At 44.8% G+C, this 229,636-nt stretch overlaps 6 protein-coding genes across 38 annotated transcripts; 3 read left to right on the top strand and 3 right to left on the bottom strand.

Annotated features, from left to right (window-relative positions):
• Window positions 1-2,277: 2,277 nt before the first annotated feature.
• LOC1279964 (HEAT repeat-containing protein 1 homolog) lies at window positions 2,278-9,233 on the bottom strand. Its single transcript, XM_319753.5, has 4 exons — window positions 7,923-9,233; window positions 7,585-7,847; window positions 2,740-7,513; window positions 2,278-2,622 (listed from the first exon to the last, which is right to left on the bottom strand). The coding sequence occupies exons 1-4, from the start codon at window positions 9,086-9,088 to the stop codon at window positions 2,430-2,432; spliced, it is 6,396 nt and encodes a 2,131-aa protein (XP_319753.5). The 5' UTR covers window positions 9,089-9,233; the 3' UTR covers window positions 2,278-2,429.
• Window positions 9,234-11,806: 2,573 nt separating this feature from the next.
• Window positions 11,807-14,536, top strand: LOC133393049 (uncharacterized). The gene is made up of 2 exons (XM_061656223.1): window positions 11,807-11,919; window positions 12,029-14,536. Exon 2 carries the CDS (start codon window positions 12,077-12,079, stop codon window positions 12,914-12,916), a length of 840 nt encoding a protein of 279 aa, XP_061512207.1. The 5' UTR covers window positions 11,807-11,919; window positions 12,029-12,076; the 3' UTR covers window positions 12,917-14,536.
• Window positions 12,570-36,459, bottom strand: LOC1279963 (uncharacterized). The gene is made up of 12 exons (XM_061656224.1): window positions 36,304-36,459; window positions 32,015-33,284; window positions 30,018-30,150; window positions 29,744-29,907; window positions 27,811-28,899; window positions 19,420-19,558; window positions 18,002-19,353; window positions 17,603-17,923; window positions 17,387-17,534; window positions 17,067-17,275; window positions 16,018-16,201; window positions 12,570-15,587 (listed from the first exon to the last, which is right to left on the bottom strand). The coding sequence occupies exons 2-12, from the start codon at window positions 32,133-32,135 to the stop codon at window positions 15,317-15,319; spliced, it is 4,131 nt and encodes a 1,376-aa protein (XP_061512208.1). The 5' UTR covers window positions 32,136-33,284; window positions 36,304-36,459; the 3' UTR covers window positions 12,570-15,316.
• A 4,458-nt stretch (window positions 36,460-40,917) lies between these two features.
• On the bottom strand, window positions 40,918-161,583 carry LOC1279961 (probable nuclear hormone receptor HR3). Of its 21 annotated transcripts, none has more exons than XM_061654010.1 (13): window positions 81,577-82,406; window positions 78,381-78,717; window positions 66,174-67,844; window positions 60,981-61,208; window positions 50,988-51,153; window positions 50,723-50,904; window positions 49,728-50,303; window positions 49,125-49,298; window positions 48,800-48,903; window positions 48,577-48,723; window positions 47,915-48,158; window positions 47,654-47,804; window positions 40,918-47,578 (listed from the first exon to the last, which is right to left on the bottom strand). In XM_061654010.1, exons 3-13 carry the CDS (start codon window positions 67,201-67,203, stop codon window positions 47,455-47,457), a joined length of 3,126 nt encoding a protein of 1,041 aa, XP_061509994.1. In that variant the 5' UTR covers window positions 67,204-67,844; window positions 78,381-78,717; window positions 81,577-82,406; the 3' UTR covers window positions 40,918-47,454. The 21 variants fall into 21 exon arrangements, with proteins under 21 accessions (XP_061509994.1, XP_061509995.1, XP_061509993.1 ...); XM_061654011.1 differs by having other exon boundaries at window positions 78,381-78,714; XM_061654009.1 differs by having other exon boundaries at window positions 78,381-78,714; window positions 81,581-82,406.
• A 5,610-nt stretch (window positions 161,584-167,193) lies between these two features.
• LOC1279960 (histidine decarboxylase) lies at window positions 167,194-177,804 on the top strand. Of its 8 annotated transcripts, none has more exons than XM_061657425.1 (11): window positions 167,195-167,428; window positions 167,517-167,730; window positions 169,703-169,815; window positions 170,850-171,136; window positions 171,220-171,621; window positions 173,256-173,485; window positions 173,578-173,668; window positions 173,757-174,189; window positions 175,686-175,831; window positions 175,914-176,085; window positions 176,401-176,495. In XM_061657425.1, the coding sequence occupies exons 3-11, from the start codon at window positions 169,788-169,790 to the stop codon at window positions 176,454-176,456; spliced, it is 1,845 nt and encodes a 614-aa protein (XP_061513409.1). In that variant the 5' UTR covers window positions 167,195-167,428; window positions 167,517-167,730; window positions 169,703-169,787; the 3' UTR covers window positions 176,457-176,495. The 8 variants fall into 8 exon arrangements, with proteins under 8 accessions (XP_061513411.1, XP_061513409.1, XP_061513407.1 ...); XM_061657423.1 differs by having other exon boundaries at window positions 167,196-167,428; window positions 169,690-169,815; XM_061657422.1 differs by having other exon boundaries at window positions 167,196-167,428; window positions 169,687-169,815.
• A 23,461-nt stretch (window positions 177,805-201,265) lies between these two features.
• LOC1279959 (uncharacterized) lies at window positions 201,266-227,944 on the top strand. Of its 6 annotated transcripts, none has more exons than XM_061657755.1 (9): window positions 201,266-201,384; window positions 208,450-210,015; window positions 210,083-210,189; window positions 219,137-219,385; window positions 221,512-221,623; window positions 225,344-225,612; window positions 226,409-226,547; window positions 227,452-227,606; window positions 227,673-227,944. In XM_061657755.1, exons 2-9 carry the CDS (start codon window positions 208,685-208,687, stop codon window positions 227,780-227,782), a joined length of 2,472 nt encoding a protein of 823 aa, XP_061513739.1. In that variant the 5' UTR covers window positions 201,266-201,384; window positions 208,450-208,684; the 3' UTR covers window positions 227,783-227,944. The 6 variants fall into 6 exon arrangements, with proteins under 6 accessions (XP_061513739.1, XP_061513738.1, XP_061513740.1 ...); XM_061657754.1 differs by lacking the exon at window positions 201,266-201,384 and adding an exon at window positions 201,821-201,999; XM_061657756.1 differs by lacking the exon at window positions 201,266-201,384 and adding an exon at window positions 201,821-202,005 and having other exon boundaries at window positions 225,359-225,612.
• The last annotated feature ends 1,692 nt before the right edge of the window (window positions 227,945-229,636 follow it).

The following is a 229,636-nucleotide window of genomic DNA, read 5'->3' as shown; positions in this document are numbered from 1 at the left end:
AAAACATTGGTACCGAGTGAAATTACACGCGTTCCTTCAAGCCGGGAGAATCGGTGGGGTAGACACATCGTAGATAGATGTGAGATTTATCTTATTGTGTTTCCGAGTGAGTAATGCGAGCAGGGTTTCCCGAGATTATATGCAATTGATTTGTACTACCTTTTATTAATTGGAAGATTCAGTTGTTTAGTGTTGATGATTGTTCAGTTGTTTCCATGAACTTTGTTTATTGGTTTGTTCATTGTTCGGTTTCTAATTCTTATTTGAATTTTAGTTCTCTTATGTTTACTTTTTCAGCGAAATTTAATACTTCAGTTTATCAGTTGTTTATTTCTTATTGGATTCTCCAGCCTTAAATTACTGCATTCTTCCATTATCCATTCCATTAAATCATTGTTTCTTTTCAACTTTATTTGGGTAGTTCTTTCGTTGTTCTTCGTAAGTTTTTTATCAGTTTTTTATGTTTCCAGTTCTTCATATTTTTAGATTTTTTTTGTCTCCTTTATTTCTTTCGGTTTTGTTTTCAGTTCTTCAGTCTTTCAGGTATTTTCGCTCTCTTTTCTAGCTCTATAATTAGCTGTTTTGTTTATTAGTTGCCTTGTTTTAGTTAGTTAGTGTATTAGTACAATAATAGCAGATATGGGATTCCTTTGTAATTTTGATCACAACTACAGCTCTTCTCAAACCATTCATTATTATTCCTCAATTCATGTTTTAATATTTTTAAACCTTAAATATCTTAATGAACACCTGTAGAAGTTTATACGATAGGGACCTGTAGAAGTAATTTAGTAAAACTGGGTTAAGTTTAGACGACTAAAAGACATTACAGACAAGAGTAAACTACGTAACTCAAGTATAATATTAAAAAGAATTGAACTAATACACTAACTAACTAAAACAAGGCAACTAATAAACAAAACAGCTAATTATAGAGCTAGAAAAGAGAGCGAAAATACCTGAAAGACTGAAGAACTGAAAACAAAACCGAAAGAAATAAAGGAGACAAAAAAAACTAGAAATATGAAGAACTGGAAACATAAAAAACTGATAAAAAACTTATGAAGAACAACGAAAGAACTACCCAAATAAAGTTGAAAAGAAACAATGATATCTGCTATATCTGCTCTCTATAACTAATTTCTAATGACAATTAAATCAAGAAATGAAATCACGCCCACTCCTGTTGGTATCAGCGCGGCTTTAAGCTACGAGATACGTAAGCTGTTCCCGGCACTCGTAGGAACTAAATTAGCAATGAAAAAGCTTTGCACAATTTCAGGAAAAAGCAGAACATTTAATAATTAATTTACAATGCAATGCAATTTAAGATACAGAAGCTGTAAATAGCTTTGCGCTGAAACGCTAACATAAATTACAATACAGTAGAATTGCAGTGTACGCGTGAAATGCAATTTTGTATCGCAGCTGGGGCTATATGTTAATCATTCAGATAACATTTTTAATTGTTCTGCCAAGCACCGGTACAGCGATATTCCGTACACAATGTGCTAATTTGAACACAACATATTAATGCACAGCAGCAATAATGTATTGAGACTTAAACTGCTCGCTTAAGCAGAATAAACCAATGAACTGCTAGAAAAAATAAATATTCTCCGTTTAAATAGTTCGATTAAATTAAAATTAAATAGATTCGAAAAATAGAGGAGTTGTTTGAAAGTGCATACAAGTATAATATTTATAAACTTTAAAACTAGCTTAAAACTAGGCATTTGTGAGCGAGTTCATGAAATGGCGCAGTGGTAAATATCTACCAATTAATTAGAGCAATACACTGTGGCTCAGTTTTCAATGAGAACAGCATGATTCAAATCTTTCAAGATGTTTTTCAACAGCTGTAATTATTTGTGACAGCTGGGCTGTTGAAAAAAACTTTAGGCGATTGTTGAATAATGCCGTTCACACTAGAAACTGACCCGGAAAACAGTGTGATGAGTACAGATAAAGTTTTAAGACAGTGTACAGATAAAGTTTTAAGATAAAGACAGTGTTAAGCTCGTTTTGTGCAAGAAAAAGGGAATTTCCGTGAAGGCATTGAATGTTTAACTTCCAAAAAAGATTTCAATCAGCTTTAATGTTTTATAAATCAGCAGATAATTAACACACCTGTCTCGACCCGAATGCAGGTTGAAAATTAAATACTTACTTACCGGCTGTCGTCCCGCTTCTTCATCCCGTTGCACTTCTTTACACTTTAATTTCTCATCCTTATCCGTGGACGCAAATCTTCTCAGCGTAGCAACAACTTCATGCTTTAGAATTTTAATCGATTCTTTATTATATCTTGACTGTTCTCGCACTGCAACGCAAAGTAAAACGTTTCGCCCTTTCGCACCAGAAGTGAAGGTACTTTTCCTCTGACCTCACCCTCCAGGTCCCCCCATCCATCCCAAATACATCTTTCTCTAGAAGTATTTCTGCAAATCTTCACCTGTCGCACGGCCAATTTCACGGCATGAATGGTGCACCGCTTTCTCAACGTCCTCATTATCGTCCTCCATCAGTTCCGCCAGGAATGGAATCGTTTCCGGCAGCAGCGGCGCGTAGCTTTCGCCCAGCTTGCGCGCTATTTCCGTGCACGCCTCGAGCGCGAATAATCTACCCGCGGGAAAGAAATTACACAGAAACGGAGAAAAGGAGATATAATAAAAGGCGGTAATGATTATTGCGCCCACACTAAAGCGTACCCCACCCCGGTCCGTGCTTCCTGCTTACCTCACTTGCGCGTCGTTGTTGCGCGTTTTCATCAGCACCTGATAGTTGAGCTGGCGCCACAGCGAATCATCCATCACGGCCACTGCCATCTGGGCGAGACAGTCGATCACCAGCGTGCGCACTTCCGGCACCCGCACTATCAGCCCGTTCTCCAGGTGGTCCGAAACCGGCCCGAGCAGCATATCGAACCGGACCGCGTTGATAAAGTTCTGATTGTCGTACAGCACGATGCTGTACAGCGTCTTCAGCACGTACCGCAGCAGGGTGACGTTTTTCGACTCCAGCTCAAAGTGCAGCTCGCTCACTGGGTCGTCGTCCCCCTCGCCAACCTTCGCACTGTTCGTTGCGTTCAGCAGCTTCACCGCGATCGCGACCAGATCGCTGGCGAACAGCACAAACAGCGACTTGAGCGCTTCCGCCACGTGGCAGCACAGATTGAAGAACGTGATCGCCCGATCGTTGCTGGACGATTCGCGGATCGACCACTCAAACACCTGGTAGAACAGGGGCCGGAACGTACTCTCCGACAGCTTCAGAATCAGCACCACGAACGCCTTGATAACGTGCGCCTCGGCCGCATCAATCGCGTCCAGCGTGTACGTATCGGTGGCCGAATTGTAGCACCGGAACTGTAGCGCCGTAAGGAACAGCTCCGTCACCTCGCTCCGGATCGCGTCGAAGCTGCTGGACTTCATCTTCCCGAACATGGTGGAAAGCAGCCCCATCAGGGGGCCGATCGCGCTCAGCTCCCCTTCGCCGATCAGCGTGTGGTAGCATTCCTCGATCGCCGGCAGCAGCACGCGCGGCGTTATCGTCGTCGTCAGACTGTCCCAGATCAGCACCAGCCGGGACAGCATGTTGCCCAACCGTGGGTCCTTCTTCTGCTCGATCATCGCGTACAGCCGGGCCAGCCCCACCAGCATCGAGCGCAGATAGGGCGATATGAAGCGGGCCAGCGTGTCGACAATCTTCACCGTCAGCAGCACGATGCTCGAGGTGAGTATGTCGAACGGTTCGCCCGACTGCAGCTGCGCGTGCAGAAACTTGCTCACCATCGGCATAAACCTGGGCAGGAAGTTGATCGAGTACGGGCCGAGGTGGCTGCACAGCTCGCCGATGCACAGGATCAGCGAGGACAGTATCTGCGTGTTCGGGTTGCGCTTGTAGCCGTGCAGCTCCTCCATCAGCGCGGCCAGCACCGACTGCACCTTCTTCGTGTCGTACTGCGTCAGTATCTTGGACAGGTGGCGCACCGCAATGTAGCTCAGCTGCACGATCACCATCCGCTCGAACGCGGTGCCGACCACGTGCTGCTCCTCGTACAGGCCCTGCACCAGCTCGACCAGTGGATCGAACAGCTTGAGCAGCCCTGGATAGTGGCTGTCGTTGAAGTAGTCCTGCTTGTACTGCAGCTTGTTGTTCAGCAGCTCGATCACCTTGCGCCGCACCATCAGAAAGCGATGCTTCAACAGCCCATGCACCACGATGATCAGCGTGTCGGCCGAAAGCAGCGAAATCGTGCTCTCCAGTATGTCGTAACAGTTGTTCAGCATCGCGCGCCAGTACAGCGGTATCTTCTCGTCCGAACCGTCCTCCTTCAGCTTGTCCAGCATCTTCGACACCGCATTCACGTACGTCAGTATGCCCACGATCAGGTTCTGGTAGTACTTCTTCATGCCGAGCGTTTCCTCCTCGTTCAGCTGGGCGATCTTGTTGATCACAAACACCGTCGACAGCAACCCACCGACGAACTGCACCAGCGAGTACTTAAAGTGCTTCAGCTGTCTGCCCGTGTGCGTTTTCACGTTAAAGATCGACCCATCCACCACGTCCAGCTCCATCGGGCCCAGGTCGCTCTTGCGCTTCTCAATCTCCATCGGCAGATCGCGCAGATAGTCGACCAGGTACGTGCACGTCTGTATGATGACCGTCGGTTCGAACTCGCGCGCAATCAGCAGCGCCACCTCCATGCGCTTGGACAGTTCGCTGCCCGCCAGCTCCGCATCCGCCCGCGATTTGGCCGGATTGCGCCGCTCCGCCTTCTGGCCGCCCTTCATCACGTCCGACTCGATCAGCACGCCCAGAAACACCCACAGATACTCGGCCGGGCCGAGCGTTTGCAACAGCTTCACGTACAGCAGGATGCGCCGATGCTCCGGCACGTCCAGTATGATGTCGGAGAAGATCTTCAGTATCGGCACCACCTGCTCCATCTGGGCGGCGGTGGGCGCAGCCGACGCGGCGGCAGCTCCCTCCCCACCACCACCACCGCCGAGCGCAATCGTCGGTATGATCGTTTCGATGATCTTCGAGATGATCTGGAAGCTGTACGCATCGTCCTGCCGCACGATCGACGACCCGACGAAGGTGAAGATTTCCATCATATTGTGCAGCACCTGGTCGGGCACGTAGCGAGCCACGTGCGCCAGCAGCAGCAGCGCGTGATGGTGCGTCTGCGGGTTCTGCGTCCCCCGGATGCACTGCACAATCTGCTCCACCTTGAACGTGCCGCTAGCGTTCGCAAACGGTGCCGGCCCGCCGGCCGGGCTCTCGTGCTCCACCTTCTGGATGCAGTGCAGCAGCAGCGCCAGGACGATCTGCTTCACGTACTCCACCGCCGACTGCTCCTCAAAGTCCAGACAGTACTTCAGGCACTCGAACAGCTTCGGCACGAGCAGCTGCGCGTTGGCGAGCTTGCGCTTGTTCTGCAAATGCTCCAGCAGCGTCACGCCACACTTCCACACGGTCGAGCCGAGCACGCGCTCGGACGGTGCGATCGCAATCGATTTGCGGCCCGGCTTGCCCGGCTGCTTCCCGGTCGCGTCGTCCCGCGCCCGCCCGTCGTACATGGCGCACAGCATGTCGACCACCACCTCCGCATCGATCGCGCTGCTCTTGAACAGCTTCCCGGTGGCGGCGTTCGTTTCCGGATGCTCGGACAGCGTCGTGGCCGCTACGACACACTGCAGCACCTCCTGGGCGTACGCTTTCGGCAGCGTTTCGAAAACTTCGCCCGCGAGCGCTTCGATCATTGCGATGGCGGGTGTGCAAAGTTTCCGCTCCGAAGCCAGGCAGAGCGGTTTGTCGCACCGAATGGCGAGCGTTACCAGCCGCTGGCAGATCGCACTGCCCGGCAGATGCGCCACTATGTCCAGATTGAAGCGCGTCAGCAGCAGCTGCACCACCCGCGACTCGTACGCATCGAACACGGGCTGGCTGGCGGCGGCGTTCACGCGCTCGATGATGCTGACACCCTTCGAGGCGCAGCTCAGCAGCACGTGCGGATCGTCCAGCAGCTTCAGCAGGTCCACGATGCCGCACACGATGTACGTCGGTGTGCTCGGGTCGACGATGCGCGCCACGAAGCTTTCCATCACCGGCTGCAGCGGGTGCCCGCCGCCTTCCTCTTCCTCCAGCGAAAAGATCGCAAACACTACCAGCGCCAGCTGCTCCCCGTCCATCGTGAGCTCTTCGCGCCGCTTGTACATTCGCTTCACGAAGCCGTTGAACGCTTTCGACAGCCCGTTGCGCTTGCGCAGCCCCACGATCAGCTGGAGCGTGCGCATGGTGCATTCGCGCACCACCGCCGAGCCGGACGTGAGTGACAGGAGCACGTTTATCAGTGCGCTTTCCGTGACCGTGCAGCCCGATTCCTCCTGGCTCACCTGCTCGAGCAGCGTGTTCAGCAAGCGCTGGCAACGGATCTGCAGCTTCGCGTTGATCAGAAAGTTGTCCGCATCGTCCTTCGAGCCCGGCTCGATCAGGTGGGCGGTGTAAAAGTGGGACAGAAACTCGATCCGATCCACCAGCTGCGGGTACAGCCGCGACAGGTAGCTTTTCAGCAGCTCGCCAAAGATGGACCGCACAGCCCCGTGCTGCGGATCGATCGTGCAGTACTGTTCGAGCAGTACGGCGAAAATGCGCAGCCGCAGCTTCAGCGACACACACTGCCGCCCGAAGTTCATCTCCCCGATCGGCGCGAACTGGACGCGCTCGAGGATGTACCGGATCGGCACGGTAAGCAGATCCTGCGGCAGCTGATTATCCTGCAGACACTGAATGTCCGACGTCGGTGCGTACCGGAAGCGATGGTTTTGCAGCTGCCGGACCGCATAGTCCAGCACACGGTCCGCCTGCCCGACGGTGCACGGGGTGGGCAGCGCGGACGACAGCAGCAATATGTTGAAGCACATCTGCACCGGATTGGTGCACTGGCCGGCCTCGAGCAGCGTGCTCAGCATCAGTTCGCAGTTCTCCTCATTGCCGTAGAACCGGGCGACCAGGTACTGCTTAGCAAAGGCGGTCGACAGCAGCGCTTTGGCGTTCCTCTGCCCGACGGGATCGTTTCCAATTGGAAAGAGCAGCGGATACAGTGCAATAATGATCTGATTTACATTCCCCCGCCCGTACACCACCCTATCGGTCAGCAGTTCGATTACGCGCGGCGTTACTTTCGCCCACCGTGTCTGATTGGCCGCACACTTGAGCACGAGCTGGCTCAGCCGGCCAATCAGCTCGTCCGTCCCAACCACCACGATCAGCTCTTGCGGATCGATCTTCAGCAGCTCCTCAATCACCTCGCAGCTACTGTCCGCCAGCCGCTCCCGCACACTGTCCCGCAGCAGATCGACCTGGCCCGTGCTTTTCAGCTTCATCGTGCGCAGGTTTTCCACCAGATACTGGACCGCGTGCGCCCGCCGGTCGGCATCGTAATGGAAGAGGCTTTCGAACACGTTCGTTTCGTTCTCGTCGTACGATGCCTGCAGCAGGAAGCCTAAAAAGGGGATGAGCAAGCAAGAATAGAAACAAATGGCAACGAAACACAAGAGCGTGTAACACACTTACCCAGCACGTTGCGCAGTGCGTTCCGCTTCTTGGGCGAGTACTGCTCCTGGCCCTTCATGATGCGCTTCACGACCTTGTCGAACGCTCCCGGGTACTGGCGCTCGAAGCTTTTCAGATACTCCGAGTACCACTGCGTCACGTGCTGGTCCCTGCTCACAAAATCGTCCTCCTCCTCGCTGTCCAGCTCGATCGTGTCGTCGCTGTTGGTGGCGACCGCTTTCTTCTCCGGCACGTCCTTGTGGAAGTATGAGTCCAGCACACATCTGCAACGAAACGATTCAAGCGAATTAAAACGCGCTTGCAATGAGAGCTGCTTACAAACGAATGCTTCCACTTACTGAACGATCACTTCCGCCTCCACCTCAGTGAGCTGAATTTCCAGCATCAGCTGCTCGCAGAACCCGCTGTACAGCTTGAGCGCACCCTTGGTGCAGCAGATTTCGTTCAGACACTTTTCCAGCAGCTTCCGGTACAGCACGAGCACATCGACACCGTCCGCCTTGACAGTGCACAGGGTCGGTGCGAGCCATTTGCAGCGCCGGATCTCGCCCATCAGCTCCCTCGACAGCGTAGCCAAGCGTTCGTGCTGCGTCTGGAAGATCAGCACCAGCAGCATGGTCGCTTCGGCCGTCAGGGCCGGCAGCTGCACCGCTATCACCCGCCGGGCCAGATAGTCGACCGTCAGCTGGGCCAGGCTCGCCTTCATCACCAGCTGCCCGACGATCATGAACGAACCGGCGGCGAAATCGATCGCCCGCGACGCCAGCCCCTTGCCGACGGTGTGCAGCACGGCAGTGACGTGGTTTTCCGACACCGTCTCCGCACTGTGCAGCATTCCCAGCGCGGTGGTGCAGTAAAACGCGAAGGTGGCCTGCAGCGCATTGGCCCTCCCGGCCAACTCCTCAACCGCACCGGTGAGGAAGCTTCCGTACTGCTGCAGAAACCCCGGATGGTTCACGCAGTGGTCGATGATGGTACGCTTGGCCGGTGGTACGCCAGATTTGCCCACCGCGGCCAGAAACGCTAGCCGGTCATTCACCTCCTCGATCTGCATCGTTTGCACGCAGCGCACGAAGATGCGCGTCTCGTGAAACGGCAGAATGAGATGCACGAACAGCTCCCGGTTGTACTTGTGGATCTCGAAGCGACGGATCAACCACTCCAGACACTTGTGCGCCGGCTGCAGCATAAAGTACGGCGAGAGATGGTAGAAAAACCGCCGAATGTTGCCATCGAGCTGCTCGTTCACCTCGCGGTTTTCGACGGATCGTTGCAGATCCATCGCACGCTTGTCGAACAGCGTGTCCTCGAACTGCGCGAACGCGCCATGCATTTGGGTAAGCTCCTCCAGGCCGCTCACACCGATATCGTAAATTACTTCCCGATCCTTGGAGGCGGCTTCCTTCGCGTCGAACAGAATCGAGGCCGTGCGGCGCGCGTCCACCGGGGCGGACGTTTGCGGTGCGGCCAAGCGTTTTAGTTGTGCTGCTAGCCCGGTAGCCATCGTTGCCGTACGGTTGAGACTAAATTACAATGAAAGACTGCCAATTACACCTTTCTTTTTTAATTGAACTACACTCACTGCCGGGTTACATGCGGCACATTCCAAACACGTGCAATTTGTTTATGTTGTGCTTTGACGTTTCCACCAGACGGCGCCGACAGTTTACGATATAACCCAAGAAACAAAATAAGCACAGTGGGAAAATGGCTGGTTAAAATTGAATTCATAAAATTTTAACTATTTCGACCAATTATTGGACTTAGCTGTGGCTTCCAAATTTTTTATATCGCAAGTCAACAACCAGATCGAAAGATTATTCACTTCATACCTTTTCAACTTCACAAAAAGTAACAAATCGTCTCGCGTGCGTCTCGAACGCGAAAATCACGAAAATGGCGAACAAAATCGTCAAACTTTTTAAAAAGTTTTTAATTATTTTATCAAATAAATAGAAGTGAATTAAAAGAAAACAGTTTGATCGCAGAAACATACTTAGAGTACAAAACACAAGCGTTTTTAAATGATCCCACCTAAGAATCGTAAAAAAAATATTAAATAAACAACTAACCTCAAAATAGCACCCGCATCATCACAGGTAAATTCTTAGAGATAAAAATAAATGATACAAGCTTTAACACGTTACAATATCAGTCGTCTCATATAAAAATGAGACGAACAACTTTGGGAAAACCGTGGGTCACTTACCGAGCCCAAATAAACGACAATGTTGTGAACTCGACAATCAAAATTGAATAAGTTATTCTATCGAACAGTTTTTTAAACCTTCAACCGCAGACAGTGGTATTGCAATTTAAATTTAAATGATTTTCTTATCAGAATCAAATTTAAATGACGTACAATGCTCAGAATCAGCATAAATGAAATTTTATTCTAAATCTGGGACGTTATATTTTAACGGACACAATTTTTGGATTTCAAATAACCAAACCGTTCAAAACCGCGTTGCCTTTTTGTAGAGTACAGCCCAGGCAAACAAAAAGTTTTGGCGCGATAAGCGAAAAACTATCCGTAAAACAGCATAAGTCTAGGAAATTAATCACGCATCTGCATAATGAGAAGTCTAGGAAATTAATTTCGCATCTGGTGAAGGTAAAAAACAAACATCGCATGCTAGGTATAAAAATTCTTAACGTCAATGTAGCTGAATAAACTTTGAGCAGGATAAGAATTCATTTTATAACACACTTCAACATATGAGATTTAAGACATCCTTGAAATGTAGCAATCTAAAATAAATTTTAGTGAAGGAAAACAAGATAAACACAAATGCGCGATCGCCTAACGTATCCCAAATAGCCAGCTCGTACTTTATAGCTGATTTAGGGCTGTTTAACGAAAAATCGTTCCAATGTCGTACTTTGTGGCTGATTAAGAGATAGACGGCACTTTGCGGAACTATGGAGCTTTTTAACAGGCACATGGTACTCTTTGGAACTTTGTGGCTGATTAACACTATGTGTAGGGTTCATGATGGAACTTTAAGGCTTGTTAAGAACGTGTACCGAACTTGGTGGAACTTCATAGCTTTTTAATGCATGACATCGGTACAAGGTGGGTCTTGTCAAAGTGTCAAAGACAGACGCCGCCAATCATCTCATTGCTGCTGTACAAGTTAGATTAGTTCTTTGAAGAAGGGATTTTGAAGGAAGTGATTGTGATTGTACAGTAAATTGTGATACGTTTCGTGTAATTTATGAATTTTAAGGATTGAAAAATATACACATGTACACAAACAAAACAAATCCTGTTGTTTATTTCATCGATGACGCTTGCTTGAAAATAAAACACAAAGAAAAATAATCCCCGGCACCGTAGCTTAAGGAAGCTGCTTAGGCGCTATTTAGAAGGACCGCCTGGAACTTTGATGCTGTTTATCTACTGCAAAAGGCGAATTAGAGTAGCGATCTTTAGCGTGCCAAAATGAGCTGCTTAAGCAATTCTGGTTAATTGGGATGTTTGCTGTGCAATAAACAGCATCCACTAAACATCCAAATGCAAAACCTTAATAAATAAAGAAAAAAAGCGTTTTACAGAATGATGCCATGAACGATTCGACATACACACGGCACAGCCAAATACCGGCCAAGCGAGTTAAAAAAAAGATAGAAGTAAAAACAAATCTATCCAACATTAAGGATAAACCGGGCAAACATTTACAACATCGGTTCTCGCGCAAAAAGAAGGAGACAAACGATATGAACGGCTACGAAGATAAGGAAAAAATTACCCGGGAAAATTGGGAGAGTATGCGAATAAAAATAGAATACAAGGAATTTTAGAATTGTTTTTAAACATTCACTATTAAGATCTCAAACCGTAAAGATCGCGTGTGTCTGTGTCGGAAAATCTTTCTTTAAAAATGTTTAAAAGGTGGTACTGCCAGTGCTTTGGCAATGGTCTTGTTCGGTCGTCAGGTCAGGTTACTATTCAGTTTTCAAACCATACAGTCACACTCGTCCAACTCGTATATGAATATTTCCTTGCGCATTGAAAATAATAGTGTCAGCCTGTAACGAAGCTGATGAGCTTAATAAGTAGAGTCCCAGCGGTGTTGTTAAATTCCATTTTATATAAAAACCTTCATTGCTTGAAACACAAACTCGAACTAACGTCAATTTTGAATTTCCCGTGACATTTGCACTTTGGGAAACACCGACAGTTTGTTTTGCACCGGGAAAACACCGACAGCTTCAGTTTGACAGGTGAAGTTGTTTACCAATCGCGTATGCGGGTCACTGCGTTCGCCATTGCTGTATCAGCAAGAACGCGAAGTTCAACCAATATTTCATCAACTCCCGTCGCCTTGCACGGTAACTATAGCTTATTTTACACTGTTCCCATTTAACTGTGTCTGCCCTGTTTGCTAACCTGCATAAACAATTTTGCTTTTATTTTGTTCCATCCCAAACTGCGCCACAGTTCCGTGCCGTTCATCTCGCCCGTCCGCATTCGACAGCCACCACCAAAATGATCGACCGTACCTCTGCAGAGGAAGAGATCAGTCGGGCGATCAACAGTGCGATGGGCTACACGATGAACGCGACCGAGTACTTCAACGGTTTGGACAATGGTTCGTTCACGTCAACCGTGGCGGGTGCCAGCGCCACGAAACCGATGGGCCGTGGACGTGGCGTTGTCGACGTATCGCACAGCCGGCTGGAGGAAATCCGTCTAGCCGCACGCATCAGTCGTCTCCAGGCGCAAAACTACCCGATGGGGCATCTGCCAACGACGCGTGAAATATTGGCCGGAGATCGGGCGGCCGAAATCACCGCCGGTCTGCGTACGCTCGGTATCCACAGCACGGACAGCCAGCTCAGCAGCCGTACCACCATACCGACCGTTGTCAAGGAAAAGATACGCGTCGACGGGAAGGTGCCTTTGATCCTGGACGGTGATTTGTTCCACCAGCGCTACTGCTCGGAAGAGGAGGATGAAGATGACGAGTCACAAAGTGCGTCACCGAAACCGTCGGAAAACATGAAATACGATCCATCGAAACCGCTCACCGTGCTGTTTCCGACGATTGTCGAATTTCGACAGCCGATACCCGACCCGGAATCAAGCGGAAGTGAGCTGAACACGAGCGTCACAAGTTCCGCCAGCTCCAGCTCCTCGAAAAACAGCTCAAGACGAGGTAAGAAAAAGAAGTGGACCAAAGTGCCGGTTGACATGGTACTGTCCTCCTCCAAGCATATCGGGCGTGAGGACGGGGATGTTGTTTGCGGTGGTCCTCCGCTGCCGCCCCACAGCACCTACCGAAGTCGCACCGTGTACAGTGCGGAAGGGATGCGAAACATCAAATGAGAAGGGCACGGTGGGTGAGCCTTTTTTAATGGAGCCTGTTCCAGTTTTTTTTACAGAAATACTAGAGTAATAGATTTTAGAGTAATGCCGATAGCAAGAGATAGCGCAGAGGAAACGGAATAGGATATGTTTAGCGATTTATTCGGCGATCGCGTTTGGGAAGAGGGTTTTATAAAACAACTGCGCAATATTATTAAACATTATGATGGTTCCTGGTACACAGTTGGGCAACATCCGAAGTGGTTTTCAAGGTGATTGTTCTTGAAAGCAAGCCCCAAAATAGCGTGTAAATGGGTAAAGAAGCGAATCGATGTCTTGTGATTAGAATTTTGGCATCGTTTGTCGATAAGAAGGTGGATTAGGTTGATATACAGGTTTACAGGTCGAAAAAATGAACTCCATAGAGAACTTTTGCATACAACTGAAGCAAACAGCAAGTATGAATTCGATTTTTGGATGTGTACATCGCAAGAATATAACATGCCTGATATATACCGGCTTTTTAGGGCCGTTTTCATACATCAGGAGCTATGAGGTCAATCAAATTCAGGCCTTATTGGACAATCAGGCACAATGCCAGGACGCTGTTATTAGTGAAGCCTATCAAATAACCATAAAAATTCACACCATTATAAGAATCCATGCAAAGAATGCCAACATTCAACCATATACAGGGAAAAGTCATCGTCAGTACAGAACAGTAACACTTAGTTGCAAATGAAATCGTGTAATAGGCCAACCAATAGGGGGATTTAAATTGTGACGGTCCCGTAGTACAATCGTCAACTCATACGACTTAACAACATACCCTTCATAGGCTCATTCCTCATATGGACCGTCTCCCCGTAGCAAGGACGAAACTAACTATAAAATTCGAACGCCTCTATAAAAGTCCGACAAGAAATTACTCCAAATAGAAGCAGAAGAGAGGAACCAGGGCACTGCTCTAAGCGAAACCGAGCAAAAGATTTAAAATTTCATATCATAACAAGAATTTGATGCAACCATTTAGCCATACACACAGTGCAGAATCACTAAAGCAATAGCACTTTGTTGGGAATTAAATAGGAGAATAGGCCATTTTCAGAATTGGATCAACAACACCCTTCTACAGGCTGAAAGGGGGCGGTCCCGTGGTACAGTCATCAACTCGCACAACTTAACAACATACCCATCTTAGGTTCTCAAGCCCAGAATGGACCTTCCTCCCCTTGTAGCAAGGACCCTGATTATCCGGCTGCGTAATACTGAATAAGTCTCGAAAGCGCCTGTGTAGGCCGGGCTTGTCCGCATGTGGCGTTACGCCCAAATAGAAGAGGAAGTTCATGTAAAAACCGAACCATTTTTTCATGTTCAATCAAACACTTTTTACAAATACGTCCAATAAGCCTGTGCGCACAAAAGCCCAGCCAAGACCGACATTACGACGCTACGTCAAGCAGTTAATCATGTAAAATCACAGAGAGTTTATATAAACGTTAAGCAACGAAAGAACCAAGTTCGGACTGTGATTCGATTCTTCCATGTAACGGTAGGCACTCTTCTAGTTGCTTTGAAACGGTCCCAAATGAATTATCTGAAAATATTTTTTTCTGAATTATATTATTATTGGCATGAAAATGTAAAGCGTCCAGCTTAATTCGTTCAAAAATGCATATCACAACTCCGGTGAGCGTTATACCCTCCTAAGAATTGATTTTGAAACCAGTTTGTAAGGTTTGCTGTTTGAAACTGTCCGACTAAATTTATTGTAAGAAATGTACGATCATCTACTAAAAACTACCATTTTTTCTTTTACGCGTTACAATAAATACGTTAAAATGTCCACTCATGCTTAATGCAATCGAATGCCGCGTTCGCTCCGTTCGTCTATCACAAGCCCAGCCCCAACGGAGCTGTTTGTAATGGAATCTGCTCATTTCGGTTTCCGTTTTAGTACCTCACACAAGCTGCTTTAAAAAAAATCCAATTCGAAGCACAATAAGAATGTTAGCTGTTGGACGAAACTGGTTGGATCTCTCCAAAATAGAATAGAGCTTTCAGACGAACGGGGTTTGACCGGGCGGTACGCTAAAAGATTAATAACTAACGCTTCTAAGACCTAACTCCTAACTGCCGCAGTACAGCAACGTGTACCGTGTGTTTTTGTGTCCTTCCCTGCGCCTGTCGCAAATGGGTCGCCTTACCGCCAAGCATCACCAGAAGACCCCATTTTGGACAGCTCTTACCCTAATAACCTAACGCTACCATTACTTTCCAAGTACTACTTCACTTTAGTCGCTCGTTCGCGGTGCCCCATGGAACACGGTTTGGCCGAAGGGGAATGGGGGTTGGGGAAGGGTTGAAGGTTCGTTCGAGTATGAGTATGTTTGCGGGTGTGTCGTCCTGCAGGGCGCACTCTCAGCACTTGTCCTTCTTGCAGTCGATCACGTGGTTGCTGATCTCGGTCGCGTTCGGCGGTCCCTTCTCGTACAGGTAGGTGACGGGCCACAGTTCGGCCGGTGCGGTCACCCCGTCCCCGTCCAGGTGTCTCAGTCCTCCCGGCTTCGGTGGTGGCTGATAGATTTCACCCTTTTTATTCGCGTCTTGATAACGCGTATCGTGCTGTTTCTTGGGGAAGTACTTATCGCTGCACTTGCGCCACTGATCTGGGGCATCACCCACGAAGCACCTGTGCGGGGTTTTAGGAGGGGGGTGGGGGGGAGGGCGAGATGGGAACAGAAAGAATAGTGTTTAGTGAGTTAGGCTGAAAGGAGGAACCACCTTTATGGAGCGGCGCAATGCAAACCAGATACAACAGGACAAGGTACACACTAAGAGACACGAGGTAGACTACGTGTATACTAAAGGTTTGTTTTTTTTTTGTTTTGTAGGGTACAACACATACACATAATGATTTGGAAAACAGAACATTGAGTAACAAATTAAGGTAAGTTACAATAAACACATGAAATTAACAATGATTCCGTAAACACACGTGCCCGTGTACCGAGAGCGGACGCTTGTCGTGGTGCGCTGTGTTACAATAACCCGCATCGGGCTGTTCCCGGGTTCTTTTGGAAGGAACAGTGGGTTTTGGTTGTTGTTGTTGTAGTCCTTACCAGGGATAGTCGAACCCATGCGAGTAGCCGCAAGGATGCTCGGTCTTACAGCAGTAATCCCACGAACCAATCTCACCACCCTCGATCTCGCAGGAGTAAAATCCTGTGATCTTGTTTCGCTCGCACTTGGTACCGAGGCGGCAGGGTTTCCCCGACACGGTATACTGGCGCCGACTTCCATCACCTTTATTGGAGCGAAGGGGTGGTAGGAGGAGGAGGAGGAGGAGGAGGAGGAGGATGGTTTGATAATAACAGACAATGAACACAGATATAACGTTATGTTTGCTTTTTGTGTTTGTGTGTGTTTAACAGAGGTACAACAATGTGAAACTTTTGCAGAAAATGAGTGTGCGTGTTTGGAGGTGTTGCTGAAGACAGAAGAGTCTGATGAGTGATGGTGATGGAGTACCACACACATACACATAGGACGACTCCAAGGTTGATGGCAAGGTTAAGCAGTACACACTACACTGGGATGGATGAAGAAGTATCGGAACATATGCAAGCATGAGCACGATCGTGATCGAGAGGAGCATCACGTCCACTAACGACTAATGCAGCTGGGTAAGCAACTAAGTAGCACTAAGCCTTGCTCTACTATTAGCTAGTAAATATCTGAAGCTGAGCCTAGCGATGAAGATGGTCTAGATGTGTTAGCATTAAAGCGTGACCCCATCATCTCATCCGGCTCTATCCGGTTGCGGTGGGCGCCACTTTCGGGGCGCTACTACCGCGTCTACTAAAAGCATGCGACGACGATCGTGCATCACTACCGTCTGCGGTGCCGCCTGCCGTCCGGTTGGCGGGATGAAGCAGTATGATGAAGCTGGAATTGGTGGAGTTAGTGGTCGGAGTGCGGTCGATGGTACGATTGGTGGCAGTGTTGGTAGTAGTGAGCATGATGTTGTCGGTGTTCTTGTCTCGTTCGTCCCGGTGACGGTCGACATTGGTGTTGGTGGTGGTAAGGGTGGTGGTATTGGTGCTGGTAGTGATGATGATGCCATTGGTGCGATTGCGAGCACCAGCCCGACCGTTACGGCCCCCATTACCCGGTTCGCGCAGGACGTCTATCCGGCGGTCGTGATTCGCCCGAGTGCCACCGCTAATCGTCGTTATCTTGTCCCGGCACGTGTAGTCGAACGGGTTCCACGCGAACAGCCAAAAGTCCCGATCGTTCGTGTGCGCATAGTGCACGCCCAGCTTCAGCTCGCTCTGGTCCAGGTCCGACATCTCGCAGTTGTACGTCGACGCTTGGGCGCTACAGGAACGAGTCAGCCAAAAGCGGTTTAGTTTTTTTTTATGCGGGGACTCAAAATTGATGCTAAGCAGAGTTTAATTGCCCTCAACCAGGGAAGAAAGTACTGCTTACCTGAAGCTAAACGAGAGGCACTTGAAATGGGTTCCCTCGCGCAAGCGGACACACTCGTTTTTGCAATCGAGCTCGGTGTTTACCGACGTGACCTTCTTAATTGCGGAGGAAAGCAGCTTAGCCGGAGATCCATACCCAAGGTAGCAGACTGGAATGAGCAAACAAAAGCAAACCGTGTAAAATCGTTCCTCCCGATCCCAAAGCTACCGCACTTACACTTCTTGCTGTGCTTATCGTCAATGATGGGCTGAATCTCGCAACCCTGCCCATAGCTGGCCCGCTCGAACACGTCGAAGCTTTCGTCCGGCACCAGATGCCGGTCCTTGTCCATATCCCGCACCGGCCAGTCGGAGAGCTGACAATTGTCAATCACCGCATTGACCGCGTTCGGTCCGAAGCTGTACGTAAAGGCACGGCACGTAAACTTGGCCGCCTTGATGCACTCCAGCTCGCACTCACCGATCGATCGGACGGTGAGCGAGTCACGCACGATCGATTTGAAGAATCGCGCCGAATCAATCACCCTTATAAAGCACTCTGGAAAAGAAAACGGAATAGAGTATAGATAAAGAGCTACAATAGCAAAAGATCTTCTTCCGGAAGGTCCCAACTTACGCGCATTATAGTCCCGCCTGGGATGGTTCAGCTCGGGATGGCAAGTTTTCGCATCATCGCTCATCGAGTAGATGTCATAGTCCCGGTCCGGTTCCAGGTCGGCGTAAAAGTCCAGCAAATTGAACGGCCGATCACACAGCAGACAGTTTTCACGCGACACTGCCGAATAGCGGTAGCTGAACGTGTGACACCGGAACCGCGTCTCCGAGTAGCACATCCGCTCGCACTCAATCACGGTCGGTGTGTTGAGGGCGTACTTCACCACACCCTTGTGCAGTCGGAAACCTTCACTCGACTTTACCGAACACTCTTCGTGGCTCGGCCGGCGTATCCACTGCTGTGGACCAAAGCCTGACGGTCGGTGATGCTCCACCGCGTACGGATGCTGCAGCAGATGATGATCTTCCTCGTAGCCATACTTGCTACCACCGTAGCTCCAGACATTGTTGTCATCAAAGTGATGATCGTTGCGCAGCTCGAAGTAGTTGAAAGATGGGCTGTCGTAGCGTTTGATTTCATTCCGTAGGCCCCAGTAGTCCGAGATGGATTTGTACGAGTCGACGTTAAACGACGGACCGTACGAACCACCGTAAATGCCACCGTTTTTGTGTATGTTCTGCCCGATCAGGTACGGTATGAAGGTGCTCGGCTTGCTACCATACTGTTGCACGGTAGCTACGTGCGACGGTGGGCCTGGTGGTGCCGGATGTCCTGCTGGTGGATCACGATCTTCGTACGGATGGCGTGGACGATGCGCCGGGCGGATGTCTTCATGATGAAGCGGTCTCGGGTAGTCGGGACGCGTTTCGTACGGTTTGAAGAAACCATGATCTAATGTTCCGTATCGATCGATGTCACTGCCACCGTACGATGGGGGTTTGTAGGGCGGTGGAGCTGGTCGGTAGGAGTCGAGCGGGGCTGATGCTGGCGGTGGTAGCGGTGGTGGTGGAGGATAGTAACTGGAAGATGGACTGTAACGCTCAAACTCCGGTCTGCTTGGGTACATCGGTGGTCGGTACTTGTCGAGCGCTGTGATGACGGACGGTTTGTACCGGTGGTCCTCCTCGTACGTATGATGCTCGGATGGGTAGGGTTTGTAGCTTTCTGGATGATGCGGCCGGTACGTCGTGGGCCGTACAAACTCCAACGTCGGTCGGAAGGGTTTCAGCATACAATCCTTACAGCTCGGCCGACAGTTGGAGCTGGCACTACGATCGCGCTCGTAGTAGTCGTAGTCGGCATCCCGAATTAGGTTGGAGTCGCGCTGATGCGGGCTAGAGTACAGATCGATCTGAGAAAGCGGTTGATCGATCAGCTCACAATCGCCCTGTCCACGGCCGGTAGGATCCAGCCTATTGTTGTTAGAAAACAAACCAATTTAATCTCTTATCACTGTGAACCTCTTGAAGATGACCTACCGATAGTTGAAGCCTTCGCACGAGAAGCGCCTCTCGTCACCGCATTCACGCTGGCAGTCCTCCACTCGCTCACAGATCAGCGTCCGCCTTACCCAGTGCGGGGCGACCCGTTTGCCGGCCAACACCCGACGATAGCACGCTGGTAGGGAAAGATAGAAGCAAAACGTCAAAATTGGCACGAATTATCTGCAAACTTCATCAACTTCCCGCGGAAGGTTAACTGAGGACGCTAGAAATACTCCCAAGAAGCTTGTACCAGATTTTTCTTTCCGATTTGCGACCGGTGATCATGTATGATCGCTTGGAAATCATCATTATGATCATTACTATCGCCATTACACCATCTAAATGTGTCTGACGGAAGATGTACACGGTCAGTCGATGGGGGAAGGCTTTAACGGGCCACCGAGTTTTAGGTCACACAGCTAGTGAGCTAGGCCCAGTAATTCATGGCCAAGATCACCAAGAAGAGCGTTTTGGGGCGTTCATAAAAAAAACGCATTGTATTCATAAGACATCCCCAAACAATGCATAACAAGAAATGTGAGAGCACACACACAGCTTGAGATAAACTTGAGGTAGTTATGATCGTTGATGTGACGGCTCTGCCCATACTGTGACCTCATCTCATGGAGCTCGGAGATTTGGTGTTTTTAATGCAGCCTGAATTGAAAAGAACCCGGAAACGACACAACCCTTCACGACGGGAAGTGACTGTATTTCCTCTTTTGGGTTTGTTTTATGTTCGACGCGAAGTGTTGGAGAATAGAATAATTCGTTGATGGCAGTTGGCACGCTTTTGTGCGATTTGAAGATGCTACCGGGAGAGATAAAGGTATGCCAACAGCAATACACATGTCTTGTAGTTTGTGGTTGCGAAAACACCCTCTTGTCATGCATCGTTGATGACCTCCTCTCTTGCAAGGTTCAACTTTGTTGCGTTTTTTGGCTATTCTTGCTACCTTTTGGATGCTGTTCCTATACGGGTGGCTAGAATTTATTGTCCACAATTTGGGAGGGAGTAACGCCTAGCGCCCGTACACGCGATGCCACGTATGAGCTGTCGTGCAATGTCGCAATAGTTGCACACTCGGTTCTGCAGGTTCGGTTGCAACAATGCAATTTCGTTGCATGCATCTCCGACCGATGGGGTGGTAGAGCGCACACAATGGGCGTATTGAATTCGCGCTCATGTTATTCATGTACGGGTACGCAAAACGGTATGGCAACGGTTTTGTTAGCCCGATTTTTGGACCACCGGCCGGTTTGAAGTTTCTGTTTGTTCTCGGGCGATGGCGGTGGGTCGGTACAAAAACACAAAAAGGGTTCTTGCGCGATCGATTGTTTTTGTGCATCTTGTCATGTTTGCTTTTCTTGCTTGTCACCGTAGCCATTCTTCTTTGGCCGGAGAAAAATGGTACTAGCTTACACCGCTCCCTGTGCGAAACAATTTGCGAATAATCAGCCAATCAATCAAAACACACGGTCTGCCACGTTTGTACAGATTTTTATGACGATTTCAACACCTTGCTTCGCCCTTTGCAGGAGGTTCAGAGCGTGTGTGTGAGCAGTGTTAAAGGCCAACATGAAATATACTTTTTATTGCATTAAGTCATGTTTTTGTCTAGTGTAAATCTTCTTTGGAGACCAATATGTTCTCCTTCTTTCAAAAAGGCCTCTTTAGAACATACAGACTTAAGGCAGTTTTTATCAAATACAGCTTAACAACGCAAAGTGTGAACGATTATAGCCAGGTTTGGAGGATTTACTATCATTACAGTAACTCCAAAATGTTGTACACCATAGATTTTGTGCTAGATAAGAATACGAAGCATAAGGAGCATGAAGGAGATACGTTTTACTTTGAATTTATCATATAAGATGCAACATTATAAAATGCATTACATTACAACATTATTCTTGAAACTTCATTTTTCGGTTTGAAATGAACCCGTAGAACCCAACCTTGGAAGATCCTATTTTCATACCCCGATTTTCGGCCTCAGGATTTATAGTCATATTTCGTAACAGTTATTTTAAACCTCAAACAGACATCTGGCTCTAAAAATATGAAAACATTGGGTCTGTTTTTGCCACTTATGACTTGGAATGTTTTACCATTCTGCTTATATTTTTCACGCGTTAAAATTCCGTTATTTTGTTTAGGTCTAAATTTATCAAATTGTGTCTAACCACTAACCAGGATACCAATTTGCTGATCGTCCAAAAGATTTCGAAGAAAATTGCTAAGATGGCAGGAAGTAATTTCGCTACAGTTTATTGTGGCAAAAATACCTTTACAGTTTGGTTTTATTAGATGGACTTTTACAGTTTGGTTTTATTAGATGGAAGACGAGAAGCATATTGAAATAAGACGAAAGACGAGAAAAGCAGATTTCAGACAAGAATTTTCAAATAAGAATGACATGCATCTTTCAGAGCTGATTACTACTGACCAAAGATAGTTACTCAAACATTTATTTTGAATTGAACATTTGCAACGTGTTTGATCAATTCCGAAAAAAATCGAAATTTTGGGAACCTCCAGCAGTTAATACTTTAACTAGCAATGGTTACTCTTTGGGTATATTGTGTAGTTTGGCTTTTTTTGCCAATATTCAAGGGGAATTCAATGGCTTAAAAGAACAAAAAAAACTTAAATCAAGAATATGTTGGTAGATCTAAAAAATTATGCCATATTCTGAGAGTTTATCGATTAATTGATATTAAAATTATCTTAGGAAAGTAACAATTGATCAAGTTATTCGAAGATATATATGTCACATCTTTAAGGAACTTGTTTGTGGGTTTCAAAGGATTTCAGGATGTACATATGAAGATTTTATCATCGATATCTGATTTCAACAAACAGGTTTTGAAGTTAGACAAGTTACTGATATTATTCCGTCAAAATTACAACTTTCCTTTTTAAATAAATTGAAAGTGTAAAATAGTTAGAATGTAATTGTTCGTAACGACCTTTAACTTCACCATTGTCCAGTTTAATTCTGTATTTTGACATCTGTTTAAGATAAAAAAATCTTGGTCTTTATTTTGCAAGCAAAGAAGAATAATTTTGAGCTTGAAAACGATGAAATTTTGTTCGACAGACTGTTTGTGCAAAGCATTATAAGATATTTCAATTATAAACCTCATTTACTAAGGTATGAGTTATGAAATGCTAATGATTTTGTATCGCACGCCACGCCGCTGTGAACAATGTAATGGAAAACGTCTGAGATTAATCCAAACGCAATAAATGAAGTATTGAAGGACATGAAAGCATTGAGCCATTAAACCAGGCCAATTTCGCTAACCTTTCGCATCTTCCACAATGATGATCGTCGATGTAATGTACTCCGGTATCAACCCCGATATGGTGAGACAGATTATCAGTGCCTTTGAAACGTCGAACACCATTATCACAGATCGAGACGGGGTGCGCGCACACAATTCGACACCTTACAGAAGCCGGCCGTTCGTTGTAACGATCACAGATCACGGATTCACTCTAGATCAGCACCAGCTGCACTTTACTGCACCACATTTGCATACGCACTACGGACCAGCATCCAGCAGCACAGTTACGGCACAATCCAACTATGATTCGTATTCTATGCACCAATCGAATAGAACGACCTGTGTGCGGTAGATGCAATTGCTTGGCGGGCGATAAGCTGGACAAACGGTTTTACCACACAACGAGGATGTCGATTGTCCACTGAGCTGATTTTTTAGTGTATAAATGCAGCACTTGGTACACTGTGCGATGGATGCATCACGTTTAATATCCGGTGCACAAAGTCCAATCACCACTATCTGCCTGGATCTGTAACTGACCACTACAAGCAGAGCTTCTACGCAGCTCCGTCCCTAGCAGGCTAACACAAACGCAAGAAGCTGCGCCAACCACAAACGGCTGCTATGTAGAGAAGCGATGCGAACGTCTCCACCGCTCATACGAAACTGTGCAACCACCTTTGCGGGCGTTGAGTGAAGTTTAGGATTTTCGCGAAGCAAATCTGGCGCAAAAAAGGGCCCCCTCTCCTCCCGGCTCCTCCAGTGCAATTTAGAATGGTGAAAATGGCGTGTGGTGGGGATCGAATCGTTCCGATCGTTCCGATCGTTTGGCGGGGTAGCACACAGCGTGCCACGGTAGCACGTCAGTTCCCACCCTGGGTTGGTGGAAAATTGGACGAACAAAAACAGCATCGCGGGGACGGGTGGAATTCAGCTTTCTGACAGCTTCAAAAGCTGCACAGGCGTGCGAAAGAGATGCCTAAGCAGCGGCGAGTTAGGTGCTTGGCGCGTTAATTAAATTTGTACCAAAAACCACACACATCAAGGTAAATTTTGTTGTGAATGTATGAATCTCTCTCGCTCTGTTTGGTCTAATACTGATCGTGCGTTAATCTCTTTAACATTTTTTTTGTTTCTACTTCTCTCTCTCTCTCTTGACGCCGAAAAGCCATTGAAGGTCTTTGCCGAATCGGTTCGGTTAACCGTAAATTTGAATTTTTTCCATGCTCCAAACGATCGAGTGGTTTGTTTTTCATGTGTTTTGTTTTCATACCAACCATGGAGACATTGAATAATTAATTTTCCTGCACTCGTTCATAGTGACGATCATCCCTACCCCTTTGTAGGCGTCAAACTGTGCGTTTCAAATTCAGCATGTCAGCATGACAGTTACGGTTGAGGAGGCTCAAGATGTGGCTTCGGAAATCGATTACCTTCTCGATGAGGCGTCAGGCGTCCATAGGCACTATAATTTGTCATTTGCTAATGACTGATTTGAGCAAAAGATTAGACATTGGACGCCTTAAAAAATGAGGATCTTATGTCTAAACATTAATAATGATCACACTACAAGTCGCGATTTTGTCTGCTTTTCGTACGCTCTGTGGATGATCTTCGGACATCTCCAATAGTTAAAATCTTTCAACTAATTTGGTAATAAATATTACAAAGCTTATATGTCAACACCCTTCACAGTGGCTCGCACCATCTACTCTGCCCCCAGGCAGTGGCCGGATGCCCTGTCGCCCTCACTAGTCACACCGAAAGCTCGCTGGCTAAGCGGGGCGAACCATTTGCGTGCGTGGTTTGCGTGTGCGTGGTAATGAAAACACGAGGAAGATACCCATCTGTATCGGAACTGTTAGAGGTTAATGATGGCGGGTAGGTATGTATGTATGCATGCTTTTTTTTTGTACGTGTACCACATCTCGATCATGCTCGGACGGGGCAGGGCAAACGAGGAGCTAAATTATGCTAATTTGTATTATTTTGGGTGAAGGTCCATTGTTTTGTCTCGCCAGCGTTGGTGTGCCTTTTTTTGTAAGTGCACATACATACAGCTAAAATGTGTTAGAACAGAGCCGGTCTTTGGTTTCAAATGTAACACAAAATGATAGAATTTCGTTTATTTTTAGCACACTTTAACCTAACAAAAATGTGCAGATCATTGTGCAGCAAAGGATCGTCAGTGCCGGGTGGCCATTGTTTCTCCTTGCTCACGGATGTAGAGTTTATCAACCTTGTTGTGTGTCTTTCAAGCAGATTCGCGGGCGAACAGAGTCTCTAATAGAGCCGCTTCAGTCGCCACCCAAAGTAATGACCCTTTGTGGCCGTAGGACGCACACTAGGACGCTAAGACAACAAAGAACATTGCACGCTTGATGCGTACCCCGTGCGTCTCCGGACATTGGCCACCGGTGAAGCAATCCGTGGAAAGCGCGAAAATCTCTAGAAGACGAAGCAGAAGCAGAAACACCAGCCAGGTTGACTTTTCCGGTTCACACCGCGCGTAGTGTAAGTGTCGTAAGCGAAAACCGGCATCACGCTGCACTGGCTGGCTGGCAATCGTTCGTTTGGTGCAGGCAAGATGCGAGACACGCTCGTGTGCCGCTGCTCGGGAGAGACTTCAAATTTATGTTTCATTGCGGCTCATAAACTCATCAAACAAAACACAAACACATATGAGCCCCGAACGGTCAGCTGTTGGGGAGAGGTCGAGAGCGATCAAACACTGTCGGCTGCATTTCTTACCAGATGCAAATGATGCACCGTTGAGAAGAAAGAAAGAGGAGCTAACAAGCTTCCCTTTAGTAACGTAATAGTATTATCTGACCGATGATGAAAGCATAAGAAAACGCTAGATGAAACTGTTGTCTCGCAATTCGCTCTGTGGCCGGTGTGACGTGATGCGGAAGTACAACGAGCCCTTCAATCCCTGAGTATGCATATTTTACTTTCGTTTGTAGAAGTGAAAAGTTTCTTTGTGCTAGTTATATACTAGCCTAGACCAAAAAGAGGTCTGCGATGTCTCTTTTCGTAAAAAAATCAAATTGAAATAGGAAATGACCCTTCATATACTCAAACATCCTCACGATCTCACAAATGATCACCATGTTTCACTCCAACACTCATTTTCCCTTCAATTCACATCTTCTCTCCTCTACGCCCTCCACTGAATGCTACCCAACTTCATAATTATGTCATAATTGAATAGATGTGTTCTTCCTGTCCCGAACTAGTGTACATCGCTCGGTCAGCCCTTCACTACGCCACTATGCAGGTGTTGGATGTGCACCGGTTTTCTTCGATCGTGCAGGGTGTGAACTCTAGCTAATACCGACCACCGGTAATGGTCGCAGCAATTACCCTGCTTAATGGCAATGAAATGTGTGTATTCTGGAGTGTTTGTGTGTGTATGGGAGTGTGGTGTGCTGCTCTGCATCGGCGTTGTGTCAAGCGTGATGCCCTTGCTCTGTTTTGCAGCCGACTGTGTACCGAGCTGCATTGTTGTAGAACTTTTCGTGTTTGGTGAGTGTCTAATAGGCATGGCGATGTTTTGGACAGTTTGAGTAAACATTGTGTTAATTTGATAGTGATCTACTAAAACTATAAATCATTCCAAACGTAGATAATTAAATTGATAAACCCGGTTACACTGAGCACAATGTCCAGGGGAAAAGATCCAGGGGAAAGATCTTCTAATTTTTAAGTAAATGTTTAATTGTAGTATATAGTTTTTATATATTTTAGCTTTGGACTTAATTTGAGTCAAATAATTATGCGACTATTCACAAAAAATACATCAGCCTAATGTCTCATAGTGATTATTTGCGATATTGATCGCTATCAGGACACTGAGAGCTCTCTCACTCGACTCCAAAGAGTTCCTTTACGTCTTCACAAAGTACCTCAATCATGATAAAAGTTGTAGTTGGAGACAAGGAGACTACGAAATAGATTATTGTGTTTTGATATTGTTGCCATTTTTGACCTCTACGATCTTGTTGTATCCGTAAGGAAATATAAATGAATAAATGAATAACTGATCTGTTAGCTAGACTTTTGAGATAAACATGCCTATTTTATTTTATTAAACAGGTTTCTCTCTATAAGAATCTACAAAATGAACCTCAAAGAAGACATTTCCGAACAGAAATTCAGCCAATTTTATGATCCAATAACATCTGTATAATATTGTATGAATGGCTCCTAGCTTTACAACTTAATAGGAATTTAGCAACCCCAGCTAAGCTCGTAAGCAATTGATCTAACACTTGTCAAATCCAATTTTTACTGAGTCATTCTAGCAAGTATAAATTATTTATATATCAACATTGAAGCTCTACTTATTTCGGCTTGATACATTTAGTAGTTACATCTTAAAGACTTCTTAATGTAGCCTTAAGGATGGAAAGCTCATCAACTTGTTTTATAATTGTCTTGAAAAGGCATCAGATTAAAACCACTTTTCTCTATCCAACGCTAAAGCTGGTAATGAACTCAAAAGCTCACCAGCGCTGCCCCATTCAAAGTTACTTCCGTTTGGTCCAATTCATCGTACCTCTGCGTGCAGATCTGTTTGTGGGTCACTTTGCACCTGATCGAGTATACGGCAAACCGATCGGCTATGCAGGATCGAACCTGCACACACTGTAATATCGCATGAGAAGCATACATTAATCAAACAACGAACCCCCTGAGCCCGTATACTCCACCATGCACCATCACACATGTGCAACATGGCGCGACAAATGTCACTTTATAGACAGATGGATGAGATTTTTCAAACCACGTGGTCCGGGTAGGTCTACTCCCGCGGTCGGTGGTGAGAATTGGGGGAACGAATGTCGCACCGGTACGGTCCAGTGCGCTTGAAGCGATGTTCAGCAGCACAGAACATCGGAACCCGGTGTGTGTGGTAATTATTCTACTCGTTGTATGCGCCCAACAAGTAGCATCATAATTGTGCAATCGGTGATCAGTGGTCGCGGTGTGTTTGTGTTGCTGTAGATTTAAATGTTTTTGTCTTCTTCTATAGAGCTACGATCTTTGTACACCTTGCATAAAAAAGAGGATAAAGCAGTAACTTACGGCGTTTGGAAATGGTGAGTGGATGTAGATCGAGCTTATCCTCGTGCACGTTGTATCCTGCTCCCGATGATGGACCAGACTGAGCTACTGGAGGGGCTGGAGCCGGACGTACCACACCGTACCCTGATGGGCCGGAACTAGGTCCTTGTGCCGAGGGTCGTACCGGTTGCCCACCGTACCCGCTAGTTCCCGGTGAAGATGGTCGATGTATTTGCCCTCCATCATTTCCATAGCCATTCGATGGACGATAGCCCGAAGGATTGTTAGCACCATTATTGGTGTAATCATTACTACCAGCAGCACCACCACCACCAGTGCTTGGCCTTTGCACAACTCCACCATATCCAGAGCCACCGGACGGTCCTGCCGGCGGTGTACTTCCGGCCGGTGCCGAAGGTCTCGTCCCAAAGCTCGTACCACCGTACTCTGGCCGCAAATAATTGTTGTCCAGCGTTGGAACATTCTGGGCGTAAATCTCCGGATAGCCATTCTTATCGTTTGGCAGTGGGTAGTGCGTTTCGTACAGCATTGGGAATTGATAAGGATAGTTGGCGGGCTTGGAAGGACCACTACCACCACCGTACGTGGGCCGATAGTCTGGCGGGTACTTGGTGGCACCTTCGCGATCGGGCATTGTTGCACCGGGTTGGGTTGGTGGTAGTCGTTCCCCAGTCACCAGGCTGTACTGTGGTCCGGCGGCTGTACTTGTTGGAAGGTATGGATTACCGCCATTGCCACCACCACCTCCGCTGGACGGATTCGAGTGATCTTTCGTGGTGTAGAACTCTTCGGCCGGTGCCGTTGTTTCGGGCAGTGTTTCACCGTTCGTTTGGCCGTATCCGGTCGTACCCGGTGCGGTTGTACCGTATTCGCTGGTAGGTCGTGAGGTGTCTACAAACCCACCGTTCGCAGTGGTTGGGGCGTCGATGCCAGCGGATGATACGGGTGGACCGAACACCGGTGGACCAGGACGTTCAATGATGCCTGGCGGAGGAAAACCACCACCGCTCGGTGGTTGTGGTGCAGATGGTGGTGGAGGCTGTCGCTGCGGACCACCGCCGGGTTCACCATTGGGGAAGATACCCAGGCCTAAAATCAAGGAACAAAGTTTTAGTATACTCTTTCAGAAGGATATTTACTTTTTTGTGTTATGAAAGAAACTTAGAAAAAGTCTAGTAAGTCAAACTATGATTGTTTGTTATAGAAGCATTCAAGATGATGCATGATATGCACCATCTAGTTTTCCAGGTTCTACATTTAGTACATCTTTGAGCGTACATTAAATCGATAGCTCTAAAAATGATCTTTGATTTTATCAAATTATAAATGGTCGTTAGTGGAATTGTATAGCTTTTCTTCAATAGTTTTAAGACTATTGGATGTCTCCGCTGACCAGATGCTTTGTAGTTTACAAAAGATGATGTAATAATTTAGTTTAGTTCTCACTGTCATTGCCGCCTAATTTTGTCCTCAAGTCTTTAATTATAATCTCTAAGACTTACAGGGTTTCCCACAATTTATTGGTTGGTTCTCATCAATTTTTGGTTGGTCCCCGTATTTCTTTGGTGCGTTCCGACGATTTTTTGACCATTTCCCAGAATTTGTTGGTCCAATTGTATTGATATCCAATCGAAAAAAACCAATAAATTATGGGAATTAACCAAAAATCTATGGGATATGATCAAAGAAACGGGGAAACGCACCAAAAAATCATGGGAATGGACCAATAAACCGTGGGAAACCCTGTAATTCTATAACATCGAGTATCAATGTCTTTCTCTAATACTTTAATTCTCTTAAGGCACCGATTGTTGATTTTGTCAGAATAAAGTCTATGTCTCTGATTTCTACATGAGAAATATGAGATATATCCTCTGTTGGCATACTATTCCTATTCGAATTTCTATACCAATAGATTATTATTACTTCTTACCTCCCGGTTTGGGTGGCGGGTTGGTGGGTCCATCTAAAAAACAGTTGTACTTGCGCGCGTACAGATCAAAGTCCGGATCGAAGATGGTACCGACCGGGCGCGATTTCGTCGCGTCAATTGTGTTCGCCGACAGCTGGCACGTACCATTGCCCCGACCGGAAATGCTGCAAAATTGAAAGCGGCACACGAGCAACCACACAAACCAGGTACAAAAATGGCACAATTAGACAAAGATTAGGCAGCGGCAAACGGTGCGCTTTTACACTTCACCTACCCGAAAGCGAACGTTTGACATTCCTTGTCGTTGAGGCAGAGCGTTTCGCAGATCTTCAGCGAGTTGGTGTCCGAGTTGCGGAACGTTTTCTCGAACGGCAGCATCGCACCGAGCGCTATCCGCTCGAAACAATCTACAATTTGACATGGTAGGGGAGAGAAGAAAACAAATGCAAAGAATGTAGAGAGTACGAAGGACGGAAATGATTGTAATTAGCTCGTTAAAGTGCATCATGCGTGCGCAATTAAAGCTCTTCAATAATCGATGGAAAACGTGGCGGGGTTTACAGAGGAAAAAAAAGGTATACAAGTAGAGTAATTATGGGTTAATCTATGCTCTTTCTAAGCACCGACAGGTAACAAGGTCCATAGAGGCACGAATATTTTGTCTCATCGCTATTAAGCTATACTCGAAACGTAAAAGTCTTCTCTTCTAAGCGAAGATACACACCCAAAAAAAAAAACCAAGTATAAACAAACTATTGACGCACATTCCGCGCGGAATCGAATTGAACCCTCCCCAGCTGGCGAATTATTATGCAATCGAATTGAATTCCCATTCCGATCATTGTTCACCTGCCACCGACGCTGCCACCGGATGTCCACCATTGTTAGGGCGCCCGCAGCAACGGGGCACAAGCCAAACGCACTACATAAGCAGACGGTGTTTTGTTGCCGTTTTGGGGTGTTGGTTGTAGTGCTCCGGACGGTACTAAATGCGTACCCTTATGGTAGTGATTGTGCCGGTAATACGGGTGCTTCTGCTGCTTCTACGCCACGTTAGTACGTACGTGGTGGGGCAAGAGTTAATGAATCAGAACGGTGGTGCTAAACGGTGCAGCGATAGGACGCGTGGAACCATCGAAAAGTGAAAGTGGCCCACCGAGCGGCGTTCTATGTTGTAATGGGCGCATTGTGTTTATGTTTACAGATGTCAATTACATGGAGCGCAGATGTAATGGATACAAATGTTTGCTTGCAGAATGGTAGTCGTGGGTAAGGAGGTTGATTTTAGTAGTATTAAAATTTTGGTAATGTGGCCCTTAAAATTTGGGATTTGAAATCTTATGATCCATTTTCTTAATCGTGCCTTTTAGGATACTATCATTATCTACTTTGTAGAAGACATTGATTTCTTTTACAATGAGATAATTTTAAGCATTTAAATGTTTTAAAAAATTTATGCTTTTTAAAATTTTTTAGAAGACTTTTATACTGATATTGAAATCTAAAAGCTACACAAAATATATTTATCATCATATTTTTGTTACATTTTAAGAGAAGAAATAGGGATCTACGCAACTGTTGGTGTAGACTGTAGATGAAAAAAACTATATTTTATGATTCTTCATCATTTAAAAAAGGAATACTAAGCTGCTTTAAGTGCATTTTATTTACTATTCTCAGAATTAATACTAGATCTAGGGATGGTTTAGTATGAAACGATGCTAATGTAAGTCGTTAGAAAATGTTAGAGAATAAGAATTTTATATCTTTTTATCTTTTTTAAGTGATTTTTATCAGAATCAAGCAATTTCTATAGCCAGAATACTAAGTTTTGATTTCGTCTTTTACTACTCTAATATAAGGAAGAGGTTATACTAAAATGGTTATATTAAGGTTAATCGTTTGATATGGATTTTTTTATTATTTATCCGAAAATGGAATCCTTAAATGGATGCAAACAACGATAACAAAATCTATGTTTTTGTTTCTTTATTTGATCGTTGATATCTGCTAATAGATGTGCCTTAAGAAGTTTGTTGTAAGTTAAAATTGTGGAATATTAAATATGTTTTTTTTTAATTAATACTCCATAATGTAAGTATAATTCTATGAAGCATAGACAAATAGTAGAATCAATTAGATTTGTTGTTTTCCCGATATAAATACTTAAACATTGATTTGCTTCTTTCCTTTATTACTGTGCGCATTTTTAATCCACCTTAGCAGTGCACTTGTTAGATGTATCCCGAAACGATGTCAAACCAAACTTACCGTGCTGTGGCTGTACGAGCCGATTATCGATCTGGATGGCTGTGGCGAAAGTCACCGCAAGCAGCAACAATCGCAGCTGATAGCCGACGATGACTGCCACTTTCCTTTCCATTTCCGTCATTGCCCAATTGTGCTCGATTCTTCTGCTGCGCTTCGATGATGATAATGAGGTAGGCCAAAAATGGATCAACCAGTCGGCAGGCACTGGGCTCCCGTGCCACCTGCACACACCTGCTCACATAGACAACCTCTCCCTGTCCGTTGATGCCCACGGTGGGATCCCAAGGAGGCTGTGCTGCAGGCTAGACGGCCGCCGCTAGGCGTTGTGTGTTGTTGTGCTATTTTAGATAGTTCTGTTTTGCTGATTTCCTTGCGATTTCACAACTTAGTCGTACGGGCACGCGCAAAAGTCGCGAACTTTCGGGACACGGGCTAGCAGGGCCCTTGGCTCAATACAAAAGACTCTTTTAATTGCTTCCTTTCGGCAATTCGAAACGGTTCCTCCCCTGCTGCGTGCCTGAAAACGGTTCCAGTCCCATTAATCTTGCTTCGGCACTGCTCACACGCACACGCGAAAACTGTCCACGAAAGTCTTTCTTTTTTTGGAGGTGGGTAACCTTTTTTCCCAAAAACCGGGTTGAGATTTTTTAATGTTTTTTTGCTAGCTGCCCTTGTTTATGTTTTCCGCACAGTCAAACCACTTTCGCACTCTGACCACCCTGGGCTCGGTACACGTGATCAAGGTCAGGTACGGTGCGGTAGCCGGAGCGAGCGTGTTCCGGATATTACTGTACGACGTTTGCGTCCGGTTATGGGGTCGTGATGGGTACGATTTTTACGATCAAACGTATCAGGCCCACAATATCTGCACGAAACAAAAAGCGGCACGCAGCGTTCTCTAAGACACACGGCAAATGGTCTTAACAACTGCCCAATTCCCGTTAGGCCTATGGGTGATCACATTTCCAGATTTCCAACTTGGCGCTCCTCTGCTTACCTTGTGCTGGCAAATCTCACCGTTGAGACATCGGGACGGATGGGTGGTAATTATGATTTTAATTTACTCACTATCTACGGCTCTATCTGTTTTTATCTCTCTTTTTGTTGTTGTTGCTGCTGTAGATGTTTGCTCGTAGCTAGCAAAACGTGGTCGCATTCAAACGATGTCACCGGGCGATAGACGACGAACCCGTTCCTGTCGTCGGCATTACGCCTGTCCCGGTCGCAGTTCGTTTGCTTCAATTTTGTTCGCAATACCGTTGCAAGAGTGCTGTGGATGAAGCGGGAAACAGAACGGGAGACTAAGTAATGGAAAATCTTGGGTGGTTTCAATTAACACGCTGCGCTTTGGGGGTGAAAGATGGGACAGCAGGAGGAAGGTGGAGTAGGAGAAAAAAGAGATTTAATTAAAACTAAAGTAAGGTAAAGGACCTTTTTGTTCCCTTCTGAGCTGGAAATTGCTTTGTAGTAACACATGTAATATGATGTTTTAATTTAGAAACTATTGTCCTTATTCTACATCAACGCTCTTCTTTTTTTCGGTTGTGGGAAACCCTTCCAAGTCAACGCTCTTACAGCAGCTTACGGGCTCGTAGCCCTACAGAATTGTTTGCAAATGGGATCGTGCGAACTCTTGTCGATCCTATCCCATGACGAATTGACGTGGTGGCGATGGTGATAGGTTGTAAATCAGCGCACTAAAATGAGGCCATCACGAGACGTTTCGACGTCACCGCGAACACCGGACTAGGGCTGAACTCCCCGCTTTGGTAGGATTTGGAAGGGTTTGGACAGAATCGACTTCCCTCATTTCAGCGTGATGCCTAAATTGTGATACGCGAAACAGTAATACAAAGAGAGAAAACCCAACAAAAAGAGACCGCCCGTAACTTGGAGTGCCATCGAACGAGGAAACATTTGGAGGTCAGACATCTCTTTTGATATGTTAAAATTTGATGGATTGTATTTGTTTTTATTCCTCCTCTGCGGCACTTCCACAAGCGCAGGCTACGATTTTCGTTGTTTTATGTGGCGATCGAAACATAGGGGGATATAGGATTACGAATTCATTATGACAGGTTTGCGGGCTGAACCGGGCAATTATGGCATGGATTTAGGGTACTGTTGAAGGGCATATACCGGGAGGCTTTGTTACGATCTGCGTACTGTCACATCCGTATTGAGGGATATAAACGAAGAATTGATGAGGTTGAACTCTTTGTTCCTTTGACATTTGTTTGTGAAATTGTTTCTCTTCCCTGTTTTGTTCAGAAGGATACTCTTGGGTTTAGAATCAATGGTAATCTATTACATTAGATCAACTATTCAACCTAATCAACTCCTACTGGTATTCTTGGTAGTCTTGATTTTGATTTCTAAAATATGTTAAGAACGATTTAGACTTGTTGTTTTATTCGATAAGCTCTCCATACACATTCTAATCGAAGAATATCCTGTATCAATATTATTTACGTAGCTCTCTTCATATTTGCTGCGAATCTCAAGAGTGATTCATGTACCTGTTAGAAATTCTACACATTTTTTCATTATTTCTTCTGATATTAAGATAGCTTTCAATAAAGCTAGTTTTAAAAATATATTTTGAATTAATAGTGTATGAACTAGAGTTATTTTTTTATCTCAATGTTATGCTTCATCATTTTCAATCAAATAACATTTCTTCAAGATTTCCCGTTATCGTACCGACAGTGAGATATAAAAAATAGATAATCCTGTCTTGATAATCACATGATTTGAACGTATGTATACTTTTATTTCTGCAAATTATTGCGCATCGATGGCAAAATGCCACCAACAACTTCTAGTTTATGCATAGAAAACGCTACAATTACCTGCCCATATTGAATCACTTGCACCTGACCTCCAACTTACGAATCTATTTCACTCGAATTGTCCCCATTCACACCCTGCTGATTTCTAATTTCTAGAATTTCCAAACTCTTTCCTAATCCTGTCAAGGTTATTCTACACGATTCCACACAACAGCAGATTCCACCGTCCAGCATTGACCCCAATGTGGAAGAGAAAATTTCTCAACACTTCCAAAAAATGCTGGGACGAGGCTCGAAATGTTTGAAAAATTTTCACTGCCAAACATTACGAAACGGTGTCTTAATTCTTCCGTTTCTCGTAAAAAATAGTACAGAAGCTAACAACGGTTCGTGTGCCCTCTGTCTGTGTGTGTGTGTGTGCACCATTGCGCTTGTGTTACGTGTGATGCGCTAGCAACAGAGATCCCTCCATCTCCGCTTCTCCACCCGAGGATTCGAACGGTTGCGGTTCTGGCCGGGTGAAACGAACGAGCTCGCGCTCGCTTGTTGTCGTCCAATGCTTCTAATTATCATGTGAATAATTGTCGTTAAATTCGAGCAGGGCGTTGCGGTGGCTTCTGTGTGTTGCCTCTCTGCAATCTCGCTCCATGCCTCCGTACGCAGAGGGGTGGCGCAAATGCAGAGGCAAGGTCAATAAAACCTTCCCATCTCGATCGAGCCCGTGCCCGGGTCGGTTGTACGGGAGCGGTTGGCGGATAAGCAAGCGAACGTACGGGCATTCTCATTTAAATCGGTTGTTCTGCTGGCGAATTGTTTTACATTTCAAAGCACATTTTCAGCTACTGCTGCTGATGCATCCCTGGGCGTTGTAGCACCCTAAAATGTCCGATCGAGTGGAGTTTTGCTAACCGTTTGCTGTTTTTATAGCTTTTGCGACACTTTGGCAAGAGGTTCTAGAACTTCAAATAATTTGTTTTACAATCTGATGTTATGGTTCAATACATGGAAATTGCATTAATTGTCTTAAAATATTCTACAAAATCAAATAAACTATTATATTTGTTCTAGTTTTGTATCCCTAAACTGTAAATTACCAGATACATACAAACTGTAGGACAAAAAGGACCTTTACAAACACTAAAACACTCAAATGTCCACTCACAACGCCTTCATCATTGCACATACAGCGATTTATAATAGACAAGTTTCGCAACATACGGAACTAGTGCACTCGTTCGGACAATCGCATAGCAACACATTCACTACAGTAACATACCAAGCCGCAAAGATTGTTATTCAAATGTGCACCCACATTTGGACGTGCTCTACCAAACTCCATAAATCTTGACCCACAGTGTTCCCGCGGGAGTTTGTCCGGTGTTTTTTTCGGGAACAATTTTTCCCACGCCCGTAACACGTATTAGATTAGTAGAGCGCTTCGTTCTTAGTCACCTGTTTTTTATTTCATCTATCCACAAAACACACACCAATGCTTACTCTGTTCACTGAACCGCACTGTGTACTGCACACCCGAACAGAAGCACCAGCAGCAAAACACAGATCTAATCCGCAATGCCAACTAAAACTCACGCGTCTCCGGTGCGTCCGCGCGCTAGCGAATGACGAAAACGACTGAATTATTCGGACGCCGTCCGGGGTGATTTTATTTTTATATTTTAACATAATTTCCACCCCAACGCCTGCCGCCTGCCGCCTGCGCGCACACGCCAATAGCAGAGCGCTTTCGGTCGATGCTTTCGGGTCGGTTCCGATTCGCGCGCGCGCGCAAAACTCGGTGTGGACTCGGTACTGTGCGCACCACGCTTGTCGTACCGGCAGGGGCGTGCGCACATTTTGTTCCCGTAGGCGAATGTGTTCTGCGGGGCAGGTGGAATGTGGGACCGTTTTTTTTGGTGAAGGAGGTGCAGGAGCTTTTGCTGGAGCATTTTTAAAACTTTTTGAATTTATATTTTGGTTCAGCTGATTTGTTAAAGAAACTAATATTTTTATTTTTTTTATATAAGAACTGGCAGTTTAACTTTAAATCACAAAATCTATTATTGAGTATCTATTATCTTTAAATTTGAATTTGTGTTAAGATAATATTAAGACAGCAAGGAGTATTTTGTAAACTATTGTTTTCTGTTAATTTCTAATTTAATTAAAATTTAATTCTAATTTAAATATTTTTGAGTTGCATTGAAATTATTTATTTGTATTATTTACATAAAATAAACAGATCGCCGCTAAAAAAAATAATTATTAATAATATTACAATAACACAAAGACGAATTTAAGTAAATGGCTAAAATTTATATCATTGAACCACGACCACAACAAACTGAAATAATTTATAACGATCTTACCCAGTTTTTGCACGATCCCAGCATGAACGTTCATTCTTCATGGTAATAAAACAAAATGGATACAGACACATTCCTTAAAAGAAAACGAAAATTGGCTTAATCTGTGGAACATCCTGCATTTACAAAAAAAAAGAAAAGCATAAAAAATCCTTTTCAACTCTGCTGCCTGTATTTCCTAAATGTGTGAAACCTCAACTTCTGCAGCAGTATGTGGCACATAAGCGGGTGGGGCAAGAAGCAGCACTCGCAAGCCAAATTCGACAACCCAAAAACTTGATAATTAATTAAGCTTCCAGTACGCCTCGTTCGTGAGCTTCATGTGAAGAGAGCATTACAAAGGCACAACACAGCAAAGAAAAGCTGCTGTCGTTTGTAGAGCTTGATATTGACTCCCTCCCGTGGGTGCGGACGTACGGAAGATCGAAACCAAAGGTACTTGCGTCCGTGCGATTGAATCGTTTCAAGAAATCATCACAAAACCTGTTCCGTTTGTTGCTGGGAGCTGGGAACATAGTATATGCAAAAAAAGGAAACAAAAGGATTAAAAAAAACATCACCCGAAATTCTTTTTAAGGGCCCACAAACGCGCCCAACCGCTCGCCGGACGGTGGATGTTGGGTTATCTTTCCTTCCGGTACGGGACTGGGGAACCGGGAACGAAAGAAAGACCGCGCAGTGAGGGGATTTAACTTTTGCGGAGCGATCGTGTTCACCGTCATGCTAATAAGCTTGTCGAAACTTGTGGGCTTCGCGCTGCTTCCGAAGGGTTGGCTGTAAAGTTCCTTTGCAGCGCAGGATTCTTATAACGAAGAAGAGCTATCTTTAAATCTATTGGAATGAAGTCGTAATTACACCCGCTTAATCGCTTTCATGCTATCAAGTTATTCAAATTATCGTATTTGCCTACGCTGCCCGTGCAGACTGACTGGGAATCGTGCACCATCATCACTTTTGTGCCAACCCTCATCAATAATTGTGCTCGCCCAATTAAGCATCATTCGGCGGCTAAAACCATGGTACGATCGTACCGACCCGTCTGCCCAGCATGTGCGATGTTTGCATCGTCCCTTTTGGGGTTCGGATTCTGAGCCGAGATGACTCAGCGGTCAACAAACCACACGACACATTGGGAACGATGGTGTTTGCGTGCCTGTAATTAAGCCATCGGTGGCTATATTATTGGACGTTTTCTTTCCTCCCCGGCACAGTGTAGTGTGCCCACTTAGGTATGAATTGTATCAATCGTACCAAAGTGTAGAAGAAGCAGATTACGCACGTCAGAGCGGAGTGCTGGACTGAGATCAGGTATCGAAAATAGATATGTTGTCATGTTTGGAACAGATTATTGATATGTTTACGGGTTCTAATGTACTGCTAGCCTCACTAACAGGTTTGTTGCTTGGTCGCTTATTCAAGTCTTTCAATCTAAAATTGGTCCTTTGTAATATTTTACTTCCAAATCGCAACGGACTTTTCAATGTTTTCAAACAATAATGCAAACAAATCGTTGTAGATTATTTTGAACGATTAAAAACACGTTGTCAACATGATCATAATTATGTTATTTAACACACCAAACGATGCGATCATCCGAGTGGCCGGAGAGCCACCATAAGCGAATGCCCTTTTAAACAATTACAAACCGTCCCCATCGGTGCCTAATTCAAATTCACTGCCTGAGCATTGCTAATCGTCTGCGTAAAAACAACAAAAACCATTTCGGTCGTCTAACGCTTCCTTCCGCTCCTCGGCCAGAACGGTTGACTATTGTTTTACGGAAGCGCACTCTGTTCTCAGCACTGCAGGTGTTTGCTACACTCAGATAGGTTCGTATTTTGGACGTGTTTTGCAGTGTTTGTCACCCGTGGCAATAGCAACTGGTGAACAAACCATCAGTAGAGTATCATAATGTTTTATGATGCTCTAAGCGCTTCGGGTCGAGTGTATGTCGTGTCAAGGTTACTAAACAGGTCGTTTCGGGAAAAAAATGAAAAGCCTCTCCCCCGGACGGTAGGGAGTGGCTTTTTCTTTTCCGGAAAACGGAAGCGTTAAATTTGATATTTATTGCAATGAAGTACGACCCCTATAATTATGCACATTTCCACCGTTTGCAATTAAATTCCTTGGAAAGTCTCAGGGCTACAGTTTCTGCAAAACGAATTTAAACTCCAAAAAGAGCCCAAACCTTTGAAAATCCCGGGCCGAGGTCTAAGAAAGTAGTCCATAATTATAGCGCGCTGGCCCAAAATAAGATCAGAGCATGAGTTGCCCCAAAAAGCAGCGCCCCCCCACCCAAAATAAGCATTCTTAACGGGACAAAACAAAGGTGGCGGTTCTTGGGGCTTGGGTTCGCACGGATGGATACGGATGACCATCCCTTTTGTTAGCGCCCGTCGGTTTTACGGTTTGCAGATTTGGATAATTGGTGGATCTGATAAAACACGGTGGCTTCTCTCGGTGTCTATCGGTAGGGCATGTTAATAAGATCGTTGAACTTGTTGTTCGTGCCTGTTTCATGTATGCTGTGCTTTGCCACTTTTTGCTTGGGACTGAAGATGACAATACAAAGACACAGCGCACTGCGCGCACTGCTTCCTTCCGTGCTTTTCCCGTGGTGGGAAAAGCAGCGACAGAATGAAGTCAGTAAACGTTCTTTACTTCGGTCGGCTTTGTGTCTTTGTGGCATTTAATTAGCATAATTTAGGCCCTTTTGAAGTGATTGTCGAATGTAATGAAGTTGCTGGGGTATGAGTTTCAACTGGCATAAGTAATTTAATAGTTAAGCTGGGTTTTTATTCTTCTTCGCCGTACTGAAAATTGAGAAGAAAATGAATGAAATTTTCAATAAAATTACAATAACCTGATAGAAGAGGAAACTAAAGTTGATTGGCTTTAGACACGTTAGCATTATGTTAACGGTGTCGATTATTATCCTTTGATTATTTCATCCGCTAACTCACGCTACTGTCATCATTCACGTTAATCAATCACGCGGCAAGAAATAACTGAAACCCAACAATTTGTATTGAATTTGACTAATTATGCATCTTTTTCTTTGTATTTTTACTAGGTTTCGATTTTACTTCTTCACTTGTTGTGGGCTAGTTGTCTTGATACAGAGTTCTGAATGTTTTGTAGATGGTGTGGTATTTTACCAGCTTGTTTTCTTTTTATAATCCATTTTTCAAAAATCCACTATGTTCCAAGTGATTTTTCAAGACCGCACACGATCTTTATTTTTTATAGTGCTTTTTGTTTGTTTGCTCGTCCTATATGACGTACAGTTCGCATTACGGTACACAGTCCATCCGGTGTTCAGGTCTTTAATTTATAGTGTTTTTTTGTATTGTTAGAAATTCAGTAGACAAAAAAGAAAGCATAAGTTAACAATGTACAGCACCGAGCTTGCAGTCTGTGTTGGACAGCTTTGGGACCAATTCAGAATGATTGTTGTTTCATCTCGCCAGCTCTCGTTTCTGTGTCTGTGTGTGTGTGTGGTTGTTTGCTCAAGTCTTTTAGCTTCTTCATTAATGTTTCATTGAATTAATTTAATTAATTTGGACCAACAATTTGCATTATTCAATGTACAGAATATTTGTTCTTGAATCGTTGAATTTGTTTTACATGAATGATTGTTACATCAAACTCCAAAAATGATACAAACACAAGATGTGTGCAAAATGGATTGAATTCTAATGGAATTTACTCTTGTTGTACACCAATCAGTTCATTCAATGTTTTCAGATTTTGTTTTGGTTCAAAATGCAACTGTCTGGTGCTGTAGTATAAATGTTTTCCAAAAGGATCAGTTCTTGGTTCAGTTTTTGAATTTTACGTTTTCCAATAGTGAACATCACTCTACCTCTCGCAGTATTCCATCCCGAGTCGGGGTCTTATGCTAACGTACAAATTTCTGAAATAAAAAAAGTACATAAAAACGAATCTTACCGACGAACGTATGAGTTTGTTTATTTTATATTGGAGCAATTTCACGTTCACTGCTATTTTATTTGAACTACTCTCTCGTTTATTCTCTGTTAGTTATGGTAATTCTCTTCTGTTTTTCATTGTTATTGATTTGTTTCTGTTTGTTTCTTACTGTTTTGTTAAACTTCTACAAACTTGAAAATGGAGAAGAGAAATAGTCTTTGCTGCTGATGAAACGGTTTACCTTACTGCTTGGTTGATGGGGTTTTGAATGTGTTTGTTCGGTTTTTGTTTATCTTAAGTAATTACCTGTATTGTACATGTACGTGGTATGATCGCATAAATTGTGCGCTAGAAATATGCTCCTATTTGAGATTGAGATATTGCAGCCTGTAGTAGTTCCGCACAATTGAGGGAAAATGTTCAACAACTTTTGTTATGCCTTACCGAAGATGTAAAGCAATCGCTTGCCTTTTCTCACAATTCGCTTTTTGATGTCAGAAAATAGACATAAATTAGTGCGCCTAGCTTCACGCGTAAAATTAAACTGTAAATAAATCAAACAATAAACCTTATCCGAATAGTTGTATACTTATCTTCGCAAATAATAATAACACATCACTCGTCACTCGTCAAAGACTGCTCGTACAGTACTGCTTTATTTCCGAAACTTCTACGATGTGAAACCACAGCACCGGTGCCTCACTCGATCCACACATCCTCCTTTGCAATCGTTTTACCAAACACCTCCACATCCACAACCGTATAAGCAGTGAAACAAAACGCAACACAACGTTTCATAATAAGGATTAATCAGTTTATTTCAAAAAGGCTTCGCTTCATTCGCTCAGTGAATCATTTATGCAATATTCTCATTAACCGTGTGTCCCTTCTGTGTATCTTAATGAGAGACAGAAGGATGTGTTTCTTCCGACGTTTTTGTGTGTTGTGTTTTTTTTTTATTTTTTAATTATTATTTTAACCTTGTTTTTTGCCTAACCGCCTTCCTCCTAACTTGATCTGGATGATTATAGAATAAATGTTTTCAGTGAACTTAAGAGCTACCCGAAATTTTGCTATTGTGAGTTTTGTTTTTGTTTTTGTTGTTGTTTATGTACTATCATGTATCAACTTGTAGTCGCGTTCGCATTCTTTCGCATTATCTTCGGTATGTTTTGTTGTATGTGTGTATGTGTTTATTTGTTGATTTTATATTAAACCTTCGCTTTCAGTCATCTTATCGCATTGTGAATGTGTTTTCTATGATCTTTTTGCTTTGCCTGTGTATACCTGAATTTACTTTCTTCTTCTTCAGTTGTATTCTTCTCTCTCTTTTTCTCTCCGAAGTGCGAAACAAAAATGCAAAACGCAAAACTCCGACCTGCCCATTTTCACTAGTCAAAAAATTATTCGTATCTAAAGTTTCTCTCACATCGCGTTTTAAATTAATTTAAATTATATTAGAGTTCATCAACTTTGCCTATGCCTATGTCACACCCGGACAACGTGCCCTCCCCATCTGAACCGTGCGCGTAAACCGTTGCCGCGTGGTTTTTTGTTTTGTTTTGTTTTGTTTGCTTGTTTGTCCAAACTGCTTCAAACCTCTCTTAACTCATCATTCTTGCGCTCTTGCTTACAACTATTGTTACCTTTTCTTTCCACTAACGTCATTATGTATATAGTCTATATGTATAGAATTATAGATAACCATTTAATCATCGCGCTTTTTTGCTTTGTTTTGCTTCCTTTTCTGCTTTCGTGTTTGTTTGTTTGCTTTGTTTGTTTTGTCTGCTACCGTACCCGTGTCGTACATGAGTGTTTCTGTCGGTCTAGTTTTTCCTTAACTTTGTGTCTCGTCGTCGCCGTAATGCACGGTTTTGCCTGTGCCATTTGCTCGCCGTTCGTGCCGTTCTTACAAAAACAAAAGACTGGAGTCCTTTACTAAAAACTAAATCATTATCTTAACACCCACCAGTGCAGCACGGTCGCGTAATGTAACTGCGCGAATTGCACCGCTGTCTAACGTTTTGTCTAACCGCTACTCAGCAACGGGAATCATGTCCTGCGGCTGCTGCTGCTATGATCTAGTTTGCTGTATTACTGCTTTGCATGTATGTACGTTGTGGTTTGTTTTGTGTGAGTGTGTGTATGTGTGTTTGTATTCAGTTTTCTGTCTCTGCTCTGACGTATGGATTTTCCCCTACCGATAACAGTTCTGCTCGTCCTGGGTTGCTTGGTTGTGCCCCCACGTTTTAAATATATTTTTATTGTATATTTTTATGCAATTTATATATGTTTTTTTTGTTGTTGTATATATCATTTAAGGCAATTAATTCATTACATTCATGAAAAAGTGAAGATGATCAGGCGAGTTAAGGAGTCTGATTTCAAAAAACTGTAACTGTGTGTGTTAGCTTCCGTGTACACCGCGTATGCTACAGTCATTTTTACTTTGTTTTACATTATCGTTCCACAGAGTCTTAAGTTTGTTGGATTCATACAACTTTCCCTCTCTCTCTCTCTCTCTCTCTCTCTCTCTCTCTCTCTCTCTCTCGCTATCTTTCCCTCCCTCTTTGCTCTATTTATATCCACAAAACGGTTGTATAACAGTTTCATTATCTCTCTATACGTGTAGGTGTGTCTATGTATGTGTTTTGTATGTGTGTCTATGGTTTTGTCTAGTGTTTGCTTTTTTTTTTACTTTTTACCATCATTCTTTTGCTAATCTTTACACTTTAACCAATTTGCTACCAACGGTCAGTCACAGTCAATCTTTGTGTGTTGTTATACTAGTTTTTTTTGTAATTCTTTTGTAACTTCCTTATTCTTTCTCTTATTTCTTCGTTCGCTTTAAGTTTTGTGTTTTTTTTTTGTTTTCTTTTTTAAATATAGATGTATATATATGTATATCATTCTGTATTTGTTTTCTTTCCTTTTACGCTCGTTACTATCTTTACCTTTTCTTTCTCTTTCTTTCTCTCTTTCTCTCTCTATATATATACCTATTTATATATATTTTTTTGTTTCATATAGAAGCACCCATACATTTATAAGTTCTCATTTCATTTTCGGTTCGAATTTTTGTAATTACCGTTTGTGTGTCTGTGTGTGTTTGCTTGTGTGTTTGGGAGTGAGAGAGTGTGTTCTGTGTCAAACAACAGTCTCCAGTTCGATTTACGTTGCTTTTGATCTATTCTGCACCTTGGTACATCTATGTCTTGTTAAGTTTGTAATCAGCATTCGACAGCCACACGTTGAAGAAATGTGTTTTCCTTATGTGTGTTTGTGTGTCTATATCCATGGTCAAAGGATACTTAATAATGGCATACCGGGGGCATACTGAATAATGCGATCCAAAGAGGACACCCTATTTACCAGCCTCCATTTTTGTTGTGCCAACAAAACAATCGTTAGAAATAACGCTCTAAAACGCTTCAATTAACTATTACTCATTTGGAAGTGTGCGATTTGTTTGTTCTTCTCGTCTGATTATAATTAAACAACAGTTAAACAATTTGCAGTAGAGTAGCAAACAGAAACATGAAGCCGATTTCGAAACAAATAAAGCCAACGGCAATGTATTGGTGGTTTAGTACATTCTACAACTGTATTTTCTGATAGTGTTTTTTCCTCTACTTTTTTCTGCTCAGCATCTGCTTGATGTATGTGTACGATTTAATAGCAGCCCTTTTGCCTCGACTGAAACCCCACTAACAGCGCTGTGCTCTCAAATATGCATCATAAAGTGTGCTAGAAGATGTGTACGGGTGTGTTTTGTTTTGTTTATGTGAGTAAGCTAAGAGAAAAATTGTTCTACAATACCTTATAAATATAACTTCAGTACGATTTTTTTGAATTTTCTCTCCTAGCATCCTTTCAGTCGCCGGTGTCGGATTTTGTTGCTGCTTTATTTATTTCCTACTATTTTTCCTCGCTATGGTTCAAGACAAGAAGCGTTCTTTTTTTGCAAATTATCCTCACTTGCTGATACACGCAACAACAACAGTAACAACACAAACATCGACACTGGTGACACATTATGACACAGAATAGCAAATAACGAACCAAACAACAGTAGAAAAGTTGCTTACGCCAAAAAAAAAAAAGAAACTATGCAAACAATTCCTCAACAATTTATAGATTTAAAAATCCTTCACAGGGTCTCCAATCGAATCTTTTCGGATGCCAAAAAGGGTCGATTATTTGACCAGCTTGAAGTTTGTGTTTGAGTGGGTTTCTTCTTTTTTATAAGATTCCTTTTTCGTTAGCGATCTAATACTGAACCGAAAAAGGGAACGTCCATCCTGAACCAACAAGGACTTTACTGGGCTAAGAATTTGGTGGTTGTTTTTTTCCCTAAAACGTGGAATCTATTTTTCGTTTGCTTGATTTCGTCACACGCACACACACACACACACTCACACGCAGTGTTTCAAAATGTTACTTCGGCCAGCAAGTACCGGATGAAGGAAAGGTATACTTAGTCACTTACTCTAAGGAAAGGACAGTTAGAAATAGAACGGAAAAGTAAAAAAACAAAAGGTAAAACACATACACGTTAAGCAACCCTAATCGAAAGAGAGAAACAAAGAGAAGAGATTCTGTTCTGTTCGTGTTTTGGTGGCCAAAAACAGCTTCGCGTATAACAAACACGCCACACGCTGCGTTTACTTCTGTTTCGTACCAAAAAAAAGGTTTCTCTCATTCTCTATTCGGACAGGCTATATTAACTAAAGAAATCAGACTATTCAGTTGCACAGGAGCCGGGGCGGGCGCAATAACGCACCCTCCGCGCGGGTTCCAAAATTTTCCTAACGCCCTACTAATCGCTTCGTCTTTCACCATCCGTAAAAAAAAACAAAAAACAAAAACAAACAAAAAAAGTAAAACAAATCATATTTGTACGTTAGCCGCGATTACGAAGAAATAAGAGAAGAGAACTGCTTACAACCCTCCGCCAGAGAAAAAAAAAACGGCCAAAAGACACAAAACAAACAAAAAAATCGTGCCACAAAACGCCTTAAGCCTAATCCAAAACTGCACCACGGTACCGTTGTGCAAAATCATACTAAAGCGCACTGCAGCGCCTGCTCCTTCTGATCGACTGATCATTGCACTTTTTTTTCAAATTGTTTGTGTGTGTCTATGTATGTGTTTGTGTGTCTGTGTCCTTGCCTCAACTTTCTTCTATCGGTACGATCCTTCTATGTGCTTAAACTTCACATCTTACACCTTGTGGAACGACAACGATACAGTCTACAGTCGCTTGGTTGAGTCCTCGTTTGTATATAGGGGTGTACTTCGTTTGTGTGTGTGTGAGTGTGTTTGTTAAAAAATAAAAGAAATAAATCTTGTTTAAAAATAGACAATAGAAAACAAACGATCAGTATTATGATCCATGATCGAGGCACAAATATACCATGTAAAAAAAAGTAAGCAGAAGGAAAAAGTAGAAAGGAAAATAATTTAAAATACATTTCCTTTCCCACCCCCTCCACATCCACTCCGGGGCGTCCTGTCTGCCCACACGCGGCACAACCTAGCCATGCCACCTCGCACTCCTAACCCCCGTTCCTTTCCTATGCTTAATCGTCAGTGTTTATCGACTTACGCGTTATTAAAATAATATAACAAATCTTGTAAATTCATTTACATCAACAATTGCTAAGGGTGCATAACTAGGCATTCCTCGTGTGTGTGTGTTTGTGTGTTTGTCTCACCAAACTGGACACTCGCGCGTTCCGTCCTCTTGCTTTCGCTGTGAGTGGATTTCCCTTCCTTATCTTTATGCTCTTACTATTTGCTCTCCTACATTTCATGGGCCTTGTTCCGCCAGTTTTGTGTTGTCTGTGTTTTGTCGTCTCGTGTTCGTCCTCGGCACGCCCCAGCCCCAGCGCGTCTTACTAGCTAACCGCGTCCCACCCGTCGTTTTGAGCAGTTCAGTTGAGAGTTGACGCCGCTAGACGGGTCCCTCGCCAACGCCGCCATCGTTCTGGATGATGATGATGAACGTGTTGTTGCCATTGCTCGTATTGCTATCCGTTACCGACGCGGGTCCTATTGCTTCGTCCAGCTCGCTCGCAACGAGTGTGTCCTCCCGGCGATCGCACGACGATAGCGAGGAGGCTGATGATGCCGACGAGGAATGTTGATACGGCGGCGGTGGCAGCGACAGCGGTGGCTGGGCAGAATCGTGCGATATTGTGCCGATTGCCGACTGCTGCTGATAATGTGTCTGCGACGACTGCTGATGGTGTAGCTGTTGTTGCTGCTGTTGATGGTGGTGATGGTGTTGCTGCTGCTGCTGCTGCTGCTGCTGTTGCTGTGCCGGCTGATGGTAGCCATGATCATCCTGTTATGTCATCAGGTCCTGCTGCGAGTCGATCGAGAACAGTTCCTTGTAGAGTGCCGGGAAAACGTACTGCGGGTGATCCTGTTTGAACTTCTGTAACGCCTCCATGTGCATGATCGAGAGCTCACTGTTGGAAATGCGGAGAAAGATAAGGCATTAGAAGAACCGTTTGAGCATTACAGAGGAGGCTCAGTCCACTTACCGGAAGGTGGGGATTTTGTTGAGCAACGTATCGAGCACCGTCACGTCGCCTTTGAGCGGTGCATGGTTCGCTTCAATCTCCTGCCGGATCGCGGACATGCTCATATTAAACAGCCGCTGGATTTCCGTGTTTCCTCGTACGCCATTTCGTTCTGCAAAGAAAAGCAGTCGGGGAAATTGGAAAGTGTATATTTAAATGCTTTTCAAAACATCTCTATCGCTATGGAACAACATAAAGCGAGACACAATTGGACGTTCTTACCAGGCCACAGTAGCACCAGACTTTGATAGAGCGCCAGCTCCGTTTCGGTCAGTTTCAGCTCCGTAATACTTTTCGCCGTCTCGAATATGCACGCGACCAGCTTCATCTCGAACGAGTCGGACGTGTAGAAGGCTTCCTGCGGCAGCATAATGTCACCGTACAGCACGGAGTTGGTTGAGAGATCCATCAGTCGAGACATGCGCACGATTGCCAGCTCGAACGAGCCCGTTTTGAGGAGTAAAATCTATCGAAAGGGACAAAAAATTGCATAAGTAAGTTGTGTGAAAGGAAAGAAGATGTACTATCCTGGTAAGAGATAGCTCTTGAATGGTAAGTCATTGAAGGTTTACCGCTCTACTAGGTAGCTTGTTGAGATTGATCTCTACTGCGAGCGCAATCTGAGATGAGTAAAGTCTAGTCTTATTCTTCAAACCAATATTAGTTTGCAGATGTTCCTTGAGATCGTTTACATCTCAACCTCCAATTCAAGTGATCTGAGGAATGCTTCCAGGGTATTTCTTTCCAATAATTGGACGTTAAAACTAGACCTTACCCACCCCGTGAATGTTAGTTGTACTTTCATGTTTGCCTACAGCTAGATCATTAACTTCTGCAAAATCCAGCACTAGCGCACCAGATGCAAAAAGATACGATCTACTTACCTGATCGTCTTGACTTAACCGCATGAAGCCCGGTATCAGCTTGGCGAACTCAATGATCTGTTGGATCATGGCCGTTAGCTTCTCCGCACAGTCCAACCATAGCTCCTCCTGGGTCATGTTCTTGTAGTAGAGTAAGCGGGAAACATCCTGAAAAAGATGTCAGAGATGCAGAGGCAGAGTTAGACAGTGATCCAAGAGATTGAAGAACGCGCTGTGGTCTTACCTGTGGTTTTCTGAACATTTCGTGCACTATCTCTAACTTGTGGTTGGTGTTTGCGTGCGCTTCTGCAAGGGTCTTTATCAGCACGTCGTTGATATCACCTTCGGCTGAAAGTAGTAAGAAGGAGCAGACTGGTTAAAACATCATGTTACACCCTTTGAATATTGTTTGCACGAAATGAGTTTCAGTCGAGTCGGATGTATAACAGTATGTTGATCTTCATCTTTTCTAGCAGCGGAGCATTCTGCAGGCAAAAGCTGTCTACAGGTTAGTGCTTGTTAGTGGATTACGGTCTAGTACATACTAAGTAAGGTTAGTGGCCCATTACCCCATCGTGTGTGCGAATCGCAGGAGCTGTCATCCTCGCCGAACGAGACCGGCGTGTTCTGGTGATGGTGATGGTGAGCCTGTGCGGAGTGCGCAATACCATCCGACCCGGTACCACCCGGTGCGACCGCAGTCTGGCAGCAGTCGTTCCGTCTAATGCTACTACCAGTGACATCTAGAGGGCGTTTGTTTTGTCCCGGTGATGGTAGAAGTAGGATCGTGCATACCAATCAGTGTGTTTACAGTGTGTAATACAGGAAGTACAGGTTAGTTTTGGGAAGGGTTCGTGTGTAGGTGTTAGCACACATTGCGGTGTAAGTGTTCGATGCACAAGTGTACAACAGGGAAAGAGAAAGAAAGAAGAAAAAAGAAAGACACAGTTCGGTTGTTGGTTAGTAACGCGGTGGTTTGGATTAGCAGTCTACAGGGAAAAGGGAGGCACGGACGGGGGGAGATTGCAAGCTAAAAATCGCAAGCAAGCCGGAAGGTTGGTTGTCTGCGTGATGACTTGAGGGGCTGATGAATTCAAAGGGGCAGTAATGGCTTAGCGGCAGAGCAAGTAAAAAGCATTTCTGTTTTTGTGTCCGTCCCAAAAAAACCGCACCTGATCCAGTGACGGGCGTTGGGACGGTGGTTGCGGCCACTGCCACCACGGCCGTCGCCGTCGGTACACCGGCCAGACCGCCGACCCCATTGGACGTCACCATCTGTGCCGCACTGCCCAGCTGTTGGTGCTGATGGTGTGGATGTTGCTGCTGCTGTTGGCTGGCCGGTGGCGATGGCAAGAAGGTTGTTGAATCGACAAAGCTACCAACAAGGCTATCAACGTTGGTAAGCTGCTCCTGCTTGATGGTGATAATTGTACTATTGCTGGTAGTGGTGTTGCCGTTGCCGGTGGTTTGATGGTTTGCCAGTGCCGCAGCCGGCTGCGGGTGTTGCTGTGGTGGGAGCGTATGCGTGGCCGTTTGTGCCGGTTGATGCGCTTGCTGCTGCTGCTGTTGCTGCTGGGGTGTCAAACCTCGGGGACCACCACCACCACCATCATTGACACCGTCGGCGATCACATCACTACCGCCCTGCCCGACACCGGTCGTTGTGGTGGCGGTCGTTTGCTGTACGCGCGCCAACCGGATATCGTTGAGCGTGATCGCTCGGTTCTGTTCCGGCGAGCCATCCTTGTCTGCAAGGTGAGGTGTTAGTAGCACACAGAGAAGAAGACAGAGTGGGAAGTACCGGTTATGGGTTATGTACAATTTTGACCCCGTCACACCGGGAAGGGGTTAGTGGTAGGCAGTCACTATGGGTGGGAAAGGGCAGGCAGGATCAATGAGAAGAAGATGCTGCTTTTTTGTTTTGCCAGCTAGTGCACTACGGTAATGACATGCAAAACCCATCACCCCTCTTTTTCACCAGTAATGTGGATGCGTTCGGTGTGTTAGTGAATGATTATTTTAACCTCAAACGTCATAAATGGTTTCTTTTGCTCCCACAAAAAAAACGAACGAACTAAATGACGAAACCAAAAACTCAAAACGTAGAAGCAGGACAGGTCGTATAAAACGGGAAGGCACGTAAAGTCACGCGGACTGCGATACTCACTGTGTCCACTTATGAAATCTGAGTCTATCATCGTACTTCTTGGTTCATAAGTTGTTGTACTATCCACGTAGTCGGCCGAGATGTCGTAGCCCATCGTTTGCTGCGGCGTCACCGAGGTCGAGTAGCCGTACGGGCTGCTGTAGCCGACCTCGTTCGAATATGTGTAGCTGTGGGAAGAGTTTCTAAAATTAATGGAAATGGTCATTTCGAACTTTGGAACTTTTGCAAAATGTGTGCCCCCGGGCTGTTTTTTCCGATACATTACCCATTGTAACCGTGATGCAACTGATCGCTGCTGGAAGGTGTCTGCGTGTCGAACACGGAGCTGTCCGGGGCGGCGTCATTTTGTGCGCGCATCTGAGCCCGGTGAAACCGTACCTCGTCCTCGACCTTCTCCCGTTGCTTCTTGGACATGCGTCCGAATTTGACAGCTGAAATGATAAGAAGCGAGAAGTTTGATATTGGAGCTTTTCAGAGTTTTTACATAAAAGATATGACTTTTATTGGAAATTCAATGTCAATTTATAGGAGCTACAACAATTTCCTGTGCTCATTTGTCTAATGAATGTGCCAGATGTAACTGTAATCGATCCTTTTCGTTAATTAAACTGAATGCAAGATAAACATCGGCAGAGAACCTACACGCCCTGCGGGTATTTGACCGAATCGATCCTGCTTTTGGCAAATGGTTTCGTTGCCAGCCGGGGAGGCTGGTTTTATCCTGCAATGGCGGAAACGTATCGATAATTTTCCTCACACACACATGATCACACACACACTCGTGCATCATGTCATATCTCCAGACAATTTGGCAGCCGTCCCGGTTCCGGCGCTCATACGGTGGGCACACAAATGTTGGCCCAGGTCCAGAGATTATCGATTAAAAAAGCATCCCAACGCTATGTGGGGAGTCGACGGGGGTTTGAAATCATGGTCGATGCTCTCGCCTTCCCCCAAATCCCTGCACGGTTCCGGAAAGGTACGTCTGGTGGCATCGAACGCGTAACTCACACACATACAACAGTCCCCATGAGATCCCCATCAGGAGGAAAAGGATACCAAGCAGCCAGTGCCAGGAAGTGCCTGCGATGAGCACGCTTGAAGCGGTTGCAGAGCCAAAAGGGAGAGGAAAGGATCGGTTCTCTTCACTTCCGTTCCACGTCGCAGCACGCTAGATTGTTGAGCTTTTTTTTGCGGACTCTTTCTCATCGCATCTTGTTCTTCTCGCTGCACAACGTCGTCTCCCGCAGCAACGCTGTTGCCAGACGGATTTCGCAAGATAGGCGAGATGGAAAAGGGAAATTGCAAGCCGCACTTGACGGCTTTCGCCTCGGCTTTCGTCCTGTTTCGCTATGGAGGTGCGGAAAAGCGCCAACCAAGTCTACATGTGTGTGAGTGCATGCATGGTTGGAAGCATTTTGGGATAGGTCAGGTACGTTCGATAAACATGCACACCCATTCATTAGAGCCCGGCTGCATCACGGGCATATTGCGAGGTCTCCCCTCCTCGGCACATATGCTTGTGTTCGTGGCTGAAGGGTTATTCTAGTGTGTGTGTGTGTGTGTACCGTTGATGAACTGTTTTTAATTTTGCGCTTTAGCTTTTGTCCCTTCTCCGCACGACATTCTCTGCACTATTCCCGCTCTCTGTCTGCGTTTGATTCGTTTTTGTGGGATGTCGTGCGAGGGTCGATGTGCATGCAAAAAAGTGCATCAGACGACGAAGGGGGAAGTGAAAACGGTTACGGTTTTATGCGCACGCGTTGCATAATCGGCTGCTCGGTGTACATTGACATCGGCATGATGAGCCCTTCGTGTGTGGCGGCGGGTGGTGGAGATGCCTGGAGCAGTCGTCGTACATCGACCCGCCGGCTCGTTCTCGATTGCTCTGGCATTTTCTGGCCAGCATGGAATGCTTTAGAAATTGGCATCCGTGGTGTGGCGTGTGCCGTCGATGCGAGCGACGGAAGCGATGCGATCTCGAGCGTCATTTAGCTTTTTGTGTTTTATGACTCTTTCTCTGCGCCGGCACTGGAGAGGCAATGTTTGCGCTAGACGGCGTGTGCTAACGCTGGGATTGAAAATGGAGAAAATGGTCCCAACAGTGAGGATGCTTTCAACGCTGGGCCAGCTTGCTTGGAGCAAATGTTTACAGCTGGAAATTCCAGCGCCGTGTTTCTTTTGATGTACAAAAACAAAACAAGCAAACTCTAGCAGATCACCATAACTGCTCTGGACCACCATTGCGTTGAGCAGAATATAGCAGGAAATTCACAAAAAAGACCAACACAATAATTACTATAATGAGCATTTTTGGAGACATTTTATGTATCTCTTGCTCCCATGCATTATGAATCATAACACACCACTTCAGCAGGATTTTTGTTTTTCGCCCTTTCTCTTGTTGCACACACGATCAATCGCTCCTAATTACGATCGATTATTTTGCTCTGCTTCGTACCACTGCACTTTCAAGATAATACACTTGGATGGGGAGGTTGCATTATGCCTGCTATCATTCCATCAACGCAACGATGTCTGCGCCCTTCGAAAAAGCGGGCCAGACGCATCAACAACACTTCGCCGACAGGGGTGTCGGTAACTTTCGCTTTCCATTAGGAAAGCGAGCGACACACAGTGCCGTGGGAACACAGGTCAGACAACAAGACGAAAAAAAAAACAACACAACAACTACCACACGAGGTGGAGGAGGACGGACCAAACAAATACGGACCGTGCGGTACGTATGCAAACTCGCCGCTGACCTAATTTTACCGGCCCGACCGGCCGGCGTTTATGCCCGTTGCACATTTGGTTCTTTTTTTTTTTGGGGGGAATGGAGGGGGGAGTGATACCGCCGGGTACTGGCGGGAGCAGGGTGTCCGTTATCAGAAGTGTTGCTTCTTCGCAGCAACCAATTTCGGCGTCGTTCGTACACCAATGTTCGAACCTACCCCAACGCGGAACCTCTAGCCACCCTGCCGGTGTCTGGAAGATAGGAAATTCAATCCCCCAATGTGTATGTGTGTGTGCTGAAATTGGGCCTGAATTTAGGTCAAAATGGTGCACCATGATAGCAGGGGCAGAGAGTTGGAGGGAGACAGAAAAAAAATGGATCGCAAAATAAACAATATTCTTCTGGCAATTCTCCGTGTGCAATTACGCACGCAAAACACCGACCCCGGCCGTCTCGAATCGCACCGAATTGATAGTCTACCGGTGTTTGTTTAGGTGATAAATTTTGCTTCTCTCTCTCTCTGTTCCTGCCCCAACGTCAATTGCCAAACCTGCCGTGCCGACCCCGGGGCTGTTGTTGCTTGGGACGGTATCAGACGATAACGATTGCAATGACGTGATGCCGCTGCCGTTGAATTTTTAAGGCAGTGTTTTTGTAAGATTAATGTTGGAATAGAAGTGAACAAAATAATGTATTTTCTTAGTGTATTTTACAACAAAATTTAAAAACTTTTTCAATGAAACTCGTAAAACTACTATTCTTTAGGAGTATAATTATTGAACGATAAAAAAATAATGATTTTGTTTTTAAGATTATTGCCATATGCTCACTACAAATTTAAATAAATTATTTGACTTGAAAATCACTTATAAAATGTAATAACATAGCTCCATTTAGACGAAATATCTTAGTAGAAGAGCTGAAGTAGAACGCCATGAAACGCTCAGTAAAACACAAACGCACAAACAAATAGCAACACTGCAAGATAATGTGGCCATTGCTTGCTTGCTTGCTGCTGCCGCCATTGCTACTGGCTGCGACTGATGCGCACTTCAATAAACGTTGACTTAGGTCAGGAATGGCGACCGATTCGCCCGCACTTCGTACGGCGATTGCGAAATTCGTACGGCGACTTGCAAATAGACGCCAAGCGGGCGGCCCGCACACGTCGCTGTGTTAATGCGCGCTAGCGTTGGTGCTGGTGCTGCATCAGTTTATCAGCTTTGGCATCGTGGCAAAGGGTGGTTTAGTGATGTCATAAATATGTAACAAAAATTAAGGAATTTGGATTTCGCATTATACAACAATGAAGGAAATCAAATTAGTTATAAAAAACAGCTGCCACAGACAGTCTTGTGCGAAGTTGAATGATGTTGTTGTAATAAGCGATTAGTTATACGCTCCAACGACATGGAAGACACTCCTCCACGCGTCTAAATGACTCCAACTAGTTCGTGTTAGTAATTCCATCACGAAATAAATCACCCAGAGGGAGTGTGTGTTTAGTGAGCTTGTTTGGGGATTCTTTTTTTTTTCTTCTCTCTCTTCCGTCTACTCCCGCGGAACATCAATCATATCGCATTGCGTCGGGAGCGTACCGTTACGGCAGCCAGGGTGGTCGACCAGCCCAAACATACGACCGTCGTTCGGTATTCTAAAAATACTGCACCCCTTTTTTTTCTAACCCCAGCCTTTGGAATGTCCAATCTGAGCGCAACAACTCGTCGGAAGTGCGTATGATGCCATTTCTGTGATGGCCATTCTCTCGTGCCCGGCCCTCTGAGGGCCATGACGTCATGGCAGGTGAACAATGGGTGTACCGGAGGAGTGAACGTGTCAAACGAGATGAAGCTGTAGCAGGAATGGATGATCACAGGTGAGCTGGGAGGCTGACTATAAAGGCTTATTTGTATTCGATTCGGGGTGTGTTTGTTGTTGGCGATACGATCGCCGCGCAGTTGATCGCGGTGTACTTAATCATGGAGTATTGCATGTAAATTTTGTTCCAAACATCTCGTTAACTTGTCTGTTGTTATAATTAAATTGATTATGTTGCAGTAACATACCATGGAGAAAAAAATCAGTTAGCAAGACCTCATAACACTATTCTTTAATTTCCAACCTACGATCCAATTCTTTCACGCAACTCACGGCCCAACCCAGCTCGCGCCACAGCACACCTGCGATTACAGCTGACGCGTATGCGTATGGTATACGTGGCACGATTTGTCACACGGCATTTGCAATGCAAAGTGCGAAAGTGTGACATTTCCGAAACCCCACAACTCCCCCTCTTGTATTGTCAACCGTCGACCCACGGACGGGCTGTGGTAAATCTCATTGCCGCCATTGCACCACTACCACACACTTCATTACGGTGTGCGCGAGAGAGAGTGTGTTGTATCCTCCCACGCTCCACGGTCCATGCTCGGTGGGTTGTGCACAGGCTGCCCGCCAGAGAAGGGACAGACGTTTGCCTTTTGCAGTTGCACACATACACTTGATACCCTGCTGGCAGCAGCCGCAAGGAGCAGCAGCGGCAGCAACAACAGTAAGGGCATCAGTTAACATTCACAAGCATTACGCCATCGTTTAGAGACGACGAATGACGATACCGCCGCCCCTCGCTTCCCAATGCCAGAGGTCACTCACCTTCGGCACCTTGAGGGGCGGGCGGGGTCTGTTATTGAAAGGAAGCCCCCTGGGGGGGGCGGGTAGGAGAAATGATTTGCAAATTAAAAGCGCAAATGCAACCAGTCGAGGGGTGTTGTGTGCGCGTGGGGGTGAAGCAGGCACTAACACATCCCATTTACATCCTCGGAAAAAGGGGGTGATTAGGGGGGGGGGGGGGAAAGGTTGTAAAACTTTACAGAATCCCCAGCCGAACGTCGCCTGGTTGCAGACGTGCGAAGCGAACATGAGCCAGTCCGGGAACATCCTGATGAACTAATGGACTGCCGGCACTGCCGGCCACCCACCGCGTGCCGGCGAAAGCGGGACCAGGAGGCTGGCGAATTAATTTATTGCTCTGTTATGCAAATAAATGCAATTTTCATAGTTTTAATTATAAAGATTCATCAAACGGAACGATGTTTACCGATTGTTTGGGGCGCGTTGCGCTGTGTGGCATCACTTGTGTCGCTTTCCATTGGCACGTCTGGGCTCGCCAGCTGGCTTACTAAACGAACCCCGTGACCAGTTGGGAAACCGCAGGGAATGGAGTGCGGAATTTGTAGCGCAATAAATCTAAGCGAAGCGTGTTTGCTATCCCGGGAGACAATCCAAACGCTGATTAACACTTCGGCTTTGAGGATTTCCATTTTTGTGTTTAATATTTTTCATGATTTTTAAGAAACTATTTTGCAGATGCAATAAGTGTACAAATTTGTATAAAACTATCCCGATCCACCCTGTCCTTCGTTTTGCGCTGCAAATCAATTAGCACACTGTGTACGGAGCAACCAAAACACATACACATACACATTTGCAGTCAGTGCATCCTTTGATCTGAGTGACATCACTACTGCACTACGGCCGCATGGCGGTGGTTGTAATTAAGTGCGTCTTCATTACGGCATCCCTGTGCCACTTGAGAATGGACAGAGCGACAACCTACCACCGACCCTAGGAACGTTCTACCGAAGCACCGGCCGAGCTGGGCACGTTGGCTAAATTGCGTTCACTTTTGCACGATACGATAGCGCTGTTGCATCTTCTACCACTGGTAGCTCTTCCGGACAGCAAGCCAACAAGCACTTTCGCATTCGTTAACGTGGCACGCTTTACAAAGTAGCCACTTGCCTTGCCACTTGCGCGAGAGGGTTTTGTGTGGAGCGTAAAACAGGAAGCTATTAAAGGAATGCAGAGGGAACGGGCCGGTGGCTTGGGAGCAAACACGGGATGTTAAGATGCAACGCTTCCCATCGCTTCCGGATGAACTGACCGTAAATCATTCGGCAAATCGTTCCCGCTTGTCCGGGAGGGTAATTTGTTTGGTAAATTGGCTCCACGCTTCGATAACTCGGGCATGAACTTTCATGCTGTAATGTTGCACAATTTTTTGGAATTTGTTGAAATGGGGAGAACATCTAATCATTGGTGGAGAAGGAAGTTTTAGATCTTACGCATGGCTTGGTAGTAAATATGAGAGTGTGTCTGAGGTTATACAATTGTTTTGTTAAATAATAGAAAGATATTATGGTTTACTGGAAGAAAATGATAATAATCCAATAGATGAAACGGTGCAATTCTCCTGAACTGATTCGTGCATTATCCGGCTGTTAGTGAAGTCGTTACATCTAGCACTAGACCAGCCGGCCACTTTCAAGATATCAAGGATTGAAAGTATTTTATAAATAACTAGCATATCAGTATGTTGTAACTTTTTAATATTATTCAATAATCCAGCTTATGTCTGAAGTATACACATAAATCTGATTTAATTGCTCAGAGCTACTCAGGAAGTTAATAAAACAGTGTTACAGTCTGTTCCCGAGATACGCTGGTAATGGTAATGCTTCGAAGACATCAGCGTAGATCAAATATCCCTTTTTGGTAGAATTTCGCTCAATTTTTACTCAAAATGAAATTGAATTGATTGTTTTACATTAAGTTCTTAACAGATCAAAAGAACAAATTCGTAAGTTAGATCGATACAATTTAATCGAAAATATCTCAAATTTACAACAATGCATAAGTCTAAATCCACGGAAGTCAAGAACCAAGCTGTCTACAATATCAATGGTAATTCAAGAATTCTGTCATTGGTTTTCTGGACAACCAGGTTGATACGCATTAGATGCTCAAGATTGGGTAATTTCCAATTCCACGAAAATTCTTGATTTGTTTGTCGAGTTTTCTGACCATTTCATGTGTTGAACATTACATTACTCTGGCATTTTAAATGGTAAAGGCTCTGTTTTAGGCCAAAATGTTCTTTTTAGTTTAGAAGCCGTGGGTTGTAATAAATAAACTACCATTTATTGCAAGCATACCCTAACTAGAAAACGTTTTTCCAACAGCACGAATGCGTAACGCATTGTAAACCAGTTTGGTTAGCTTCCTGTTTCCAGCACGGCAAACCATTTCCACTCATCCGATGAAGTAATGGTAGAATGAAACAATGACACAATCACGAATAGTTAATCTATGCCAATGCTAAATACACCATTCCCCGAAGCGCTTTATGCAAATTTTCCCACTACCTCATACACACACCACACACCTCATAAAGAAACGCTCCGTGACCATGGCGCAATGTGGAGTCTAAAAATCTAATATTTTGTCAGCACCCGACGCACCCGCTCTCGACCGCAACCCGCTCGCGACCATCACAAACCGTACCAACCACCCTCCTCTCGAATTACGCGCGAATACGTTCCGGTGCGTAGCGATCGCTCGCTCCGCACGCAAATCGTTCGGTGTGACGTGCGCATTCGCTTTTCACGTTCACGCGTGTGTCGCGGCTATCCCCCAAAAACAAAACTAGCCCGCTTCTCGCCGAACCCCTGAGGGTTTTGTGGTCCACCCGCATGCGGGGCTGGAAAGCATAAATGGTTTGGACGCCCTCCCGCGAAGCACTATCGCTATGCGCTGGCCCGTTGCTGTGTGTGTGTGTTTGTGCCCCTCAGTCACCAGGAACTACAGGGCCACCCCCTTGCCGCCTAGAACCGTGCGCGAACCCCGCTTGAAGGGCCTCCATTGCGCTTACCGTTCCACCGACCCGACCCGTACCACGTGTGCACAAACTATTCTAAGTGGCAATGTGCGTGTGCGCGCTGTGTGTACGTGTACGGGTAAGGTGAATAAACTCTGGCCGCGCCACTGTGCGCTCTCTATGCTGGCGACACGTGCGAGCGTGCGTGCTGCTGCTGCTGCCCCTCGTTATGCTGCTTCCAGTCACTCACGCTGTGCACTGCGAGTGAGCGCCTAGCATCGGAAAACTATCACCCAAAACTATCGCTCAGTGAGTGACGAACGGTTTTGGTTTGCTAAGAGCCGGACGAAGAGCCAACCGAAGAGGTGAACGATTGGCTCCAAGAAAAACTGCTCACTGCTTGCACAGTAACACTTCTTACAGCGTCTTTGAAGCGAATAGTAGTCCTTCCAGCAGAATGGTGGAACCATTAACCAATGGGCATTACTTTGGGGCGAAACTGTCAGCAGCCGCTAATGCTAATGCTGCCGGAAAATGAGAACTAATGATAAACCGTGGGCTTTTCAAAACGTATTGCAACCGTATCTGCCACGTGGGCCCTCAAGAAGTGTTAACGAACCCAAGCCGCCGGCAGCACTTACACTGGTAAGCGCTGGACAAAAGTGTCCCTTTTGCGCCCTGCACAAAAGGCGGCACACAAAAGCCACCCCCCACCCGGCCAAAAACGGCATTGTGGAGTGTTGCTGGAGCTGGATTGTTAAATATTTACACTCGCTCACTTCAAACCCTGACAAACATAATGGTTGTTTGTTCTATCAGGCCAAGTCCAAGTTTCGGGCACCAATGCCGGAACCGGACACACGCGTTCTTCTTTTTTTGTTCGTTCCTCTTGCTCTGGTGTATCGTCAGCTTTGGTGTGTTTCGGGGTGATGGCGGAGAACAGCAGGGGGGGGGGGTTTAGCTTTTGACGGGAAGCAAATATTTGATAAGCCACAAATGCACTTGCGTAGCAGATATGTTTCCATATTAATTGTACCACGCGAACAAAGAAGTGCGTCGAAGCGCGATTTAGAACGAAAACAACAACAAAAAAGCACAATACAAACAAAACAACATTGTTGTGGTGCAGTGTATGGGATATGCAATGGCACACATGGTAACACATTTGCATTAGAATGTTTTATCCTGTTACACATGCACTAATCCTCCTTTGTCTTCGTACTCTATTGTCCCCCTTAGAAAAAAACGGGGGGAAACAAAGTAGCTTCAAGCCAACAAAATAGTTTGTTTGATAGTGAACGTTTACGGCTCGATCTAGCCGCGTAAGTTTACAGCTTGGCTGTGACTATCACCGAAACAGCTTGAGCTACTCTCACGTTATCGATTATTTTCCGTTCCTTTACACGCTAGAAACGATAGCTTCCGTCTTCTTGACGAGCGCGCTACGGACGGACTCGGCCAGGCCGGTCACGGGGTGCCATTACCCTTATTATGTTTTTCCTCTTCCGGCACGGAACACGGACCCTTTTATTCGGTCGGCGGAAGTCAACCGACTTCCTTTCGCAGCAGCGGCAGCAAACATTCTTAATGTCCTTTTGTGTGAGTCGCCGCGAGTTCGCTGAGTCACGCTGTGGTAGGGGTTTTGAAGAATGGTGGAAGTGATTTAGAAGAATATTACGCGGATAGAACAGACAGAACCAGTCGGTATGCTAAAGCTGAGTTCAAATCCATAAAGGACTAACTATTCTCCTAACCTTTTTTTTTTAAATATTTTTGATATGTTATTAAACGACGCAAATTAAATTTCCAACTTAAGTAATTTTAACAGCTGTCACACGCGTCCTATTATTTTGACCGTCACTTACCGTCACGACTCATTCCCAGCTTTAGGCACTTTTGCAGTCGACAGTACTGGCATCGATTTCGGTTGACCCGATCCACCACGCACTGCTTGTTACGCGGGCACTGATAGTTGACGACGGAGCTCTGCGACCTTCGGAAGAAGCCCTTGCAGCCCTCGCAGGTGATCACACCGTAATGCACCCCGGACGACTTGTCGCCGCACACCTTGCACGGTATGATCTCTATTTGAGCTGTGGATTAGAGATTGGAAGGAATTGGAAAGGTATTAGTAAGCTTATATAACACAAAAATAGAAGAAATATAATTTTAAATGTTGCTTGAAACTCTATTCTTCACTTTATAATTATTTATATTTTTCTTAAAATAGTCTAAAAAAACACATAAAAGTAAGGATGAAAGAAAGCATAAATTCAGCGCTTTGTACCGTTTAACTTCAATATTTGTGGACCTCTTAACTGCTTCGTTATGCTCCCCAGTAAGCCAGTAATCCCAATTTATTCCGCAGACTTACAACAACCTCGACAGCAACGTAAAGAAGTCCCCGCCTCATGTGACATTCTCCATCAGCTACATCAATACAAGATGGGCACCCCAAAAAGGGAGAATTGACCGCTGTGAGTGATGAAAAATAAATCACACCCCAAGCAATACACTCCCACAAACCCGGCCTCCCACAGTACGTGATGTGTGTCCATCGTTTTCGGACAGCATTTGCTTTTAAGGCGTGCGAACCCCCCACCCCCCCGGCCACCCCGTCAACAGCGTAGGCCTCTCCCTTGCGTTCGGGTTCACATTCGCGTTCTGACGCGTGCCCACCAAACATCGGCCAGGGGGGGGAGGCCGTTCATCTTCCATGCATAAGAGAATCAAAATAAATATTTGCCAAACTGCCAAAGTCAATAACCTCGGCCACACATCAGCTGTAGCTGTGTGCGTGTGTATGTGTGCCTGTGTAGTTTGGGGTATATTGCTGGGGCATTGCTAATCAGCCCCCAAGTCGTCAGATGCTGTTCTGGGTGTGTGTGTACGCGTTTGAAATAACAAAAATGAGGAAGGAAAAAAACGTGAAGAAATATGACTTTCGCAGAATGTACAGCAAGGGAAGAAAGTTAATCGCGCTCGTGGAACGTACCAGATGAGGTTTGATTTATTTGTGAATTTCTTCGTTAAGAAAGTAATGGTTCACATGGTTTCAGTTTTACTGTTTTTTTAGGAAACGAACATTTGCTCATTGGTTCCATTTATGTTTTAAAAATAGTACATATATTAAAATATGTTGAATTTTGAAGAATTATCATTAACTAGATTATAGTTGAATTAGTTTAACCAGTTTCATAATTGTGTGTAACATCTAATGCTTCTAATTTCACTTATGAATGTATCCAACATGAAAAAAAACTGTAAATTTCCTTTAAATTTGTAAATTATTTCCCTTAATTTCAAACACTCATTACTCTAAACCCATAAAACATTCTTTATTTTGGAAACAAACTTCAAACAAAAGCTTGCTTATTGTAATGTAATGTTACATGACACTTCCCGGTTGATTGGCCGGTGACGGTGGCGTGCACGGACCGGTGGCACATTACCATTTCCATCAGGGCTGCCCTTTCCTGGTACGTCCTGGCAGCAGCGGGTGGCTTGCAGATGTACGACTAATGCACGCCCTGTCACATACACCAACACGCCAGCACGCGTGCCGTGTTGGCCTCCAACACCGATTGAAAATTGATTTATAATTCATAAAAAGTTTAAAATAAATATTTCTAGCTATTTTCTAAGCCACACCAAACTCGCTCGTTAAAGCGTTGAGAAAATATATAATTCAAAAATAAGCCTTCATAAAAGGCTCTACCGTACGCTCGGTTTACTCTCGCCACCGCTCCAGCCCCACCGCGTACGTCGGGGAGGGGTTTTGCGATGCAAATGCATGCTGATGGGACGTGTCGCTGCAAGCGAAATGCATTCATCCCGCTCTCGCACTCCAGTTGCACCCCTTTTGATGCTGCTGTGTTGTTTTTAAATTTACAAATTCACTTCACCGCGCTTTGTCAACCCCGTTTGGTGGGTATTGTTTTTCGTTCGCTTTTCGTCCGGACCCGGACGGCTCACAATCATCCATCAATTCACCTTGCAAACACGCGTCATCGTTGCAAGCATGATGTGACCACTTATGGTAATGGTGGTCCGCCATCACAGCCTAAACGGTAGCTCAATTAGGATCGAGTGCCTGGTTTGCCAGCTCAAACAATGAGACAGCACTGTCTTCGGGGCTTTTCAAACGTACCTTTCAAATGCTTTCAAGAGTTAAATATGCTGAAAGAACACTGTTCATATTTGTATGTATAAAGCTACCTGTATATATCCTACCTGTGTAGCTAATTTTTGTCACCTCCAATTGGAAGCTTACTCATGCAATTGTCTTATCGTTGTTGTTTACTTTAAATTTTAATCACCTACAAAAAAAAAACCAACAAAAAATCTGCCCTGTCCCATAGTCTGCCACACCTTGCAAACATTGGAAATGCTTTTGATTAAAGCTTGCACGTACGCGTTTGAATAAGTAAAAAGAAAAGCAAAGAAACGAAGAACAAAACAAAAAACACGGAAGAGAAATCACCCAAGCCAAAGAGTCGACGAACTCGAGTGCATTTATGACACACTTTGATGCGAAATATGCAAAATTGCAGTGCGTCATAGGTGTCGGTTTGGTATTCGGTTGTGTGGTAAAAACGGGCGAATGGAAGCAAACCGGGGACGCAGGAAGAAAATATGAAAATCGATACTTTATGGGCGTTCGATTCGAATTGTGTGACTGTAATGGTTATCGATATTTGCTGGCGTTTGTGCAATGTTTTAGTATTGTTTGGCAACAGTTTTGATGCGCCTTTTAAAAAAGCATTTGCAATAATTTGGAGTTTTAATATTCATTACCAATCAATGCAATATCGATTGCTAATAGATAAAAAGGCTGAGTCTCATGTAACTCGTTCTTGGAAGCGTCGGTAAGTCGATAGCTGGTTCGTAATATCATATTTTTAACCGTTTGCCGTTTCCCGGTACCATTCACCTACCCTTGCGTCATATTGCTGCCATCCAAACAGCGTCGTTGGCAGTGTATTTGTGCTGAATCAGCTGCAGACGGCTAAAACTCAGTATTGCAAACACCTTGCACGCTGTTTGAAAGGTTTTATTTTCAGTTTATATTTTAATGCTTTATCAAGCATAAAAATAGGTATTAAAAAAACATAAATACCGGCAAATCCCTCTTGCCAATGTGCAAGAAAAGAATACGAAACAGCACCAACACTCTCTCGCACACACTCACACCCAAACCAACCGCACACGAAATGCCATTGACCCCGATTTGTTGGTCGTTTTGTTGTTGTGGTTGTTGCTGCTGCTGTTCCGTCCGAACTACGCAGCAAATGCAATTCTTACCCCGTTTGCTCTTGCTGCTGCTTTGTCATTGCTGTTCTTTTGCACTCTGCGCCTTCCACCACCCTCCTCCGTGAGCGCGAAAAGCGAGCGAAACGATATCAACGGAAAACAACGTTGCATAGGTCATGTACCGGAATCATGGCAGCAGCAGTGGAGAGATCATGGCAATGACGCCAGCCAGAAAGGCACTTATGTAGTGTGCAATCTTTCCCGGGCCGGGTGGGCGGGATGATTGCGTGTGTGTGTGTGTGGGTAGTAAAAGGGGAGGAGTGTGCAATTTGCAAATTGTGTTCGATCGATAGAAGGAAGCTGATGCTAGCTGGTGGGAAGGGGTTAGATGAATTAGTTGGCGAGATATTTGGTGTAATTTGATTGCCTTTGATGGGAATAAATAACGCTTTGAAAGGATTGCAAAATAGATGTTCTATTACGCACGGAAAGGGGCTGTGCCGTTGGAGACTGTTTGTGTAATTGTGTACGTTTGTGATAATGTGTGCTTCTGAAATAGACTATTTGACTCGAAAGTCGGTAGTATTTTAATTGAAAATAATGTCTTAGTTTAATCGAGAAAATGCCAATAATGGGGTCCTTTCCGTTTTAAGTTCATAGGCTGTAATTTCAGCCTGTCAGCTGTTTGCATTGTATAGCAGTTTTCGAGCAGCTATCTAAGTGGGTATAATATACAGGTTGGCTTATCCCAAGGTGTATTAACTTAGAAGGCTAATTTTTATCGCTTCTGCTTCTGAATGAAGATTTCAAGAGTGTTTTGAGTATTCGTCAAGCCTCCAAAAGCTTGTTTGAACAGAAGTTTTCACCCATCCTGCCAAAAAGTGATATTCAAATTTGGTTATAAAAAACATGCTATGATACCACCTGGACTACATACACTTTGATTCCAGATTCGATCACCTGATCTCTTTAATGCACCTTGAGATAAATGTAAACACCACCTTGTTTTGCCAGTTTTCGAGTAGGTACTCGAATCTAATTCTAGCTTTGAGGCTAGAATAATCTAGACTGAAAATTGCAGGCTAGTTTTTTGTGTGGTTTTGTATGGAGTGTTTACATGATTTCAGCCTCCAACTGTCAAACTCCATACAAAAAACTGGCTAGAATCGTGAAGGGCCCCAATTTTGGTTTGTTTTACCAAGACATAAACAAAAAACATTGAAAAGGTTTGAAGAGCTTTTAGAGATTCTAAGATAATTTCTTACAGTACATAAACAGATTATAAAAATCTTCATGGAACGATTCTTTTTTCTGTGGTCACATGATGCTATGTTTCAACATTTGTTATAGTTTGTTTCCTTATCAAGATGAATGTCTCTCTATGTTTTAAATTCCTCTAAGATTCTCCAAGAGAGTTATCTGAATTCCGCAGAAAAATTCAAATAAAAATTAAAGGATCTTTTGAAGATCTATCGAGTTTATCGGTATCTAGAGAGGAAACATCCTTAATATTAGAATTCAACAACAAATCTCTGTAATGAGCATAAACGATGGAATAAACAAAGTAATATTTTTGTGAGTTTTTGCTATTATCCAGTGCACTAGAACTGGAAAACCGCTTCAAGCTTGTCAATCGATGTTATGTGACATAATGATTGGTTCCTACTTCTCCCATACATTATTCAAAGTCACGTCTGGTACCCATCGCACGAGCCAGCTTGTTAGGCAACCGACACTGTACCGCTGTGTTGTACTAATACTCCCAACAATAGGCATTTCCTTCGACAGCATCGCCACAAACTTACCTCTAATTGAATTGGGAGTCTTTTTCTCATGCTGATGACCGTTCAAACCCAACAGTTCCCCGTTCGGGCCGAGATCACCTTCCACACTGCCACCGTTCGCGTCACCGGCGCTGCCACCGCCGGTACCATTGCCTGCCAGCCCGGCCGCTAGCAAACCCCCCGAGGTGAACGGTTGCGGCGGTGGCGTCGTACTGTCCGCCAGGTCCTCATCCTCCATCGCCAGCGAGGCTGCCGCCATCGACGCGACCGCCGACAGCGTTGAGCAGAATGCGTTGTAGTCCTGTTCCTCCTGGCGTACCATCGCCGCGTGGCCGGAACCACCGGACCCGCCCTGGGCCGGACCCTGGTCGAGCGTGTGGTTTAGCGGCTGCAGCAACCGATGGCTCAGCTTGGGAAATTCGCGCGTCTCACGCGCAAAGCTACTGCCGCCGCCCAACAGATGCTGCGCACCGTTGGCGTGACTGTTGCTGGTATTGCTACTGCTGCCACCGCTGCCACTGCTGCTGTTGTTTGCCGCACTGGTGCTGGTGTTGGTTGTGTTGCTGCTGGTACTACTGCTAGTGGTATTTCTTAAAGGCCCTAGGTTTGTATCACGTAAATCAGTCGTTTGCGCACCGGCCGGGGGTACACTGAAGGGTGACGGTGCCGCGTGTCGGCTAGCACTGGCCGTCGATGCCGCCGCGCTCGTGGCGCTCGCAGCGCTCGGCTGCTGCTTGTGGTTCGGGGGCAGGTGCGCAAGGAAGTGTTTGGTGCTCGCGTACAGCCCCTGCGCTCCGCCCGCCGTCGAGCCGGGCTGGGGCTGCATAAGCCGCGTGGTGAGCTTGGGCGCGACGGCCATGGCGGCGGCGGTAGCGGCAGCGGTGGCGGCCGCTGCCACCGCCGCCGAGTTGGTGTAGCCGGCGGCGGCACCTGTCCCGCCACCCGCCGCCGCTCCGATGCCGGCCGGTTCGTCGCCTGCACGGTTGGCCGCCGCGTGGTATTTGCCATTCCAGGATTGACTGAACAGGTCCAAAAATTCTCCGTCATCCATTTGCCAGCAAATAGCGTCTGTTCGGGAGTGGGCGGGAGGTTGATGATGTGTGCAACACTGGTGAGGTAGGTTAGGTTTGCTGTTGGCGTTGCTTTACGCACTACAATTTCGGAGCGGTACAACCGCACGTGCCGCAAACCGAACGGTTCGGTCAAGGGCTGTAGGCCCTTTTTTTGCCCACAGCAAATCGTTTCGCACTAATTTGGTTTTGTTTTATTATTCTCTTCACTTTTTAATCGCATTCGTCTTCGCACAGTCACAGTCGCTCCACACTTTGCGCACAGTTAGTGGGTTTACCCTGTGCTGGTAGTACGCACCAACTGGACAGGGGGTGGGCTTAGGTGGGATACAAATCCTCAATACATTCGACAGTCATCCTTGCAGCGGGTTTGTTACTTCCCGGTCGACGAATTCTGAATGGAAGGAGGAGCTGCGACACACGAAACTGTTGACTGCTGCGAGCAACTCTTGGTATTGGTGCTCTTATGATGCAGAGCGTTTTATGAATCACTTTTTATAATTAAATCAATCCGCCGGACACTGACACGATGTTCTTTTCTTCTGTTTTTATTTTGTTGATTTATAATTGATTTATAATATTTATTCACATCACACACTCACTGAGAAGGGTTGTACGTTTTCTTCAAGATAAAAACAAAACAAACAAAACGAAACAAATTTACTCTAGAGCACCCTTTTTCATTGTGGAACTTTCACCTTCATTCTTCGCCGTTTGCAAATTCACGCATCGAATCGAATCACATTACCACCAACCGAACGCAAGCCTCGCGCGCAGTCTACCCAATCGACGCCGAAAACCGAACGATAAGAACGTGTATTTTCCCTGTTGGAATGGAAAAACGCACCCACCAGAAGGGGAGGGAAAAAAACAAACCCCGACGCTTCTACCGGAACCGTTGACCTTAATCAGCACAGACGGACTGACCTAAAAATGCGCATCCCATCCACAGGTATACCCGATATCGTGCGCCGTGTGTGTTTGCCGTTACCATTGGCGGACATTGGGGTGTAGGAGTATGTGTGTGTTTGGGGGATGTTTTTTTTCATATTTGTTTCATTTCTTTGTTATTAATACACCGGCTACACGCTGCAATCTAAAGTATAAAGGTGTATAGCTAGACCGCTCACACACCACCACACCAGGGCGAGCAGCGGTGTGTGAATGTGGTGTGGGAACAAAAATTCGTCATCCCGCCCCAAAACGGGTTGGAAATGGGTTTTTTTTTGTTGCTGTTTTCGATGCAGTTGCAATGGCAAGATAAGAGGAAATATGACATTTATTGATATGGGCGTGCGTGAACCGAATAAATCAATAAAGTGCACATGCATCAGATAAAGGCCAACTGGCCAGGCTGCTAGCATTTAATTTAATAGATTTTCTAGAGTAAAACATTTTGGAATATATCCTGACATCTTTCTGTCCTCCTTTTGAAAAAAATCCTATTGTTTTTGAAGTAGTGTATTTATGAAAAAAATGAAAAAAAAAAATTAATTCTAACAGGAATTCGTAACTTTTTAATTTTGAATAGTTTGGTGTATTTGGAACAATTCGCTTCTGACGCCCACAAAAAGTGACCAAAACATCGTAAAACAACATAAAAAAGAAAGCTCTATTAAGCAGCTTCAGCTATTTGCTAAAAAAAATAAAAAAATAAAAAGATACAAGTGCTGGCACAGCACATCATCAAAGCAAAACGGTACCATTTAGCAAAGACAAGCAACGAGACGACCGTTTAGAAGTGTAACACAACGTAAAGTGCTGAAAAACGAAGAAGCAGCAACTTCTGCGCTAAACCACACCGGTCACGATTTGTGCAGATGCAAGTAAGTGTACCGTTTGATGCAGTTAAGATGCAGAAGACAAGATACAACTTAAAAACAAACACACACACACACACGCCGTGATATTGCGTTCTATCCCCACGCTGCGAATCATCCATCGCTGCACCTTCCCCAGTATGTGTGTGTATGTGTGTGCGCCTGCTGCCATTGCTCTGCGTGCGTGAAAATGGCAGAGGCAATGGCCGCGTCGCACGCTGTGCAAAACTGCATCGAGCACAGTGGCAGAGCAGACCACAGCACAACAAAACAAAAACACAGAACAAAAACACAACGACAACAGCAACAGCAAAAAAAAAAACAAATGGCAACGCAACGCCATTACCGCACGCACACCACAGCGAACCGCAGTGGGATAGGTCAAGAAACGGAAATCTATTTAAAATGAGATTACGGCAGCAGAATCGGCACACATGGGCGAAGCGAAGTGGGAGAGCGAGAGAAAGAGAGGGCAATAGAATGAGTGAGCGAGAGAGAGAGAGACAGAGCGCATCGGTTGCGTTTGCAGAAGACAAAAAAACCGCGAAACGTGCCCAGTGTATGTGTGTGTCTGTTTGTGTGAATATGGGGATGGCGACCCGAGTGTGCGCCGTCGTCGTGCTGATCTACCCTTTTGACCCTACCGGCGCGCCACCTTTTCCACCTACTCAGCCCTTTCCCTCCCTGCTTCGCTGCAGCTCGCAGTTGGATAAAGTTTCGATCAAACGAAGTTTTTGTGATAAACAATACAATGTCCCCCTTCCGTCCCGTGCCGTCTTCTATTGCTTTCCGGCTGCACTCCGGGCTTGGAGGGGATGAGCAGGGCACTCGCACCGTTAATATTATAGTATAAAGTTGCAAAGCGAGCTTGAAACTCTTTGCTCAAAGAAGCGTCTTTTGGTTTCAGCATTTTAATCACTTTGCTATCGATTTCAATCGATTCTAATAGCTTCGTTACTCTTAATGGTCTCATTAAATACCTTGACAACAAGCACATAGTAAGATGTCAAATTGAATCACAATAGCTGAGCCATTGTTTAGGAATTATCTACAAAAACAGCCTTTAAATTAATAGCAAATTTAAAAAGTTCTCCCCTTAAAGTCCATTTTTAGTATCGTACAAAAACAAATAAAATTACGAAACCATCGCCAGTCGGCTATAAATGCATTAGGGAGCGAAACACACACATACAAACTCCCTTGAATCTATCACTCACTTGCCCACGCCTTTGCGCCGTCCCGTGCCACCCGTACAAACATTACGCATTCCTTCCCCGTTATCTGTCTCGGAAAGCGAAAGTGCAATTACACGACATCGTGCATCCTGATGCACCCTCGCCCACACTCCCCCTCGTTCCTTTTGACCCCGCACAGCTCCCTTCGACGCAGTATTGCATCTTGTTGCGTCCGCTGTGATGATGATGATGATGATGATTTGATTCTTAATGATGCACCGCGGTATGGGGGGGGAAAGCGGGTTCGCGCAGTGCGGAGAGTGATAGTTGCAGTATAAATAGAATCGCCACATCGCATCGCATCGGCAAGTAAAAACGAAACTCCTACTCGAGCGAAGCTTGTGTTGCGTCTCCGCTAAATAGCAAATAGCGTAAATTGGCTGAGCTCATGATTCCCACCCAGACATGCACACACACACGCACACATACGGAGGGCAAATGAACGTTATAATGATGGCGCTAATGTGCGATAAGAAAGGTGCATCGCACTGGATGGTGGTTGTCGCTCCTGCAGGAGTCGCAGAAACAGGCGCGAGCTCCTCGTGATGATGGTACAAAGTTACTTCTTTTGTGCTCAACTAGACAAGTTTTTCTCGTGCATGTACGAGCACAAAAAAGCACACGAAAGGAGTGATGAATACGTGACAATTATAAAATTGGGTTCTTTTGATGGGAAATCAATGTTTTTTTTTGTGAAAAATGAAATTTGTACCTTATCTAACATAAATCATTAAAACATGATTTTTAAGAACACAAAATTATTCAATTTTGTTCAAATTGTTGTTGTGAAAACAAACTCATAGATTTGAAGTATGAAACGATTGAATCGTCCAACGAAACCTTCATCGTGTAAAAGTTGTATCGAAATTACATTTTGCTCATTGCAGCTTCTTGAATCATTGCCACAACCCATGAACTCATCGTACGTGTGAGCCAACGTCTGTCTTTCGCTTGCCTGCGGGTACGTGACTTCAACCAACGAGGGGTTTAAAAACGCTCCCGGTCCAAACCATTTCTCCCCACGCCCCCCCCCCCCCCTCCCCTATTTACTGGCTTCCCGTGGGGAGCATTTGCATTTAATCGTAAATCTTCGCTCATCCCACCCCAAAACCATGGCCGCGGGGTGAAAACGGTGTATGCATTCCCGAGCAAACGCAATATTTTGCTGGAACGGTAGCGAAATTTGGTCCACCTCCCCACAACCCAATACCTCCGACAGAGGGTTGCTTATGCGGTGCAAAGTGCACCTGCTAAATTGAGACTCCCCCTTGGCTGACGTTTTCGGGAGAGAAGGACAGAAATAAACGCAATCCAACAATATTGCAGCAAAAAGAAAGAAAAAAAAAACACACTCATGCTAAAACAAACAGACGGTAGCAGCAAAGTGTGAAAAAAAAACGCACAAAAAGAAGAAGCAACGTATCGCCAGCAACTCTTTTAGAACCTTCGCGGCACACAATCAGCACGTACTGCTAACCGAGCGCGCTCAGCGAGCTTGGCCAAAAACATCGAAAAGTACAGACGTTGCAACTACTGTGTGCCTCGAAGCCCGTTGGTAATTGTTGTCTCCCGGGCTGTGTGTGTGTGTGCTCTGTATGTGCTTTTTTTACCACCCATAGACCATTAACCCCTCGCAAAAAGACGCGGCGGTGGTCGCTGTCGTCATCGGGCACCCGGGCCCGATCGTGTCGATGGTCACGCTTGAAGTTTGCTTCTTGTTGTCTTTTTTTCTTCCTTCTCTTCACCCTCCATTTTTTCTTAGTTTCGCAACAGTGCTCACATCACGTACACGCCCGATCGTATCGTTCGATCGTACATATCGATCGACGGGGGGAAGAAGTATGCCATCACATTTGCTTTCGATAATGAGTGGGTTTTTCTTTTCTACACACTGGATGTGTTTAATGTGAAGTAATATTGGCAACTAGAATGCCACTGTCACAATGCAGCACCGAAACCGAAGCGAGCGAAAGAAATGCGTCCGTGGCATGACCTTGGCCTTGGCCTCGGGCTGCTGCCGCAAAAGGTGGCTTGAATTTGTGTATCCCTTTTTCAAAGGACACAGTGCTGTATCGCTCTTTCTTTCTTCTCTCCCTCTCTCACTTGGTCTGTTGCTCACTTTCTTTTACACTCTCTCTCTCTCTCTCTCTCTCTCTCTCTCTCTCTCACTCTCCTTTGGTCTCACACGTAGGAACATAAAGTGAGCAGTGTCATTGAACCGGCAAGAATTGCATCATGATGCACCCATATTTACATATGTTTGTCGCAGCTGCTCCAGTGCCACCCTTATCAGCGCACCGTCGCTGTGTCTGGGCCTGGGAGGATGCTGGATGACTGGGACGTGTGAATCAGCATAGTTCATTCACCTTTCCTGTGGTGGTTTTGTTCGGTGGCTCATAATGAAACAAAAAAGCAACAACAACAAAAAACCCCTGGTAGAAGAATTGCTGTGCTGGAACTCATTTGGCGTGCTAAAGAACGTTCTGCTGGAACTGGAAGCCCTTTGCTGCCTGGGCTGAGAGGTGCGATGCGCATTGACAGTGTGAAATTATGCAAAGCAGCAGTTTTGTCTCGCAAAATGGTAATGTACCTTCGCCAGGACCGAGCAGCATCAGCAGCAGCAGGTTGAGTTTCCCTTGCCCTTTAGCATCGATGTAAATTATCTATTATTACAACAATTGTTATGTACAGTGCAGTGTCGCTATGCCCTATTTGCTGGGAGGCAAACAACAAACACACACACACACATACACATACGCACATTTTTGCATCTGCTTGTGTGTGCAAAGTTTATTAACCTCATCAACCATATGGAACACCTTGGTGCGCTTTTCCATGCATCGTTCTTGTAAACAACGGGAGGTGAAAAAGTTGAAGTTTGTAATGCATATTTTTCAATTCCAACCATTCTCTCTTTCTGCAATCTGTTCATTATGTGCTTTTTTCTTAAATGTGTGTGTGTTTAATCTTAGCTCAGCCATGCCTTCCCAACCACCCGTTCCGAAGAGGTTCTAACTAGACCGATCGTAGCGAGGAAGTAGCAGCGGGTCGAAAGAATGCACCCCCGAAGCCGTACTACCATCGCTGAAGGACGTACAGGCCACACAGAGGGAAAAAAGAGAAGATGCAAACAAAAAAAAAACAACTATTCGTGCAGCGGGAAAAACCTGCAGCAACAACAACAAAAAATCAACCTCCAAATGCACGCACAGAGAAGAGACACCGAAAATTACGTCACATTGGTGGCGTCGCTAAAGCAACGTACGTGGGAGAGGAATGGAAGTGGAGACGAAAGAGAGTGTGTGAGAGAGAGAGGAAGTGCACGGGCGCAACGTACCCAAGCAAAACGCCAAGCGCAAACTACGTCGTCGTCGGCCGGCCGGCTTCGAAAGAACGGGGCAAGAACTGGGGAACAATAAAAATAAAACCATCTGCGCGATTCCGACGACGACGACGACACCAGAAGGATCATTAACCTCAAGGTGCGCTGACTTGGTCGGTCTGTTTGTGTCGGGGCAGGGGTGGAAAAGGGTGGATTGGGTTCTAGCGAGGTGGTGCGTTTTAAAGGGAAGTGGCGGAAAGGGAGCCTCGAGTGACTGAGTGCTGAGCTCTTGCGTAGCGGTAAAATGCGGCTGCGAGTGCCGTACCGGTGGAGTTGAGTGCCCTGCACACACAGGTGCCGCTGGGGATGGGGAGTTGTGTCGGATCGAGAACCATCCATCGCGATCGACGCGTTTTAATCGATTTGTTAACCAAGTGTCACTTTTAACGCTCCAAAACCAACAAAAAAAAACAACAAAAAAAAACGTTACTCCGCAAACATCCTCTCCCCGCGTGTCGAACCTGTACAAACTAACACTTGTTTGCATAATGTAAAGACCATTCGGGAGAGGAATGCATCATCATCATCCCCTGACTTTACACGCATTGCGAACGGGAGCTCACAGCCGTCACTCACGGCGTGTGAACGAACCTCAACTAGCACTCACTCGGTGTGTGTGCTTTTTCCCCACCCTGCTGGTGTTTTGGAGCTCGCACTCGTTGCACTCACTCTCGCTCTTGCTTTCGCTCCCACTCTTTCGCGCTGTCTCTCACTGCTCTCTTTCGCAAAAGGGTCAGTTCTACGAACGCTCAGCGCTCAGCGCGTCACAATCTTTAGGTTATTGAACTAAAGCAAAACATACTGCCCGCAACATACGCGGAGGCGCAGCGCCAGGGAGCGCAATGTCTCGCGCGCTCTTAGACAATCCCATCCCCTTTTCCCTCGCACCGGTCGCACTCTCTCTCTCTCCCGCGGGTGGTTCCTGCGCTCCCACAACCACCCCGAGAATTGGTGTGTGCGCGCGTTAAAAGAGCGCGGCAAAACTCACAACAAACAGCCGCAAGCCCCGGTACCGATGTGCGGGTTCGATGATTTCAAACCCACCGCCGCCGCAGACCACAGCGCGGTCCCTAGATGGAGAGCGTTTTTTTTGTTTTCGATGAGAAGACGCCGACGCCAGGTTTGGTTTTACTCGAGAAGCAAGCATTTTGGTGGTGTTTGGAACGCTCTTTTTATAATGGTTGCTTAAACTGCCAAAATTTTGCAACCGGCACAACTTTGTTAATAATTTTTGACATGGCCTGTCCCTTTTCATACAGTTATTCCCTGGCTGCTCGTCAAAATGCGTCGCTTTTCAGCAAGGCAGTGGGTAAGGTTTGAGATTTTTATAGCATTTTTGGTAATGTTTTTGTGCTTCATTTTTGAAACGCTCCAGACAGGGGCATAAAACTGAGCTTTGATGATCATATCCAGGGAATAATGTCACCATGGTTCGTTGTCCCCCGGTGAAAAGGTAGAAAACAATAATGCTACCTTTGACAGCATTGTTTGTTTAGTACCAAATAGCAAGTAATAGAAATTAGGAATGTTGTGCAATATGCCATTCAAAATATTATTGAAGAGGTTTGTTACACTAAGAAAATGTCAGTAACATTGAAAATTATGCGATCAAAAATTCCGAATGTTCAGAATCAGAATGTCTTACAGTTGATTTCAAGATCGTAACATTATTTGTACAATTTCTATTCACAAATGCTTATTTAAAAATCAATGGAAATATATTTTTTTCATCAGTTGATTCTACTGTTTTGGTTGCAAGTTTAATTTCATTGAGTATTTATTTGGATATCATTTTTAGCTCAAACTCTTACTCACATGATACTCATCTCAATCCCAAGCAAAGCTTCATCTAAAAGCGATAGGAATGAAGCTGTCGAACCACTTCGCAGGGAATTAGCACCCGTAAATCGTGCGTATCAATTTGAACGGGTATAAAAACGCATCTCTCCACTCTCCGACACCCTCCCGCCAGTAGAGCCTATAGAGATTTGGAGTGACAGGACTGTACAGCACTGGAGAGTATACCTGAGTACACGCACCTGCCACACAATTGACACCATCAGAATGGCAGAATTTATCGCTTTCGGTGTGAAGTGTGAAATAAATAAGTCCCCTTCATGCCCACACACAGTGCTCCCCCTTCGTCAGGCACACGCGTGGTGTTAATATCGATTCACCATTAATTAAGTGCTGGCCGAACACTACCGGATTGTGGTACACACGGGTGCAGCCACCATTACCGGGCGGTTCAATGACCGCAAACCCGACACTCGCGTCTTATCAACGGTTTGTCTTCGTTCGCTGCCATCCCGCCCCATTCCGCTTCGAGTGTCTTGGCGCTAACGCTTGGACGAGGAGAAAAATGCGTGATAGTGTGCCCGCGTGAACGGTGCAAAAGGGGTATAAAGGGCAGCAGCAGGAGTCTAGGAAGGCGCCAGCGTGATCGGCACGATCAGACGGGTCATTGGTTTCCCTCCTTTCGGCCCAGTGTGTGTGCGGGCAGCCAACGGGACGGGAAGTTTTCTTGAGAAAGTCCGCTCTCCAAGGCGTAGAACGGAAGAGACATAATCAACCATCGATTTGCACTATTGTCACGCTAGGGCGGTTTTGTGTCGCTTAGCCGGCTTGAAGAAAGATCGTACTGTTTGCTGGGGGAGTGGGGAGGGATGCGCGGTAGCAAGGTTGAAAGAAAGGCAAATTTATGTGCGAAACTAGAAGATGAATCCGCACAAGGATGCAACCATTAATCATCGTTAGGTGCGTGCGGCTTTTTTGTTTCGCTCTTCCCTCTCCCTCTCTCTCTTTCTCTCTCTGTCTTGTTTGGCTTTGCGTGACGCAAAGACGCAATCACTGAAAAAATTTGGATTCAAGCAAAAGGCGACGACTGATGGGCGACGCGGGACGATCATGCTGCCGATGCTGTGCTGGCGTGAACGACTGTATTAGGGGAGTGTGCGAGAATGTTGAAAGTGGGGAAAAGGGCCCCTCGGGAGGGGAGATAAGCAGAGCGAGCAGAGGGAAGAACATGCCAGTTTTTGCCTCGATCTGATGCTATTAAGACACAGAACTCGATGCTGGGTCTTGTTTTTTCTCTTCATGTCGGATTTTTTCATTAATTTTCTCATCTACCACCTCGGTCGGTCGACCGGTCGAAAAAGTAATGTGCTACGACATCCGTTTATTTCCCCCCTCACCCTCTCTCGGGCCGTGTGATGACCTATCCACTTCTCCCTCGGTCGCGATCTGCTCCGCGATGTCAACGGCCTACGGGATGACACACCCGGCGTGAGATGGCGCAATTTGTCGCGGGAAAAGTTTTGTTCGCATATTTTTTATATCTGTTTTTTTTTTGCTGTTTCTTCTCGCCATTCCCTCATTTCTCCCACATTGACTCTTACTTCCGTTTCAAGTGCGCCCTGGTGGTAGGTGTAAAAACATAAAAATTAAGAGTGAAATAAACCATCTGCATGTCTGGTTGTCGTGGCCCTGCCCGGTATGGAAAAACACACACACACATACACACAAGTTTATTTTAAGATTTATGTTATTCTTGAGCCGGTACATTGCGGGAGTGGTACGGCAGTGGCCATTTGTAATTATGGTCCATTGACACGGGATTTTGGCGAAGAAAAGCCATGCCAACCCCCATTGTGTCGGGCGCCGGGGCCGGTAAAGGTAATTGCAAATAATTTATGGACGACAGTTTCGCATGAAAGAAAAAAGGGACTAAAAAGCTCTAGTTTAAAGTAAAAGAAATCTTTAAATTGAACAAATTTACAGCAAAAGTTATTAAACAGTGCTATTCATAATGCGTAAAAAGGTCATCATGCACCTTTGCACTCGAAATGTAGAGCGGACGCCTGGTACTTTATGCATTTATGAATCACCATGCGCACGCTTATTGCGCCCCAGTGCACAATGAAGCATTTAAAAGCGGTTTTTTTTAAAATCTCAATTCTTTCCTCTCCATTGAACACACATTTCTCATCCTGAGTTCAATTGCGTTCTGACATAAATGTAGCAGCGTATGAAAAATTCATCTATATTAATCGACACCTGCTCGATCGATATGGTATAATAATTTTTTTTCCTCATTTTCTCATTGCCATTTGTGCAGTGGAAATCATATCTAGATGATTGCCAAAAAAAAAAAACAATAACACATTTCATCGGAAGTAGTATGCGTTTGATGTGTGCAGTAGTGGTGGAGTAAAATATAAAGCAAATAAAACAACCAACGCCGCATGCCTAATGAAGTACAAACAAACAGAGACCGGTAATTATGTTGAAACTTCCCTCACATTCAAGGCCGCAAATGGCACAGTAGAGGAATTAATTATGAATTTGTGCATTGGATTGGTCACGTGCTGGATTCAATGGGTGAATAATGCAACATTGCATACTTAACGCAGCCACGAAGCAAAACAACAACCCAAAAAACACACACACGATGGTGCGCAACACAAATCAAAAGTAAATAACCTTTAAACACCTTTTTTCCCCTCCCACAAATCACCCAACGGTCGGTTACGGTCGATTGAATAATTCGTCAACGATTAACGGTTGGCGCTGCGTGAACTTTGCCATACCAGCGGTGGTGATGTTGGTGTTGGTAATTGGCTGCCGGGTCATTTCGGTGCTGATAATGTGATTCGATTGATGCGTTTCCTCCCCAAAAAAACTCTCTTTGAGCTGAAGAGGACTGTCGGGAGGGAAAATACCTGTGGAAATTATGCAATTCGGTAAATCAGTTCCGCAATCGCGAGCCGGTTAAAGCCCCAGCAAAGCTCATTTGCATCTCAATTTGAAGCCGCCGGTTGTTGACACAATTGTTTTCACGTTCGCTAGGCACTGGTCGCACACGGAGCGCGCCCTTCCGGCTTTTACTTTGGCCGGGGTTCGTTTCGGTGCACTTTTACCCTGTTTCTTTATCGCTCTTTCTCTCTCTGAGGGCCGTCACTGCACACGAATGGCCCCGCGTGGTTGTTCAGAATGTAGCGCGATGCGTTTCACTTAGCACTCTTAGCAGGACCGATGAACATCAGAGCTGGCAGGCTGCTAGGATCCAGGCCGCCGAGGATCACCCAAACCCAACAACGAAGGAACAACAGTAAAGAGAAGGCGAGAGCGAGAGAGAGAGAGAGAGAGAGGAAGAGAAAACAGAGAAACGGAGACAGTGCTTGACTCGATGCGAGACAGGAGGAACGGCGGTGGTGGTGGTTAGTGTAAAAAGTTGGGAGCAAATTTTTGGGTAAGGCGAGCGAAGGCGTACCGCGTGTTTGCGCGAACAACCCACCGGCGCGACATGCTGAGCGCGAGTTCATTGACACTGTGGCGAGAGCGCGCGCGATCGTGTGTGCATGTGTGTGTGTGTGTGTACATGTGAAACCGTATCCTGTGGTGGAGTGCGGAGGCAAAAATCCTGTAAAAATTCGGCAACGACTACAGAAGGACTCCCACTCGGGAGGGTTGGGGCTTGGGGAGCTTGGGGCAAGTGAATTTTCCCAAAAAGACTCTCATCAAACGGAAAATACCGAAACCAAAACAAACCCATCGGTCAAAACTGTGTGATTGACTGTCAAAATCAAAATGCGTTACGGTGCGTTACGATGCGTTAGGCACGCTTATAAAAAAGGGGATTTAAATCTTAAAAAAAAAACACCATGTGAGCAGGTTCCCTCTGGTATTGGGTCCAGTGTTTATGCGTGCCCACGGGCCAGACCAGCTGTGTTTCGATGTGTTGTAGTGTGCGGGTATTAACCCCCCCCCCCCCCCTCTTCACCCCACTATCTCTACCCTAATCGAACCAGCGATTCCGATATCAGCGACGATAAGCGAACAGGTACAGGCCGGCAAATCACAGACACCGACACAGCCCCGCTAGGTGATACGCTTCCTAGCTGAATGTTCCATTATCAACGCCCAGTGACAAACGCTCCCATTGGGGTGCTCCCCCCCCCCCCCCCCCCCCCCACCCAACTTTTCACTGTATGAGTGTAGCCTCTGCTCACTGCACTTATCAAACGCTGGGTCGGCCTGAGGTAAAGCCTACCACCACACAGACAAGTTTGTAGCGTGCCTTAAGGGGAGGGGAGTTGCTGGTGATAATTGTTCAAGCGAGTGTGGCCACGTTTGGTCAGCCCCGTCTGCTTCCCCGACTGACATCCCGAGCGTGTTAGAAGCTGTCCGAACCTGCGCCGCTCGGGGGATGAATATTTGGTTAGCGTTTAGCTCGGTTGATCTAGCAACCGATGGGTTAGAGCGGGTTTGGGAAAATCGGGGGGAGCGGATAAGGGATGCTAGTTTCTCGCGCGCTCTCTCTCCTTCTCTCTTTCTCTCGCGATTTGCCTATTTCTATTGCTCTCGATTGCTTGACGTTTGACGGTTTCACTATGGGAACGCATCGTCTGTCTGCGTGGAAGTGTGCATTGTTGGAGCTTGCTGGTCCATGCGACTGTGCTCTGCGTATGTGTGTGCTTCTTTCCTTTAATTCTCTCGCTCACGCATTCTGCTGCCTCTTCTCGCTTTCGCTCGCACTCACAGCCCGCCTGCTGGTCAATCGCGCGGGGGGGCTGTTCGTTCTCTTTCATTCGTTCTGCCACCCTTGGAAGGAAGATTTCAAAGGCTGATTCATACCACACAGACACACACATACGGCACACAGGGAGAAACAAAAAAAAACACGCACCCATCTCACACTACCACTCTGTTCTCTCTCTCTCACTCGTGTTCGCTCACTCACTCACTCGCTCGCTCGCCTGCTCGCTCACACCGCATGAGGGGCCGTGTCATTGAACCTATCCATTTTTCATGTAACAAGAAAGGGATCCACAAACAAACACACACACACGCACGCACACATACAGACGGGTAAAGCCGGGTCGTGGGAGGCTCAAGTGTCAAATCACGCCGCCCCGAATGGGTGGCGAGCGTTTCCGTGCATGGATTTTCCGCGTGCACTATTATCCCTCGCCTTTCAAAATACTAAACACACACACACGCGCGCGCACAACAAAAAAGGGAAAAATTTGTTTGCATTACATCTCTCTTCGCTCTCTCTCTTTTGCTTCACGTTCCTGTACGATTTACACCGCCTTTTCGCGCTCACCCGATTAGGCGGTGAATTTTTTTGACGTTCACGTATTTGTCACACGTTGCAGCGTGATTCGGCTGTAATCGATCATCAATCAGTGTGCTTGCACACACACACGTTCACTACCATGCTCACTCGCGCGCAAACAAACAAACACACTTACACACATACACTAGTGTGAAGATGGGGATGAAGCATGGAAATAGAGTGAGATAGGGGGGAAAAAACCATCCGTCAACAAATGCTTCACACATATGCTGGAAAAATTGGGCAAACGGGGCATTATTTTGCGTCGGTCATCATCGGTTTGCCGCGTATCATATCCATTGGCATTACCGGGAACAAATACATACACACACACACACACACGCACACGAACACAAACGAAAACGCGCATTCGACCAGCCGGTGACAAGTAAAACAAAAGAATTGATGAATTGAAACAAACAACGCCATCATTTCAAGGTGTAAAAAAATGATTTAAAAACACACACACACAATTCACACGCACACAACCACACAGCCTACACACACCCACACTCACACACACACACAACACGCACATGCACTGATAGGAGTTTCAAAAAAGGGGAATTGCATTGAAATGCAATTGACAAAAGTGCATCAGCCACCGTTCCACTCTCTCTCCCTCTCGCTCTCCCCCAGGTGTTGCACCTGTTCCTCGCTTGCGTATCGCAAATCTTTACTGCCTTTTTGCTCTACAACTTTGACCACCCAGCATTGATGTTTAGTGTAGTGATTGTTGGAAATTGGGGAAAACAAAAAAGCAATGGAAAAGCATGTGAATGCAAAATTTTCAATACAAACGTAGAACGACACGTTTCATTCTCGGGTGTGGTGACACACGCATTTGTAGACGACGGCGAAGCGCGAACCATAAACCGAACGGAATGAAAAAAAAACCCACAGAATCACACACACGCACAATCTGCCTCAGGGCAGAGAATTGAACTCGCGCGATCTCGATCTGCACGGACGAGAGGCGGTCACATGCCGAATGCAACCGAAATGTCGGGGAAGGGAAGCCGCCCTCCCCCAGGGGTAGCAACAATAACAGCACTAACACACGTCGTGGCGTTAAATTCTATGCTTTCTTCTTTGCTTGCTTGCGTATCACTCTTTCGTGGGCAATAACAACAACAACAAAAAGCCACACCACTTTACAGAAATATCATTCGCCAAACCGTCGACACCACTGCACGAGGGCGCAAAAAATCACGATCCCGTGAGGATCGGTGCCGAACATTTCTCTCCCACACAAACACACACACACAGAGCTTCTTTTTTTGCTTCCAAACTTTCGAGCTCTCTCTCCCTCTCTCTCTCTTTTTCTTTGCTTCTTTTGCCGTCGTTGATCACACGATCGTGTCACTAAATCGCACACAGGCTTGAACGCTCTGGACGCGCTGGACGCTGATCTTTGATGCACCACAGACCACAGCAGTGTCACAACGCACGGGCACACTACACTTTCCACGCAGAAAACACAGTGTGGTTCGTGCGAATCGAATCGAATCCCGCAAGTTTTTCCGCCGCCGCAGCACTGACGACTGGGGGGCGCCGACCGGGAAAAAACTCAACAGAACCGCTCCACACTAGCGCACGGAATGCGGGATGATGGGATCTCTCCGGTCGCCGTGTCCCCGGCGAACGGTATACTGGCCGTGCGTTTTTGCCTACGCGACACTCACGCGCCACGCGAGCGAGAGAGCGCTGAGCATCCCGCAGGAGCTCACCGGTGAGTGTAAGGTGTGGGAGCGCATGAGTGCGTGGACGCGCTGTCAATGAACGCTGTCGACCCGCGTGGTTGCGGCGTAATGGCAATAACATTGCGTATCAATTCCAATCCCTTCCCGAAACCCACCCCTGCGTGTGCCACTGTATGTGTGTGTGTCTGTTCTTTGACACGAAAGGGAAGCAAGCATCACAATCTCCCGATACAACGATCCCACCAGCTGACTGGGTTGGAATGTCATCTCCCGGTGTGTGTGTGTGTGTGTGGTGGAACGCGATTCGGTTGCCATACCGATTCCGCAATCCGCTCGCTTCCTTCTGTTCCCATTCCCCGATTCAAATCGCAACCATCGGGAGAACCGTGAACTTGATTTGTCCTGGGCGGGTTGGCTTTTTAAGGGCAACTAGGTGAGGGGGGGGGGGGGGGGCGAACCCTCTGCAAATGATGCAAAAGCCCTTTGAAATGAGTCTATCGAGCGAAATTGTCGTATTTTGCCCTGGTGGAAATCGAACGCTTGTGCCGTGGTACGCGAGAGCTCAACTGCAAGCACACAACGTCACCACACACACACACACACACACCCCGTGTGGTGGCTTGCGGTCATTGTCCTCCGGCGGAAGATGTCTAAAATATTTCGCACTTCTTGCTGGGGCTGGCGACGCAAAAGTACACGCGTCGTCGGCGGGAATGTGGACGAACATGACGGTTTGAGCGAATTCCCGCAGGATTTTGTTACATTTTTAAAACACAGTTGAGTTTCAAAGCTTAAACTAAATCTCAGCACGCTTTGTTGCTTTATAATTAATGTTTGAGGGAGGCTAAATGCAGGAATGGGATGGGTTTCCCGGTGAAATCTTGCTCAGACGCTCCGGATGTCTGGTACATACCGTTCATACATTGAACATGAAACGCTTACGCTTTTAAAATCAATGAAGACTTACAGCTAGCAGTACATCGTGACATCATCATACCTGGAAGAAGAATAAAAATGATAAATTTTATTAGAAACTTTTTAAAACAAATAATTGATCATTTGTTTAAAATGAAATCAATAAGTTGAAAGTTCAATTATTGATCCAAACAATTAATTTGGAAACAGTTTTTGGGAGCAATGTGAGATGTTATGATAAGCAACGAAGAATTTTATCAATTAAGAATGATGCGAGGCTTGTGTAGTATTTTAATGAATTGTGTAATATTATGAAATATTTAACAACGTAAAACAAATAATTAGCAGGACAATAGATCACTTCAAATAAAAATAAAGCAAGCAGCATTCTTTAATCACCGTACTTAAAACCGAAAGACACGTTTAATGATCTCAGAATTAACTAGCAATTAAAAAAAGTAGAATATATTAATTAGTAGCATAATTACTATACATGTAGCCTTTACTTTTACATCCTTGTAAAGTTTTTTTTATTATGTTATCCATGTTTGTGTTAAATACTTCTCGATTCATTTGACATCAATGATTTTTGTTTACAGATCAATCATAAGCGCCATATGCTTAAATGCAAGGATTGTTATCAAGGAAATTCGTAACAAGAGAGAACATTGGTTGGGAAACTGAGGAAACAATTGATCTCACTGCCTCTTTTAATTGATGATTTAAGTTCATAAAAAGGAACCACTTAATCATGAGGTCAAAAAATAAAGCTCAGAAAATACCAACAGAATCTGCAAGTAAACTGATGGTCTTGCAAATGCTTGTAGAAGATACACGAATAAAAATGGGGTCTGAATCAAATTGGCAACGTGGACAAAGTTGATTTTAATTTTATGAAATTAAAGGATTTTTTCCCTAAAATACTGAAGAAATCATTAAGGTTGTTATACAAGAGTGCCCATTTTAAAAGATAAATTACGGTATTTTAAATTATTGTTTGTTTGCATGGTCCATTGTAGATTTTATTGACCAAGTTGACTTGATTTTTGTGGAAATGCCAAAATGTATCTTTGACTCGTTGAAGTAATTGCACACATACACCCGTTTACTGCTTTCCAGCTGTCCAGTTGTCCAATCGTCAAAATGGAATGACTGCTGACAACCAAGTCCTTGGACATACATTTTGGAAGCAGTAGGTAATAAAGTTGTTTCGCACTTAAAAACGTGATTGCCTTTCATGAGAGGTACAAGCATGGATCAGAATGCGTTTTTCTCCCCCTTCTGGTTGGTATCAACCAGCGCTGTTGGTGTGAGGGAAAGGGATGGCCATTGCGAGAAGGGAGATAGAACGAAACGGGCAGGCGTCTGAGTGGGGTTAAGTAAAAGTCGATGTACCCGTAGCACCCACCGCACGGGCACCGAGACTGTTGCCTGATAAGACAACGGGCCTTTCGACTTTGACTTTGCGAGTGCTGAACGCTCAGGAAAGGCCCGACGGGGGAGGAGGGTTGAAGCGGGAAGCGGAAGAACCACAGTGTGTGGAGAGGGGGGGGGGGGGATGAGGGGAATGGACGAAGAGGAGGGGGAGGAGGAGGCATTTTGCTGCGGTTGGCGAGAAAAATCGCTGCCCGCGGAAGCAACAGGATAAGTAAACACGTCCAAATCAAACCCTTCGAGCGTGTGCATGCGCTATCGTGTATGGGGAGAGCCACCTTTGAATAATACCCACCATCCCACCACCCGGACAGCAACTACCACCCTCCGTATCTTCTCCGTATCGGTTGGGTGTGGGGTTTTTCAACTTTTGGGGGAGGTTTTTTTGTTCGTTCTTTTAAACTTTTGGATTGATTTCGACGCGAGGAACCTGTCTGTGTGTTCGTGTATCACCTGCCTAGGGGACGCGAGCGATGAGTGCGCGCATCTTTGGACGGATGTTTCGATGGACGTTCTGTCCGGCGGGTGGGAGGGAGGAAACAGAAAAATCGTACAAAAAAAGCGCGTCAGCAACCCCAGCCTGACGCGCGTACATGTTGCGTCTGTGGAGGTGCGCGACTTTTGGCGGATTCATCTTCAAACTGACATTTCCCTCCCCCGGTTGAGACACACGGTCACGTCTCTAACGAGATTCGTTTTGACGCGGGCGGAAGAAAACCAAAATACACACGCGTACGCGCACACATGGCGTTTGTGGTCGCGTACGTACGCAAACCATCCCGTAACCACACACACACATGTACACGCCAACCGAGCTGGCCGTTTGCGCTTGCCGGCGAGCGTTACGCGCACCCGAAAAGAACGGACCAGTTTACACATTGTAAAGGGGGAGGGTAAAGGGGAGTGTGTGAGTGTGTGTTACGAACGCAACGGGAGGGCAAATGAACGGATAGAACAGGAAAAGAAGCGCGCGCGCGCGCTCCCGAGTCCCACTGGGTCTTGGGCGGTGTGTACGCGCGCGTGTGTGTGTGTGCGAGAGAGGGGCAGAAAAAATTTGTTTGATAATAATTATATTGTTATCTTTGTCACGCGGTCGGTCGTTGACCCCTTTCGGTCAGCTGTGAGCGTAAGCGATGGCACGCGATGGCACTCACTCCGTTCGACCGTTCGAGAGGATGGGTGGTCGGGAACTCGCGAGCGGAGACACCTGCGCGCGCGCTCAGCAAGCTGATAAGGGGAAGGTGAGTGGCCTGAGTGTGTGAGTGACGCGTGTAGGGTATTGAGGCACTCAGCTCATTCTACGCCAGACTTCGGTGCGACAACATCGACCGATGGAGCTGTGTCTGCTGGGCGCACGAGCAATGAAGCAGTTCAATGAAGACGATAGGGCAAGTTGTAAGAATTTGATTCAAATTAGATGTTGATCGAACAGAAATCATTGCCAGAGAGAAATTAGATGCTTACAAAGTATTTAAATACACCAATGCCTAAGGTCTGTAATCACAATCTGAAAGCAGTATTTACAACTAAACTTAAAGTACGTTTGAATTCTAAAACACAAATTTGTTTATGTAACACAAATGAACGAGTGTAAATATTGTCGACAAGTTACCTTAAGTTTAAAGGGATTATAAAATATAGTTTCTCAGTACGGCTGAACACATAAATAAGCCATAAAAGAAATGCAGTCCGAGGTGCGGCTGCAGCACCGCATGATTGATGGCATGCCGCGTGAAATTGGCTTTCGGAACGACAGGCAGAACAAGCAAACGTTCGTCGAGACAAGCCAAAATCCAAATCGAAGGAAAGAGAAAAGAAAAAAACATTCACCCATTCAGACACAAAACCATCCCAAAATAAACTGTTTCCAGTAGCAACCGTCGTTGCTCGGGCGACACGTTTGGCTCTCGCCCCCCATCTCGCCAACGAGTATCCCCATGGAACATGGAAAAATACATTCCCAGTCCCCCCCACACAAATGCACGCTAAGCCTTGCTTCCCAATAAATCGTCCGTAATTAATCGACTGCCTTCCTCGGTTACTGCGTTTGCCTACGAGGCAAAGGATCAACCATGGGGTTCCTGCCGGGCAAGAGCACATCACTCAAACCTCGTGTTTGCGACGCACCGGATTTCGGATACAATGATTTAATTTAGATAAAAGCGTCAAGCTGTCTTGTGGCAAGAATGGAAGGAAGGAAGGAAGGAAAAAAACATCGCAAGCAAGACACACTCGAAATGTCCTCCGTTGTGGTCCGCTTTGACGACGAAAGGGAATTATGGAGGGAAATTGTTCAACACCCCATGGTACAGTGGGTTTTCGTATGCTTTCCCACTACGGTTATGAATTTTGGTTTGTGACAGCCCTGTGTTTCACTTTCACTTTTGATTGTTTTTGGAGGTGGAGAGGTGACTGTTTTGTTTTTTCGACAGCTGTTTCAGCTCTTTCTTTCCAGAGGTTTAACCCGGGTTGGGTGGTCTGAACATAGACAGCCCTTCATTGATTACAAACACAATCCGCTCTTATGTAAGACAATTGATAAGTGGCCACAAAAGTGATTTGTCAAGTATCGTAACTCGAAAAATGGTTTCGCGTAGTTTTAAAAATGACTTACAAAAAACATATAAAAGAGGGGACTATGATTGTGTATTTTTATGAGTTCCCATCCCTTGGCACACGTATCCGATAAGAGCGCATTAAAATATCTCCCATCGTTCTATCGTCCCCAGTACCACCCGTAAAAAGAATCCTTCGCGTGACAAAAACCAATTCACGGTAGCGTTTGCTACCCCATCTTGTGTAGGCATTCTTCCACATGGCATGCGCCGGTAAGGAGCCGATTGAACGACCGCGCTAGTTCCCCGCGGAAGTAGGCTAATTGTATGCATTTTCACGTGCTACCGTACAGCGAGAGCTAGGAATGTAAATCTTAATAATGAAATTTATTGACGATACGCGGCAAACGTGCAATAAATCACCGAAAGTTGTCGAGCGTTGGCTCAAAAAGCCTCGGGAGCTTAATGGTGCGGTAACGCGGCATTGCGGAACAGCCACGCGTAAGTTCATATAGGTTGATATCATACCGCCAGCGTGAACCAGCGTACCAAAAGTTCTGTAAAATAGAGGTCAATACTGGTCACGCTTGAGCTGGTGTCCTCCGCTTCGGGCCCCGGGGGGGCAGGGGAGCATAGGACACCGACCCGGCCGATGACATGGTTCTAAAAGTTTCGAAAGTGAAACTTCACCCTTTGATAGCCCTTTGATCTGTTCGGCCACCGACACCGCCACAACGGTGCACGGCTGGTGCGCGATGCAGTTCGGTACACCCTACGGCATCTAGCCGGCCCAGCTGTTTGTTCAAGGATAGGAAGCATTTCATGGTCAGATTGAATGAGCCAGCGAAAACCGTACCTACAGAACGGAAACGCACTCAGAGGTGGGGGCGGCGAGTGTGTATGAAGGAATGAAGAGAAAACGTGTAGTAAAGCAAAGAATTGGCTGTTTTTTTGTTTGGTGTCTCCTCTGACGCCTCCAATCGACGACTCCGGCTAAGTGAAACCGTCGGCAATGCACGTGCGCAAACAAAACCCAAAAAAGAAACATAAAACGGATATTAAAGAACGGATACCATGGTGCATGCACGCGTACGTGCATCCGTGGAAACACACAAAAAAGGGAAAACCGCGTGCAAGCAGACCGTTGCAGTTAAGAACAAAGTTTCCAATTTGTAGCATATTTCAGTCGGTTGCACTCTGGCGGGTGGGTAGTTAATGCTATTTTCTTTAGTTTGCTCAGTGACAACGGGGCAACGAGGCGGTTCGTGACATTGGGCGAGTGCACTTGCTTGAAGGTCGTTTTTGACGATCCGTCGCTCGGTATTGAATTTCTCCCGCTGCAGGCAAGCGATCATGGAGGTTGCATAGAACGCGCTCGATTGCAATACGGAGGATCTTTGTTAGCAGATAGCAAATAAATTGGGATTGTTTTCGGTCAAACTCACTGTTTATGATGAATTTTGATATTTTGATTATGCGTTTTGAACTAAAATTTAATAAACCATATAACGTCAAGAGTAGTTAGATAGAGTTTTTTTTTTTTTTCAAAATACTTCTGAGAAATGAGATAAGTTCAATGTAATACATGCAAGCATGATTAATAAACTCCAAAAATTATTTAAATTAGTCGTAATTCGTCGATTGTTTTTTTCCAACATTTTTGTAGGCTTCAACTTTTCATTTCAATGATCTTAATCCGATCGTTGTATTTCGCACCTTAGTAACAACTTTTTTGCTTCATCATTTTTTTCTTTAATTTTTTTATATTTTATGAATGAATGCAATTGTTTGACCTCTACTTAATATTAACTATTTCAAAGTATGTTATAAACTTAAGTTAATAGAACTATGCCCTGAACTGCTTCTGGTCTTCAACTACTGCCATGAGCATACTAAGAAGAAATACATGCTGTGGTGTATGTTGCTCATTCAAGAAGCAATAAATTGATTGTAAAAACTATTTAAAAGACAGTTTGAAAAATGATTTCACGAGTTTTTAGCGTCACATCACACATCCGTTTGCATCAAAGTTTAGGCTGGTGGTTCAAGTAATCAATCATTTATAAATTAACCTTAATATTTATCTTTTCGCTAGCTTGCTTTATTGCATTTATAAATCCATTAACAACTCAGCTAAGCACTTTTTTATCTTGTCGCGAACCACCACCCTCCGGGTGGGCGGGATAAAAGCGAACTTCATTTTCGCCATGCCAATTACAAGCGGCGTTCAATTTTATCATATACTCATAATTTTCTAGCCACCGGCCCCTGACAACCGCACACAACCGCCCAAGGACACTGCTCGAAGGCTTGTTGCGTGCATCGTGATGCACCGGAATCATTGGGGTTGGGGAGGGTTGGGTAGTACGACCATAGGGGCCGGCTAGAACAGACTAGGCACGCTTTCCATAGCGCGTGTTCCACCGGTACATTGACACTTTTGTAGTTCAAGGTGTTGCGGTACACCGTACCCATGTAGCGCCCCTATAGAATCCACCGCTACCGCTGCTGGCTGATTAGAAGTTGCAAAAACAACAACACCATAAGAGAAGTTCTAGCTTCTCTCGCACAACCCTTACCCTTTATGACTTCTACGTTCTGGCACCGGGGCTGTAGTGGGGACGCACCGGGGGTCTGAGGGCACCCAGCATTTAGACAACTTTAGAAACTTGCATCGCATACTTGCAGGCACACTGCACAGGGTCTGCGTTACGCAATGGTGCGAAAACAAGCAACAACAACATAGCAGCGGCCGCAGCATGCAGTCGTGGTTTGGGGCCAGCAGCATGGCTAGAAAACGGATAATTAGTATCAATTTAGTTTCCCATCGCGAGACCCTTTGCCTCGACTGCCGTCGCCCAACCGCACGGGTCATGATGGCGATGACCGGGGGGCCATTTTGATGGTTAGCTGTCGATTAGATGTCTCGATGGTGGTTAGTAGCGTGTTTTATTGTGTGCTAAAGATGCAGAAAAAAACCACGATACGATGCGGTACAATGGGGGAAGATGGAAAAGGGAAGGCAAATGTGTGAGTGTGTGTCGGGATGAAAGAGAGGATTTTATTCAAATTAATTAGGCAGGCGTTCGGTAAACTTTGCGCAATGAGTCGCGGTTATTTAGCACTTTATTATTGAATTAATTGCTTCATTTGTTTATTAAATTTCATGCAGCAAATACTGTATTTGTAAAGTCCCATTCTCATCACTGCTGTCCTATATTGATCATTACATGATTCTTAAACACAAGCTAAGAAAGATGTACTGCGTTCGATCTACGACCGACGATGGTATTCTGTAGAGCAAAAAAAGCTAATTCTTCCTACGCAAGGAATGTGTACCTTCGCCGATCGCGCCCGCTGACCATCTATTGCGTCCATTACGCAATACAGCTCACCGTATGTGTGTGTGTTAGATTTTTTTCTACACCCCTTGCTAGCCGGCGGACGCAATAGGTTGCCTTCGCCAAAGATGTGCCACGCAACCACGCACGACAACGACAATTTCCTTTTTCCCACACTTTTTCGTCCGTCGAGTGGCCGTCTTCTGCCCGATCGTCCGATGCCGGATGCCTCTGCCGGTGGAGCGGTGTATGATTTTGTCGAAACTCACGATTTAGCGTGATGATCGTTCGATTGCACCGCGGCCGTCGTCGATCGATCCCCCGTAACGTGGCGAAGCTACACGCAAGCCGCACATAGAGCCATTGCCGCCGCCGCAATAATCATTAGGTTAAGCTTAGATTCGATTTTTGCGTTCGATTAGTGGTCCGCTCTTTTTTGCGGAAGACAATACGAGGTGGCTTTGAAGGGTATTAGATCGCTTTGGGCCGTTAATTACGTGCAGATTGCTGTGATGCAAACAGAATACGTTCTGTAAGGTCAGCGCGGTTTCATTTGGTGGGATCGATTGCATCACTAATGGATCTGATAGGGGACAACTAATGGCTAAGCTTCTTGCATTCTTATCGGAGGTTTGAGGAAACTTTTGATAGGGGGAGATTTTCTATATTTCTCCCTATGTTTTTACGTGCACGATACGCATTTGCGTGCTTCTCAATTCTAACGGATTGCTCACATTAAACGGCCGTTTGGAGCGTTGACACATGGTAAATGGTGAGATGTGCAGGAAAGAGCACACAGCACTTGGGGGAAGCAGCTGAGAAAGCAGCGCTACATCGCGGGAGAAGTATGCTCGCAGCATAAGCATAGAATGTTGCGTTGCTTCTCGCTAACCAGAGAGAGAGAGAGAGCCGCGAAGAACATGCCGAAGACGTTGCACTCTCATGCCGTGAGCCGTTCTTGCTGGGCGTGCGAGTGAGACGGGACAGGGGAGCGCGTGTTGTGTGAGCGGGAGAAAAGAACAACACCGAGCAGCGGGTTCATTCGCACCTACAGTCGTTCTCGAAAGTTGTGATGCGTTGTGGATTATTTTTATGTAAAATGTTCAATATGTTGAAAGTAGTTAAGTTTGGGAAACAAAATTGAACTTAAAAACTGCATTGAAAGTGACATGATTATTACATTTTCATGTAATTTAAAAAGTAATGTAAGATTGAAAAAGACTATAGTATTTATTTAAATTGCACAAAAAAAACTTAATTCAACTTTTTAAAACAATAAACAATATTTACAATATATCATAAAGTTACAAAAACAAATGTTCAAATGATTTTCATAAAATTGTTCATAAAAGAAAGTAAAAAAACAAAACGTTCTATTCAACACCATATGTCAGCGACTGTAAGTGCATTGACCCAGCTTGACGATGACCCACTTACGAAGCGAAACGCGGTATGCATCTTCGTTCTTTTTCGCGTTTCGCTCTCGCACTCACCCCTCCCAGGGGGGGAGTTGCTGTCGTGATGGTGGTAGTGTTTTTATGACTCTGAATGTGTGTGAGTGTGTGCGGGCGCGTTGCTCCGATGGGGTGGAAGCATCGTCATCGAATCGATTGAAACCGTAATGGTGACGCTGTGTGTGTGTGCTTCGTGCTGTGTGTATTATTTTTTTTTGCTGGGAAGTTGAGAGACGGGGCGCACGCTTCACGACGTCAGCTATATATCGGCTGTCGCCATAGAACCTCCGGTACCCACCTTCCACGCCCGCCTTGAAGCTGTTGTTTTGAGAATAGGAATGGGCTTACAGCAACCAATGAGGGAATTAATTTCAAATGCTGCACCATTGAAAGCTTTGCAAACGCTCCCTTACAACCCGTGCTTGGTGCGGCTTGGACGGTGGCGAAGGAATCACGAACAATCACGTGCCAACGTAATTCGATTCGCAGTTTGCAACAGAAGGAAGTACAGGAAAGGAAGCAAAGCAGAAGGTACGGTGACGTTGTTGCTCGTGATGTAGAAAGGAGTTGTAAGGACGTTTGTGAGTGCTCACAAGAATGTAGTTTATTCGTTTTACTATTATTTATTATTTATTATTATGTTTATCATTATCATTTTTATTATTATAGGTTATATTTTATTATTATTTCTTGTATTATTATTTTTATAATTACATTTTTTTGTATTGTTTATAATTGTCGTTAGTACCTTTATTTATTTTATTATTTTTCTTGATCTTTATCATTATTGTTATTGTTATTATTACTATTATTTTTTATTATCATTATTTTTTTAAATTATAATACAAATATTTAGTTTGAATAGTATTTACTACAGAGATCATAGTTTATTACTTCTTTGTCTCAATTTACTTAAAAGTGTATTTAAAGATTAAAATATGCTTAAAAGGCATTATTAGATAATACATAAATAATCTGAAGAAAAAATGAGGCATATAATCGAAACAATAATAATATATTTAAAAAAGCTACAAATCTTGAAAGTTTCAAAGAAAAAGTAAAAACAGCTAGGGATAAACGAAATAAACCATGACAAATCCCCAAAGTAAAATATCACACATTGTGTTCAGCAACACACTGACCATATTTTATCATCATTCATGTGCCTTTCCGATGAAATTTGCGCAATCGCTGACCTTTTGAAAGGAACAATAAATGCGATTCAAGCACACACACACACACACACACAAACTCAACTCCATGATTCCAATCCTTTTACGTACAAGAAATTGCCAAATTTCCTGGAAGCGAATTACCATACAGTGCCCATCGTTTGCGCACTACCTTTACGCACGCGTAAACAAATGCCATGCCATCGGTTCGATTGCACCGCGCTACAGGAAATGCGACTATTTATTGCATCTGATTGCGCCCCAAAGTCCCAGTCCCTTCTTTGGTGGTGAAAGAATGTCGTTCTCCACTACGGGCACGGGGTTCAGTCAAGCGCAGGCACAGAAACATATCTCATCCCAGTTATCCTTGAGCACCACCCCAAAAGGGGGGAGGGGGGGGAGTGTGGCACGCGAATAAAGGTGGTATGCAAATTATTTACGAATTCCACCACCCCAGGGGCCAAATTTTTGGGGGGCGAGAGGCGAAGCCTGACAGTCAGTTTGAGATGAAATGTGTCAAAATTTGACAGCTGCTTTCCGAAATCGATTCAAGCGGGAGAATGTTGCCGCTGGATGATGTGATGGAAGTGCTTTTGTGGTAGTATGACGATACATATACACTGCTGACTGGTGCAAAACACATTAATCGATAAATGATTGTATCTTCAACGTGAAGTCACCATTTACTATTGTTTTTTGAAAGCGATTTCAAGGAGGGTAATACAATCCCAACGGCTTTAAATCCACACTTCTTAAACAACCATTCCATCCCTCAGTCAGCCACAACAATGCCAGATAACAAGGTGCAAATGGAGTAACTTTAGCGCGTACTGCACTCCACAGACGCAGTGATTGCACTTGATGGTGCAGTGTCGCACAAAGGCGCGTCGAACGGTGCAAATGAAGCGCACACACTTTTCATGCGAGCATCATCAACCGACAGTCGCGCTGCGCTCCCAGCGCTTTGGCTGCCTTTCTTTACAGAAAGGGGGCTTTTCCAATGGCACGCTGTAGGGCACTTTTCCCTTTTTCCACCCCTTATGCTGCTCCCTGCCGTCCTAACCGTTTCGTTTCCTCCGCCTCTTAGTGTTGGGTATTGTGTGTGTGTGTGTGGTGCGCTGCGTATAAAACACAAATCATAACACAAACATATGGCGCGTTATGAGCGGGCGCGAAACTGGAGCTGGATGATATAACACATGTTACAAAAGCCAATTAAAAGTCGAGCCAAGCACGCGCACGAACGGCTTCATTACACTCTTAGCACGACCCACAGTGCGTACCCAGTGCAGTGCGGAATCGAAATCGAAAGGGGGAAGACGCGTGGGGCGGTCAGGTGGTATCTTGAAATGCACTTTTTATTCACCACGCCACGCCAAAGAGTCGGAAGCAAGGCGTGTCCCTCTCTGTCTCTCTCGCTCTTCGTCACTGAGCTAATGTTGTTGTTCGCGTAAAGTGCCACTCCTGCCAAAGGGTTTGGATGGTGTTGGGGCGGCAGTGAAAGTGATTTATTTATTTGTTTGCGCCCTTTTTTTATATGCGACAGCATCCTTGTGCAAGTGTCGGACTACCAGGGCCGACTGCACGTGTGCTGCACTTGTACGCTGATGGTGGGGCGCTTCGGAGCAAACGGATGATTTAGCGTCGTAACCTAAATATGTTTATTGATGAGATCAGTTTGTGAGTTTAAATCATCAACTTCGATTGGGAAATCAAAAACGAAACAGTTAATGTTTTTCCCAAAATTTCAGTGCTTATGACGTCATACGTATTACTTATTATGACAAAGATGACATTTCGTAGCTGCCTTCGGTTATAATGTTCAATCATCATAAGTAATAAATTAATTAGTTTGTTGATCGTATCGTATCTAGAATAAATATGACCTTTTAAAAGCTGCTCGCATGCGAGTTTCATCCCCATCAAGCTCTAGAAGCTCACAAAAAAACAACTCTATTAGCACAAGAAGCCCTCAAACATGAATGCGCAAACATTGTGTGCATAATTGCAAGGAAAACACCACCACCGTGGTTAGCCTTGTCATCGGGCGTAACGATGTCACCGTTGCCATTAATCTGTGTAGAGTCTGTAGAGTGCAGCGCGAGTGCAGCAGCACGGCAAACTGGGCAGCAAATCGCTACCGTGCCGTGGTGTGGCGAATTTCGAATTAAATAGCTCAATGGACGGATTCGTCCGCCGGCATTCACCGGAAGCAGTGGACAGCGCCGGGACATCGGAGCAATCGATCGGAGGGAAGGGAAATGATTTTCCTCGCACCAACTGCACCGAACAAAACGGCACCGTTGACGGCAAGGGGTTTTTCGCAGCCGTTTTGTCGTCGATGGAAAGTGGTAGCCCTTGCAATGCAAGGGAAGTACGGGCGGGTAGGAAAGGGATACAAATGCAAACCGTGGCTAGAGTGACAAACAGAAAAAAAACTTCACCAACTAACCCACAGCTCACATGTATGGGGGAGCTCAGGAGGAGGGAGGCAGGCTGCTAGTACCACGGCTAGTCAATCCATCAGCGCACGATCGGCTACTAAGTCAACTTTTCATGTGTGACCAAGGTTGCGTTGCGCAAGAAAAACACTGTCTTAGCTCAAGAGCTCGATAGATGGAGGGAGAAGAAGAAGAAGAAGAAGAAGAAGCAAAACAACAACAACAACAACCGAAAACCAAGCCACCAACCTACACCGGTATGGACAGTATCTCGCTCTCTGTGTGTGTGTCTACAAATGGGCAGGTTGCAGGAGGCAATTGCAGCTCGATCGAGCCGTATGCCGAGGGAGGTGGTGACAAGACGACGACCGGTGGAGGAGCGTGTGCTACCCGTGTTTGGTGACGACCGTTTGCCAAACGATTGCGCTTGAATTCGATTAGCATCGGGGTGGTTGATGGTTTATAATGGAGAGAAGAAGGAAAAAAACGCATAAAAGCGCTCTTGGACGCTTGAAGGGTTCGTGTCTTGTGCACGTTGTACGGATGAAACAAAACAAAAAAAAACCCAACCCGTGTGTTCACGCCATGGGTAGAAAATTTGCGTACGAAGGTTAACGGTTGTCGCCTGTTCGTGTCCCGCAGCATGCCTCACTGCTCGTCCATTGTTAAGGACAATTGGAAAGATCTTTTGCAGCAACGAAAAACGCGCCGTTTGAAGAATGACACTACTTGGCGGTGTTGCAGTTTGCTGCAGCCGTTGTGCCACCCCTTGGCCCTAAGGTTTTCGGGGTGGCCGTATGCAAGCCCAAAGGTACAGCCAGCCAGCCGTTCCGTGACCTCCGCACTAGCAGAAACTGCACACAGAAAAGTGCATTTGAGAAAGGGCGCATGCACTGCGCTGCTGCTGCTGCACACACATCCAGCGCGTATCGTAATGAAACCGGCCGCTGGCCTTGATTGCTGAGAATGGAGGGAGCTTGATTTTCTCTTGCCCTCCACGCTTCTAAGCGTGGTTGAAAGTTGCCATTCGGGGGGGTTTTTGTTTGGTCTGACCGCTTAGGCTGTCTCTAAACCGCTCGGTTCGTTCTGTGGGTGCACGTGAGCCTGGCGCATGATCGACGATCGTATGCATGCATGCATGCAAGCACAAATGTACCCTACCACTCTCTGTTGCTATTCACCTGGAGAAGGGGTAGTTCTTTTGGGGTGGGTTTTTGCCAAAGAAACGCCACCAGCAAGACCTTGAATTGAACGCTCGAGGGTAAAATAGATGCAGAAGTTGCAGCATAAGCAACATAAAGTATGAGATGCAAAACAATCACTCACAGCACAGTAAGTGACAGGGGCAAGGGCTGGCGTTTATCGGGGGTCTTTTTTTTCAAATAGAATACACGGACACAGGGTGGAGGCGCTTGGTGGTTTGTAGTAATCTTGATGATTAATGGGCGGTTTCTTTGTTTGCATTCTATCCAGCTAGCGGTTGTCAAAACATCGAAAACCAAACGAAACAAAGCAATTTTTGTTGCTTTGTTATGGTGGATTGATGTGTGTTTGTGATTGATTTTAAGACATTCAATACATTGATTTGTACTTAAACTGAAAGTGTAGAAGCTCTAGTACAAGACAATATTTTGCATTGTTTATTGACGTAAAATGCTATAGAATGATACAATAGAGTTTGTCACTTATACATTTACGCATTTGGCATCGAAACGCAGCAACCAAACATGCAATTATTCATTCATTTTGCAACAAGCTCACCGGCACTGTCACACTGTTTCAATTGTCAGTAAGCAAATAGCTCAAAGCCCATTTGCTGTCCAGCTGGCATGACCGGCGCTTTCGCCACTTGGACCACCTGCGTTGTGTGTGCAGCGTCACACTGTCCCTTTTTGAATTCTTAATTGTTTTCTGCGCAAAAAGCCCATTTGTTAAAGCGCTTGTGTTTCGACCGGTCGACAGAACGTGTACTACAATGTGCTTTTGCGCACTTATGCTTACATGCATGCGGTGCGCCACGCAGCATGACATATTTTGGTCGCGCGATCTACAATCCCTTACTAAAAAAAAGGTACACGCTCACACATAGCCATTATATATGCGTGTGTGTGTGTATAACCATAACATAAACACCATTTGGCACATCGTGTTCGCGCGCGAGAGAGCAGCACGATTTTCGGCAGTATGTGATCACCGCGACGCGCATACCTTCGTTAAGCCTGATTGACGTATTTTAATTTTAGACATCTCACCCCGCTCACACACTCTCCCCCGGGCGATTCGGTACACCTCCCCCGCTTTGCCCATCGTTTGTGCTTTTCACGTGTTGGGTTTTAGCTTTACTTTTACTGCCTTTCAGTCGGTGTGTGTGTGTCCATCTCACCTTCGCTCCATCTATGGTTGACATCTTCAGGGAGAAGACATCCCTCGAAGAGGGGGTGGTGAGAGCGGCAAGGGGGCAAGCTTTTTTAACGAGCCGCGCCAACGATACTTGCGCACCGGGGCAGGAAATGTGAAAGCATTGACGCCTCGCCTGGTGCCGTGCGGACAGAAGGGACGACGGACCCGTCGGACACGGAAAGCGAAAGTGAACCGTGTGTGCGTGCGTGTGTGTGTATGTGACCGTTGTCTGTTTTTGGCAAATGGTGCGCGTTGGCAAAAATAAAATAAAAACAAATTTTGTTTCATTTGCCTCTTTGCTCGTTACTTTGCTGCTATTTTCACCCGGGGAGGGTCGTCGTCGGGTTGGTACGGTGTTTTGCCGGTACGACATGATTAACGATGTCATAAATTGGTGGATCGGAGTAGATTAGAGAGAGAGAGAGAGAGAGAGAGTGTGCGGGGTGGCATTTTGGCCGCAGGATAAACACGCGCCTTCCTTGAGTTGCGTGGGCTGGCCGGGAATGGTAAGCACCCTGTTTCGAACCATGTTAGATTGGTTGTTCACTGCGGCAATGATGGTGTAGTACATTATTCATGGATTGTAAGAAAAAAAAGCGACAATAAAACAATTGCTGTTGAAATTGAAAACACAAAATTAATCATTGAGCTGCATGTTACTGAAATTGGTAATGAACATGTTGGTTTGAATGCCAATTGGTAAGAACATTTTTTAAAAATCAAAGCTTCAATGAGACTATTAAGCATTTAAAGTTAACGCTTTAAACATAACGCTTAGGAAAAAATTAAAATGCAACAAAATATTAATAAAAATATCTTGATTCAAAACCATTACTTAGCAATGTATCTTGTAAAACGTTGATAATTGACATGTATATAAAAAATCTTAATTCGTAAATCTTAATCAAAGCTTAGTTAAGAAATATTTAGCTGTACAAAAGATAGATGGCATGCATAAAAGCCAACAAAAGTTGGTTTAGTCTAACGATAAAATGATCAAATAGTTAAGAAAAAGTCATCAATCATTGCAAATGAGTCGAACAAATAGGATAATGTTTGAAAAAGTATATTTTTCATTTTGATATTAACTTCAAAATAGATTGCAATCTCTATTGGTCGCTTCAAGATGCATTGAAGATGAACATTTTGATGGTCCCGTAATATTCAAACATTGTATGTCTCTTCAAGATGAATGTCTCCCTAGGGCAAATATTCTTTACGCCGCATATGCGCTTACGGTAGCCTAAATTTTTAAGGATGAATGTTTGGATGGTTTTTCAACATGAATATCTCTCTTAACTGACGGTCCCTTGAAGAATCCATCATTTCAAAATGAATAAAGGTAAAATGCATCATACATAACATATTATCATATTGGAACTCTGTTTATTGTACTCTGTTTGATAAGTTCTCTTTGAATAATCATTTCAAGACATATTTGATGGTAATTTATGAAGATTTGTGTGCTACGAGCAATACATCCCGATCATTTAGTCTCTTCTTCTTTCAAATAAAACATTCTTTATTACAATCCTTCTAGCCCTTCGAGAGAACTATAAAATGCAACTAGTAAAGGAAATTCGTCCTCAATAAATGGCCAAATAAGTGTACGCAACACCAGAAGACCATCTGCATCCACGGGTGTAATTGTGTCTGCGAGGAGCAAAGTGTTAGTGTGTACCTATCGCTTTGTTGCAGAACTGAGCAGAGAAACACGCTCCAACTACTAACAAAAAGTAGCAAACACAGAAAGAGAGAGAGAGAGAGATGGAAAGAAAAAACGAGAGATATAAAAAGGGAGAGAGAGAGGGAATGCGAGAAAAGCTCCCTCAACAAGGGAATACGAGTGTGAGCGGAGGCCTACCAAACCGGTACTACTAACATAGTTTTGCGAAAAGACGTCTCCGCCTGGCGCCTGCTTCTTGTCCCGCTTCGCCCCCGTCTCCCTCACCCCTCGCAATGGCTTTGAAAGACAGGGCAACTCCACCGGGCGCTATGGCAATGGGTCTACGGGAAGGGGTGGTTTATTAGGGGTGGAGGAAAAACTTGAGCGTCATCATCGTCAGCGAAGAGCCGCCATCGCCAAATGCACTACACAAATGAGGGGGGGGGGGAGGGGAGGAGCATGGCACGGAAGGAAACATCACCCAATCGCGGAGGGAGTTGAAATAGGAATGGAAGGGCCTGGGCCTGGTTAGAGCGGGTTGATGGTGAGCACCGTTGTGATGGTGCGGCACGAACCCTGCTGCCAGCGAAGAGCCAGCGATTTGCGAATGGAAGTGGAACAAAGTTGAATAGACCGTACCAAGGACGGTGGGTCTGTGTTGGTGTGCCATGTCCGACTGCACGTTCTGCAGGCCCGGGCTCTTCCCGCCGCACCAAACCCGCACCATCGGTGACTTCTGAGCGGAGGTCGCTACTAAGCCCACTGCTGCCACTACTGCTTGTTGTCATCGGAGTAGAGTTTTATTTATTTTTCTCTTCTCCTTCTCTCTGTGTGTGTTTGTGTTGGTTTGTTGTGAGCTTTGTGCGCCCAGGTTCAAACCCTTGCTTGCAGCACAATCCCTTCCTTCTTTCGCAGGGCTGCAGGGCATAGAAGATGGCCATCTTCCCATCTGCGTGCGATAAATCTCCCGCCGGGGTCATCTAACGTGCCCAAACCCCGTCTGGCCAGTGACGTGGGGAAGACATTTTTGCATAATTTTCTGCAAATGAGCACGCGATCACTGCCCAATGGGGGATGTAGGTTGGGAAGATGATCATGATCACGTTTAGTGGGGAAAGGTAACGGGCTGCGCAAAACGCAAATGAGCGTTCCATTGATCCTGCGCTTGAGGAGAAATATTTCTGCTGGAATAACTTTACCCTTAAGCAAATTCATACAACCGATGAAAGGGAAGCGAAAACGATTCAACTAGCAATGGTACATTCTTCATTCATGGATGGATTCTGTTTTCCATCTTTTAAAAGATGCCGTTTGTCGTTTCGTTTCTAGTTTGGCGTTATCCCTAACGGCACGTGATCGAGGCAGTTGCCTCGAGCCCTTTTCGGGCTTCGCTTTAACCAGTTTCGTCTGTCTGTGGGCATGACCCGGCCAACCACCGTTCCCCATGCAAAGATGAATGTTGTCCGCAGTTTGCCTCAGGGGTTGCGATGGTTGCGCAACAATCAGATAGCTGATCGCGTGATGCAGCTCATCCTAGCCAACAAGCAACAAAAAAGCAGGGATTCAATAGATTCTAGCTAGAGGTTAGCAAACTGTGCGCCCGTCATTCACACAAGGACTGGCAGCGTCTGCCGATCTAATCTGAGCGATGGTCGTACCTTCCAAAAGGGCCCATTGTGTGTGTGTGTGTTTCCCGGGACAGCGAGACGTCTTTCCGGCGCGATCGCACCCGATCAGTATCGCGGAATGGTTAATGGGTGTATTGTGTCGTTCGATCACCGCCCTTTTCGGTTCATAATTCATCGCCCTCGGGCAAATGGTTTAGCTTCGAGCATTGGTGGTGCTTGTTCGAGCTAGAGGATTGTTTGGAAGGGTTTTGTTTTTGAGTTGATATAATGAGTGTTAATAGATGAATGCAACACGCTTGTCAAATGTGCGATCTCGTGCAGACTGAACTCAAGTGAAGGTTTTTAGGTTTTGATTTTTTAACATTTTTTCTAACTCTTGATCATGAAGATATTTTCATTTTGCGGAATTGAGTAGTATGTATCAATTTGATATCCTTGAGGATAGAGTCTAATACTGCATTTCAATCTTATTAATACAATCAGTGCAAAATCTTCAGCGAAAAGATGTGGTAATAAATTCGAATTTCCCATTTGTCACATTCAATCATATTGCTCACCCAACTTCCCCGTCTCTGAACGGTTAATTAGTTTAGTTTTCCTCTTATGTTGCACAACGAAGTGGACGATTCTTTCATCGTTAGAATGCCAATTAAATTATGCAACGCGTCGTTTAGCTAACAAGCTTTGCGGCGCCGTGCCAGTTGCATCGCACGGCGCTCATCAACACGGAATAGAAGGAATGGAAACTGCACGAACTCCTTTTCCGCTGGTGCAGCTCGTGCCAACACCTACACTCTTTATCAACAACAAAGCAAACAGAATTTACCCCTTCCGGAAGGAGAGCAAACAGAACCGAGCGAATCATAATCGAATCGGTCGATTGCACCAAAGCAAACCAGTCACAGGGACCGGGGGCTATTACGACCGGTGGTGGAAGCTAATTGCACCCGCCCGTTATGAAATTGATTAGCAGCCCGTTCGGTGAACGGTAAAATCTAACGCCGCTGACCACTCGCCCGTAAAGCTGCGTGGCCGGAACGGGATGCAAGTCACAGCGAACAGACACGCTGCGTACGGACGCAAATGAACGGGCAAAGAACGGAGCTTCATGCTCGGCGTTAATTGTTTCGTCGGAAAAAACGTTTCCAGTGGCTCTAAGATCTTTTCCGATTCGACCTTTTTGGAGCAGCCCGAAAGTGCATTGCCATTATCGCTTTGAGTTTTGCCACGGTGGGAGCCATTTGCGCACTTTTTGCCCACTAGCAGGCATTGCACGGATGGTGACGGCATGCGACCGGAAGCTCGGAAGCAGAATGTGGGTCATTCTTTGCCCGTCTTGCAGTTTGGTGCAAAAGAACAAAGCAAAAACCAAAGCTGCTGCTAATGCTAACGGGTATTTTACTTCCTGCGCGATTCCGATCGATCGACCGGTGGTGGGTTGGTTCAGGTTTTTCGTGTTTTGTGCTTCTTCTTGCACTGCTCACTTGGTTGGTGTCGCTCTGGCTTAGGGATGCTGTGAGCTGACTGTGACTGATTAACTCATCGAACGGGCACCGAAGAACTGGTTTAGCCTGCCGTTATGATGGTGCCAATGGGTTAGTAAGTGAGCAAGGGCGAACCTGGTCAGCGTGTCTTGTGGCTGGGCCCCGGAACTCTCTTTGCCCGCAAGCAGAAGGTACGATGCTCACCGCCTCAGAGCCGCTGAGTTTGTATTCACTCGCGCAAGCTTGCGTAACTGCTTCGCTGGGTACGCCTCCGTGCGTAGTTGATCCCTTCACCGCTCCCTTTGCCACTCTTTCCTCTCTTTCCCCCCAGCAATAGGCCACCAATAGGGGCACGGAACTTGTTGTCAACGTTGTCGTTGGCACAGTCACAACAAGCAACAGCATTTCTCTTGCGTGACAAAAACCAAAAAAAAAAACAAGCCTCAGACTATTAATTGCACACTGCGCGAGGCAAGGCGAAGAAAGGGCCCCCGAGGTGGAGGCGAACGGAGAGAAATGAAATAAAATGAAACAAAACCCGTCGATCGAGTGCTTACTGATAGTTGCTCAGTAAATCCATAAGGCGGCAACAGCACCACCACCAGCTGGTTTGTGGCTTTCTCCCGTGCGTGGCAAGGGCTTAGAAATGACAATTTGCATAAGTAGACAGTGATGCGTGCGGGGAATCGTCAAGTCGATGGCGCACTTAACGCTAGCCGCGTTTGGCGCACAGGTTGGTGGTGGTGGTGATGCCGCGCGCCTATGATAGAAATTGTATAATCAAGGTGTTGCATAAAAATCCTCTGATTAGCAGCGTTTGATAAGGTATGAGTGATTCGATCGTTTACGCATGGGCGGTCGGTAGGTCGGTAAGGAACAGGGCGAGATTTATTGCAACAGGTTTTGGGGTTAGCCTTTTGGTACAGTGCAGTTGCGAGCAGGAAGCGAGCAATCACCGTGCGGAGGGAAAAATTAGATTTCTACTGCATGCAAATAAATGCACGCGTGGTTCGGCAGCGGTACGATAAAGGTAATTTTCCCCTTGCGAAAGCATGCAATGATGTTTAACGCAATAAAATAAATTCAACATTATTTTGTTTGCCTTTGAAACACTATATGAAGGACTGGTATTTCATATGCCTTTCTTCTTTAATTGTAAAATTTGTTTAGCATTTTGGGGAAGTTTAAATGTTATAAAATGATGATTTACCTAACTTTATGATGGACTTGTTGCACTAAAAGCTTGTAGATCTTATGAGTTTTACGAAGCCGTCATAATCACTAAGCGAAGAATTGCAAACATCATCTGACATCCCAATCCAGTACATTGCATGAGAATCTGAGTGAAATATTATTGGAATCTTGTCCAAAACCTCAAAACAGTTTTACTGTAATCTAGTAACTCCACAGTGATATTCTATAGACGATATTAGTGACAAATATTAGTGACATGCCAAAACCGCAAAGCGGTTGTAGCGCCGGATATGTAAGTAAGGAAGGTTTTAGTGACGAAACGTGATCTATCATCGAATCTGTAAATTTTTTTCCAAATATTTGTTATTGTCTTTTAATGACAATGATTTGGTTTAAAGGTTCTTCTCTCAAGGAATTAATTAGTTCGATCAGCTTTGAATCTACATGATATACAAATTACAGTGAATTTGAACGATCGACATCACAATAACCCCAATTTACTATCAACAACTTGTAACTATTAACAAAGTCTAGGCATTCAATGTTTTGCAACAACTAATGTACCAAAAGGGGAAAGTCATCCAACGAACGCTTATTTAACAAAAACAATCACTTCAACGATTGAAGCACACATTTATTGGTACCGTTTCCGTTCTCATTAGATAACGCTTCCGATCGTGTTGAACAAATAGGCGTACTGTTGTGGCCAATAAAATTGCTGCGGCGAAAAAAAAAGTGCGTCTTCGAGAATCCCGCACACTGTCGTGTGTTTGTCCAGTGCGGCTAGGTGCCTATTTTGGCTGCCAAATGTGTCACCGATGCGTAGTTACCTTTTATTTCCCCGCCGTCCCGTTAGTACGACCCAACTCGTATAGGTTGGGCCAATAAATGAAAAAAAAAGACAAAACATCACCACGCTGATTTTGTATAAACCATTGCCGTAAAACAGTTTGGTGATTGTGTGTCTTACTTTCGATTTTGCGGGCGCAAGAAAGCGACGCCCGACGCGTGGGCAGATTGGGGACAAGCGAGCTAGGCGAGTCCCGTTCTCGCGAATTTGTTTCGTCATTAGGTGAAGCTTTTCGCAGGTGTTGCAGCAGGCGGTACACGCGGGTAAACAAATCGTACACTGCGCTGCCCCCGGTAACCGAAAATTGTACGTAAAATTAGAGGCAAGAAAAAAAAACGGTTCCCGCGTGGGCTCTCTGTCTCTCTCTCTCTGTACTTCTGTGTTTGCGTTGTCGACTTTGGCAGCTTTGACGACGCGCTAGTCGATATGGTGACGATGGTAACATTCGCAAAGTAGGTCAAACCGGTGCGAAGAGTGCGAAAGAAGTTGAAAAAAAACGCGCACACACAAACCGTACGAGAACCGGGCAGGCGTATGATTCCGGTTTCGATCCGCGACAAATCGCGACGAGCCGGATCCGACCGACGATCGAGTGATGTTTGCAAAACAGGGGGAAAAAAATCGTAGCTGTGTCCGACGCTGAGCCCTGACTCTTGGACAATTATTTCGTTTGTTTTCTGACCGGCTCAGACTGAGATTGTAATCTATGGTTGGTTTCTTTCTGCCCGCTTTTCCCCGTCTTGGTGGGAGTAGTAGGAAATTGGGAATTATTAATATTTCGTAGATTTACTTTCAGACTGAGTATGGAGCTGGAGGGATAAAGTGTGGAAGAGAGTGTCGTGGTACTCGCAAAGGAAAGGTCGATTGACATGAGACGTTCAGGAGTGTGTTTCGTACGATGAATATTACCTATATAACTTATTCGTTCATTGAAATGACTCAAATAAGGCTCAAAAACATGGCAATAAATTTGTGTCTTTGAAACAGATGACACCCAATAATTGGTATTTTTCAAATTAATAAATTAATATTTATTTATTTAAAATTATCAGCAATTGTTTTGTGCTCAAAATAATGATTTAGCCTTATTCAATAGCGTAGCAAGATGCAAGCATTGTATATAATACCAAATCATTAATATTTCCCAAGACTATCATGCGTTAGTTTCAATTAACATACTAATCAAACGGTAGCTGCGAACAACAAAATAAATGCGCCACCTGATGACGTCTGAGCGTATGAGCTAATTGTCGGGAAAACAGACAACCAAAGAAAACCACACACACACTTAGACAGGCCCGGTTCAGTGCGGCCAAAAGCCCACTAAACTATAAATGAGGCAGAGGCGAATTAATGAATCGTGGTTGATGATGGTTGGTGGCGCACGGTGTGGAAAAGAAACCGTAGGAAGTTTGCAGGTGAAACACCAATCTATGGACGGGAGAGGTGGGAGAAGAGGAGGGTCCGTGGGTAGCAAGGTAAGCTACTAATACAACGCGGCTTATGGAACCTGGCTCGCCAGCTTACACGCGTTTTGCTGCATATTACAGCAGAAAGAGAGGAAGCGCAGCCAGCGAAAGAAAGTGTACGCAAGAACTGAGCAGCACTGCTGGGAGTGAATGTGTGTGTGCGTTGCCGCGAGACGAGGAAAACAGTTAGGTAACTGTACATAACTTATGATGTACGCGGATCGACGGAATCACTCGATCGAGCGCGAGCGGGGTTTTTATTCCTTCTTCTTCGGTGGATCTAAGCGTGCGAGCTGCGTTACACGAGGGAAGTGCTGTTTGAATGGGTTTGATTTATGGGAAAATGGTAGAATTGGTCGATTCTGAGCAGCAGCCATAGTTAGGACAGGGTTTTAATGATGGGTCTATAAAGGAGTTGTTTAAACATTTCAAGCATACTGGAGCATTCGGTTTGGGCAGAAGAGCTCAAATTAATCTTCACCAAACCCTTCAAAAAAGCTCGCTGCAAGTCTATCAAGCATCGATCGAGATCGAGAACAGTTCTTTTCCAGACATTTATAAAGAGTTCTTTGCTGCGTCTGCAATATTAAACTTAAGAAAACAAAAGGTGTTCCTTTTCAAGAGCTTCTCAAATCTTTTTTAATTAATCTCTCTTATTGTCAATCAAAGACGGCATCTTTAAGCTATACATCTCAAATAACGAATTACGTTTTAAAGCACTCTCTAAATAAATTGTCTATTAATTTTCGATGGCTCATCATTGCTGCTCCATCATCCCTCACGGGCTCATTGCGCAGTACTTTTAGCGATACGAAAAGGTTCATCACCGATGCACCCTGCAGCGTCAATCGATAGTGCCCGAACAAATTGCTGTCTGACACGGTACTGATGGATTACTCACGATAACCGTTCGGGTGGCTTTAAATGCGAAGTCTTCAAGAACAATACTTTGCTCGCTGCAACAAGATTGGGACGTACCTGAAAATGAAAGAAAATGAGGAAAAAATCATTAGAAAAATCTTCAATTGCAGTAGGACAAGAGCTACGTTTCTTTAAACTAGCGGACGATTAGGTTCTGCTGCAATAATTCATCGTTACTGAAGAAGCAAACCAGCAATCTCGTTTGCCGTCGATCATAATTGTCTTGCGTTGGGCAAACTTCGATTGGACAATTAAATATTGAACAACTTCTTCCAACGTCCAGCATGATTGGCTAAGAATGATACAACTCTAATTCGTTGCTGTAACATCGATCAGTAGTAGCTGCAAAAAGAACTATTTGCATTCAGACTTTTCTCAGCTCGTCTTATCCTTTCCCAAAAGGTTTGTAGCTTGCAGGCAGAGTGGTGTCACTCCCTGCCACAAAGAAAGCGGATCGGTTTTTCGACACATTTTTGTGTTTGCTCCGTACCGCGGGGCGTTCGTTTTTAGCGACTTTGATGAACAACATAATCATCTCCCACACCGCACCGCGGTTGCCTTTTCCAATGCAATGCAAATGAGAAGCAAATTTTCATTCATTACCACACGAAATAGATCGTTGCAATAGCAAATATGCACCACGCTCGCGGCCCCTGGCGTGGACGATGTAGGCCGGGACTGATAGACAAAAGCCTGCCCGGGCGTGCTATCCGGTAAGCCCTTCATCCCTCTGATGCCGTGCTGATTTATTGAGAATGAAGTTCGTGACAGACGATCGCTTGCAGGCTTCGTTGGAAAACGGGTCTAGTTTTGAATTTGATTGGATTAGCAAGAGTTGATTTTCGCTAACGATCGCTAGAGTTGGTTCGCTTGTTTGTGCGGCTGGGCATGATTTGGCTCAGGCAATCGCGTAGCGTAATATTCTGGAAAACCAAAGAACGACCGATCTGGCAGTGTTGCCTCCGGAAGGGTGGGAGAACCCGCCCCAATATCATGATCTTGAGGTCGTGATTTTTTCCCCTCCTGCACAGCACTGGCGGCATTCTTTAAGGTATTCGGGCAAGAGCAAAGCCGAAACGAATGACTAATTTTGCGAAATTGATTCGCCCGCCAATGCCCGGGTGGACCGATTCTGCTAGGGTAAGTTGGGCTAGAACTGAAGCGGCCCGAGCGTGGTTAATGCCGTATCAGCTATGGCGTGGTCAGTCAGGAGGGGATACTGGCGAATGAGTCATAGAATAGAACATTAGTTGTTGCGGTCCGAGAGGAGAATTGCTGTAAGGAGCGCGTGGCACATGTGTTCTTTGGTCTAGTTGGCCGATTGGGCTATTCGTCAAGGGAGGACAATTAGAGCGTTTGTCAGTTTGGGTAACATTGATTGGAATTGTAGATCGAGCAATTTAGCTGTCGGTAGAGGTAATTTATTTTATCGATGAAATGATGAATGGACTTAAGGAGAGATTGGAGTAGAGTGGAATACAATGCGCACTGTTACTTACGAAAGAGTTTGACAAATGTGCATTTGTTCTGTTTGCGGCGTTGGCTACGAATGTCCATGAGAATAAGAGACGTTTGTTGTATTGAGCAGTTCGTGCAAACTAAAGAATACATAACTAATATATGTTTTCGTTGTTTTAGGACTCAGATTTACATCTCTAAGACACTATTTTGATAATTTTTAAATTTATCCTACTCCAAAAACCTCTGAGATATGTTTATCATACAACCAAAGGTGAAATATTCATAATGGCAATCGTTTGCACTCAACACCGACGCTTTGCCGTGTTGCATTTCAAAGCAGCAGTAAATGTTTGTCCCTTTTCCCTTTACCCTTACCATTTTAAACGCTATCGCTTCCCACACACCATGAAGCGAAGAGGAGTAAAAACCATTTGAAAAAAACATACTCTGTTTTTTCATCACTCACCCATCATGCCATTGTTCAAGAACCCGTAGTTCATTAAGATTTTACGCGACTTTTATTCAAATTTCAGCCAAAACGACGACAACGGCAAGAGCCCTCAACAATCTCTCGCAGGTTGGACGTTGGCAAGGAAAAGCATAAGAATGGGCGCAAAAAAAGGTTTATCCAGTTTTAATTGCCACCTCGACAACGCTTTGCATGGGCGCTTTTCTCGGCACGGGCGTACCTTTTCATAACGACCGTAGAAGAATAGGTGGCAATTAGTTGCTTTTCCAGCACTGGCGCATTTGCTTGGCTGGCTGTTGGCAGCGGAAACGGTTAAAGAATTTTGGGAGCCGTAGCAAAAAAAGTACTGCAACGAGAAGTAGTTTTTCGGTGAAGAAGCTTTCGAGTTTTCCGTTTAGGGTCAGTTTAATTATTATCGTTTTATTTCCGGCAAATTGGCTTCAAAGCAGCCATTACGAGCAAAGCTTTGGCGAAAAATGTTTTAAAAGCATTTTGAAATTTTTCTTATTAAAAATAAGTGAAATTTTAAAGAATTAATATCATCTTTTTATGTTTTTTTATCTTTTATTGCCTCAAAAGTCTGCTGTAACAGATATAGATCAATTAATAATAAAAGCTTTTAAAGTTAAAATTCTAATGCGTCCAGTTTTTTGTCGTTTACTTTAAAATCTACTGTCAGGTAAATGACCGTTGTCTCAATTCAATGTACTTGTTATTTACTCAGCCTGAACATGAGAAATGCAAACAACACGGAGTTCATCTGTCTCCAAAGTATAGTACGTTACGTTGCTAGAAAACACGCATCCACACGGAGTAAACTGTTCGTTTTTAATCCACGCCCCACGGAACGGCCCCAAAACAACATTGGGTTTAAAAATGCATTCCAATGTACCTATATTTGTGTTTGGTTTGATGTACCTAGTTGCTTTCGAAAACTTACGCCAGCCCAAAGTCAATGCCCTCCCGCGCACTAGTGACAGGCGGAGGCGCCAGTGCACGAAACTCGAAAACACGTCCCAAACCCAAAATCATCTGTTTAAACTGTATCGCAAGCTTTTCCACGTGCAACCGAACAGAAGGGTTGAGGTTTAAAAACAAAAGAAAGAAAGTAAAAAAAAACTTCAAAATAATACACAAAACCCTCGACTTGGGTCAATAAAAAAGAAGGAATGAGAAACAATAAACCTGCGTCTGGATATATAGAGCTAGAACAAAATCGAATCAAATCCGCTTTGGATTTCCCAATTCGTCGGCTCGTCGCAAAACCATTTGCTGACTGGGACTTCGCTGGATAGACAGGTGAAATATGGTTCGTCAGCCATCTTTCGCAATGCTGGCAGAATGAGGTAGCACAGTAGGTGTGTGTGTATGTTCGAAGGGAAAAGAAGGGTGACGGCAGCGGCGGCGTTGGTAACAAAAATAACAAAATGCCAATTGGCAAACTTATTTCCAGCGATGCCGATCCGCCGTGCGACGAAGGACCGAGGAACGGAAATGGGAAGTGAAGGGGAAAAAGCTGCAGCGCAAAACAAACGCGAAACGAGACCGACAAACGCCATTTGATTACACATGGCAACCGGTACTTGGGCTTGCTGCCGGTGGGGTGGGTGGCCGATGGGTGGGTGGCTTGTGCCCGAGAGCCAGGCGGGCTTTGCACTTTTTCCCGACTGACCTATATTCCGCGCCACGGGCATGTGTTTGAACAGCGCACGAACCGTGCGTCTCCATTTCCTCGGCGTTTCGTTCGGTTGCGTTACGTTTTCCCGCCACGCCATGTTTGTCGTGCGGCTTGTGCGGGTGCTCACACACACAGACACAGAGGCACACAACCAACCGAGGCATCGAGCAATCATTCTCTCGTCTATCGTCACACGAACCCACCCGGAGGGGCTGTAGCAGAACGGTCGGGGTGGTGAAGAATGGTTCCGGAATGGGAGTTCTTTTCATATTTCCATTTAGAATATTCATGTGCCTATGAGCGCACTGTCGCACCCGCTCACGACCCTACCGTCCCAGTGTTCTTTGACACCTTTCCACGAGGTGGAGCTTTTCTCTTTCCCATCCATCAATCCTACATACACACACATACAGGCTGTGAGCACACTGGGTGCATGCCAGCACATTCGTGCACATTAATGCCCGATGACGAATGCCAAACCATCCGACAGAGGGTGGTGTGAAGGTGTGAGAAGAAGCAGGCAGCAACAAAAAACTCATCATGCTCTGCAACCCGCCCCATTCGGCAAATGATTTTTCTTTCGCCATTTTCATTCCCTGTCCTTTTCACTCTTTGCTCTTCCTATATTTAAATTGATGCTTTTGCATTAACAACATAGCAGCAGCAGGGCAGGGAAAAATCATCGACACCCTGCGACTTGGGAAATGCAAAAGTGCTCCTCACCCACGAGAACGGCAAGCATAGGGAAATAATTTATTTATTTTTTCACTGCGTTTGTTTACTGTTTTGTAGAGCTTCTTTTTTTTACGCCCGCTACGAGATAGTGCCGTGGGTTGGCGCGAGGCATCAGCATTACAGAACCGGGGCCGGTTGTGGCCAGCGAAGCACAAACTGCCTCCGGTCTACCTGCGCTTTGGCTGGGCGCTTTGAGAATCGGGTGTATGGAATTAAAAAGGCTAAGCATAATTATGACCGACCCAGACTGTAATGTATACACACTGCTGCTGCTACTGCTGCGGTGCATATCGCGGGAAAGATTCGCGCGAAATGTTCTTCTGTCGTGGGGAGGGATAAGAATTAAACTCAACCACGAACAGTATGAAACGGGATGCCGCTGCTCCCGTAATTGCGTTTCATAAGATAATTGCTTCAATCTGGGTTCTGGTAAGGGATGAAGCAAACTGGCTAGGGGTAGGAAAACACTTTAATGAAAACGGTGGCTTAACGCTACTTAAGCCTGTGCTGCAGGGAGTGTGATGGTGATGGTACTTTAGTTTAGCAAAAGGCGAGTTGTGTCTGGATGGTTTGATACTGTTTGGAAGAGTTTTTGTATGCTAAAACAAGAATGGTTAATTTGAATCATTAAATAGATCGTTAAGGAGCTTCATTTTGATTTAAATACTACATCGTTGGTTCAATCAATCTTGTAGATTTTTTTTTTTAAATTAATTCGTCTATTGCGTAGTACCTTAAATCATCAAAGATGTTATAGTGGTAGTATGAAGCAGGCTTGGTTTTAGTAACTCATTTAAAAACACTTGAGCCTCAACTATTTTTTAAACCACAAAATGTGAATTTATTAAAGTAAAGGAGCTTTTTTGTATTACCTTACTTTAATGCTAAATTAAACAAAGTTACTTGTTTGCTTTCGGCATTAGCGTTTCATTACAATTTTAGCAAGGCAATAACATGATGTCAGCGTGGTTTGAATTAAAATTACACAACAGTGCCTTTAAAATAAAATTTCAAAATAATATAAAACCCTTCTACTAACTCCACTTTACGGAGAAAATCTGGTCATTTCAATGAACTTTGTTCCGTAATTAAAAAGATAGTAATTTTTCATCGCTCAGCTCCGGATTTGCATCAGAATGCAAATGAAACCAGCAGCAGAGCCAGGTTTGAAAGACAACAGGAAAAAAGAACCACCGAGCAGGAGGTAAGGCGGGGGAAAACAAAACAGGCGGACACTAAAAATGTCTGCAAACAGTCGAGCGCAGGCATAGGCAAATGCTAACGCAACGGTACATTTCTATTCACCAACACAGAAGCGTGAAACGGGAAGAAGCGAAGCAAAAAACAACAACAAAAAGTAGAAATAGAATAAGAGGGTTAAAGGAAGAAAAGGGTGGAAGAACATAAAAGTAGTTAGATAAAGCCGCGGCTTGGAAACGAAAAGCGTCGAGCGCGAAGAAAGCTGGTGGTTGTGTAAAAAAAAAACAACAACAACACAGTGAGCAAGAACCGGGTAAAGTGCAGCAGAATGATGTTGGGAAAAACGCTAGCTAACGGATCGTGCGTAAAAGAGAGGGAAGTAAAACATAGTAGATAAAAAAGAAGGAGAAAAAAAACAAAACCAAGTGTTAAAGAAGCAGACAGAGAGAAAGAGCTTAAAGAAAACGGGAAAACTAGAAAATACAATCGGAAATCAAGCAAACGAAGCGGACGAATGAAAACGCGCGAACGAATAGAAGAACAAGAACAAGTTCTCAGGTGTAACATATTTGTTAATAGCCACCAGACAACCGCTATGTGGCGCGGTTCAGTTTGTTCGTTTCTTGTTCTCTGTTTCTTGCTCTTCCTGTTTTCCCCTTCCCTTCCGCTAAGCCCCATTGCGTTGGGAGGGAGAATGTAACGGTGCTGTGGCAAGCTGAAAGCCTGTCCCGAAACCGTCCCGGAACGGGACTGTAGCTGCCCGTTACTATTTCGCGTTTTGTTTCGCGCGCACGCCCGCGGCCGGAGAGAATGTCCGATTGGGGCAGAGAAAGCAGCGGGAAGGTCGTCCCGACCGAAACGGCTTGGCAAAGGCAGGGGGGAAAAGCTCGGCCCGGCTTGAGCTTAGGCGAACGCACACGCACAATCACAGAACCGCACAGAAGGTCGAGAATTCTGCGCCCGAGACTACCGTTAGCTACTTTTGATTTCAATTATTTCATTACACCCGCCATCGTCATCACGATGACTGTGCGTGGTTTTTTGGGGTGCGAGTGCGGGGAGGTGGAGTTTTTGTTGCGTTGCCTTTCGTACCCATCAGCCGGATACACTCCCACCCTTCCAAACCAGCAAACCTTCGAGCGGGTTTCGTACTTAGTTCCCAAAGCAATCAGAGTGCTTCCCGGGGTACGATCGGTTTAACAGAGAGGCGCCTTTAATTGCCGCTTAAAATGCCGGACCTACGCGGCTACGGGAGACTTGAATGCCGGTGATGAAACGGTGGACAACAGATGTAGTGGGCGCTGGGTTTTTGCGCGAATTGAGTCGTTCCGAACTACACATAAAACGTTTCTTCCACACTGAAGAACATGTGACATGCTTACCTTTTATCGATCCGCTGGACGAGTTCTGTACGGTCGACGCTTGCACATTCGTTTGCATGGGTATGTGCGCTTCCAGCTTGGACGTAACATTGCTCCACATCTCAAACATCCTCGGTGTAAACATTGGTCCGCGTGTCCCGTACGCGGCACTACACTGTTGCCTCGGTTCCCTGGTCCGAGGTGGTCTTTACGAATCAAACTGATCTGTTCACCACTGTTCAAGTCACTTGGCTTTAAGTTTTCGTGTACTCCTTCAAACAACGTTCCTACTGTGCGGGGGCTTAGTGTCACTATTATTTTACTTAGAATTGGGCGTTTTATAACCTCCAAAAACTGTTAGGCACTGCTAAAACGTTACGGCTGGTATAACACAATCGGTCAGAAATTTCCCGACTCTCGCAACGACCCATCGAACGCCATTTTTAAGTAACTGCTTTATGAAACCTTTATCGCCCGCAAAGCGAATGCTATCTCGGTGGCCCCACAATCAGTCCATCAGTGTCTTTACCATGCGAGGTGGCAAAAAAGGCACACAAAATCCGTTTCAGTTCCGAATTTGGTTCTCCCCCTCCGAGTCAGCGGGATTGTAGTGACGATGCGTCCGGGTTAAGGCGTGTGGTGGGTTTGATTTATCATACGTTGCGTCCGGTTTTGTGTTTCTCTGCTGCTGTTATCGCAGTCTCAGTCTCCAATAAATGTCATCTAAGCAGATGCTCTTTAGCGTTACCTTCTTATGCATACGTGAGCATTTTTTGTTTTTCTTTGTAATCTTAAACGTGAGTTTTTATTTCCTTGTTGAGCGATTTTTTTTACTCCAAAAAAACAACAAAAAAGTTCGAATGATCAGCACCGGAGTGGTGGGGCGAAACGGGAAAGAAACAAATCTCCGTACTGCTTCCCGTACGCGTAAAAGGAAACGGCGTCGGTCCACTCGAAGAAAGCTTTCTTACGTAAATCGCAAGCTTCCTCTACGCACACACACACACAAACCCGCTTGCGTTACCAAATTTTGAACCGCGAGCTTGGGCAGACTTTCACGAATTTCGGTACTTTGCCGACGCTTGGCGGTGGCCGGTCGGAATCCAAACCGAAAACGCGTTTTTTTGTTGAGCTTCGTTGTTGCCGTTGCTGCTGCCACGGGACTGGTGATGGAGTTGAGCAGTCACTTTGGTGGTTTTGGTGGAGGGAGGGAACGCGTTTTTGTTGTTGTTGGTTGGTGCTCTTTCACTTCATTAGCAAATGAAAGGTTGCTATTATGATAGGTCTGTTTTCGGGTGGAATTATGCAACGCGACGCTCGATCGCCGCGACCGCTACACACGAACACTATTTTAGGGGGAGCAGGGGAGGGGGCGGAACACCAACTCTTTCTTTTTCTCTACACACACAGACACGCACGCACACACAAACGAAGATCGAACGCACACTTGGATAGATCACTTCAAACTTTAATCGTGGCGAAAGATTTTGATGTTTTGAGGTAGGAATCACTCACAGGCACGGGGGAAAACGGCACCGAATAACAAATACACACACTTTTTAAAGCAAATGCCTACGCCGATGATGTATCCTTTTTTTTTTGGGGAGGGGGGGGGGGGAGGCAGTCTACTTACTGCCTGCAAGAACACAACGCACTGGTGGTAGAAATAAAACTTCGCGATAAAGCTTGCTGCCCTTTTGTCACATTCGGCGCAATAAATCCTGCCCAAAAACAACACACACGCACACTACTCTCTCTCGTTCACATTCACACACACACACGCTGGGGTTGGGTGAGGGTAGGAGAAGGGGGTGTTACTTTATCACCACACTCCACCGCACTCCGATGCACTTGGGTTCACTGGCGGTCCACGGGTGCAGCATTCCCACCGGCGGCATTTACACGACGACGAGCCCTGCACTCGCGAGCGGGTTTTTTTTCTCTTCTGTTGGCACGGCACCAGCACGAATGAAGAAGGGAAAGGGAGGAGGGGATTTAAGTAAAACAGCGGTTGGAGAGATATAAATAATTTTACAGCCCTGTTATGCGGGAGGATCGCAGTCGTTCGTTTGTTGGTTCAGGGAAAGGACGATTGCAGCGGAATCGATGCGTACGTGCGGCGTGGCGAAAGGATTTCCGCGGAAATTGTATCTGTTCATTTGATATCAGCGTGATTGTGATGTGAGTTGTGCGTTGCGTTGCGGGAGACGGTATCTGATACATGGGCTGTTAAAGTGTGATTTTAAATTGCTTTTACTTTTACCTCATATCGAAACAGTTACATGAGACACTTTACCGGTTTATCAGTTTGATCGAATACATAATGACAGCAAACAACATTCATAAATATTTCTTGTAGTGGAATGAAAGCCATTATCGCTTTATTGCAAGTCCAGGACACTGTTTCCACTTGGAAATACGTTCGTTTTAAGCGCCAGTTAATGTTGAGGTATAAAAGAACATCTTAAAAAAACAACAACCAAACAAGCTGTTTCCTTTATTTCCTATAATTGCTGAGAATTGCCCTTTACATAGATATGATCAAAATTCTACATAAATACGATACATATTTTGTCACATAATTCCTTTGCATAGTCGTTCATTAACATTTACCACAGCCCAAATCGATATCAATCTGTCTATTTTTGGGGGTTGCTAAACAGCACTCGTTACCCATATCACATTGTAGCACAATTCTTTAAATCGTTTCATTTGCTTAAAGCACTTTCCTGCTCTTCTGAAAACAAATCTCCCAACCCACAGCCACGCACGATACATCGCGGTGGCAAATCGGGGCAACAATCTCCGTCGCCACAGCGGGATAGATATAATTTTCCATCAACCTACGCCCCATATCGGCAGCATTGTTGGCTGTGCGCATTTCCGCCCTGCGGTCTAATGCAATTTTCTTTCATTGCTTCGGTTTGTTACCTCCCCCCCCCCTCCGGACGGAACGGCGTCTAAGCAGGAGGCGGGCAAGCGGTACGATGCAAGCTATCATATTCTATCACATTCCCCGCTCTTCGCTTCAAACTATCGGTCTTCGTATCGAAGCGAAGACATTTTGCTCCTTAATATGTTCGACAAGTCGCGAATGGGAAAGGAAAACTTGTTCCAGCGAAGTGTAAGCTACTTGGAAGCGAGGAAAAGTTCTCGTAGGAGGCAAAACATCGCCCAGAGGATGTACGGTGGCGGAGTGTGTTTTGTGAGTGAGCTTGCATTTCCTGCTGTTGTTTCATTCACTCCTGCACCCGCGTCCGCGGTTATCGGAGAAGGAAATGTTTTCCCGCCTTTTCTGGCACTGATTTGTTGCTGCAAGCGTAAAGAGGCAGGCTTTACTGTACGTTCTCATCCAGCACATGTAGGGTAGGATTTTATTCCACCATCATCACTGCCACCACCACTACAACCTAGCAATCCTGCTAGCTGAACCTCGGAGCATAGGGTTTCTCCAGCGGCAGTGGCAGCGGAACCAAAAAGCCAACGACCAGCAGCGACCGGAGTTGCATGTTTCAAAGTCTCGCTACAAGTCAGCAGCATGTGTGTGTGTGTGTTTGTGCACGGTGCTATGGAATGGAAGATAGTACATAAAAATGAATCGATTATTGCCAAGGGGATGGCTTCCACGGGAGCCATGGGGGAGAAAAATAGACATTTCCTCCGCTGCAGTTTTCCTCGCTCGGGGAGGTTGCCCATTGAAGAGACAGAAACAGAGGGCGGCGTTGGCAAGACAGCAATGCTAGTGATGGAGCGTGTACGGTGGCGGGGTGGCGGTTCTTGCAAGGCGCGGACAGCGTGGAGCCAAGCAGACGAGCCATTTTGGCGGTCTTTTGTACGAACACTGATAGCGACCGAGCACGTTGAAGGAGTGTTGTGTTGGTAAGAAAGGACCGTAAGGATTTGGTTGCAGCGACTTTAAAGGGAGTAGTACTCTTAAAGATGTTAGAAGCAAGTAGAACTATTCTTAATGGGATATTTGGATGTTTTTAAAGGGATACAATTAGAATTTGATTTAAAAAAGCAAATTAGAGAACGTGAAGTTGATGGACGTTATATTCAAAACGTGCCATGTCAGAAAGAATTATGAAGCAAAGGTCAAAAAAGATTTCCAAATTTAATTTTGTTCATTTTACTTTCGCAAACCACCGTGGGATGGCTCGATCTGCCTTCCCGCTATTTTATTTACCCAAAATGCTTTATGCACTTCGCTTTTACTACTCCCCTGCGGGGGGAACAGCAAAAAAGAAGAAGCGGAAAAAGGACCTGCCAGAACCGACGACCGCTATCGTGACGGCCCCGCCAAAACCCCTCGTGTAGTATAGTATAGTAGCGCACACGAAATATCGTAATTCATTCATCACGCAAACGCGTGTCTCGTGTGGTATTTTCGGACGGTTGGGCGGGAAATTGTGTGTTATTTGACTTCCGGCTTTATTCCTTTTTTGTTTTTTGTTTTGCAAAGGTGGAAAGAGAGAGAGAGGGCAGTTTGCCACCGTGGATTCCCTGGAGGGGAGGATTCTAACAACCGCGCCAACCCTTAGCACGCTGTCTCGCTGCGCCACCAATGAACGAGCGGTTGATGGTTGCCTGTAGATTTGATTTGTAGAAGTTTTTGCTCCAAGGGGCGAAGGGTTTTGGTTTTCGGTCACGTGATAGTGTGGTTTGTGTGTGTGTTTTTGTTCTTCCCTTTCTCCCTTTATGACAAATGGAATCTCGCCCCTAATGCATTCTGATGGGTTATGGTGGAATCGTGAGCACTCAAACAATACCCCGCAGCAAAGGGACAGGGAGCGTGAAGGAAAGGTGCAGAAACAAAAGAAAATTGGATTCCACCAGTGTGCGGCAGGAGTCGGAATATCGTCAATCAACATATTTGCAGTTATTGAATGCAAAATATTTCCATATTTGAGGGAGCAAATAAAGTCATATCCAAACAACGGCAACGGGATAAAGAGAAGGCAAAGATCGTCGCTAGCGTTATAATGTAAAGAAATACTGGTTTGGTGCCAGTTCGGCACCATGCAGGTACACACCGACACTGGCCATTCACCGGACCTTTAGGCTGCAGCTAAACTGGAATGCAGTAAAGCAATACGGGAGAAATACGTATAAATACCACTCGGCACGATGGGCGATACTAATTTTAGCGTGCTCCCGTACCATGCAGATGGCTGAGATGATTGAGGTTGCACCGTTTTTTGCACACGAGGTCACTGGGACACCGGCACACACAGCGCTGGGATGGAAACGAGGAATAAATCCAATCAGAGACGTCTGGGACGTTGCAATTGCAAGCGTGCATCTGCATTCATTCTGTGCTCTGCGTGGCTGGCGATGGAAGGACGGATCCAAAAGAAGCAGCACCGAGACGGCACTGCAGTTCGAATGCTGCATGTTTGCTTTACTATAAAACGTTCGCCAGCGGCACAGGCAATAGAATAACGCGAAGAAAGCCTCGATGGAAGCGTGATCGAGCGCCCGGTTTGCCAAGTGTGAAGATGCCAAGTTACATAAATACAAAACTAACGCTCGCAGCTTAAAGCGCACAGCGGTACCCGAAATAGTGGTGTGACTTTCGCTTTTTGTTTTCCTGACGGGGGCCACCCAACCCAATTCGTACGCAATTGCAATAAAGCGCAAAGCAAAGTGCAGCGGAAGGAAGAAGATGCAAACAACAAATGAAAGAAATCACTTTCAGAATAAAACAACCATTTGGTGTCAAAGGACGGCAGCCGAAGGCAATCAGATGTGCATGTGACGGTGTGAATTAAGACCGGTCGGGTTTGCTTTTATTTTTAGTCAATTCAATCAAGAGTGATAGTGTGTGATCGTGTACTTCGATTGGATGGTGGATTTAAATAAAAACGATCGTTTTGGAATGATGTCTTAAGTTACTTTCAATCACATAAATGTCTTTTAAAAAAATAATATATATTTAAATTGAAGCATCTCATGGTTGTGCAACACTCATTGTTGTGCTCGTCATACTCAACCTAACGGCGAATGAATTCTAATCAATAAACGGTTGCACACTGCTTGCTTGGGATGCGGCACCGTACCGCCAACCCAACCTAGCCCAACGCAGAAAGGGCCGCTTCGCTTTTTTCTTATTCCCTGTGCGTACATGCATGCGTACACCATCGCCACGCAATTGCACTACGTGCACGGTGAGTGCAGCGGTGGCAACCCTTTCCACCGAATACCGAAATCAAAACAACATACCCACTGACACACTAACGGCGAAACAGTGCACGCACATATGTTGCACACTGGTGCACCGTCCCCGGATGCAAACGGTGCGCGCACCGGCAAAACAGGAGCGAGAAAGAGAGGAGGAGAGCAAAATTGCATTGCAAAAAAACATACACAGCATGATGGAAGCTGATGATATAATACCGTTTCTGCCTACTCTTTCGTACGGTGGAACATCGGGGGGGTGGGAAGCAAGTGCAACGGAATGAGCCTCACCGGGAACAGGTTTCAATGACGCTGCTCGCTGATCGCTCAGACAAAAGGATGCACATGCACAGAGAGATGCCCGGCTCGTGTGTTGGTGAGGAATTAGAGATGGAAGAAATTGCAATGCTACAGTTAAGTTCGGGAGAGTCTTTGCAGTCGGCAAGAGAGGCTCTTGAGTTTTAACACGCTCGTCGAGGATGAGAGTATCATCAGTTCGGAGCTGTTGGAGATTATTACCTCATCGTCGTGTGCAGTTGCATCCGTAGGCTGAACATTGAGAAAGAGAAAGAGAGAGAGAGTGAAATGCTCTCTTTACAACAAATGCACAATAAAGAGAGTGCAGCAGGGCAACGACATCGTCTCGGTGCAGTGAGTTGCGGGTTTCTGCCTTTTTTGTTTTTGCTTCCTTTCCTGCTTGTGTTCGTGATGCCCCACCATGGATGGGGTAGTTCCCCAAACGTGGAGAAGGGCGCATAGAAGGGGGAAAGCGTCGTATACACAAGAGCGCTGCACCAACACCAGCACACAAGGGACACGGGAGCAACTCTGTGTGTCAGTAGGTTTTGTGTGAGGAAGCATCGTTAAGTCGACATATGGTGCTGGTACCGTTGTGCAATTTGCGTTCTGAAGCAGCCCAAGGCGTTGGGGAGTGGGAAGGTTGTTGGAATCCAACTGTGGAATAGAAGGGTTAATCGATCGAAATGCATTTCTAAAGGTTGTTGAATTGAAAAGAACGTTTACGATGGTAATAGACTGAATCTATGAAGCATCTATCTTTTATGGTCTTCATTAAATTGGAACTAAGTCTTTTCGCGTCTTCACCAGCTACGATATCAATCGAAACATCTTGCTAGCAGGTGCTACAGCATAGCACTCCTACATGAGCATTTGAAGAAAAGTGGTTGCTCTTGTACTCTCCCCGTCATACCCAATTAAACCTTCCAGCTCGGACAGGATTTCCTCCACGCACACACGACAACAACAAAAAAGAACTCCACATCTTGTTGCTATTTGGCTGGTGCTCACATGCCCACCTCTTTTACGCCATCGCCCATTGAAGATGTCTTAAATTTAGAACAACCACCTTTTTTCTTGCCATGTTACGATGTCGCGCCAGCTGCCCAAAATAGTCCCCGCCGCATCATCACTGGGGGGACTGTCGATCTCGCTCTTTACTGGAGGTCCCGTGTCATCGGGATGAATGTGCCTGTGTCTGATGTTGGTCGTCTTCGGCACAACGCCACAGCTCAATAGCTCCCCACCAGTTGCATGTAAGGGTGTTTGGTTGTTTGGTTCCAGCAACTGCAACGCTCTGTCCTGTATTTATAGAACGTCGACAACATGCTTCTTGCTGTCCGTGCAGCATAAGAAGCAGGAAAAAATCCCCTCCAACACTAGCACGATGCACGAGTGGAGCATTAAAGATGGAGCTGATGTGCGTGAGAGTGAGAGAAACGGGAAACAATCTGGCCAAATTTGGTACTAAACCCGACCGGGCTTGGGCAAGATGTGTTGCCTGGACGTCGTGTGAAAGACTTGGAGTATTGCATTTCTAGCTGGGAACGTCGGGGAGAACGGCATGTTTTGGAAAACAGACATGTAAGTCTCATCACAGCCTCTGTTGCTGCTGATTCCATGGTACATCAATCCCGTTGCGATGTGAACATGCAGCATACCATTAACGGGGGGAGCGAAGCCTCTGACCGAGTGGAGCTCCCATCGCCGCATTCTAGCCGCACCATGAGTCGGAACATGCCCGCGTAGAACATCTTCCCATTGGGGAGAAAAGTTGGGGGAGGCGGTTGCTGTGGCTGCGGAAAAGCCAGATGGAAATGCCCTCCCGATCATCATGATCCGATGATGAGCTGTACCGTAAGCCGTCACGGTTGGCTGGGGCCACACATAAACAGAGTGTGCGCCCAGTGGAAAGGAAAGCATGCAGCACTTACGCGTGGTGGGGCAGTAGTGGGAAGCGTTGTTAAGATAAGTTTTTCTCGCTGCTTTGTGTGTGCATGTGTGTCTGTGTGTAAGTGTGCAGAGAGCCCGACGGTGCGCGACGGGTGGTAAAGTTATGTGTGTTATATCACCGTTCCAACCTCCACCTCGTTTCGTACATCTTTCTATGGTCTACTACCAAAGAGACGACCGACAGCTCCCCAACGTACGCATCGTAAGGCTTTTCACTTAGACACGGTTCGGGGAGGGGACCTCACAAATGGAAAGACACACACACACTCACACAAATGGAAAGGGACAATGAAACAAAACGTGAAATGCATTTCCCTTTATTGTTTGCGTGATACCGAAACCGAAACGGACCCGGCTACCGTTGTGGAATGAAAAGCTTGCCAGGAGCGCGTCGTTTGGTGCCTTTTTTGAGAGGTGGTTGTGTGAGGACTTTGTTTTGTTGTTGCTGTAATCTTGTAATCGATGGAAGCTTTTAACAACCATCAACGGCAATCAGGCTTGTTAATGAAGATTGAAAAATTGGTTACATGACTGTTGGGCAGAGCGTTTGGTAGATAACATCTTGCATTTTATCGTTTGTTTATATCTTATTTTTCAACTCAATAAGGCTTTATTTAGCCCCTTAAATGAATTTTGCTTTATTATGTAAAATAAAAATTATTAAAATACACCAATTTATGGAAGCTTAAATCACTCGATTGATAAATAAATGGAAATAATGAAGGATTTTCCTATTTTGATTGTAAACCGGTGGTTCAAACACAAGATTCAAATTGTTTAGCCAAACTGTTATTAAAATTACCTTGAATTATCCTGAAATATTTTCGATGATAATAAATCTTGACGAATACAAAAGATTTAAGGCTCCTCTTTATCATCTCCAAATTATCAATGAGCAAATTGTCTTCATCTGTCAACGGAGCAATTACAACTGAAATTAAGTAACATACGTGATGAATGGTACTCCTCACTCGCTGACACTTATCATTAGCAGCATGACACGAGCGTATTGCTGAAAATATGCTTCATCCTGCATTCAGTACTAATACCTTTCAACGTTCCCCGCAACAAAAAAACAACAACATTAAGTGTATCCCAATCGACCAGCGCATCATCATTTCATAAGGAAACTCCCCCATAAGACCCTCCGGTTGCCTCCCACAATAGACGGAAAGCAAAAGAAAAAAAGACGAACGATGGTGGTCCGATCCGGGAGGAAGCTACTTCTATCGCCGCTGCGTCCGGTCCGATGCGATCATCCATTATCCATCGCTCGTCGCGGCCTCTCAGAAGCGCCAAAGCAACCCGAAGTGGCCGAAGTGGCTGTGCAGTTTTCCTTCAGCGTGGTGCCCCCATCGACCCACCCCATCAGTGTCGGGGTGCGGCATCGGATGCGAAAGGCAATTGCTCACGAATGCCGTTAGGATGCCGATTTTGGCCACGGCAGGCAGGCAGGCACGCTGGCTGGCTGGCTGGCCTTAATTGGCCTACATTTTCGGTTCCCCCGCATGGTGCATAGTGGCGGGGAAGGGGGCGAGATGGAAACCGACCCCGGGAGATGATGATGGGCAGTTTTCATGTCGGAGCCGTTGCTCCATCACTTGCTCCAACTTCGCCCGATTCCCCTAATCCGATCCCCCAGCTGATCCCCTCAATGCGTAAGGCTATTATTTCGGGAAATTCACTCCCACTCCTCGTCTTGAGGGGGAGAAGGAATGGCGCACACGTAGAAGTAGGCAAAAGTACCGTTGTACACTCCCCGCGCGTGGGAGATGCAGACAAGTTTGAAGGGAACAAGAGCCCGCGAGAGGCGTGGAAATGCCGCACGGAAACTCACACGCTAGCCCGAAAAACTCCCGATGCACACAGGGCGGGAGGGAGAAAAACAGCTGGAAGATGGAGTGACTTCTTAATTCATTTACGCTTTCCTCCCGTGGGGTGGCCACCGTGGCGAGGGTGCATTTTGGAGTGGTGTGTGCGTGTGTGTTTGGGCTTTTCCCTCCTTCTTCTTCCGGACTACTCAAACGTCACCCCGGGACGGAAGTGGATGCTGCAGAGAAAGGTCATTGCAAAATTTGGCACAAGGTGGTTGGGCCTCTGGCCACGGGGATGGGGCGCAATGTTTCCATTATTATGGAAAGAAGGCTCAAAATCACTCACTGTTCGCACTTATTAGCTCACCAATGGATTAGCACCAAAGCAGGGCGCACAGGCAGGATTGCGCTGGCCGCTTCCTGACCCTGCGTGTGGAGGCTAAGGAAATTATGGTGCCGGGGGTAATGCAATTTTTCCTTCCAATCAAATTATGCTCCCCTCGGCGGCCGGTCGGAAGGGAGATTATGTGCGAATGAGGTCGTTTCGGTTGCGTTCGATGGCCGGCCGCCCCGGGGTAAAGGATGGTTTCAATCAATCACAGCCCCTGCAAATGAGCTATCTCATGCACGCGAAATGCGTTTGGGAAGGGTAGTGGTTTAGTTACTGGCGGCGTTTGCTAATTTTGTTTGCCTTGAATGCTAAATCTTTTCCGTTGAGCCATTTATCATATGGGAATAATAAATCACAAATTTGCTAGCAAAATGAAACGATAGTAAGGAAAAGGAAAGGCTTTGTCCAACTCCACAAGAAAAAAAACAGAGATAGATGTTTATATATCAAGCATTGCTGTTTGGGCATTGAACCACAATTAAAAGACTGATAATTCATAAAGTAAAATGTAACTTGTGAAACATCCTTTACCTTCTGTCTTGGGAAGATTTCTTCAAATAAAGGTACTCAGTAAGTAAATTTTTTTCTTCTTTTAATAAAAAAAAAACTACCCAGGAGGACGTGTTCGTTCAAGAGATGAAATCTTCTTTGAAAAGACTTATTTTCTAACGCCGCAAATAGTATTTGTTTTACATTGTTTCGCATGATGTGTCGACCTCTTCAGTTTGTGAAACACAATTAAGAGATCCTGTCATTTGAAAGCAAAATGCTACAGTGGCAAATCATGCAACTTCAATCTTTCTTCAAGAACTTTATCAATAAACAGCCCACGACAAGAAAAAAGATCTGGTTTAGACCAGGTTGTCTTCTTGTAACGAAAAAACAATTATTCGACCATTTCTTATAAGACTGATATATATTATAGTACATCGAATATCAAATAATTGGAAATGGACTAATAGGACCTACAAAGTCCTGAACATATCAATATAGTTGAGGATTAATTCAGATTCTTGTTGATCTTGGAGAATACACATCTGGTTTAAGTAAAATCTCTGTGGTAAATCACTTCAGTTCAAAACTGAATCCAATGCTTTAAGTTTACGTCATATAATGAATTATGTTTTTACTTTTTTTTGATGATCTTTAGACTATGATTCAGAATGCAAAGCTACTAGGAAATAATTTCAAATACTCATCGAGATATAAGTAGCATCTTCAATCAACTTAAATCACACTCTACGTTCAAAAACAACCGTAATCTCAGCAATACACTACCCCACAGTTCAAGTTTTAAGCTACACGCACGCAACGTCCTCACTAACAGATGGTATTTGGAAATCCATTTCACACGGAATCTGCATATGAAACACTAATCTAATCACGTATCGATTCCGCCGCATCATCCAAATCTTATCCTGTTTTGTGCCACTTTCATTCGATGACATTTTGCTCGGTAGCATATATCACAACAACTTGTGGCGAGGTGCAAAACGCGCATCCGACGCGATTGTCTTTCTATTTTCTGTGACATTTGCGGTCATTTCTCGTTTTTATCCGACCATTTCTCCGAAGTTCAGGGGATTTCCGGAAATATTCCGGTGGCATCTGTTTTCTTCTTCTTCTTCATCATCTTCTTCTTCTTCTTCTGCATGCTGTTTTACGTTATGTACACATTAACGGTTGTCTAACACACGCTTTGCGGAGAGAGAAACGATCGCTAATAGCAGCGCCCCAACAGACAAAAAAAATCCACCAAAGATCACCACGACCACCAGGTGGGCTTCTCCATCTCGCCGTGATGATTCGTGCAATAAACGAATAGCCACAATACACACAAGAGCGCGCGCACACACAAACACATCAACATCCCACCCGTTTGGACTTTCGCGTGGTGCAAGAAACGTCACGATTGCGTATGCGTAATCATTCCTTCTGCGGGACGGGTGTTTTGGTGTTTCCGGACGGAACGCATTCAACAAAGATGTATCAAAAAGCGAACCGGTCACCCACCCAGCCAAGGATGGATTCAAATTTCAAATCACATTTTCGCTGTTATTATGTTAATTTCGTATCAATCCACTATCGGGTGCATTTCCTACGCACCAGACGAAACAGAAGAAGACGAAAAGCATACACAGACACGCCACGCACACACACACACACACACAGTCACAGAAAGCTTCAACGCACAGACACTGTGATTGTTGCGACCGACCAAACCACGCGCTGGTTGGCGTAGGGGGGCGGGCATGGGCCGGGGATTGTCCAGTCCGGTTCCGATCAGACGGCGCAAATCCCCCCTATACACACTCACAGGGTGGCCGGGGTGGCACAGGGAAAGGGTATACGATTCGATGTGTTAACTTAATGTGACGTTATGTAAGGTGAAATTTTTTAATGCTTCTTTCACTTCACTTTTCACCGGGCGAGAGCAGCGCCAAACAGCGGCCGAATCACCGCCGACCACACGGGTACGTACGGCTCACGATCATCAGCCCGCGATCGTCATCGTGGCGTCGTGGTGTGCGGCGCGTGAATGACAATCATCGTTCAGGAATGTTTTGGGCACAGGGGGTATGGCGCAGCCCAGGGCAGGAGTTGCGTTCGTGCCCCGAAAGTGCAAAAGAAATGACGAACGTGAAATTCACTGCTCGCGATCGCTCGCGCGCGCGCGCCCGCCCGCCTAGATCGTGATCGCGTCGACGGATTGGGCGCCTTTTCTCAGCCAGCGGAGATCGAATCTTGTCCGCGACCGGATAAGCGGATGCAGCGCAAGGAGACGCAGTAGTAACGGACGCCATCCACTTCCGTCGCTTGCCAGTGGTCTCCACCCTCCCCACGAAAAATCACCGCTTGTGGTAGGGGTATTTTTAATTTTGTTTTCAGCTTCTTAAGCAGCTACCCTTTTACACTATCTCTGTATTGGTTGACTTTTTCTTTTCGCTACTTGGGTTTGTTTTTTTTTTTTGTTACACTGTCTCACCCGCGACAATCGGCGACAATGGATTTTAACGGTTCCTTTAGGTTGGGCACGCACTTTATTTTTCCATTCGTTTGTCTTCGCACTTCTGATGAAGTCGTTTGTCGTTTCTCTTCTTTGCGGTTATCTCTCTCTCTCCTTTACTCACTTGTTAATATTTCATTCGAATTTTGTTTTGCACAAAACTTTCTTTTACTTGTTGGTCGATTATCTGGCCGATCATATCTTTTTGCTTGTTTATTCGGCGGGGTTTTTTTTCTTCTTTATTTCCTGCAACCGGTTACTATTGAGACACATCAATTTATCACTTCTTTTCATTTCTTTTGAAACATTTGGCTACTTCTTCGATGTGATTTGTCATTTTGTTATCCATTTTGCGTTGGTTATCTGTTGTTTATTTTGCTTGCGCTTGCTTTTCACATATTGTTATTAAACTATAATATTGCCTTTTTTGTATTTCCACGATTTTTTTTATTTTTGTAAACTGCGAGACATAATTTTCAAAAATCCCACACGAACGTTTTTTTAACTCCAATACACAGATGATTTCTTCAAAACATCGAACTTTGCTTCAAAACAATCTCACACTTGCTGGTCACGCGGTTATCCCCTCCAGCAGGAATATTCATTCCAGAACCTTCCCACCGTCTGGATCTGGGTTCGTATCGTCACAAACTTTTGCGATCCTCTCACACGCCCCCCCGAGCTGGTACACACAAAAAACGCTACTGGGTCACTGCAAAGAACGAACCTTGCCTATATTGGCTTATACTGCACGATCAGGCACTAAACACTGCCACGAAATAGAGGACAAATACCCAAAAATGCACACACACACACACTCGCCAAAACCAAAACCAAACAGACGTACGGTGACGTAACGGAACGTAGCGGACGATTTGATGACGACGAAGAAAAATCGGCGGCAACGACGAAAAACGATGACGACGACGACGGCGGCGGCAGCGATCGATCGCAACCGCTCGATGCGTTCGATACGAGGTACGGCTTAAGACTGGTCCATAGAGAAAATACAAAACATAATATTTCCACCACCATTCAAACCCGACCATACTCGGGGGCCACAGTCCGCCCGACCATACGAGCCAGCCAGCCAGCCAGCCTGCCTGCCTGCCTGCGCGCTCTCTCTCGCTCTTCTCGTGTTCCGTGGCTTTCCGCTCCCTGCCCTCGCAGATGGCACGCACAAGCTGAGGTTTTGCTAGCCCTCTCTTGCTCTCTCGCTCGCTCCGTTCCATTCATAGACCGTCTTTGGCCCCCCTTTTGGCACATAACACCCGTTACTCGCGTGCAACATCTCTTCGCTTCTCCGTTTTTTCGCCCGCTCACCCACCCTTCGCCAGTCCGCTCGCTGTACCATTCCTTCCAACTGAAACAAACGGTACGCAACAGCAGTAGCATTTTTTTTTATTTGTACGCTTTTACGGCGGCGAGTGTATTTTCTCCCAGCTTTTCGGCTCTCCTGCTCTCTCGCTCGCAAACCGCTTTTATGCTGCAAAGTGCATTCTCGCATGCGAGTCGCTTTTCAACGTGCGCTCTCTCTCTCATTTTTATGCTGTGTTTCTCAGCTCAGCTCTATGTTGATGTGTTATGCTGGTTGGGTTTCTAACTAGACATTTTTATGTTGTTTTTTTTTTTAATTATTTTGCACCTAGACAACAGTAGCTTTTATTTGGATTAAATTTTAAACAAGAGAGCATCGTTTTACTCACTTTATGCTCTCTTTTGGACGTGTTTTTCTAACTGTGCTTTTTTACCTCTTTGCTAGACGAAGAGAGCAAGTGAGAGAGAAAGGGATGGAGATGCAGCATGTTGTTTTATGTTGGCATTCGAGCAGTGAGAATTCTCTTGCATGCAATTTCTCTCTTTTTCTATCGCTCTACGGCGCTCTCTCTCTCTCTCTCTCTCTTTCTTTGGCTGGGTAATTTTTCCATCTCACTCAACTCAATGTTCTTTGGCGCTTTTTGAACAGCCCAGACCGGCTAGATCGTAGAGTTTTTCTAACGGATTCTATCCCGCTACCAGTGTTTCCCTCTTGCCTTTCCCGCACCAACATCAGTTTTATGCTGCTAACAGTGCTCTTCTATGCTTCGATGGAGTACCAAGGTACATGTATGTGTAGATGGAAAGCTAAACTACTACCACTAGCTTCGATAGCAGCGAGCACATTAGTGCACGTGACACTAAGTTAGTATTAGTGCACGTGTGCAACGCCACTGACGATGATGATGATGACGGTGGGAGGAATTTTGTTTCTTCTTCATTGTTTCTTCCTGTTCTTCACCACCCCACGAAGCATCAGTTTCTTGTACTAATCTAGCTGCTTCTTTCCCCCTTTTTCCGCTCGGGATGCATCGCGTGCAATTCATGTTCGATCATCTAATTTTATTTCTTTTTTTTCTCTCCCCCCGGAGCTTCGCTGCTGCATCGGCAGCAAACATCTAGCATCGTTCTTTTTTGTTCCGCCATGCATCTATCGGCTGGTTCCGTTCGCTGTTCTACATTCTAGCCTGCACGCGGAGCTGCATAGAGACGAGCTAGTACGGCAACGGCAAAAAAGGAGTGTCCCCGCTTTGTGCGGAGATGTTGTGGTGAACTAACTCGCCGCCGCCACGCCAAAGCAACGCAGGCCAGGGATGGGAGCGGGCGGAACAGTCGTTCGCCTATTCCTCATTTGGGCATTAATGTGCTATGCTCTCGTGTGGTGATCCCCTTGTGTGGTGCATAAATCAATGCATGCCTGTGAGCGATCTGGCCTGTGCTGCACATGTTGGTGTGATTCATGCGCGCTCGTGAATGTGGAGGTGTGTGCACATTTCTCGTTCGTTTGAGCCTCACCACTATGTTTTTGTCGTCTAGAATCAGCAGGCTGCTGCTCCTATGAATTACATCCAAGCTCTAGTTCTGGCTGCATCATAACGACACAATTGTTGTTTTTTTAATGAAATTCTATAGACGTTGGCTTCTAAGATTCTTTTTGCTAGCAGAGATGATCAAGCAAAAGAAACACAACGGCCCAGGCTAGCGAGCAAGTACACCCCGCTACCGCCACCGTGTACGATTATGATCATGATTATGGTTATGAGATTGTTCTTCGTTGTGTTTAATGTTGCTCCCCTCCTACCCGTGCCTTTTTTTTCTTCTTCGCGTTGCAGCCCGTACCATAAATTTCATTACACTTACACGGTGGAAGCGTTGCCCACAAGAAACAGTGCGCTGAAGCTGAGGCCGTGCGTGTATGTGTGTAGTGCTGTACTATGTGCCGTACAATGGGCGGGAGTGGTGCGAGAGTACCGTATGGTTTGTAATTGACGCATGATACGGTATTGTTTTGTGCGAGCTTACGCGGGCCTCAGATAAGAAAAGTTGGCGTGATGGAAAAAAGCATCAGCCGTCGTTTGCTGCTGCTTTGCGTTTGAGTATGGGGGTGAAAAATGCTGTTTTTTACAGTCAACTTGATCGTGTATGATGATTTGTACACGAACATTGCGTTTGATCAGTTTAAAATATAATTTTATTTATAACAATGTACGATGATTGAACACCTTTCGACGGACATCGCCGTTTTTTGCAATTTTAAAACAAAAGATATTTTTTTAAAATAAAATACAAGATAACACATAAATAAAAACAAGAATAATCATATTAAAGATATAATTTGATTTTGACAACTTCGAGACAAATAAGTACCAAGCTTAACCAGAGAAAGTACAACCATCATCGTCGTAGTTCAATTTCAATCTTAATCCTAACAATACACGTGAAAAGATAATATTTTTTATTATTTTGTTAAAACCCTTCTTATTACTCTAAGCTTTTAATGAGGTCTTCTAAGAACAATACTATGTCATTTGTACTGCATCAACATTTTTAAATCTGATAAACAATTATAGCAACTTGCTTTCAGCTGATGACCAATCAGAATTTGCTTGACTATGAATTATCTGTTTTATTAAAGGCAGTCCATCAAATTTTCTATGATTTTCGATGTACGTTTAATCAAGCACAAAATCATGCTGTCAATATTCTAATATTAGAGTTCTGCAAAGTTTATAGAAATTAACCTTTATAGAAGCAAGCAGTACAAAGCCTTCAGAAACACAAAGTCGCAACCATTTCCATCTTCAATTGAACGACCTTCTTTCTTTCCCTTGATCGCAGTTCGATCGAAATTCCTACGTCCATTCTTTGGCCATTAATTGAGCTGCAAATAAAGTTGTTAATAAAACTTCCACCTTTCCTTCCCCTTGGCATCACAAGTCGACCGTTCCAGTCCCACATGCGGCAGCACGAAGAAATGCGGGAGAGAAATTTCAAATATTATCGCACACTGCCTACCGTCACAAAAGCGGGCCACAACGATTGCATTTCAATGAGCCGCGCGGCTGGGTTGCATTTCGCGGGAATGTGCATGCCGAAAACACGACCATTGGGCGTGTGAGTGTGCTCCTGTGTCGATGAGACCATCCATCTTATTACCGATTCCGCTCACGTGAAGTCCGCCCGACGTGGTGGACGCGGCGAATCCCACGGAAGATTTCGGCTTCCCCGTTCTCCCCGTTGACGGTTGACCCATTTCTTCTTATGCTGGAGACGACGCCGGTGTCTTCCTGGCTTTTGGGGCGAGTTTTGGCAGCCACTAACAACAACAACAACAACAACAAAAACCCCTCCCCAACGATAGCTTTGCACAAAAAAAAAACGGTAGCCGCAGATTTCTCACCATCGGCAGTACAGCGGACGATTGTTTGTCGCCGGCCCAAAACCGTTACCGTACGACGGGGAACGCACAATAAAGAGTACTGTGTGAAGCATCGCGGCTTCATGATTTAATTTTCGTTCCTTTCCGCGTCTATCGGTGTGTTTGTGTGTGGAGCAAGGTTCCCTAACTTAACGGGATGTTGAATGTTTCACACTTTCTGTAACCTACCCTACACGGGACACACTGCCAAACGGTTCTCGGTTGTCGTTGCATAAGTTTCATTTATGTTGTCGCTCCTGGCATGTGCGACCCCGGCGTGTCGTACGCTTTATGTTCGGTTTTAATGTCTTTATGAGCAGAAAGATTTTCGGTAGTTGAAAGCAGATTTGGGTCAAGCCAGGCAGGAACGGTACTAAAGTGGCTTGCCGATGCTTGGGGCGGGCAAACAAGCGTTATTATTGTTCTTTCGCGGCACTTTGCAAGAAACAAATGATGGAAAAGCGAGCATCGTTTAACATCGATCAATGCAAACAGTCATTATTTACGCTTCGCGTAACAGGTGTGAATAAATGACGGCCTTTTAATGCCCAGAATAATACAAAAAAAACCCTTTTTCTATGTGCGAAGGAAGTGATCAGCATTTGATGGAGTCAATTGAATGGAAATGTTCTTGATTTTCCCGTGCACGTGTTTGTAAATGGGCAACAACAAAAAACGTGCGTTCATGCCCATTCGAAGCAACTTCCGAACGCTTAATGCACAATGCATGGAAAATGGACGCCACACACCTGTAAAGAGGCAAGCCCGAAAAAAAGCGCTCAATTAGAAAGCCAGTCCCAATAATGTTTTCAAACATCATTACCGATACCGCGAGTGGAGGCAAAAATTACACATCCAAAAAGTGATTTCCCGCCTGGTAAAGGCCGGGAATGACGCCAATGCTGCTGCTGCTGCTGCTGCTGCAACTGTTTTTCTTACGGAAAAATGGATCATGCTGCAGACAATTAAAGCGATTACCCTACAACCGCGGCGCTCGGTGCTTCCACCATTTTCTCCGCTTCCTTCGGCTTCGGCCCCTTCATTCGCCGCCTTCAGCTGTGGAAGCTTGTGTGCAGCATGGAAAATGGTTTCGAGCGAAGCTTCTAATTGCAGAACAACCGTACGGGTTATTAGCGTTCGCTATTTGATCCCCGTACGGCTTGCGCATGTTTGGTTTGGTACCGAGCCGAATGGAGCACACGGTACCGTTAAGCCGACAATTATCACCAGCGCATCCCTATCACTCGGGAGCTGGCAGGTCCCGGCCAAACGTCCACGGTCGTGTGTGTGTGAGTGAGTGTTGTTGTTGTTGTATGTTTGATTTGTTTAGCCGGTTGTGGTAGTGGATGAGCAGACTGTGCACTTTGTGTGTTGTCTACGCTACAGGTGGAATGAAATGTGGTCCATGCGTATTAGCAGCTACAGGGAGGGCATGATGTTTCCTTTAAGGATTGACTACTGAATGAGATAATGATGCCCAGACTAAGACTGACCAAGAGTGAGGTAAAATAGGGTTAATTTTGAAGCATGCTGTCGAAAGTTATAAAATGAGTTAATTCAAGGGAAAAGATAATATTGGAGATCGAAGCGGAGCATAACAGGTTTAATAAGCTAATTCAACTATTGATTACTAAAGCAGAGTCTTGCAATTGTTTTCCGTATTCTTCTGAGAAATTTCATAGCTCATAGTTGAACAGCAAATTTACAAGAACTTTGTAGATTTTGTTTCAATTTTTTTGAATATTAACTGCCGCTTTTATTATTGTAATTGGTTTTTTTTTATCTTATAACGCATGCTATAGATGGCTTCATCTTGGAACATAAAATACATCTCGTTAACTTCATCTTGGGACAACATACAATAACCAACATAATTCTTGATTGATGCTATAATCAGTTGTTATGCGATGTATCAAAGTGTTTCATGAACTTGGTTTTAGTTATAAATAATAAGATATTAGTAACAAGAAACAAAAGTATTTTAGTCAAAAGCATACATCTGAATACGGAATACGAACTCGAATGCAAAAGGTTTCATATTATATCTTCAATTATATCTTCAAGGCATCAATTTTTCATTCCTTAGAAAATCCTTCAAAATTATAGTTTATGTCTGAAACTTTTTGTAACAAAATTATTCAATTAAAGCAATTATGAAATTAATCATCTAATTGATTGATACATCTTTTTTCTAATTCTTTATAAATTTACAAAGATTTCTTTCAGAGTAAAAAATATTAACTTACAGAAAAAATAGGTTCTCTGGGGTCGAATTTATAGAGTAAAAAAGGGAAAACGACTACACATAGTCGTTTTTATCACTGTAACTGCATTTGATTTTCAAATATTAATTTCAGTTGAAATATTTATCAGAAAAGGAACTGAGTTAGGTGATAAATGTGATCAGTTAGGAACTGAGCGAACGAAATGTCTAGCTACTCGTAAGACTAGGTAACCTAGTCCTGCAAAACTACGCCCATCGGTAGCAATGCTGTTGCAAGTTGGCAGCAGCTTCTTTGGCATCATATCTTAAAAAAAAACTTTTAAGCGTGTGCCATTTGCCGATCATTAGACATGTGGTTTGGCAGCATGGGTTTTGTGTTTTCTGCGTCTTCGCTAGATCAATGTTTCATCCCAAACACTTTTGGCATTTCTAACGGTAAGAGAGCGCGCGCGCACACGAGCAAGAATGGAACCGTTTTACTCCGTCCAGACACCGTTCAATTGCGCCTCGGTACCATTTCCAGTGACAACCGTGCGCTTTAAAAAGGTGTAGAAGCAGCACAAAAAAAAAACACACTGAAGAATAGTTGTTTGGCAGTAAGAACGAAACAGCGCTGCAAATTACCCCGTCAGCCCTCCGGCAAAGGTGCTCCAGATGCCGTGCAAAAGAACAGCTGTGTGGAGGCAGCCATGGGTGCAATGTTGCGCTATCGCATTACAGCGCACATCGCCCTGGCTCTCGGCAGCACGGCTCGTTTCTGCCATTCAATGCTGGGCAGGTTGCGCAACAGTCGAGGATCGGCTCTGATTCGGTGCAAGAATCAAGCTGAAAGAAGGATACACAAAAAAAAAGGTTCTAGCTACGAGCTAAGTAGAGAACCGTTCGAACAAAAAACTCCTTCGACTATGTTTGCAGCGGTGGATATCCTTAGAGGATGCACCTTCTTGGTGAATGACTGGCGTGATGGTTTATTCTCCCTTGCACGTTGCATCACTCCGTTATGTGGTGGTTGTTTTTCTCCTCTTCTTTCGGTTTCTTGCGGTGGTACGTACGTCTTGCGATTTATCCACATCCGCCGACGCGCAAACACGGGGAGATTTTGCTGTCGACGATACACGGTGCAGCCCGGCCGTTGTGAAACCGACCGAAGATGCTGTAGGAGTCGGTTTCCTGCTGTGTGCTGTGCATGTAAAACCGTTCGCTTCATCCATTGCAGCAGCATGTGTGCGGCTACCATCAAGTGTGAGGCTGCCAAATAACCGAATCGATTTCAATCGATCCATGAAATGTTTCCGTTTTAGATGATTCTTGGTGAGTTTTGTTTAGCTTTAAGTACCAGGAAAGGGTTAAAACGATGGATGGCAGGAAACCATCAAGTGCATGCTTTAATTTCTCCACAATGGAAAGGATTACTTTCTTCCCAGCATAAATGTATCGTGCATAATCGTTCTCACGGGTCGTTTATGGCTGCCGCTGATTGAACGCATGCTTACACTCAAAACTGTACTTTGAATGCTAATAACTATGCGCCTTAATTGGTCAACAGTGATTATAGAGGCAAACAAATTAAACAAATCAATCATATACCATTACAAATGAAGCAATTTCTATTTTCAAGCACAACAAAAACGAGAGCCTCACATGCAAATTGCCCATAAAATGACTAAATTACATCAAATTTCATCCATTGTTTGGCTGAGGATAAGCTTTGCTGCCGTGATGGAGTAAGTACCCCCACAAAAACATGTTTCCCGCTCAATCTCCTTTTTCTTCTCGATTCACCAATCGATCGATTGCCGCCACGTCCGTATCGATTGGTTTCATAACGTACGGATCTTCTTCGGGCCATTTGTCTCCGGCTTTTTCTGCACAAAAGCCCAGCTTCCCGTAAATGGGCACGGGCGAAAGGGAGCCTCGGGAGGTTTTGGACCTCGAGAAAGGGTTAAATGTCGCCGCATCTTCACCAGAGAGCGAGCCTCCCAGCGAACGAGAGACGAATGGTTTCCGTACCGTTGCTTCTTTCAATCAATCATCAAGCCAGCATAGAGGGGTTGAAGTGTCTGCATAGCTTAGACGACGGGAGATAAATTGCACGAGACAATAGTGTTGCTGGGTGGTGGAGGGAGTCACATGCAGTCTAGAGGTGAGTTTTTCGGTTTGGGAAATATTGCCCACTATAAGATATAATATTAGAAGTTTAAATCAAGATTCTCGATTATTTTACATAATTATGACCGGATCATATAGAATAATCGGATTAAAATGTGAAATCCTGAGCATAAGCCTAGAACAAATGAATGCTTCGGGGAAACTAATGATTGGACCTCGAAGTTGAATAATGAGTCATATATTTCAGCTCATTATAATTCTTGATAAAATTAAAGGAAACGATTAAAATGGTATATGGACTAGGCCTAGATGAAGCATCAGATCGATTGAAAATTCCTTTTACGTTCTGTGATAAATATTCGAAAAGCCTTCGAAACTGCACTCCCTGGCACTAGTAGCAGTAGTTATTGCACTTCTTTATCTCCAAATAAAACCTCTTCAGACTCTTCGTTTCTCTCTCTTCCATTCCTCACGTTTAGTTTGTATCGAAAAGACAGAAGGAGAACGAACCAACTACCCTCAACGAAGCAGATACAACCATTAGATACACGATGGTGGTGGAAGTCGGTACCGATCGGTGATGCGATCGTACCGCCGCATATATGGGGTGGTCCGATGCACGTTGGTTTGCGTTTGCCGTGTCTGTGGATGTCTGTGCTACTCTCTCGCTCGCCCGTGAAGCAGTCTCCAACGTTCTAAGTGCGCAGACGACGCTGGCCTCGACACGCTCGCGGTTCATCGATCTATCAAACGCGACAAGGACGGCAGCCCTATCGTCGTCCCCACCCTCGCTGCTGCTAGACACCCAAGAGCTAGAGACATTAGCTAATCAGCGCTTTATTAGAATAATTACCTGAAATTATCCAATGCTGGCAGTGGGGTGTAGCGCGATACCCGAAGCCCGTTAGCAGGTGAATTTTGTAAACGGTGGGCAAGTGGTCACTTGCTAGAACGCTGTTCTGCACAAGCATATATCACCCGAAAGGTGTTAGAAGGGGTTTTTTTGTTTTCTTCCAACGTTCTAAGCCTTACCATACGCTGCACTACGTTACGACGGAAACGACGGTGTGTCTTACCTATTGCTTCTTGATCGAAAGTTAGTTTGTCCAAATAGGTGTCTTTACAGTTCACCCTTACCCTTTTAACTCAAGCTAGCTGCAAACGGTTTTTTTCTTACTTACTGCTTCTTGAGCTGCACCGAAGGTCAACTAGGTGCACTCGATTTGGTCGGTGCTAATGTACACACACACGTTCTTCCACACACGCACACGGCACAAGTAGTCACTGCGAGGGATGGAAATTCTAGAAATCAGAGAACGCAAACGCGCTTTCGATGCATCGCTACGGGCTTGGCGCTGGTCAAGAATCCGAAGGCCACCAACGCTGCATACGGTGCGCCAGCGTCGGCGAAACGCAACTTTCTGGCCGGGCCAGCCGATGAAAAATGGCCACGATCGAGGCACCCAGCACGGGCAGGTTGGAATCGATCGGGCAAGCAGGGTCTTGGCAAAAACACACACGGACCCGCTCTTAGCGCTCTTTGCTTTGAGCGAACACCAAATTAACCATCCTGTCCAAGGTTTACCAGGTTTGGCGATCGTATCGTAAACAAACGCCATCAAATGTCGAGCACATTACAAGCTGGGTGGCTGGGTGGATAACATAAAGAAAATATTAGAACGGTAATTGAGGTTCAAGCTTGATGCTTTGAGCCGGTTTGAAGTCTTGTAGTGATTGAAGCAATCGGAAGTAATAAAGCATTGCTTGTGACGCCTGTCAAAACTTTAATATTGTTGGTAACGTTTAGATTGTTGTTCTCCAGGATGGAAATCTATTTACCTTAAAGTAATGCAATGTAGAAAGGTTAAAGGCTCCAATTGTTAACCCCCATCATCACTCGGAAAAGCAAGTTATCCACAAAATTGACCAATAAATTGATTGCTTGTAAATGAAAACGTTATTACCACGCATAATACTTCCTCCAATTCCCTTGCTGCACCCCACTACTACAGGAACTGCATCCAGTTTGCAGTCGTCCCGCGGTGCAGTTCAGTACGGCACGATCGAACCCGTTCTACTAAGAAACCAAAAAACCCATCCAACAGTGACGGGTGGAATGAACCCCCGTACTGTTATTTATCGTTCACCCACCTCGGCCCGATGGGGATGCACGTAAAGAAGGGATTGCGTTTCAAGTGCCCTGGGTGCCATCCCGCGTACAGCACCGTACTGCACCACCACAACATTGCCCATTTCTCACGCAAATAGTGCGAAAAAACGCGCAAACAAAATGCATCCCGATAGAGTGTGCGTGTGTGTGCGTGTGTGTTGGAGGGATTGTACGCAAGGGAAGGGAACAGCATTCCCTTAAACTGATAAGAAAATAGTGCAATAAAGCGAACGAACGAAGAGTGCGAACCAGCGTACATGCAGTTGTAGTGCGTGCAGTGAGCTGGAAGCTCGATTCACTTCGATTTGTTTCGTTTCATTTCACCCAACGGGGTGGTACGGGTGAGTTCGTCTTAAACCGACCATATGGCACCGGGGAGGGTGCAGAAGGGAAGCTACAGAGGCGAATGGGGTGGTGGTGCATCTTTTGCTGCTGCAGCAGACAAACAGACGAACGGTAAGCGGTGCCTGCGAGAGCTGTTTGCTTGTTGTACAAACATGGTAATAGATTTACGTTGCTTTGCGTTTGCACATGTAAACAAAGATTGCGTAATTGCAAGTGCATTCACACTGCAACGGAGCCCTGGGCTGGTAGTATGAGCGGGATTGCCGTGAGCGAGACGGTTGGGCAGACAAGTGGAGAGAAAAAAAGCTTGATCTATGGCCTTTAGAACGGCAGCCTGGAGTGTTTGGATGATTAATTCACTGTCCCGTGCGAGCGGGTTACTGGAGAGGCGATTGCACTCTGCGAGATGTATGTTTGTGATGTTACTAGCGATATAAAATAATAATTTCCTTGGGAGAGCTGCATGTGTGCGTTGGGTATTGATTAAGGCGATGCAATCTCTAACCAAATTACTTTAAATAATTAATTTATGTATTTAAATGCATCGTTTTTCTCCGACTTCTTCACTTCACAACCTTCTCGCTAGCTTTATCATGTAACGATTTCCCAAAAGCAGTAGCCAACATGCTGATCAATGATAAATTAATTAAACGAACATGAAGTGATCGGTAATCAATCAACAAGCGCGCGGGCGCGCAAATTATGACCCACATTTCCAACAGCCGCTTGATGCTGTCGCGCACTGAGACGTAATAAACACATCGCGAGGCGTAGAAGGAAAAAAACCGGTGCCCAAGGTTTGTAGAGATAAGTCCCTCCGGTCTTCCCACATCCTTGCTTGACCATTTGCCATGCTTATCGGCGCTCGAAGTATCGGGCCGACATAATTTGCTGATTATCCAAGCGACAGCAGTAACCCTTTACCGGAGACTTTAGCCTCCAGCTGTCAAATGTCCACTTTGAAAGATGGCTGTCAATGGGTAATTTTTTCTTGATCGTTCATTGAAAGCCGTTGCACCTTGGTAGGGTTTGATCGATCCCAGTCCGCACTAGGAGCCGATCAGTGCACATTCGAGCTGCACACGAACCTGACGATCGCTCTGGGAGCTTGTACAGCAGTGGCAGGAGTGGTGCATTAGCACGCTAGTAATTAAATATTCTATGATATAATAACAACGAATTCCGGTAGAAAGTTGACCATCCTGGCCGGCGGCGGTTGAGTAATCGGTTGAGAAGGGAGTGTAGCCTGCTTTCCATACTGGTGCGTTAATCGATACAGCTAGGCTAGGTGTGGAGGCGTGTTGCACCTTACATGACACGCATTTCTCGGGGCGGTTTCTTTGGTTCGTGGTTCGTCCAGAACGCCGCTTGAATGGTTGAAGAGAAAGTTTGGTTTTTTGGGTTATGGTGTTAATCTTATGGATGTTTTATTACAACCATCAGGCATATTGATCGATGAATGGATCTTATTTTATGATGTTTGATATTTTCAACAAATCTTGGATGATATTATTGATAGATCTAGATTTGTTATTTGCGTTACAGAGAGAAGAAAGTGTAATCATCTATTCATTTCATCATTCGAATAATCATTTCATTTATATTGGATAACTGACATCGAACATCTCTTTTATGGCTAGTTATATTCTTCACGACTTATTAAGTTTCGTTAGTTAATATTGTTAATATATTTCAATGCGATCAATAGAGGAACCGTTTAATAGACTTCACAAGACTGTCTAATAAATTCGATGAAGCTCTCCTACATTACAATATTCTACCAGTAAGCGTGAGTGATAGCATGTTGTTACCATAAACGAGTGTCAATTCCAAGGCAATGTTTGATTAAATCCTTTTTTGTTTCTGTTTGTTTTATGTTATACCTCAATAACATGAAAGCAAATAAAAAAAAACGACTAATGGTAAAAAAATTGCTTGTTTATGTTTGCCTTACTCATGTCCATAATTTAAAAACAAATTTCAATCCCTCCAACAATGCAAACCAATGCAATAAACAACAAATGCACTTTAGCGCATCGAATTGCACCGTACCGTGACCATGGACGCAGGCAGCGCTGTAGATGACAGTCAAGCAGGGTGCCGCTTTCTTGTGCGAAACTCTCTTGACCATCTAACATACACACACACACACATACACACTGGTACTAGCTTGCACTTAGTTCCATCGATGCACAAGTACGATGCGCGCGCCAAAGAATAGAATGGTCCATTCGCACCTTCGGGCACAGACAAACATCGCCATAATGTGGCCCTTTGTTGTTGTGCTGAACAGTCGATTCGGATTTTGTATCTTCATGGCGCATTTGAGCTTTGTTCTCGGTACGGTTGATTCGCGCCAAACGGATGGATGTGTAGAATCAAAGACCGGACCATCCATCAGCACGCGTACGCTCGCGCCATGTTGCATCCTTGTGCAGCCGACCGCGGTACCCGGTTCTCGCTTTCCGATTTCTGACGCGCAAAGATCACCGGCAAAGAGTTATCGATCGGGTGTGGATCGATGCATTTTCCCCCAGTACCACCACCACCACCACCACCACCCCTCCCACCCCATTTCACGGGCTTCGATTGTTTCCTTCCATTAGCTAGCTTTATCGCCGGTACGAAATCACACTCTTGAGTGGGCCTGGCGAATGAGTTGGCCGTGAAGAACAATCCGCCTGCCCGTGGACGATTCCCCCAGAGCGGTGGGGCAGCATGGCACGGTACCTTCCTCCGCCCGCCCGCTCATTGAGCGTTTATTGATTTATGATTATTTACACAAACCAACGGTCTAATGCTCGTTCTATTGCGTTCTTGGCTACCCTCTTGGTTGATTTATGCAAAAGGCCAGCGAGGTTGTGCACCAGCCCCTACACCTTCTCGGTGTCCTTCTTGCGGTCACGAATCTGCAGTTCTGGCTTCGGGTGCGGGTTCGGGAGGCACCGATGAAGGCACTGTAGTTTTTCTTTCATTACGATGTAACTATTGTTTTGTTGCCTTTTTTGCTTCTTCTTCTTCTTCTTTAGGCTTGCCCTGCTTGCCAGCGGCAAACCATAGATGATGGATTGTCCATGCAATTAAAGTACAATAAAGAGAAACATTCTTCGGTGGGAATGTTTATCTCTTGCAGCGCGGCTAGACCCACCGACGGAGGCGTTTGTCAAAGATGAGGTGTGTATTGCTGCTTGCTTTGTATTCACACTTTTACTGTTTGTCTATTGTATTTACATAGATTGTAATTTACACCGATGCAGCTTCGTGTTTCTATGACTGGAGAGCAATTTAATCTTAAATCACGATTACTTCAAATATTTAACATTTTTTTCTATTTTTCTTTAACACTGAGAGGTATAAATATGTTTATTGTTGCAAGATGTGTTAGTGATAGAAAATCAAGTTATATTTGAATTTTAAGTTAAACATCTTGACAAATCAATCGTATTAAAAATACTTTGTGATCCTAGACATTTGAGTGTTGTTGTTAGTAAATTTATTTAAAGAAACAACAATATCACTCAAAATTAATGTAATTGATGTTATCTTTTATAATTTGCTTTGAACAAACTGCAACACAATTTCAAAAACACAAATGAATGTAAATTTATTTGGAAGTCAGAGCACAATGTATGGATCTGTATAATTGAATCTTCTTCCAACGAAAAAGAAACGTCGTTTTTAGCATCACATTTGCTCTGACATTCTTCCCATTAAAGCATCCAAATCACTTAAACTCGCCGAGCGATGAAGATGCCAAAAAGACAGGGCAAGAAAGAAAGAAAAAAAAGGCCCAAAAGCCCTCCTCACAGCCAGTCTGGAGCCGCATCCATTCCGATCGAACCATTCCTTCCCGAACCATTCGTTCTTGCACGTGTGCTGCCTCATGTTCTCTACCTTTAATGCTCCGGTGCGTTACTGTCCCTTCCCTTCCAGCATACCGACAAACCTTGCTGCACGTTCGATCGATCCTTTCCGCTTGGTCTAGCCGGTACATCGTAACATCTTGGGATAGATCTTGCCTGCGTTCCGGAGCGCTCCGGTCTAGGTTTCGGGTGATCTCATCTTTTCTCTGCTTCGGCCCGGCCCGAACCATGCGCTACAGCGAGGGCAACGACCTCGTGACGTGTGCGATTCATCATCTCTTTCAGCTGCACCGGGTGCTTTCGGGCACCGCCACACCTCTCGGCGCTGCTTTTGGGATCCGAATCTTGTTGGCCTTTCGCGGAGAAATGCAGACAGCACCGATCGAGCCACATAGTGGTGATAGAGGGAAAGAAAGAGAAGATAAAAAAAAAACGGCAAAGGAAACCCCCCCGCTTGAAAAGATCAATTCAGATGCGATTATGAAATGCCGTTTCTTCGTTTTCTTTGGCGTTGCTTTGGCGTTGTTTCTTACTTGCCATCTTCACCTAATGCCACGGGAAGTGGTGAATCTTCCTATTCGAATGGATTGAAAGGTGTTGATGAGCCTGTTGCTATTTATGCTGTTGCTACACTCTCCCATCCAACTGACCACCGTTTGCAGGCGCATACAGTAAAGCGCATTTTTTTGCTGTTTGTTGGCAATTTCTTTCCTCCGCCTCTCGTTCCCTCTTCCTCGTTTGGTCGGGAGCCAGCCAGACGTATGGTTACGAAAGTGTGCACCGAATATTTTCCATATTTTCTGTACTTCCTCGATGCGCTCAAACAGGTTGGCGCTTGGATGTAGGATGATATTGGGCTGATTTTTCTTTTTCTTTTGCTATTTTGGCCCACATTGCATCATGCAATCGTTGGTGGGCAGATGAACCCGAATGACCTTTTCTATGTTAGATAATGAAGAGTCCTGATGCGGTGGAAAGGGAGGAAGGATGCTGTGTAGTGTTTGATATTGGCAGTGATTATGCAGTTGCAGATTAAATTAGAAATAAATTAAGATCAGAAAAGCAGTCTCAAACGGCTCAATAAATAATAAACAATAGTCTGAACAGCATTGGACACTTTTTGCAATATTTTTATACAGCACGGAAACACAATTGCTCCAATCCATAAGGGATATTTAATGTAGCTAATTTATTCCGTCCGTAACATTTAAAAGTGTTGCACTTTGTCGGCATCGAACCTATTCAAAGCTTGAACTTTCAAACATGTTTCAAGTCGATCGCTTGACAAAAGTGCCTAACCAAATCGGTATTGTTGTAATTCATGTTTCACCTTGGGTTTAATGTCACGAATTTTCACGCTACGTTCGGCGAGAACAGGACTTGGATTGAAGGCGTGCAAAATCAGCCCAATAACGAACCTTTGGGAGGTTCGACTCTGTCCTCAGCAACCTAACGCTACACCATGCTGCGATCTTTAATTAAATTATTTACATAAATCAATAAACCATAAACCTCACGAGCGGCGACACTGTTCGTGTGCGATGCCCCAGCCTGCCGTATCGCCGATAAGGGTTGCATTGTGCAGCACGGCTACGGTAAGTGTGGCTTACATGCAGAAAAGCGTGTTGAACACGGCATGTTGTTACCTGTCCAGCCGGGGCTGCCAGCAAGCAAAATGTTTACAGCGACAGTGCGGCAGTGTGTTCGGTCCGAGTCCGAGCAAGATCAATTCGGTCACCGCGTGTGTAAACGCATCCGCGACGGAAGCATGAAATTTCACCGATTCCACCGATTAACCGCGCGCAGCGCAATAACACACCTCCGACGCTGTGCCGCTGAGATTATGATTTATGCTCCATTAAGTGACATTCGGTGGCATTTCGCGTTTCGCGGGCAGCGCCAGCCGCCATGTTTGGGCCTATCTTTAGGTCACGAGCGTGGAGCTTTACATCCGGGTCATGCGGCCAAAGCACGTGTCGGAATGTGACCCCTTCGGGGATGCTGAATGCAAATGGAAAGCTCACAATCGGCATCACATACGAGTGTTTCTTTTATTCGAATGGAAGAACCATATGGTTGGATTATGTTTCGGAATTGTGAAATATTGGTTTGTGAAGAGTGTAGCATAGAGAACTTACCAATAATAATTTAAGAAATGTGTGTTACATACCTGAAACGAGAAAAGAGAGAAAGATGTTATAACTGTTTTGTGAAGTGTTTTTACATAAGGCTTACTTTAATAAAATGTGTATCGTAACTATATAGAGAGTGTTTTTTCCCAATTTATGGAAAGTTTGGAAGAGGTAAATAAAAATAGAATATGTCTCATTTTTAATTGTAATTTCACATCTTCATGTTTTTTTTTAATTTTTAAAATTACTGTTACACGAATATAACAAAACAAAAACGAGATTAGGGTCGTATCATAACTATAAAGACACCTCGAAAACTAAGTTTTTGTAATGATTAATGTATTTAAAAATCCCCCAGAAATACAAAAAACACATCTTATGAGATATAAACAGTACAGTAATCTAAAATCATCCAAAAATACTAGTAACACATGTTAGGAGAGATTTACAGAAATATATTAAGGATACTTAAACATTATTTAAATATCTTTTTTAAAGCTGTATACATTTTTTTAAGGATAATTATCAACCTGTAATTTAAACAAATATTAAATTTATTTAAAAGAACAACTTTTAGTTTATCATTATCATTATTATTATTATTATTATTATTATTATTATTATTATTATTATTATTATTATTATTATTATTATTATTATTATTATTATTATTATTATTATTATTATTATTACTATTATTATTATTATTATTATTGTTATTATTATAATAATAATAATAATTATTATTATTATTATCATTATTATTATTGTTATTATTATTATTATTATTATTATTATTATTATTATTATTATTATTATTATTATTATTATTATTATTATTATTATTATTATTATTATTATTATTATTATTATTATTATTATTATTATTATTATTATTATTATTATTATTATTATTATTATTATTATTATTATTATTATTATTATTATTATTATTATTATTATTATTATTATTATTATTGTTATTATTTTTTATTATTTTTTTTATTATTATTATTATTATTAATATTATTTTTATTAGTATTATTATTATTATTATTATTATTATTATTATTATTATTAATATTATGATTATTATTGTTATTATTATCATTATTATTATTGTTAGTATTATTTTTAATAGTATTATTATTGTTAGTATTATTTTTAATAGTATTATTATTATTATTATTATTATTATCATTATTATTTTTATTATTATTATTTATTACTATCATCTCAAATCTCAACTACGATTTTATCAGAGCTCAAATCTTTGAAATAGCAGAGCTCAAATATGTCCGAACCCTTCTGATTGTAAAGTTTGGTCGTGTGTTCGCAAGGTAGTTTATGAGGCAAAATAAAGACTGGATCATATAAAAAATTTTAAGAAAAGTTTAATCATGTTAAAAATATGCAAATGCAATATAATTGTGGAATTATCATACTTTTTTTTACTATTTAATTCTTTCCATTTTTTCGCAAATCGAGGAAAACAACTGTCCGTATCGTTACGGTAGGCGGCGTATAATAAATATTATTTCAAGTTGCTTTCTATGCATGTTACAGGTATCATTAATGATTTTGCTGTATGTATTTTGAACTTACAAAATTCTTATAGAAAAAAATAAGAAAAAAACTCTTCAATTTGAAGTATAAACCATCGCAAACATGATGTAAATAACATTACACTCTCTGAAGGAGTAGTTTTTGTTACTATTGTCATGGGTAAATGTAAAAAGCGTAAAGGTATTTCGGAGTATCGACAAATCGATACTTTTATAATGCCAAATTGTTTCCACCCCATAGAAACTGGGGATGAAAAATAACCTGCCCCCATGTCGAGAATGGTAATAAACAGATGAGCATTGATGCACGTCCGAATGCAAACAACACCAGCCAACCAGAAGAAACATCAACAGCAACAATGGTAGTGAAGCAAAGCTTCAACAGACACAACGCGCTGGACCCGCGCTGTACGAGAAGTTAAAATTCTTAACGACCAACATCAACCTTAAGCCAAGTGCGATCATGTAAGAACGAAGGGCGACGGGTAGGGGTAGGAAAGGTGAAAAGGAATTAAAGAAAAGTGCGTAGGGGGTCCACGATGAGGGATGGGGTGAAGGTGCACCGGTGGAAAAGAAAAAGAGATTTCGAACGGTACCGAGAAGCGAACGGCGCAACAACGCGCGTCGGCCCGGACGAAGGAGAAAATCAAGCTAACAGTATTATTTGTATCTGGAAAGATCCGTTATTCCGGCTGCCCCACCACCTGGACCAGGGCGAGGCAGCAAGGCTGGAAACAGCGGCGAGCCATGGGGCTGTTGTTTGGGGCTGTTGTTTTGCTTCGATCATTTCTTCGCTTCATTCTTTGCGCGACCGTTCGTTCATGTTCGCTCGCTCGGTGCTTTCCTCCCATTTTTGGGCTTCCTTCGGCAGTGACGCCAATGTTGTTGTCGCCGTTTGTCGTCGTCGTCGTCATCGGTGTCGGTTGGCCATGTTTCCCGTTTTATGTTTCACACACCGGCCTTGTGTGCGTGTGTGTGTCTCACCGTGCGATTGTCGTGCCCGAGCTTTTTAATCTATCTCAATCCACAGCGCTTTTTCTGTGCGCTTTATTCTTCTCTTTCATCGTTCGCTTTTTTATTTTCTCATCTCTCTTTCTCCCTCAACGTCTGCTTAACTGCAGTGAATGCATTTTCAAATGCACTTTTGATGTTTTTTTCTGCGCTTCGCTCTTCTTTCTAATCTAGCAGAGAGCATGATGATTCTATGCATTGGAAGAAAAAAGCTCTGTGCAAAGGCATGCCGAACAACAACAAAAAATCTACATCCAATCATGTGCTCGACGTTTGTTTGCCGCACTTTGCATTTTCTTCCAATTTCACCGCACAGCAGCCTCCCTGCTACGATTTAATGCTCGGTTCAGCTGTGATTAAAATATGTACTAGGCATGCAGCTTCCCAACTATCGTGCCCCAACCGACGCTCCGCTAAGTAGGAAAAAAATATACAAGCTGGCAAAAAGCATATGAATTCCTTTCCTTATCGAGCCTCTCCATTTCCATCATCCCATTGCAGCACCGATTAGCTGTTGCAGTGTTGCTTCAAGAACATTCCTGCTCTCGGTGCATGCAGTGTGTGTGTGTGAGGAGCGGGACGGGGGAGTTGTGGCAAGAAAATCGATTCCCGATGGTAAATACACGCACACACACACACGGGCATGGATGTGGGGTAGGGCTGCAGGCTTTGACAAAGTGGATTGGGAAAAACTCCCGTTCGCTTCGTTTGGTTCGTTTGTTTGTCGGTTGGATGAACATCTCCCCGTAGCGGATAGGGACACGCGATGCAGGGGGCGAGGCATCAATTGCGAAGTGCATCGATCGGTGGCTGGATCGAAGGGGGAGCTTTTACAGGGTGCTAAGAAGCGGTGGGTTGCCATAGGCAGCGGAAGGTCATTTAAAAGCTATTTGCAGCTTCTGCACACATTGCCATCGGTGCTTTCCTTTTAGAGGGTTAATGACTATGTTTTCGGTGGGAAATTAGCGTGCATGTCATGTATGTTTATGGTGAAAGATATGTTTCATGCAAGTCTTGCGTTATTGCGATTAAGATATGGTTTATGTTATGGTACAATGAACCAAAATCAGAACAACAAATTATTTTCTCATTTGAACAGGTTTTTTTCTTCCTAAAACCCCTGAATCATACACACATTTTCAAGACGCATTGTAAACACAAAGTCCAAACTGGATCATTCGATTAGCTCACTTTAGCTGCACACCTATGTGCACAACTATGTAGCGGACTCCAATCAAAAACTCCGCTCTCCACATACTGGAGGATGTTTGCAAGGGTGATTAGAGTGTGGGTCCGTTTTGTACCGTTAGCCGGAGCAGGAATGTCTTTTGCATCGGACATACCTAACCACTTGCCCCAGTATGGTAATCGAAAGGAACGGGCATCTCCGACCACATATTTTCCGATGCAACGTGAGGTGGTGCTGCTGCTGATATGTTCTAACCCGGACACATCCTTATCCAACGTCCCATTAGCAGTGCACACCGCCACCGCCAAGAACCGCAATACAAATAATACAGTTAAGAATTCCGGTCCTTTAGGTGCACAAACCCCGGAAAGCATCCCTTCTTCCCGTTCCTGGCCAGGGTTTTCCGGTTTTGTTTTTGCTCCCCTCCCGCACGCGCTCGTTCCCGGTTTTGCCTTAGGGAGAAAGAAAAAACAAACGAGAGATAAAGAGAGAGAGAGAGAGCGCGGGAAAGAAGCGAGAATCAGGTTCCGCTTGTACGGTTACGCCTTGCGGAACTTGGCACGGTGCAGTGTTGCAGTGTTTGCAAGATGCAATCTTGCAGGATGCTGGCTGCGATACAGCCGTTACATCCTGCTCTGCAGCTTAGCTCTCTAGAGATTGTTTTTGTGCAAGAGACAGTCGCAGCGAGGCAAGTGAGTGGGTAAAAAAATTGGCAGATGCTGAGCTGGAGGATGATTTTTTTATGCGAACCACGAAGAGTAATAAGTTTACAATTAATAAAACTCAATCGGATGAGCACACGTGGCCTAAGAAGCCTAGACTTTTTGATTTTTAATAGTTGACAGACAGTTGTTGCGAATGAATAGGCCGATGAACGAACTACAAATCAGGAATATGTATGCGTAAGCTAAGTTTCGAATAAAATACTAAAGTTTAATGAGATGCGTTTTGTAAAATCTTGGGTTTTATCATATTATTCATGGAAAAATTAATCCATTAAATGATTGAAATTGAAAAATAAACATACGATCAGGGATCTACATTGGAAATTGGACTGTTTTGGCATTGTAGCATTAGTCTTACAGAACCAAATCGGATTCAATTTACGATTTGTTTCATTTTATCACCTTGCGTAGAATGATTGAGGGACTTAAACTGAACAAGAGTTCTATGAGCTTTGAACCATAAAAAATTCATCGAATTCTTTTTTTTGTTGCCCTTAAATACATCTCGACTTTTTCAACCAATTCAAAATGTTATGAAAACCGGTCAACAGTTGTTGGAGAAGCCTGTTTTATGTGCTAAAGCAAAGAGATTTAATGTGTGCATATGTGCTAAGATTCTACGAAGTCTTCGCAAGATGTTGAGCATGAAACCTTTTATCGTTAGTTATACCATATAATGAACTTTTCACTTACAAAAGAGCTAATGTTTAATGCACGCTGCACTCTTCTCTAAGGTTCTTAGTGACACCAGTTCACTAAAAATAGTGTAATCATGCAAGAACCCGACAAGCCGTTTTCATCTTAAAGAGCAAATCAAACAGGTTCGAAAAATCAGTACGCCAAACGTCATTACCATTAGCCGTTGTAGCCGTTCTTGAGCAATAGAAACGTGCATCTCTACGCAGCCTGGGTTGTAAATTATGCATCAGTTGTACTATTTATTTTCTACGATCTCTAATGAAGTGCTGACCACCGGGGCTACTCCACCCAACCCAACCTGCCGTGCAGGACGTGTGAGACATGTTAAATCCGTGCGATCCCTTTCTCGAACGAGCAGATGGGTCCACAAAAAAAATCGGCCGGACCTATCAGGAAGGCACATCACGTGCGTGCCGTAACATTTCAAGCCGTACTGCCTGTAGAGATCCTACGTTCTTCTTTACACCGCTCCTCATAAAGGCTGCATACGAATAGCCACCAAGCTCATAGATGACCGCGTGCCTGGACGATAGATGGATAGGCCTGAAGGGGGGGAGGGGTTGGTTACATTCGGGACCCGCCATTCGGCGAGTGTCGATTTGATGGCGAGTGATGGCTTTTCGGTGCGACATAAATTCTCATCCCAGTCACTATCAACGTCAAAGATCAGATTCGATTTGTGCCGTCAGTCAGAGCTGGTGGCGTTGGTTCGGCTGAGTGTCGTCGCATGGCACAAAATGAATGTGTTTTCGTAGCTGCTGTTTAGCCGCAGCTCAAGATATAAGCTTTTGCAGCAGTATTTAAACAAGCACGCGAGTGCAAGGATCGATGGGATGAAGAATAATGTGAGTGAATGGTAAAGAAATGACGTTATTTACAGCGCAATTTAACATGGAACAAAGTCACAAACCCACACACACACATACACACACATATATATATATATATATATACACACGCTCAAGAGCCGTCAGTAGTTTTCGGCAGTATCTCCTTTCTCTTCTGAGTCTGAGCTGAAGCTGCGAAAAGAAAGGATGGAACCATATTCTGTTTGTGTGGCTTAAAGTGAAAGACTTACAACGAAACGATCGGTCGGTTGTAGGACATAAGTGGTGGCCAGTTTTTATTGCAATAACTACGACTCGCGCGTAGCGGGATAAGATTATGTTCACTTTGTTTTATAGCTCACAGTATTTCGATGAAAGTCGTACTTTTGGTTTTTTGGGTCGTATTTTCAACCGATGATGTACTTGGTTTCACGTCCCCGGCTCAAAGTTGTACACGTTGAAAGCCAGAAATATCATTTTATGGTGAGAAAAACGGCATGTTTCAGCAGACCGATTGCTGTGTTTGTTTGTTTTTATATTATAGAGTATTTTAATGGTATGATGTTGAAAGGGAAATGAAAGGAACTAAACCACACGTTTTATGACTAACAATTTATAATCAAATATCGACAGAAAGTAAAGATGGTTTTGACATCTGTACTTCAGATAAATTGCTGGAATATCTCCAAAAGTAAGGATTAATTGACAATGCGTAACTTCTTATCATATCTGAGCACGGAGACACCTTGTCTCACATGTTTACTGTCGTTGTGACGTGCTGTGATGTTGTGCTGATGTTATGACATTCTCTTATATCCGCTTTTTAAGTTTCGGCCAATAGTATTATTGAAAAACTATAAATTGTATTGAAATGTATGACGTTAGCTTAAGTTGCTGGTCGTGCAGGACACTGTGTATTTTGAACATCTGGACATCATCCGAGTATTCTTTCACAATTATGCAAAACGTACTGCGATTTGGAAGCCTCTACTAGCTTTTTTGAATTCTTTGAATAACAAATTCAACTTTGACTAAGTATCAATTGGCTAGTTGTAAAAAATCCGATGAAATTTCTTGGCTAGATCATTTCAGACATACCTTAAAAATGTATTTCAGGATATCTTTAACAAGATTATTCAATATCTTATTCACCATTTAAAATTCAATAAAACAACACACAAAAAACATCAACTTCTATCTCAATTCAAAACCACCTCTGACTTCAACACAATTCATATTTATCCATTTCGCCCGCCCTTACCTGTCATGACGCTGGAGGATGTAATATCTCTTGCGCTGCGTGCTCCCGCCGCTCCTGCCGGTGCCTGCTGCTGCTGCTGGTGGTGTTGTGTGCGTACTGCCAGCTGCGGACAGGGCACTTCCGCCTCGGTCAGGATCAGTACGGGCGTGCTCGGATCCAGCACTATCGATGACGGCACGGTACGCACGGCCGGGCCGCCCTCCGGCACGGCCTGCAACGATGACGTGCCGGCGCCACCGTCCACCGTCGTCACGGCGCGCAACGTCGTGAGCAGTATCGCCGACGATGACGTTGACAGCTCGCCGCCACCCGAAGACGCCACTTTGCCTGCCGGTTGTTTTGGGGTGGGCGGTGTCCTAATTGCTGTGTTTCGTCTGCTTTCTGCGGTGAGCGCTTGCCCACCCAGAACCACCCAGGGATAGGGGTTTGTCGGGTTGTTTGCTGGGTGTGTGTGTGTGCGTTAGATTTTGTTATAATATGACGAGTAATGTATAACGTATCACGCTTGTCGCTCACTGTTTAGCACCATTCGAATTATTTGCCTATTCATATTTTTACTAAATATTCTAGTCGTTCTTCTCTCCTGTCACTTAATATTCTTTCCTATCGGTAAGCTACATCTAGTTACACGACTAACGAATCTAACGCAAGGTAACACATGGTAACTGTTTTATCCGACTACTTATCGTATATGTTTCTGGTAACTATCGGTCCTATTATCTGCTAGATATACTTGCAAAGTACAATCAAAGGGTAACATCAAGTAAATGCTTACAAACGAGGGATAGCAAATATTTGTACTAGAGAAAAATTGTTCTATCTATCTTACACTCTAAATGAAGAGTCGTTTGCTTACATGCCTAAATCCTTTCCGGAACGTTACTAGCACGGCTAGAAGTATAACTTTACCAATGCTCCTGCCTTTTGCTTAATTTTTACTATTCAATAATACCCTCTACGCTTCACCTACATTGAACACAATCTGTTTCCTAATGTGACTGTCGATTGCCTTTCTCTACGCGGAGCGCTTGCAAAGGAGATATATTTTACCGTACAGAAAAAATAACACCTTGACAAGGGTTCATCTGCGAAAAAAAAGTAAACGCAGGTAACAGAACGAGAAATCGGGAGAATCCTTTTCCTCTTTCACCGCAGCTCTGGGGGATTGGGATGGTAATGTTGGGCCTAACGCTATCGATCGTTGTTGGAGCACCTTTTTTTAAAGCTATTCCTGCCCATACACGCAGGACAGAGACACAATCTTCTTTCCTTTGCTGTGTGTATAGCAAACTAGCAAACCCTGTGACGGTTCTGGGTTGAAAATTTCCCTATTCACGACGCCCGGAAACACACACGCACACTACGATTTGGTAACTTTTCAATTGCAAACTCACAACAGATTCGCCATTCCTCACTAGCACCGCTCAGTTGTTGTGTTGTTACAAAAAAACCGATCAATGGCTTTGCATTTTTCACTTCACTTTTACACCTTTCAGTAAGCGCTGCACCCACAACGCTGTTTCATTTTCAATCCTTTGCAGTAAGCTTTCCAATGCGCGCCGGGAAGAGTTTTCCTTCACAGTGGACAGTCTGCACCTGGCTGCAGATGCACTTGCAGCACTTGCAGGAGAGCGAGAGTTCTGCAAGACACACACACACACACACAGCCTTTCCACGGCCTCGGAGAGCTTCACACTGTATGTGCTCCGAGGGGTTTGGTGGCGTTTTTTTCCTTCTATCGGTTACTTTGCGCTCTGCTGCACTCGAGATTGTGCCCCGTACTTTCACGGAAAACCGTGCTCCTGCTGTCGCTTTCGCCAAGGGTCCTTTAGCAATGCCTAGAATGAGTTTTTCCTGTAAGCCTTCTGGGTCCCGCGGTGTGCGCGGTGGTGAATTGAAAGATTTAATTTTCCACACTCGCTTTCCCACCAACAGGCGGCGACGACAGTGGCGGCTTCAAGTGCAGGTGGTATGCGGCATTTTCACCGCTGTTCCCTCGCACTGGCCACAGCAGGGACAGGAAAAACTGTGATACGACGTTTGTGCGTGTCTGTGTATTGGTCCTGCGCGGTGTGGTGTGCGTGTGATGCGCCGCGAGGACGCGTGGGCTCGTCCGGCTCGTGTATGACGGAGTTGTGCTTCGCTTTTCCTTCCCCTTTCCTTTCCGCCCTCCGCTCAAACCGGCACCAGCGCTGCACTGGGGGCAGGAAAAATCGATCCCAACACAAACACAGCTGTTTGGTTCGTCGTCGTCGTCGTCGTCGTCGTCATTGTCGGCCGCGTGTGCGTACTGCTACTGCTCCCTTCGGCTCCCCCGTCCTTTTCACCAGGCGACAACAATACACTCACACATACACTTTTTAGTCTCCGTCGCCGTTTTCACCGGGAGCACGGGCTGTCTTGAAGTGAATTATGTTTCTTTTTTAAACTTTTTCCATCCAATTTATTTCCTTATTTTATTGCATTATTCCGTTCTCAGTTTTTTCCTCCCGACAAACGACCGACGAAGCCGGAAACGAGCACTATTTACTTCCGGCAGCACAAATCCTCCCGCTAGCACACCCACACCGTGAGTCCGTCACGTCACCGATCGATTTTATCCTTTTGTTTTTGCTCTCTAGAGGGAGTTTTCCACCCCATTCCCTTGCTCCAGTACACCAATACGCGTGCAACGATGACGGCACAGCATGTGCGTACAGGCGCGGTGGCTTTTCCAAGATGGCGAGCTACGCTGAATGAGCGAAGAAGAGAGGACAACTGAGAGACAGGGAGAGCTTGCGCACGTGTACACAAGAGAGTGTGTGAGAGAGAGGGAGAGAGAGAGCGTTTGTGTGAAGGAATGGGTTGTGTTGTTTATCGCTTTGTTTTTATCAGCGCCTACTCCACCGTTTCGTAGCGAATGCAACGGTGCAGACACACACAGACGCACACACAGATGCACACACGAATTATGCTGCGAGCGAATGCAAACTGCTGGAATTTATCCACGGCACAAACCAACTGCTCAACTGCGTGCTCGAATCGGGCAGTTTCTTCGCGACGCACACGCTCGATTGCTTTCCTTAACTGCGCCAAGGGAAAACCCTTTTTACGGGGAGCACTATTTCATGCAACCGTGGCACAAACACATTAGTGCTATTCTTTTTTGTAGTAACATCAACATACACTCACACACATAAATTGAGTTCACAATAACACCGAACGACATGAAAAACTATTCATCCATCCAAATATGAAGCAGAGATTGCCGACGCAAAAACTTGGGCTACTGGGCGGCTGCACCTTTCGGCTGCACTACAAACTAACGCTACCAGTGGGAAGTGCGTCCACCTACTGCTGCACAAAAAATCACAAAACTGACCGAAAAATTCAGACTTTTCAAAGTTAGCACGAGTTAGAACGGGCGCGTCCCCCGTTCAGCATCCTCGCCGTATAGCTCGATACATTAATTGCTATTTTGCGCTTTGCTAAGTGGTGTGTGATCCCGCGACGGGCGGGAGGATGTATTGCTTTGTCGAATGAAAATTATGGATTGCTGTGTACCGAAACTGCGCCGTTTGCACCCTCACTGCGATACTGTCGCTGCACATTCGGTGCAGCAGTGCTGGTAGGAGGCTGCCTTTGGATGCGTGTTCGCATGCTCCCGGTCCGGAGATGAGAGAGTGCGCTCCATTAGCGCGTACTCACGAGACACCGGACGGCATCCGGCCGCATGCTCAAACTCGTGATGCCATTTTCCTTCCGGGTGGTGCGGTTTTTTCTTTTTTTCTTCATGCGAGTGGGACTTGTTTTGTCAGGATGCTTTACTCCGCTGATATTAAAACCGAGCAACGAGTGATGCAATTTTAGCACTCACAAACAGTGTTTAAGACTGGAGTTTTCCTGTACAATCCTCTCGGTATGCTGCTGGGAATGTGTCGAGCGGTATTGTTTGTATACTTTTTCACACTGCTCTTTGCGTTTCTCTTACTGTCAAAGAGAGCCGAGCAGGTTGGTGACGAAGGGAAATGGATGAGGGCGAAGGAGTGTGAGAGTAATTGTTAAGCCAATGTTTGTGTACAAACATCAATGTCAGGGCTGTTCTGTGATGGTAATTGGTATTTTGTTGAATGGAAATTATTGATTTAAACCAAATTTTCCCATCGCAATGAAAATAACCAAAATGTAAATTTTGGTATTTTTTCTTGTTTTTAAGAAATTGACTTGTTTTTCCTAATTCTTTAAACCGCCATACTATTTTCCTTCTCTACTAGGTATTAAAGTCAAATCATGCATGCAGTGTAAAACGCAACCCTGTCCTTTGCTTAAAACGTCAAAGAAGTCCTTTGGCGTGAATGGAAAACAGCGCATGCGTTAAAAATAACTTGTTTTTTAGTCTATTTCGAAGTCAAATTCAAACGATTCAAAAAGTCGTCGTTAAAAGCTATAATAAAATCGTAAAAACGTTTTTTTGGTAAAATCGTTCTACAATGTTCAATAAAGGACAGTAATTTAAACTTAAATTAAACGTAGCATTTGTAAGCCATTTTTGTAAGTAAGGAAGGAAATATTGTACAGTTTGGTACAATAATTAAGTTGCATTATCTATAACATGCTTAGAATGAAAAATTGTTTTGTTTTCAAAAGTTCTACATAAGAACTATAATAATTGTGATAATCGAATGTATTGATTATCAAAAATGTTTCAAAGAAAATCGACAAGAATTCTACGTGAAGTTCGTCTACATAAAGTTGAAAAAGATACACAAATAATTCCTCACAATGTCACTGCATTGTACGTTCAATAAACTATCGTCCATCATGCCACTAACGATGAGCAAACATTGCACGGTTAGGTGAAAAGGCTTCCATTCAAAAGACACATGCGTCTCTAAAACGCTTCAACACATTCTTCATACGCTCATTCATCAATTCATCGGTTCACTGAACCTGCTGTTAACATAGCTTGGAGTGTGTCACATCACCGAAATACTATCGTTTCCCCTAAAAAGATGACAAATTACCTTCAGCGAAAAGCCAAACCCCTTAAACAAAGCGAGATAGAAAAATGAAGAAATAGCAATGAATTGTCAAGAAATTCACTTCGGAAGACGCTTCAAATCGTCCACCGATGGAGAAGGATGGGCCGGAAAATGGTTCGACAACTCCCTCCCGAAATTGCCAATAATGGAGGATTCAGCGTTCTTAGCGCGCCTTTAGAGCGAGCGAGAGGGAGCGAAAAAAAAAGTTACAAAAATCATGCAACCAAAAGAACGCGGCCCGCACACACTCGCGTGGCCCCATGATGTCAGCGAGGCAAAAGCCGCAGCCTAACCAGCACGGCCAAACCTAGGGCTAGCGAAAAGTTCATTGGCTTTTTGCTCCAGAACCGCACCAGCGGGGCCAATGATCGGAGACGCGGCTTCGCACGCACCGTACGCACCGTTTTGGAGCGGTGTTTTCTGGTGCCAGCGGAACGGGCGAGAGGCGGATTGGGGTGGTCCCGGTGCTCCCCCCCTGACCGGTGTGCGTGTGTTGCGCTTCTAGCCGCTGTATCGCTAGTGTTGCCAGCCGATTGAGCCGAAGCATCAAACGAGCATCGGTTGGGAGCGACGGGCAACATTAGAACTACAAAATGCGAAACCGGTGTGGTCGCGACGCGAGAATCCGACGCGGGAAGCGGTCTATTCGCGAGCGCGGAAAAAAAAGTGCGTAGATGGATTGCTAATGGACGAAGAAGCGAACGCACAAAGGAGAATATCAAATCGCTCGCGAAGGCACCGGAGCCGGAGTACCGGAGCTATGAGCGAGAAGAGCGAAGCGGAGATACCTCCAAAAAGCGCGTTACGCACAATGTTGCCAGTTCCCGAAAGTGCGTGCGCCTTGATCAGGGCGCGAAGGTGCGTACGATCGATTGAACTAGGAGAGCGAAAAAGAGAGGCGATAGGTAATAGGCGTAGACAAAGGACCGATGATGCCTCCAGCGTGGATCTGTTCGCCTGGTTCGCGCCCATGCCCGAAAAAGTGCGTGAGGGCTCATGATAATGAAGATGAGCCGCTCTTGCTCTACTCATTTTTGGCGTTTCGCGTTTGGACGGGACCGGGCCGTTTGGTGATCGCGGAATAGAGAGCTACGCACTTTTGCACTCGTTGCCTCTCGCGGCGGGTTTTGAGCGTTGAAAAAATATTCGCGAACAAAGATCGATGCCCTTTGCTGGCCGGTGTTCGGTTACGGAAGATACTAGCCAGGCCCGGTTGATATCAATAGCGCTGGATATTTTTCTCTCTCTCTCTTCTGTTTGGTGCGTTTGATCATGGCGGAGCTAAGGTGATGAAAGGGATCATTTTTCACGATCTAATGGGTTTCGATTGCTATCGAGGAGTATTATCTTAACGATTCTGACTAGAACTACGGGCTCGAGAATATTCTGGGAGAAATTTGAGACACTTTCAAAAAAGGTACAGATGAGTTTCGGTCGTTTTTAACAGTTTATTTAAGTATAAAAAATCGTTTAGTCTTTTCCAACATGCCGGAACGAGTTTTAGCATTTAAAAATGTCTGTTAAGATAAAAAAGTAGCTGCCATTAAAGCAATGGTACTGGAAACAGGACTTTATAAAAAAGAAGATACTAGTTGACGCTGGTGGTCTCTATCCATAAGATGTTGACGAAGAAAATTAAAAATATGACTTACATGAAAATAGATTGCTTAAAGACTATATCTATTTTTATAAATACTTCCAACGCATAAACAAGTAGTAGTACTATAATTTAAGATAAAGATTTAAGATAAATTTGTGAATTTGTGAATGAATTTGTCGATGTAAAAACATCATTCCAAAATTGTGATTTTTATTTGTATTCTCTTTATACGAATTACCATAAAGCCTCACATCATTTGACCAGCATCAATTTTTGCTCGAAAAAACCCAAACCCACGAAAGCATGAGAAGAAAACGCGACAGTTAGAACGCTACACCTTTGCGTTTGGAACGGACAAAAGAGAGCAGTTACACAAATATAACGGAATGGCTTTGGGCTCAATACATTTCCCCGAAAGGTCCGTTATGACGCATTTCACTTTCTTTGTCGGGAAAGTGGAAACTTTGTACGAAAGTGAACCATCTTCGTAAGTGAATCGAAATATTATTTAAAACTACAATCTGTAAATTGTAAACGTGATTTGAAAGCAATTTATCTTTTTGACATGTATTAGTGGTTCAAAATTTTCAAATTATAAAAATTACTTTTTTTAAAATTTACTATCTTACATTTGGACAACAACATTATTTTTAAAATATGTATCCGAAGAGTCTAATTTTTTATATTGAGTAAAACTTAACTATAAAGGCAGTTAATAATTAAATTACTTGTTTTTGTGAAGATTTACAATGCAACACTCCAAAAACATGCTAAAATGCTAGCTAATTAAGACAGTTTTCCTTTAAAGCATACTTTTCTATTGACACCTCCACGTTGTCCTGTTACATAGTTTGCTATAATATTTCATAAATATTACATTTAATAACATGAAAAATCATTTCCAATGTCACAATAAGTCGATTGCATCATTCGACTTCAATTTTACTGTCAATAAATCAATTTTCACAGTCAATAAAAATCCTAAAATTGATTGTAACTTTTAACTAATTATTGAAAGTCAAACGCTTCACTTACCTCTGATAGTGCTGGGCATTTTAGTGTATCCTGAATGCTCCGGTGCGTTAAAGACTCTGGCTCCAAAACCGATGCTGCAAAACAACCGTTGACTTCAAACGGTTTCACTGTTTTCAGACTCCTTCAAATACGCAAACAGTAACCACCCGTTTGCTTCACTTTCTCATACACGCACAATCATTAGAACCGCACAAGCGTGTACTCTTATTATAAATTTCCCGTTGCTCAAATTCCTCAATTTCTTTCACTATGGAGCGGGGCTTTTGTTTTCGTTTTCCCTCACTTACGCATTTTTTCGCACCAGGATCGATTTAGAAATTAACCGCGCCTCCGAAGAAGCGTACGTTTCCTTTTGTCGACGCTGCAAAACCGACACAGTGGCTCCTAGAAAGCTGGCTGGCTGCTAGTGCTGGTTGTAATTACACTTTTTGTAACGGATTTTTATGACCACCCGCATCATTTTCATCTCCTTCACATGCGTACGAGGAGGGAAATGTGTTTGCTATCACACACCACATTAATGCGCACAGGTAAGGATCGTTTCAAGCACTCCGTTGTATACGTGTTACTTTGTATTAATTATATATTATTTTTTTATCTCACTTCTTCTTTAAGAACACAAACAAAAACACAAGCACAGAAAAAAACCTTTCGCAATTTGCTGATCGCCAAATGGCAAGGTCAGTTGAGGGTCGTTAAAATTGCAACTGAACAAGTAATAGTAATTGTGAGTAATTCAATACAGCTAAACTTCAACATGTGGATTCAAACTACCAACACTGGAACTGGAAATGATGTAAAATCACTTTAAATAAGGAATATTATTCAAATTTTTGACAAACAAATAGATTCAAAATTTTATCCAAAAACTAGATCGTCACACACAAACGCACACAAGTACACCCACAAAATCCACGAAATCGTCACGGGAGCGCACACGATCAAAACAAAAGCTCGCGATCGAGCTGATCCTGATGCTCGGAAGATCGATCGACTGTCGTCCCCCGCGCAGAACCAACGCCGAAATCCGTGGTTGGCCTCGCTGGTATTACGCGGTTTACCAAATACACCAGCAGAGACAGCAACGCCAGCCCAGGTAGGTATGTGACCTCGACAATGAGCGCTCCGATGATTACTGAAAAGGTGGCACCAAAACGCGGAAAAGAGAGTCCACCGCAACGGGCAGGCCAAGCCAGGCCGGGCGCGGGATGATGAGAAGGTTCTGATCGGGCGGGATAAAGCAAGAAGGAGGAACGAACAAAAAAAAACCAAGCACGAAAAGGTGACCAACCGGTTGGGGGTGAAATGTTCTTCGCAACGACCGCAAAGCGGGAGAACGGCAACCCGGCCCCGAACGACAACAAACGGTCAACCGAGGAGGAGGAGAATAAGAAGAGGGCAGCAAAATATAAAAACAACTCTGCGAAGGGGAACTCGTCACACACACACAACCACACCGCCCGATGGGTGGATGTACATAAAAAGCGCGAGGTTCATTGCTTTGGGGTCTTTCCTTTACGGGTTCCACGGCTGCTTCCAAGCCGGGCGCGGGCGACTGCTCACACACCCAAGATAGGGGAGAACGAAATCCCTTTCGTGGCTTTGCAGGAGGCAAAAAGCGGGGGGGGAGGAAAAACACACAAGAATCCTGAATCGAAGTGTCTCCCGTCCTCGGCGGAAAGCTCGCGCAGGAGCTCACAGCAAAACACCGAGTGACCAGCGAGCAGCGATCTTCAGAAGCTCTCTTGCATCATCATCATCCCCTTTAGCGTCTTCGAGGCGTGAGTTACCCACCCTCTTGATTTTTTTTTTTCTATCCGGCGTGGAACAGTGGGGTGAGTATGAGGGAGGAGGGAAGGATCGGAAAAGGCCGTAGCAAAATAAAAATACGCACACAAAGGCACGGCGAACGAGCGGCCGGTGACTCCGGCCGTGTGCGTGACGTCCCGGGCGAGCTTGAACCCGAGCCGCAGAGTTCATTCCTCCAGATTCGGGCCGCGAGTGGGTCGCTGGCCGGTTTTTGAATGTGGGCTTGGGCTTGGGAGGGTAAACAACGACGGGACGGTGGTTGCAAAGCGTGTGTGATGGTCGTTGGCCGGTGGATGAAGTGTTCTTGCTTGTTCGGGACGCGCAAAGGAAGTGAAGGGGGGGGTATGAAAAAAGACTCCGTCGAAGAAACCGGTCGTAAACTCGGTTCTGTTCTTGCAAGAAAGAAAGAGAGTGAAAGAGAGAGAATGAAAAATAGCGTTGAGAGGAAGCGAGAAAGAAATCAGAATCTTTTAACCGAGCTGCGGTTAATTGCGAACAGAGCCGAAAGAACGTACGAGAAGTTAAAAGCGCTTTGCGCTTGCAGAATGTTTTGTCTGCGAAGCCGGAGTCACCGGACGACCAGTAGAAAGGAAAATGTGGGGGGGGGGGGGGAAATGGGAAGCAAAGACAGTGCACAACGTTGAGTACGGAGAATACGGCCACGGGAGAAAAAGCCCAAAGAGAAAACATTAAATTCACACACTTCTGCTTATCCCGCGCGCTGCGGGGACGACATGAGCGAATTGGAATGAGGAAATGATTTTGTTGCTGAAGGTTGTTTAGCGCGACCAGTGCTCGGGTGTGTCTGTGTGCGTTTGAGAGAGTGTTAAAAGAGCTTAAAGCTTCCTTCCAATTGCTAGGTACCATTTGCACATTCCTTTCCGCTGGCTAATCGGTTGTCATCTCGTCATCGTGATTATCATCCTCAGCCCGCAAGATTTCCTGCAGGAGCGTTAGAGATGTCGCTGTATGTAGCAGTTCACTTCCACTAACTCTGCATACAAATGCGAGTCTATTTTGGGCTGGCACGGAAAGCACAGCATTTAATCGATTAGCAGCACACTCGCCACGAGCCGCCGAAAAAAGGCAAATATTTATCACTGGCTTAACGGTTTCGGAGGTTGTTGTCACCAACAGGCACCATAACCGATTGAGATTGATCGACAGAAACAGCAGGGGGAGAACGGAACAGAAAAGCACTGTAGAATAAAAGAGGAAAAAACACACGACAAACCTGAGATGATACTCCCAACCATTGTGGCCGAAGAAAGGGAGCGAAGATGAAAAGAAAGAAGATGAAAAACAGAAACAACAGCAACAACAGCGGACGGCAACGACGGGTGAAGAAGCATCATCATCATCTGATCGGTGATGTTGAGGTAGAGAATGAAAGCGATCTTGGCTCGATCTCGCGCGCAAGGTTATTGAACTGTACGATACTCGCCACACTTGCTGCATCCGTATGTGCCCGGTTTCCCGGGGCTGGGGAAGGAAAACATGCACCGCGGTGCATCGGGTGGTGCAAAGTAACTGTTATCCAAGTAGCAAACAGAAAGTAAACAGCCTGTTCCGACGGTGCATTCTTTCAGTTTTGCGGGTATAAGCTTTTATTGAGGATGTTTCTTTCTTTTTCTCTCAAAATCGATGTGATTGGATTCGCAGTAAATATGATGGGTTTATTGGCGCTTCATAAATTTGGGATTTTAAGCTGCAGCTGCACTTTCACAATACCCTAAAAAGGAGAAAATGCAAAGTAAAACCCCTTCAGGATGGCTTAAGAGACCGATTAAAGACATTCACAAAATTACTTAAAACAAAAGTGTCTTTTGAAGTTGTATAAACATGTCCATGCACGTTTTACCCCAAAAAAGCACCAGCTACTGGTTAAGCGCGCTTCCGAGGCTGTGTCATGCTCACGAAACGAAACACAAAAAAAAAGCAGAATTCGCGCGTAAAGCTCCCGCAACCGATGAGTTGAAATGAAAGCAAACAAATCTCGCGCGTACTTGCACACACACACAAAGGCAGCGAAAAATGAAGCCAAAGATCATCGAACGATACTCGGTGGGCAGGAGCGGAGGAGACGAAGCGCGAAAGGAGAAAAGCGATGCGATGGAAAAAAGTTCTACTGCCAGAACGAACCCAACGGCAAGATGGAAGCGACTGAATGCTACGGGAGATGGTAATGGCGATGAAGATGGCAAGAACTTGAAAAACGAGTATCGAACAAAGCAGGAGCGAAGCGGGCGGCAGAAGGCAGCCGCAAGGGAAACGAAGATGCGAAAGGTGTACGTGACGATCGGGTTACACACGCTTTGGGCTCGGTGCGCGGAGAGCACCCGAAGAGCGCGATGAACGGGAATGGAGGAAAATAACTTGAATTTACCGCTATAACGTGATCCAGTCCCGTGCCGCTGTGTCGATCGACCCACCGGGTTCAACGAACGGCCGCGGCCCAACGCCACAAACCACTCACCAAGAACGCGCGCGCCTCGGTTGGGATTTGTTTACGTAAAGCTCGATCACCTCACCAGCGAACGGGGGCTACCGGACGGTTGAGCGTGCGAGAGCGCTGAGCGAGAGCGGAACGGGCGTGGAACTCTCGCCGCCCGTAGATCTCACGCATCCCGCAAGCGTGGATGGATCATGGCTGACGATCACAACACGATCGGGCGAGCGAGCGAGCGAGAGAAAGGGAGTGAGAAAGAGCAAGAATTTCGCAACGATGCCTTCATTCGCCAGCGCGATGGTGTAATGGCTACCGGTTAGGGGGCCACCCTCTCGACACTTGTCACAATGGCGCGCGCGCGCGCGTACCATCGGCATGCGGCTATCGGAATGTGAGTGCTGCTCCACCACACACACTCACCCCCCGCACGACGATGGCGTCTGGTGGATGGAGCTTTATTCGGCGAACAGGTGAATTTTCCCTGCGAACGCGCGCGCACCACTCACGCCACGCTTTGTCCGGGCTGCGTCACTCACGTGGTTTCGGACCGTTGCAACCGTAGCCGGGAGGGTGGACGGCAAAGGGCGCATCGCTCTACATTTACGGACGCCAAAGCGTAAACGAAAGCGAGAGTGAAAAGTCGGAGAAAATTATAGTTTTTCTTCGGCTTCGGCACTGGGGGTCGTGCGCGGTGGACCCTGCAGCCGTTTCTTGCGGCGTGTCCTTTGCTGCCGGGTGTCAGGACCGACTAACCGTGCGAGGTGTTGGTCGGCTGTGTGCGGCTAATGGTGGTTTGCGTGCCGTGCTATGCTAATTGCAGGATGTTGTCCCCAATGTGTGGATAAAACCCGTGAGTTCAGCCACGAAATGAAGAGATTTTCGGCTGACCAATCAAGTGGCTTTACCGCGTACCGGCTAGAAGATGGTTAGAAACCAACCGGTACCTCAATTTTGTGTCCTTTTTTGTGTTCTTCTTTTTCGCTCGTTTCTCTTCCTTTTGCGCCTTGCAGCACATTCTCATGCGGGGTTTGTGCATGCTTTGAGACCCGTGCACGTGCCTTATGAGGCAAAAAGGAAGCGGGTTTGAATGGGCCGCCGGGTGGAAGAATGTTTTTCGACGGACGAGGGGTCAAAAAGCGAAAGTAAAGCGAACTGCCACCGGGCAAAGCGGGTGAAAAAAATGCGACAACAGTTGAATGAACGCAAAAGTAGGTCTTTGGCCGCAAAATTGGGGTGAAACAATTTTGGTGAACTTTCTGTTTCGGGGCAGTATTGATTACCGTACCCTCCCTTCGTGAGCCGGTCAGTTGGTGTAAGGATATCGCTCTCAGATTTTTTTCTGTGTTGGCTTGAAGGATGTAATAGAAAGAGGGCGGTGTGTTGTAGGAGGTTGTGTCGACAGGTGAGGTTTTGCGGTATGTTGAGAGTGCCTTAACGGCGCATAATTAATGCTGCTGGTTTGTGCTGTGTACCTTACGCTGATTGACCCGTTGACAGCAAACTGGGGTTTGTTTTATCTGATGCATGGTCGCGGCTGGAGGAGGAATAAAACATTTTATTATTAGCTGTAGATCTGGGTCAGATTCAGTGACGCTGGTGTGTGTGTGTGTTATTGATACGATGAAGTCAATCCAGAATAACACGACATTGCGAGATGTATCACATTGCCGGTGATATGTTTGGATAAATCATTTTTTTAAATGTACTCATTTAATGTGGTATTTATTTCTTTATTTATTACATCGTTTTCAGTTACAGATACAGATTATAGACAGAAGAAGACATCATATTAATTAAAGTTTAAACACTAACTGATTTACCAGAAATAACTTTCAAAAAAGAATATCAACATTAAAAGTCAAATCTGTTACAAGTTTTTACTCAATATACTCCAAAATGTACATGACCATCCCGAACATTTTATACCTGGCACTTTCCATAAATTCTAAAATTTATTCAAAACAATGTAAATTAAGGTTTCAATTAAATAAATAACTATCCAGACTTACTCTACACATACGTTTGTGTTATTTATTTATTTCATCTGTTTCTTTTTGCATATTGTAAAGCATGAGTTAAACGGGTATTGACGTAAGAACAGGGAGAACAAACATTCCAATTTTGAAGCCCAAAGCTTTGTTTTTCATTTTCAATATGCTTTAAAATTCTAACTATTTTTTGGCTTATCGAATTGCTACAGCGAAATACAAGATGTTTAAAATATTAATTGAAAACAGCTTTGTTTTTCATTTTCAATATGCTTTAAAATTCTAATTATTTGTTGGCTTATCGAATTGCCCAACAGCTCGAAACAGCTAACGAATCGAAACAGCTTTGTTTTTTCATTTTCAATATGCTTTAAAATTCCAATTATTTTTTGGCTTATCGAATTGCTACAGCTAAATACAAGATGTTTAAAATGTTAATTGAAAACAGTCATTTATTTCACATTACAACAACCAATAAATAAATGTATCGCTACAAAACTAACTACACTTCGCGCAGTGGATTTTAGGAACCTCAAACGTACGCAAGTTATCCCGTAACTCCTCTAGACATAATCCCATCACGAAAGATTTTAACGATTCATTAAAAGACGAACTTACCATCCCAGTGTCATGTCAGCTTTCGTACGCCGCAAAAGAGCAAATCGAAAAGCAACCAGCAAATGCATGAAGTGTCAGAAGGGAATAGTGTCTCTCGCTCGCTAGTACGCATGACTCGTCCTTTCATTCAGAATACTTTCGTTTAGCTTTCGTACTTTTCTTCTTCTTTTTTTGGTCACCGGTCCACCATAGCCAATTGCACTGGAAATTTCTCGCAAGGACATCTGTTGATTTGAATCCTGAAGGGATGCTGCGGGGAAATGGAGATACCATTTTCCACCCGCTGGAGACTATATAAAGGCTCGCCATCTGATAAGAACGCTATCAGTTTGCGTTAGTTGGCGATTGGCACAGCTGAGCTTGTCCCTCATCGGGTCGTTCTATTGCGGTGCTTTCTATTCCTAATGTGAGTGTTGTGAGTGGTGAAGTGTGATCAAACGGATAAAGCTTGGTTTGCTGCTTGTACAGCATCCCCCTAAAACCGGTTCTTGGACAGTGATCGACGGTGACAATCTATCGAACGACCTTCCGAGCGAGCAAACGGGTTTGGGGAAAACCCAAACCAACCCCAAACTGCGTGTATTCATAATGCTTGTGTTTAAACGCGGTGGTGATAAAACTCTCCAGTGCTATTTTTGGACCTCCACTATAAACCCAACCTGCCGTGTGCTGTTGGGAGTGTGTGTGTGTGTGTGTGTGTGTGTGTGTGTGTGTGTGTGTGTGTGTGTGTGTTTTATGTATCTTTCACGATGCTGCCCTCAATAGTTTCCGTCGAAAAAGGAGTGACGCGCTACAAGTGAATGGACTAAGGGTGCCGAGTTATCGAAAGCTGTTTGATCCTGTATGAAAACTCGAAACCTGTATGAAAAATGTTACCTCTCCAGTCGTTGGGTGAAGAATTTATGCAAATTTGTAGCTGTTTTATGAGCGCCGCGTAGCCAACTTCATTCTAGCGAATAAATGTTCTCGATTAGGTTGCATCTAGTTGTGGAAGGAACAGCGAAAATCATACAACCACAAAGCTAGTCAATTAAGATACATCGATACGCATTAACCGGTCGAAAGAAACCGTTGCTATCGATGTGCTGTGCTTGCAAAACGATAAAATCTACAACATTGCTTGTTAGTGGTACTGCAATCGGGAGAAGAGAGAAATTGATTTTGCAAGAAAAGGTTTTAGTGTTTATAGACTCACACGGGTTATTACATTATTTTAAGTACCATAAAGTGTCTATTCATGACGCTTTTATGTTAGTCTTACGGTTTCGTAGCAATCGATTTGAGAAAAAAGGGCCACGCTAAAAAATGATTACTCAGTAGAATAACATCTTGCTTGTTAAAGACCAATTACTTCTTGCCACGGTACGCTGTCGGGTGCCTTATTTGAAATTAGCGTTATGTGTGAGGGTATTTAACGCACCTGCATTGCACAGTGAGACAGAGCAACAATTATAAAGTTGTGTTTGATGATATTGTGTGATATAAACCTATTGCAAGAACAAACTCAGAAAGATTAAAGTGCTAGAAAAGTTAATTGGTATGAAAATGTGTTTAAGCATTTCTATCCAAGATGCATTAAGCTAGGATATTATGTTTAACACAGTGATTATTCTTCACATTCTTAGTGATTATTTGCTGCTAAATATTTGAAGTTTGTTATGAAGTTTAAATATTTGAAGTTTTATTTTATTTGGACCACCTTGTGGAGCGAACTTCTCAGACGCAATTTAAGTAGCATTTTTGTAGGCAACATTTGAATCACAAAATCTTTATCAACCAACCATGATAATGTGAAACATCAGCGAGATGAAAGGAGCAAATATATAAGCAACATTCGTTTAAAATAATTTTTATGGCACCTATTCCGTGCTTGTCAACGAGCAGAACCATTTGGCTGCCGTTCTATCTGTCAAGACAGTCGAACGAACGAACCCAGGTAGGAAACGTCTTGCTAGGAAAGACAGGAAGGAAGCCCAACGAAGTCACACGTCGCTCATGCATACACAGACACCCTAGATCACCCTAGAGCACCGAATTACGTACCTTCTCCCCACCGAAAGTGCAGTGTGCGATGTGTTGTGGTTTAGTCGAACAGTTAAAACCTTTGCACGATTGCAATTTCCATTCATTCCACAAACCGTCCTACTTAAGAACCGCACTGGTGGGACCAACGCGGTCGTGTTTCGAGCCGTAGGTTTTCAGTTACTTTTCACATTCCATCACTTGTGGTAGATTTAACGCGGTCGCAAGGGCTTTCGGTTCGTACATGGATTGATAATTTTTACTAGACCCTTCCCGTTCAACACTGGGAAGCTCAGTTTTGCCTGTTGTATTCGCTCAACAGTTGCTAATTACAGTGAAGAAGTACGTCTTTTCAGGGAAACGCTGCTACTGTGGTGAAGCGTTGCTTGAGCCGTGGTTTTCTGTTTTAATCAACAAATCAACGAAGAATCACCGCAGAAGATGGATTTCGACGAATATCGAGTGCGAGGTAAGTATTCACTAAGTGGACGGGTAATTAATTGTGACAGCGCTGACCGTCGTGTAAAAAAAAAAGACCCGAGCGGGAATGGTGATGGTTCCGCACCTGGGCACCCCTTTTAGGTGGATTACATTTTGTGTTGCAGGAATCGTGTAGTAATTAAAAGTATTAGAAAGTATTTCGATAAGTGTTTCATAGAGATTAAAGTCAAGATTCTTACTTACTTACAATTGTATGAAAAATTTGATTGGAAAATGGCTTATATTTCATATGATTTGGTAGATTCATCAATTATAAGTATTGGAATTTCTTGAAGTAGCAACTCTAACCGATTGCACAATCTTACGTAAAACGTTCTTTGATATTGGTACTAAAGATTTAGCCACGGCAATGAAAAGCTTTCATTTCAGTAAGGGCTTCATTAGCCAAAGATAATCGTTCCAAATCCGATTTGAATACGCAATAGAATAATTCACATTTTCGGCCTGTTGTGAAATACTTTGGTGACGTTTAGACGTTGTTCTTGCCACTAAACTCAATAGTTTCATGTAGTTTAAAGAAGATTTAAGGAAATGTGACATGTTTTGTTCAATATACCATTCAACCGAGTATTATAAACTTTCTTCCCACACTTCCAATACAACAAAGGGCAAACGTCTCCAGCTCAGTTCTCCATAAATTCCTTACGTTTAATCCACATCGAATGCAAAAAAACAAAAAAAAAACATGTGTATAAACTCCCAACAAAACACAGCCAGATATTGATTCCGTTTAGGTCCGATTTGTCCGAGGGACAGCAATAAAATAAAACACGCTACACACATTCCACACCAGTGGATACGTGGGTTCGGTCGTGGCGATAAGCTTAAGCCGATGCAAATCGCCTCAATCGCCAATTTGAATCAATTTAGAACTCCCATTGCTACATCACTCCACCGTTCTCGCTTGTCTTGTACTTATTCGATTTATGACCTTCAATAATGAAAAACTTCTATGCACATTGACACCCACCCAAAACACTTTGGCTGGTTTGTTTTTTGCAGGCAAGGAGATGGTGGACTACATCGCGGACTATCTGCAGAACATTCGCGAGCGGCGTGTCCTGCCGGACGTTCAGCCCGGGTACATGCGCAGCCTGATACCGGAGTCGGCCCCGCTCGAGGGCGAACGCTGGGAGAACATCTTCGCGGACGTCGAGCGCGTCATCATGCCGGGCATTACGCACTGGCAGAGCCCGCACATGCATGCCTACTTTCCGGCGCTTAACTCGTTCCCTTCGCTGCTCGGCGATATGTTGGCCGATGCTATCAACTGTCTTGGATTTACTTGGGTATGCTGGGCGTGCGGCAGGATATCGATTGGCGTACGTTTATGTGCTTGATTTGCTTACCCAACTTCGCTCCCTCCCAACAGGCATCATCGCCCGCCTGCACCGAGCTGGAGTCGATTGTGATGAATTGGCTGGGCAAGATGATTGGATTGCCGGACTCGTTTCTGCATCTGCCCGGCACTAGCATGGGCGGCGGTGTGATTCAAACGACCGCCAGCGAGGCAACGCTCGTGTGTCTGCTGGCTGGGCGGACGATGGCCATTACACGGTTTCACGAGCATACGCCCGGGCTGCAGGATGCGGAAATCAACGCCCGGCTGGTGGCGTACTGCTCCGACCAGGCACACTCCAGCGTGGAGAAGGCGGCGCTAATCGGCTTAGTCCGGATGCGATTCATCGAGTCGGACGATCAACTCAGCCTCCGCGGCGATGCCTTGCGCGAGGCAATCGAGGAGGACATCAAGCAAGGGCTGATACCGTTCTGGGTGAGTACCGATGGTAGGGTGGGAGAACCATTGTCCCTCCTGCCCCCTTATTTGTGGGTAAAGGCAACTGTTGGGCAGAACCTTCTAGTTGAAAGCAGTCAGCATGCGGTGACAAATCAGCTTAGCAAGTTGTCGGTTAGCGTCGTCCTCGGGGATCTCATTAGCCACGAGTGAGAACTCGGTCACCGAAGGGAAGTTTTGTCGGTTGGTGCACTGGTTTGGCTCGTGCAATCGTGTTGCTGGGAATTGAAACCACCGCCAGAGTCTCAAATTACTTGCGGTGGTGTGACGGGTGTGACTGTCGGTTAGATTTTTGGCCGGAGGATGGAGAAGCGGAAACAAACGAACTTGTTGATTTCTGGTGTCAATGAGTGGCCGATGTTTGTTAATTATGCAAGGGAAGTAAACAAACTTTACGATTGGATGTAGAGGAAGAAATCGTTGATATTTTTGGAAAGTTAAAGCTTAAGGCGATAGCGACATTCTTTATAAAAAAGTAATACGTTTGAAAGTAACATTTCATGATTCTTAAAAATAATTTTACTAAAGTCAATTCCAATGAGCTTTTCAAAAATGAAAAGGGAATTACTCTTGTTTACAATTTAGTTGTTAAAACTTTGAGATTACAATCAATTTCGAGGTTGTTGGGACATTTTTTACACAGTATTCATTCACTCATTGATGCATGTCAACTAGAAGCGCTCAAAAAGCGCCAATAGTGAATGATAATGAAATTTTAAAAGAGGCAAATACATAAAAAATATACTGTTAAATATACCTACTATTTATTAAGAGGGAATTCGAGATTTCAATGTACATTTTTCAGGTTGAGCAGTATAACAAATACTGGTTATACCATGTACAAATACGATACATAGTTTATTATTTGGGGTCTTATTTAACGGAGTACTGATTAACTAGATCGTCTTAAGGTACAGTCATCATCTCATATTTCGTCTATTTGGCGTAAACGTCCTACGCGAACATGCCGGCCTATACAGGCTTTCAATACTTTATTCAATACCACGTAACCGGATAGTCAGTCCTTACTACGGGGGGACGGTCCATTCCGGGCTTGAACCCATTACGGGCATGTTTTTTGAGTCATTCGAGTTGACGACTGTACCACGGGACTGCCCCCCGAGATCATCTCATACAATTTAATCAAAAATAACAGCTTAATAACCGTGTTTACCGTATTCTGGTAACACGAATAACCTGTTAAATCGTTTTATTTTACCAAAATTATGTCGATACTTTTGCGGATGGTTATTAATTAAACAAATGGATAATATAATTAAATAATCATTCATAAATGTCCAAATTAACCGTTGTTATGACTAATAATGTTGACCCTGAGACTAGTGAAACAAGCTAGGCTTGATTTATGACTCCCATTTTCCGTATTACTATGAAATCCAGCTAATGATTGATCTTGATTGGTTTTACTGAACGTGTAATAGTTCCAGGCGAATATAAAGTTAATAGAACTAAAGTATTTTAATGTAGTAAGTTTCTGAAGCATTTAAACAGGCATAGATGTTGCCCGTGGATCCACTTGGGTGGTTTTCGACCTCCACCACGATTCTCATCCATTGCCGTTACCTGAACCTGAACGCTCGTCATCTTTGTAGGTGTGTGCCACGCTCGGTACCACCGGGGCGTGCGCCTTCGACCATCTGGACGAGATCAGCGAGGTGTGCGCACGCTACAACATCTGGCTGCACGTGGACGCGGCCTACGCCGGCAGTGCGTTCATCTGTCCCGAGTTTCGGGTGTGGCTGAAGGGCATCGAGAAAGCGGACTCGATCGCGTTCAATCCCTCCAAGTGGCTAATGGTGCACTTTGACTGCACCGCGATGTGGTAGGTGGCTTACTGCCTGGTCCGTCCGGTTGATAAACGGCGATCGCTCTAATGGGTTGTTTTGTTCACTCTGCTTCACTGTGGGGATCCAGGCTCAAGAACAGTGGCGCGCTGCACCGAACCTTTAACGTGGCTCCGCTGTATCTGCAGCACGAAAACTCGGGCCTCTCCATCGACTACATGGTGAGTATCTGAGGGGGTGGAGTAGTGAGCTAGAATGTTTGCGCGTGGTTACAATTTATTGAAACTTCTATTTCTCTGCCTTGCACAGCACTGGCAGATACCGCTGAGCAAGCGGTTCCGGGCGCTAAAGCTTTGGTTCGTGCTGCGCAGCTTCGGCACCCGGGGACTACAGAAGCACATTCGCGAGGGCGTCCGGCTAGCGCAAAAGTTCGAGGCACTCATCCTGGCAGACCATCGGTTCGAAATTCCGGCCACGCGCCATCTGGGCATGGTCGTGTTCCGGATCAAGGGCGAGAACGAGCTGACGGAGAAGCTGCTCAAGCGGCTGAACCAACGCGGACACATGCACGCAGTGCCGGCCTCGCTTAAGGGTCGCTACGTTATCCGTTTCACCGTCACTTCGACGTACACTACGAACGACGACATTCTGTCGGACTGGAACGAGATTCGCACCGTTACGACGGAGCTGCTGAGCGACCTGAACATACAGCAGGTCGATAAGCAACGTGTATCGTTGAAGGGTGAGTACTGGAGGAGTCTGAAAATATTAACATCTGTAGAGAGTTTTCATACTATCTCATTTGTACATTTTATTTCGTTAGTGTTTCATCAAGAGCTAATTCTTTAGTTTATTGCACAATTGGGTTTCTTATCTTATAAATCTTCAAAAATCAAATACTGAAGTGTCACATAAGTCTTCATCGCAGGATCGTCTAGGCTCATTAGTGGTTCATATATTTAAAGATTCAGTCCTGCAGTCAGTAAAGATGAGAGACACCAGCGCAGCCCTTCGGGAAGAGATATATGCTGGAGTGAAGCTGGTACTTACATGGAAAACAGACATTCTCAAGTAGTCTCATGATGAACAATCTTGCACCTTCCCTTTCATAATGGCCATCCACCCCGTAATTTCCATGATACCGTTGTGCACGATGACGTATTGAGTAGGAGGGAATGGAAGGCCTGTTTTAACCTCTCTATAAGGTTACAATCCCCGTCCATATCAGTGAGATATGCCTACTAAATTACAGCCTACAGAACAAGAGAGAGCAACAGAGAAGGCGAGAGAAGAAAGATTTTTAAAGAATAAATATCATTTTATTCCAGTTGCATTTTATTATACACCATTTTTGGTCATCCACAGGAGCTTGAATATTGTTCGTAGTTTCTATGGTTCTATTTGTTTGAAGAAAGAAGTGGAAATTACTAAATAAAAGTCTATTTAGACATTTAGATCTCGACACCATTTGGCTTGGGTCTTTATGGTCGAGATAATCGTGGAGCGTTTGTTACGTGTGAAATACCAACATTTCGACATTTTTTGTGGTTGTTAGCTGATATTTTTGATAGATATTTACTCGACGTGTGGTTTTTTTTAGATCTTTGCTCGTCTCGATGACGTTTTAGTTCAGAAAAGATCCTAAAATGCAAGATATATAGGACGCTATAAGGAATTTTTAGTGCCTCAAGTTCAATTTGTCTCTCTGTTGTTGCTGTCGTTCTCCTGTTCTGTTGCGGTAAAGTCATCAACTTGCATGACTGAACAGCATGCATGTCGTGGTTTCAAGCCTTTAATGGACAGTCCTCCGTTGCAAGGACTGACTGTAGGCCGGCATAACCACGTAGGTTGTTATGCCTAGAAGACAATTTTTTCTGTGGTTAGTATTGGCAAAAATTAAATTTGCATATAACTGACGCGCTCTTATGATGCTCTGTTAAATTTATTTTTTGTCTGTTTAAATTGTATGAACCAAACCGTTCTCTTTCGATCTGCACATTGCTAGAAAGTTTGTGACATCACTTAGGTATTTTCATAAGGTAGTGATGCTAGTGCCCCGTCACAGCTTTGGGCAGTTAGCGACACGTTGACACCTTCTAGTATAAAAGCACTTAACATTCCAACATAGCATAGTGTCCATCCGCTTGATCAGTTCCTTCGCCTCACCTCTCGAACCACCTCATCCACATCGCACCCAGCCCATTTGTTTGAAACTATCTTCCCGTTTTCTGCGTTTAGATACGCGCGAAAAGAACGAAGCGTTCGGATCGAGCCTTCTGCTCGCCAACTCGCCGATGTCGCCGAAGATCGTGAACGGCTCGTTTGCGGCCATCTTCGATGCGGACGAGTTCCTGGCGAAGGTGTACGCCGGTATACGCATCTCGGTAAGTGTACTCCACGGTCGGTGACGGTCGGCAGCCACGTTGTGACACGGTATGGGACTTTCCGCACCTTCCGCACTTGCAGAACCAGGACTCACCAGCGATGAGACGGCGCGTCCGGGGCATCCTCATGTCCGGCAAGCAGTTTTCGCTCGACTCGCGTATGGATCTGGTCGTGCACGGGATCGGTCCGGGTGAGGTGCGCAACGGCATCGAGTCGAAGGCCATTACCGAGGACCTGGAGGAGGTCTGGGAAGGTACGAAGGGAAGGTAGTGTAGGCTTCTAATTCCTTACAAAATTCCGTCGCTTTCCTGCACTTGCTCGTGTATTTTTGTGTGTGAGTGAGTATGCGTTTGAATGTATGCGATGTGTGTGTGTACGTGTGCGTGTGTGTGAGCGTGTGTGTGTGTGTGTGAGTAAAAGCTTGGTTGTGAGTTTATGCTAGCAAAAGCTCCTTTACCTCTGCCAGCGCTTGTTGAGGAACGCTTTTGCCGCCGACGCTTGTGCACTTGCATGCAATGTGGTACTCGAATTTGTTTACAATTTTTCGTGCATTTTCACATTCGAGCAGCTTGTGAGCAGATGGAGCTTTCCGACCAAGGTGAGTATAAGCAGCGTGTGAACTAGAGCAACACAGCGAACTATGTTTTATGTGAACAAATATTTCAAAATATTTCGAAAAGAAAAGATCGTTAAGTTCAATTCGATTTCATTGTTTTTTGGTAATATTGTTCACACTTTTTAACATCATCCTCCCGCAGAGAACACACCGGAAGACAGCACCCTCCATCAACAGCGTCACCGATCCCCCTCTCCCCAACCACCACACTTCATCGAACCTCTCCCGATACTGCCTGTCGTCGGTCCGTCCCGGGGTCGCTCACAAAGTGTGGACACCGGCATTCTTCGTGTCCGTGCTAATGCCCCCGACGCCAGCTGGTTGTTGGAGCGCGAGGAAGCCCTAACCCGCTCCGAGCCGTGCGCCTCGACCGACTCCCTCACCAGCGCACCCTCACTCACCTCCCCAACACCCATTCCTCCTCCTACTCCACCACCCATCACAGCCACCCCTAAAGTGTCCTGCGAGTCCCAGCTCGACAGTATCGACGAAAACCGGCCCTCGGAGAACTTCCCGCGCAGCAAGCGGCGCTGCTCGGACAATTCGCACCTCTTCTCCCTTACCCGGCCCAACGTGTACCCCGAGAAGCGTCAGTCCGAACCGGCCATTCGGTGTGCCTTCTACAACCGTGGCTTCGAGATGCTCTGCCCACCGCGCCCACCACCACCGAAGCGGGTGCTCTCCCAGAACGATTTACCCCGGGCGCGGCACCTGCGACGACAAATATCGACCGTATCGGAGTTGAACCTTACCGATCCGGACGACGACTGGCGTCGGGCGAAACTGCTGGTCCCACCGTTTCGCTACTGTATTGCGGACGAATCTGGACATTGCATCGATTTCGACACGATTCTGCCCTGTCCGGTAGCATCGATCGACGATGAGGCAATTTTGCGCGATGCGTTGCGGTTCGAGGAGAACTTTGTAGAGCGCTGTGAGCAGATCTGTCCCGAGCCGGATGCGCTCTGTCTGGAGACGATCGAGGAGCGGGTGCTGGACGAGCTGACATCTTCCGGGGGTGCCAGTGGGGGTGGAACCAGTTCAGACGATGAGCAGCAAGGCGAGGAAGTTATCTACGAGAATGTGAAGCATTGCAGGAAGTGTGGACATCAAAGGATTAAATTATAATATAGAGCGAGTGATGGGAGACGCGTACTGATGGGGTTTCGAAATGCGGTGTGGTCTTTGGGAGATAAATTGCTTCATATAGAAAGTTATAGGCAGCTTTTAAGCGAGCGGTAGCAATTATTCAACTGTTAGTTATGTGTGCCAAAGAAAACTATTTAGATGAAAATAGAAGTTTATCAGGATTTTGTTGCTTCATTGAAAGGGACCTTGTTGGTGAGCTTGCAGCCATTTTCAAAAGTATGTTAAGTCACAAGATTTTAGACTGTTTGAATCCTTCGTGGCCATTTTTGATTGATTGATTGATTGATTATTTAATTTCCATTTATAAGGCGAAATGCCCACGATCTATCCTATTATTTAGCATATTTAAATTTATATTTATTCTGCATTTTATCTTGTTTCAAAAGATTAGTATATGTATTGTTTAGCTTGTGAGGGGTATCATAATGCTTTTATTTATATAAAAATAGAATAACACATAGCACGTACTGTGTAGGTTTTTATCATGGAGCAAAGCATTTAAAATCGTTGTTTATGGTTAAATTTCGATGTTTAAAGACTATCTAAATTGATTTTGGTATTAAAATAGTATAAACTATAAATGGTTAAGAGCAAGCATTACCAACAATATAAAAAAGAACAGGTACGAATCAGCATATGTAAAAGGTTCTTTGAACAACAAATGTTTATTCATAAATTTAATGAAAAATGCAATCTATAAAATCTATGCAGCATATTCTAAAACCGTGTATAGCCCAAGAAAACAAGAAATGTTCAGAAAGTATACACAGATATTTTTGTTACCGTAATATTGATGTTGTTGCTATATACAGAACCTATTAACTAGGCACTTTTACTGTTGAGAATATTACTAACAATAGTTTAAATTAAATCTACTGTAAACAACAATCAATTCAATCGATTGACATTTGTTAGAAAGCTCTTACGTAATTGATTATCTACTGTTACATTTCATTTATTCACTAGTTTATAGGGAATGGTAGTTTAAAGATAATGTGCGCAGACGTAAAATATCATTTAAAAACATAGTAGCTCCCACTCTTACCATATACCGTATGATATTGGTGTCTAAACAGCTATAGAACAGTTTTCACGTCAATCGTAATGTAAGAAAAGGCACATGCAAGCTTGCTATGAATTATGGAATGGCTTAATAGCTGAATGCAGCAACAGATGCACCAATAGCTTAGCCAACTCACAAATCTGCTGTGTATGTCAATAATAAAACTATCAAATACAATGCTCCATCCAATGTTATACTATAACCTGCAACCAAGTAAACAAAAGCACAGGAAATTAAGTGTAAAAATCCTACCAAGCTAAATCCAGCGCTATCGAGTGAGCAAATGTACTAGAGCAACCTATCAGTCATCGGTATTTAAACAACGTGCAATAAATCAAACATAGTATCAAGCATTAAAATGAAAAAAAAACAGGCGTTAAACAAATTGCTAAGCCACACAGTATACTATCCGAAATGTTCGGTTGGCGAAGGTATCACTTTTCCCGAAAGCTTCATTAGCCCGTGCGCGTGCACGTGTTTCTGCCAGCAAAGGGCCAGCGTGCTCCCTGGGTGTACCTTCGTTAGAGGAAATTGCAAACCTAAAAAGTCTGCACAAATCATCCAGCAGAAATGCAAACATGACAAGGCTTTGTTGCATCCGCAATCCAATTTTCTTCCGGCATTGCGGCTAGCGCAAGAGCGGGAAAAGGACACAGCAATGGAAATGCGGCTGGGGATTGCTGATAACGGTGCGATGGTGAAACGGCAAAGCAAAAGCACCACCTTAAAGAAATGTTACCCCGTTGCCGTGGGTTGTGTTTCCACGTTTTGTTGCCGTTGTCGACTAAATTTCGGACATGCACCGTACGAACGAAATGGCACGGAAATTCAAGTGCAACGAAGGGCACAACACCTAAGCAGCTCAAACTGTGTCTGCCGGGAGGGGGCCGCGGGGACAAATGAAAAACGACCAGGGCGAATGGAAGGCAAGAAAGAAAGCACAAACAAAACAACCCAATCCGAACTAAAACCAAAGCCAAACGGTGCCCAACGCTAACCCTCCGACCGAGCTGCACCGCATGCAACAAATAATAAAAATTCACTTTCGCTTTCAAGTTCAAGCCGGGAGCAGCGCACAGCAAAGGCGGAGGGGGGTGTGCTCAAACGTGTTTGGTCGCTACCGCACTCAACGCGATGCCATCGTCTCCCACGATTCTCCCGGGCTGCATGCCCCCGGTGCAGCACGCGCTTGCACTCTCGCCCGATGGTCTTTCCCGGCCCGATCACCCCGCCCCCGCCCTCCCCGGGTACGGGACGAGTTCAACGAGGGCGCATGCGGCGACGGATGTTGTTATGATTAGGTGGCGTGCGGGGTGGTTTTGCCAAGTGCACGTTTTGCACGATCGCAACGATAGAGGGAGGATGGAGGGATGGGGTGCGGGATCGGTGGGATCGTTGCACTTGCACGTTGCTTTCGTGTAACGAAATGTGTACCGGGAAGGTGTAAGCGTGGTTGAACATGGAGTAAGTGTGTGTGTGTATGTGAATGTTTTTGTTTTTGTTTTCGGTGATTGTCGAGTCCTAAGGCTAAGGCTGCCATCGACGAAACATTCGACTCGGTTTCAGCCAGTGCGGCAGCCTTTCTAAATGGCATTCCCGGTGGTGTTAGAAAATTAGCAACGCGTAAATGGAGCCACGGTGCTCTAAATTGATATCATTTTTAATGCCATTTTGCTGAGAAGCACAGCAATAGTTAACTGAATGCAAGCAGCAAAATGGTAAACATTCTATTTCAGAAGCCACAGCACAAAATACATCTTATTGTGCAATATCTATGCAGCTTGAAAGCTTTTTCGAAACAATTCTCCTACTCTCTATAGTGTGCAGAGCTACTACGAACCTAGAATCGATGATATAACAGACAGGCACAGGCAACAATATGCCTAGTGGTGTAGCCTACCGTATCTAGCACTAAATTGGTTTTGATTTTAGTAAAAAACATGTCGGTGCAGTTATACAGCTTAGAAACTTAATCAAAAATTTAAATTTGTTGTCCATCTTTAATTGGTACTCATCAAAGGAAGGGTCACGTGATCAGAAAGAGTAACAGATTCATGACTAGTGTTTGGAAATTACAAGGTTATGGTGGCTGTGATGTAGGGGAAAGTGGGGTAAAAAGGGCATGTGGGACAAAATGGGCACCCTCTATTTAAGCATTATTTCACTACAAAGATACTTCCCAATGCTCAAAATGTATTCATTAGAGTGTTCTATGAACGCCATGTAAGTTTCATAACCCTTACATAACAAATAACGAAGAAAATGCAAAATATGGTTTACTAGCATATTGATGTAATTTTTGCCACTTCGAAAATAAGCTTATTTATTTATTTATTTTATTCTATTTATTTATTTATCTATTTATATTTATTTATTTATTAACCAGTGTCACAGGGATGCGATGAAGTTTTACATGATATATTTTTAAAGATATGATATTTCTATACAATTTGTCTCAAGAAAGCAAGGCGATTGAATGCGTATTTTTACTAATAAAACAAAAAATACAAAAATGCTTCACGTGGGACAAAATGGGTAGTTACGCTTTGGGCCAAATGGGCAGATGCTTTTGACATACGGCGCTTGGTGAAGTTTTGGTGTTGTATTTGTCGCCTCAATAATGATAACAGGCACAGCTTCAAAACATTCGATTTTGTAGATTAAAACGTGTAAAAACTGTTTTAATTTTGATAACATATTTTTGGAAGAACTTTAAGGGCTTTTCTGACCAGCAAAATAAAAGATAGAACGAAAATACATTTCACGAAACGGTGCGCATAAGCATAGACCATTACCTAAGCGCAGTTGTTGTGGCCCATATTGCCCCAGTGTATTGACGTTTCACAGATTGTTTACATATGCCCATTTTGCCCCAGGGCTATGCCCATTTTACCCCGCGTGTCAAAATAGCTTCTAGTAAAACATCAGCTTTTATTTTACACTGTTCTCATGATTTTAAGTTGTTTTCATTCTAATAGGTAATTTTAATCCGTAGATAAAGGGTGAAGGCATACTATAATGAAAGAAAAATTGTGTTTTGTAGCATATTCAAAGGAATATTCCGTAAACTGCTTAACATGCCTATTTTGCCTCGCTTTCCCATACTAAAAAATACAATAAGGAAATAATTTTCAACCCCGATGAAACATGTTTTTTTTAATCACGGACTAATTCAAACAAAATAATTTACTGGGTTTTTATAAGTTACAGTGGAGCGCCGTTTATCCGGGTACCTTTTATCCGGCTTTCCGTTTATCCGTGCTGTTGAGAAATGACAGTTCAATACAAAGGTGACATTGCGTTATGAGGAGGGTATTTAAAAAAGCGGTTATAAGAGCACATTTTCATAACAAAAAACACTATAATTCATGGCAAAATTCAAATATTCTCATGAGAAAAACGTGAAGTTAATAGAAACTGGGTTATTTTTATCACAAAATAGGAATTTTTTAAAGAACTAATCAGAAATTGATGATAAAATATATCATTTGACTCATTATCCGTGTTATTCGTTTATCCGGTCGAGGTCAAGTCCCGAGAAGCCCGGATAAACGGCGCTCCACTGTACTTTCGATAGTAAACATCATTGTACACTGCTCTTCACCCGAAAAACCCTGTAATAACTAGATTCAATTTCAAATACGCGATACGCGATAATGGGTACGAAACTTTGTTCTCTCCTCATTGAATTATATGCTTAAATATAATCTTGGCCGGTAGAACTGAGTACATTTCTAATAATTGCAAAATTAAGGAATAAATAAATAAAAGGGAAAAATACAATTGGAAATGATAACGCCTTGGCTGAACGAATACAAGGAATGAAAAAGAGGAAATGTTCAATGCTTAGGAACACTGTCATTCCACAGGGGTTTAAGTGACTGGACATGGATTTAATTCACACGTTACCTTTGTTTATTATTAATCAAAAAAAGAAAATTAAAGAAAGTGCATCTTTTTTCAAAAACAGAAAAACACGCTGCTTTAATGAGTGCTGTGTGCACTTCACTCAGTAAGCAAATCTGAACCCAAAACCTCTTTTGCATTTCCAGCTTAAATTATGAATAACTTGACGCCGATTGCGAAAACTTATTCAACAATGCACAAACAAAACAGTCCCTGCTTAACGATTCCACGAATTTCACTACCACGAACTTCCGCGGCCGCTCTCCTCCTACTCCTCCTTCAACGCACCATCTTACCAGTGCGGTGGCAACAAACTCCCACCCAACCAAGCCTGCCAGCGATTCACCGAACCGAATGAAGCTGGCAAATAAATCAACGGAAACGGTATCCGCCCGCCACCGAAAGCGGTTCCGGAAGGCCGCCAGTATCATCTCGGCCGCGTGCAGTGCGCAGTGGTGTCGATTGCACAACTTCGGGATGCGTGCTACCCCGTATGCACGTCCCGAAGCAGCGCAGACACACGAGCGGCCCTGCAGTTATCAACTGTCCATCGAACCCTCATTAAGGGTATTAAATTAATAAAGAAACTAACTGCGCGGTCGAAACAAGCGTGTGTGAGTGTGTGTGAGTGTGTGCTTAGACATACCGTATACGTTTGCTGAGGGTGAGTGGAAGAGCCCCCCCTCTGTTTTGCCACCTCTTCGGCGGTGCAGCAAGCTGCTTGATCACGAGCGTTAAAGCGCAGGCATGCACATACTGCGCTCGCAATGAAGAGGGTGCAACCGCCCTTTGGCGGTGCAGCAGATGCAGCACCGCCAAATGGGGAAGGACCTGTGGGGAGACGAAGGCAGTGAGCGAGTTCATTGATCGTGGCTCGTTGATTAAATGTTTTGCGTGAAGTGATACGCAATACGAGGGCGAAGGAAATGTGCGAAGGAGCGCAGTGTAAACATTGCAATTGCATGTTCGCTCCCTTGGGCATAGGGCCGCAGAAAACTGGCTACAGAGGCCTAAACAATGGCGCAATTGTGAGCTTCTGTGTTGGCGTGTGTCGGTGTGTGTGTGTGTATGCGCACACGATACAGTGCCACTGTCATCTGCCCGGCGCACCCGTTTTATCACCCGCCGACTTGAAGCGGAACCGAACGCGGTCGATTCTGCCTGGAAGCCCGTGCGCCGTCGGGCCTGGCGCAAATATTAATGAGCATCTTTCACGATTGGTCGGCGTGCAGCCAGCGCGGACCCGGTCGGGTGAATCCTTTTGCGCACGTTTTACTGGCCGTTTTTTTTTTTATTATTGCAGGCGAAGCGCAAAGATTGAGTCATCGTGCTCAGGGGGTCCGTGGTGCGGGGCCGCTTTTATTTACAATTCCGCGCCGGTTTGATAACGCAATTGCTTCGGCCGATGCTTCGGCAAGGGTCGTTTTGTCTAGCGCATGTGTGTGTGCTGAATGTTTTAATTACAACATTAAAAATAATTTCTGGTTGCAGAAAAATAAATAATAAAAGCGTAATCATAACCATGTTCGCTATTTGCAATGATTTATGGCGACACTGTTCATGCTTGAGCTGTATGCGATCACTGCGATCACAAGTGTTAGTTCAAATTTTGTAAAAACAAGTGTAATTAGGAGAAATTTTGAAATATTTTATTTTATGTCTTACATTGAAATTTCTAAAACAAACATATTTCGTAACAAACTTTAACATATGAACAATTTATATGTACAATAATGTTAAAGCGAACATAACTTAAAGTAAAGTAAATTCAAAAAATTGTTGCATTTGTCGATGTGGTTCTTTTAAACCATTTTTTATTTTATCCTAGCCCTACAGGTCCTGTCTAAGGCCTGGGTTCCTCAGTGTCTGGGGCTCACTTTATGCAAGATCTGAACTTATGGAACCCGCTCAACCTTAAAATACTGCTAGAAAATATTTTTACAAGTAAAATTAAAACTTTTGAGCAACAAATTAGGGGCAAGGCCAACATACTCCACGTCGTTGGAGCACTTATCGCTAAATTGGTGAAAAGCAGATGTGTCAACAGCAAACTAGGCCATCCATTCTTGTCCTCTGTGTTCCACAGACGCAGCCCTTTTGCAGTGTACAATCGATCACTTGTTCCGGATGAGTGAACGAGTCATTTAAACTTGCTCCAGGACTTTTGAATGTGGAAATTGTACATCCAAAAAAGACTTTGTTCTTTTTTTGTCAGTACAAAAGTAATCATGGACTAATAAAGCATAGTTGTATGGATTATTATAAAAAATAGGGCTTCGACATGGCTAAACTTGTCTAAATTTAAAAGTTTTTTCAGAAACAGAAATAAAATGCAAAAAAAACTCCACAGAAACAACGCAACCTCACTGCAGCTAGAACGAAACTGATATTTTTGAATATTTTTTTAATAAATTACCCTCAATTTTTCATAGCAATTATACAGCATGTTCTTCCGAAACAAAAGGGAAAGCAAAACCACACAAAAAAAAAACACAACCAAAGCAAAGCGTCACACATCACCATCATTATGAGCTGCATGCTCATCATTGTCTTGACCTCCCACTAGCCGTCCGCCGTGCGCCTTTCGCTCGGTCCATCCGAAACCGTCAGCTCACATTTGTAAACCTTGCACTTAACCGTCAAAACTAGCGCCCCCCGCTCGTTCACTTCGCTCAACCCCAAGGTAACCGGTCAAACGCGCGCTGGCACGATCAATCAATCGATCGATTACACTGGCCCAATGGCGTGTGTGTGTGTGCGTATTCCCAGCACGTTACGTGTGCACCACCGTCTTGAACATGAACGAAAAGACGGCTGCAGAATTTGGAGGAAACCGGGCGAAATTGGTGGTGACCAGTCGAGATTACGTCCTGCTTTCAGAGGACGCGAAACCTCTTACGGGGGGGGGAAGTTCGGAAGTTGGAAGTTTGCTTGTGTTGCGACCCGACCCGGCCGCAACAAACAAACGGCAGCATCCCCCCCTGCATCCAGTTCCGGAGCAAAGTCTTGCCGAATGCCATCCATCACACGCAATAACCTTCAATTTAGGTGCGGTGTGCTGGTGTTACCCGGTACCCAATTACGGCGCCGTACCGCGATTGTGTAACACCTCGTGTAACGGCCTATCGATGATGGCAGATGGATGGCAGCGAGCTCACTTGTTTTGGACGATGCGCAAAAGCGAAAGTTCATATCGGTAGAAAGGCTCTGCCGGTGCGCATCGTGCGTGTTGCGTGAGATGCTGATGCGAGGGGGCGATCGAGACGGGCCGAAGCATCATCGTTGCGTTGTTGTGGTCGAGATGACAGCGAGCATGTTACCGAGAGGGTAAACGAAATGATGCGTTATCGAACGGTTGTGATGCAAAGCGGTAACGACCGATAAGAGCTGTCCGGAAATTCACATGTAGTGCGGCAAGATAGGACGGAAGTTGAACGTTGAGCTTTTTATGTGTCTAAGACGTGCTCTATTGTGAAGAATTCCATTTGAATGGTTCATTTGAATGTTCAGCAGGGCTTATTCTATTAAATTCAATAACGCTTTTATTGAACTAAGCCTTACATTTCATTTGTAAATGAAACATCGTACAAAACTATGCTTGGTATCAGTTTTTTTAGCATACCGATGTTAACAGATTCATGTAATGTTGTAACCGGTGAATAAGCACTCGAGTTTGGTACCATGAATGGGTGGATTCCATGCCACAAACAGATTGCGGTGCTGCTCGACTCCAACCGTAACCGACCGGCCGGACGATCGTCAATGTAAAGGAAAATAAGACAACCTCTTCTGAAGCCTCCACCTACTCCATCATACGATCATATGCGCTCCCCATCCCCCTTTCTGTTGCCCCTTTTGTGTGTGAGTGCTGGCGGGCGCTTTCCGGCAATTACCAAATTACGGCGTGATAAGATAATTTCCGGTACATCCGCACAACAGTCGAATCTTCGCCAGTCGATCATGTAACCGACCGGTGTCGTGGACTTCCATCGTATCGTGGCTGAGCCGAGCTGTTCGTTTGTTCCCGGACGTACCTTGGTTTGGTTCCCGCTTGAACCCTGCCTCGAACGATGACCCGACGATGGATGGGTTAGCTGTCCGGGATGGGCACGGGCACTGTCAGTTTGGCTTCGAAAGGTTCGATACTTCCGACTGCGGCCACGGGCTTGGGCTAGAGGGAGTGTTTGCCGGTTCATTTCAGCTGCGAAGATAATCGAATGCCGCCACGAGCTTTTTCGTCAGCTGGTGAGCGGCGCTGATGTTGTTGGGATGGGCATCGCTAAGGATGGTCATCGTGACCACGATTGCGTAATTAGGTGCATTGTGTTTAACTGATTATCCACATTCTGGTTTGATCAGTGAAATCGTAGCGATTTGCTGAACATTATCAATTAAATTACTTGCAGAGATGCAACCAAAATCATTAAACGAAAAGAATTAAACGAACTGTTAAGATAGAAGCTCTGCAAAAAGAATAAACATATAATGAGGATTTTGAAGATGTTTAATAAATCTTAAGAATAATAAGTTCTTAAATTTGAATAACTCTAAAGATACATGCTTAACAACATTGTTGATGCTTATATTATACAGCTAGAACTCAGAGTTAAATAATCAAGCAATGTTTACAGTAAACATACAACAGATCCAAATATTGATGTACATTGTTTATCAAAAGTGAACGTATTGTTTAGTCTTTTTAGCTATGAATAAATGATAAACTCAGAATTTCATGCTTTCCAAGGATTGTCGAAAAGAAATCGCTGGAATTCCTGGCTTAAACAAACAGGCCCATACCTTACACTGCTGCAGTACGTGCCCAGTGAACATAACAAGCAAAGAACAAGGAAGCGGCCAATTATTTCTGCCAGCAATGTACCAGCGAGCTTCGAGCGAGTTTGAAATCGATTCCGAGCCCGAATTGACACGCCACAAGGAAACGACCATTATCGTCATTAAGTACGTTAATTGACCGAGCGCGAGCCTCGCACGTGGTGGAACAAAGCTCCTCCCTGCAAAGCGGTGGGTGGCTCATGGACGGACGCACCTCGGCCACAAATTGCGCTGGGTGTGGGTGGCACTATTGCTTGTGTATGTGTGTGTGTGTGTGTGATTGTAAGTGAAATTGTTGGGTGGGTGTGGGAGGTTACTGAGTTGCGAGGAATGTGTCAGACGACAGAGCACCGGCGCGAGGAAAGCATGAGCAGGCAGGCAAAGCTTCAAGGCAAATCTTCGCACTAAAGCCCCATCGGAAAGGTGTTGTTTTCCTAATAGTCGAAGGAGAGTGTCTTAAGAAGAAGAAGAAGAAGAAGAAGAAGAAAGACACAAATGTCTACAAAACGTATAAAATGCTGAAGAAAAATGGAAAACGCATTAGCATGACAGGTGAAGAAGGAACAAGAAAAAAAAACCAGCAAGCTCCACAGTGTGACCCTGCGCTGTGAAAATGACACCCAGCCATCCCCGCCAGACAACGGTCACGGCCGTAGTAAATCACACCAGCCCGGCTGAATGAGTCGCATTGTTTCGGGTAACAGGGACAGTGCGCTGGTATGTCGCGTTTGGACGAGGAAGGAAGAAACGCACCGGGTGATTGCACGCAAGAAACGCACCTTTGGCGTTGTGATTTACGATGTTTACCCGCCCGCCCTCGGGAATAAATGGCGACCATTTTAAATGCGTGGCTTTCGGTGCTGGCGGTGGCAGGAAGCCGGAGGAACTCATTAGCCAGCTGGCCAACCGCAACGCAACCGGGGGAGGACGGTGTTGGCATTGTTGTTATCACCCACCACCCGCAACCTGCTGTGATCGTGAAATCGAAAACGTCTTCGTTTCCGCACTGCCAGCAGGATCGGTCAGCCGAATGTGGCTGTGCTGCAGTGCCACATTGCCGGTGGAAAACAGCAAACCTCCCCCAGCCGCCCTTTGACGGACCATGGGCATTGGAAATTTCACCAAACAATGGGCTCGTCTTGCCGGTGCTTTTCTTCCAGTGCCGCCCGGGAGGACACAAAGCAGACAAAGCACACAGGTGGACAGAATGAATCGCATGCCCTATCGAGCGGGCAAATGCAAACAGGCCCCTTGCAGCGTGCTTTCCCTTGGCGGTGGCGGAAGAGAAAATTAAAATTAAATTAATTTGTAATTGTTACAAACACGCTGTGGCGTGCGTTGCGGGTAGGAGCTGCTGGAGAAAATTACGCCACACCAACATAATGGTGCGCGGAAGATGCCGGGCGTTTGTGCATCTGAAATGTCTTTGTTAGCTCTTGATTAATTTTTATAGCGAAAGAGTAACGCTTGCTGTTTAAATGCATATCTTGATAGCATCAAACGGTGCTTTTTTGATTAACCTTTGCATTGATAACGTTTTTATTAGCTTTTGCTTGACTGAATATTCATGAAAAACTGTTAAATTCATAAACATTAACCTGTTAATACAGTTGGAAAGAATGGTTTCGCTTTTGTTTGTACTGCACACTCGATACATAGAGCATCCTGCAATGATCCTTTTGTATCATAACTCACAGTAAGTTGTAGGTTTAGTTCTTAATCTCTTAGAAGAAGAAAGATAGCAAACAACAAGATTGACTTTTGAGCAATACTCCAACATGAACAATATGACTTGAAATTATAACGATTCTTTAGTTATTAATGAGCTAATATCACTGATGTAACAAACCTCATAGTAAGAAGGTACGAAAGCAAAGAATTTCCAAATGTTTTAAAAAATCAGGTGGAATTGAAACTAGAAAGCGCTAAACTGACGGTTATCACTATTTGCTACAATATTACTATGAATTTATTCATTCAACGTGGTATGAAAACATGAAATCAATATAAAATTTAATGTTAAAAGGACGCAAAAGTGCATCAAGGGACCTCTCTGATAAATTATTCAATAAAAAAATAATTTTCTAACTTTTTATTTTACAAAATAAAAAAAAATTATCTATGTTTAAACAAACTCTATGTAATATTATAAAGACCAAAGACCATTTGTTTTTATATTCGTGCTTCTAGTACAAAGGTTTTCAACCATGTTGCAGCTTTTCCTCTCATGTAGGGTGCATGTGGGATTTCATTTCCCCTCTCACAAGTTCATGAGCGAGGAGAGAGTGTGTCAATTCATGGTATTTTGCGATTTATTTTGATCAAAATCCTCCTCCCCTTCCATATCAAAACTCTTTCCTTGGGAGAGAATTCCCTACCGGTTGAAAACCGCTGTTCTAGTACATGCGAATAGAAGGCTATTAGTTTAGCTTTGGATTCTTTTGGTATTTGCTTTGCTTTAGTTTTTGATTGCATGCTTAAGTGATTCCTTTTTGTGAATTCAAATAATCAATTTAAAGTTCCTGTAAGATCGATTGTTTCTTAAGATTCTAAACCTCTTTCTTTTTCCTTACGCATTTCCTAGGTAACACTCCATAGCTTTTCTAGTATTATCTTCGTGGTTACCCATGCATCAGAATATCTTTGTTTGTAATCGATTGTTATCACTGTATATAACAATACTTCTTCAACTTGTATGATCATTATTATTATTATTATTTATTGTTTAATATTCAACGGGCCGTATGGCCTAATTAAGATAAGTAAAAGTACATAAAAAAATTACATAGCAAAAACAAGATTTGTATCGCAATTCACCACGGCAGAAGCCGAAAACGTTCCTTGAAGCACTGAGCTGTTGAAGTCGAAGCAATCCGAAACAGTGTTGAAAACAGCCGACATGCGGAACATAGAACGCAAACTTGAATCAAGAAGAACGCCCAGATCTTTGACATGATTTTGTCGATTAACTGCAATGCCGTCCATGAAGTAGGTACCAGTAACTGGGCTCCTGCATCGACTAAAAGACACACAGAAGCATTTCTCGATGCAGATAGTCAGTCCATTGCGCTTGCACCACGAACAGAAGATTTCGATGCAGTCTTGCAGGAATATACAATCACCATGCCATGCTGCTCGAAATAGTTGAAGCTGTATTCAGCATACGGCGCTTAGCTTTATTAAAAAAAAAAAAAAAACTCAGTGAAGCTGTAAGTGCAGTTGGACCGAAAATTGTGACCTGCTAAACCTAGCGCCTACCTGTCACTAAAACTGTCTCTTGTCAACAAGCTTTCCTGACGAGCGATTTGTTGGCCTTTTTGTACACAATGCCAAAGAATCAAACTTTCTCCCCGGCATCGTTCACCTTAAGCTGCATTTTTCTGCATCGGAACATGCATCAACTGCTCGTGTTTTTATTTTAGAATGGATAACATCAGCTCTACACAGACTCTTCAATTCAGTTCCAAACTTTCTTCCCAACCGGCGGTGCAAGAATTGCCAATTCAAACCCCAGCCGCTCTGTTTCAAAATAAACGCTTTTCTCTCCACCGAAACACCCATTGTCTTGTCAGTGGTTGCGCGGGAGAGTAACCGTGGTCTCCGCTGCTACAGCTGTCAAACGCGCGAAAACAGCCGGGCACGTTTTCTGAGCCGCGCGGCGCAAGCTGCCCTGATAAATGTTTTATCGAACGCCACAAATCTCCGGCCGCTGGACGCTTTGCGTGAAGGGAATTGTTTGCAGCGAAAGGGGAATGTGGTGTGAGATCGGTTGTTTTGTGATTTTAGCTCCAGCTACATTTGCATTTATCACCGCGTGCGCTATAATTCTTCCGCTCTGCACTACATTTCGGGCCTCGACCCAATCCGCAGTGAAAGATGGTGCCGTGAAGGGATGAGCGATGGCGACGAATGTATGCCAAATTTCACTTTCACACTGCCCCCGGACGATCGGCACACGCGTAAGTGTGTCGCGCGTGTGCGTAGGAAGCATGCAGGGAAAATCAATAGTCTCTCCGTCCTCCGCCGTCGAGCGTGGACGTGACTGTGCGTGGTGGAAGTGACGTTTCGATTTGCTTCATCGTCATCTATTTCTCCACCGAGTCACCTTTCTTCCCCCTCCAGCGGGATGAAGTGGACGATAGAGAATGGGAAGCACTATTTGCACTACTTTCTTCGCTGGAGCATGCGTCGCGAAGCGATTATGAAATATACTTGGCCGGTCGTGTTTTTTTCCTCCGTAACTTGTCACAGTGCGGAACAAGCTGAAGCTTACATACGCCAGACGCGTGCTCGTACCAAGTGCGTACGCAGTTGGTGGGGCCTGCGCCCCTTTTCGGAAGCATTGTGTAACCTTTTGTCACCGATTTTGTGTGCGATGAATAACCGATCGAGTTAGCCAGGGAGCACTGGGGGGGTCTGTGGTGTGTGTGTTTGTTTAAGCGTAGCTGGGGTGCAGTGATTACTGTGCTTGCTCTCGCGCACGAAACGACACACTTTTCGTGCATAATGGAAGTGCACATAACACATATCGAGCTGTTGTGATGTTGTGCGGACGGGGCTTCGTTACACGATGTAGAGACTATGTTATAATCCTGATGCGTTCAAATACACCAGCGACATTAATGTTGATGAGTTATTGTTTTAATGAATAGTCCTTATTGATTGTTCGATAGTTTCTTGTGTATTGTGAATTTTAAATGAGCATTACACGCTGAATTGGGATAGGAACAAGGTAACTTCCTATTGTTACTTGTCAACAAAAATGATTCTTATATGATTCTTATATGGGATGTGACATTTGCTCGTGGTGAATGATAACTTCAAATTAATCCGATAAAAGTCATACATTTTGCAACAATTTAAGCATTATTTGAAATGCTTTCTTATCAAATTTATTTCAAATATCATTTATAATCACTATTTTAATAAATAATCTAAGGACTATTATGTTCAACATCCTACTCGTTATCTCTGCCTTGAGTCGCTGTCAATGTTGCAATATCTTTCAGTTGTAAAAAATAGAGTTATTCATTTTATTTTACAGCATTAAATTTTTATCCATGATTTCTGTTTTTGGATTCGTCCCACGATCTACTGGTCATTTCACACATAGTTTCGAATTACTCGAATTACGAATTACAAATTATTAGAAAAAATTAAAATCGCTCAATAAAATTCCTCAAAATTCTGAGACAATTTATTGAGCGACGCCTCCTCCGGACCATCGTTGGCGATGTGTTCGAGCATGGAGCGTGGAGGAGAAAGATGAACTACGAGCTTGCTGAGCTGTACGGCAAATCGAGCATCCTGACGGTGGCGAAGGCTGGTAGGATACGATGGCTAGGGCATGCCATGAGGATGCCGGACTAATACCCCACCAAGAAGTAGTTCGACAGAGATCCTCAGTTAGGTATAGAGCGTAGGGAAGCTCAGCGAACTCGATAGCTGCACAAGGTGAAGCGAGACATGTCGGAAATCGGGTGTCTACACGGATAGGAGGCTGCAGCCAGGGACCGAGCATCCTGGAGAATTACTGTTGACCGGGCCATGTCACATCGACGTGCTCTATCGTGAGCAGGCCAACAAGAGAGAGAGAGAGAGAGAGAGAGAGAGAGATAAAGGGAGAGAGAGAGAGAGAGAGAGAGAGAGAGAAATACAAAACAATTCAGAAATCATACAAAAAATCCACGGGCAACAGCCACAAAAGTCATGGTAAACCGATTATTTTATATGTTTTTCTATTGAAATTGTACTGTACTTCATGTCTATAGGTAAATCTACTAGAAGCAAAGAATAATTTAACTTATTTTGGATTAAATCCCAGTAAGAGTAGTGTAATAGAATGGATTGTTTTCGGTGAATAATGTGACATAATATCGGGAAGTGAAGTGTTCAAAGTGTTCAATGATGAATTAAGCATTTATTTTCTTTTAGAGACTTCTGGTCTATTGTCTATACACTGATTTTTACACATCAATACTTTGCTAATGTTTTTTCCCTCTTAGTACATGGGCTTGATTTTTGGTATTTTAAGTGTGGGTTAAACCATCGAAATCAACTTTACTCACCTTACCAAAGATTCAAGGACATGCGAGTGGTATTTCCATGAGTCGTTGGAGAAACCAAAAATGTCCTTCAACGTATACTGTACAAAAGCGTTATTATGTTCCGTTCAAGTCTCAAAAGAAAGCATAGGAATGTGAGAGGTGACGTGTTATTATGACTGATTTTACACATTCTCGACACTAAAAGAAATGCAGCAACATTGCTCACGGAGATTGCTTCACCATTATTATTATTATTTTTTGGTTCGTAATTTTCTCCGCACATTTTATTGACACCTCGCGGGCGGCGAACATACAATTTTGCCTCCACTTTCATTAGCTGCTGTTGTTTCAACGATTCCTTAAAAAACACACACACACACGCTCGATGATTATTATTTTGTTTTATTACCGATTACAGCAAGCTCGTTGCGGTTGCGCACAGCTACGCACTTTCATTTGATAACCTTTCACCCAAACCGAATCCGTGGCCGTGGCGCAGGCCTGTAATGGCATTGAAATAAAAACTGTCCCTCCGTGTGCCCAGGCACACACGGGAGCCGGGTTGCATTCCCATTTTTCCCCCTTTGCTCAGAGCCTTATATCCGGCTAGCGGGTAATGCCGCTGCCAGGAGAGTAAAGTTTAATGAGACAGGATGGCGATCATGTTCCGCCGCGTTGTTCACAGCAATTCACAATCCATCGCGGGGGGAAAAAGTGAAACGGTACAAACATAAACTGATGTGGTGGCTTCCAAATCGACTGATAATTACCGTAACCCACCAGTGTGCCCGGGCGAGTACCCGCATCCTTCCACCGTCCGCCCGCTTGTGGTGGCGACTGGTGACGGCCGTTTCGGTACTGCAGTCGACTTAACGCCAGTTGCCAATCAAAATCGAATTATTTTCATATGACCTTTTGCCGGTGGACAGAAAGGAGAAATTTAGGCAGGACTGGCAGAAGCTGTGCATGCGTGTGTGTGTGTGTGTGTGTGTGTGTGTGTGTTTGTCTGTGCCGATTCGTTGCGCTGCTTTCTGGCGGTGACGGTTTGCCTGCCCCATGTTATCCTATCCGAGAAACCCCGAAAACGCGCCGCACACCGGACACGGTCCCAGACAAGGAGAGAAAGGAAACGGCTCGCTCGGTTCGATCTTTCGTCGCCTTTCGATCGTTTACTTTCGATATTAAAATGTGCCGTTTCGTAACGACTGAAGCGACGGCCATTTGTTGTTGGGGAGACCTTTTTTTGTCAAGCTCGGCGTTATTTTGCTTGTGGTTACAACCGTACACACATGGGAGTTTTGCTTTTGTTGGCTGTGTTTGCAGTGAATCGTGCAACAAGGAAGACGAACAAAAAATGCAAGCATTTATCCCACTCGTTACGGTCTGTTTCCAAACGAGTGCCTCTTCTGTGAGGCATCGTAAGTGACCAATTTTGTGCATGATGAAGGAGATGCTAAAACACCGTCCAGTTAAAGTACCATAGAAAATACAGGAAAAATAGCAATGTACAAACAAACACGGAAAAATCTGTGTGAATACATCAGTCTGTGAAGATTAAGCATTGCATATGAAGAGATGCAATTGTTGAATCGATTTAACTATAAAACTCTCACAAGCTACAAAGTTTTCAAGGAGTACAACAAGCATTTTGTCCGGAAGTATAATGATTCGCATAATGCATAAGGAATGTTTTGTATTTTGAATTTTCCTAGCTTGAGTTACATATGAATCCTAGTTCCTGCTCACTGGTTCTCAACAGGTCTCTAGATATACTGAGGAATAACTTCCCCTTAATGAACTTGTTGAGGACAGTTGATACTTGACATGCAGTGAAAATGTGCTGCTGTAGAATCAACTTGGACTAGCCATGTCATACCAGACAACCAATACCAAGACTAAGGAGACATGTTAGGTCCAACAGGTGACAAGATGACCTGGTTTGTCTTAAAGATCTAGATCATGGATCCCTAAACTTTTCAGCTCGCTAGTCGCATCGCTTCAAAAAAGATCGTTAAGGGCCATTTTGAAACTACCATTACGTGAACGTTAAATGTAATTTTCGATCAAAAATACTAAGTTAATATGTCGAATTTTTACAGCATTCTGTTAGTGATGCTTGATTTTCGTCTGTAAAAAGTATAAGTTAAAATTTCGATTGAACTAGTCAACAAAATTGACTATTCATGTTAATTTTTACAAAGACATCCTGGGGCACATTATAGACTCTCTAGGACCTCTGATCTAGATCAACGAAACGGATATCGACAACACAGTATTGTAAGAGTTGTTGACCTATTATGCACCAGAACAAATCTACGCAACTGTTGTAGAATAACCAATAAGCAAGTCAGAAGTTATTATTTCATTCCTGCTGCTTAGATTTAGACTTTACCCAAAGTTTAAAGCCCTTAATCAGGCCTGATTGAAGAATAAATTCACTGTGCTTTGACAGACTTTCATATTAAAGTAGTATGTTTTTTTTACTATTTATTGATGATTATTAGTTTTATTATGTATTATTATATTTCTTTAATTATTAAAATGTGTTTATTTTGGATTTAAATATTCACTCTTGATCAATGTCAACAAATCACTGGCTCCATCCGTTTAGTACGCTGCCAAAAAGCCAAAACTGTTATTGCTGCCGCCCGTAACTCTTACTGCAGATGTCACCGATACGCACCGTTCCTTCCGTTTTGCGTCCGGATTTCCTGACATGAGCGTGAAGAGTTTTTCAGGGTAGCCTCTTCGATGTTTCTTTGTTAAAAGGCTTAACCCACTTCACCCCACCCACCAACACCACGGCAGCGGCGGGTAGAAAGTGCACTTGGGAACCACGTCCGATTACGCAGCGTAATAAAAACGGGAATTAAACGCCACTCGTCGTCACCTTTCGCGATGAGCTACCGGCCCCCGTAGAGAGCGGGCGTTTGCATTCAATGCGTCGCACCGATTATGAAGGCCAAATCCGCTATGGGAAGCGCCGTCTGGCCGGAGCAAAGGTGCAAACAAAAAAAAAAGGGTGAAAAATGATACAATACCGTTCCATATCTTCCATCGGCGGGTTTGCTGCTCTTGCTTCTGCTTACGACGGTCGGTGGTACGGTGATGAGATGTGCGAAAGTGAAATTGTTTTCTTTCATTCTTTTGTTGTATCACTGTGTGATGCCTCTCCGCTAACCGTGTTGGGCCACCGATTTAGGGTTTGAGTGTGGGGCGTTTTGTTGTTGTTGTTTTTTTTTCTTGTTTCCATTTATCTGGCCATTTCTTTTCCACCAGCCTCATGCAATATCTGATTCGGCGTTTGATTTTGTTTTCTCCCTCTCTTGGGGCCGTGTTGCAGTTTTTGATGCTGGGTGTTACTTTTTACATTAGCAAACGTTTGTTTGGTCTTTCACTCGGCACCTGGCACGGCTTGCCGCGCGGCCGAACGGTTTTGGTCCGCTATCCATTTTAATGAATTGTTTAAGCGGCCTGGCGTCGATCGTTTATCGGCTGTATGGGAGTTTTGTTTTGGCAGACGGTTTCGTAATCATTTTAGTTGTTGTGTGTGAATTAGTCATACTTGTCGTACTGCACGGTGCTGAAAGCTTGAATAACGCAACCTAATGCATTTGAATTACTGTGAAATAATAAAAAAAAATTTGAGGAGAAGAAAGAAACGATCGAAAACGAATCTTTTATCAAACATCCACATTCGGTGAGATCGTTGTTTTGGTACGATCAATCAAAATAATAATCCAACTTATTTTTCCCATCAAATAAGGATGAAAATAATGACCCTCCACCGCTAAGTGCATGCCACTTTACTCTACCATTGTGTTGCATCTAAACACTTTCCTTTGGTGTGGTTTAATAAAAAAAGCTCCCAAAAAACACACAGCTTATTGATCTTACTTTTTATCTCCACCCTTCAGCTGTCGCGATAACCGGTCGCACGGATGTACATCTTTACATCAAATAGCTCCGATCAGTTTCCCTCTCAACGGAGCAACCGATAGCCGCTGCTTATCTAATCGCTCATCGTCAAAAACCGATCAGACCAATCGTAAACTAATTAGTGATGGATTCATCTGCTGGTTCACCTTCCCGTGCGCAACGGCAACAGCGGCGCAAGCGAGGAAGCACTAAAGCAAACGCTTTCCAGAGGTCGTTTCGGAAGCGATCCATACACTTTAAACTAACCACAAGCTTTACAGCATGTAATATACCCATACATGCACTCCACACACACTCAAGCGTCGCTAGCAATTTGTTTTAAATGGAGTGGATTACGAAAAACAAGAAAAAAATGGGGAAATTTTGATGAAACCATTCATTTCGCTTTTTTTATTCCCCTCTTTGTCTGGGGGGGCAGGAGAGAAACAAACCACAAACCCGGAGATTCGGACAGCCTCGCCTCACACGCATGCAAGCAAACACATCCTTGATGAGATCTGGGAAGGGTGAGCGAATGTTTGGCAAAGCGGTGAGTCTGTGGAGCGCTCCCCCCACTGCTGCTGCTGCGGCGCATTGCGAAAGTGAAAATTTCCCATCTCCGACACCGGGCGCTGTTTGGCGCTGGCGTGATAGTAGGTCAATAGTTTCCAGGTTACGGATATTTTGGAGGTTTTTTTTTGCTGTTGTTGCGTTGCGTTCAAAGCTGTTGAAGCTGTTTTGTATGTGGTTGCAGATTTTGGCGCTTAAATCGGTATAACATCATCCGCGCCAACCGCCGACCATGGTTTGGGGTGATTTGCTTATTCTTTGTTTCCCCGCTTGCTTATCTTCTCGCGAGCGTGCTGATTCATCAACCGATGCATCATGCTGAAGTCGAGCAAGCTTTTCCCAGCTCGGTTGAACCGGATTTGGTGTCGACAGACACGGAACGCTATAATTCAACCGCTCGACAAAGAAAGATACGAGCCACAGTGTGTGAGATCTTTCGGCCGGGGTTCGTCGCTTGCGCGTTAAGAGCAAAAGTCTTTCGTCGCCAAAGGACGGTGCTAAGATGGAAACAAACAAAAACCCATCTCCCATTCCACAGAATGCGGGTACCGTTAGTTTCGGTGTTGATGAACTCAAGTTCAAACACTCTTTTGAGTGGCCAGCACGAGCCAATGATCGCTTGATTGCCTTTCCCAGCCGAGTCATCAATTCGCTCTCGCCCTGTTAGAATGAAAGTTTTTTTTTAGGGGAACTCCCTGCCCGTAAACGTAAGCGATTATTCTCGATCAACCCTTCGGTCCGTTAATCTTTCCTTTCCTTTGTCACTTTCGCTGTGAAGCTTCAGCCATGCTCTTATGTCACGGGCGTTAACTCGCTGTGTCGAAGGCCATCCCCGTTAAAAGTACTGCTGCTGCTGCTTGTGGTAGTCAAATTTAATGCCCCTTCTCTGTTTTCTCACCGATGTTGCGAGCTGCTGGGCCGTGCGTTTCATCTTACCGTTTTCACTTTCATCCCAATTCTTCCCTGCACTGCGCTAAGCTTCTGCGCTGATCTCATTCCGTGCGCTCACCCCCGCATGGCGAGCAGCCGAGCCGTTTTGCGTCCCACCACAAATTGTGTAACCCGAGAAAGTGTTTCCACGTGTGTATGCGAGGGGGTGATTGGTAAAATGTCGCTGCGAGAGAGAAAAAAAAGGCTTCACCATTTCCACGGCAAAAGCGAGCCACACACAGACACATCCACTGCGGTGGAGGGCTTAACACAAAGATCACAACCCCCACACAGCTCCACACACACACACACACACACACACGCCTTGACCCCGTGTGCTCTCTCTCTAGCTTACCAACCCGCCCCGCCACGAATGTTTTACCCGTCAAGCCATCGCCTGCCAGCTGCCTCCGCTTCCGATGCCATGGGCCGGCTCGTTCGCATTGCTTCCTGCCCGCCTGCTTTTCAGCTGTTTCAAACTTGAACTAAACCTTGGCTGCCCAGAAGGGAAACAGTTGTAGCAGGGCGCGCGCGCGCAAGGATGGCAAACACTTGTGTACGCGCGCAACAGGTCCATTTCACTTTCCATTGCCATTGGGTTTCGGGTTGGGCGGCTTGCAACATGATCGACCGCTGCACAGATACGTTCGTGCGTCCAAAAACGGTGCGTCCCAACATCATCGTCATCACGGTATCGTCGAGCGGGGGGTCGGTTTTTAGATTTATGATTTCAAACCTCAACCCTAACCTGTACGCACACACACACACACACGTGCGTTTATGAGTAGCGGCGAGCGGGAAGAGAAAGATTATGCAATGTCGTGGATGGAGCGCCATCAAACCGGCTGATAAGCGAGGAAAAGAAAGTGGACGGACGAGCAGGTTCGTCGCTTTGTTTGGGGAAGGAAGCTATTACCGCATCGTCTAAGAGGCCCGTGCGTCGTTTGGACCGTTTATTTTTTTTTTATTTTGATCGATTACACTAAACCCCTGCGTTCGGTTCCATAGAGGAAAAACAGGTTCTTCCCTTTATTCAGGACGACTTAACCAAAAAAGATTTTACCGTACGCTTCCGACTTTGCTCCATGCCTTTTGCTCGGTCCTCAGTTGAATGGCATCGAAACATTGCTTCCGTTTGCTTGTTAAAATTCCACCCCATGGCCAGCTCAGGGGTAGGAAATGTTACAGTACGCGTTATCAACACACACACACACACACACTCCGTGTCCGATTGGCAGCCTACCCAGCTGTGAACCATATCAGTGCCGATACGGTTGTGTAAGGAAGTTTTCCAAATCTCGTACCAAAACGAACACAAAACCTGATTCCGGCCATACTTTACTGGTTTTTTTTTTCTTCTCGTGTGTAGGTGGTGGAAAGCGAGCGGAAGTGCTTTTCGGAACGGATGGGGGTAATCTTACACCACTACCACTGCCCTTTCTTCTCCACCTATTTTTCCGACATTTTTCCCCGCACCGAGGTTTGTAGCAGCAAAAGAGTTGTAGTAACCAAAAAAACGAAAAGAAAAGGAAGGAAAAACATGCGTTTTTCTTACGCGGCCTCGCAGCTCGTTGCTTCCAAGGTGCATCGGTGAGAGTGAAAAAGAGAGCACTGGCAAAGAGAGCCTTCGTTTACGGTACGGGTGCACGGGTTGGGCAAACACAGGCGGTTCGGGAGAGTTTGGGGGAAAGCGGCGGGCTGGCGATGAAAGCGAAGGTGAAAAATGGAAAGAAGAAAGAGCATCTTTCGCTTTCAGGCACACAACAGTTTATTGCACCGTCACGATCACACTGGTGGAGGTGTTGTGGTTGACTTCACTGTTAGTGTGTGTATGAGTGTGTGCGCTTGAGTCGTTGCTTGTGTGCGTGTGTGTGGAAGAAGGGGAGTCCGATTCGTTGTGCGTGCGCGGTGGAGCACTTGGAGCCGCCTGTCACGTGGAGCGAGCGAGTGCTTCGAACCGCACGGGTGTTGATGCTTGATTTTTCTCTTGTTTATGCTTTAAAGCTCTTCCAGCGTGGTGGAAATGAAAGAAAGAGATTGCATTGCGCGCGTGTCTCGAGGCTAGGTCTTGTGGTGTGCCCCATGCAAACAGCACATGCAATCGAGGGAAGAAGTGGAAGAAAACTAAATCTGGCAGCGAACGAGAGAGCAAGAGGGCGACCAACTGAACGAAGGAAAAAGTTCCAAGCCGAAGAAAACAGCAACACACACACACACACACACACACACACACACACACACACACACTTCAAATTCACCATTTCTTCGTCGAGCGAAAAAGGGAGAGAGCGTGAAGGTTGTACTGATCGCAGCCGCCCCGCGATGCTGAAGGTTGTACATTTCTCTTCCGAGTTCGGGGCGGGGGGATTATGTGCTTACGGCTCGACAGCGACTCAGCAGTCTCCCATCTACTACCACCCCATTCGGTGCTGTTCGGTGTGCTCGCGCTACTCACTTACGCACTCTTAACGCGGGTGTTTTTGTTTTCTGCTTCTCCTAGCTATTGTTTTACATACCTTGGTAGGATATTGTTCGGAAAGTTGAGTGAAGAAAAAAGCACATTAGTGAGCAAAGTCCTGCTGGGAGGATGCGTGCGTGAACAGCCCGGGTGGCTCAGGGGAAACGGTGCAGAACAGGGAGGGGGGAGCCGAAAGGAGGGGAGACTATTACTTAATCTCTCCTTTCCCCCTTCCCGCTTTGTTGACCAACGCAATGCACCAGCGGAGCCCCTTCCAGCGGCAATGCAACCGGAACACTTCCACCTCCCGGGCAAAGGGAAGGGTTACGCTCGCCGGCCAGGAGTGGGAGTCAGCTCAGCTGGCGACGTCTCTGGTGGACACTGTACACTTCCCCTTCCCCATTGCGGTTGGAGGAAGGGGAGGTGGCGGGGGGGGGGGAGGTGAGCGGCGGTGAAGACTCGCAGCACGGAGGCCCCCGGATTACCTGCGTTTGTTTTATGGTTTATCGTTCAGTTAACGTCGAGTGGTCCGTCAGTGATGTACTGTAGCTAGGTGAACGATCCGTGCGCGTGTCGTATCCCATCTCAGACGGAGACCCAGTGTGCCTACGAAGTGTGAACACACGCTTTGGGGTTTAGTTTTTCGTTGTTTCTGCTCCGGTTTTGTTTGTTTCGAAGTAAGCGTGAGTGTGATTTTTGTTGTTTTTTTACGGTACAGCAACGAGTGAAGGTTCGTCGCCTATTCGGCTGTTGAAGTCTTTTGTGCAGAATTGTGATCAATAACGTTTGGCTCGGGGATTTCAAGTGAATGGATACATTTGTGCATGGTTTTTAAACATTTTTATGTTTACAATGGTTGATTGGATTGTGCATATACGTGTTTCAGTGCGTTTGGTGTCTGGAAATAGCCAACATATGCTTCGAACAGTGACTTGAGTGAACATAAGAGTGAATCTAAATACTTGAAGTTATAAAGCATGCGTGTGTAAATGTGGAAATCAATATAGAATCTAAGCAAAGTGAAACACAACAAAAAATGGAAGACAAGTAGTTGTTTGGTGCTTAAACCCGAAAACAATACGTGAAATGTGTGATTATTCAGCAAACAAATGGATTAAAACAACCTGCATAAAATGAATTGAAAACAAACAAATGCAACGGATTAACTACAATTAAGTGAATGCATGGTCGTGTGCTGCTCAAGAATCGTGTAGAAGCTAGTAACTTTGCACGAGTCTATTGATTGATATTCAGCAGTTATTTAAGTGATTTTATTTATTTCGTCTATCAGTTTTCAACTACTTGGGGTAAGACAGCAATCATTTATGAAAGGATAATGGATGGGTTTAATTATTGGACTTTTCCTGCAGTAATTCCTGAGCTTTTTTTATACACGTTTATATTCTGAGGAGATGAACGAGTAGTCAAACTGAGTAGATGAATGATGGAAAAAATGTTTATTAAAAAAAAAAAGTTCAAAAACACATTGTTTTGCATTTAAAAACACTGGAAACCCTTTCAAAAGCTTCAATGCGCCTGTTTTCATTCCAGTTAAGCTGCAGGCAAACGGCCACAGTTACACAGCATTCGCTCGTGAAAACCTACGCCGAGGATCGATTGTGCTACACATTTTGCGCTGCCTCGGTACCGCGGTTGAACCTTTCGGCGACAGTTCACTTACTCTCCTTTCGATTTTTGCTAATGCACTGTGAGTGAAGAAGAAAACAAAACGGGGATGGGAGTAGTGGGAGGAGGAAAAAAAAGCAGCCACATTTTAAACCGGCACGAGGCGTGCGGAATGTGCGGATTAGCTGAACGAACGCCCATTGTTGTACGCGGCTGTGTATTGCATGTACATTTGCAGAGGGCGGGAAGGCAGCAGAAGAAAGGTAGAAGAAAGAAGAAAAAAAACAGAGCAGGGCAGCGTTCGCGTTCGGAAACGCTATCGTTACATTTCACTAGTTTCACTTTTTCCAATGGCGTGGAAAGTTCGCCGTCCAGCCCTAGCCTAGACTAAACATGAGTGCGAGTGCCGGCGTGTGCAGCGTAGAGCACTGCGTTTTCTTGCCATCCTGGCGCGTGGTTTGTCGTTGTTTTGCCTTTTTTTTGCGTGGTTGTAAGCCGAGCAAATCCTAAAGTCAAGGTAAAAGCGAACGGGCTTAAGCTTGTTTCGAAATGCCCACGAGAGATGCTCTAGTTCGGATGGCAATTCTTTACGTCGTATGATCACATCGCAAACATTTGATTCGCACGATAAGCTACATCTAGCGACATTGATGCTAGATCTTGGTGATAGACGTACAGTTCCAATCGTTTCACTAGCCAAACCTTCAATTAGACGTCGCTTTATACCCAGCATTGCTGACCTAGAGGTTTCGACATACCTTTTTTTTCACTGCCACAGATTGGCATCATAAACTGGTCGTTTAAAAAAAACACGCTCAAAGAATAAGGTGCAATATGGTAATTGAGAGCGCGCGAGAGTGCGTGAGAAAGTGATGTTCATCTGCACCGGCGATCCCATTGCGTTCATTTTTGTGAGGCGTGCACTAAAAGCGTCCAATGCGAGGCCAACAGCCAACACGCGCGACTACAATGGCGATCTTGACCGTCCCATTAGCCGGCCGATGGTATTGTTGCACACCGAGTCGCACCAGCGAGTGCCAGCATCCTTCAAAACCATCCCCAAAACACCAGTGGCCATGGCCTGAACGAAGCTCCACCCGATGTCGGTGGCTAAGATCTTAACGTTTATCGTTTGCCAGTGCGTGAGAAAACCCGAAGCCCCAAACCAGTACCAGTAGGAATTGGTCCAGCCCCTTGTTTGTCGGTTTCGGAATTGCACAACCGACGAGCTGCACCCTTCAACAAAGATTAAACGACAAACTAGCCCCATCTTCAGCTAGACCGGACCAAACCATTGCCCGTGTTGAGCAACGGTTAAACGCTCGCGAACGCATAATTGCCGGACGTTGAGTGGTCCGAGCTTTTTGTACTCAAACAAAAAAAAATCTCCCAAACCGGCCCCAACCGGCAACCGGGGCTGCTGCTGCATTTGGTACGCCCGTACGCGGTGACAAGTCGAATTGCAGTTGAATGCATTTTGCCTACCACATCTTCGCCAACCGCCTCGTTCTTCCTCTTTTCGCCGGACCGGTCACCTTCCCCGGGTTGTGTCCTGCGCAAGCTCGAAGCCCGCACAGGAGGTGGACGCCTTATTATTGGGACGGGCCGGAACGAAATCACCATAAATGTGGTGCGTTATTTTCTTTCGCGCATTTTGCACACGACACACAGAGAGCTACAGACGCCAAACGAGCCTAAACGGATGTTGGCAAACAAAGTGGGAGAAACTGTACCCGCCCTGGTACCCGCCCGCTCGCATCGTTGCCGCCACCAACACCGTTGTCGTCGTCGTCGGATGTGGGAGTCTTTTGCAAAGAGAAATGCTGTAGATGCTGTTTGCCGCCTCGAAGGTCTTTCACTTTGAGTGGAGTTGAAGTTGCGTTGCCGTAGTGTGAATACCGGAACCGGAAACGGCACGGTACCGGGAACCGGTATTTGCTGGATCCGTCGAACCGTTTTTCGCTCGAGATATAGCGTGATTGCTAGTTTACGGCTACGCCGAAAGATACAAAACCCCGCTGTAAGGACACGCGCCGAAACGGATCGTTAATTAGTTGGCATTTTTCTGTGATCACTGACTTCGCTGAGCTGACTTGAGCGGGTGGGTGGCATGTTTTTCAATGGGAATAAAAATACTTGCAAAGTGATTGAACTTTACACGCAGCGTGTTTGTTTCCTTGTGTATGAACAATTCAGTAAGATGTGTGTGTGTGTGATGAGCCACGAATGGAATTGAAAGTTTGGCTAAAATCAGCATGTCAACAGCGGAAGACGCTTGTTTGATGATGGTCAACAAACGGATCGGTGTCACTCTTCTACAAACCTCTGACCTGAGGAAGGATGTTGCTGAAGAGTGGTAATTAGCCGATGACATAGACAGTTGCTTGCTCTTTGGCAATTGCATGTGACATTGACAGGGGTTTTTCCTGCGGTGGACAACAACAAATTGGTTGTCTAAGTAGTAATCGACCGAGCGGTGGCAACCTTGACATGAAGCAGCACTCATCCATTGCAAAACAGTATTCTTGAAGCTTGTTTGGTTAGTAAATTTCTATGATATTTGAAAACTAAAACATGTTTATGTACATGGATTCTAAAAGACAACTATTTGTCGTTAATTTAAAAAAATGCTTGTGTTAGTGGTGTATTTATTTACTTTAGGGCATATTCTTTGTTGGAAAACGCTTGATATTATACAAAAACCCAGTTTTATCCCAATTCGAGCATATGTTTCCCTCTTTACAAACTAATATCAGTGCATGAATAAAACGTAAAAAATTCACGTAGTAACTGTATGTATTTTCACCTATGAGTTAACGCTTTACTTAAATTTAACAATTGATGAGTGTTTTAAGGCTTCTGCACCTTCCGCTGTTGAATGTGTCAAACATGTGTAACGTTTAATCGTAATTTATATAATTAATGGATATCCAAAATTGAAGTTTTAAAGCTAAAAGTTAATTAAAATTAAAATTCAAATTAATCTTTATATCCGTGCAGTTTAACTCGAATACTTGCGATACGATTAGATCGATATTACATTCCAGAATTGTTTAAAGAATCCTAATTAGATCTTGAATCTTATTCATGGCAAGACAATGCAATCAAAATTGGCCTCTAAAGTAAGGTAGTAAATAATAAAGCTTTAGATTACTTTTTGCTGTTCCAGGCGCTCTTAAACCATATAAAAATAAACGAAATATATTAAAGACTATAACAATCCTAGAAATACCCCTGGCCATAAACAAAGCTGATCAAATAAAGTTAACCATCAATGTCAAATATCAAATTTAGGATGTCATCTGATGTACCAGAATATGTACCAAAACTATTTAGTAAAAGATCAAAATTCATTCACGCCACAAAAATTCATCATTTAATCATTACACATACACCCAGCCGGAGCTTTCAAGCTCACAAGAGAAAAAGCGTAGCGGTGAAACACTGTAATTTTAGCTACTGCACGCCTCACATCGGTTTCCACATAAGCGGCTCGATTTAGGATTTGGGGCCAAAGTTAATAACACACCTAAACGGTGACAGCGATGTGAACAGGAGCATGACGACACCGGTAACGGATTCTGTACGCTGAATATTGCCGTAGAACTAATTAAAGCAATATCACGACCCACTATTTTTGTCAATTTTTTTTCGAAGAAAGCTTCCTCCTACCAAGCCAGGCGGGCATCAGTCATCTCGAGCGATGCTACTTGATTTCGTAACGCCAAACGATGGGTAACGGGGCGATCATACAGCGCGGCACGGCTGTTATGTGATCCGTTCCAAGCTGGAGGGCAGTAGCAAATGCAGTCACATGCCAGCCCAGCAGCTGAGCGCCTGACGGATACGCGATACGCGTTACGGATCGCTGTGAGAGGTTAATGCTTTACCCCAAGCTTCCCCCTAGCTGGCAGCTGGCGGCCGAGTCGGGCGTACAAAAATTAAAAGTGAAATTAATTTCCATTGCTCGCAGCCCTTCTTTCATTGGCTCACCCTCTCTTCTTGCCCGGTGGAGGCGTACGATGTTGTGCGGTTTTGGGTCGTACGGGGGTCGAGATGGAGCGGTTCACTCGGTGGACTCAGTTGGTCCGCATCCGGAATCGCACAGCATGTGCCGCAAGCCGAGATCTTTAAATTCGTAAGCCTATCGCTAGCAGCAGCAGCATAACGATGCGAAATTTCTCAAACGATCGTATTATGCGGTGACTGTGCGTGCGTTTTTGTGTAGGCGTCTGCATTGCCATGGCCTTTACAATTAACTGCGCGAAGCACACGTTGCTGTGCGTTGAGTGATCGTGGAAGAGCAACGATTAATGGTGAATAAATTATATTAATACTGTCTTGTAGGTCTTGAATCGGGTTGGTTGTGTTACATCGGTTGGATATGATATTGTAGAAAATAAATTACAGAGATTTCAATTTCCCTAAGCTGAAACTGCTACAAAATGCCAGCCAAAATAGGAAGACGATTTTGATTTCCTTCAAGCCAAATGAATCATTTTATCAAAACAAAACAAAAATTAACAAAGGAAAAGGGCCTTAAAGTGGGAGAACAAAAGAAACCTCCAACCAAAGTCATCTCACGCAATTCAATGTTCAGCAAGCGGCAACCGTTGCAATAATCTCCTCACGCGGATCAGGACGATTGCAGCATCGCAAACTGAACACAATCACCAAATAAACCGATCAACCGATCGACAAAGTGCTGGTTTATTATCCCCCCTTATAACGGTGGCAACGGACGTTTGAAGCGGTTTGCTGGCTTGCTAGCAACAATCAAAACCGTGGCATGAAAAAGAAAGTGGTTTGAATTTAAGCTTCCAGGTGCGCAGGTGTATACGCCCGTGCAGTACGCCCGCAGTGTTCGCACCCGCTCAATCGTACCGCTGCTGCTGCTGTATGTGCGTCTGTGTTTAATGCAAGTCTGTGTGAGTGTGTGTGTTTTTGTGCATTATTATGTGTAAATCCGAGCGAATTGCCGGACAAAGTAAAGCGAACGACCGATGCGAAGGGGCGCAAAAATATTAAAAGGGACGCAAAACTCGGAATTATTTCATAAACTCTGTGTCTGTATGTGTGTGTGTGTTTGTGTGTCTGTGTAGTGAACGAACTTACCAACAGCTCACTACCACCACTGTGTGTTAGTACAGCTAGTGCAACGCACCGGGAAGGGAAGCGAACACTCACTGTAGGGGTGGAAAATCGAAAGTGAAAACCGTGTGCCGTGTGCGGAAAACCGTTGGACCAGTGCATCCACCCTCCGAAAAGGTGGCAAGGAACTCGTGCGTGCGTGATTGCGTCCGTGCGTGTTGTTGACGGGACCGAAATAGTGTAAAAGGTGTGCATAAGGGTTTACCGATAATTGAGACAAATGAACTGTGAGAGAAGACATTCGATTGGACTGAACTATTTTTAGTAATTAAATCCAACTTTTTTTCTACATTTTGTTGCTTGAAACCTTCAGCTTTATAACCTTTCTTTTCGCTTTCTTCAACCCAAAGCCTTTAGCTAAATGGAGATCAAGAAATAAGTGCAGCGCACGACAGTAAACCAGCCCGCCAGAAGAAACGAACGATCCGATCCGTGCAAGACAGCAAGACCCCTGCCCTCGGTTGTTGTTCTGTGAGCGCGTGTGTCCCCTTGTTTGTGTGTATCCTTTGGCGGGTTGTGTGTGATCGTGCGTGTGCTTAAGTGAGTGTGTGTGTGTGGGTTTGTGTTGTTCACGAATGAGGTAAAATGTTAGGACCGACCAAATGGAGACTTCTAACGATCGTTGCCGGTATACTGCTAGCCCACGCGATCGAATCACCGACCAGTAAGGGCAACAAGCTCAATGCCCAGGTACGCTCGTTCACCAATCCCGAGCTGGGGCTGCGCATCGAACAGATCAGCCCGTGGAGCACGGGCCGGAACATCCCGGCGCGGAACCTGCTCGTACCGCACCAGCTGTTCTCGCGCGTTGACAACATCCGCTACATCGACAGCCGGACACCGAACAGTCGCCATCTGCAGAGCACGTTCGGTGCGTTCCGGATAGCGGACCAGCAGCAAACACCGAGCTCGGATGGGCTTCAGCGCCGCCGGTCGAAGGCGTTCCAGATGCGCCGATCGGATGAGGCGGGCGTGGACGCTGGGCTACCGCTGGAGCAGCAGCCGGGTGCATCGGTACTGCCGTCGCCGGAACAGGAACCGATCTATCAGAATGTATCCCGCAGCCAGCGCCAGCATCGGTACAAGATCATCCCGATCAGCTACTTCTACCGCGAGGAGGCGCAACCAGTGCTGCCAGCGAACCTGAAACCGGTCGGTCCGAGTCGTCCGCCGAAAGAGACTGAAAACGACGAACCGGAAGTTCCGGACACCAGCTCCAAGCAGGCCCAGGAGCAAGAGCACGCCCAGGGCGGTGATGAGTATGCACGATCGGACACACCCGTCATTGGAGCGCGCCGGTCGGGCATCCAGTTCCCAGGACCGCTGAAGGCAGCGAACGGATTCACCCCGCAAGGCTACAGCGAGGAAAGCTTAACGCTCGGTGACAACTTGGGCATCTTCCAGCAGCCCGTGAGCACGGCGGACGACTACGGAGCGGTGGATGGCGAAGCGGGACACGACGGCCGCGGCACGGAAGAGTTCTCGCGCAGTCTGTACGCGAATCGGTACTTCCGGGACTTTAGCCGACCGCCGATCGATCTGCGTCCGGCCGAGTCGCTGCCCCGTCCGAGCCGGCTGATCGAGTTCCCGGGCAGCGTGAACGTGAAGCAACCGTTCCGCGACGACGTGACCAAGTTTGGCGACGTGGCCGGACCGGTGACGGCCGTGCAGCGACCGTTCGGTGAGTTTGGCGGTGACGGCCAGAAGAACTTCCGCGCGTTCGATCCCACCTACTACACGGACAGCCCGTACCAGCCGAACCGGCCGGCGTACTTCCCCGCCAAGCTGTACACCGAGCCGAACCAGAAGATCTACCAGCCGCTGTGGAAGACCCGGTCGCCGCGTGTCGTCTTCCCGCAGGCGCAGGACCTTGCATCCGGGCCGTCCGGGTTCGGCGTGGACAATGTTGTCTTTCGGTGAGTGTTTTTTGCTTCCTCTGCGCTTCGGTATCATCTCGAGCTAACCCGTACCTTGCGCTCGCAGGGATCAAAACTTTGGGCTGAACGAGCTGGCCGCCATCCAGGACGTGCGGAACGAGTTCAACCAGGACGACATCAACGATGAGCCGGCGACGACCAGCAAAGATCGTGGTAAGTGAACACCCTGTGCCCGATGTTGGCGGTTCCGTTCCTTTCTCTCCCTTTCTCTCTCTCTCTTTCCCTCGCTACTTTGACTTTCATTTTGCGTGTGCTCTTTTCCGGTCCTCTTTTGGCTTTTGGTGTTGTTGTTGTTGTTGTCATTTCACCCCCTTTTACATGAGGTGTTTTTTGTTTTGTTTTTGGAGGGAGTTTCAGGGTGTCTACTTGGGCTTTTGTTGATCTTTCACGTCCAATTTCAATCGCTGTTTCCTACATCACGAAACAAGCGCCCAAAATGGTGTAAAAGAAAGATTTATGGTGTCATTTTCATTCCATCGTCACTCATATTCATTCATTCAGTTCACACTTCAATACAGATCTCCAGGCAAAGATGTACATATGGGACTTTTCTGTGAGCCATCACATCTCGTCTAATCAAATCTCGGGAATCATGTTCCTTATCCAGGATATACATTTGATGAGCTAAAACTATTCCATTTGCTTGATCATCATTCATCCATTCACCTGATAAAACCACTCGTCTGTTATCTCATCAATTCATGCTTCAACTTCAACTTCATTTCAACACTAGTAATAAGGTTAGGGTGTAACTCTTTGTTCCTTTTTCTTTCGATCACTTCGATGTTTTACGCCACATTTTGGCACTGTAAAGTGTATAGAGAAACAGTTTGTTTTCCTTTCAAAGAAACGATCGACTTACTGCCGTTGATCATGAACGATCTTAGCATCGATCTTGCACAGTGTGCGTGAAATCATTTCAAAGCTGCCTTAAAGCCAAAACGCAAAACGTGAACATTAATCCTCTTAAGTCCCTTCCGAAGTAAGGCGGGCGAAATTAAACAGGTCAACTGGTAGCGTAGCTTTTGTAAATATAGCTCCTGTGTTCATCAAAATCACCTTCACTCCTTGCATGGTAGGCATGGAAAATCGCGTCTTTGTAGCTCATTTTTTAGATGAAAAACTGAAGTTTTCTCATTTTGGCACCCACACTAAACCACCATGCCGTTTCAAGTCTGATCTGGGACTTTGCAGGAAAATTAATCTTTGTAGCTTAATCTTTCCACCTCGTAAAATGGTGCTGCAGTACTAAACAGCAGCAAGCACATCGTCCCAGCATAGCGGCACGGCGGGAGAAGGGGGGCTTTTCCTCGGGTGAGCGATCGCAAATGGCGTGAACTTTTGTCTATTGCTCCATGCACGTGAACGTGAACGAGTTTTGGGACCATAGCAGCAGCAGCAGTAGGCATTTTCCGTCGATGATTTCTTACACAACCCGTGGCGCACTAGACACACAGGTCCAGACGGACCGGCCGTGCTTGCGATGGGACGAAGGGGAATGAATGGGTACCGGAGGGGTGGGGTGGGTGGTAGACCAGATTGCTTAAACACAGCGCGAAAGGCGTTATATTGCTACACTTAAAATACTTTCTCCGCATTCGTTTCGGCCGGATGGATGAACAGAGCGGGGCCAGCGACGGATGCGATGCAGGCAAAACAACAGCGGCAGCAGGAGCAGCGCACAGTACCGCTCAACGCCAACAAAAGCCCCAAAACAAACACAAAGAAACGATTCGATTGTTTAGTGTCTTACACTTTAAGCCGGGTACTGTTTTTTTTTCTTCTTTCATTTGCCAACTAATGGGGGAAATGTTTGTCCGGGCGTTGTTATGGATGTGTTATCCGGTAACAAAGGAACGATTTGTTTCCAATTTCCATCGTCCAACATCCAAGGGGCCGTTGTGCTGCCCGGATTGGGATGGAATTTGCATCGTCTTGTTGAGGTGAAGTGTTTGCTATCTGTGAAGACAACACAAATAAAATTGGTAAGGACATAAAAACCAGAATTGCAATGAAAATTTGGGCGATATTTCGTTTCGATCTATTTTGAAGATCTATTTTGGGCTAAAATGATGGGACATTAAAAAGAGTAAATTTGAGAAAAAATTAAAAAAAAAGTTATAATCATTACTCATTTTTTAGGCTATTGATTATTTTAATGATTTAACTTGGAGATCTGAAGATTTCAAAGGCTAAGAGCAATCATAGCTCAGCTATTGGTTTACTTGTTTGCAAACAGATTCGGTTGAAAATGTATGTAGCTTTGTCGTTGCTCGTCTCAAACTAAATGGAGGAATACGTTTTCAAGATTAACCTCAAAACTCTCAGAAAATTTCATCCTATGTTATAACTTTTTTTGTTAAAATACCTTTAGCGTCAGCATCTCAACTCCGAGCAATTTCAACTTCAAACTGCAACCATGCAAAACGCATTAAAATAAATCCCATTTGCACACTGCAAGTGTTACGACACACCATCATTTCCGAGGAAACTTCTGCCAGACGCTAAAGGCCAAATGGATTCCCTTTCATTCCATTTCCCAAATTGCACCCGGCTTACAGCGTTCGTATCGTTACCCAGATGCAAACAAACGTCCATCTCGATTATCTCCTCCGGAACGGAAACAAAGCGCGCCTGTGCTGAAACAACGCTTGGCATGCAGGAACCTCTCGAGTACTATTCTCGTGACATTCAACGTCATGGATGCACTCTGTCGTCTCCTTGGTTTTCATGCCGGTGTGCGGTGTGCAAATGCCGAGGTGCGCCACCACCGAGAGCCACCCAATTTCGCTTCCACCGTCACGACGTTCGAGCGCCCATTTCGCTCGCTTTGGGACGGATAAAATATGGAGTGAAAGTTGTTGCTATTTTGTCGTCGATGACGCGATGCTCGGAGCGCGGAGGAAGTACACACACACACAAACACAAAAACCAACCACTGCCGCGGAAACTGGTTCCGGAGGGGGCGAGGAGGCACAACCCGGCTGTTGTGGTCGTCGCTTTTACTCAGCTCGAAATCGTGACTGATTATGTCATCGGCCCTGTTATCAAAGCGGGCCGGAGGAGGAGGCTGGTAAAGGGGGGCCTGTCCGGCTCTCCGCAGCGACATGTGTTCGCGCCGGATGTGTATTATCGCACCATCGGGGCCGGCCTCGATTGGTCGATTCCTCACTCGCGCGTAAATTGGCTGCTTCCGATGTTGAGGCAAGCAGGTTTTGCGCCTTCTGTGTCTTATCTTGTTTTCTTTCCTTCCCGCTGTTTGGCGCTACCGGTCGCGATGGTGAGTTGGACGGTAGAAGAAGGGGCAAGCGGGGAGAGCTTATTGATTTTTCCGGTGAAATTTTCTCCTCTCCTCGCTTCTCCCCGGCCCGGTCGCAGCCATGCAATCATCCCCGGGTGGATAGATCCAGGGGCGTGATAAGCTTGGTGAATCGAAAACGAGTCGCTTATTAAATTATCCAAATATACCTTCGCATCGTTTCGCGCAGAAAAGAGAAGCAAAAAAGCGCACAATCTTCGCGTAACAAACCACCAAAAACAGAATCCGGTCACGATGGAAGTGAGTGTGCGGGTGGGGGGAGAATCGGTTGCTCCATCGCAAAAAAAAAAACCATCGTGCCCGCCGGCCATCGTAAGGCCCCAAGCCGGCGCAAACTGGAACAAAGTGCTACATAAAAACATAATGAACGACGCGCAACAATAAATCGTAAAGCTTTTATCGGTCGCCCCCTTCTCTCTCTCTTGCGCTCTTCGTTGCGTAATGCTTTCGCTGGGCCACTGAGCCATCTTCTTTCTTTGCTGGCAAATTCTTTCGGTGCCTCGAATCCGCTGGACGACGCACATCACGTCATCGCAATGTTCACAGCTATTCTGATGTGCATGCGTTGGATTCTTTTTCTTTTGTCTCTCGCACCACACTTTTGGCACCACCTGTGCCGAAGGCTAGAGTTGGGTCACTTTCTCTCTTGGGGCTTTTGGGTAACAATTTATGCTTTCCTCGAAGCACTGCACCCACACTGGCCAACTGGTGGGGTTTCCACCGTGGTGCGTGGAAAATGAACTAATTCAATTTCGCAGCGTCCAAATGAATGGGGCCAACTTGGGGCGATTGCTTAGCCCCCTGGTGCCGGTATGAAGAAATGTGAGAAATTTAATAAATCTTAAATTGCACCGAGAATAACATGCCGGAGCCGATCGATCGCTAGTGAAATGTGCAACCAATGGGGAGCGCTGTTGTTCCATATAGGGCCGTTAGTGGTTGGATACAGCTAGGGCGCTAGGGCGAATCGTGGGAAATTTCTAGTCTAGTGAAATGTGATTTCATGTGCTACAAATTGACTTCAATAGTGATCAAATTGATGTGTGGTGCAAATCACTTTATCCATTAATTCTTTGCAAAACAATACTTTACACTTCAAGGTGTAATTCAACCAATTCGTATTGAGTGCCTTAGTTTTAGATTGTAATCAAAAATTCGAATTAGTCGTGCTTTGTACATATATGCTTGTGTAAATCATTACTAAAGCTCATTTAAAATGTTTGAATAGTATGAACTAACTGGAGAACTAAAAAATACGTATTATCTTATAACGTAACTTGTTAACAAGACCGTAAAATAATCTACATGGAACAATTAATTGAGATAGCATTAATTAATCAACAAAATGATATTATCTGAAGTACAGTGAAGCTCCGTTTATCCGGGCTCATCGGGACTCGACCTCATCCGGATACTCGTATAACACGTCAAAGTACATATTTTATCACAAATTCTTTATTTTTTGTTTGTAAATATCTTTTATTCTAGTCAGTTTTAATTACCTTCATTTTTTCCGTGGAAAATATTTCAAATTTATCATGAATTTTAGCTTTTTTTTGTTATGAAAATGAGCTCTGATAACCGTTTTTTTTTTTCAAATATCCTCCTCCGCGCGCAATGACATCTTTGTATTGAACTGTCATCTGAACAGCATGGATAAACGGCGCTCTACTGTATTAAACTTGCAGAAAATATATCACAAAATTAGTTTTTCCTCGGAATATGTTTATCTTTAAATCTATGCGTAGGAACTGCTTATGATAAATCTTCAAAGAATATTTTATAATCATCCATTTTCAACAGCATTAACCAAACAAACTCGCTAATTAGTTTAAATATTGAAAGCTATTTTAAATATTGTTGGTAGCTACCATTTATTTTTGAGCATTATAAGTGAAATAGGTTCAATTTTGATGTTCTTCTTCATGAATGTTCTTCAATTAACGCTAACATTTTGTCCTGTAGATTACTTTATCTAATACCTATAGAGACAAATAATGTATGCTATTCTCAGAATTCGTAACTGATGGTTTCAATTTTATTGTAATAGTTTATGGATTATACGGATTATTATATGGATTATAGAAATTATAGTTACATAGCATGTGACTCTTTGGCTTTGTTTACGCTAGGAATCATGTTCAACAATTTACCCTTTTTGGTTCAAACATTAAATATTAGCTTTTACTGGCGGCTACTCTCGTGGTACAGTTGTCAACTCGTAAAACTTAACAACATGCCCGTCATGGATTCAAATCCCGAATGGATCGTGCCCCCATACGTAAGGACTGATTATCCTGTTATGGGGGGAATCAATAAGTCATTCAAAGCCAATCTCACTAGTAGTGGTACAGGAAAATCCTTGAACGACAGTGGTTGTTGTCTCAAAGAAGAAGAAGACAGAGTGGTTTAGAAGCATCCTTATCTGTTTGGAGTTTAAAAAAATATATATTTAATGCTTAACATAGACAGAAACTAGCATCGTGCCATGCATATTTCATACAGGGAAACTGTAGTAATACTCGAAGACTATTGAACAATATGAACTAATAGCTATGATAAAGCTCCAATAACATTTTCCTGATACTTGAGCATAAGATATGAAACTTTTACTAATGTTCTAGTTGATAAAACTCCAACATGAGAATTTTTTAGTGTCTTGATTTGCTGAAGTTGTTAGTCATCATAATATACAGTTTTTAATTTAAAAAAAATCTAACATTTTCATAAACCCTAATATATTTCATTCATTTCCTTGTCGAAATGACATACCGGCGATATTGATAGTATTTAGCTAAACTAAAATCAGACCACCACCGACAGAATGGGCAGTTCTTCAAAAACATGCAATTTTTCCCAACCCATACTCCAAACACACATCGAAACTGTTCAAAAAATGTTCAAGCTTCACTCACGACGCGAAAGCACGCGTCGCATCATCTCACGAAACGGCCGTTCATCGAAACCACCTTTCATCCCGCAAATGCATGGTACAAAATTAGCGATTCGTTTCCGGAACTTCGGCACCATTTCAGGCCAAGCAAAAACAGCCCTCCTCGACGCATCGCAAACGAAAACGTGCAATCCCGAGTTGTTTGGCCGCGAGTTTTCCGCTCTCTTTCCGTGTTTGGTCTTTTTTTTGTTTGTGTGTGTGTGTGCAAAAACCCACCGATTGCATAATATTTGCCAGTCTCCGGTGGCCATTTGTCACGATTTAGAGCCGCGGAAGAGTTGTGCGAGAAAACGCTCTATGATAGCATAAATAAATAAACACACACACACACACGCCGTTCACTTGAGGGGCGCCTAGCGTTCCCCGAAGGGAAATGTTTACCCGCGAAACTGTTGGGCAATGGGAAGGCCCACTCGGCACAGCGGCACTTAATGTCCGTGCGGCACAGTTTACCGCGCATGGAAAGGAAATGGGTCGTTATCGGCGATGGAGAATAGTTTTGTCTACCGTCTCTCCCCCTCCCCGCCAGCCACGTGCGCACAGGAATGGGGAAGAGAAATGTTGCAGTTTTATAAAAAAAGAAGAAAAAAAAGCAGAGTGTTATCTTTGCCTGTTTTCTTCTTGCAGCCGAGCAGCCACTCGATCGTTGCAAAACTTAATTAAACTTTCGCTCTTTAAGCGAACGACCCGCGATTAAGCGCCTTGCGAGTCGATCGAGCAAAAGTGATAAAAACCTATACTTTGCAAAATTGCATCGCGGAAAAACGGACCGCCACTTGCGGGAGAAATGTAGTTAGCAGGGAGCTACCGGTTTATGACAAGGTCGGAGCTGAAATTGCCGTTCGTTAATGATTTTATTGCATTTGCGCGGAGATTACAATCAATCAGGAGGAAGCGAAGCAGCATAATTAAACCAAAAAGTCTTTCTTGAATTATGTCATGCAGGAGTGAATGCTTGTAATGTTGGTTTGGGTTTAGGAAAGGATCGACATTCATGTTAAGCTTATTTAAAGACATTGTTAAGGATCAAAACCAATTCACTTGCACGTACAATTTCAAGTCTAAGAAATATTAAAAAGAGTTTGAATGAGCAAAGAGCAATATTTTTCCAATATTTTCCTACACTTCCAACCGTAAAATGGCAACCCAATCTGTCCCTGTTGTGTCCCCCAACTTCTCCCCACCGTTTTGTTTTTCATCTCTCGAAAACATCCACCCGTCGTGCGTGCATGTCCGAAGCCAATGGAAACCGCCCCCCCTCCCCCACCCCGGTCGACCCTAGCGGTCGTCGTTCCGTTTGCTAGGAAAAACCGGTCCCTCACCGGGTGACCCACCTTGGCGGAAAAAGGGTGAATCGTGGTGACGACGGCCAACAAAACACTCGCCTCCCGTGCGGTACGGAAGGGCGGGAAAAGAGTAACACAGCCGCAACAGAGCAAATGAAAGTGAGAGTGACTCGTGAAAGGAAGCAGGGTAGGCGGCGCCGTGGAAAGTCGAGCGGTCGCTCCGACCCTACCACACCGCGGAGAAGGTAGCGCGAGACGAGGCGCACGAGCGTCCTCGCACACAGAAGAAGAAGGACGCGTCACAGTGGCAAAGACGGCAAAGAAGATGGTGACGATAATGATGATGGTGGAGATGATGATGATGGCTGGTGAAAAAGCAAAGCGGTGTTTATGTAATACGAAACCCATCGGCCATCGAGCTTCCTTACAGACACGTACAGACATAGAAACATACACACATACAGACAGAAAACAGATCCACGCTGATTTTCTTCGCACGAACGTACGATGTGTGTGTGCGCTTGTGTGTGCAATGTTCCGTATAATCGAACCGGCCGGACATTCAACTGAACCGCACTGAAATGGAAAGGAAGCTCGCATCTTGGTTACGATGGCGTTGGTCTATGTTTGTGCGAGTTTTTGTTTGCTTATTTCGAAAGGGAAGTGTAACGGACATAGGAGGGCCCGGTTTTTGCTGTTGCCCCGATGATTATGCATCTATGGCTACGTCATCCTCTCAACACAGCCAAACTCGAGAGGCTGTAGCGTGGAGTGTAGTTCGAGCAAATGGTGCGACTGTTTTTTGACTACTGATTAGTAAAGATTATAAATTCAACGAACGATTGACACAGGTTGACACGCAGACAGAGCAGAAATGGAACAACTGCAGCACCGAGGGTGTCGGTTTTATTAACTTTTCTTCTACAGTTTTTTATTACACAGAAAGATACTTCTTTTGACAGTTTCTAGTGTTGCCAAAATTGCCACAAGTAGTAATTATGAAGCAAAACATATAAGGAAAACTAATTTCAACAACAAACGATATAATAGATTTTTTCTGTACTTAAGTTAGCATGTAGTTTAGAATAGTAAATATATCTGAAATCATTTTCTCATTTATATGACAGAAATTGTTCAATAATACCATTGTTAATATGTTTCAAAACTGTCAAAATGGAGAAAGAGCTCCTACAACAAAGTAAAGAACACAATTGAAGATGTGTGTTTTCCAGCTACAATAGAATTGTTGCAGAAAAACAAGAATTTGAGGAGAAATATTTTCAAACATTTTTGTAAAAAATTAGGTTGAGAAAAGAAATAGAGTGGATGCTAATGAGAGTCTAAATTAACTCACTCCAGCAAAATCATAAACAGGAGAAGAATAATTAACAAAATCAAATTAGCTCGGTGCTGTTAGTTTTCAAAAACAAACGGAGATCACTCAAAACAACACTCATTGGACAGCAAAGCGAATCAAAACAGCATTTTAGAAACACTCAAACTACCAGCGCATTACTAACTCCTGGACTATCAACATCCTAGTCGGTGGTGACGGTGGTAACAATCGCGGTGTGAGAACCGAGCTACAATGCCAGCACGAGGGCGGTACGTGCGAGTTCTTCCTGCTCTGCTGGATGTCGGGCGGTTTGCTGCAGGGTACGTGCGGCGGTATGCTGAAGGGCTGCTGCCATCGGACGGCCAAATCGGCCAACATCGGTATCGACGCGAGCACGGCGGTGGATTTGACGAACGTGCCCGCGCTAGAGTACGGTCCAGTGCAGAACGATCCCAGTGAGTGTGAACTACCCTCCTCCCCGAACAATCCTCCTCGTATGGCTGCGTGCGTGTGTTTGTGCCTGTGTGTGTGCGTGTGTGTGTGCGTTAAGTTTAAAACGCTCGTTAGATGCTAGTTCCCGCTGGGGGGTTTGTTTTGGTTCCCTGCCCAACATAATTCCCGATGAAGGTGGTCCCGGTTCGTAGAGTTGGTGGCTTCGCGCACGAGTTTACACGATTCACCCATGGTCACCCGATAACACGTACGGATAGTTCCGGGAACATTTAACAATCCATCGATCCCGATAACATCGATTGACAAAAGGCTCGGGCTCTGTGGACTGATACAACACTGAAACACACACATTTTATACGAGGGGCTGTGGACGTAGTGGAGTTGGTTGGGTTGCATGCATGGTTGATGTGATTGAGTATAGGAAAACTGTCATTTCACACACAAATTCGTTACATATGCTTACATTCAGTTGCCATGAATGAAAGTTCCTAATACTAAGCCTGCAATATGTTAAGTAAGTCGTTCCCAATTATAGTCACCCAAATCACTCCCCTATTAAGGACATTGCACGAGCAGCAGTAGTAAATCGAAACATTGATTCATTAGCTCTTCTGAAACCTTGGAGTGTAGTGGAGGCTGGGGCAAGCAATCTGTTCGTTTCCATTTTCAATTTCACCACCAAAAAGCACCGCTCCCAACTGCCCGTTTGTAAGCGATATTACGTGAACGCACACTCGCATGTTGCCTCAATCTGAACCGGGCGTTGCCTCGGCTAAACCAATAATGAAACCGATTTGACATCGCTTAGTGTGTGAGATGATAGCGATTTAGGCATCGGCCGCTAGTGGTTATCTAACAAGTAAATTATTTTCTTTTATTGGCTAGTTTTTTTCATTCAGTGTTTCCCGCGGAGTAACTGTACCTTCATGTTAGGTAATTGTCGCGCCAGGTTTAAACGTAGTTTGGTCAGCGGTTGATGGTTGTAGCGATCATAGTAGTATTTTCAAATTACTTTCACGCATTGAAGCCATTTTAGGGTGATTGCGAAGAGCAAATGGTAGGAGAGTTGTGATCTATTAGAGTTTTGGGTCAGTTGTACCATCGTATATCTGAAAAGGAGTAGTAAACATTAATCGTATTAAAAGTCCCAGTTGTCACACCATTCTAATATATATGATGATCTAAATAAGACTGATTTTGATAATCTGATCATTGAGCAGTCAGAGAGAGTTAGGGACAAGGAATTAAATTTTGTATGCTCCAGTTCTTTGAGTCAATCGTATGAGTTTCACAATATTTCCACACTCAATGTCCCTAAATTAAGTCAGTTTACAATGCTCCGGAATGTATTAAAGGCATTGCGATGTCCAGAAGACATCTTAGAATATTAGTATCTTTTTTATTATTGGAATAAAAGATTTAAAAAACGTGTGGGCGGACTGTTCCTTCATTGGGCAACCTGTAAGAAAAGAATAAAAACAAAAAATCCTCAATTAGCTTTAAAGTTGATCGCGTGTCGTCTTTTTTATTCTTTGTGGAATTTGATTTTAAAATAGAGTATTTAGAAAAAGGCTTCACAGCCCAACTTTTTCAATATTCATGAACATATGTTTTGAATTCTGCAAATGTTTAAACATTCCTCATTGTGCATATTAACGCCCTCTCTTTTACCATGTAAATTATTCAACCTTCTTCTGTATGTACATTATACTATCGCTCACGGTTGTACTTTCACTATTATCGCACATCCTCATTTCACTAACAAACACTCACCATAACACACCAATCACCCTCAGTTGACGTTCAACACCACCCAAGACATCACTCCCAAAACTGACAGACGCTCACTCTGTGTGTTTTCCGTTCTTATCGGTTCCTTGTGGCTCACTCAAACTCATTTTTCTTCTGTCCTCTCTTGATTCGCTGCTATTATGTTTGTTTCCATCTGCTGGTTTATGTTTGTTTTTGTTAGATCCTTTCACGCACACACTCTTCTCACGCAGGCTTTGAGTTTGATTGAAATTTCCATAACTATATCCTTTAAAATGAAAAGATCTTGTTACTAACGGTCTTTTCCCCGTTTGTTACCTTTTTCTTTCTCATTTCCCCTTATTCCCGGAAAATACAGGTTGCGGAATATCGTTGGCAAAGCAGACGGCCCAGCGGCGGATCGTCGGTGGTGATGATGCTGGATTCGGCTCCTTCCCCTGGCAGGCGTACATCCGGATAGGTTCCTCAAGGTAACGTTGTCCCACCATGATGTCTCCCCCTCTTTTATCCAATTTACAGATTCCGTCCCTAACGTCCCCAAACCCCTGCCTCCTATATTTGTGTTTAACCATGCTAAATGTGTGTGTTTTTGTCTGTGTAATGCGTTTGTGTGCGGTGTTTTCACCAAAGCCGGTTTAAATTTATGGTAATGCACTTCTGCTCCAATTCGGGAAAATGCAAAACATGCAGTTGCAGACCTCTCGGATCTCTCCCCTCGCAGACAGACACATAAATACACACACACAGCCTCCAGAACGGTCGACTTTCGCTTCCCGGCGAACGCGCTCTGTCACCGCTGGAGATCAAGCGGAGGACTTTTACATGACCTACATGCGAGCGAAAACCGTGTAAAATGGCCCCTGACACCGATTTCGGGTCGGCGGTGTAGTTGCTTCATCCCGTCACCATCCTTCCCCTTCCTCGTGGGGTGAAATCTCCTCCACTCCCTCGTAACACTTCCAAAAACGCCACCCGCACAAGAGCCCCACTGCCCGGATGCTGCGGCAGAAGAAAGTGAACCACTCTCGGAAATCGAAAGTTTCGAGTGCGTTTACTACACCACACAAGAGCGCCACACTGCCAGAGCGCGCCCACGCCCGCAGGTTGCCGAATAAAACAGACGGCCAAATCTGTGCGAACAGGCGGAAGCGAACGGGAGGGATGGCCGCGGGCCGGACCGGAAGCAAGGAAGTGGGTGGCGATCGGAATAGCTCCCGGGTAGGACACGTACGCAAGTATGTGGGACACAGCATCAGTCAGGGAGCAGCAGTCAGTCAGCTGACACTTACGGATTTACTGCAAAACGGTTGACTCGTGCCTGGCAAGCGACTTCGTTTGCATTTGGATAACCTACCCCATCCCCGGGCATGATGGCGCATGGTTTGTTTGCACACACTCACTGGGTGCGGCTGTAAGGTTTTGGTTGATGCCGTAGGGATTGGTTCGGTTTTTGAGAAAGCGGTGAAAATGCTTCCGTCTTACTCAATACAAACACACACACACAAACACGGAAGCTGGTTTAATGGGTGGGAGGGAGTCGATTTGGTTGAAAATTACTTCAATTAAGCAAACAGTTTCGTTGGCATCAAATCGTACGAGCAACTAAAATATTTTCTCATATCGCGCGGCACAATTGCGCGCCTGATGGGTGAATGTGTGAGAAGACGAGTTGGTTTTCACCCACGGACAATGGTGTTTGATTAGCGAGTCGGTTAACAAAAGGGGTGAACAGATAGCTGAGATAGGGCTGAGATCATCACAGCAAACAAACAAATGATGATGTTGATATACGAAATTAATAATTCGGTTTTGAAGCAAATGGTTTGGCGGTGAAACCTATGTGTGATGAAATGGTGTTGTTGAGGACGTTTAAGTTAAACATTAAAGAAGAAATGAAGTATATTACGTAGTGAAGAGCATTCTTAAAAATGTTTACACCATTTTGAAATTAATGTTGTGCCTGTGCCTGTGGACGAGGCATTGCACTTGGCATTGAACAACTTTATTTATTTATTATATTTATTAATATGCTCAGTATGCTCTAATACAGTGCTCTCCAACCTTTTTAGGATCACTGAACCCTTGGCTTTGCTTATGAATACATTCCTCGCGGGCCACATCTCATGAAAGCATACATTTTATAGACTAAATTCAAAGTTTTTCATCAACAATATGATGAAATCTTATTCTAGACGTGCCTGTTGAAAATCCAATCTTATTGAATTAATTTGATCTAATGATTAATTTATATGTACTATGTAACGTATCTTTAAAAAACTAATATTTTATTCGCTGATCACTTATGTTACGGCCAAGGACCACAAGTGGTCCGCGGACCATAGGTTGGAGAACACTGCTCTAATGTTTTAAAATTTAGTTATTTTTACACAGTTACTACTCAATTTCAAACGCACTACTTACACTATTTTTCAGGTACAGTTTACAAAAAAAACTGAAAATTATCCACAAACTATTTAAATTTAGATATCCACAAAAATATTTGAGAGAAAGACAATTAATTCCAATGGTACTCATAGGCATAGCAAAGCTAATCGAATTTAATGTCCATTTTATGCTTGGGTATAAAAATAAATGTTATCATGATAGGGTGAGTTTAATTCGATAGGAAACTCATGACAAGTTCATGTTAAGGAAATAAGTCCCATTGAATTCATAAGCATGTAAAACAGACTAAATATTGTGAGGTGGACATACAAGTTAGATAATGACAAATTTAAAACGAGTTAGCTGCAATCCGTTCATTTATGTACTGAAATACTTAAAGGACCTACAGTTAAGGCCAGCGGTTGGCAAAGTATCCACATGCGACTCTTTGCTGTCTATATGGCGGCACTTTACGCACCATATATTACATATTAAATTATGTTGAAAAAATGACGCAGCCTTCCTTATCTATAAAACCAAATCGTAAACAAACACAACTCAGAGAATATTCACCATATGATTGGTACAATCGCTAGTTTTCATGACTTCTGAAATATTTAACAAGAGCATAAGCATTTTACGAGGCTTTTTTAAATCTTAAAGAATATTACTAGCACGTAGCCTACGCGATCCTACGAGGCAGAACTACTGTTATTTCATTACATCTAATGTCTCAGCAATAATGTTATCTTAGCTAGTAATAATGAGCCATTAACGTAGTTCGTTCAGTGTCCCAACTGTTGTAATACTGTCACGTTGATACTCTTACTCATATTACAACGACGCAAGGCATGGCAAAGATGAAGGCACCACTACGACACAAAGGACGACTTTCACCCTCACCAGTGGAGGACGAGAGGGTTTAATCGAATCGAAAAACACTTCATCGTCCAAAGACGCTGCCGAACGACTCCATCCATCGATAGAACACCAGTGCCAAACAAGTGCCCTGCGCTGTGCGCAACAATGCCTCAAAATAGGCTCCGAGCGCTCATTCCGCCTGCCAGTGCAGCCTGCTAGCAGCCAATTGAAGGGGAAAATTTCATTAACATAACCACTAATTAACTCTCACCAGTATCGGGACTCATCATCGTCGTCGCCTTCGTCACCGGCGTAATGGTTTGCCATCACTTCTTAGCAGCTCCAACCGTTGCGCCCCATTCGCCTCCTGTAGTGGTTGTGTTTCTTGTTGTTGTGTTGTTATCGTCTTTAATCAGTATGTTGTTGTTGTTGTTACTAATCATTAACTAATCCTCTAACGCGTGTTTTTGTTCGATTTTTTTTTGTTTTCCCATCCCCACACCTTCTCTTCTTCTCTTCATCTCTTCCCTATCTACGTTACTGTTTGGGCTGGGTTTGTCCACTGTTGGGCACGGTGCTGTCCTTTGTTTTTGTATCTTTCGTGTTTTGAAATTTCACAATCTTCCTTCCCCTTTTACTTACTTCATTTGTGTCCAATTTTGTGCCCCCCTCTCTGTATGGTTTCTTTGTCCCGGTCGAATCCGCACACTGCACTGCAATGTTGCAATGATCTGTTTCCTTTCCCTTCACGATCGGTCTGCTACAAAATTGTGGTTTTTCGCTCTTCCTTTTTACGCTATCGCGCACATCGGGTTGCGTGACCGATCGTGAACTCATTTTCCTCCCTGACGTCTCGATTTTCCTGTTTCCCTTCCCTTCCTCTCTACCCTCACCACGGCTATGGATTCTGGTGCACCTTTCTTCCGACACGCTATAACACACAGGTCTATGCTTTCCAGATGCGGGGGTTCGCTGATTTCGCGCCGGCACGTGGTGACCGCGGGCCACTGCGTTGCGCGCGCGACCCCGCGGCAGGTGCACGTGACCCTCGGCGACTACGTGATCAACTCGGCGGTCGAGCCGCTGCCCGCCTACACCTTCGGCGTGCGGACGATCAACGTGCATCCGTACTTCAAATTCACACCGCAGGCCGATCGGTTCGATGTGGCCGTGCTGACGCTGGAGCGGACGGTGCACTTTATGCCCCATATCGGTAAGACCTCTCAGCATGGGGGTCAGTTTCACTTCTTTCTGTTTTCCCTCTGCTTCTTCTGCTGCTTCGCGCTAGTGGGAGTATTGGGGGGGGGGGGGGGGATTGCATTTTGTTTCCATCTCGCTTTAGCTAGCCGTCTGTAAAAAGGGTTCTGTCGCGAACGTAAGTAGGTGAAAGGAAAACTGGCCATCGGAAGACCTTTCCGCAGAAGAAAGGATTAGTTTGGGGATGAAGCAAAAAGAAGTGAAACCGTCCCTCAGAAGCAAAAAAAAAACTAAACCCTTTGCCTTATTATGTTATTATGTACTCCTGCTTTGCTTTTTCTCCGAAGAACCTTTCGGTATCATAACTTCTAATCTTTAAATCCTTGTTTTTCCTTACGAGCGGAGAAAACCTTCGCGATGAAAAAAGTTTCTCAATCTGCTGTTTCTCTGCTGTGCTATTTTCTCCTCATTTTGTACATTTTTTACATCCCTTTTTTTCCTTTTGTTTTCTTCCAATCTCTTCTGTTTTTCCTATTTTTTCGGTACTGAAAAAAAACAAAATCAAAAACATCAACCCGATGCGCGCGCGGTGTCCTCTATCCCCGAACCCGACAATCGGAAAACCAAACCAAACCAATCCCTTACGAAAACAAAACTTCTTCTCTTCAAACAAAAACACCACACTGCCACCGCGTGTGCGTGCCGTGGGGAAAATCGACCAAATTTCCCGACGCCGTTGTGGGGACGCGCACCCGTTGTTCCTGATTGTCGCCCGCTTCCTGCCACTGTTGCCCCATTTCCCGGTGCGTCAGCCCCCATCTGTTTGCCGGAGAAGAATGAAGATTTCCTCGGAAAGTTCGGCTGGGCGGCCGGCTGGGGAGCGCTCAATCCTGGTTCGCGGCTGAGACCCAAAACGCTGCAGGCGGTCGACGTCCCGGTGCTAGATAATCGGTAAGTGTAGCTAGGGCAATATTGTTTCGAAAGCTCGTGGGGCGATTTATTTTGTTGTCTTAAAGGAAGCAAGTGCGCCTTGGCGTGGAGTTAGAATTTATCCTGTGTGGGGAAATTGGGTATTGGCTGCTGTAAAATGTAACGATTTGTGTTTTCCATAGGGATTTTTGAGCAATTTTTATTTCTACTAGATTTGTTTTGCTTGCGTTTGCGATTTGATGCTGGTGCGCTTACGTCATACTTACTTTCTAAAGTATTTCTTGATTAAATCGAATAAATAGATCTAATCTTGTTTTCCAAATCAATGTTGAATTCAAAGTAATAATAATTTGATTCATTCAGATATTAAATGAAAATTTCCAAATTTTTGCATTCCTTTAACTACAACAGCATCAAATGCAAAACAAGAGTAAAATAAATTATTGTCATAAATTATTAATTAACATAAATTTTTTAAATTATGCTATTCTTTCTTATCAAACTTACTGTTTACTTTTTGTTACTCTTTAACGAACTTTGGTATGAAAAGAAAATAACTGATATCCTCAAAATCGTTTTCCTAGAAGTCAAAACGTGGCATGGTATACAAAGCTGTAAAGTTGCATACTTTCAGGCGTTTAATATCAAAAAGCCCTAATTTACAAAAGAGCAGCTATTTCTAAATGGATTTTCCTACGTCAGAAAAACGATTAAAATTAAATTGAAATAAATTTCGATCAAATTAAAAATGTTTAATTTACCCAATAACTTCCCATCTACCAGCAATTAGTGCAGAATATGTGTCATCCATCGATTCTTCTTAAAAGAAATCCTGCTCATTCTCCACCTCGCCTGTCTCATCATACTAAAACTCTTCCCTCTTTTACTCTCCATAATTCTTCACTCGTTTTCCATCCCTCCACAGGGTGTGCGAACGATGGCATCGCTCGAACGGCATCAACGTGGTCATCTATCCGGAGATGCTGTGCGCTGGATACCGGGGCGGTGGCAAGGACTCCTGCCAGGGCGACTCCGGTGGACCGTTGATGCACGAGAAGACTGGCCGATGGTATTTGATCGGTAAGTGGGCAACCAACTGCCAGCACCGGAGCTGCTGAAACTGATTCGAATTTCACACCTCAACAGGTATCGTGTCCGCAGGCTACTCATGTGCCACCAGAGGCCAGCCCGGTATCTACCATCGGGTGGCCAACACGGTCGACTGGATATCGCACATTACACAAATTTCCACCTAAGCCGTGTCCCGTGCGCCGGGATCCAGACTGGCCCCACTCCCCTCCCGTTACCCCCGGAAACGCCGAAGCAAACGAAGCAAACGTAAAATGGGTTTCTGCTGCATCTAAGTCACACGACAAACCGTTCATTTCACAAAACTCGTGGAGCAGCAGCAGTAGCAGCAGCAAGGACTGTTGGTAAGGGGCGGGATCCAGGAGTGATACAAGAATAGTCCTGCAAAACCTATTCCACCGTACGACAGGCCACTACTAGAAAACCGCACACCGGGGTAAAGTTCATCGCCGGATGTGTCGGAGCTTTGTGCGAACAATCAGCCGCCGGTGGGATTTAATTTATGAAAACGATATATATTTATTGTACTGCCTTACGGTCTTCAAGACACGCATTCGCATGCGGCACGATGCAACGTGTGACTATTTCAAACTGCACTAAAGTAGTACTGGTTCGCACGAGAGTTAGGGGGAAAAGATAAGAGAGCTTACTTCAGCGTACCATAAAAGAAGAAAAGAAACACTAACAAACCCAGCAACAAAAAAAGCATGAATCCAACACACTACCACACGCGCACGCAGTGAAAATGTGATATGTAAAAAAAAGCAATGTTTCAACTGGCCCTGGAAGGAAGCAACCGAAAACCAGAAGCCTCAGCAAAGGTGGCATGAAAGCTTCCCAAGAGATGGCTAGTTTAGAGAGGTAGCAGTGAGGCACTAGAACAAGCGATGTAGCGACGCGGTAAGCCGACGAAACCAGACGACAGACCAGCGGAGGACGAAAAGACGATACAAATTGTATAGAATAAAAAAATCGACACCACTGAACACTTATTATCACCAAACGACGATTGCAGTGGACAACTGTGTGTACTATCGTATGCGCTAATTACACGTTTCTGTGAAACTGTACAATTAGCACGGTACACGGTCCATTAAATGTAAACGAAACCCCCTCCCAGACACCAGGACGAGAACGAGGAATGGTAGCAGCAGAATATAGGTACGCACGTCGCTGCAGTAGTAGAAGAAGAAGATGGTAGAAATGTATATGTAATCCCGCCGCGTTGCGTTAAACAAAAACGACCCTTCACGCACCACGCTCTCCAGCCCGTTTAATGATACGATACTGTAAATATTATTTTTATTCTGCTGGCAGTTTTACGTAGAAACAAAACAACAAAAAAGCTTGGAAAGCCGCGATGTGTAAAGCGCACCACAAGGAATCATCGAAAAAAAAAGAGGTGAAAAATGTAGGCACAGCAAAACTTTTCGGCTCCCCGTCCAAGGAAGGGTAGAGAGCATTGAGTGAAACACAGTGAAACACAAAAATCAAAACAAAAAGTTTTTGTTTTCACTCACCCTCTCTGAACTCATAAGATCATGTGTTGTGGCCTAAAGCTCCGCCAAGCCACATCCGCGTGCAGCATGCGAGCACGGTAGCGATGTTTTATGCATAGCCAATGTTACCACGTGAACGTAAAGTCACGAGCCCCAAACAAAAAAAAACCCACGTGTGCACGATATAGCATTCGAGCCGATGGTTTGTTTTATTTTATATGTACCACCCGATACTTCCAATAATGCTGGTACACGTTTGTATGTGTGTGTGTAGGGTAAAGCCGTTTTGTTTGTGTGTAAGAATATTTTGTAAATGTTGCGCGTGTACTTTAGCGCGGGAGAGAAAGAGGAAGCAAACGCGGAATTGCTTAAAACATGAAAAATGGTAAATGTTAGCAAAAACTACAATTTAAAGGAACGAAATAAGGAAGGAGCGTTACAGTAGACCTTTCAGCGGGGAAGGAATGGGAACGTTTCCTGCTGCACGCTGCGCACACAGCGCCTTGTACGTGGCTGTAGCTT

This window comes from Anopheles gambiae, chromosome 3 (genome assembly GCF_943734735.2).
Source record: "Anopheles gambiae chromosome 3, idAnoGambNW_F1_1, whole genome shotgun sequence".
Classification (NCBI taxonomy): domain Eukaryota; kingdom Metazoa; phylum Arthropoda; class Insecta; order Diptera; family Culicidae; genus Anopheles; species Anopheles gambiae.
This window is presented reverse-complemented; position numbering and strand designations above follow the sequence as displayed.

What these genes read in the sequence shown, in the direction of transcription:
- LOC1279964 (XM_319753.5), bottom strand. Translation starts at nt 9,088, where the DNA reads ATGGCTACCGGGCTAGCAGCACAACTAAAACGCTTGGCCGCACCGCAA. An exon ending in GAGGCGGAAGTGATCGTTCA is followed by an intron (nt 7,848 to 7,922) that starts GTAAGTGGAAGC and finishes GTTTCGTTGCAG; the next exon opens with ATGTGTGCTGGACTCATACT. An exon ending in CGCACTGCGCAACGTGCTGG is followed by an intron (nt 7,514 to 7,584) that starts GTAAGTGTGTTA and finishes TCCCCTTTTTAG; the next exon opens with GCTTCCTGCTGCAGGCATCG.
- LOC133393049 (XM_061656223.1), top strand. Translation starts at nt 12,077, where the DNA reads ATGATCGACCGTACCTCTGCAGAGGAAGAGATCAGTCGGGCGATCAAC.
- LOC1279963 (XM_061656224.1), bottom strand. Translation starts at nt 32,135, where the DNA reads ATGACGGAAATGGAAAGGAAAGTGGCAGTCATCGTCGGCTATCAGCTG. An exon ending in CCCGCCACCCAAACCGGGAG is followed by an intron (nt 28,900 to 29,743) that starts GTAAGAAGTAAT and finishes CCTTGATTTTAG; the next exon opens with GCCTGGGTATCTTCCCCAAT. An exon ending in CGATAAGCACAGCAAGAAGT is followed by an intron (nt 17,535 to 17,602) that starts GTAAGTGCGGTA and finishes TGCTCATTCCAG; the next exon opens with TCTGCTACCTTGGGTATGGA.
- LOC1279961 (XM_061654010.1), bottom strand. Translation starts at nt 67,203, where the DNA reads ATGGATGACGGAGAATTTTTGGACCTGTTCAGTCAATCCTGGAATGGC. An exon ending in GACTCCCAATTCAATTAGAG is followed by an intron (nt 61,209 to 66,173) that starts GTAAGTTTGTGG and finishes TCTAATCCACAG; the next exon opens with CTCAAATAGAGATCATACCG. An exon ending in TTGCATCACGGTTACAATGG is followed by an intron (nt 50,905 to 50,987) that starts GTAATGTATCGG and finishes CATTAATTTTAG; the next exon opens with AAACTCTTCCCACAGCTACA.
- LOC1279960 (XM_061657428.1), top strand. Translation starts at nt 169,788, where the DNA reads ATGGATTTCGACGAATATCGAGTGCGAG. An exon ending in GCCTCTCCATCGACTACATG is followed by an intron (nt 173,669 to 173,756) that starts GTGAGTATCTGA and finishes TGCCTTGCACAG; the next exon opens with CACTGGCAGATACCGCTGAG. An exon ending in GCAACGTGTATCGTTGAAGG is followed by an intron (nt 174,190 to 175,685) that starts GTGAGTACTGGA and finishes TTCTGCGTTTAG; the next exon opens with ATACGCGCGAAAAGAACGAA.
- LOC1279959 (XM_061657755.1), top strand. Translation starts at nt 208,685, where the DNA reads ATGTTAGGACCGACCAAATGGAGACTTCTAACGATCGTTGCCGGTATA. An exon ending in GCACTTTATGCCCCATATCG is followed by an intron (nt 225,613 to 226,408) that starts GTAAGACCTCTC and finishes CCGGTGCGTCAG; the next exon opens with CCCCCATCTGTTTGCCGGAG. An exon ending in TGGCCGATGGTATTTGATCG is followed by an intron (nt 227,607 to 227,672) that starts GTAAGTGGGCAA and finishes ACACCTCAACAG; the next exon opens with GTATCGTGTCCGCAGGCTAC.